The 261,869-nt window shown below is 39.8% G+C and overlaps 14 protein-coding genes and 3 long non-coding RNA genes across 36 annotated transcripts; 10 read left to right on the forward strand and 7 right to left on the reverse strand.

Moving 5' to 3' along the window:
• Positions 1–3,083: 3,083 nt before the first annotated feature.
• Positions 3,084–14,541, reverse strand: LOC127366059 (uncharacterized). 5 transcript variants are annotated; one of them, XR_007885279.1, is made up of 8 exons: positions 14,031–14,445; positions 13,834–13,924; positions 12,403–12,472; positions 11,028–12,300; positions 10,607–10,933; positions 10,413–10,500; positions 3,549–3,636; positions 3,160–3,413 (listed from the first exon to the last, which is right to left on the reverse strand). XR_007885279.1 is itself a non-coding variant. In XM_051404764.1 (5 exons), the coding sequence occupies exons 1-5, from the start codon at positions 6,299–6,301 to the stop codon at positions 3,339–3,341; spliced, it is 645 nt and encodes a 214-aa protein (XP_051260724.1). In that variant the 5' UTR covers positions 6,302–6,317; the 3' UTR covers positions 3,084–3,338. The 5 variants fall into 5 exon arrangements, 4 of the variants coding, with proteins under 4 accessions (XP_051260724.1, XP_051260725.1, XP_051260723.1 ...); XM_051404764.1 differs by lacking the exons at positions 10,413–10,500; positions 10,607–10,933; positions 11,028–12,300; ... (1 more) ...; positions 13,834–13,924; positions 14,031–14,445 and adding exons at positions 5,620–5,710; positions 5,817–6,143; positions 6,238–6,317 and having other exon boundaries at positions 3,084–3,413; XM_051404765.1 differs by lacking the exons at positions 10,607–10,933; positions 11,028–12,300; positions 12,403–12,472; positions 13,834–13,924 and adding an exon at positions 14,452–14,531 and having other exon boundaries at positions 3,092–3,413; positions 14,031–14,357.
• Positions 14,542–24,026: 9,485 nt separating this feature from the next.
• On the forward strand, positions 24,027–44,012 carry fstl1b (follistatin-like 1b). The gene is made up of 11 exons (XM_051403511.1): positions 24,027–24,194; positions 24,326–24,382; positions 36,335–36,436; positions 36,586–36,715; positions 37,658–37,690; positions 38,017–38,147; positions 39,348–39,466; positions 39,858–39,970; positions 40,626–40,736; positions 40,866–40,960; positions 42,547–44,012. The coding sequence occupies exons 1-11, from the start codon at positions 24,192–24,194 to the stop codon at positions 42,586–42,588; spliced, it is 936 nt and encodes a 311-aa protein (XP_051259471.1). The 5' UTR covers positions 24,027–24,191; the 3' UTR covers positions 42,589–44,012.
• Positions 44,013–45,150: 1,138 nt separating this feature from the next.
• lrrc58b (leucine rich repeat containing 58b) lies at positions 45,151–54,283 on the forward strand. The gene is made up of 4 exons (XM_051403496.1): positions 45,151–45,876; positions 50,294–50,422; positions 50,612–50,889; positions 52,506–54,283. Exons 1-4 carry the CDS (start codon positions 45,419–45,421, stop codon positions 52,697–52,699), a joined length of 1,059 nt encoding a protein of 352 aa, XP_051259456.1. The 5' UTR covers positions 45,151–45,418; the 3' UTR covers positions 52,700–54,283.
• A 4,172-nt stretch (positions 54,284–58,455) lies between these two features.
• Positions 58,456–70,873, forward strand: gpr156 (G protein-coupled receptor 156). The gene is made up of 10 exons (XM_051403480.1): positions 58,456–58,712; positions 61,221–61,373; positions 64,196–64,323; positions 64,414–64,549; positions 64,634–64,744; positions 65,526–65,651; positions 66,421–66,516; positions 67,148–67,384; positions 68,103–68,261; positions 69,020–70,873. The coding sequence occupies exons 2-10, from the start codon at positions 61,257–61,259 to the stop codon at positions 70,394–70,396; spliced, it is 2,487 nt and encodes an 828-aa protein (XP_051259440.1). The 5' UTR covers positions 58,456–58,712; positions 61,221–61,256; the 3' UTR covers positions 70,397–70,873.
• LOC127365430 (zinc-binding protein A33-like) lies at positions 61,397–64,063 on the forward strand. The gene is made up of 2 exons (XM_051403482.1): positions 61,397–61,880; positions 62,310–64,063. The coding sequence occupies exon 2, from the start codon at positions 62,312–62,314 to the stop codon at positions 63,935–63,937; it is 1,626 nt and encodes a 541-aa protein (XP_051259442.1). The 5' UTR covers positions 61,397–61,880; positions 62,310–62,311; the 3' UTR covers positions 63,938–64,063.
• A 915-nt stretch (positions 70,874–71,788) lies between the features above and the next one.
• Positions 71,789–74,361, reverse strand: LOC127365451 (uncharacterized). The gene is made up of 2 exons (XR_007885212.1): positions 74,201–74,361; positions 71,789–73,284 (listed from the first exon to the last, which is right to left on the reverse strand). It is a non-coding gene; the product is annotated as an uncharacterized LOC127365451 (long non-coding RNA).
• gsk3ba (glycogen synthase kinase 3 beta, genome duplicate a) lies at positions 73,278–103,632 on the forward strand. 2 transcript variants are annotated; one of them, XM_051403488.1, is made up of 11 exons: positions 73,278–74,161; positions 82,039–82,232; positions 88,881–88,964; positions 95,412–95,522; positions 97,094–97,224; positions 97,697–97,803; positions 98,041–98,138; positions 98,277–98,384; positions 99,606–99,792; positions 100,016–100,114; positions 100,344–103,632. In XM_051403488.1, the coding sequence occupies exons 1-11, from the start codon at positions 74,074–74,076 to the stop codon at positions 100,412–100,414; spliced, it is 1,278 nt and encodes a 425-aa protein (XP_051259448.1). In that variant the 5' UTR covers positions 73,278–74,073; the 3' UTR covers positions 100,415–103,632. The 2 variants fall into 2 exon arrangements, with proteins under 2 accessions (XP_051259448.1, XP_051259449.1); XM_051403489.1 differs by having other exon boundaries at positions 98,277–98,372.
• Positions 103,633–104,700: 1,068 nt separating this feature from the next.
• nr1i2 (nuclear receptor subfamily 1, group I, member 2) lies at positions 104,701–114,113 on the reverse strand. Of its 3 annotated transcripts, none has more exons than XM_051403492.1 (9): positions 113,727–114,113; positions 112,651–112,838; positions 109,288–109,418; positions 108,834–109,003; positions 108,490–108,749; positions 108,244–108,389; positions 105,819–105,935; positions 105,535–105,640; positions 104,701–105,450 (listed from the first exon to the last, which is right to left on the reverse strand). In XM_051403492.1, the coding sequence occupies exons 2-9, from the start codon at positions 112,830–112,832 to the stop codon at positions 105,294–105,296; spliced, it is 1,269 nt and encodes a 422-aa protein (XP_051259452.1). In that variant the 5' UTR covers positions 112,833–112,838; positions 113,727–114,113; the 3' UTR covers positions 104,701–105,293. The 3 variants fall into 3 exon arrangements, with proteins under 3 accessions (XP_051259452.1, XP_051259450.1, XP_051259453.1); XM_051403490.1 differs by having other exon boundaries at positions 113,723–114,111; XM_051403493.1 differs by lacking the exon at positions 113,727–114,113 and having other exon boundaries at positions 109,288–109,465; positions 112,651–112,823.
• A 1,470-nt stretch (positions 114,114–115,583) lies between these two features.
• cfap91 (cilia and flagella associated protein 91) lies at positions 115,584–120,761 on the reverse strand. Its single transcript, XM_051403481.1, has 17 exons — positions 120,579–120,761; positions 120,421–120,497; positions 119,792–119,949; positions 119,560–119,640; positions 119,324–119,380; positions 119,058–119,236; positions 118,673–118,850; positions 117,963–118,120; positions 117,713–117,859; positions 117,461–117,594; positions 117,266–117,376; positions 117,098–117,169; positions 116,821–116,967; positions 116,519–116,740; positions 116,261–116,409; positions 116,078–116,169; positions 115,584–115,858 (listed from the first exon to the last, which is right to left on the reverse strand). Exons 1-17 carry the CDS (start codon positions 120,664–120,666, stop codon positions 115,674–115,676), a joined length of 2,235 nt encoding a protein of 744 aa, XP_051259441.1. The 5' UTR covers positions 120,667–120,761; the 3' UTR covers positions 115,584–115,673.
• Positions 120,762–120,853: 92 nt separating this feature from the next.
• si:ch211-214p13.9 (cell surface glycoprotein CD200 receptor 1) lies at positions 120,854–148,344 on the forward strand. 11 transcript variants are annotated; one of them, XM_051403505.1, is made up of 7 exons: positions 120,854–120,881; positions 125,903–125,959; positions 126,736–127,041; positions 127,433–127,702; positions 127,928–128,024; positions 128,124–128,166; positions 128,246–128,907. In XM_051403505.1, exons 1-7 carry the CDS (start codon positions 120,869–120,871, stop codon positions 128,333–128,335), a joined length of 876 nt encoding a protein of 291 aa, XP_051259465.1. In that variant the 5' UTR covers positions 120,854–120,868; the 3' UTR covers positions 128,336–128,907. The 11 variants fall into 11 exon arrangements, with proteins under 11 accessions (XP_051259465.1, XP_051259468.1, XP_051259467.1 ...); XM_051403501.1 differs by lacking the exon at positions 120,854–120,881 and adding an exon at positions 120,909–124,912 and having other exon boundaries at positions 127,931–128,024; XM_051403499.1 differs by lacking the exon at positions 120,854–120,881 and adding an exon at positions 120,910–124,912.
• On the forward strand, positions 133,179–135,273 carry LOC127365448 (uncharacterized). Its single transcript, XR_007885209.1, has 2 exons — positions 133,179–133,610; positions 133,688–135,273. It is a non-coding gene; the product is annotated as an uncharacterized LOC127365448 (long non-coding RNA).
• LOC127365447 (uncharacterized) lies at positions 148,291–152,138 on the reverse strand. Its single transcript, XR_007885208.1, has 4 exons — positions 151,831–152,138; positions 151,119–151,138; positions 150,976–151,016; positions 148,291–150,645 (listed from the first exon to the last, which is right to left on the reverse strand). It is a non-coding gene; the product is annotated as an uncharacterized LOC127365447 (long non-coding RNA).
• A 1,670-nt stretch (positions 152,139–153,808) lies between these two features.
• si:ch211-214p13.8 (B- and T-lymphocyte attenuator) lies at positions 153,809–157,716 on the forward strand. Its single transcript, XM_051403510.1, has 7 exons — positions 153,809–153,963; positions 155,164–155,499; positions 155,585–155,623; positions 155,877–155,915; positions 155,994–156,122; positions 156,217–156,248; positions 156,394–157,716. The coding sequence occupies exons 1-7, from the start codon at positions 153,876–153,878 to the stop codon at positions 156,682–156,684; spliced, it is 954 nt and encodes a 317-aa protein (XP_051259470.1). The 5' UTR covers positions 153,809–153,875; the 3' UTR covers positions 156,685–157,716.
• A 2,047-nt stretch (positions 157,717–159,763) lies between these two features.
• Positions 159,764–170,759, reverse strand: zgc:113337 (uncharacterized protein LOC503741 homolog). The gene is made up of 7 exons (XM_051403495.1): positions 170,539–170,759; positions 169,838–169,954; positions 169,419–169,739; positions 167,396–167,725; positions 164,054–164,338; positions 162,995–163,096; positions 159,764–161,587 (listed from the first exon to the last, which is right to left on the reverse strand). The coding sequence occupies exons 2-7, from the start codon at positions 169,917–169,919 to the stop codon at positions 161,580–161,582; spliced, it is 1,128 nt and encodes a 375-aa protein (XP_051259455.1). The 5' UTR covers positions 169,920–169,954; positions 170,539–170,759; the 3' UTR covers positions 159,764–161,579.
• Positions 170,760–171,327: 568 nt separating this feature from the next.
• si:ch73-390b10.2 (Golgi pH regulator) lies at positions 171,328–178,316 on the forward strand. 2 transcript variants are annotated; one of them, XM_051403486.1, is made up of 14 exons: positions 171,328–171,588; positions 172,824–172,883; positions 173,031–173,134; positions 173,221–173,327; positions 173,453–173,554; positions 173,687–173,807; positions 173,969–174,049; positions 174,131–174,240; positions 174,322–174,410; positions 176,568–176,660; positions 176,808–176,903; positions 177,255–177,344; positions 177,443–177,508; positions 177,588–178,316. In XM_051403486.1, the coding sequence occupies exons 1-14, from the start codon at positions 171,547–171,549 to the stop codon at positions 177,792–177,794; spliced, it is 1,368 nt and encodes a 455-aa protein (XP_051259446.1). In that variant the 5' UTR covers positions 171,328–171,546; the 3' UTR covers positions 177,795–178,316. The 2 variants fall into 2 exon arrangements, with proteins under 2 accessions (XP_051259446.1, XP_051259447.1); XM_051403487.1 differs by lacking the exon at positions 172,824–172,883.
• Positions 178,317–178,659: 343 nt separating this feature from the next.
• Positions 178,660–187,185, reverse strand: pdzk1 (PDZ domain containing 1). Its single transcript, XM_051403483.1, has 8 exons — positions 187,068–187,185; positions 185,208–185,417; positions 184,082–184,295; positions 181,661–181,993; positions 181,365–181,561; positions 181,061–181,285; positions 180,650–180,973; positions 178,660–178,844 (listed from the first exon to the last, which is right to left on the reverse strand). The coding sequence occupies exons 2-8, from the start codon at positions 185,412–185,414 to the stop codon at positions 178,800–178,802; spliced, it is 1,545 nt and encodes a 514-aa protein (XP_051259443.1). The 5' UTR covers positions 185,415–185,417; positions 187,068–187,185; the 3' UTR covers positions 178,660–178,799.
• Positions 187,186–193,489: 6,304 nt separating this feature from the next.
• LOC127365432 (cholecystokinin receptor) lies at positions 193,490–214,901 on the forward strand. 2 transcript variants are annotated; one of them, XM_051403484.1, is made up of 5 exons: positions 193,490–193,964; positions 205,462–205,713; positions 209,026–209,287; positions 211,275–211,441; positions 213,793–214,901. In XM_051403484.1, the coding sequence occupies exons 1-5, from the start codon at positions 193,802–193,804 to the stop codon at positions 214,332–214,334; spliced, it is 1,386 nt and encodes a 461-aa protein (XP_051259444.1). In that variant the 5' UTR covers positions 193,490–193,801; the 3' UTR covers positions 214,335–214,901. The 2 variants fall into 2 exon arrangements, with proteins under 2 accessions (XP_051259444.1, XP_051259445.1); XM_051403485.1 differs by having other exon boundaries at positions 211,275–211,402.
• Positions 214,902–261,869: the final 46,968 nt, after the last annotated feature.

Here is a 261,869-nt window from a genome sequence, read left to right on the forward strand (position 1 = left end):
CACAAATACCCCTACACATACACACACACATAGAGACACACACACACACACACACACACATATACACACACACTATATCCAGGCATTCATATTAGCCAATATTTGATTTCTTTAGTAGTGGTTATTGTTGTATACCGATGATAATTTTATGATAACAGTTAATTGATGATTCATTGTTAAATAAACTGCATTATATTTTGATTAGTCGGTTTCTGTGGTCATATCTTCATATGTCTGGTTTCCCCTTTGATTTAAATATTTAGATATTAAAGTAGAATTAAAGTAACCTACATATAATTTTGAGACTGTAAATTGCAAATTTGATTGATTAGCCCCTGGTAACAGGGGGGTGCCCCTAGGAAAATTCTGTAATTAATAAACAAAATATTAATTACTTAATTACCCCAATAATTAATTTTAATTATTACATTTTAATAATTATTTTTGATAATTATTAACATTTTTGCTAATACCCAAATCCTGCCCTCTACTGAGCACGACACTGTCTTTGGTGTAACCCTGGACATGTTGTCAAGAAGGCAGAAATCTGCACACCTGATATTGAACTTCTGGCCATAGGGTTAAGGCCATACTATCTGCCCTGTGAGTTTACGGCCACTATTATCGTCACTGTTTACATTCCTCCATCGACAGTAGCGGCGCACGCCTGTGACGTCATCCACTCCACCGTTGCAGACCTGCAGACACGTCATCCCAGGGAAGCTGAAAGCCATCATGGACATCCCCTGTCATCCTCTCCACGCTGAGCTGAGGCAGCTCAGGAGCATCTTCAGCTACAGACTGACCCAGCCCCGAGCCTCAAAGCAGTTTGGAGGCTCATTTGTACCATCTGCCATCAGACTCCACAACGCCACAGCTCCCAGTTCCTCCAGTTCCTCCAGTTCCTCCAACCCCAGCAGCTAAAGACTGGTTTAGAACTCCTACCTACAACGCACAAAACTTTTGCACTATTTATATTTAATTTCCACTTTAGTAGTTTTAGTTTAGTTTTAGTTTTTTAGTCAAGTTTAATATTTTTGGACTCCATGTCCTACTTGAACAACAAATAGTGTATATACTTTAATTTATAGTTTTTATATCTTCTAATATTAATAATATTAGTAATATTTTTACTGTGATATTCTTTGTTTTCTGTTTTTGCGCTGCTTTGCCCTATTGCTGCTGTGTCAAAATTAATTTCTCCTTAGGGGGATAAATAAAGGAATTATCTTATCTTATCTTTGGACCTCTTAAGAGGGGATATCTGATTAATGAACTCTCAGATGTAACTGTAACTATGCTCAAGGCACCTTTCATTTATTTCTTACGTTTTTTTAATTATCACTATTATTTTTTGCTGTTGTTTTCTGTTTGAATTGTGTTGTCCACGGTCGTATTGAGTATGCAGCCTGGGTTAATTTAAGGGATAATTGTCTGTATGGGGACTTAAGTCTGTTATACGCCACTTTGTTTTGTTTGTTAGGTTGTTGTCTTTGTTCTCAGTTTAAAAAAGAGGGCACTGTGAACATTTGAATGTTATGAATATCAGATATTATTTTTTTGGGAACTTTTTATTTAAACATTTTTATAATTTTACATAACACTTCCTGACAAATGTATAAATGTAATAAATGAATGACATTGGCAGTATAAGTTAAAATAAAATTAAACGTATGAAATGACAATAGAATAGTGAAAATATTAATAATAGTAACAATAGCAATAACAACAACAGGCAGAGGAGCAAATATCTGTAGATAGTGGCTAAGCAAGATTTTCCCAAGACGAATTAAGATAGGCATTCCTTCCCAACAGTACTCCATCACATCATCACATCCATCAAACCCCCAGGTACCTTGAAATACAAGTCAGCTGCAGACTTGCTGTCTTTTCTCTATCATGTATACATTTGTCTCTGGACCCATTGACCTATTGCTGGCGGTTTTACATCCCTCCAGTTCACTGTAATCATTTTCTTTGCAACTAATAAAAGAATCCTCAGTATATTGCTAATCTGCATTATATAGGTCTTTGGGTATAGCTCCCAACAAAAACAACACTGGTTCTGGAGTGACATCTACCTCCAAAATAATTTCAATTTTCTTTCCAACATAATCCCCAAATCCTTGTATTGCTGGACAATCCCACCTTCTAATTTTGCCCATGTAGCCTATGTTAAACAGCGCAACCTCCAAAGGGCTGCGTGAAGGTGAATATAGATCATAGGTGTCGATTATTAAATAGTGTCGAAATAAAAATGTAATTTAATATATTCACTCAATAATTTTGTAAAGGGCATGTATCTCCTTGTAGGCTAAATTGTTAAAAAAAAATTTCATACCTTCATACCTTCTGTAACTGAGCTCAGGATCATCGTTGTCTTCAATAAAAACATAGTGGTGCTGCTGTAGAAACACGTTGTCAACATCTTATCGTAGAAATTACACAAATAATGTGACCAGACGCATCACTGCGTTTCTCTTTATGCTGGTTGTGGACCTTACACAGCCTTTAACGCAGCGGTTTAGGACTAACTTGTCCACAGTTTCACTTTCAACAGGCGAGGAGCAGTTCATCCTGAACGGTGAATTTCTTTCGTCAAGGCTGCTCCCATGTGTCCTCGCTCCTCAGTGCAGAAATAAGCGCTATGGGACAGACTGCTAGATGGCGGGCCACAACAACTCCCGGCTCAAGCGAGGAGACGTCAAATAAGAGATATGAGAGAACAGCTAGAATAAGTGAACCTGTCTGAACACCATGGTGGCAGCACATTTGGTCACAGCTAGTCCAGTTAGTCATCAGGTGACAGAATATCATGTAACATCCAATTATAACATATTGTCTTGTAATTGTAGACATAGTACAATAGTAGGCATATTATGAGATACAGAATTACAGGATGAGTTCTCCAGTTTCCCTCTGTAGTAAAACAAGAAGATCTATTTATCGTTTTCCCACTTGTCTCATAAAATTATAGACAAGACAAAGTAAGGCAAAGTTTATTTGTGTTGGACTTTTACACAACAAGACAATTCAAATGCTGTACATCAAGTATAAAAGGTATTAAGACAAGATGTAAAAGAAACTAATAAAAAAGAAGATAAAAATAAACAGTGAAATAAAAGAAATTACAGTGCAAGATGGGATTAAATGGTCCCAAACTGAATCAAATAATCAACTTTTCTCCATGTTTATTTTTAACAAGACCATCAATCTCTGGTCTGGTTTCACAATATTTTCCATCAAAACAGTCCTCTCTTTGTGTCCCACATATCTCTTATTTCTTATTCGGCTTTAATCTGAACATCATGCTCTACAGACCACAGACTGAATCGAACCTATTGAAGAACTGACTCCTCCTGCTTGTGATTTATCCTGTATTCTACACAACTTTGATATTGAGCAGGAACAACCTGTGGGGACAGAAAGTGGACATAAACTCACTATAACTCCAAGAAAGACAAAAACTATGAAGAAAATAAGAGAGATGACCGAAAAAGTATTTGTGAGACATGAGAACATTTCAGTAATGACAACATTATTCTGACCTCTCCTCCCAACTGAAGGTGAGACTGGGCATAAATCAGGGTCCTGCTACTCACTAAGTCCTGGTTTGGGGTCTTGGTCCAGATTTTTCTGCAAAGATAAAATTGTGAGCAACAATACGTCTGCACAGCACTTTCCAGTTGTTTCAGACACATTATTATATGAGAATGAGTTGATGCTGTTTACTGGGAGTCTGTGGCAGATCTATAACATGGAGCAGTGGTTGAAGAAGTACTCAGATGTACTTAATGTAAAGTATTAAAAGTAAATTACACATTCTCTGTATGGTGTGTGTGTGTGTGTGTGTGTGTGTGTGTGTGTGTATTATTTATAATGTTATGGGAATTGTTGTGTTAAAATGCTCATGTGCTTATTGCTGCCATAACACAATTAAGTGCATGGTGCATTCCTGAAAAAGAGAAGCTTCCTCTCAGGGAAACTTTTCTGAACAAAGAAAGGTGAGGAAAAAAAGAGTGACTGTTGTGAAACTGTAATGATAACATGTAAGGATAAAAGCCTGGAAAAGTACCAGACACCTCCCTGTGTAAGTATCCAGTTTGTATACTTTCTCTAATTTCCTGATCTCTTCCTTCTCTGAGTTTGTCGCCCTCTGCCATTCACTCTGCTCTTTCATTGGGAGTCCAAGAAAAAGAGCACATTCATATTTATTATGTAAAAAGAAGCTGTCAAATGAATGTAGTTCAGTAAAAAGTATTTATATTTCTAAATATTTCTTCTGCACCAACAAAATCAATAAAATGGAAAGTGATATTATATATCATGGCAAAAATATATGCCGGTCAGAGATACTGTGCTCATTATGGGATGGAGGATGGCGACTCGGAAATATATTTATTTGCTAAATAACAAACTGAAGTTAAACCTTATTTAAACATTACTGATTCAAACACAATGTCACCCTGTTTGTTCAACACTCGTCTTACCTGCAGCTCTTTAATAATGTTAAAGCACTGAATGGATCTTCTTCTCATTTTAACAACATATTTAGGTTTCTTGTTAAAACATATAAATTCATCTTATGAGAAAAGAAAAATCGTAAATAGATAGGTAGGTTTGTCGAAATAAAAAGAAACTTCATTTTAAACAATATGTTGATTTTCACATAAATATTTAGGATTCAACATGTTGTTATAACAAGTAGCATGTAGTGATAACAGGAAAATATGTCATTGTAACATGAAAATGAGGAAAATTGGACGGAATCAGATGGAGAAAGACTGAGAAACTGAGCAAATATTTTTTGTCATTGTGGCAGGAACAGACCCTTTTCACGGCAGACATTTTTACTTGTTAAAGCACAACAAGCACAAGTGGAATTAAAAACATTAATGATGGCTGCATTCCATTTAGGTGAGCCAGCTCCAGGGCTGTGGTGTTGTTCGTGTTCACACACTAACATGGCTGACTGGGACACTTTCATTAACGTTATTTATACCTGTGCTTTTTCTGCTGTGAAAAGGGTCTCTATGCTGCAGTAAATGGCATACGTAATCTAAAGCTCCCACAATGCAAGTTTGTTACTGGATTAAAGGTCCAGTAGCATTTAGCGTCATTTAAAAATGAAGTTGCAGATCGCAACCATTTAAACACAGCTCAATCTTTCGAGCATATTGAAGAAACCACAAAAGACCAAAGTTGACTATAGTTTGTGTAGCAACATGGCGGACTCTGTAGAAGAGGACCTGCTCCCTGTGTAGATAAAAACGGCTCATATAACAAAAACACATTTCTTATTTTCAGGTGATTATACACTAATGAAAACATACCTATAAGTGTTTTATTCCATTTCTGCCTAAAGTTACACACTGGACCTTTAACAATTTTATACTGCACAAATTAGATTTAGTAACTTTAGGAAATACGGAAATGTCTGACAATGCAACTAGCCAACGCTTCGGTTACAAACAACAAACAATGTGTGAGGGTGGAGAAAGTCATTGTCAGGCACATGAATTAGTTTGAACTGTTTAAAAATAAAGCACATACAAGATGTACCTAATGATGACAGGCTACAACTTTTGCACACAGATCTAAATGAAAACGATCACTCACCTGCAGAGACAGAGAGCTGGAGCGAAGCCACATAGGAGCAATCCAATTACAGATGTGAGTATGTATAGAAAATACCACGATGAACTGAGTTCTGCAGAAAATCAGACATGAATGAATTTAAGCAGCATGAAGTGGGAGCTTTGAAATGCATTAAGTCTGGTATGGAGATGATTGGGCCTGCTCTGTGCTCTACCTACCTTCAGGTTTCTCAGACACTTCAGACACTGTTAAATTCCACACAACAGAGCTTGGACCATCAATACTAGTTACATTACATATATAAAGTCCTTCGTCATCACACTGAGCATTAATAACATGCAGCTTTGTCGATGAGTTTGAGTCTATTCTCAGTCTGTGAGAGGTGAAATTTGAAAAAGTCTTATTGTTAATGATTGAATAAGTAAAAACAAATCTGCCTTTGGTCCATTTGGTTAGAGTTACATTTGCCATGGATGTGTTGCATGTGAACATGATGGAGTCTCCTCTGAACACCAGTATATCCCAGTAGCGGTTTTCAGGAACCCCTAACAGTGAAGGAAACAATCAATCAATATAAAATGAAATCTGTTATTAAATCTACAACAAAGTATGCATCACAAACACAAATCTCCACTGTACCTGCAAAGACTTGGCACATAAGTGATAGTTGAACGGAGAGCAGAACTGCTTTAAAGCTAAACATGATGACCACCAGACAGAGAAAGTCAGACTGGAACATCAGCATCAGTTTTTAAATGTATTTGTGGAGGAGGTGCACAGGAAAGGAAGTGGTTCATTGGGGTCTAACTGCTCAAAACTAAGATGTGTGTACACTGATGTGTCACAGCTTTTGTAGAACATAAAGTTAAGTCATGTGAGAGTCTAATAGACAACAACTTCATTCAAATTTGAATCTTGAGAATTCAAACTTGGTCCGTCTTGAAAATCATCTGTAAAATAATTTCATTAGCAATCAGCTGAAATATATACGTAGACATATTCAACTGCATGAAAACCACTTCTACACAGAGCTGAACACCCACATAGTGTGACCGTACTTCTGACTGTGCTTTCAGAGCACACCAATTGCTTTTTGGTGTTTAAAAAAAGAATAACAACCAGATCTTGATGCTCAGTAAATTATATATGCATTTTCCCCAGAGGAGTCAACAGCTTCTACTCTGGACTAGTTCACTATCACGTCACATTGTTACAATGACTAAATCTGTTTAAATCCTTGCCTTTACAAAATGGCCTCTCTCGTGGGGAAACTATACTACACAACAAAGAAATTTCACCAATCTCATTTGACAATTTTCTGTGTGGCAGCATAATAAGACTATAAATCTGTGTCCCTTGTCCACTGAGGAAAACAGCAGAGAAACAGACACTCACATTTTTCCTCCGCTGGATTAACTGAAACTAACACTACACTTTACTGTAGCCTCTGAATGTAATTTATTTTGATTGTCATTCCCCCCACAGACCCTAGGGGGCACTGACTCCCAATAGAAGCCTGTTGAGTTGACTTTATTGCCATTACAAGAAACATTGTAAGGAACTTGCCTTGGTGAGCTCATAGTGCATAGTACAATAGTAGGCATATTATGAGATAAAGAATTACAGGGTGAGTTCTCCATTTTCCCTCTGTAGTAAAACAAGAAGATGTATTTATCGTTTAACCTTCAACTCAGAAAATTATAGGCAAGACAAAGTAAGGCAACTTTATTTGTATTGGACTTTTACATAACAAGACAATTCAAATGCTGAATATTAAATATAAAAGGTATTAAGACAAGATGTAAAAGAAACATGAGTGAAATAAAAAAAGAAGATAAAAATAAACAGTGAAATAAAAGAAATTACAGTGCAAGATGGGATTAAATGGTCCCAAACTGAATCAAATAATCAACTTTTCTCCATGTTTATTTTTAACAAGGCCATCAATCTCTGGTCTGGTTTCACAATATTTTCCATCAAAACAATCCTCTCGTTGTGTCCCACATATCTCTTATTTCGTATTCGGCTTTAATCTGAACATCATGCTCTACAGACCACAGACTGAATCGAACCTATTGAAGAACTGACTCCTCCTGCTTGTGATTTATCCTGTATTCTACACAACTTTGATATTGAGCAGGAACAACCTGTGGGGACAGAAAGTGGACATAAACTCACTATAACTCCAAGAAAGACAAAAACTATGAAGAAAATAAGAGAGATGACTGAAAAAGTATTTGTGAGACATGAGAACATTTCAGTAATGACAACATTATTCTGACCTCTCCTCCCAACTGAAGGTGAGACTGGGCATAAATCAGGGTCCTGTTACTCACTAAGTCATGGTTTGGGGTCTTGGTCCAGATTTTTCTGCAAAGACAAAATTGTGAGCAACAATACGTCTGCACAGCACTTTCCAGTTGTTTCAGACACATTATTATATGAGAATGAGTTGATGCTGTTTACTGGGAGTCTGTGGCAGATCTATAACATGGAGCAGTGGTTGAAGAAGTACTCAGATGTACTTAATGTAAAGTATTAAAAGTAAATTACACATTCTCTGTATGGTGTGTGTGTGTGTGTGTGTGTGTGTGTGTGTGTGTGTGTGTGTGTGTGTGTGTGTGTGTATGTGTGTGTGTTATTTATAATGTTATGGGAATTGATGTGTTAAAATGCTCATGTGCTTATTGCTGCCATAACACAATTAAGTGCATGGTGCATTCCTGAAAAAGAGAAGCTTCCTCTCAGGGAAACTTTTCTGAAAAAAGAAAGGTGAGGGAAAAAAAGAATGACTGTTGAGAATCTGTAATGATAACATGTAAGGATAAAAGCCTGGAAAAGTACCAGACACCTCCCTGTGTAAGTATCCAGTTTGTATACTTTCTCTAATTTCCTGATCTCTTCCTTCTGTGAGTTTGTCGCCCTCTGTCTTTCACTCTGCTCTTTCATTGGGAGTCCAAGAAAAAGAGCACATTCATATTTATTATGTAAAAAGAAGCTGTAAAATGAATGTAGTTCAGTAAAAAGTATTTATATTTCTAAATATTTCTATTTGAAATGGAGTAGAAGCATAAATAAGCATTAAATGGAAATACTCAAGTAGTTACCAGTACTTAAGTACGGCACTGGAGGACGTTGGGAGGACGTTCCTGAATTAAAATACATATTGGATCATCTGTCTCTTCTTCTGTTGCTCTCTGTGATTCTGTGTCATCTCTCGCTTTCTCTCTGTTCTTCATCCATCACATTGAGATCTTTATCATCTCATTCATTCTTTCTCTCATTTCCTAATCTCTTCCTCCTGTGAGTTTGTCGCCCTCTGCCTTTCACTCTGCTCTCCTGTTTCATCTCCCTCCATCTCTTCCTCCTGCCCAGGCTGCTGATTTATTTTTTATTTTATTTTTCTGCAAAAAATCTGGAGAAAGCTGCACTTTTACCCTTTCGTAGCATTGTCTATAGAAGGGAAATCCAGCTGCACCAACAAAATCAATAAAATGGAAAGTGATATTATATATCATGGCAAAAATATATGCCGGTCAGAGATACTGTGCTCATTATGGGATGGAGGATGGCGACTCGGAAATATATTTATTTGCTAAATTACAAACTGAAGTTAAACCTAATTTAAACATTACTGTTTCAAACACAATGTCACCCTGTTTGTTCAACACTCGTCTTACCTGCAGCTCTTTAATAATGTTAAAGCACTGAATGGATCTTCTTCTCATTTTAACAACATATGTAGGTTTCTTGTTAAAACATATAAATTCATCATATTATGAGAAAAGAAAAATCGTAAATAGATACGTAGGTTTGTCAAAATAAAAAGAAACTTCATTTTAAACAATATGTTGATTTTCACATAAATATTTGGGATTCAACATGTTGTTACAACAAGTAGCATGTAGTGATAACAGGAAAATATGTCATTGTAACATGAAAATGAGGAACATTGGACAGAATCAGATGGAGAAAGACTGAGAAACTGAGCAAATATTTTTTGTCATTGTGGCAGGAACAGACCCTTTTCACGGCAGACATTTTTACTTGTTAAAGCACAACAAGCACAAGTGGAATTAAAAACATTAATGATGGCTGCATTCCATTTAGGTGAGCCAGCTCCAGGGCTGTGGTGTTGTTCGTGTTCACACACTAACATGGCTGACTGGGACACTTTCATTAACGTTATTTATACCTGTGCTTTTTCTGCTGTGAAAAGGGTCTCTATGCTGCAGTAAATGGCATATGTAATCTAAAAATCTCACACAACGCAAGTTTGTTATCAAATTAAAGGTCCAGTAGCATTTAGCGTCATTTAGCAATGAAGTTGCAGATCGCAACCATTTAAACACAGCTCAATCTTTCGAGCATATTGAAGAAACCACAAAAGACCAAAGTTGACTATAGTTTGTGTAGCAACATGGCGGACTCTGTAGAAGAGGACCTGCTCCCTGTGTAGATAAAAACGACTCATATAACAAAAACACATTTCTTATTTTCAGGTGATTATACACTAATGAAAACATACCTATAAGTGTTTTATTCCATTTCTGCCAAAAGTTACACACTGGACCTTTAACAATTTTATACTGCACGAAAAAGATTTAGTTACTCTAGGAAATACGGAAATGTCTGACAATGCAACTAGCCAACGCTTCGGTTACAAACGACAACAAATGTGTGAGTGTGGAGGAAGTCATTGTCAGGCACATGAATTAGTTTGAACTGTTTAAAAATAAAGCACATACAAGATGTACCTAATGATGACAGGCTACAACTTTTGCACACAGATCTAAATGAAAACGATCACTCACCTGCAGAGACAGAGAGCTGGAGTGAAGCCACAGAGCAATCCAATTACAGATGTGAGTATGTATAGAAAATACCACGATGAACTGACTTCTGCAGAAAATCAGACATGAATGAATTTAAGCAGCATGAAGTGGGAGCTTTGAAATGCATTAAGTCTGGTATGGAGATGATTGGGCCTGCTCTGTGCTCTACCTACCTTCAGGTTTCTCAGACACTTCAGACACTGTTAAATTCCACACAACAGAGCTTGGACCATCAATACTAGTTACATTACATATATAAAGTCCTTCGTCATCACACTGAGCATTAATAACATGCAGCTTTGTTGATGAGTTTGAGTCTATTCTCAGTCTGTGAGAGGTGAAATTTGAAAAAGTCTTATTGTTAATGACTGCATAAATAAAAACAGATCTGCCTTTGGTCCATTTGATTAGAGTTATATTTGCCATGGATGTGTTGCATGTGAACATGATGGAGTCTCCTCTGAACACCAGTATATCCCAGTAGTGGTTTTCAGGAACCCCTAACAGTGAAGGAAACAATCAATCAATATAAAATGATATCTATTATTAAATCCACAACAAAGTATGCATCACAAACACAAATCTCCACTATACCTGCAAAGACTTGGCACATAACTGATAGTTGAACGGAGAGCAGAACTGCTTTAAAGCTGAACATGATGACCACCAGACAGAGAAAGTCAGACGGGAACATCAGCATCAGTTAATAAATGTATTTGTGGAGGAGGTGCACAGGAAAGGAAGTGGTTTGTTGGGGTCTAACTGCTCAAAACTAAGATGTGTGTACACTGATGTGTCACAGCTTTTGTAGAACATAAAATTAAGTCATGTGAGAGTCTAATAGACAACAACTTCATTCAAATTTGAATCTTGAGAATTCAAACTTGGTCCGTCTTGAAAATCATCTGTAAAATAATTTCATTAGCAATCAGCTGAAATATATACGTAGACATATTCAACTGCATGAAAACCACTTCTACACAGAGCTGAACACCCACATAGTGTGACCGTACTTCTGACTGTGCTTTCAGAGCACACCAATTGCTTTTTGGTGTTTAAAAAAAGAACAACAACCAGATCTTGATGCTCAGTAAATTATATATGCATTTTCCCCAGAGGAGTCAACAACTTCTACTCTGGACTAGTTCACTGGATTAACTGAAAATAACACTACACTGTAGTCTCTGAATGTAATTTATTTTGATTGTCATTCCCCCCACAGAACCCTAGGGGGCACCGACTCCCAATAGAAGCCTGTTGAGTTGATTTGATCAGAATCTGAATCAAAAATACTTTAATAATCCCAGGGGGAAATTACTTTCATCACAACTCCAAATCTACATACAACATATTTACATACAACATAATAATTATTAAGAACATATCTATACATAAATATATATATAAACATATCTATATACACAAGGTAACGTTATTGCCATTACAAGAAACATTCTTAGGAACTTGCCTTGGTGAGCTAATAGTGCAGACAGGAAAACATTCAACACAGCACACTAAGAACAGTCAGATTCAAAGCCATAAAATAAAAAGATAAGCTAAAAACAATATCCCTTAAAGTGAAAGCACTGGTTTTAATGTGGTACTGTTAGATAAGCCGAAGGCATCAGTGACAAAGATGTCCTCCTTCTGATCGCCTTCCCTTGAAGCACCTGGTTTGAAAATAAAAAATTTAATGCCTGTCAAGTTTGATCTCTCTCTTGAACACTCTGTCCATGTCTGACTTTCATTTGAAAGGCTCGTCAGCTCATTAGACACCATAGATTGAGTTGAGCCTCTCCATGTACTGACTGCTCTTCTTGTTTTTTGCCCTTCTTTCTGTGCCACCCTCTGGCTGAGTGACGGCCGCCTATAGAGATAGAGAGGGAAAATAAAGTTCAATGCTTCTTCTGAGAAAGAAAAGGAAAGCAGAGAAACGTAATAGTGTCAAAGATGACTAAGTTCCTCTGACCTCTTCTCTCGACTCAAGAGGAAACTGGTGCTGGACTGGGTTCTGGTTTGGTGTGCGGGCCCTGAGTTTTCTGCAGATGAAAAGTCGTGACCAATAATGACACCAAGCTTCATAGCACATTCCAGGCATTTATGCATGACACAGTGGATAATAAACCGAAATAAATTCTTCAAAAATAAAATGCAAATTTATCAGCTGTGTATCATAACATACTGTAGTCTTAAATATAATTGCACACAAATACTAATTGGTCAACAATGGCAAAAATAAACAGGTCAGTTCTTATTGTAGCAACACATAATTCACAGTAGTCATAGGGTTGCATTTACTAACATTTGGTTATACTTACAGGTGTTTATGACAGCAATGCCTTTACCGGGCAACATTAACTCAATCCCACTGCATCAACTGTCAGTTCTTAGTAACTCTGTTTGCGTGACTTTTCATTGTCATCCAAACATCTGCATGTACACTGCAGCTATATGCATCAAAGCACATTCAACTACAGTGTAGTATAAGCTCTACAGCAACCAAAGAGTGCCACGTCCACCAATGCCATAAATAAGGTATCTAAGAATGTTTGTATTTTGATTTGATTTCCTTTCTTTCCGTCTTTTTTAATCAAAAGTTGATATTGAATGCTTTTTGAAGTATTATTTGATTACATTTATTTCAGGAAATTTTTCTAACTTTAGAATATATTTTACTATATAAAAAGAAATTTAATGTATACACAAATGAAAACATTCACAAATATTATATTCTATTTCTGCCACTAGATCCTCCTTAATGTCCGCTTTGCCCCTCACCTCACTTTGCACATTTCCTTTTTACTCTGCACCCTCCACTGTACACCAAAAATACCAAAGGTACAGAGAAGGACAGTTAAATACCTGTAGCTGCTTGCACTATTTCTGTGGTACTACAAAAATAGAGCCGTGAAGTGTTGATTCACAAGATACATAACTGTACAATGTCAGATTTCTGTCACCCCAATAAAATGCAGATGAATGAAATTTGGTTTGAAAAAAACATCGCAAATATTCAACAGCAGCTAGTCTTTTTAAAAACAGTATAAGTTGTGAACAGTGCTGAAGAGAAGAGATAACAGAGAAATATCTGACGAGATAGTCTTATGAAAGTGTTGGAAATTCTAGCTGATATGTGTTGCTATTGAATACTCTGCAGTTTTGCAGCCTCACTTGGTCTGATATGACCAGTAGCTTGTAGTGGCTATGTTTGATAAATACTTCCGGTTAGAGAAATTCCCGCGTCATGTCAGTTCAGTGACTTTATAACTCTGTTACATTTACACTACATTTTAACATTTAACATCATCTCATAATTGTTACTTGTTTAACAGTGAAAGAGAAGAGCAACATTAATTTATACATACTTAAATACAGTCTGAAAGCTAAATGCATCACTCACCTGCAGAGACAGAAAGCTGAAGTGAAGCCACATAGGAGCGATCCAATTACAGATGTGAGTATGTATAGAAAATACCACGATGAACTGACTTCTGCAGAAAATCAGACATTGAATGAATTTAAGCAGCATGAAGTGGAAGCTTTGAAATGCATAAAGTCGGTATATAGATGATTAGGCCTGCTCTGTGCTCTACCTACCTTCAGGTTTCTCAGACACTTCAGACACTGTTAAATTCCACACAACAGAGCTTAGACCATCAGTACTAATTACATCACATATATAAAGTCCTTCGTCATCACACTGAGCATTAATAACATGCAGCTTTGTCGATGAGTTTGAGTCTATTCTCAGTCTGTGAGAGGTGGAATTTGAAAAAGTCTTATTGTTAATGACTGAATAAATAAAAACAGATATGCCTTTTGTCCATCTGATTTGAGTTATATTTGCCATGGATGTGTTGCATGTGAACATGATGGAGTCTCCTCTGAACACCAGTTTATCCAAGCAGCGATTTTCAACAACCCCTAACAGTGAAGGAAACAATTAATCAATATAAAATGAAATCTGTTATTAAATCTACAACAAAGTATGCATCACAAACACAAATCTCCACTGTACCTGCAAAGACTTGGCACATAACTGATAGCTGAATGGAGAGCAGAACTGCTTTTAAGCTGAACATGATGGCCACCAGACAGAGAAAGTCAGACTGGAACATCAGCATCAGTTTTTAAATGTATTTGTGGAGGAGGTGCACAGAAAAGGAAGTGGTTAGTTGCTGTCTAACTTCTCAAAACATATGTCAAACCAATAACACCTTTCAAGTTCAGTCACATCAGAATCGTATAATTATTCCTAATGTTGAGATCAATTATTTTGGGATTTCTTTTACTCAGTCATGTAAGAAACTAAAATCTTAAAATCACATAGATGTACAATTGTCACCTGCAAGAAAAACCACATTTGCACACACTTAACCTACTTAGTGTGCATCTAGATGCCCACCGTTAAGTCTGCTTCACAGCAGGTTGAATACTCTATACTGCTTACAGTGATCATAATAGCAGGTATTGACAATGATTATGTTTATCAGTGTGTGATAAAAACAACTAATTATTATTACCCATTATTAGCTCTGCATCGTTGTGAAAACCACAAATCTAAAACATCAATAGGTATTTTACACAGGAGACATTTTGACATGTCACAGTAGGAAAATCACAAGTGAAAATAATAAAAACAATGATGGCTGAATTCCATTCAGCCGCCTCAGTTTCAGGGTTCAGGGTAGTGTGCATGCTGGCTCATTGTCACACTGTTGCTGTGACTTACTGGGGACACTTGTAAAGAAGAGAGTCATTGTTAATATTATTCATAACACCAATTACGACTACATTTCCACCATGTTTCTACAGCAGCGCGGACAAACCAAACACTGGCTGTAGATATAGCGTATGTATATGTATATTGCGCAATCTGTAACTACACCGCTAGATGCCACTAAATCCTACACACTAGTCCTTTAAAACTATAACAAGAATCAAAATCCATTGTCTCTCTCTACAATGATCTACTACTACAGCATTTATCCAATCGCAACGGTTTATCTACAGTTTCGTTTGATACAACTGTACAGAGGGGTGTGATCTTATTGGCCTTTGAGGCGTTTTTGTAAACAACCAAGATGGCTACCACTGATGTGGAACTGTTTCTGTGGAATCAGCTGTCACATCAGGATCAAGCAAACTGGGCGGTATGTAAGTTGGTGGCGTCACAAGGACGTGGTTAAACTATGGTTAAAGGACCAGTATGTAGGATTTAGTGGCATCTATTAGTGAAGTTGCAGATTGCAACTTACTGACACAGCTTGGGTCTGTATTTGACAACCTGGAAATGAGTACAGGGTTGAATAGCATGTAGGAGAAACCAGATGTGCACCATTCACCCTATTATGCTCATCAATTAAATTGACCAACTACACTATTGTACACGTTTCATTGCTGGTTGGTTATAGACCGTTCCATTGTGTCCAGAGTAATTTTGTTCTCAGCTCATTAATAAAAGGAATGGATGAGAGGTTCCATACTAGCAATGCCATGCTAGTCCTCTGCTAGAATAATCAAAAAGTCCTGGATTTGAAACTTGGTCCTGTTGGTGGCACACTGGTCTGATTAGAAACCCACTGATGAGTGGGACACAGACCTCCAGCCAAAGCCAATTGTATTACAACACTTAATTATGTAAGATAAGACAAAGGCATTAATTGAGCTTCCGCTGATTGCCTCTGAATGCTAAGTCTGTACAATATTGAACCGAAGCAACAACATGTCAAAGGGAACAAGGTCTGATATTAAGAGGCTCAGTTGAAATATAAATTAGAACATTTCTCAAGAGTCTCATCCTCTTATTAATTGGCTATTCTTATAAATGTAATGAACAAAGCATTGTCATCTAGACTATGAGCTGCTGTGCTGTTGTGTATAACGTTTTTGCCAGTAGACCAGGTGCTGGAACTCACTATGAGATGGTACCCAAGTGGCATAGGTAGATTAAATAAAGATGAAGGAGAAGATAATGACCAGCATCATGAGACCATTTATTTCAGCCATTCCAGGTTGCATTGCAGGTGTACTCTGCTGCACTTTAGCCTGAAGGCAGTCAAAAAGTTGAACCAAATGTTGAAGAAATAATTTGAATAAAGTTGAAATGTCATAGTCTGCTAACGTATAGATCCAATCAGTTTCACACCCCACCACCCACACACACAAAGGCTCATCTTCTTTATTTATATGGAAATTGAGGGTGCAAACATTAAGCTGTAAAAACAGGAACAGGAAACTCAGACTTTTACAGGTGGTCGAGGTGACGGAACATTGCACTAAGTCTTACAGTAGATCACAAAGCTTTTGCTCTGTTCTCACGCTTTTATCAGGTTTGGCCTTTTATTCAGATTGGATTTGTAATGACAGTGTCTGTCATTACGCTCTGCCAGAACGGGCTATATATATAGCATTAAAAAGGCCAGGCTGTGCATTTTCCAGGCTATTCAAAGCAGAATTGCATGGGTAGAGGGAGGTGGTGGTGGAGGTGGTAAAAGGCTGAGAAGGCTTTAAAGCAGTGATTGGAGAGGGAGTGCTTTAATTGTCCTGTCCACCTGTAGGGGCTGCTGTGATCACCTTCTTCCTTCTTCCTGCAACTCCTCACAACAGCAAAGCAGTAGGCATATGCAAAGAAATGTTTGAGTGTGTGTGTGTGTGTGTGTGTGTGTGTGTGTGTGTGTGTGTGTGTGTGTGTGTGTGTGTGTGTGTGTGTGGCGTGTGTGTGTGTGAGATTGCATTTTGGCAGCTGGAGGCATAATGCTAAAGTATAGAGTTCTGTCAAGCAGGCAATAAAGTCAATGAATGAACCCTTGCCCGCTCCCCCTGTGGTTTCACAAAGGCTGCTGGCAGGTACCCCGCTGCCAGTTGGTACGAGAGCTAACACTTTATCAAAAAGGCAACAAGTTACAGCTTGTCGTATTTCAAGGTTTATTTGTTATTGTTTATTGTTGCCATATTGGGACTGGACATAAAAGCTGGTCAGGGTTCTCCTCTACATAAACTATATCAGAGTTTTTCACCAATATGGGGTGTCAGGACCCGGAGACTTGGATTTATAAACTTTACTGAAGGGTTTAAGGCGTCAGGTGCATAGGCACAATTGTTTACAGTCTTTTAATTCCCATCTAAGTAGGTTGCTGTTTCATTCAAACTTCCCACCTCTTTACCCTAACACTGGTGAGTACCCCATGTGTTTTATGTTCATAACTCCTCCATCTCTGAGAGATTTTCCCCTTTCATCTTGGTAGCATATTGTAACTTAGAGTTACGTTACACCATAATTACTAAGTTCTGCAAAATGATTGCTAACAACATTTTTCCAATATAATGTGTTTCTATTTTCTTCTAAAATGCCTGATCTTCACCCTCTTCTGTTTTCTTCTACCCTTCATTATGTGCCAGTAAGGTGTGTGTGTGTGTGTGTGTGTGTGTGTGTGTGTGTGTGTGTGTGTGTGTGTGTGTGTGTGTACTGAACAAGAGTCTTTCCCTCTCTGTCTCTGTCTTTCTTAATGCACAGCTGATGGCGCAAAAAGTGATGATTGGTTGAAGACTATGGTATTTAAAGGCTAAAGGTTTCACAAAATGGCTGAATAAGTCTGCAACTGCCAGAAGAAAGAAAAAAGTGTGAATGTGTGTGTGTGTGTGTGTGTGTGTGTGTTTGATGTAAAACCTTGAATTATTTTCACCCTTCCTGTATGCCTTGTTAAGCAGTTTGGTTTGTGGTTACATGTTTGTATACCCAAATGTATGTGTGTGTGTGTGTGTGTGTGTGTGTGTGTGTGTGTGTGTGTGTGTGTGTGTGTGTGTGTGTGTGTGTGTGTGTCCACGTGCTGAAGGTTTGTCCCAATGCCAAGTTAATGAATGAGGTCTCCTAAATTGCAGGCAGCAGGCGCCCTTGGCCATATTCACCAGAGACTGTGTGAGAAGAGACCGGACTAACAAGCAAGAAAAGACAACATTGCTTTCTGCCTTCAACATGTGGATCCCTTCCTTAATCTCATTTGTTTCCGTCAACGTAAGACAAACCTCTCCAAACCGCCTGTCTTAACACAACCATTATTTTCAGTGATTAGCTGTTTTGATTGCATTTGCTTCCCCTCATTCCTTCTCTTCAATATTTGCCACTGGGACATATTTGTGAGCATTAGAGATAAACAGGAGACCTTAAGCATATTCATATTATCAGATCTTGCAACACTTTGACATACACAAATGTACTTACTACCGGAAGCCTCAGCCCTCAACCTTAACCACACAATTTCCATTCGTATATGTTGTGACAGAATCAAGAATACATTGCTTTGCAAGCCACACACATACACACCACTCACACACGCACGCACGCAAGCACACACACATACATACACACACACACACACACACACACACACACACACACACACACACACACACACTGCAGGCCTCAAAGAAAGAGATGATAGAAAACTGTGATTAAAGAAAACTCCAGGAGCAAAAAAGAAACTAATTGAATGTGTATGCTACATTTCTGTGTGTGTGTGTGTGTGTGTGTGTGTGTGTGTGTGTGTGTGTGTGTGTGTGTGTGTGTGTGACTGTGGCCAGTCTCTCTGACCCTTTCAGGCATTGATGGATGTTTGTGAATATTTGAGATGCCTCTTGGAAAGCTCCTGGCGGAACACAGACAGACATCACACGAGCTAATACTTCTGTTCTCCATCCTGAATACTGTATGATGTATGTGCATGCACAGTGCATGAATTTAAATCAGCGGCAGCAGAGAACAGTTTCTACACTGATGACGTGGAGAGGGAATGTGTATTGTTTGTTGGACGTTGCAACAAGAAGAGAGATTAAACAGTTTGTCTGATTAAGTATTCATCTTCTCCCAGCTGCCTGCAGAACATGGTGAAAGCGAATCTGCTGTGAATGTGTGTCCCTTTCTGTCGGTGTTTAATATTTCACACATATCTGTATGTTTGTGTATGTATGTGTGCACAGGAAAAAGAATGAGAGGAAAGCTAAACTGAGAGATGAGATGACAGGATGTTTTTGTCATACATATCAGTCAAGCTGCTTTTAGAAACATTCTGTTGACATTTTTTTCTTTTGTTTTTTTATGTCGGCGGCACAGGCATAAATTAAATGGTGTATGAGGGGGTTAGTGTTTGATTTTAATTCATTTCAGTCAATCCGCATTTGAAAAAAGGCTTCTTGTGGTGCTGTTTTCACAACCCTGTCTTCCACAAATTATGTTTGTTTACAACAAATTTCTTCAGACAAATACATTTTGATGGACACGTTCAAAGTACCACATTTTTAAACCAGGGATGGGCATCATGAGTCGCACGTGTGGTCACGTTCAAGTCATTTTGGACTTTTTCAAAATGTAACTAAGTTGACAATCTTACGAGCTTCTGGCAAGGAGCCAGTACAATAATGAAAACATACCTATTAATATGATATTCAATTTCTGCCATAGATCCTCCTGTCATGTTACACACTGGACCTTTAACATTTTGTTTTAGACAAATATGTTTCTTCGTGGACAGGGTTATTATTATTATTATTATTTAACCTAAGTAAATAATATGAGGGCCTGTACAACCTATAATTCATTCTGACACTCTCACACACATACATTCTCCTTTAACATATATATATATATATATATATATATATATATATATATATATATATATATATATATTCACATTCTCTTTTTACATTTGTCTCATTGTACTCTGAAATGAAAGCATGGAACAAATAAACACTTGATGTTAAAAAAGAAATCATGGAATCAATTTATAAATCAAAATATATTCTTAACCACCTTTGGCAGATGTAACAGCTGAACACACTTGTGACTCTTTCTACAATGGAAATCAAATATTATAAATAATATAAATTATATATATAAGTCTGGTGACTGACAAGTTGACTTTCTTTGCAATTTCTCTGTAGTAAAGACCCACATTTTTAAGTGTCATGATGGTCTGTCTCTCTTCAATTGTGAATTGCCTTTTTCCTGCCATTTTTATAGCAACACACTACTTTCTGCAGTACAATACTGTTCAAATAATGCTCACATGGGTATGGTACTACAATGCGTTCCAACACTACTTTTATGTAGAGAGGGTTGTAAGTAATTAGGACAAGTTGGAGTGAGTGAAAATATATAGAAGTGAGAATGAAAATAAGTAAATAAGTAAATGGAAGTAGAATGTATGTGTGTGAGAGGGCCAGAATGGATTATGTCTTGTACGGCTCCTCATACAATAAGTCCTCTCACCAACATGCTAAATTAAGTATGTCATTGTTGCCTTGTGTCACAGTTAAAGTTTTGTTTTGCAACTCCCATAGGAAAGCGCACATAAAAACACCCTTTTCTTCTCCTTTCACACGGTTTCCTGCATACCAGCAAAACAAGGAGGCAAACAAAGGTCAATGAATAAGTGAAATAATATGGAAAAATAAACAAAGTATCCCACAAAAAAAGCATGAGGCCAACTTGAGAGCATAAAACTAAATTCAGCATGTTTTCGCTTGTTATTCAACATCAATGCAGGCAGAATGAGAAACACCAGAACACACACACACACACACACAAACACACACACACACACACACACACACACACACACACACACACACACACACACACACACACACACACACACACCTCAAATACACACACACACTCTCAAATACACACACACACACTCATACAAAAAGCCCTTGGGTGCCAAATAATCACAGCATCTATTTAAACAGGTAGAATTGCTCAGAGGGGATGAAGTTATATATAATTGATGGCTTGCAGTGAGAAAAATTCATTCATCGTCTCCTTTCTATTCAAAATTCAGCGTGCCGCCTTGTTCAGTGCCTCAGACTGTTCTTCTTAATCATTCTTTAATTACTCCTCGCTGGAGCATGCACACCAACGGTGGTTTGTAATCCTGAAATACCTAAATCCTAAGAATCATTGAATATTAATCTTTCAGTACATGGGGGGGGGTCCTTCTACACAGGGCTTCTGTGGCTGTAGAAAGGGACATGAGCTTGAATTGCCTCGTAGCTCAATGATCTAAACGTCGACTTAAAGGTGGAATCACATAGAAATAATGAGCAATACGGAGGCTGTATAGACCTCAAATTACAAACCTGATCATCCTCACCTTTTTGTTGCGTGGGTCATATTGGCCAATTACAAGTAAAAATAAATAAAAATATTGATTGTGTTAAAACTCAAACAAAAACCCATTTTGTATCACTTCATATAACCATCCAACTGGATCAGTTTAGATAGAAGCTATATGACAGTGTCATAGCAGGGACATTTCTTGATTTAAATCCAAGCTATGATTCACTGTTTTGGTTTTTGAGTTTTTGTCAGTGATGCAGATATTTTACAATCATAGAACCACTCAAAGATTTAGCAATAGACAGGGATGTCTGATCAAGCTCTATTTTGGATAGTGCTGCAAGTCATGACAACTCATATTAAAAAGTTTGTTTGGGATCTCAGTATGTATGTAAGAACTTAAAATCATTTTGCTGATGAAATGTATCTTATCCCTCATTTCATTCTCCCCTTGTAAGTGTGGAAAACATTAACGGTCTTATTAAGAGCCAGTTAGTTTGTCCATTCTGGGCTACTATAGAAACATGGCAGTTCACAGCCTCCACAGAAGGAGACCTGCAGCATTTTTTAAATAAAAAAGGCTAATTCTAAGGTAAGAAAAACACAATTATTCTTATTTTAATGTGATTATACACTAATTAAAACATACACAACAGATCCTCCTAAATATTACACACTGGAACTTTAAGACAGCAAGGTGTACTGAAGAATTCACTCCAGTGTTGAAGACATAGCAAAAGCATAAATTAATTTGGTATAGTTAAATGCAAAAACTAACAAAACATATTCTTAGAAAATCACCCAAATTGTGGAACAAAATTATGATTTTAGTGCCTTAAGTGTCATTATGAAAAACAATCAGAGCTTTTTATCTGTCTTCTCTTGATGTTCCACATTGTATTAATAAAAATTCTGTCATTTAAAACAGAGTATGTTTAATAATGATAGAATAAAAGTGCCCTAAATTTTAGCTGGCTGAATAAAATATTTACACATTTACAGTTGGTTTCAGTTTCTTCTTAAACTGAACTTCTCAGTTGACACACGCTCTCTTACTGTAAATGATCAAAAAACTGTTTAATTAAACATGGATTAAAATGGTATTATAATGTTTTCCCAGATGAGACAATATAAGTTACAAAATATGTCAACTGTCTGTTAAATAAAGTAATGCAAAATGAGAAAAAGCATTTAAAAAACTAGTACATCTAATGTGAAGATGAATATTTGCTTTTATGGGCCACATATTTATCACATGATTCAGCCCAGCTTTCATTAACCCTATTTCCAGCAGCAGCAGGTAGCCACTTTCAGTAAATACAATCAGATTAATATTGAACATTACCTTTCTAGTACAGCAGACAAAGTCCGCGACTAGCTGGTGAAACTACAAATCCAGATATTTGTCTCTAGACCTAAAAGGTTAGTGAATATTAGACTTATAATAATATAGACTTACACTGTGCCAGTTTTTTTACCATCGACATATGTAAAGATGGACAACATGACATCTCTCCAAAAGTAAAGCCAAAACATCTTGATTGCCCTCTGGTAGCTCGTCATAAAGCCTGCATGTTAGCATGGGCCAAACAAAAAGATCTAGGTACACATCAAATAAACTTTTCCAAGGATGGTTTTTGGCATTTTAGGTAATTTTCTATCACGGTGATGTACACCGATCATCAGCCATATTATGCCAGGTGGCCATTATAATGTTATGCGGTCCCATTCCAACAAACTGCGATGCACTGTGTGTTTGGACACCTTTCTATCAGAACCAGCATTTACTGTTTCAGCAGTTTGAGCTCCAGTAGCTCGTCTGTTTGGTTTGGAGCTCCTCTGCGAACTAGTAACCAAATATAAAACTGCTTTATATAACTGATAAAACCATTATGAGCAATTGTGAAAGAAACGTGGTTAACACCATGTTCAATGTGCTAAACTGTGGCCAAATGATAAGATGGAGGACTGAAAACCCCTCCTGAGAACAGTTTCACAGAGTAAATCAGATAGTTGAGGACTGTGCCAAATCCTTTCTGAAACAGCAACACCCAGGAATGAAAATCCAACAGTTGGGGCCCACTGGTGTAACTTCATCAGAGACTTTTATAGGCCTGACAACCCAAAAAACCCCGGTCCAGCCAAAAATACATGTCAATTTGATTGCTCCTTTTGTTTCTTCATACAAGTAATGGACTACTAGAGGCACTCCGAATGATCTGAAAACATCTCATACACACACACACACACACACAGTGAAATCTTCATTTCTTGCTAAATGTAGCCTATTTGTACAACCATTTTGTAGTATCACGTAATTTTTTAAGGAGGCACTCACACACACACACACACACACACACACACACACAAATGCACACTCACTTTCCTCGGTTCCTCCCCTTCCTCTACTCCTGTGTAAACGTCCTCGGAGGAGTGCACATGTTTTCATTGGCCCGGTGGACAGAGAGGAGGAGGAGGAGGAGGGACCGACGGACTGGCACGAATTCCTCAGCGCTCCTCAGATTTCTTGAAATCACGGACCTCCTGCTCGCCTCCGTCCCGACAAACATCCAGACCAGCTCCCCTCCTCCGAGCGCATTTTCCGAGCGGAGAAGCTTTCTTTTTTTCTCCCCAACAAAATGGTAACGTAGAGAATTGAAAGTAACCTTAACCGTAACCGATGAACTGGTGTGGAAACGGGTGGAAATATTGAACTTTTATCACCTGTCTGTCTTCTCTAAAACCTTACTTTTTTCTGTTTTTTTTTCTCCAGATGTCGCCAAGTGTGTCTGTGCTCCTTCTGCTGGCCGTGGCTGTCTGTAACGCCGAGGTAAGTTTTTTTTTTTTTATTTCTACTCTGAAACTAAAATATTTGATTCGTAGGGTTTCAGATATGTAACACACACATCTGTACCAAAACGCTCTGTCCTTATGGTGTAGCCTTAACACAGCAGCTTTGTTCACAGACCAGCTAGAAAACATCTGGAAAAGGTCGGAGTCAGTCTATTATCAACAACACGATGATGTGGGGGGAAAACAAGCACAGAGCCTTTTTTTAAAAATAGTATTTATCTTCTTAAGGAGAACCAATTATGGTATTATTGTTGGCACTCTGCGCAATTATGAGCTTCATTGTGGAGACAATCAGCCTCACAATTTAAACTAAATTGCCACTGGGAATGGTTCCTTTCAATAGGGACTAAAAATGATTGCACATATAATTCAGTTCAGTGATAGGCATCTGTATGGTTTCTCTTTCTTTTTTTTCCTTTTGTTTTTTGCTGTTGCCTAAAACAAACACTCACATTTTGCATCCTGCTGGACCACACACAGAAATACACTCCTCCTAGTCGTTTTTGTGGAGTTGTTAAGTTAACAGAGGACCACAGTGACACAAGCGTGACGGACAGCTGTGAAAAGAAAAGGAGGGAGTGATGGTGTTTGCGTGTATCTCACAAAAACCCTGCTCGCCATTGGGTTTGATGGCCCCTCATCATCGGTATTGTAGGATGCTTTGGTGCAAAACGCCCTGCCAATTGGCAGCTGCTGTAATGGCATACAAACACTGTGTTTGGGTGGTCAGTCAGGAGTGCATGTGTGTTTGCCTGTGTACTCAAGGGGTTGTGAGAATTGTCACCTTATGGGTCTCACACTGCAGCGCTAAGTAGTCCAACCTCTGAGTAAACACAAGAGATAATGTGCTGTTAGATTAACTTCTCATATGAAAAAGCGAATAAGCAAACTATTCCTTTAAGATATAGAAACACACACACACACACACACGCACGCAGGCACCAGGTGGTTGTTGATGGCCTTAAACCCTCACCGGACACAGCTGTTGAACACCTGGCTTTGTGTTGACTCCTCTGTTGACCTGCACAACAGTTGGAGGCTGAGGAAATAGCTGCAGCCTAATTAGAGGATAGATTTTTCAAACACTTACAGCTACGCCAAATGTGAAACACAAGATAAACCAATTGTCTGGCGCCCGGTCTATCTTTATAGCTTTACGCAGATGGCCATTAGCGTCTCAACTGCCACAACATTACTCATGGCGCGACATGTAGGCCCCCCTCCCCGCTGACCTTCCACTGCCGTCCCTACCTTTGCCCGCTGGCTGGAAAATGTGCCATTGTGTGCGCCTTTATTGGATTCATGGCCGTGATCTGTGAGGTATGGCATGGTGAAGACAGAGCACACAGAGGAGTCTGTGGAGTTTACCCACAAAGTTAATGTGGAGGCATTAGAAAGGCATCTATTCTCTTAAGGTAATTACCCTGATAATATATGGCCTGTTGACTGGCCGTGGGAAGGGCCTGAACTGGCATTCCAATGTGCTGTCTGAAAGAGGTCAACAAGTTGGAGCGAAGCTATCGCAGGAGAGGATCTGATGTATTTAGGTTATGTTTCGTTGAGGGAATGTGTGTTAGATTTAATGTATACACAGTATAAAAGAGCTGGAAAGACCGATGAAACCCGGGGTTCTCTGTGTGTGAATACATGTATTTGTTTTCTGGCATGAGTGTAGGATATTAAAATCTGGACACTAACTCGTGATTTATTATGAAGGACAATGCCTGTGTGCTTCCTGAGGTGAGAAATTGCAGCGTTTGAAGACAAGCGGCTCAGAGATGTAGTGTGGCAGGGCGGCCAGGGTCAGGACTCTGTGGTGGAAAAGTGTGTGTGTGTGCAGGCTGGATGCGAGATATGCATCTTGTGAATAAAATGTTGGAGCCTTACTCAAACACACCGGGAGCTTGGTATGCAAGGGAGGTCGAGATGCAGGCAGAATGAAAGTCATAAGAGTTTTTGGCGGCCTCAGGGGACACACACACTTGCATATACTAAACAGAGAGAGTGGAGTGTTTGTATTTATGTTTTTATGACATGCAGTGTGTTTGTGTTATCCTGCGTTCTCTGCGGTGATGGGGTGGAATGACACAGTGGTTAATTTAGTTATCTGCACCGGCTCTGGATCTGGAAAAATACGAGAGACGTCAAGAGGAAGTGAGCCCAACAAGGCGACCAGAAAAGCTCTCTTTCCTCTCAGACAGTCCAAGAGTTGAGAGGATAAAGACGGGTTGAAGAAGATAGGAGAAGAAGAAGAAGAAGAAGAAGAAGAAGAAGAAGAAGGTTCCCCTGTTGGTGCCCTGGATCTGCAGCCTCTGATTGAGCCACAGCATCTCAGGCACCCTGCCATGCTGCCATGTTGATGCCTGTTCTCTCTCATCCAAGGTGGGCTAAAAATATCTGCCCAGGTGTAGGGAACATGAGCATGAGGGGACGCTGTGTCCTCTGCCTGTATCAGCCTGCTCTAATTACTGTAGCCCAGCATCCAGTCATGGATCTTGCGCAGGGATTGCTGAGGACGGTGAGATAGAGTGATGTAAAACAGAGAGGAGATGGAGCCACAGTCATGCAATTATAGCAGGGGAGATTGTGGGTGAGGTAAGACTTGGCTGTGTAGTGAGGGGGTAGGAAGAAAGAAAGAAAGAGGGGGATGTGCTGTGTTTCATGTCCCTGCAGTGTGTTCTCTTCACTCTTGGCTTGGCATAAAAGGAGTCCTCATTTAGCTAACCAGCTGTACTGGTGTCTTATCATTACCGGCACTCTGCACTCAGAGGCACTACACACATGAATTAACACGCACACAGTCACACAGGAAAGACAAAGAGCGGCACTAAAGTCTACTCAAAGGGTTTGTGAATACGAGATAATGAATTTGCAACATACTAACTTACTCACGCGTGCTAAAAGTTAAACGTATGTATAGGTGGCGAGACTTAAAGCACTTCACTTGAGAGGAGAGGACCCGGTCATGCCTCCTGAATGCAAGTCATGAAGGACGACAATTTCCCTTCGTTTTCCTCCTTTTAGTTCGCAGTCAAAGGCAATAAATCAACATCATTAGTGTGACGTGTTGAAAAAATTTTTGAATTCCAAGGACACTCCGTTTTACCTCAGTTCAACGTTGCCTCAGCAGTTTTCCGATAAGATAAATTGTCAAAAAAAACATCCTGATACTTCACATTTACTTCCACCAGAGATCATCCTGTATCCAGCGGCCTGTGTAGAGGACACACCTTGAGATCAGGCCCTGTGTCTCAAATGCAGTTTGCTTGGTGAAAAGAGGGTCACTGTGGGATGAGTGATTAACTGGCTGGCATTGTTCTCTCTAGCTGTAATTGTTGAATTCCATTACACCATTACCTAGAAAGCTTTGACAACTGCGACAGCTTAAAAAGTGGACCATTTACACCTTTTCAGTGTTCTGAAGTTGTTTATAAATTATAGTCGAATTATCGGTTGATATTAATAATAATTTATTTGGAATTATTGCAAGATAGGCTTTAACCTTACTAAAAAATAAATAAACATTTAAAGAGTCAGAACTGGTGTTTGTTTGTTGTTGCTGATAATAGTGATGTCAGATAGATTTGGTTAGATCAGAGCTGTGGAATATGAAATCATCCATGTCTGCTAAACGTTCGTACCCTCAGGTGTGTAAAAACTATAGGTTATAAACTTATTTTTAAAACACAAAAATGTGTTTTAATCTTTTTCCCGTACATGTTTTTTGTGTAAATGATTTGACACTGGGATATTGCAGGTCAGCCGGTATGGTGTCAACGAGATCAACAGAGACTCTTGTTGGGGTTAACATGTTAAACACAGGTCCTCTGGGGAGCATAAATCTATCCACAACATTGAAATAACACGCATTCCCCACACAAACTATTTTATTCATTCCGGTTCATGCCTGACCTTCTAGACCAGTATATATAACACAATAATCTAAGCTCAAAGACCTGCTTACTGTTCTAGATCTTCTGAGCTTTTAATTGCATATCATGGTCTGATTCAGATGAGGTTATTCTGTTATGTATTATATCGTTGCTTGTGTATTGAAGTATGATAAAGTGTATGAAAAAAAGATATACAGCCAAACATCCTTCGCTCAAACACAACATAGAAGTAGCAAAAGCTAATGATTTGATTGTATTATCAGCAGTTTCCGGTCAATGGACACTGACTTTAGAGCTGCACCAGAGAGTATTTTCATTATCGATTAATCTGCTGATTGTGTTCTTGATTAATCAATGAATCTTTTTGTCTGCAAATGTCAAAAACTATCCACTGTTTCCCATCTCCCAGAGCCCAGGATTGCATCTTTAAATAGAAGATAAAAGCAACAAACTCTCAACCTTGAGAAACTGGCTAGTTGTTATCGACTAATTTAATTAATTATTTTCAACCCTGTGTTTATTTATCAAAGTTGAACCAGTAACGGGACTACTTCCACTACGGGGAAAAATAAGATATAAAGGTGCCTGGTTTATGTCCCAGATTAAGTTGTGTGGGTGTATTATCACAGGCCCACTGACTCTCTGACATGATAAAGGTTGTGGTTTCAGAACAGATTTTAAATGGCCGCATACAGAAAAACATACATAAATACACCGTGCAGTCTGGAAATGGGCCTTTTTCCTTCTACAAACATGTTCCAGCCGTTAGCCCCAATACTGGCCTCAAAGAGGGAGCAGAGACGAGGGCAGGGAATTTACTCATTCCCCTGGCCTGAGCCTAGCGTGGGCCCTCCCTCCCTTCCTCTCTCCCTGCCTTCCTCCCTCCCTCCCTTCCTGGCAGTGGAAAAATGCCCAGAACAGAGCAAGGGTGGGAGTAAAGGGGGAGAAAGGATTTTAGGAGGGAAATTATTGGATCAAGAATCATAGAAAGACAGACATCTATGTTTAAAGAGAAATCAGTACTTTATACAGAAGGTAGAGGATTGGATGGATGAAAATGGCACAGTTCTATATGGGATTGACATGGGTCAGGTGGTGGGGTAAGGACAGGGGACACTTTTGTCTCGGCAGTGTGTCAACAGGGTGAACAGGGGAGGGGAGGCCAAGGGAGGTGCTGTGTTCATAGCATTTTATGTTCTCTGGTGACGTTTTAACTGCTAGCAGATGTGGCTCTGCCCAGACCGTGACTTATTTCCTGCCTTTCTTTCGCTCTTTCTAACTTTTTCTTTCTCTCTCTCTCTCTCTCTCTCTCTCTCTCTCTCTCTCTCTCTCTCTCTCTCTCTCTCTCTTCCCTCCTGTCTCCTTTCTGTTTATCTTTCTTCCCTTTGGTTCTTCTTCTTAATTTTTTCAGGGTGTAGTTGTTACATTTCATTTCTCTGGTACTGGGCCTGGTGGGTGTAAAATAAGAGGCTGCAGACAGAGTGACATCATCCTGTCCGTTGGTGCATTCCTTTCACACTGAATAAGAAACAGAAGAGTAGGCTGATCAGTGTAAACTAGTCATTACCAAGGGCCCTTTTTGTTTCTGCAGTTTTAATCTCAGACCTGGCCCCTCAGAGAGCGTCTTAGACCGCCCGTAGAGCTCTTACAAAGAGCTCATATCTCAAATTAGTCTTACTTTGGCCTCATTATTCCAAGGACACATCCCAGCCAGTTCCATTATCAACTCATTCTCATATAAATCCATGAAATACTAACGGGCATCTCAGCTCAAAGGAAGTCAGTAGATTATGTCATTTCGGTGATTTAATGTGTGTTTCTCAGTGGAGGCTGTGGTGTATGTGTGAGATCAAGAGGCTGTCAAGTACAGAAAAAATGAGACTGAACTTGATATGTATGAAGATACAACTCAACGTGTTCAGAAGAAAGAAAATAATGGAAGCGCTTTAATTATTGAGGACAAATGTTACAGCGTTCTGTAATGATTCAAAACTGGAGTCGACAATCGTCTGTTATGTTTCTCCCCTGTGAAATAAATTCCTTAAAGGAGGAAACTAGTTCATAGTTAGCGTACACAGAGTAAGAGTGGTTCTCATTCTTCTTTGGCTGTGCTCCACTTCTCTTCTGGTAAGGCCTGGTTAGAGAGAAAGAGACATTAGAGGGAGGTCTTTATGGGCAGAAGCCCACATCTCATGAAAGCTGATGAGCGTTGGACAATCTAGAGCTGGAGAGACAACACGGAGGAGAGCGGGACATGCTGGAGAGGGGGAGAGTGGGGCCACCTCTCTGACCTAAATACTGAGGAGATTTTGGCTCAAGACGAACTCTGTCGGACCCCAGCTGGGGCACAACATAGCTCAGGAATGTCACCCCCCTACCTACTCATTCTGTCTCGTCTACATCCCTCACCTTCACCTCATTTTCCCCTTCCATTATTTCACCTCGATGTAATTAGAAACATGCTTGTGAAACACTGGGTTGCATTTTGAGGTGGTGAGGGTGAAGTTACCTTGCTGTGCGCGCATTTGTCTGTCCATCTGTCAAGTCTGAGACTCTCTGTAGTGAAGTACAAGATGTAGGGAAGGAAGTCACTGTAGGTAAGAAACAAACAATATCAGTGTTCTGCTTTCAGTCACATGCAGTTTCACACACCTAGAATCGATACATGTTAATGGAGACACTGCACACAACTCAGTAGAATAGAAAGCAGAACATTGACACCACAGTGTCTGTACCGTCTCTACACAACCAGCAGCAGTTAGCTTAGCTTAAAGGTCCAGTGTGTAACTTCAGAGGATCTTTAAGCAGAAATGGAACTTTAATATTCATAGGTATGTTTTTATTAGTGTATAATCATCAGAAAATAAGAATCATTATGTTTTTTGTTACCTTATAATGAGCTTTTTTTATCTACATAGTCCGTCATGTTTCTGCAGTCCGAGAATGGACCAACCAAAAACTGGCTCTAGATAGGGCCTTTCACATTTTGCATCCACAGCAGTTTCTTATACATAGTTGGAACAGGAGGGTGAGGCGAGGGGCTTGTAATCTGCAACTACAAACACAAACACACAGTGCATCGCAGTTTGTTGCGTATGGGGCTGCATAACATTATGACCACCAGGGTGCCCAGATGGTCATAATGTTATGGCTGATCGGTGTATATACTTTTGTACATATGTTTGCACAGAGCTGTTTTTCCAGTCTTTATGCTAAACTAAGCTAACATGCTGCTAGCTGTAGCGTGAGAGTGGTATTGATCCTCTCCTCACTCTAAGCAAGAAAGTAAATATAAGTGTATCTCCCAAACTGTTGAACTATTCCTTTCATGCCTTCATATATACATTGTATCTCCATCCCAACCATATAAAAGGTTTAGTATTACAGTTCTGTTTTAAGTTTTGCTGATTATAAATGCCAGCTGAGAACTCTCTAAATGGAGACAGATTGATGCCTTCAGGACACAGTTGGAATCTTTAATGCCGGCATTGACTTGACTGCCTCGTCTGTTCGTGTCAGCATCATTGTTAAAGCTCCCTAATGAGTTCTGAAATATAATTTCTTTGATGAATAACTGTGAGTTTGGGGGAAGGGGGGTTGCCAAACAAAATATGTGAGCAGTTTTTCATTCTTATAATAATTTACCCTTTTTGTTTTTCTTAATTTAGTAGTCATATAATTAAAACACAATTAACTGCTTCCATTCAGATTTTTGTTTTTTATTCAGATTTTGCTGTGACCGATCTGAGGGAAAAGCATGTCAGAGGATAGACTCATTTGACCCCTTTTTCTTGGGTTGCAGACAGGCTGGACATATATTATGCATAATGAAATGTATACTAGTGACCAAAATAAACAGAAACAGAGTTACTTGCAGCCTCCTGGGATGAGTGTGTTTTGATCTTTTAAGTTGTCAAATAGCATAATATTTTATTCATAAAAACACTCACCAGACTTAAAATACTTCAGGGAAAAGAGGAAATTGTGTCATCAACTGATTGTGTTTTTCACATTTAGGTTGCAGTTTACTAGATACATCTAGCTACACCCAGTACAATAATATCCAATACAACGGCCCTGCAACGAATCCTGTCTTTATGAAGCTTATCATGCTTAGTTACTGTTGAAACAGCGTCATATAGAGATGCTGATGTAACAGGAGCTGAACCACTTCTCACCTTTTTGTAATGCAGGACTATTCAACAGCACCAAAGGGCACAGTCCCCACAATGAGCATAATGCTGAATCAACATCTCTCTAACACAGGCTCAAGAAAAGCTCAGTATGACAATGATTTAATGTAGGGATGTGGTATTGGATTGCATTAAATTAAGCTCTGTGTGCCCAATAAACCGATCAAGCGGATTAAACTGATATTGTTGTATAATTAATTAACAGAATGGTTAAATTCAGTATTTAATACCTTTATTTTTAACTTCCATTATGCTGTTGTTTATTACTGCATACCCAGGACAGGGTGTTTGCAGTCTCTAAATCAATGTTTTCTATGCTAATGAGGGGCAGGGTGCATTGTGGGAATAGGATTCACAGTGGCTGTAAAGTGACACCCACAGGAGAGAAGCATTGATTGGCCTGCTAGATCAATGAAGCATCGCCGAGATACACACATACACACAGACACATATGCACAAAACATGCAGCTGAAGGCGGATAGGCTCCATTACTCAAACTGCTCTGTGTGTTTGGACAGATGCAGAAAGACATGCAGATGGATGTCCTAATGTGTTTTTTATGTGTCAGTGGGTGCAGACATTTGATGTTGCTGTTGTACTGCCTGCATCCTCATAAGCAGTGGAAATGAAAGAGATTTTTTAAAATTTTCAAGTGAAGTGAGACCACATTGCCCTTTAACACCATTCTGCCTCAGCATGGAGTCATTCAACACGTGGCAGGGGTGAAAGCCCCACCCTGTTACATCTTCACCATCTCCCTGTATCTTAATAGTCAGACTCTCTGCACAACTTCTTCTTCTTTCTCTTGCTGCTCACTTATGTTCCAACGACTGCCATCTAGCTCTGTAAACCTGGTCTCAGCTCACTGGCATGCCTCTTGCAGCCGTAAAAGGGCATGGCACTGGGAAAGAGAATTACAGCGGAGGAGAATAGAGAGGCACAACGCAGAGATATGAAGATGAAAACTATGCACCGAGGGTTTCGAGAAATATCACTTAAATCTTTTAATCTTCTTTAAATAATTACAAACTCCTGACAAAAGATTGAAATGGAAAATTTGGAAGACAAAGGGCAGGAGTTGAGGAAAAATGAACCGTGAAATGTGTATATATGAAATCAGTTTAATGCTTGAGGCAGTTTTCTGTATGAAGGGCTCTGCTTAGTCTGTTATGATTCACCAGTCACTTATCAGAGCTCCGGCTCTTGTGATTGTTTTTAAATGTGAAAGAAGGAAAATAAGGCAGCGTTTGTCGGCTGCAATGAAAAATTGATGTCATTTAAGTAGGACACACACAGCGTGTGTTTGGTTAGTTTGTGCTGAGTTTGTAAATTTTTTTCTAATGTATGCTCTGATGGTGATTGGATTAATGAGTGTGTTTGCATGCACTCTAGTATGCCTGTTATTTGTTTGTGCATTTAAACCTCATGTCTTGGTTTCTGAAATAACTCTATGTCTGGGTTTAAGGAAACCTGAATGCTAGCTATTACTTTGATAGAAACTGTACTGTGGTTCCCCTATGCACCTTATCTAGGTTTCTGGTCACTGTGTGCGGGAGTTCAATAGTGAGTAAAAAAAAAAAGATATTCTAAAACTGCTTTTACATTCTGGTTATTACACTTATTCGCTTTCTTGCCAAGTGTTAGATGAGAGGATCAGTATGGCTGTAGATTAAATATGGAGCTACCACATGTCTGCCCACTCCTGTTCATGGCTACAATGAAGGCTACACGCAGGCATGATTTATGACCACATAAGGCAACCTCACTTCCCTGGTTTGTTGAAGGTTGGTTGGGTGACATTACAGTGGCTTTGTCCGCTGTCTCAATCATAAAATCTCAACAACAGGCTCTGCTGTAATCTCATTATGGGGCTTGGGTCCATTTGCCTCTTTTGATTGACACTTCTGTGATCTTGCCACAACAGGAGCCTGTACATGCTCTCACCATAGCAACAATCCACTTGAATCAGCTGAAAAAAAGAGTCTGGTGCCTCTGTGTTCATTAGCTAAATGTCATGAATCCTCTGCTGGTTCTACTCGGAATGATATGGACAGACAGGGCTCTGCGTTTATACCAGATTCATCTAAGAAGCTCATCCATTATTCATGTTCTCATTGGAGGTTACTACAGGTTTCAACAGGCTTCCAGCCCATCTGTGTCTAACAAACTGAATTGTCCAACATGCTCAAAGCCACAGGGATTGCTTTGAAGCTTTTCCATGACCTCAACATTAGAGTGCAAGTGTGTGTGTGTGTGTGTGTGTGTGTGTGTGTGTGTGTGTTTAAATCATGCATAGAAATGAACCAAAACCCTACAATCCCTCTCCTCTCACCACTTTGGGGTTAAAGCTGTTACTGCGATGCATGTGACTCAACCCCCCAGCCTCCCTGCATCCTTCTTGTTATATTCTATCATTAGTGAGCTTATTAGAGTTTGGTCACAAGAATCCAGCCTCATTTTAACCTACATACCAGAACTTGAACTCAAAAACACACGCAGCAGTTTGGAAGCCAGCTCACGTGCACTCATACACCGAAGGCCAACTTTCTGTCTCGCTGTTACAGGAAACAGTGGCTTAAGGAGGAGGAGGGAAGTCTAGAGAAACAGGGAGGAGAAAAGATTTCACAGAGCATGGGAATGGGCCTAAAGGAAAACACAGCTCAGCCTCCAGATGTGGAAACACCCTGTGCACACGCACACACACACACATATATACAAAGACACACAGATAGGGAAAGGAGGAGGTAATGAGGGTCATAAAGCAGCTCTTGGAGCTCCGCTTGGCGTCTTGTGATTGGTTGGTTTGTAGCTCCAGTGAACTCTTTTTTTTGCCAAGCCCAGAGGTAATCTTCTCCAACAAACAAACAAAAGATAAAGAAACAAAGAATGTGAATGTGTCAACAAGAGGAAATTAGACTTAAATGTACTAAAAAAGAAAGTGTAACAGGCACAGTAACAATAAACATTTGATTTTAAGGAAGGAGATTTTTTGAGCTGACAGTTTGGTTGTAGTCTCGGTCTTATCCTGCTTGCCTGTATGGTCTTCATTCTCTGTTTCCATATCACTTACACACAGAGATAATACTGTTTACTGCAGTTATTGCCTTGTTTAATCTACACTAAAGACTATTTCCATCCGTTTCTAAGTAGAGTAGGGTCAGCTGATCTGTCACTCTTTTAGCTGAGCGTTGTCATGGCAACTACTGGCAAACATAAGGTGGTGCAGTAAGACCAGGATAAGGCAGGAACTATGAAGTATAATAGTATGAATTTGTTATTTTAACAACAGAAATGTTTGGATTTTAAAATCTGCATCTTGATCTTGATCTGAAAACAATACACAGTGATAGATAATGTTACTGAATTTGAGATTGCAGCCATATTTTTTGGAGAATATCTCAATCAGGCCCAGGAATATTAGGACTCTGTACAAGGATGGAATGTGCAAAATATCAAGTGAGAGAGAAATCAGAATAATCACCACATAGTTGTGGTCATTTGAATTTATCAGGTCGGTGAGGTAGCGCCACCTAGAGGAGGAATGTCATCAAAGTTTGCAAGCTGGCTCAGAGTTGATATGTGCATGTCTTTTAAATAAGGTTGAGATTAAATGTGTTCAAGAAGCAGTTAATGTTAAATAGACCACATTTACAGTTGGATATGGGGTTGTTCAAATGTGTTCAGGGTACTTTGAGGAAAAAAAAAAATAAATTTGAAAAAAGTGTCTACATTTTCCAATTCAAATGGACCTGTTAATAGCCGAACAGCGCCGCCATGTGTGTAAAACCTGTAGAAACCAATAGTATTTCTAAAGTTCCAAAAATGTGTTTTTTTTTCTTTCAGGAGCTGCAGAGCAAGAGCAAAGTATGTGCCAATGTGTTCTGTGGAGCTGGCAGAGAGTGTGCTGTTAATGAAAAGGGGGAGCCCAGCTGCCTGTGTATAGAGGTGAGTGCTGGCTCTGCAGAGACCAAGTGACATTACTGCCACACCGGAAAGGAGAAGGAATGTAAGAATTAAAAAAAAAAGACAAGAGATGAAATATTCCCCTAGTTATCACTTCATTGTCATTCTCTTTTCTCCCCTTGTCTTTCCAGAGCTGTAAGCCCCACAAGAGGTCAGTGTGTGGCAGCAATGGTAAGACCTACAGGAATCACTGTGAGCTCCACAGGGATGCTTGTCTGACTGGCTTGAAGATCCAGGTGGCCCACGATGGACATTGCCAGGGTAAGAGCAGCAGCGAATGACACCACATCACAAGATGTGACACGACAGGGTCCAGTAGTAGCTATTTTGGAGGTTCCACTTGTATCACACAAACTCCAATGGTGATTAAGTGTGATTAAGACTATAATAAGGTAATCAGTAATAATCAAAAATGTGTTCTTATCTGGGGCAATAAAGTGTTTTGATCAGGGGTGCCAAATCCGAACAGGGTAGAAGACTAGAGGGCTTCACTTAAAACCCACAATTCTACACAGATATTTTAAACATGTTTCACACAGTGATGTAAGTTATGCTGAAGACTTCTTCTGTCTGATTTTGTTTTTGCTTGGTTGTTTAAGCATTGGCTCAATATGAACAGTAAGCACTCAAGTTTATTATCTACCATGAGTTTCTACTGACCCTAAATCATAACACAACCATTTTTCATCAGTATTTGACTTAATTTTGAATTGTAATAAGTAGAGAGTCAAAAGGCCAGTTTTGCACCCCTTTAAGTGGGGTGGAATTTGACTCACCTGACAAACTGGTGTCAGCTGGGTTAAGTGATAAATACTGTATGTAGCTAATTGAACTGATTTGTGTTATCTCTGAACTAGCCCATGGAACTGATATGTGAGGTGACTGGGTTGATAGTTGTAACCATATGGAGCCACCCCAGTCCCTGGCCTTGAATTATCTATTAATGCATCTAATATTAGTCTCTTATCTTGAGTGAACTTTCACTTTTCACACTTGGTGATGTCACACCCTTTGTGCCACCGCTGGGCTGAACATTGATCAGAGCTGTAGCAGAAAAGGCAGTCAGGAAAAACCTTTGCAGACCTTTGGCCAAGTACTCAGTGACAGCCAAGTTTATTTCCTTTAATCTGAATCTGAGTCAATGCTGTTTAATTCCTTTTTTTTTTAAATAATCTTTTTCTCTTTTTTTAATCACCTTTTTAGAGAAGAAAACAGAACAGGCAGCTGCTAGCCCAGGTGAGTTCGTGTTTGCATATATATCTATGATTATACTGCATGTTCTAAGGACATACAGTGTTTTAGTGAGATACAAAAAACTCCAAATTGAATTGTTTTTAGTGGCATACACTTAAACTAAGTCTGATATTGAGATTTGGCTTTTTACTGTATGTCTGTGCAATAACTAAATTTTATGTTCTAATGGAAAGGACATAATAAACATGATAATACTGACATATGCACAAAAGGACAGGGGTCAATCGTTAATTAGCTTGCAAGATATATCGATCTGTTATCATTTGGATTATTTATTAAGGCCGTTGAAATGATTCCACCCCCTGCAGTGGTATGCTATGCTGCTGACCGCAATGAACTGAGGAGCCGCGTGATCCAGTGGCTGCAGACTGAGGTCGTCCCAGACGGCTGGTTTGTCAAGGGATCCAACTTCTCTGACATCCTGCTCAAATACTTCAAGGTGGGCTTCTTTTCTCTGTTGGTTGCCCTGCAGGAAAACAGAATGAACCTTGGTCTCAGTTAATGGACACAAATGCCCCACAGCAGTCTTTTTGCAGAATACCCTAGTTTATTTATCTTCGTGAGCCTCCTGCAACCACCCTTATCCTTAAAGCTGCACCAGACTGTGTCTAATTATTCATGTGACAGATCTTTCAAGCGTGTCAGCTGATGGATATAATTCAGTTTAATGAGGATCTCAGTCCTGCAGAGGAGGACCCCTGCCACTCTGAGCTAAAATGAATGGCACTAAAGCAGAAGAGCAGATGGTTCTTTGAACAATTTGTTTAAACTGCAGTATTTATTTTTCTGCTCTTTCCAGTTTTAAAAATATTCTGCACATTTTGAGAGTATGCTTAAGGCTAACTTTATATAGCCTCTCAGTAATGTTTTCAGTTCATCTGTCTTCCATGAAGACACCACAAGGTCATTTAATGGGCCTTGAGTCAAATGAAACCATTACTGCCAACTACAGCTATTTTAGAAGCCTCTGTTTGCACAGCAGACATTCTGACACGTTGTAGCATGAAACTGACGTGTGTAATAATCGGCTGTAGAGCTGTCTACCTTTTCTCAAGTATAATGGAACTGGATGGTACTTGAATTGTGGTGCTCAAAGTGGCAAAAAAAACATTTGAAAAACTCAACAGCAATGACTGTTTCCAGAAATAATAACCAGATTACTCGAGATAATCCACAGCACAGCTCTTTAATGTAGAAACTATTTTATTTTTTACCAAACTACTACTTTCTACCAACTGTATCACCACGCAGAAGGAAGCAGGAATCTGCTCATGCAAACATGCAAATTTACAAAATAGGTCCATGCTGTAAGTGGAACCGGTACTTGAGATACTCATGTCAAATTTATATCACTTACCATCAGAGCTACAGAAGGTTTTGTCGTGGTAATGTAATGTGTGCTCTTGGTATTTTTTGTGGCTGTAACTGCAAATTTACTAGCAGAGTAGACTGACCTGTCTATCAGAAACCCCAGTGATTATTTTCAGTACACACATGCAGTTGACACAAATTGATAGCATAATGTTTGTATCAATCAAAAAGTGTAGTGTGAAATTTCTTATTGTTCCTATTTTACCATACATACGTGTATGTAATGAATGTAACTGTGCATTCCCCGTGTCTGTCCGTGTTTCTGCAGTCGTATGACAATGGTGATGCTCAGCTGGACTCCTCAGAGCTTCTCAAATTCATCCAGCAAAATGAGTCGGTTGTGGAGTTGCAGTCCTATGCAGACCAGGAGAGCAACAAGCTGCTCCGGTCAGTGTGTTTCTGGGTGTGCATGCTTAAATGAATGTGTATTAGTATTATTAGTATTTCCATTCTCTTTTATTTTGTCACTATTTCACAAACTGTAGTATTCCCTTTGCTTCTGTGGTAATGCTTGCACATACAGATCTCTATCTTTGTGCTGCAGTGCTATTTTAAGGCACGCAGTGTAAGTCATTGAACCCAATCTAGCCTGTGCAAACTTTATTGAAGGCCTCCTGCGGGAGCCCATGCTGGCATAAACAGCTGTGCTCTGTGGAATAAGCCATTCTGAACTAATTATCATTTCTTCTTTATGCTTACGTTATCTGTAGCGGTCCGTAGTCACTGTATAGAGCAGCTAGTATTCATCTGTATTTTTATATATCTTTGTGCTTCCCAGGAGCCTGTGTGTTGATGCCCTTATTGAGCTCTCTGATGAGAACGCCGATTGGAAGCTGAGCTTTGATGAGTTCCTCAACTGCCTGAAGCCTGGCTTCAATCCACCTGAGAAGAGTGAGCTTAAAGAAATAGTTTGACATAATGTAACATAAAGTTACACACCAGTAGCTACAGTATATGGATGAATTGAATTAAGTTTAGTCTGACAGTCCTGACACCAAGCAAATTGAGCTTCAGATTGCTAATCTTCTCTGTATAGTTTGAGACAGAGTCAGAGTTTTGTGATAGTCACTTCAGTCTGCTCAGTCATGCGATGTCAATATATCTAGGATAAAGTTCACAGGAAGCAGAGAGAAAACTAACATCAGACTCAAGGACACACACACACACACACACACACACATATTTTGGCTGGCTTTGTGTATTTCTATTTAGAAATTCCACATTTATCACATATATAGAGCCAGGACATTTTAAGAGAAGGGTTTGGGAAATGTTTTTATTTTCTTTTTCTTTTTTTTATCTCTGACACACATGCTTTACGAGTTCTGCTTAGTGTGGGTGTTGTCAAACTTGCTGACTATTCATTTGTAAGTTAAAACTGGCCAAAGGCATGTGACTTTAAGATTAAGATACTGGATGAATTATGTGGCATTTTGAAATGCTGACAAGTCTTGGCCACAGGGATTGATTACAGTCCAATGTAGTTTCTGCAACAGTCTATTATCTGTGGTCTCGGCTGAATAGTTTGTCATGTGCCTTTCTGCAGAATGTGCCTTGGAGGATGAGACGTATGAGGACGGAGCAGAGACCCAAGTAGAGTGTAACCGCTGTGTTTGTGCATGTGGCAACTGGGTCTGCACTGCTATGACCTGCACTGGTAATTTAAAATAACGAAGATGACACTTTATTGCCCCCCATATATTCTTTTGATCATTTAATCAACTCACACATTACACAAAATGCCCTGTGAACATTTTTTTTTTTACTGTTTATCTTATCTGTTCAGATAAAACGGCAGCTGTGGATGAGTCAACAGATGCTGGAGCGGAGATGACTGAGGAGGAGTGGAACCTCCGTGTGGCTGAGCTCAACAAGCACCAGGTCTGTCTTTGAAATCTGAAAACCCCTGTGAACAATACAAAGATGTAATCAATCACATCAGTGTCAACATGAATCAGAAACTGAACTGCGTCCAAGAATTTCTCTACAGGATAAATCACCTTAGTCACAACTTTTAAAGTGTATTTCAAAGCTCGTTCACTACCCACTGCTCATGGGATTCCACTTGGTTATAAGGTCCATGAAATATCACTGACACGAGCAATAACCCAAGCGTCTGCTTTTAGATTCCTTCAGGATATAACCTTGATTAGTTGCAATGTGTTTCTGGACAAAGAGCGTTTGAAATCAAACTGCTCAGCCAGCAGAAAACAATTCACGGAAGAATTGGTAGGTGTAAATTTTTATGTGACTGTGTACCAACCTAACATGGCTCAGTGAGACAGGGTAACAGCAGCTTTATGACTCCTGGCTTGGAAAGATACATCATAAATCAAAAGCTGTGAAATAAAGAAATGTTTTCGAAATTAGATCGATAAAACAAGGACTGGATATGAAATAGAGGGCAGATGGCAGAAAAAAGAGCCAAATGATTACCAACATTTTCCTTTTTATTATAGATAGTAGAGGGGTAGGAATGTCCTCAAGATTTGTGTTGATGACACTGAAACATGAAGTTATATATATTCTTAAGAGTGAATATCAAGTACTGCTTAAATTAATAAAGCCTGCATTATCTAGCAGTCTTAAAGCGGCGCCAATTTCACACATTAAAGTCTGTTTACAGGTCTTGGAAAGTACTACTGTATTTGTGAAATTTGTGTGTATTTGTATAAAATCTTTTGGGGCTCCAAACGGAGCTGTGCAAAGTGATAAAAAAAATGCCTCAAATGATGTCACTTGAGTCAGCATTGGTTGGTGCTGAAGACTACATCTTGAAAATTAAAAAATGAATCTGGGGGTTTGGAGTTTAAAAAAAAAAAGAGCTTACCAGCCCTCTTTAGCCCAGGGCTCAGCTCTGCTTGTGGCTAGCGGCTCAATGCTACTTTAGCAGCTACTAGCATAACTGCGAGCGAACAATATCTCCATTCTGCGGTCCATCGTGAGTCCAACAGGGTTACAAGAGTGCAATGCTCAATCTGTTAAGCACTCCTTTAATTGCATAGCCTTTTATAAGGTAGAACAATGATAGAAACACTTGGCTATACAATTGCCTAACAATGGGCTTGGTTTTACTGTCAGTTCACTTAGAGAATAATGTAATGCTTGTAGTTGTGTGATTGAGGTTGACAAGGTAGAACTAGGGCTCTGGCTTGAGGCCATGGCGGAGTCAGCAAGGTCATGTACTCTGTACTCCAGAAGGGCAGCTTATAATGTCACTGTAAACAAATGCAGCTCTGTGGGTACAAGTTTTGTGTGACCAGCTGTGCGCTAAATTCAGTCATGAAGTCCTTACTTCAAAATAAAATGTTGCTTTTAATGGATAAAGCACCAAAGTTGTAGATATACTTTTAAAAATGTTGCTTATACAAATTTGTACTCACATCTTTATTTATTCCTTATCTGTAATGATACATTCGATTCAATATTTCTGCCAACTATTCTTTCTTTCTTTTTTTTCGTTACAGGAAACAGTTGAGAAGATGAAGAGCAGCACAAAGGAGGCCTAAATAAGGACACAATGAAGGAGAGGATGTACGTCATCACCCTTCGTCCATACTTGATTTACCTTGCGGCCATGTGTTGTTATTAAACTGACTTTTTCGTGTTCCTCTGCTATGTTAATTATTATACATTTTTTACAGTGTTTAAGTGTTTGTGTTGATGTTTGTTAGATTCAGGGGCAATCAAAGAGTATTATAGGATTCCCTCGTGTTCAGTACTGTCATATTTGATTGTATTACTGCGCCCCTACACTAGCCCTGGGGCTATTTTTACTACAATCTTTATATTTTTACAGTTATTATGGGGGAGAAAAAAAACTGTCAAGTCGTCACAGTTTTGGAATATGGAAGTCATTGTTTGAGAAGGTAGTTAGGTTAGGAGCGTAGAGAATCCAGCTGTTGAAATGAGGGAGCTGTTGGAGTACAGAGAAAGCTGACCACTTGACACCGGGTGCAGCGTGTTTCTCCACACCCTTTTTACGGTCGGCATGTTGAGATAGAAGCTGGGATAAGAGGGTAAAGCTACTAGTGATTTTGTTGCCATTTAGAACTGCCACAGTGGGCCACTACTTGACCAATGCACTTCTCTTTATTTCTCTCTAGCTTTCTTTTAGTTTATCACAAGCCTGAAACTTGTTTGTATCTTACTGCTAAAGTAATAATTTTGCTGCAAAAAAGTTTGCTTCTATGTATGTTATAGGTTTGAGTTGGAACTCAATCTTGGCCCCATGATATGCTCAGGCAAGTCTCTCTGGTGCTTTTCAGTTAAACACTTCTCTGTCAGTGTCTTACATTTCAGAGACGAAGGCACAGTGATCCATCTTTCAGTGTGGAGCAGCACAACTGCACCCAGATGAGACCTGATCTGAATATAGCATGGTGAATACTGAAACCAAAGTCTTGATGTTTGAATGATGTACAAAATTCTCCAGGTAAAACATTACTCTGGACCCAGCAACAACACTATACCTGTGCTTTCAAAATCACTCTAACAGAAGGACTAGCCTCACTGTAAGCTAAAGTAGCTTAGACGCATCAATAACTGGGTGCATAAAAATTGTGTGTGTGTGTGTGTGTGTGTTCGTGTGTGTGCTATTAAAAGTGTGATGCTGAGAGTAGTTTTGTTTGTTAAATGTGTTTGTTTGTTAAAATCCTCTATCTAAATTGGGAGGTTTGACAATAAAAATCAGTGCCTTAGACCTGCAACAGTATAGGTCTCTACCTTTGCCTGCTAGTATGCCATATGGCATAGCAAGGATGAGTGTGCTTTGCTAGAGTTTAGCAGTAAACTAGTGCTTTGTGACTCTATCCCTGATACATGTCTGTGTGAAAGTTGCATTACTAGGTTAAAGCTAAATCTTTATATTCCACTACAAGTACAGAGACTGTAAGACATATGTATGTATGCCAATAAAGCCCATACACCACAACACAGCTTTGTCACTTTGTATGTGTGTGTGCTTTTATCTGCCAAATATAAATATCAAATATTGTGAATAAAAGACAGAAATTTTCAGTGGAGAATAATAAATAACTATCTGACTTAGAAAGCAGTCTGAAATAGGAAGTATTGCATAAAGCAACACAAAGTGCAGGGGACCTACTTTACTGTTGGCTGCCAGTGTAGCTTAGAATCCAATATTGAACTTTTGTCATTACACATCAGGCAATACACGGTGAGGTGGAGCACACTGAGTATATTTCTGTTTTCACTTATATTTCCTTCTTTTTCTTGACTGATTTTTACTCTCTTTTGTGTTATTTCTTAATTGTGTTGTCTCTTATGTGTACTATCCTCCCTGATGTATTTTTTTCACTGTTAAGCATTCTGAATATTTATTTGGAAAAGTGCAAAATAAATATTCTTTTACTTACTTATTCTATAAAAGGGGTTATGTCAAGGCCAGTAGTATAATGTATTTTCTGGCTTATAATGTGAGCATGTAATGTCATTTTCATATACTTTATGGTCGTTTTAACAGTCAAAATTAATCTTATCTTATGAGTATGTGTCCTATTTGGTTCCTAAAATCTTACTCTACACATTAACAAGTAACTAACAGTTCCTCAAAACTGTTCACAGCAGTGAAGTAAATCTCACTTCCCTCCTCTAGAATTTACCCTAATTCCCTTTATAAAGTAAGATGAGCAGAATAGCTCTGTGACAGTCTAATGGATAGATCTGAATGCAGTGGGATGGACCCAATTACCCTGTATCTATTTCTCATTCTATGCACATCTAAGTCAGCAGAGTATTGCATAATGTAACAGAAGAGGGGTGTTGCATAATGGCATACCGAAGTGGACATTTGGCAGGATGGATCATCGGCCACTATTCACCTGTTGTTGCAAGACTTAAAAACTTAATCAACGCAATTACACACAGTCAGGTCATGTGCAGCTACAAAAAAAATGTCAATAAACTACAATAAACCTGTTACAAATGCCTTAATGAATACGTTTGCAATGTGACAGATTGGGGGAATAACCAATCAACAGCTGCGTGGGCGGGGTTTGTCTTAAGGGTTAGCCAATCTCTGAACATGGAAGAAAATATTCCCCTCAAAGAACGACTGCATTGTAGGACGGGGCACTGCATTCAGTGTAGTGACATGTCGCTACAGTAGCTCGTCCTCAGTACTAAGTTAGTGACCTAGATTTTCACTAGAGATGTGGTTAAATGTTTCGGGCGGGTGTATAGCAATATTTCTCTTTTTCATGGCAAAAACAGACAAGTCCTGGAGCTAACTCGCGGTTTACGAGGGCGTTCAGAGCCTACAGCAAAACTTCTGCAAGGACTTTGTTCAGAGTTTAAATTCAGGCTAAAATTACCAAAATGGAGATCCACGAAGGGGCAGCGGCGGCGGGCGACAGCGTGCTTGACTTTTCCCGTTTGAGTCTGAACACTTTTAGCACTGACAGTATCAGCAACGAGAGGAAAAGGGACACCAAACAACTCTACCTGAACTACAACCGGTTAGGGTCGCTGCCTTCGTCTGTCAGCCTTTTCTGCAACCTCGAGTTTCTGGACATCAGCCACAACGGACTGTCGGCCATCTGTGAGGGCATTACGCGACTGACCAGGCTGAAAACCCTCATAGCCAAGAACAACCGCCTGGACGAGTTCTCGCTGCCCAAAGAGTTCGGCTCTCTGCAGCTGGAGGTGTTGAACTTTAGCGGGAACAGATTTGAGGAGATCCCTCTTCAGTGTATGAAACTGCTGCGTCTGCAGTCGCTTTCACTCGGCGGAAACAGACTGAAAAGTATACCTGCGGAGATAGAACATTTAACCAGGTGAGTTGGGTCATAGAGGTTTATACCTGTTGCCTCAAACAGTAATGGCTTGCTTAACGTACTTCTTACTTAGCACCATTGTTAGAAGTCCGTTTAAGTAACAAGGCCAGGTATCCAGCAAAGGGGGGGGGGGTCTTTTAATTTAGTTAACGTTAACTGGCTCTCTTTGTAGCTAATGCTAGTTGGCCGTTTAATCGGCTATGAGCCAAAAGCAAGTTAGCTCAAATATATTCTAATAAATGTACGAAGACAGCAACTAAATATTCATTCCGAGTGTGTTATTTTGTAGTATTAGCACATCTCGGAGTATGTTATAAAGTTTATACCAATGATAGTTACCGTTATCCAGGCTGTGGTCGCTTCGTCCGGTGGTTAGTTTCAGTTAACTGGTGCATATAATCCAAGAGCTGTTGCTATGGTTACCTTCTATTTTATAGTCCCTGCTCTCAGATCTCCAGCTGACTGAACTTCTAACAGGAAAGTACCATCCAGTTAGAAAGTGTGATCAAATTAGAGCTGCAATGATTGAGTAAGTCAGCTGACAGAAAATGAATAAGAAGAAAAAGTGATTGCCATCCTTCACAAATCTCAGACAGTTAATAGAAAAAATGATTAATCAAATAATTGAGAAAAATAATCATTACTTGTAGCTTATATTAAATACAATGTAGTAGAAGTGGTATGAAGTCAATGACATATTCTGAGCATACACAGTTTTGTGTTGTCTCTCCAACCATGTCAGCCTGTTGCCAAACAATACTCCCTACTTCTCTGTCTATTTAAAATGTTTGGTTCTTTCCTGGTTTGTATTTCCTAGAGTCAGCTTTTATTGTTGCAGTTACTATCTCTGTGGTGTATGTGTTACATATTAAAAGCTTCGAGTCCCCTTTAATCAGTTATGACATGTAGTACAATAAAACCACTTGAATCACACTTAACCTGCTGTTTCACATGATTCAGAGGAGCTGACACACCTTTCTTTAATCTGACAACAATATTTGTAAATAGGGCAGCGTGATATGGTAAAAACATTATATTGCATCATCGTGAGTCACGGTGATGTGACATTGTTGGGGGTATGTAGGAAACAGGATTTGTAGGCCAGGACATCTCTTCAGTACTGCGGTACTTCATTATAATGCTGTTTTGTTACACATTTGACCTTTATCAAGAACTGCAGCTTCTGTGATTTGGATATCGTACTTGGCCCTATTTGTAAAACAGTTTAGAGTACTCATTACACAGTCACACCCAGGCGAACTGTAGCATTTTTGAAAATGTAATTTAAATGTGGTCCTGTTGTTTTCCCCTTTTTTTTTTTTTTTTTTTTTTATGGATTCAGTGGTATTTACTACATTACTACCACATTTACAGCTGTGACTGTGTCATGTTCATTTCCAGTCACTTTGTCCTGTAAACATCATGATTCATGGTGTGTGTGCAGGATAATTGTGTACTTAAGCTGTTCCAGTAACTATTTTGACCTGGTGTTGGCACTTTCACATAGATGGAGTGCTTTTGTCAACGACTCAACGCTCTCAAAAACCTAAATAGTAGTGGAATATAGAACATTTTCAAACTCATCAACACATTAAAAATGACAAGTAATGGTGTGCATTTAGCAGCGGCAGTCAGTTTAGAATATTTGGAAGATGTATGTTTGCTATACAGTGAGGAAAAACTGACAGAAAAGGAGATTATTTCTATCTTATCATTTAGTTTAACAGTAGCAGGTCACAGTGACCCACTGCCAGGCCAAAGATCAAACATCCAACGCTTGGATGTCTCCAAGCCTCTTTACTTTATCACACATGCAAACAAATGTGAGCCACATTGGCCTTCATTTTTGCTACCTGGAACTGGCACAAACATCTCTACAAAATAATTAACACTAAGTATAAATATAAAAAACAAAACCACCATAGGAGCAACTAACAACAATTACACTATCAAGTGTATATGGATAGAGGTGAGTTTTCTCACTGTTAAAGTTACATTATCCTAACTTAATTCCATATAGTGGAAATGCTGTTAAATATCCTTGTTTGTTTGTCTTGAATTTTTCATAAAAGGATTCATTGGTGCTTGTTTATTTATTTTTTCTATTGTTTTATTTCCTAGTATTTTAATTAAAATACACAAGAAGCCTAAAGCCAAAAAGATGGTATTTGTCTGGTGTATTTGCAAGCACCTTCATTAAGTGGAACACTGCACATTATAATGCTAATCTCAAAGCTCTATTTTTTAAGTGCAGCCTGTGTCACATTGGCGTTTTGACACGTTACAGTCAGAAAATTCCATTTGGCTACTTCATTTTCAGGATCCTGCTATTGTGCACATGGACTCACTGTCACAGTGTCTTGGCTCACTGTCACACTTGAAGACCCGTCATCAATGTTATTGGTAACCCCTGTGGTTTTCCTACTTTTCCATTCTGTCGAGTTGAAACACCTGCTGTGAAAAAAGTGTAATTCTGATTCTTGGATTGTTTTCACTTTAGCATTAAGTTCAGTGTCAAAAAGCACACTTTAAACTAAACTTTAAAAGCAGGGGTCTCCAACGTGGTGCCCAAGGGCAGCTCGTCGCTCGTGAGTAGCCTATGAGGTGTCCACAGAGCACTTGCAAACTAAGTGGACAAATAGGTTCTATTGTGTCAAAACATTTAAATACATGACGTGCTAATACTGATATGTTTTTATTGATTGAAAATGCATATTGAGACTAACCTTAGTTTTACGTTTCATGTTCTAGGGCTGCGTATTGGCAAGAATCTGGTGATACAATATGTCTATCGATACAGAATATACTGTGATTTTTTTCAGTGGGATCTGCATTTGTGTTTATCAGAGTCCCTGTAACATCCAACTACTAGTTTACATTACAACACTATGATCTAGCAGATGGGGGGTTAAACACCAAAATCAACCAAATATTGCGACACTCAAGTGTACTGATATTTTTTTTACATCCCTAACATGTTCTGAGTTAAAACAATGCTTCCCTGTTCTGCCCACACATGCTCTGTTTCCCAAATGGTGGCCTTACTGGCCTAAGCTGAGTTGCACTTTTACATTTTCACGATATATCAATTAACTGTTTTACCTTGATGAGTAATTTGACTCTCAGTTGGACGATTTACCTTTCAGTGTTAATACCACAACCAGAGAAAGAAAATAACAAATTCCAAATCAAATTGGTTCAAATCTCTATATGAATATTACTAAAGGTAAAAAGAAAAACCACTATGTTAGTCTATTAAACCTTCAATATAACATGGATGTTAGTGAAGTATACAGAGTAGCGCTGCTGACAATTTTCTCCCTTTAGGTAACCCTCACTCTCAAAAAGACTGGAGACCTCAGCACCAAAGCATACAGTCTAACCATGGGTGAATACTGTATAACATCTGGTAACAGGATATAATACGTCCCCTTTTTAAAACTTTTCTTACTTTTAAACTTAAATTGTGAGCTTCGTGCAGTATATTGTCCCTGATGCACACTATGACTAACCCTTCTCAATATCTGGTGGCTGATTTGTGTCACTGTCAGTGAGAGCAGTGAGCAGACCCTGAATGTCTCAGTTCCCGTCACAGAGGGGGCTTGCTCAGTGCTCAGCCACCAAGGACAGTATAATGGCTTCCTGTCTCGCAGTCGCTGTGTCATCAGTTCCAGCAGGCAGATGGCCTGACAGCTTACTTTCGCTGACCAGCCATCCATTGCTCTCTCCCTGTCTCTCTGTTTCACTCCCGATTACCCCCCTGTGTACTGCATACGTCCATTAACCTACCAGGGTCCTTTATCTTAATACAACAAACCCATCAATTTACTTGTCTACTAAACTTTACTCAAAGTTGTAGTTTTCTGGTCATCACAGTAATCAAGGTTATCTTTGTTAAACTAATACCAATATAAATTATTCTATGTATTATCTTTGCATTCAGACACTTTTCCTGTGAGTGGATGTGTGTACTATACAATACATGTCTGTATGATGATCTGATTATTTTAGACTTATTGTTTTATCTCTTTGCTTCTGTCTTTTATCTTTTGGGTGATTATAAGCATGGCCTCCCAAACACATTTTGACACAGAAACACAATCACATGCACAAACTCTATTGCAGCCATGTGTCTTTAGCTCCCCCTTGTGGTGTGTATTAGGTTTACTCCCTCAGCTTTGTTGGCTAGAGAAATTCCCTCTTATTGAGTCTTTACCTTTTATGTACAAACATGGCTACCTTGACTTTGACACTGCAGCAAGTTTAAGTACAAACTGCAAGTGGTGATGCTAAACCTCTAAAAACCACACTTAAAATTGGGACCACAGCTATTTGTACTGAACAATATAAGATTCAATACTTGAGTAAAACATAGCAAATTAAAAATGGACTCTTTTCTGCTCTCTTTTTCTTTTAGTCTGGAGCTGTTGTATCTGGGTGGGAACCTCATCTCAGCCATTCCTCCAGAAGTGGCTAACCTGCCTTACCTCAGCTACCTGGTCCTATGTGACAACCGCATCCAAAGTGTCCCTCCACAGCTCACCAGGTAACTGCACATACCTACGCCACCAGTATCTTCACCAGTGTAGCCTTCAGTAAAACCGTACCGTTATAGATGACATAAAAGCAAGATGTCTAAGTGCAATTGCTCTGCATGGATCTGATAACTGCACATTGCTGTAGGTGTGTTTTGTAGGTGACAGCATTTTCAAAGTGCCTCTCTATCTCACTCCAGGCTCCACTCACTGAGATCTTTAAGTCTCCACAACAACTTGCTCACTTACCTACCGAGGGAGATCCTTAGCCTGGTGCACCTGCAAGAGCTCAGTCTCCGTGGCAACCCACTGGTGGTGCGCTTTGTCAAGGAGATGACCTACGACCCCCCATCACTGCTTGAGCTGGCAGGACGTACTGTTAAGAGCCGAAATATTCCCTACTACCCCTGCGACCTGCCCTCAAACCTGCTGCGGTACCTAGACCTGGCCAGCAAGTGCCCCAACCCCAAGTGTGCTGGTAAGCATTAAACTTTTGGACTCACAAAATTACAAGATTACAAAAGAATCCATCTTGCCAGGCTTTCTGTGCGTTCGTGTTCAGTACAGTGGTGTCAGTTATATCAGAACTGAAGAGTATTTCTTCATTGAAAGTAGAGCAAAGACTTTGGTAAGAGTTTGGCTATGTTGGTTCGTTGATCTGACTGGATGAAGTTCGCCCGTGATGGATGGCGATAAACAAATGGTTCCTCCAATCACCTGCAGAGTATTTTAGCTGTTTAGCAGGTTAATGAGCAACCCCAGGTGTCATCAAGCAGACCAGAGCCACACAACCTCAATTCTACCAAAATACAGACTTCAAAGAGTCACAAGAGCGAAGCTGAAGCACATCATTCGCACTAGTAGTAAAGAAGAACAAACACACAGAGGGGGAAAAAAAGACAAAGACAACATGCAAAAAAGGAGAGAGAGAGAAGAGGAGAGGCCAAATCTCCTGGAGAACAAAGATCCAAATCCAAACATCTGCAATGAACATGAGTGTAAACTGCATGCAACTGTGACTCCTTAATCCTGTCCTGTGACCCCTTGTGGGTGTCCCAATTATGGGGTCATTTTTGTAGCAAAACAATTTACAAATGTGAGTGGAGAGTTGTGTAACTGTATCTCAATCTGTGTATGACTTGTAAATATGTAGACAAATCTGTAAATGCACATGGAGACAGGAAAATGTATGTACACGTCTGTAAATGCATACATGCATATTAATGGATGAATTATCTACTCTAAATGCTGGAAATACTGCCAATTATCCGTTATAACTAAGGCGGGACTCTCAGTTGGCTCTTTTAACACGTGACGTTCACTACGCTTCTGCTGTGGCGTGCGGCGATTTGTCTGTGTGCCTCAGTTGCCCCGCCCACTTTTGTCTGACAAAAGCCCTGAGGTTGTAAGTGACTTTCAGTAGTTTGGAAAATGAGCACAGACCAGGGTCATACAGCCTCAGAGACGGATAGAGGCAGTTTGACGACGGGGAATACAGTACCACGGCAATTTACAGCGGCTCTGGGGATGACACTGGGGGTTCAGGCAGGGGGACAGGACAGAGTTGCAGGGAGGAGTCAAACGGAGGTTATCCTTCCACCAGTAAACAAATCGCAGAGAGCCGCAGGAGGACATCATAGGGAAAACCAGAAAATGGATTCATAAAATATGATCCAGTTTCACCAAAAGCAGAGAATGAAGTTTAAAGTTGTGTTTTTGTACAGTAATCAGTGAGGCCCAGCCTGAATTTTAAGTCTCTCCACACACACACAAAATTCACCACACTTATTTGCAGATCTGATTACACACACACACACACACACACGGATTGAGATACAGTTAGACAACTCTCCACACACATTTGTAAATAGTTTTGCTCTAATTATGGCATCATACCCAATCTATAAGACGAGAACCACGGTGATAATATCCTGTGTTTGTGTTTTCCCTTTATGGCCTGGTTGTACAGTCTTGCTTACACCTGAGTTCTTGACAGTGATTTAATGTATGAAAACTGTTGTACTATGTTGATCAATCTGCACAGAATAGTACAAGTCACTGACCTGCAACTTGAATCTGACTTTGTTTTTCCAGGCGTCTACTTTGATTCATGTGTGCGCCACATCAAATTTGTGGACTTCTGTGGAAAGTACCGGCTGCCCCTCATGCACTACCTGTGCTCCCCAGAGTGCACCTCTCCCTGCAGCTCCAACCCGCAGAGCGACGCAGAGTCAGAGGACGAGAGCAGCGTGCCCGCTGACCGCCTACAGAGAGTGCTTCTGGGATAGTACGACACGAAGACAAGCCTTGTCAACCCGTCACTGTGTTCAACAATGAACTTGGCTGTCAGACTTATACAGACTACTACAGATACTAAAAGACATACACTCACACACACACACACACACACACACAGACAAACAGTAATACTGTTTTACAGACAGTGGCTGTATGTAACACACAAAATATGGAGCCACGGCCCTTCCTACTGCGGCCCTGAAAACGTGTTTTTAGTACGGAATCCGTTCCCTCTCTCACAGTCTCACCCCATCAAAGTGCTGGTCTCATGGTCGAGCATAGGAGGGCAGTAAAGCTCAGTGAAGACTTTTTCCTGTTCAGGGCAGCATATTGTATCTTTCATACAACACTTGGTGCTTTTTAGTAGCTATAGCACATCATACTGCATATTCTGGAGGTTTGGGTATGAACAATGTCCCAACTGCAGGTGATACACGAGCCAGCTTTCATTTAAACATCTTACCAGGTGAGAATCAAAGTTGCTATGCAAACTGGGGCAAGGTTTTGGGATTTTCTGATTATTTCTGCAGAAACTATGACATCTAAATTGATTGAGTACAGTGTGTGAGATGGCCTTATTTACACTGCGTGTGGTCCTGCTGGGCAAACTCGTGTGCAATAAAGCTGTCCCACACAATATTGAAAGATCAAGGTTTAATTATTTTTGCCTATTGCACACCTGCCCTGAAAAATGTTGCCATGATAACATAGTTGTTTTAAATTACCCAGAATATGGGTTATGTGAGTCTGTGGAAGAAAGCTTGTCCAGGCTTATTCACAGGAAGTGGATGTGGGGTGGACCAGGGGAAACCATTCACAGTGCTAGCACAGGAACAATACCTATTCAGCGAAACACAGTGGCAACCTTCTTGTTATGTGGAGGGTTGTCGGTTTTCTCTGAGCTAAAGAATATAGATATGTGGAAATGGTGTCCACAGCCAGTGAAATTTTTATTTTTTTTTTATTTTATTTTTTTTTTCAAATTTGAGACAGAAGCTCCTTCATTTCTAACAGGAAATGACTGTTTCTGTTCCTGGTTACATCTCTGCTTCATCCTTCTGCTTGTTTGGAAAGCAAGGAGCCTCCCAGACAGTTTGTGTCTGTTAGTGAGGAGGAAAAACTCCCGCTGGGTTCACATCAGATGCTAGTGTTCAGAAAACAGAAGAACACTCCTCTATGTTACAATAACACCTATACTAGAGCATTAAGGTGCTTTACTAATGGTGACTTCTAACACAGTGACATCAAAGCACGAAGAAATGTGATATATGCACCCAGAAATGTGACAAGATTAACATTATGAATAATAAAGTCCTTTATTGAGTGATACTTGTGGTACTTATCTGCTTACAGTAAACAGAAAGAGAAAAGGTAACCTTTTTATAACAAAATCAACTGTTATAGAAATCTCTTTTTTTTGTTAAACACACTACATATTTAAATAACCTGCAGAATAGATAGCACTTAAAAAGAAAATATATTGAGGTATATTAATTGTATGTACTTGTACCCCATTCAGATAATGTAAGTAGACTGTACAGGATATAATAACTAATAAAGACTGATTGTTAAAATGTGTTTGTATTGGGACCTTTTGTGATTTGTGTGAGTTTGAGTGTTGATTTGGGGAATGTAGAAACATTTTTTAATTTGACTGTTTTTTAGTGTAGTTGCTAAAAGACAAGGTATTTGTTTATAAAATGTGTGTTTTTTGTGTACAAAAGATGCACAACTACTGGAGAGTTTGAAGGGTTTTTGTGTGCATGTTTATATGAACCAGTCTGACCATTTTGTAGTTTGAATGTGTCCAGGTTTCATTTGCATATGAAGGTGAGTTCATTATCGAGGCTGAATACTGAGAGACCTTTTCTGTAACCTCAGTAGGAAGGGATGCCAGGGCGAGTGCATTCTGCTTCGCACAATCTGCTAATCCCTCAACGTCACCTGCCAAGAGCCATCGGCTACTTTGTTTCCTCTCCTCTCGTCTCTTTTCACGCTTTCTGTTCCTATCTCAGCGTCTCATTCAATTTCTTTTCACCTCACTGTTTCCTTTCAGCCTGGCTGGCAAGAATGATGCTTTGAGTTTCACATATTTTGTTTGTTTTGAATGGTCTTTGACCAGGTCACAGCTGGGTTCTGTGTTTTCTCTTTTGCTATCATTTAAAAACGTGTACATAGGACCTGTCTACCAACAGCAGGCACCTAGGAGACTCTCTAGCACATTGTGTAGAGTTATATTACATCTGTCTTATGTGCACATGCGCTCACACACTGCATGCTTTGTGACACAGGAGGATGCTGTCAGAAATGCAACCTGAGATGCGACTCTGATGCAACCATGATGAACTGGAAGCAATGAGTTGTGACTGGCAGATGAGAAGGGTAGATGTTGTGTTCAGTTGAGTTTCGCTCAAGGTCATAGAACATAAAATGAGTCTGGAATTTGGGTCTTGAAAACCAGGATTTCAAGTGGGATTGGCCACAAAGAAGGGAGATGCTGTTTTAGCTGCCTGCAATTCTGCAAGGTAAATGTGCTTCTGTGTGGTCGTATTTCTCATAATCCTCGTTTCATCTATTGTGATATTTAAGGATTACATCCATCTAAATCATTTCTTTTGGTTGCAAAATTTAATGGGGGCCACCAGTCTCTCGACCCTTCACAGTGACTGTGAACAATGCATACAGTATTGCCGGTAATCAGCAGATCAAAGAGCAAAGTGCTTTGACATGCAGGATCTTTGATACTCTAAGCCTCTTATTGCCCTCAGTCAGAGGCAGCCAGCTCATATCAGCACGGTTATAGCCAGTGCCTAACGTCACACATGACAAGTTTCAAATTCATACACAGTTGAGCCTTTACACACGACAGACACACACTGCAGACACCCTCGCAATAATCAGAGTTACACTGCTAATCCTATGAGGAGAAAGTCTGGTTTTGAGGTGGTTACAGGGGAAAGAAAAGAAGTGGTGGGCGAATAATCATCCACTGCAGTGGAGCAGTGTTTGATTGCTATGATGAATAACTTCTTGACCCCACATCATTCCTTTATTATTTATCGCCACAGACTGTACCAGCTGACATTGTGATAACATCGCAATGTCGAAAAATAATAATTTGTGTGTCCACTCCATTAATTCGGATCTGCTCCAAAATTTAACGTGTTCTTCCTTGGCCCGTGCTACACCTTTCCATCGAGTTTCATGCATATCAGCACTGCACATGAGCTTATATCTACACCATCAGCTTTTAAACTAGTTTCAACTCATTCCCAGGGCCACCTATCACCTATCACAGCAGTTATTGCATCATCAGTTGCTTTGCGGCTTTTTCAACACTTCATAATTTTTGAAAATAGAGTGAGAAGACCCTACACTGATCATGATCACTGTTTTTGGTAGAAACATCATGACAAGAGCCTGCAGGGCAGCTTTGATCCAGCACTGCTAATCCTGGTCCATAGCAACGCTCCAGAAAGGGATTTGTCTCTGGGTATGTTTGTGGGCAAACCTGGGCATGTCACAGGGGAGCGTCCAGGCTCGGGCAAGGACAGGAGTGGGTGATGCTTCACACACACAGAACAATGCATATCCACCCACACAGTGTTAAACGCTTCAGAATGGTGGGACTCGCTGGCAATGTGGTCAGGTGTTGAATCACAGCTGCAGATGCTTCCATGCAGGAAACGGTGGTGCTGCCTGTCAGGAGTGGTTCAACAGGAAATAGTGTGTCACATGGCTTAAAAGCTTTGCTTGTTATTTATTTTGGTTGGTGGACTTCCAGCTGATACAATATGGTAGCCCAGAAAGAGATAGCAACTGTTAGGGACACCTGCATTTGGTAATTATAACATCTTAATGTTAGAGTTGATCCCTGGTAACCTCAGTAGAACGACATGTGTCCCGTTTCTTCCAGTTCACCCTCCCTGCCAGCTTCTGTTCTTTGACTCATGCTTTTTCAGTAACAGCTACGTGTCCCCAGATGAAATATTCAGGCTCCTGGTAATCTGAGCACCGGTGCAGTCCACCTGCTGCTGGTGCGGTCTATCTTGAACCTGATCTTGAGGGAAACTTGAGAGTGATTGCCACGCTTTGGGTGTAACAGAGCTGGCAGCAGTGTTTCAACACACAAGTGAAAATGTTGAGTTTACAAGCTACTATCTCATTTTCTTCTAGAGTTTGCTATTTCTGTGCCACAGGGTTTTTAATCTTTGATATGATGGCTGTTTTTTGAACACATAATATGATTGTGGAAGCCACATTTACAGAGACTCCCACCAGTTACAGAAACGGCGTTCATTAACTGAAGAGCCTGTTGTCAGTCTTCTAATGTACACTTAAATGTCCTTTTTTAAGATGGCTGGTGGTGAACTGTTGTCAGGAAGTCATTCTCTCTGGACCTGATGCTGTTTAGCAGTGCTACTGTTTGTTTTCAGCCAGCAGCAGTATGTAGCCTGCCATCATGCAGAAGTCTCCATTCAGTACAGTGTGTCTGGTACAGAGTAGCTGACCTGAGTGAGTGTATATTTGATTGATCTTCCTAATGTTTCCAGCCTGTTCTCATCTTAAGCCTAAAGCCCTTTCTCGTCTTGATATGGTAAAATCCTACATAAAGATACTTTAGTAGCTTTAGTTTTGAATAAACTTTTTATATTCTACTGTACTTTCTAACTCGATGTTAAACAGAATTAAACTGGGTTGTGTTTTAGGCCTTCAAACACATTGATAAATCGTATTTTATAGAACGGGCATACAGTATGTCCTCCAGTTTTAAGAAGAGCACCACCATGCTGGCTTTTAATTACAAAAAAAAAAACGTTATATTGTAAAACTTATGGTTGACTATAATGTGAGCTTCCGGTTTTTGAAAATACGATTTATCACTGTGTTTCAGTGCCTAGAGGAGTTTACGTTTCAGCCCACAGAGAAAAACAAACATTTAAAAAGAAGAACAATTTCCAATCTGATCTGAAGTGCATCCAGGAGAATACAATCTATTTGTGAATGTCAGTGTGTGTGTGTGTGTGTGTGTGTGTGTGTGTGTGTAACTTAATGGGGGGTTTGACGACTGGATGAATGAATATGTGCATATTCTCCTCTTCTGTAATAATCTCTCTTTGTGCCTCTGCTCCTCACTTACAGCTGTCAGTGGTGGTGACACTCCCTCATCAGGAATGACCCTGTGTGTAGGCTCACACTATAAATCTCTGTGACATCTTAATAACACCTTTATGCCTCTTATGGCTGCCGGAACAAATGCAGAAATATTTCTGCTGCCTCACTGCATTCAGACAGAAGATCTTTTTTGTGTGTGTGTCTTTTGATGTGATTTACCAGCCAGAAGTCTCTCTGCCATCCCTGGTGGAGGCTTGCTTTTGAAAAACAAAATGGAGATGTGTGTTTCTCTTTCCATTAAAACAAGTGCTGTTATTCAGTGTATTTATTTGCACTGTGGACGCAGAGTGTGCCGCCCTGTCCCATATGCCACCCAGTCCCCAGGGGCTGCTGCAACATGTTGCACACACTGTCACAACCCTCCTGCACCACATGGGTCACATCACACTCTGAAACCCATTTGGTGGGCAGTTGGAGCTGGAAAGCTTACAAAAGAAAGAAAGAGAGAGAGAGAGAGAGAGAGAGAGAGAGAGAGAGAGAGAGAAGCGCACACTAACACATCTCCTATCCCTGACACACACACACACACACACACACACACACACACACACGCCTCCCTTCCTCAATGCTCAAATGAAAACTCCGGCAGTCTGGTGAACTTTTCCTGAGTGACAGGATCCTCTCGGGCTGTGGACTGACAGTTTGACGGAGAGATTAAGTCGTGGGATTCATTACAAGTCTGCAGCTATGGGACCTTTGTAGCTATGTTATATAAAATATTACCCAGTCATTCATTTTCAACTTTTACTACTACGTTTCTGAGTCTTGCGCGATGGAGCCTGGAGCGGGACGAGGCGACGGGATCCTCCATGCGCTTTGGGGACCGAGGTTGGCTCTCTTACACTTTTCTTTTGTGGTTTCTTTTCTTTCTTCCTTCACTGGTCTAGTTGTTAATTTCTTCCGAAGCAGTTTCATCGAGGAGTTTGCTGTTTTACCGTGAAACTGCACTGATGCAGCCGTGAGTGAGCGCGTTTTTACGCATCTCTCTCACCAAACAGTGTCTTAAATTAACAGTTGATTAATCCGCTGCTGAAATATAATATATACATATGTCATAATTGAATGCTTCATAACGTTATTAAGATTACAATATAACATTTTATAGTATGACGTTCTTTTATAATTATTCTTTATTATTCCTATATCCTCAATAACGTGTATTTTCTCATTTGTAAACAATTAGGTCATATTTTATGTACAATAAAAAGTACTGTGTCATTTCGTCAGGTGTCTTGCTTGAAATGGTCACATGGTTATATACATTGACAAATTGGGGTGACTAATTTTAGACTGTATAACCTGGTTGTAAAATGCACCATGTGCCCAGAAATGACGTGCGCCGGGACCGAGGCGGGATTTCATTGCCAGTAATTGCATTCTAACTCAGCTTAAAGAATAAACTTATAAACGGATTAGTGTCTGACGAGGAATGTTTCAATATTGGCCCCTGAACCGTGCTTCAGCCTACATCTGGCAGCGCCCGTGGTTACCCTACTCTAATCCTAAAAGAGAAACACAGAGATTGACAGTACAATGAATAGGCTTTACTCCATTTTTCTAAATGAGAAGTTTTATGGTAAAGGCCATGTAAAACTCAGTTCTGTCTCTCTTCGCCCAGAGGCCTGTCACACATTGACTGAAATATTCTGGATAGTTGTAAAAAATAGCTTTAATAAATTAGAAAAGGAAAATGAAAATAGGACTCAAAGAGAGGCCCAGGGGCAAGTGGGCAAGTGAAAGCTAAGCTTCATACAGATTAGGCCCGCCCTACATTTAAGTAAGACATCCAAGGCTACAGGTAGCTTAGGTAGGCCTATTACTTGCGGTTTAGCCTTCAGGACTTCAAAAGACACTCCTCATGACTATTCTGAACTGTCAAAACATGTCCATAAAACCTAACTCAGCCTGGGGAAGGGCCCTGCTCTTGTTGCTTACACAGTGACCCCCATGGCTGGATGTTGGCCGACCTTTGTTGACCTCTGCAGGGTGGCGGGTTTTCTCCCAAACTGAAACCCACGAAGGCTAGTTTTTGAAAAACTGGCGGAAATGCCGCTCTCTGTCGGCTTTTCCTGCAGGAAGCAGCAGAACTGTGATCTAAACTTGGAAAGTGACGAAATTAAGGACATGGACAGGAACTCCAGACATTTCCCAGATATGCTGCCCAGTGGGCTTCATTGTTCTGTTGACACCATTAATTTCTGAAAATGGGTCACTGTGGGTTTCAATTAATAGCGTACACCTAGGAAATCTTTCAGATATATCATGTTGGTTGGATTGCCATGTAGTTTAGCTTTTTAACACATACTTCCCACACTGTTCTGTTTTGATTGCTCTTTCTATCCCAAAGTCATATCTTAGTCATTCTACAGACAATGACGAGACGTGTTGTCTAATAACACGCTACTCATGTAAACACTCACCTGTCTGCCAGTTTGTATCGATACAAGGGGTCATACGTTGTCTTACCAACATGTAGCTGAGTCACTGCAGCATTAACAACGATCAGACTCTTGAGTCTGTACTAGTTACAGCTCAGAGTATCAGGTGATACCATGCCACATAATTAAACCTGCAACATGTCAGTGCAACAAAGGTAGCCTCATAAAAATGCCTGTGGCAAGAGCGACAAACAGTAGTGATAAGTTTACGTCTTCAGTCTCAGTTGCCTTCCATTACCAGGCTGACTGCAGGTTATGTGGCCCTCTGTGAGACTGCAAATGGGTTGGTATATTGCAACTTTAACATTTTCTTTTGTTTTGCTCTGTCTTTCGCCTTGTGCACAGATGTGTGATCCTGTGTCGGCTGGTTTAACTCGAAGATAACACAGTGCTAGTGGAAATTGAGGATAAGCAGAAACACACAGGCTTCCTGTCGCACAGGCAGAGTCCTGGCTTTTTTGTTTTTGTGGTGCCAAGTAATAGACACTTTATTTGAGATTTTTTTTTCTAGTTTCATCCTAACCTTAGTGTCTGTTGGGTTTATTTGTGCTTATGATGTAAAGCTTTTTCCTTGGTGTAATATCAGTGTAGTGCAAAATCACATTTATGCTCCCATCTCTCCTCCTCTCAGAGGTTTCTGTCAGAGCACCACACTGTGGTGGCTACAAGCCTTACAACTAGTTAGTGAACTATAGACTTGGAAATAGAAGCAGGAATAAACATAAAATGTGTCTCACTGGTCTCCAGTGATCTCTGTTTTGGAGATCAGTGGGTTCTCTCACTTTTGAGATTTAGGTGCAGTGTTATGGGTTTGCCTTCTGACTGGTTGTAGTTAAATTTTTACAACGAGTAAAATCATATCTAATCAAATCCGTCATGTCATCTGTTTGTTCATCAGGATGTGTGTGTGAAATTGGACAGACTGGGGTCAGTCATGGAGCCTGAGCTGAACTGCAGCTCCCAGTGTGATTCCCCACTCTGCTTCATCCACTCAGGAGTCAACAGGCAGGAGGGCCTCAATATTCTGCAGAGACTATGTGGCCTCAGCACGGTAATCACACACAAACACAGACACAAACACAGACCCAAATGCTCCAAATATGCAAATCCAACAATTGTAGCCTATATACATATAATAATAAATATATAATAGGTTAAAGGATAAAACATATATAGTATAGTCTGTATATTCTACATCTTGACATTTAAATTGAATAAGTAATCTGTTATTTTTTATAACTTGGTCCTATGTCTTAAAGTTTAGTGGATTTCTGTCTTGCATCACAGAAAACACCCATGCAAATAAAATGTTGTTTTTGTTTACCACTTGAGAAAGCAGCTCAATAGTAGAGAACTTTAAAGGTAATGCTGGTGGACTAGTGAAGCTATGTTTAGTTTCGTCTCAGTCACTGGTGCCTTTAAGAGAAGAGGGGCGGGCACAAGAAAGCCTAATGAGACTTTCCAAATAGAAACTAAAGTAGTAGAGCGCTGTGTCAGGGAACACAAACACTCTCCTACAGACTAATTTCCTCTCCATGCTACACCCCATATAAGCGAGGTGAGTTTTCTCTTTCATTTATTTCATGCTTTGTGATGTTAATTTATGCATGCATCAGTCTAAAAGTGCAGAATTATTACTTAAGGGGAAAGGCACAGTGTGTGGCACTGTGATTGCTTTGTTATGGTAATAGTTATGTGACAATGAGTGTATTTTAATATTCTTTTTTATTTTATTTTAATGTCCTAACAATTCCTTTTCATTATTTATTGTCTGTTGAACTCTGTAGGCATGACAACTGTTAAGCTAAAATTAAATATCCTGTGACATGTAATACCATGCATTTGTTACTATTTGTGGACACAGATAGCTCACCAGGCACAACTGTTTCTAAACCTAATGGTACAGTGGAAAGAAAAGAAATACAAGGGCCGAAGCCAATTTATTCTATAAAATCCCACCTGATTTTCTTTCTGAATGTGTTCCCAGATATGGCTACCACTGGCAGTGTGCTGTCTGAGGAGCAGCTTCTGTGCCCCATCTGTCTGGATTTGTTCAACCAACCAGTCTCCACTCCTTGTGGGCACAACTTTTGCAAGGACTGCATACAAGGATACTGGCAGAGTGCTAATCTGTCACAGTGCCCCATGTGCAAGCAGAAATTCTACAGGAGGCCTGAGCTCAAAGTTAATACCTTCATATCTGAGGTGGCGTCTCAGTTCAAGAAGTCATTGGAAAAGAAAGAAGCGAATTTGGGGCATAAAGGGGAAGTTTCATGTGATGTCTGTGTTGGAAAAAGAGTCAAGGCTCTTAAATCCTGTCTGGACTGTTTAGCCTCCTTCTGTGAGACTCACCTGGAGCCCCATCATGTTCTAGGCACCTTCAAGAAACACCACTTGATCAATCCCATGATGAACATGCATGACAGAGTGTGTAAGAACCACGAGAAACTCCTGGACCTGTTTTGTAACACTGACCAGACGTATGTGTGTCAGATGTGCATTAAGAAAGACCACAGTGCTCATCACACTGTACCCATAGAGGATGAGAGCAGAGAGAGGAGAGCTCGTATTAGAAGGATGAATGTAGAGGTGGAAGAAATGATCCGTGGCAGACTGCAGAAAATTAGCGAAATCAATCGAACCGTTGAGCTTAGCAGAGGAAACACAGAAATAGAGATGGAGGAGAGTTTGCAAGTCTTCAACAAACTACTCCACTTTATCCAGAGAGGCAAAGCTGAATTGGTGGAGGTGATCGGGGAAAAGCAGAGGCAAGTTGAAAGCAAGGCCAGCGGACTCATCGTGGAGTTGGAGCGGGAAATTGACGAGCTGAGGCGGAGAAATGCTGAACTGGAAGAGCTCTCACACGCTGAAGATGACCTCTACATTCTCCGGAGCTTTCCAGCTTTCTCCTCACTGCCAGCCACCAAAGACTGGTCTGACACCTGCGTGGAGAGTGCTGTATACGTGGGCACGGTGAGGAGAGCAATTAGGAGAACAGCGTGTCAGTTGGAGGAGACAGTAACGGCTGAGGTGAAGAGGCTATGTGAGACCGAGTTTCAGAGGGCTCGGCAGTGTGCTGTAGATGTGACTCTGGACCCTGATACAGCTCATCCCAAACTGGTGCTGTCTGAAAATAAGAAACAGGTCTATCATGGCGATATTGCACTAAGCCTCCCTGACAACCCAGAGAGATTCTACCCTGGTGTCTGTGTTTTGGGAAAGGAGGGTTTCTCCTCTGGCAGGTTCTACTATGAGGTCCAGGTGAAAGGGAAGACAGAGTGGGATATTGGAGTGGTACTTGAGTCTGCCAACAGAAAAGGAGGGAATTTATTAAACCCGGAAAGAGGCTACTGGGCCCTGGGGATGAGAAAGAACAAGAGCTACTGGGCCCTCAGCAGGACTCCTATCTGTGTGCCTCTGGTGGAAAAGCCCCAGCGAGTCGGGGTGTATGTGGATCTGGAGTGGGGGCAGGTTTCTTTTTACAACGTGGATGCTGCTTCTCATATCTATTCATTCACTGGATACTCATTCAATGAAAGACTTTTCCCGTACTTTAACCCCCGGCGTAATCATTGCGGGGTCAACTCTGCTCCTCTTATCATCTCGCCTGTCTAAAATCTGACAGATTTCCTGTAGCTTGAACTATTTTATCATTTCTTATTTTCCAGTTAAAGTTAGCAAAAGTCTAGCAGGATGTTTGTTGCTCCGTTTGCTTGAATAAAGTTTGTTTAATCATCTGTATCCCGTGTACTTGTTTTTTTTTTGGAGAGTTTCGTACACATAAAATTGAATAATGCACATTTGTATGAGCTACATCTGTACTATTTTAAACTTGATTCTAAGGGGTTTGCATGTGCATGTGTGTGTGTGCAGATGGAGGTGGAGCTCCCTACGTGGTCTCTCTCGCCGGTGTTAAGTGCTGTGGCGTGGACGCTGCTCTCCTGTGGCATCCTGCTGGCTTTCTGCTTCCTCCTCTTCACCCTGCGCTTCAAAAACAACAGGTAGACTACAAAGTTTAACACACACTGAAACATTCAAGGTATATTTACATAAATCAATTGATCAATTGTTTGCATTTGTTGTATTCTCAGGATAGTGAAGATGTCCAGTCCCAACCTGAATGTCCTGACTCTCTTTGGAAGTGTCCTCACCTACAGCAGCGCCTTCCTATTTGCCGTCGACGAACAAACACACTCACAAGCTGGAGTGTCTACAGCTGTGCTACAAGTAAGCTCCACAGTCTCCCTTAGTCCTCCATTGTATTGTTGAATAAATCAGTGTTAGATAATTACGTGCTTCTCTCTCCTACAGGCTCGGATGTGGACTCTGTGTGTCGGTAGTACCCTGGTGTTTGGCCCAATTTTGGGGAAGACATGGAGACTGTACAGAGTGTTCACCCAGCGAGTGCCTGACAAGAGAGTGGTAAGCACGCTCCACCACCATTAACAACAACCTTGTATTGTGTTTATTTTTGTCATCCAGTTACTCCAGGATGCATTAATTACATTCTAAATAGGTTATCAGAGGCTAGTTTTACGTGATTGTATGATGAACTGTCTTATCTTGCAGCTGGTATTTTACACAGAATTGTTTCGAGATGGATAATATTTGAGTAAAAACAGCAGATGATGATGCATGACAGACATTTTCAGGCCAAGGGATGATATCTCTTTTTTTATTGCTGATTTTCAAAGCTTCCTTAGTCGACATGTATTATGCATAGTTCCTAAATGAAAATTTAATTATCCTTTACTTATGTTTTGGTCTTGGTTGTTTGTGCAGTGAGCAAGACATCTAGAAATAATGCAATAAAGAAAATATCAAAGAAAGAAATTTCAGCTGAATTTTCCGTTGAAGATTTATGGACATTTTTGTTATAACCTCACTAACTAGTGCTGTTATATAAAAGAACAAATGTGGGCACATGTATCCTCTAGTTTGAGTATGTACGATGATCTAAATGCAAGAATGATGTCTCTCTGTGAATTTTGAGGATTTACAAATTTAGATGATTGTTAAGTCTTCATTAATGCTGTTTGAGAGCTTTTTAGTTTGTTCTATAACTTCCTTTTATGTATCACTTCAAAACGAGACTTCCTGTATCCCCCAACTGTTGTCTGGCTAATGTAACACAGATACATGATTGCTGTATAATGACAATATTCTGTATGACGTTGATGTGATTGGTGACTTTCTGTCTCAGATCATCCGAGACATCCAGCTGATGGGCATGGTGGCTCTTTTGATCCTGGTGGACATGCTGGTTCTCACTGCCTGGAACCTCTCAGACCCAATCAGGTGTTCACGATCTGTAGGCGCTGTTGTCAAGGTAGAATTAAATTGTGATTTTGTTTTTGTCTGAAAAACAAGTTGTAAAACAAGTTAAGATTTTGTTTGATTACAGAACAATGTCAGCATTATGACATATACCACTTATTAAGCATAGCGTTAGTTCAGGCAGGCCACGAAGTCAGGCTCAGCTCTCAATTCCAGCTATATCAGATGATCACAGCTAGTCGTAAACACACATCAGCTGATGGCTCAGCTGATTCCTCCTAAGCTTCCTATTGGAAAGCATACACAGTCAGCTGATGGCTCAGCTGATTCCCTCAAGCATCCAATTGGCAAATATCATTCATGGCGCCTTATTTAAGCTGCTTTAGCCTGACTATCTTTGCTGCTTCCTCTACAAGCCGTTTGGCAACCCACCTCCACCCCAACTCCTCCTTTTTACGTTGTATCTAATTAATCAATGTCATTTTCTGATTGCCATTGATGCTTGCTCTGTTCTGTACCCTGGGGGGTCTCTGCTGCCGCTCTCCTTATCTTAAGGTTTTCCACGTAGGCACGTGGAAGGGCAAGGAGGTCCCAGAACAGAGCCATACCGCCAAATGTAATATTCTGCTTTGGAATAAAAGTTAATTTGACAAAAGTGGTCCTGACTGAAGTATGATGTTAGGAAGTTGGATTTTTGACTACAAAAGCACATATTCCCTCATTCTCCTACATTAATGTAATTAATTATAGATAAGTTGGTGGCATAGCAAACTTTATTCTGGTTTCACCTTACTGATACTAGAGGATTTTTCCTGATCTAGGTGGTGGAGAGAGACATTTCCTACTCTTTGTCAAGGCTGAACACTTGTGCGTCTGTATACTCGGATCTGTGGGTTATCATCATTGCTGTTCAGAAGGTAAGTAACCTTTCTTCTATTGAAATGTAGAACGACTGCTTTCATTGGTATGGTGATATGATTGATTGATTTACATTTTATTTTATGCAGACGTACTTGTTTCAACGTAGAAATAATACAATTTGACAGTGACCTTGTATTTGAATATGTAACACAAGTTGTTCAGTCATGTTTTTATCATGTGAGGAGCAGCCCTATGCAGATTTTTCTGCTGATTTCAAGAAGGTCATTCATACTTTTATTTAATCTCAGTTAGATCAATGTAATTCATTGTGTTCAGGGTTGAGCCAAAAAACAAACTCACGCCTTTGGCAAGGACAAAATGCAGCTAACAAGAAGACAAGATCTTTTCAGCCCTGTTTTGGCCTGTCTTAACAGCTTAGCAGCAGGTTTTAGAATTGATTTCATGATTTTACTAATTACTTTGTGGTTTAGCGGCTTCCCTTATGAGCCAGAGCGCAGCCTCCGATCCTCAGGCAGGAATCTGCCTCAAGACTAAAGGGGACAGGGCTTTTACAATCATTTATTACTACTGCGTACAATTCTGAAAAAGAGGGCCTTTACTTAATGTCATAGTCTACATGGATTTTTTTGTGCTTTGTCTTTACTTTGTCCTTGCATTTCTCCGTAGGGTTGTCTTCTTCTCTATGGGACTTATCTAGCAGGGCTGACCAGCAATGTCAGCCACCCTCCAGTCAACCAATCTCCCACCATCATAACAGTCGTCACTTTGGTCACCCTCTCCTCGGCTGTGGCCGTTCCTGTGTCCATCTTCCTGCAGGCCTGGCCCAACCTGGTCTACAGCACTGTGGCTGGAGCCATTTTCATCTGCACACTGGCTACAAACTGCATGTTGTTTGTGCCTCAGGTAAGAATAAAACAACTCAAAATACGCAAACAAGATGTATGAAAAAAAGTTTCTAGTTGCAAGCTTTGGAGAAAGTGCAGATTTCTTCTTTAACCTTGGAAAAAACAACATCTCTTTGTTTCTGGTGATGACACTGACACTTTTGTAGTATCTCTCAAGCAGAACAACCACTATGGAGAGTGGGTTTACTTTTAAGACAGAACTGTCATCAAATCATTGGATTCTATGTCTGGAAACCAGCATTAAAAACAGTCAGCCAGACAGGCAGAAACTGTAGCTACAGAGATGTATGACAGACAGACACATGAATGAGAGATGCTTGTATGACTCTCTTTTTGTTTTGACAAAAGTAGTAAATTCTATGAGTGATTGTGGTGCCCACACTTCCATTTTCCATATGCGTATCAGTTTGCCATGTCTATCAGTGGAGTGTGACTCACACAGAAGGTGTTTATGACTCAAAATTACGTAGGCTGTTGCAAACAGGTTTATGACTCTCTAAGTGTCTGGCAGTGGGTTTATGTTACAAAAAAGGAATGCGTCTCGAGTGGAAAGTGGGGAAATATTTGAACAGTGAGCAATACGCTCAAATACACCTGGTCAGAAGATCCTGTGTCAAATGGTCCCGGTAACATTTACTACTAGGGTGTGTAAGGTGTCTTTAGCTGAAACTTGGTGTAATGTATTGTGCATTTATTTTACACTCGCCACCATTCAGCTGACCCAGTGGCGGCAGTTTGAAGAGGATCAGAACAACCCAAGTCAGATGGCCAAGTATTTCAGCAGCCCCAGTAAGAGCCAGCCCTCGGTGTACAGCCAGGATGAGATCTACTACCTGCTGGGGGAGAACAGCTCCATGAAAAAACTCATTAATGAGGTACTGCATTGGTTTTTTCACAAATTCTACCATTCAATAAGAAAATATATGAATTAGAATGTATGTGAACACAGGACTTCTCATAATGTTATGGTGCAGATCTGTGTGTTACCCTTCTCCTTAATGTTATTTTCTGAATAGTTAGCAATAACAGAGCTTGTTTTTTTTTTACTTTTAGCCTTCTGCTAACAGTTTTTTTTTATTGATTAAAACTGAGTAAATAACATAATTGCATATCCACATGCGAGTAGAAAATATGTCACATTTATACTGCTTTAACAAATAATGAATATGCTTTGGGTATATTTTTGGATTTATCAAGACTCTACATTAATTACTTGGTCACTGAATCTCATGTATTAAACACAAAAACAATTTACTGCAGTCTCAAGAGCAGGCATACTGAAACGCACATTAATCTGGAATCCAACTAAACAAAGAAATAATGTTTCAAAATTAGGTGATAAGGACTGTCCAGGTGGAAATACACAATATACAGAACTATAAACACACATATGTATTACAAGAATAGTTTAGCTGAAACAAGACAGATCTAGTTTCCTATTAACATTAACACCAGCTGTTTGACAATATGTTGACAACCTTCTCCTAGAACTTCACTTCCATATTTCTGTTGATTTCAATCATCAAATGGCAATAGATTGCTGTGTCTAAACTATTTTAGTGATTGATTTTTCTAACATTTTCTATGTATGTCTCAAAATATCTAAGCTTCTGTTTTTGATGACAATTTTCAGAAGAACGCTGTCATCGACAGTCTGCAGGAGCAGGTGAGCAACGCCAAGGATAAACTCCTGCGACTCATGTCAGCCAGCCAGCCGGCCCCCGAGGACCAGGACATGGACTCCTCCAACACCAACCTCAACTCCTCCTGTACTCAGACCACAGAGATTCAGTCTGACGGTCCCTCTTCTTCTTCTCTACCTCAGAGAGACACTAAATCCCAATTTTTACCATCAAATCTCTCCCCTCACCTCACTGCTGCTGCTGCTTCATCTTCTGCTGTTACACTGTCCTCTGAGCCAACCTCTGCTCCAAACTCCTCAACCCCTAACGCTGCTTCATCTCCTTTCCCCGATAATATTTATGCAGGTGAAAACCAGAGAGGTGTGTCTAACGCTGGCCCTAGAGACACAGCTGAGTCCATAACAGGGGAGGACCTCAAACAGCCCTTGCCCCCCCAGTCCCATGGCTTGCTCAGGACAGCAGAAGAGACAGTTCACTTTGTTACTTCCATACAATCCCGTAGACGGTTAAATCCTTCTCAAGTTGAAACTTTCAACAATCAGAGAGGCCTAACATCTCATCTGGGACCAAATGCCAGACCGACTGGATTTGTAAGCAGCGAGCAGTTGCAGGAGATCCTCCAGGAGCTGAGTTTGGATGCAGTCATGGAAACCACGCTTCGATCTCCCGGTCAGACGTCCAGAACGCCTTCTCAGCTAAAATTTAGTGAAGTCTCCGCACTTTCCCCTCTCTCCCTGCGGACACCACGCTCCCCTCATCCACCGGTTCTCTTCCGCTACCCCAGCATCTCCCCTTACACGATGAGGAAACGTCGGCCACCCTTTCACTCTTCCAGAAGAGGTTTGGCCTGCTTCTACACAGGTTCAGCGGCCGCCGGTTGTGGGAGAATAAGGGACAAATGTGAACACCAAAATTCAGGCAGGGGCCCAGATGGGGTCATTGTGGATGGTACCCTACTCCAAGGTCACAACACTGACCTTGAGCTGGGGGAGGAGGAGGATGCGGAAGGGAATGAAGTGATAAGAAAATGTCGGAGGTGTGTTTCAAGGTCCCACAGACGTTCAGTGTTGCCCTGTGCAGAACGCGATCACACAGCTCCACCTGACGTGGAAGCTCGTGGTGACAATGAGAAGCGCCACAGACACATAAGGGACTCCTGTGGGTCCTGGGACTCTGATTCTAGCAGCTCAACAGACTACTGTTACTACCACCGTCCGTACTGTGACTCCTGTCTGCAGCAAGGCTCTCTCCTGTCCTCAGACAGCTCCTCAGACTCCTCTGACAGCGAGTACGAAAGCTACACCAGCCTGTACCGCTCCCCACACCCTGTGGTATTCAAAGAAGACATCAAACCCACCTTTGTATGAGCACAGGTTTACCGCACTTTACATGTTCGTCCATTTCCACCACATGTATTCATGTCCTAAGAAATACAGTACAGTTAGCTATGAGGATAAAGCAGGCACAGACTTGACTGCGCATGAAGCTAATGTGCATCTACAATGGGAGATAATTTGACTGTAGCCTTCAATAGGAATGTGTTTTGCATTCTGCCTGAAAAGACCATTAGTATTCTTGAATTTTGCATTGTGGGACGGAGTGGGTCTTTTACTTGTGAGACTATTAGAGTTGTGAAAACTTTTGTAGCTCAGAAACACAATGCAGTTTCTTTTTTGATATTACTTATGACATTATTTGTAGCTATGTTTCTGCTGTCAGAATTGTGCAAATGCTGTATTTATTTTATTATTTATTAGTGGATGTTTTGTTGTACAGAATTACTTTCTGTCTCCTTTATACTGTTTTATATTGTCAAACACATTCCTTAAAATGTTGCTCTTCCATTTTATTGTATGTCTGCATTTTGTTGTATTTGAGTTTACTTTATTGTTAAAATCTCCAACATAGTGTAGACAATGCTCTTTATTTGTTGTCAGATACTTCCAGTTATGAGACACCACATGCAACACAAGCTCACTGCTGTCACTTTTACTACTCTTGATTTTTTTATTAACAGTATTTAATGTGCAAAAGTCATGGTTATCTGGAGTGTATGTCTTGTGCGTGTGAGTATGAGTGTGCCCTGCTGCCCTTTGATTTTTTGTTTTTTCAAAAGAAACTCCACACCACTTCGTGTTCATTCTGCCATCCAATACCATCCAAACGTAGTATTTCCTACATAAACATGGAACTTTCGGATGGGGCAGTTGACCACTTTTGCCCGACATCTTCCCAGAATTAGAATAATTTCCAGCTTCCGTGTCATGTGACTTTAATCATGAATAGAAGAGATAGTTGAGTATATTCAGGAGTATTTCACGACATTCCTGCAACACAGACAAAAGCACTGTACACTTTCCTGTCTTGGCCTCTTTCTCCCTCTCTCCCACTCTCTCTCTCCCACTATCTCCTCTCTGTGTATATTTTTTCTTCTGCTAATGGGAAAATGTGTGTTTGCCGGAGGAGGTGTTGCTATATGAAGGGAAAAAACAGTGTCTCACTTTACTTCTGCTCTGCTGCCTGCTTTTGGATGCTTCTGCTCTCTGTTCTGCATATGGACCATGGAGGGGCAGCCTGGGAGAAATTCCCTTTGATATAGAGCATAACAGAGTATAAATAAACCACACAAAAGACAGAATACCAGCATCACTCTGCAGTAGGAAAGACTCTTCTGCATAGCTAAGACAAGTGACCTGCATTCTGTTCAAGCTGGAAATTACTGACATATTGAGGAATTCTGCATTAAAAATAGTTGTCAGTTAATTAGACATATATTTATTTCTCAAAAAAACACATTATACCATGGCTTTACACTACATCCTTGAACTTTCAACAAACAAACTGAATAACAGACGGCGATTAGTTCTGCAGGCCTCACCTCAAGTGGTTTTAGGTCACTGGAGAAGCATAAAGGATAGCACTTTCTAATAAGTAATCTTTTATAATGGGGTTAAAAGTTGTAACTAATGGCTTTATTAATGGTTAATAAATCATTTACTAATACTTTGTTGTTCAGTTAAACATTTTTGGGTTGCCAGATTGTGAAAAATCCTTTTGACTAATTGTACAGTATAACCACCTTGCAAAAACGGCTGCAGAGGATGTGGACCAAACAACTTTGTTATTAACAACAAAACAACAAAATGGGTTTTTACAACATTGCAACCCAAAATGTGTTAGTACCTACAATGAAGGTTCAGCTTTATTCTCACACAATACAGGAATGGACAGTGAAATAATGCCATGATATGCACACATAACATGTGCAAAAAACTCATCTTAAGTAAAAATTCTAAATAGAACAAGCTAATAAAAAAAACAGTTATAATGGCACAAAAAAGAAGAATGTGCTCTTTATTTTACAAAGGAAATGTATATAGCCTATACAATGTATATACACGTATGTATATATACAATATGTACAGTATAACTGTATTATATCACTAGAAGTTGGTAGTAGTGGGGCTGATGGTAGTGCAAAGGGAGTGATATGATGATGTGCATAAACTTAAAGAGAGAAAAAAGCAAAGCATAAGCATAAATTATTTATTTAGCCTACCATTAATAAAGCAATTAGTCACAACATATAAATCCTTTATAACCTTACTAGAAAGTATAAGGCTACCATATAAAGATAGAGGTGAAATTAACCTGAATGAAGTGTTGCCATGACAAGGCAGCCATGCACACATATGCACACACACTTTATTACAATTACTAAGCATTATGCCAGTAATTAAATGTATGTGCCAGAGGGCTGAGAGCATAAAAAGGTGTGGAAGAAAAACGAGAGGATGGGCTTTTGTGACTAACATAGCAACAGTGCTGCATGACCACCGGTGCTCCGTGACAGCTGGGTCCGTTTGAACTGACAGTCGGATGTAGGACCCCCATTGGCCGACCTACTCATCAATCCTGGAAGCAGACCCGCCCATTGTCCCTGTCGCGGCATGGGGAAAAGCCTTTGAAGTCGCGAGGGCGGTGCCAGGCAAATTGTGCCATGTGGTGCTCAAGAGCGTCGCTCTCATTGGACCAGATGCGCACGGTCAACGCCCATTTCTGAAGGATACCCTCTGTGATTGGTGAACTCGGCCACCCCAGATTCGCCGTTTACGCGTTCACAGTTTTCCTATTCTCCCTCGCGGGTTACGTCGACGGCGTGAACCTCGCTCCCCGACGGCGGAGCCATCCTTGTAACCTTTTACGGAAACTGCGCAGCTAGCGTGCGCAGCGACAAAGACAGCGAGCCCGAAACCTATGGGGAAGGAATAAAAAAAGAAATTCAGTATCGTCGCACTCTGTGCTTAAAGACCATCGTTTTCCGGAGAGGTCGCTGCCCCGGGGGCGTCGGTAGAGACACCGCAATCTGACGGCGACGAGGGCGGATTTTGAGTCACCGCAAAGCCCCTGAATTTGGTTGAAGAAGACTGTGGCAACTGGCAGATTTTCCGTCAGACGGTCTGTAGGCTAGGGTATAGCGAGGGAGCCGCCATGGCAGTCGGATCATTGAGCCTCCACATCGGGATATGAAGAGGAAACTGCATGTGTCCCGAATTGTCAAGAAAAACGCCGCATTTACATTTGATCCGCACCGGATCGGCACTCTTTAACATCTGATCTCACCCTTCTTCATCTGTGTGAAATTGATTCCGCATCCAGAAAGAAATAGCATTTGGTTTTTTAACCGGGGGGCCACAGGGAGAGGCCAGATTCATGACTATTTTAGTCGGAGACGTGTCTTCAAAGCCCCGCTAAAAGAAAAAAAAACCCCTGGAATATAAAGGAGTGAATGATGCTGTGATTTGACTGCTGGTGGGATAAGAAAGGCTCGTTTTTATTAGGCGATACGAACCAGAGTGAAGGATCGTGGGATAAAAGGGGGGGGGATCCACTCTCTGCCTGTCTTTTTCCTGTGTGAATTATAGTAATATTCATTTACTGTCATCCTTTTTTTGGATGAGACGGTTCGGCGAATCGATCCGCCCCGCCGTTTAGCAAGTCACAGTCTCCCTAAGTCGAGAGAGAATCAAAAGGGATCCGGATCATGTCGGGTCGGCCCAGGACCACATCCTTCGCGGAGAGCTGCAAACCAGTGCCGCAGCCCTCGGCTTTCGGCAGCATGAAAGTCAGCAGTAAGTACCCCCCCCCCTTGTAATTCTAGAGTAGCCTACCTTTTCTCTGCATGCACAGGCCCACTGTGGGCTACATATGCTCGCAAAATGTCTCCTCTCTAAACCGGGCTGGAAAATGTCTCAAGCGAGCATGACGTTAGCTTTTGGATAGCTTAGCCCTGTCATATATCTGTGTCACTGGCTGAGATTGGCCGATGAGAGCAGCTCGTACGCTGCTCGCCTCGGTGTGACACACACACACACACACACACACACACACACACACACACACACACACCGCTGCGCTCTGACGCGCCGCCCAGGGACCGGTCAGCCTGACCAGCAGGCCGCGCCGGTCCGGGCCTGGCCAGAGGGAAGGTAGTATTGGCTCCGGCCCAGGGTCAGAAACCAAGTGTTCTCCTTTTACCGCAGATCCGGTGTGATTATTGTCCATTCGGTTGCACACTAGGTCTCACAGCGGCGTTGCTACGTAGCAGCAACCGTGTGCGTAACGGAGTTAAAGCGATAGGGCCGGTCTATTACGCAACTGTCAAAGCGGAAGGTGCGCCCATAGTTGACTCGGGCGAAACTGACGTGATCCTGGAGAAGGCTGGATCACTGATCCTGTAGTCTGTGGGCCGTGTCGAAATCAGGCGTCGCGACTGGAGTGTGTGAGACATCCTGGTCATGAAGTGGCACAGTGGCACCGCGCCGGAGGCTGGTCATAGACTGTCTGCAGGGAGGAAGCACATGCGACTCTAGGCCTGAACTTACCTGCAGAACCAGGGAGCCTGCCGGTGCTGGTCCATAGATCTCTTTTAATTTCTGCTTTGTATGATCCCTGCTAGTATTTCCAGGCCTGTCACACACACCTTTCCATGTTATGATTCTTGTTAAATTCCCAATCTACAAACTGGCATCTTAAGGCATTTTATCTGTGTGTGTGTGTGTGTCAGTCATAGATTGCAGATACTACAAGTTCAAAGTATGATTAAGTTACCTGGGATATCTACATTATTAATGACTAATGACTGTCCTACCTGGAGAGGTCTACTATACCTAGCTACACCCTTTTCTTATTATGTGTGTGTGTGTGTGTGTGTGTGTGTGTGTGTGTGTGTGTGTGTGAGGCTGTAATAAGGCTGTAATAAGGCTGTTAAGGAATGTTGGTGGTGTTTCTGGGCTGTGATGTGACCATGATGTGTGTCAGTGGGGTGAGGCCTGAGGCTGAGGCTCTCCTCTGGGCCTTGGCACTAGAAACCACTCAGTGGACTAGGACACACACATGCGCGCGCACACGCACAGGGATATTCACTCTCATCCCAAATCTAATACTTCTCTTGCCCCAGATATTGGTGTTATGGCATTGGTGTGTTCCTATCAGTGTGTACCACTCATGGTTATGTTGCTGTCAAATGGAAAATGCTGTGCAGTTGTAGATAATTTGGCTAAATGTAAGACTTAGAGGACTCAAGTCTTTGGCCCAATTGTTGTTCAGAAATAAGCTGCTGAATTAGCACCAAATGCGAGGCTGACCTTGCGGATTTAACATTAGAATAGGTTTACACCAGTGTTTTTGCTGTGGTTTCTCAACCTGAATGTAGTTTTCTCCCAGAGACTCATCTGGTAAGTCAATACATCATTATCAGTCATTAAAGGCTGAAGCGGAGTCGCCCAATTTATTGGGTGTTAAATAATTTGATTTCTACGAGCAGGTGGTGTTCGGCCCCGTAGAGGAAAGTACTTGCCTGTGCAGATGTCCCCTGTGATCATCAGTCAATATGTGAATGTAATGATCTCGCCAACTGTATTTTACACAGGCGGCTTTAAAGGACAAGTGTGCTAACTGTCAACTGTGGCTTTGTGTGCCTACTTTTTGGGATCTTCTTCTACCTGTGGTCGCACAATTTATCGAAATCGCAATATGTCAATCACAGACGCTGCAACTTTTTGCTGAAGGTAAAATCTGACACAAAGCAGCATTATAATGAAGTACTGCAGTTCTGAAGAGATGCCCTGGCCTATAAATGTTGTTCTGGGCGAGGCTACCCCTCGACATGATATGAATAATGAAATATAAGCTCTATGGCTATCCTAACATTATGATGTGCTGTACTTCAAACGTTGTCCTTTCCTGGTCTTAAAGCTTAAAGGTCACACTTAAATAAGTAGTTTTTGGACCAAATTTATTCCGAGTGAAACGACAGTGACCTCTTGGCAATCACATCCATAGTACTTATAGACCTTTCAGATACTATACAGTATATCATTCACCCTTTAGTTTAAACGCAAACATGAAAGCACTGATAGTTAAACCCACGTGTATAATGTCTCATCGCTGTTGAAGTACTCATTCCAAAATGTTGTGACCTGATTTTGTCTGAAGGATGCTGTCCAGCACAAATGTAGACCTGCAAGTAGCATTTTCATTATTATTTAATCTGCAGATATATTTTCATCAATTAATAAATAATGGTTGAAGAAAAAAAAGTGGTAACAATGCCTGTCACTGTTATTATTCAAGTCAATGGAAACCAGATATTTATTAAAACAATTATTTGATTAATGAGTTAAGTAATTGCTTTTGTAAAAAAAATAAAATAAATCCTATCGTCTTGACTTAAATCAGATTTGTCATTTATAGGTAATAATTAGCAATGTCAGCTGTGTCAGGATTGTACTTTGGACTGAATTTATATAACACCATGCCACCTTAGACTTGTGTTCTCTTTCTCTCCAGTATGTCATCTACCTCCACCATCCCCACACACACACACACACACTTGCACTTGCTGTGTGTGTGTGTGTGTGTGTGTGTGTGTGTGTGTGTGTGAATAACTTGGCTGATTTTCTCAAGCAGCTGTTGCCAGTGTGTATGGTCCTGGAGAGAATGCTCTTACCCCTCCTACACACACACACACACACACACACACACACACACACACACACACACACACACACACACACACACACACACACACACACACACACACACACACACTTGCACACCCACATGAGCACTCTTTGGTTTTGTTTTTTGGGGTGAGGCAGCTGGCCAAGAACAACGAGCGGCCTGTTTAGCATTTCAAAGCTGCAGCGCTCTCTCTCTCTCTCTCTCTCTCTCTCTCTCTCTCTCTCTCTCTCTCTCTCTCTCCCCCTCTTTCCCCTTTTTCTTTCTGTCCCTCTCTCACATTTTGCAAGTGATGATGGGAACAAAATGAACTAATTAGACTCTCTGATTCCAAAATGAAACATAAAGGGCTTGCAGACAACACAAGGAGCATCAGAATCACTCACAGGGTTTGAAAGAGAGCTGAGATTTAAGGGGAAAGAGACATGAGAAGGCGATAATTCCGTCCATTGGGTGTTTTCAGTGTGACTGCAGGAGTGGGAAGTTGTGGCTCTGCGGCCTGATATCAAAAATCTATGCACCCCCAACAAGTCTGCTCAAAAACCTCACTGATGTCTTGATCTGAGCATTGTTTAGCCAAATGTCTCTGTCAGCGGTGACATTCCTGTGACTAGAAGTTCCAGTTCTATGCTTTTGCTCGTGGCATAGTCCGTCTTGTCATCTAGGAATTTAGCAAATCTCTTCATACAGTCTTCCCAAATGTCACTTTGCCGTGCAGTCCACAGCTACCATGCAGCTGAAACGCATTTTATATTTTGAGAGCTGGTCATACATCGAGCACACTGACTCCGTCTTGATCCATGTAAGTAAGTGCTTTTCCTGGTTTGAAACGACTGAAAGTAAGATCATAGTATTCAGCCTCAGTATTTGAAGTGTGTGTGTGTGTGTGTGTGTGTGTGTGTGTGTGTGTGTGTGTGTGTGTGTGTGTGTGTGTGTGTGTGTGTGTGTGTGTGTGTGTGTGTGTGTGTTATATTACAAGTTAATACACGCTGTATATATGCATGTGATTGCATGTGTTTCCGAGAGGGGATGGGGACTGTTTGGCAGGTGCACATTATGTGACATTCAATCGTAGTGATTCGATGTGAACGGTGTGAAAATGATCCCTCATCTTGCAGAAAATACATGAATAATGTTACAACTACAACCTGTCTCTCATAGATTAAGACTGCACATTTTTCCCCCTATAATACCTCGAAAGTGAGGGGGCTCATGTATTGACTCTCATGCCAGACAAAATAGATAGAACACATATATAGACATCTATTAATGGTCCTCTGGATATAAGTGAAGAGAGTTGAGTTTCAGTATTAAGGGATCCTATCATGTTGGATATCAATCTGAAGGCAATTATTTATTAACATATAGTTTGCTTGAACAGCCAGTCAACTTTACTAATAACGTCACATTTTTTGGGCGTGTGTCTCGAACAGACGGCATAGTATAATCATGCCAGACTGGCAGCGTTTTAGTCTACTTTTAGTAAGAAAAGATTTCACATGATGCTCAAAAATGTTTCAGCTTTCAAAATCATGAAGTAATTTCAAAATCTTTCACTATAAACCTGTGAGAAAACGCAGCATATAAAAGTCAAGTTTGTAACCAATTAGTAGAAACGATTTTCTAGCGAGACAAAAAATGTATTTTGTGCTGAAATTTGATCAACAGTTAGGTTCCTGTGCACAGATTGAAAGCTTAAAACTGTGCACTCAAAGTTCCCAAGCTGTGTGTGATGCTGATGTTACTGATGCACATATGCATTTCAGAAAAACAGGGTCTAAATGATTATTTCTGAACAAAGTTCAAAATCTTGTTTACCCTAATTTAAGCTCATTATACCAACATTGTGTCTTGCACTAATTGCGTTGACAAGCTGGCATTAAATGTTTGGTCTTCTTCATTTCAACTTGGATCATATCGCTTGAGTTGCACCGTTTTTGTGTTTAGACAAACATGGATGAATTTGGTAAGTTTTCCTCATTTTATTTTGTAGAATGTTTTGTCACATTTTGGTATCGGTAACAAAGCGGCTCACTTGAAATGATTCCTAGACCCGCGTGTGTCCTGCGACTGTTCGACACTGGTGATGTTTTGGCCCCATTGTGTGCGCATGTTAGTCATATTCAGTTGTGTCCTGAACTAGTCTGGTGACCTTAATTGACTATTGACGCTTCTGGCTAAAATTTGCAGCAGCTGTCTCTTCTGTGGCACTTTGTAGCTTAGTGATGCAGCATATGTACGTGAAATCATCCTCTGTGTTTTATCATAATAATTATATTGTCGTGGGAGGCTGATTGACAGAGTCGCCGTGGCAGTGCTGCAAGCACATATTCCAAGCTGTTTGTGCTTTTGTGATTTTAGTTTTTGTGGCATACCTTTTTAATAGGGGCCAAGGGACATTTTAACACTTTATTTTAGAAAGGTTTACTTGGGGATAATTTATTTGAATGGAAAGGTGCTTCTAGCTTGAACAAAAGAAAAAGCTTTGAACAATTTTCTACAAGTCTGAAATGGAGGTACATCTGTATGAACATCAGCCAATGATGACAGAGTTTTGTAGGCTATAGGAGGTGAGTGTGCTGACGGCCATGCTTCACACAGACTTCTAACCAGTCACTTGGAAAACATTTCAAGTGCAATCTCATTGCTTGCCTGGTCATTTCTTATTTGCACCAGTGTGAGATCTCACTGTAAGTTGTAAGTGTTTTTGTCTGTGTGTGTGTGTGAGTGTGCACAGACTTTTCTCACAGTTTCAGGAAGTGCAGAGGCGTCACAGAAATGGCCTTTCTGGAATATGTAGGCAGACTCATATTCCTCTCTCACTCACTCTCTCACTCTCTCTCTCACTCTCACTCTCACTCTCACTCACACACTTTTGGAAAGTCTATTTCTGTCGTTAAAGAATCCATTTTCAGCTTCTCTTACTAGACTCAGTCCTGGAGAGTGAAGTGGTTTCTCAGTCCCCTCACCCTCACCCCCTCCCTTTCCCTTTTGATTGTAATCACATCTTCAGTAATTGGACCACTCACTGGTCACACACTGGCAGAAGGAAACACGCACGCACGCGCGCGCCACAACACACACACACACACACACACACACACACACACACACACACACACACACACACACATATATAAAATTATTGTTTTATGTCTGGGTTGGAGCATGGAGGCGTAGTTTTATCTATTTTTGCTCTTTGCTCATATGTGTGTGTGTGTGTGTCTGTATGTCTACGCAGGCACTATTTGTGTCAAAATCAATAACACTGCTGGAAAAAAGAGCCAATGAATATTAAAAATGGATAAGACTAGTATACCTCTTACTATCTCAGTCAAAACGTTGTTAAAAGAATTTAAGCCTGCGGGATTCATTAACCTAAATCATTTTGTTCATTTGAAACCCGCATAGTCGCACGCTAGTAGTTTGCCAGAGTTTAGAGCAGGGGCGGGGAAGTTTCTATTGATCGGGAACAGTCATGGTTATTAAGTAGCATTAATCCACCCATCAGCATTATTTGTACCCACTATGAGCTGCGCCTGACTATCTCAGCAGCTCACCTAAAATTAGACACGTTTAACAAAGATGTTTTGAGACTTGGAGTTGCGTGGGCTCGCGTACAGCCTTTTTCTGCTGCAGTTTGTGTGAAGGAGGAGAATGCTAATAAGTCTAATAAGTAGATTTAGAGAGGAGGGCACGTGTTGTGGAAGGATTTATTCGCAGTGCTTGTGTCGAAGTTTTGGGGTGCATTTGAGAGCCTGCCGGAGATTGGAAGTAAGGAGCAGGAGCACACGTTGACGGCACGCGACACACACTCATGTCCTTTAACTGACAGCTGATGTGAATTTTGGCCCTTGACACTTCTGTGGGGGAGGAGGGGGAGGGGGAGGGAGAGAACCCACTTAAGCAGGAAAAAGGCTCCACGTTGAGATCTCAGGGGAGCGGAGCCAGTCAGGAGCCAGGGGAGGAGGGGCATGTGAAAGCTGATTCTGATCTATAGTGCATTAGCATCAAATACAGAGTCTTATTAGCTTATGACTTTTCACTGATGATAATTCCAGGTATTGCACTGGTCTCGCTGCACACCATGGTTGGTGAATCTGTCCACGGTAATGAGTCTTATGTAGTGGGGATAGTCTCAGAAAAATAGGCCTACTATATGCTAACCCCTGTTCGATGCATTGATTTGGATAAAAGCACCTCTGCTTCCCGATTTAAAAATAATAATCTATAGCATTTAAAGAGGCAATGTAGAATTCAAGTGTCCTTGTGTCCATGGTAGATACGTCGCCTATTGTTTCCTCTGGTTATTTAATGTTCACTCAAAGCAGACCTTAACACTACAAACATATAGTATTTTATGGTGTTTTTCAGCTCAGCCATGAATCACACACAGTCAGTCAACTGGGAGCTTACCAGTACAACCACAGCTGTTGACCAGTAGGAAGTACTGCTGGAACAAACGGGGGTTAAACTGGCTGTAGCTTTAGGAAAAACATGTTGTTCTGATTTTTCTCGGCAGACATTCAAACCTGCAGTCTTTCAATCACAAATAAGCTCTCTGACAAGGAGGTTATTCTGCCCTTAAAAGCTCCGGTCTTACTCTAGGACATGGTGACTCTCTGTCATGACTTACTGGGACACTTGAACAGAATAGAGCCATTGTTAATGTCATTAGTAAAACCTGTTTTTTTTTCTACTATCACAATTCAAAAAGAAAAAGGCAGAAGCGATCATTAGTGCAGAAGCGATGAGCTGAAAATATGACAACAAAATGACGAACATTCACCGGACACGACACTCTGCTTTTGTGTTTGACATTGTAAATTGAATATGGTTGGGTTTTGGATTTGTACTGCTTTTATCTATAACATCTTCTTATATATCAATTTGTTCTCTCTCACATGTCTGTAAACACCACTCCTTATAGCGCTGAATTTGTGCACATTTATTCTTATTTCTCTTATCTGTCTGTCTCTGTCTTTAGGGGATAAAGATGGCAGCAAGGTAACAACAGTCGTGGCCACTCCAGGCCAAGGCCCCGACCGGCCACAGGAGGTTAGCTACACGGACACTAAGGTGATCGGCAACGGCTCGTTCGGCGTCGTCTACCAGGCTAAACTCTGCGACTCTGGAGAGTTGGTGGCCATCAAGAAGGTCCTGCAAGACAAGAGGTTTAAGGTAAAACATGCACACACAATCCATCTTTCAGCTTACTCAAGTGTCTCACTTGTCAACTAAAAGCAAGAAACATAAAGGACAGAGAAAAGCAGCACGTATTAAAGATAATGATGCACACAAACAGGCACTCATACTCCTCTTTTCTCCTTTTTTTTAACAACTTAACTAAAGTAGGATTTGTTGTTGCATTAATGAATGTGAGTAACTGTGAAAGAGACATGAATGGAGTGATCTTTCACAAGAACAGTCAGATCAGTGAAGCTGGGACACGAGAAAACAAAGGCAAAACTTCTCAGCCCTCTCAAATTGACACATCCTTGCTTTAATGTGTGTGTTTTCTTGCAGGAAGTGTGTGTATCTGTGCGTGGGGTAGAGGTGGGAGGGTCTTTTCTCTCACAAACAAACCTGAACCCATTGATACTCAGTCATCTGTCAAGTTTAGTTCAGTTGCCACAGTGGAAACGTCATATTTCCTTCCAAGCAAAGCTCTGCTGGAATCCTCCTCCTGTGCTTTGAATAGATTTGACTGATGGGTTGTTGATGGGGGGGGGCAGTGTCCTGCTGCTTGCTCACAGCTCACAGATAAAAGACCTGAGACTGCCAAACCTGCAGGACAGCTGTTAAGATTCTCATTAAGTTTATAGTCTTCAGAGTCGAAGGGTTATGGGTCCACAGTGTAACAGTTATATTACTGTTGGTGTTGGGTAAGTGGTCTTATGCATACACACTATATCTATTAGGCACACATAACTTAAACTAGTCTAAGACAACAGCTATGAGTAAATCCTACCTTCTTGAAGGTTATATTAAGGAGGGTGGCCTACACTCATTTTTTTATTCCCAGGGTTACATTAATCCCCTCTATACACACTACACTTTACACTTTATGTAACACATGCCCTGGCCTTTACAGTACGAGGCCCAGCATATACAGCCAGAGTGCACAGTTAAGATGATGCAATATAATGTGTGACTATGTTTTTTTTTTTTCCACATGTGAAAAAGGAACACACCTTGACTCTATTCTGAACTGGATTTCAGCTCATTTAAACAACTAATTACACCACGGGAGATTAGAAACTGGCAAGAGACCCCTTTAAAGAAATGTTTGACAGTTTAAGAAGTACGTTTATTGGCTTACTTACAGAAGCCACAGCCAGCAGCTTAGCTTAACACAGGAAAAGACTGGAAAGGGGGAAAACAGCTAGTCTGGCTGTGTACAAACGTAACAAAAACCACCTACCAGCACATCTAAAGCTATGTCATTTGTTTGACCCTAAACAAACTAAAGTGTGAAACGACTTATTGCGTTTCCAGTCTTTATGCCAAGCTAACCTAACTGGCGTCTGGTGGTAGCTTAAAGTGAGAGGTCAGGTTTTTTTTGGAGTGGGGTTGTATGAGGTACTTATCTAGAATCAATATCAGTTTAATTGAACACTATATATTACATTTTCTCCGCTTTACCTTCCTGTCCTTTGGCGCCACGTTGTCTCAGCCTATAACTGCCATATTCCTATCCACAAGCCCAACTGTGGACCGTGTATTACGCTGCAGATCAGCATTTATTCCACAACGTCCAACTATTCTAATGACCTGCTGAGGCGAGGCCTGGGTTAGTATGCTGATGTCAGACCTTTGATATGTTATACAAGCGAATAATCTTGGACCTCTGACCTTCTGATTGTGTGTGTGTAACATATTTGTGAAGAATAAGCCTGGTATTAGGCTATGTGATATGATTTGTACAAATGTGCCTATTTGGCTTGTATTAATTGTAATTAGTATAAAGGATCAGACTATGCGAACTGGCTTAGTAGTTGTTTTACGTCTACTTTGTTTCGCTCAGGAGGGTCAGGGCGTGAGAAGAGAGATGGCAGGTGAAGCCTATGTGTCTCCTCTTGTCCCCTGTTCCTCAACCTCCAGCTCTGTCTCCATTTCCCATGAGAGTCCCCGAAGTTTAGTCAAAGTTTAGTCCGATGTGTTTCCCTGCAGCGTTTTTGCCCTGGGACTGTGCTGAGCCATCCCGTTCAGCTAAATACTCCAGCAGCCCAGTGCCCTCGCTTTAACCTTTGTTGGGGTTCAGTACAGTTTTTCTGCAGGTGCTGTTTTTTTTTTGCCATCTGAAACCAGACTAGATAAATGATGTCACTTAATGGTGTGTGTGCGTGGGGGGTTGACCATCTGTCACAAAACGCACACTATTTTGTGACTCTGGCCCCGATGAAGTCATATCCTGTCCTTCCTGTTAGCCTGTAGTTAGCCTGTGGTTGGCATGACACGGAACCAGGTTGCATGCTGAAACAGTGGTCCGCTGCAGATCACATTTATTGTTTTCTTTTTTTGTTTTTCTTGTTTGTTCCTCTTTATAGCAGACCCTCTAGTTAAGCAGTTTTTCGCGCTGTCTGTCTCCCGTTCTGTCTCACTGCTTCTACTTGCCCCGGCCTGTCCTTCCTTGTGAACAGCTTGTTACGAAAAATGAGGCAAATTAGCGCTAAGACTCCTCACATGACTGCCAAGCACGCGCCATAAAGTGTGTGTACCCCCACACACGCAAACATACCCAAACACCTGCGTTCTATTTTCTTCTCATTCCTTCTCCTCCGTCTCTAAAGCCTTTTCTCTACACTTCTGTTTTTTTTCTGTGTGAGGTGAACCATGCTAGTCCAACATGTGTGAATGCATCTCACACACACACACACACACACACACACACACACACACACACACACACACACACACACACACACACACACTAGTCATACAGGGTAATCATGTGAGAGGCTCTGTGTTATTGGGTGCAGCTGATGACTTTGTGAGACAGTCTTGGTGGGCTTAAAATCTGCTCCTGGTGCATTATGGGATATATCCTCCTCCACTCCCATCAGAGGGATCACATATCAGCCTATTGGAAAATGGATGCTTGCATTAAAACCAACACACACACACACACACACAGAACGAGAGCATGTCTGGTGGTAGTGGCACTTACACAACATTGTTAAAGGAGATTTTTACTCCATTTTTTTCTTATTGTCAACAAATCCACCAGTGAATTTGTCTGACTACAAGTATTGTCTAAGACGAAGATACTGTAGTTTATCTTTAGTCAATCCCGCATACACCCTCCAGCTGCTGTAAAATTTGACACCCAAATTTGTATTAATCTGTAACTGAACAAGTTTGAGCAACTTTTGCTGAAAGCTACAGTGCCCAGTTTAGGGAAATTACTTAAGCTTTTCTAAATATGAAACTATGTAGTTGCGATCCTATTTTTAAAGATTTGCATCATGAGTAGGAACAAACAGGCTCGAGACTGAACATAGACGGACTAAAGGCCTGTTACACCTGCATTTAACATGGAAACACGTTGACGTGTGAATTTCTTTACAATCTTTAGAGCGCCAATGACTAAGCAAATTAGATATGTGTCAGCATTCAGTTTTATTGAATCTTCTATGTATTAGCTGCTTAACACAAAAGACATTGTTTACAGACTGTTATGGGACAGGAGTTAATGGTACAAATGCGTCTTTTTAAAAAATTTAATAAAATTAAACAAAATATTGCACAATCCTGAAAACAAAATGCCAGAGGCGAGTGAAAGGCCAGTACAGAAGAGAAAACAGAACGACACTCACAGTGACCGACTAGTGCTAGCAGGTAGTGTGTTAGCTGTTAGCTCGCCAGCTAACTCTGTGAGTCGTCGCTACATTAACAAGCCTATAGAATCACATATTTTGTGTTTTTCTAGTGAGACCGGGGATTTACACGTGTTTGGAATTTATTGACAATAAAATAAATACAAAAAAACATTCAGTATATATTCTGGCACTTAACGCAGAGCAGTAAAATAGTATGTGTGTCTTTGTGTGGGTGGTACGCAATTGCGTCATCTTTTTGGAAACTGGATGTGGTTTTGTTTGACAGTCTACATCAGCGCCATGAAGGTGTAGCACTTTTAGCAGCCTGCAATTGAGGTAGTCTCTCGCTCTCTCTCGCTCTCTCTCTCGCTCTCTCTCTCGCTCTCTCGCGCTCTCTCTCGCGCTCTCTCGCGCTCTCTCTCTCTCTCTCACTCTCTCACTCACTCACTCACTCACTCACTCACACTCTCTCTTGCTCTCTCTCTCTTGCTCTCTCTTGCTCTCTCTCTCTCTCTCTCTCTCTCTCTCTCTCTCTCTCTCTCTCTCTCGTTTTCTCCATCTGTCTCGCTCTGTCTCTGCTGGCTGGGCTGCTGACACACTGGAGGATGACAGGTCAGCAGGAAGGACTGCAGTATAACTGGAGCTGGGCAGGGCTTTACTGAACAGCCTGTCTGCTCCTCCTCCATATGGTACCATCTTTCTCACACACGCACACGCGCACACACACACACACACACACACACACACACACACACAAACAGACACTCCCACTAGGCTACTGCAAGAAGACGAGGGCGTTGCCTGCAGTGCATGATGGTTCGATGGCTGGTCTGTGATGTCACTTTATGATGTGGGGGTGGCGCGTGTGTGTGTGTGTGTGTGTGTGTGTGTGTGTGTGTGTCGGTAGTAGTTGTGTAAATGTTGAAAATGCAGGGGGAGGACTGTGGGAACCATTTGGGTTTGCCTGTAAGTGAATTAGGCTGATGGGAATTGTCTGTACCATGGTACCGAGCTACAAGATGCTGCTGCTGCTGCTGGGATGATGAGGTCTTGTTTAGTGGACAGACAGCTCACTCTGCTCTGTTAAAAAATGAATGAAAGGGGATTAAATCCTCATAAAGTGGCAGAAAAGTGTGGAAGGACAGCGGCCTATCTCCCTGTGCCAGCCAGCGTGGTCCTGACCCACATAACGGGGGATCTCATTCGTCAGCCAATCAGTTTTCTTTATTTTGCTGCAATAATGATTCATTTCTTTATCGACTAATCTGCTGATTATGTTGTCTGTTTTAATTGTTTTATCTGTAATATGATAGAATAGACAGATAATGGTGAAAATGTTCCCAAATCTCCTTTTTACACCAAGGTCCTGTGTTGTATCCGTGTTAACCGGTGCAGGGTTGACCTGTGTGCTACAGTTTTACACCAATCCTGAGGCCTGTGTTTACACAAAATGCTTGTCAGACGGTGCATCACATCATCGTCTGCTCTGTGGTCAGCCAGTTAATTACACGTGCCACGAGAGCCTCATCGACCCGTTTTCCACCCAGAAACCAACACACTGTACCAGGTTGGGTTGTTGGTGTAAAAGAGGCTAAAAGATAGTTTGTCAGTAAGAGTATTTGTCACTTGTTTGTTTGAGCACTTTTTTAGCCCTTTAGCAGCCTGGTACTCAGTCTGTCTGATTGGGAATTAGTCTGCTGATTAGTCACTTTGTCAGTTGAAATATACAGCTGAAAAATTTACACTGTAAGCTGATTACACTCTGGTTCCCCTTTCATAATTCATACTTTACTTTGCTGTTCACAGAAACGAATAATCCAAACTACAAAATACGAGTGACCTGAAAATGTTTGCCTGCATTAGATTGATTGATTGGAAATTATTTCCATTTAATGCAAATATGAGGTAATAATAGTGATTATTTTATGTAAATCCTACATTATGACTGAAACCTGACAATAAACGTCATATTCAGAATATTAGTATGCATGTCATTACTGTCAGTAGGGAGGCTCTGCACTGCTTTTGTCAGTCAATAGTAAAAAAAAAACTCTTCTTCTACTGTTAAAATTGCTTATTATATAATGACTCCACTACTCATAGCCTGATTTTAACTTTTGTCCCTGTATTCTGCTTTCTTTTTGTTTTCTGAATTCTCCATTCACTTTTTTTTAAAGTGGAGCCACACTCTCCAAAAGTTACACAAGCACTTTAGATCAAGTCAACGCAAAGTGCTATGATAAAGAGGAGGAGGAGGAGGAGGAGGAGGAGGAGGAGGAGGAGGAGGGAGGGAAGGAGAAATGGGAGAAGAGGAGAAAATACAAACTATAATGGAGCTGTTAAAGCTTTATGTAATGCTTGAATTTCCTGCCCACCCTTGAGAATGTCCATACTGTATGCACAACTATTTTCTGCATGGACACGCTGTATATGAATATAGATTGAGTGTTCTACCAAGGTCCATTTTGTTCTAGTGGCCTTGTGAAAGCCTGTGGCTCATTACACTACAGGTCCCAACACAATTTTTATTTTAACACATTTAGTTATTCTGCTGTTGAGATTTGCTTTACAGTGGCTTTTTTTCTGTAATTATTGGGGCCCTTTGATGGGAACGGGCAACATGCCACACAATAAATATAAGTGTGTCGTCATGTTTGAGGCCGTGGGATTTGTCCTTTTGTGAAGGAATGAATGTCCGTTTGCTATTTATTAGCATTCTTTTGCAGCTACCACATCCAGTTCTCTTTCTGATTCCTGACAAACCGACACATTGAGCTTGTGACAGTGACTGACAACAAGATGATTGTTTTGTGAGGTGATTTGAGGCATATGTGTTTCTGTCATAAGACAAAGCGATATTAAGGTGTCTTTAAGCACTATTCTGTACGGCCATAGTGCAGCCATTACCGCTGAATCATGGTAGTGACATGTAACATGGGTAAAAAAAAAACACTTAACATTTCTGTACATCACACTAATGTGTTGTTCTTGTCTTTGTTTTGTTCAGAACCGTGAGCTGCAGATCATGAGGAAGTTGGACCACTGCAACATAGTCCGCCTGCGCTACTTCTTCTACTCCAGTGGAGACAAGGTCAGTTGGCTGAGTGCGCTGCCTCTCATTCGTCATCTGCTTGTCTTAAGGTTTGCGTTAGGGCTGCATAATTAATTGTGTTTTAATACCACGCTGCAGTTTTAGTTTGAACAGTTGGTGAAGAGGTTGCGCATTTCCACCAAAATAAAAAGGTACGACAGAAAAAGTAAGGTTATATTTATAGATATAAGTCTTTATTTAGATACATACATTTAATGTTATTTCAGTGTGTGTATGTATGTATGTGTGTGTGTGTGTGTGTGTGTGTGTGTGTGTGTGTGTGTGTATGTATGTATATATATATATAAACACAGCCTGAGCCATAAGTACAATTAAGGACATGGTTTATATAAAGTTTATAAATCTATTTCTTCATTCAGACCCAGAAATTATTTACTAATCAGATTTTTGAATATCTAATCCACTTCCCTCTGCAGCAGTTTTGTTCAAATAATCTTTTTCAATTGACTGTTCAACCTATTCTATTCCTTCCAGGCTCAGAAAATCATTGAATATGTTCAGTTAATGTATTCAAAGACAAGCCACACAATACATGAATAAATCCTTCATTGTAATATAATAGAGCAATGTATGGATACATTTATAGGCGTCTGTGTCTTTTCAGACACTTATTTTCTCTTTTAGGTGGAAGGCAACTGTGAACCACCTTGTCCTTGAAAATAGAAGCACACTGTACGACATTATGGGGGGTTCAGAATAGGAAATACTATCGTACGCATTTAGTCACTAAGAATATCCTGACTGGGTCTATTCATTTGTTGAGTTTGAGCCTTTAAGTAACTGACTGCACTATGTGGACTTGATCTGACAACAATATCGTATATATAGCGCTTTTATCCAAAGCGCCTTACATTCACCCATTCTCACACACCGATCACTTGCATACCAGGTACTGACCTGACCATTGGTACCAAGTCAGGGCTCAGTGTCTTTCCCAAGGATACTTGGATAAGAATGAATGAAAAATATCAAAGTTGCATTTCATTGGCTCCAAAAATGCAACTTTCTTTCCTCTCCTCTATATATTGTTAAATCTAAACAATGAATCTATCATTTGACATATTACAGTTTCCACTGTTTATATTACTTAAATTTATATAGCCGTAAAGAGGCAGAAAAGGTGTTTCTATCCTTGTTCTGTCTAAGACTGCTTAAAGAGTATTTCTTGTCTTCTTCAAGAGCACCTTAAGGTTCCAAGGGCTTGCTGTGTGTTTAAATGACTGAGCGCTTTGCTTCAGTCAGAGTAGTAAAATAACTTAGTTTGCTCCCATGTTCAAGACTTATAAGATATAGTTTTAGTTTAGTTTATTTCTTTCTCTGTTGCCTTTTGAACTCTCTGCCAGCTGCACCATCTCCTATCAAATATGTTCCACCTGGCCTGTTGGGCCTTTTTAATAAATTCATTAGTACAGTACAGTACATTACATTACAGGGGTAAGGGAGGGGGACAGGGAAGTCCTTCTGTCTGAACGTGGCCCGGCCTTAATGTCTGCCTCATTCGACCATTGGAGGTCCCCTGGAGACTACAAGGCTGGACTATGTCATTCAACTAGCTGACAAACAGGCAGAGCTCCATGTGTCAAATATAGACATGAACTTGGCACACGCGCTGCTGGGACTATACCCATGACACCTCAGTGAGGAATGCTTCCATGTTGCACACTTACTGAGGCCAATAAAAGCTGTGGGGGATTATAGGGGAGAGGTGATGGTGAGGGTGGGCGGGAGGAGGGTCGCTGAGAGATGGGTAGGAGGGGCCTCTATTTGCCAGACCAAAGGCATATGGGTTAATTATAGACTCCCTCCGTGGTGTAAGCCCCACCCAGTTGCTTCACCCCTCGCCTTGTGCCATGTGCACACTGACCTCTGGGAATCACGGCTAATTCTCGGTATACTACTGATACACCTACACCCTGCCAGCTTGACTTTTGCAATCACAGGATTTTGTTATTTTGATAATCCACAACTTTCATTGCTTTCACCTTTACACTTTTTAAATCCCCCTTCCTGTGTTCCCTTTCATGTATCCATTTCTCCATCCCCCACCTCCTCCTCCTCCTCCGCCTCAGCGTCTCACTCCAGGCTAATTATGGAGACTGGCACCATGTTGTTGGTACAGGGATTTACCACCCATAGAGCCTGGAGTGAGAAGAAAGAGGGCTAGAGAAGTAGGCAAAAGGTAATGTCACCTGAATAGGGCGGTTAGTGGATGGAGACATTTCAGACAAGTTGATGGATAGATGACGGGAAAGAAAAGCAGAGGGTGGGACAGAGATGAGATGTGGTCAGGTCATGTGGGTGTAGGAGCTGTTGTGTCCTGATGGTTCATGCTGGGTGCAGCTGTGAGCCAGGCTAGGACTACTGCTGCTGTATCCGTCAGCATGTGCACAGGTAGTCTTATGTAACTCCTGGCATGTGGCGTGCTTGACACACACAGTGTGCTTTTGCTTTTACCCTTTAACCACTTGTATAATGCTGTTCAAACAGAAGGCCACAGGTCCAAACAGCGTAGGCAGGTAGGCAAATAGCGGTTTGACTTTTATCTCTTCAAAATATGCTGTCGCAAAGAGAGTGCATAAGACGTTCAGCTGACACGAAGTTACCCTCCGCTTTGTCTATACACATCGCTTTCAGTAACTTCACTTGATTCTCTGATATACAAACATACATAGCATCAACTCTCTTGCCCACACAATAAGAAGCTTCAGGTTTTCGCCAGTAGTGATGGCATAAAAACATAAATCATTCTCAAGATTTGTTACATTTCTTTCTTTCTTTCTTTCTATATATATATATATATATGTATATGTTAGTAATGTGAATTACAAAATTACAAACCATTGGAGGGATGGCAGCATTAATCTGCTAAGGGGAGGGAAAAAAATTCCCAAGTTCACATTAAATCTAGCACAGTTGTTAAAAGAAGCTTAATTATTTTCCAACTGACTGGAGTGGTAATTTGATTAAATACACCTTTATTTACAAATATCCCGCAACATAAAGCAGACAATAAGCTCTTAAAACTAGTTTTTGATACAGGGCTAGAAGATTAGGTAATAATGCCAAACCCACTAATGTTGGTATTGCACTGTATTATTGCAGCTTTCTATAAAAATCTGCAATCAATTAAATTACTGTACAGTATGTGCAAATAATTGAAAAACAGACTACGTTGGGGCCCCTGTAGGTCTGGGGCCCTGAGGCAGTTGCACACTTGACGCAGTAAACCAACCTGCTTGAGTGGACGGAGGACATGCCTGAGCTGTTTGTCTCTGCTGAGAAGTCTTTGTCTGCCTTTGAGCAGAACTGACACCTCCTTTGTAGTTTCATGATGAACCACTGAGATGTCATATTTAGGATGGATAGTGGACAGCTGCCTCAGGGCCCCAAACAGGGTCAACTTTATATGGACCACTAAAGCAGAATATAAACTGAAGGGCTAATATCTGCGATAAAATCCTCTATTGCTTTTCACATGGTGCATATTTCTAAATAAATGTTCCAGGATGGGCCCACATCTTATTTTTGTCCTGGTGCCCTATTAGCAAGTTAATCTCCCCCTCACCATTACAGTGTAGCTCTATAGTGATCGGTGTTCCAACATACATCCACACATACTGACGTTCATAGACAGACTATGGTTAAATTTCCTCTGGCTAACGAGGTCTGGTGTAGTGAATCTACAGATTTGTCACGAAACAGTGAGAGACAAGTGAGGATTTATGGCAGAGCCAATGCCTGACACATATCTGGCTGTGGCCCCTGCACATATTTATAGATTTATTCTTAGATATGTTGTGCCAAGTTGCATGGTCTTCATTGGTGTGTGTCAAATAAGGATAATTCATTCACCATATGTACGTCTACCTCCTTCTTGGCTTCTGTCTGTGTTCCCAGATTACCCAGATGCATTAATTGACTGTTGTGCACATTTCTCTAATCATGTGGATTTACATATGTATTATGTCAATTAATGTGTCGAGTATACTCAACAAGGGGCGAGAGGCTATGCTTGCTTGTGCAAACTGCCACGTATACTGTCTGTTAGATGCTACACAGACTCCCATCTATCCCTTCTCTCCTGGACAACGTAGCACGGTGATTGAAAGATAGCTGAGCCAGTCATTCAGGTGCAGGCTGTTTTCTCAGCAAATTAAAGGCTTCAGAATTATTTAGAATTATTTAGTCGGGAGTGAGCCAGGAGCCAATCAGACCCCCCGCCCCCGGCTAACCATCTGGGAACAAGCCAAGGAAGTGGCTTTGTAGTGAGGCAGGAAGTGAGTCATCGCTGTTGCTAGGCTAAATATAGCTTTGGTGGCGCTAGCAGGAGGCGGAGTGGGCCCTCTAGTCGTCACACACATGTTATCAATGGGAGTTTTGCTAGTGGAGGAAGAATGGGTGCACACACACACAGACAGTGTGTTAGGGGGGTAACGTGTGTAAACGAGGCGATCTAATGTCTGAGAGCATTTTAGGAAATCAGGAATCGTCACTGATATCTGCACCTACTTGTGTCAGCCTATCTCCCAGTCCTCTGTATGTCACTCAGTCACCATATATGTGTCTAAATTGAGTGGGAGAGAGCGGTCAGTACAAAGCAGGGCATTGAGCTGACAGAAGTGTACCGCGCAGTCTGTCTGGGAGCTCTTCACACAGGCCCAGCTCTCTCATTGTGCTTTGCAGACTAGCAGGGAGCCAGCTCTGTCCATCGCTTAAGCTGCATGTTGGGCAGACTGTTAACACTGCTAACAGATGGGGGAGAGGAGGCAAAAGGATATGGACACTTGGCCCTGGACTGGATGGGAGGGAGAGAATAATTAAATTAATTCAAAAGTTTGAAGCCCTGCGTTATTACCCCAAGGCAGTATGTACCATAGGTGTGTGTTTAATGGTTGGATACTGGTCAACAGCACTGGTCACTGGCACTATTACACAAGGCACTAGGTGTTCATTTCCCAGATGGTGATGCTCAGCTCTCTAGTGCTATCCTCTCAAACATTAAGTGACCACAGAACACAATTTAAGATATTTTTTTTTTCTCTATGCCAGTATGACTCAAAACCAGTGAACTGCTTCAAAAAAAGTACAGTTTATTGATTAAAAATCACTTAAACAGAGCCAATACACATTGATTGAAAGCCACTTCACAATAAAGCACTGCAGGTGTTTTAGGACATTGGTGCAGGTAACATTTGAAAGGATAACGCTGGCGATATTTAGACACTGTAAAGCTGGCCTGTGTGTCTAATTCCTTATACAGCTTATCCATCTTTGTCTTCTACCCCCTTTGTTGTCCATAAATGATGAAAAACACATGAGCCACACTGTTGCACACAGTTATTGCTGTTTTAAAAACTCACTAGCTCGCCAAATGTGTATTAAACCACTGCTAAAAATAGCTCCCAATGAGCTGTTTACAAGTATTAAAATGAAAAACCACAGTGCTCAGCTGTTTTAAGTAATTACTGAGCTTTTTAAGAAAATGAAACCGTATTTGTGAGCCTTTTTAAAGACCATTACTCACAGAGGAGGGAGGTATATTTAAGTATTGAGGGATGGACTAAAACGTTGTTGGTTTTGGTATTGTGATGGGATTTGTGGACAGAAGATAAAATCTATAATAATGGCACACTTGAAGGAAATGTATAAAGGCACTTATTCTGGCGATCAATCGGTGATTAAATCAGCCCAAAACCTTTTATTATGCATAGATCCAGCCTGTTTCTGTCCCATTACCCAACCCTTTTAAGCAGGCAAACATGTGTCAGACAAGACTTCCTCCTGACAAACCACCAGGGACATACAGGCTAGCTGTGAATGTATGAATGAGTATGCGAGTTATGAGTTACGAGCTATGAGTCTGATTTGCAGTCCTGACTTGTAGACCTCAAACAATGGATTCGCAAGAAACACCCAATGACTCAGCGCTGCCAAGTCTGGTCAGAATCAAAGGAAAAAGGAAGTCCTAGAATAATTGGGTGGAGAAGCCTCAGATACAGCATCCTTTTGGGGTCATTGTGCTTCTCTGTAGAACGTGCCCAAGCCCGCCCTCCAACGCAGGCCTCATCCAACCAGGAAATGAGGAAATGATATCATTGTCTATGGCCGTTGTCGGAGTTCAGGCCGCTATGACGCACGGTTGCTCCCGGCCCTCGGGGAATGAGTCGTATACAATGGATCCCCAGTTAAAATGCAAAAAAACCCGTCAGTTACATCAGCACACAAACAGCTTCTTTCAGCAGGGAAAGACATAACGCATACATACTGAGCAGCTGGATGTGTGCATTAATAGGATTTTTAATTTATTGTGTAGGATTTTTATTGGATTTGCATATAAGAGATTTGTATAAAGAAGTTATTTTCCCCATTTGTGTGTGTGTGTGCATGTGTGACCTTGATTTCCTTGTTTTCGGTTCTCTCCAACAGAAAGACGAAGTGTATCTGAATTTGGTTCTGGATTACGTTCCTGAGACTGTCTACAGAGTGGCCAGACACTACAGCCGGGCCAAACAGACTCTGCCCATGGTTTATGTCAAGGTGCGTGTGTTTGTAACTTTATAACAAGACTGGGAACAATATTTAATCAAATATGAGTGCCATCAAAATGTCTGGACAACCATCCAGTTTTTGCTCAACTTCTGTTTCCTTTTTCTAATAATGGATCAAACCAACGTCTCAGTGAATTTTTAAGGTCGAGGATGTATTCGGTTTCTGAAAACATGAGCGCAATGTTGAATGTGAGATTTACTTTGATGGTTTTAGTCTAGATACAAAATAAATAATCATCCCCCTCTTAGTTTAACCAAGATTAGACACAAGATCGTTTCAGTTTATCTTCCCTGACAGTGGACAGGACAGACGTCTGTATATGCCCTGTGTAAGTTTGGACAAAGTATGGAGAGTGTAATCATTTATTCTTACATAAGACCTGAACCCTCAAGCATCCATAAACGTACCACACATGGTATGTTTGTTTTCTAGATTCAAATCTGTCCTAGACCTGCTATCAGCTTTCATTGGGAAAGATTTACTGTTCTGAGTGTGAATTTCAGTTCAACGCCTGCATCTGTCCACTAAATGAGTTATAAGTAACAGAAGATGTAAAATGATATTTGTTCAAAACTTTCTCACTGACACAATTTACCTATGTTCACATAATTAAAATGACATTTCATTTTCTTAATTTCACCACACTGCTAGGGGACATAGGGGTTTCTTTAACTTTGCAAAAATAAACAGATTCTTCTTGCTTTACTGTAAAAGAAAACATTGTCACAGTATTATCATTTGTACAACAAAATATGCAAAATGTAAAGGTAGGACTGGACCTTTTCACAGCGCTGTATACTACCCATCCGGGCTCTTAATATCATTTCTGTGTTCCACACTGTGTGAAACTTATTTGTTTGCATGCCGTGCACACAGATCACTTGTTACTTTTCGAGTATTTCTCTGGCTGTGATACATATGAGAGACAAATGTGAGAATAATTTGCAAAGGCAAAAAACTCTGCACATTGCCTGTCTCTTCAGTCTCTTAATATTTTTCCAATATCATTGAAATAATAGAAAAAAAGAACACCTAGTTAATCAATTCTACTGAGCAGAAGAAGCACTCAGTTACCTTTTTTATTTACACGCACCAATATGAATATTCATTATCACAGGAAATGGAACCCTCGCACATATTGGCTCACCATATTAACACAAGGAAGCAATATTTGTCCTCTCACAAGAAAATTATGACCTTGATTAAGATGCTTAGAAGAATAACTAAACTCTATAACGATGCTTTTATTTTGAATTCTGTGTTTTCTGTGAAATTATATTTACATCTAACATAGAATTAGTGTTTGTATAAATATTTATCCCCATGCACCATCCACCAAAATCACCAGTTTCAGATTGAACCTGAGGGGAGAAACCGGTCTTCTTCAATGCCTCGTAACGAGGTCCAGGAATTTTTTGATACATGTTGTATCGTATGTTATTCTTCTGACCGGCCTGAAATGTATTCTTGAGTGGTTGTTTCCAGAATTGAACCCTTTAATAAAAACTGAGCTGTTTGTGTAAATTGTGTAATTGTAACCTGTGTGTTTCTTTATGTAGTTATACATGTACCAGCTGTTCAGGAGCCTGGCCTACATCCATTCGTTTGGAATCTGTCATCGGGACATCAAGCCCCAGAATCTGCTGCTGGATCCAGAGACCGCCGTTCTCAAGCTCTGCGACTTTGGCAGGTGAGACGGACCCACCGCGTTTTATCAAGTTTTGACAGCAGTGGTTTGGTATTTCCTGGCACTTAGGAATAGTGCTTAGCAAAAGCTAGCACACATAGCTTAGCAAAAAGACCCGAAACTGGGGAAGCCATTAATCTGGCTCTACCTGAAGTTAACAAGTTATGCCTACCAGCACCTATACAGCTGTTGCCTGGCAACCTCATCATGGCACCAAAACTCCAGATAGTCACTGCGTGGATGCTGTAACGTGTCCATCTGAAGAGTTTAAATGTGGCAAAAATGTTCCTTTACAATAACCCCACTTTTTTGAAATTCTGTTAATTGTAAGGAGTATTGTGTATTTTATTCATTACTCACATGTGTGAATCATGTTCTCTAGGTTCATACTTCGCTTCTTTGGGCCATAATGCAGCAGCGTGTGGTGAGGATGGTGATGATAATAATTACGTGCTTTTATTTTGTGTATGTGCAGTGCTAAGCAGCTGGTCCGTGGAGAGCCGAATGTGTCCTACATCTGCTCTCGCTACTATCGAGCCCCTGAGCTCATCTTTGGTGCGACTGACTACACTTCCAGCATAGGTAGGCTGACTGCAGCGGTCACAGTCAACACTTTACCCGTAAACCACTTCATAAGCTTAACCTCAACACCTAAATGATTTTATTACGTTTCTTGTGATTTATTAGATTGTAAAAGAGACCACATATTGCCAAAAAGAATATTAATGAGACCATTAGATTAGGGTCTTCTCTGCCCCTCCTTTGGTGCAAATCGATTTTTTTTTTTTTCCTGTTGGTGACCTGCCGTTTCCTTTTTAGATGTGTGGTCAGCCGGCTGCGTGCTGGCAGAGCTGTTGCTAGGACAACCAATCTTCCCCGGTGACAGTGGAGTGGATCAGTTGGTTGAAATTATCAAGGTAATGGCTGCGGTGACCCACAGGGCATAAAAGTCCTCATTTACGTGACTAAAGGTTTTTATTTTCTGTTTCACAAATGAATAGGAATTCATGTTAAAGACATGTAATGCATCCTGTTATTTTGTCCTGTTTTTTCAGGTTCTCGGCACCCCAACCCGAGAGCAGATCCGCGAGATGAACCCCAACTACACCGAGTTCAAATTTCCCCAGATCAAGGCACACCCTTGGACTAAGGTGAGTCAACAGGTACAAGAGCCCTTTTACTTCTCTAAGATCCACCTCTGCATTATCTTTTGTCTCCATGTTTGTGTTGCTAACATGCCTGCATGCAGCTCCACAGTCATCCAACCTCATCACATCCACCCTATAGAGCCCCATGAGGCCTTAACAGCCCCACACCTGCCCTGAGCTTTTTAGACCCTACGAAGAATAACTGATGCAAAGAAAAGTTCAAACCTTTGACATAAAATTCTTCTCTTAAGGAGTTCAGTAGTTTTTTCAGCTGCATGTGAAGCATTCAAAGCTTGCTATCAAACAATATGAGGAGTGTTTACCCATGCAATATGGCTGCAAATGTGTTTTTTTTGCTCCTTTTTGAATGGCCTTGAGAATGCAAAGGCAGCAGCTGTCACCTTGTTGACAATGAGTAAAGATTTTTTCAGCCCCGCCTGTGATAAACAAACTGTCACACAAAATGCTTCAAAAGCTTTTTTTTTTTTAAATCCCATTGTTTAAGCTAAAAATGTCCATCAAGCTAAAATTATGTGTTAAGTATGTATATATGCTATATGATTTTTTGTTTACATTTCAGAGTGAGTTTAAAAGCAGCTAAGGGTAAATACATTACATTACTTTACATTTTGTTTGGCAGATTCTTTAGACTGGCTGATGAACATGTTTTTTTTAAAGGTTGGTTGAGTACATTGAACCTGTGTCATCTTAGTTACAGCACAGTGTCACACTGACCACGAAGTTCATCCTGCTAAGTCAGTCCTTGCTTTGCTCGGGTCAACCTGACTTTATTGAACGGTCACAGTAGTTCTCCACTTCATGCTCTCATGTGTCTGTCTTCCTGGCCACCCAGAGCTCTTTCGTTGGATAACAGATTCATCCAATCAGCAGGCAGCAGCAGGTCCTTTTGGGCTCTTAGGCGCCCTTCTGTGGTCGCTCCCTGCAACTGCGATCAGTCACTCCTACTGTTCACTGTTGCAGCAATCAAAGACATTCATTGATTAATAGCCCTACATACAACTTACTACATTTGACAGCACAGTAGGTTTCATAAAATATACTGTAGGTAATTTGGAGGACACATGTTCATTTTGTGTGTGTGTGTGTGTGTGTGTGTGTGTGTGTGTGTGTTTGTGTGTGTTGACAATATTAGAATGTCTACTTTTTATGATGACTTTTATGAATAGACTTCGTACGTTCATCGCTGATGTCTGTCTTTGTGTGTACTGTGTTCAGGTGTTCCGACCACGTACGCCTCCAGAGGCCATCGCCCTTTGCTCTCGCCTGCTGGAGTACACGCCCACGGCCCGCCTCACCCCTCTAGAGGCCTGCGCACACTCCTTCTTTGATGAGCTGCGCGACCCCAACGTCAAACTGCCCAATGGGAGAGAGAAGCCCTCGCTGTTCAATTTCACTACCCAGGGTATGCAACAAGAAAAGCATTAAACATGTGTTTGCCGTGTAGTTTTTGCCATCACGTTATCAATAGTGTTAACACATAAGTTGATCTTGAAATTAAAAGAACAATTCTTGAGTCCATTTAGCATTATTACCTCTTAACTTTAGAAAATATTCCGCTGTCTTACATCCATCATGGAGTTGTAGGAAACTTTGTAAAAACATGACCTGGTAACTTTTTCTTTCAGAGTTATCCAGTAATCCATCTTTGGCCTCCATACTCATCCCTGCCCACGCCCGCAGCCAGGCCACCGCCTCTACCCCAACCAACGCCTCTGCCACCACAGGTTAGAGCCTCACTTCTTTCATGAACCTCTGTTTATCTGTTCCAAGCACTGGTGGTGACCTCTGCAAACATGAAAAACAGTGTAAAGCTCTAAAGGTCAATATATTTAACTTCAAGTTGAACTTTTACTGATAGTTGATGTATATTAATGCTGCACCTGCGAGCCGTAGCTTCACCTACCAATCTCCTAACCAACCTTTATGTAAATTGTACATTATCATCATCAATAGATGGCAGCAGCACAGAGCGAGGTCCCAGCACCACCACCGCCTCTGCCTCAGCCTCCAACTCCACCTCCTGAGCCCACAGACCACCCCTGCCCTGCCCCGGTCTCAGCCCCAGCCCACGGCCTCTCCATTGCCCCGGCCAGGGGGTGAGCTCAGCTCTGCTCTGCCCTGCTCTCCTCCCTGACAGCAGCGGAGCGATGCTGACGCAGTCCGGGTTCAACAGCTAGCCAACAGTCCCGTGCTACAACCACAAACCAAGCATCCCTAATCTGCCTCTTTCATCCCTGACTGGCCCCTCATCCAGCTGTTTGAGCTCTACTCCATCCTCTGTCAAAGACATCTCTCCGTGCACTTTCACGGGGGGAAGCAAAGCGCAGGGCCAGAGGTGTTGTCGACTGTACTATTGATAAAAGTACACTGTACATGTATACACAATGCTAGCCTGCTAATGTTTGTAAAAGGACAATCTGTAGAAAAAGTCCTAAGCTGTTCCCCTTGGCCCTCTCCCCTGTCTAGCGTCCCCCTCTGTCCTCCTCCATGTTGTTCCATTTTTCTGCAACCTCATCCTTTGACCTCTGACCCTGGCCGATGTCCCCACCAAACCCCCCCATCCCCCTTTGGTTCCTCCTGTAGTGCATGGCCTGAGTATGGTTAGGATCACATGGGGTGGGGGAGGGGGTCACCCCGCCCCTCTCACTTCTCACCTACACTTCCGCAGACAAGGCATGAGGCTCACGCACGGGTATACACACATACACACTCATACGCACGCACACACACACACACACACACACACACACACACACACACACACACACACACATGGATGCATGATGATCCTGATGTATGTGGAAAGAAGCAGTCCACTTGCGGGGGTAACGTTTGGACAGGTTGTTTGTTTTGTTTTTTTTTGTTTCTTTGCCCGGGGTTGTTTTTAAATGGTTAGCAAGCTGTTTTACCCGACCTTGTTTTTAATTTTTGTTTTGTACTCCTGGGCAGATGTTTTTGGATTGCCATGTGCGATGGATGTGACATGTATCTGGTCCTGTGTGCTTGTATAATATATACATACAATACAAAACAAACATGCATACATACACAGTTTATATTACTTTTCCTTATGTATAAAAAGTATATATAGATATATGTATATTAACTACAATGGTTCAGAAATCATTTATGGTGAGCTCATATCTGGCAGAGCAGTGGCAATATTTGCCGTTGCCTAAAGACAATAGATTTAGATGAGGTGGTGTTTTTGTTTTGTTTTTGTTTTTGTTTTGCTGGAGTGTGGTTAGATTCCAGCACTCACTTCCCTGTTCTCCTGTGTTATCTGTATTAAGGCTGTAGATGGAATTTAGGGCATTGCTCTATTCCCTGTCTTTGTACCGACCCTGTCTGTAACAGTGTGCCTGTGACAGTGCAGTGTCTAGACAAACATCTTCCCTTGTCTAGTTCTTCTTCTTCTTCTCTCTCTCTCTCTCTCTCTCTCTCTCTCTCTCTCTCTCTCTCTCTCTCTCTCTCTCTCTCTCTCTCTCTCTCTCTCTCTCTCTCTCTCTCTCTGTGAAGAATTCAAGATGTTTCCCAACATTTTTCTTCCCTCGAGTCCCTGAGAAGTCCCGGTGGTGGTCTTTCGCTCGTCGCGGACTGTCTCATGTATTGTGACCACTGACTGAAGTGTTAGCCTAGCGTTCTTTCTCCTCCTCCTAGAGCACACATAGAGACACTCGGTACAGTCTGTCGAAGCGTCTTATTTACAGAGAATACTCACTACATTTTAAAATAAAAAGAAAAGAAAAGAAAAAGCAGAATTTGTATATACAGTATAAATGCTCCTCACCAAAATTCTGACTTGTATGACTTGTATGTTGTTTTTTATGTTGTTATGTTGATTATTATTTTTCCATGTTGTGTTCAAGGTATGTATATATGCAGACCCATGTACTGTTTATGAGCAAAAACAAAGATGACAAAGGGTAGGAAAAGAAATGAAAAAGATAAAAAAAAAAAAAACAGAATCAGGGCGAAACTGATATTGTTTATGGATATTGTAGATGATGATGATGATGATGATCAGCTTTATCCAGCCATATGTTCAATCTTACCTGTACAGTACAGTAGATGACAGCTGTATTATTGTAACAAGAACTAGTCATGTATAGTGTAACTATAGTTTGGAGTGCCTTTGCTTTCATACACCTTCGCCTTGTTCCCCCTCACCCCGCCCCCCTTCACTCTCCTGATATTGTGACTCTCCCTTTGGTGCTGTTGAATGTCCTGCTATCCCGCAACACACACACATTCACACTCTTCCGCTTGATTTTCAGTCCCCCTCCACCTGCACCTCTTTCCCTTTTCCATTGCACACTTAATGTAATATACAGACATTGTTAATTGTAAGGATATTTTCCTTAACTGAAGATACAGTAGACAAGTGTTTATTTTAGATGTTTTATCTTGGACACACATGCACGCACAAACATGTATACCACAGTCCTGGCACGGACTCCGGGGGCATGAAGTGGGTAGGGGGGGGGAATGGCAGCAGGGGTTAAAAAAGGCCTCATATACTGTGTATATATATATATACATATATATATACAATACAGTACAGTTTCTGTATTACTCACAGTGTTGGTTCTGTTACCAAAGCCAAACTAAGATGTAGTTGTGATGAGCCATCCTCAGAGGCAGTCATGTATTCTGTCTCCCTTCTTCTTACTCTGGATATTTTGTTCTTTCTCTGTCCTCTTGCTTGTTCTCCTTCCTGTCTGCATATTCGGATATTTGGGGGGGAATTCAGTAGCACCTAAGGGGTCGAGTCATGTAGCCTCTCTCCTGTCTCCTGCTTGCTGTAATTTTGCATTCATGAACGTGTTGCTACCACCAGACAGTTTGACCACCTCACCCTACCCCTAACTCCAGTTCAATAAAAACACCACAAGTTACCAAAAAAGAAGAGTATATATGCTAGTATGTTATACTTGCACATATACTAGTTTAATGTGCTAACTAGGTTTAACTGGGGTTAAAGAAAAAGAAGAATCATAGAAAATACTACAAAAACATCCTGTATAACAGTACTACTACTTGAATGCCTCTGTTTGTGACTGAAATTTATATTTCATTTGTTTTTTTGTTTTGTTTTTTGTTTGTTTGTTTTTTTTTTTGTTCTGTGAAGGTATGCTCAATGTGCACCTCTGTAAATATTCCCTCTGCGTGCTCTGAGGAATAGTTCCCTGGTACTGTAATTTGCATTAAATAAAGAGTAGGATAGCCTGGAAATGATCAATCTGTGTGTCTGTTCCGTCTTCTTTCAGTGTGTGCCGTCACATAGTCAAAAAACGTTGAAAAGCCGAGCAATATGGAGAGCAACATAATTTTGTAAAATTATGATGACTTGATAAAAGATACAAATTCTCTTACTACTTGTACAACATGAAAAAGTTCTTGAAATAATGGCTTCAACGTGAATACAATCAAACGTTCATGTTTGATTGTATTTGAGTGTGATTCTTCCAAATGTTCACATTAAACATGTTTATTTATATATTTGTATTTCTATTTATATTATATATTCATATATATATATATACATAAGATTAAGAGTATATAGTCATACTAGCAGCTCTGTGAAGCTGTACTAATAGGCATAGTGGCACTTTGAGCTTCATGCTAACACCAGAATGCTAACATGCTCATGACAATATTAACATGCTGATGTTTAGCAGGTATGTTTATCATGTAAAGCATGTTAGCATGCTAATATCTGCTAATTAGCATTAAACACACATTGCAGATAAGGCTGATGAGATTGTCATTAGGTTTGCAGGTATTTGGTCATAAACCAAAGTACTGTGAAGATTTGTGCCTGATCATGGCGCTAGAGTTATTACAATGTGTCCTTAGAAGGACGTGGATGTCAACGCAGGATTTTATGGCAACCCATTCAATAGTTGTTGAGACATTTCGCTCAAAAGACAAATGCTGACCTCATTGTGGCCCCAGAAGAAAAAAGACAGAGGATCACTAAAGTCAGTAGAATTCATCCTCTGGGGACCACGAAGGTCTGTACAAAATTGAATGGCAATCCATCCAACAATTGTTCAGATATTTTCGTCTGGACCAGAGTGAAGGACAGACAGACCGCCACAGTCACTGCTGCCACTATCATGGCTAAATTGTGCTATAATTATTACAGTTTACAGTACAAACTGTTTTACACATACCAGTTCAGATTTTTACTGTGGCACCAACTCATTTACATCCTTGTTATCTTTTGTTTTAGTACGACCACAGTGGGGCAGTGTTTGTCCTATTATGCTGTTAATGACCATAGAAGCACCATCAAACACTTCAATCTGAGGAGCACCATTAGTAAGTTTTATTTACAATAAGTGTAGAGCATTTTTGTTTTATATGATTGCATCAACACAACCTGAGGTAACGTATATAAAAAGCAAACATAGTCTTTGCAACTGCAGCTCTCTGAGAAAATACAGACTTCATGGTCTGAAAAAACATTAAACCTCACAACCTTAAGTTGACATTCATTCATAGACATACAATATGTACTTAATAAGCAAAACAAATAACACAAACATGACAAATCCACTAGTACTTTCACAAGTAAACAAAACAAACGTAATGCTGCCTGACAGGTAGTGTGCCGAGAACAGATACTAGTTTACATTTCAGCAGGACTCAGACTATGAGGTTAATTATCTCCATGTGTTCAGGATGTTGTGCGGTCTATGCTTAAGACTATTACATGACAGAAGTGCATTCTTTAGGGTTTTGACAGATAACAGACAGATAACAAAATACTTTGCTTTAAATCCATGATCACATTCAACTGGTTTCCAGTTTGATCTTAATTATTAAATAGCATAGGTGGACCCAGTAGCCTGAGCCGTCCATGTACAGTAGATTAGAGTATTATAGAGTACATTATTATAAGTCATTACAGGGGTTTTTACGAACCATCTCCACTATGAGAGGAGAGATAACGTCAGGCTGGATGTCCTGGATCTGCAGAACTTGTTTGCTGTACTCCTCGGTCATTGTTCTCATCTCGGTGAGACAGGCCATCACTTTGGGGTACAGCAAGCTGGAGGCACAGAGGAAACAAAGGAGGTTATAAACCTGTGAAAGCTTTCAGTGGACTGAAAGTGGCAATTGGTTTTTCACTCACTGTTTTTCCGGGCCTGTTCTCTTGCAGTCAATCCAGGTTTTCAGCGTCATTGCCAAGTTTTCATGAAGCTCGTCAATTACACTGTGCTGCTGCACACCTGGACGATCTGAGAGATTGAATAAAAACAAATATTTACTAATCCAACGCAACCTGAACCTGAGAACTTTAATTTTTAAAGTTGCACTGGATACAAGTTCACACTGTTTGTAGGGTTTAAATACAGTATTCACAGGGCATGATTGATTAGCAAGGACTGGGATGATCTGATGAAGACCTGCTGCTACCTGGAGAAAACAGGGACATGGCTTGCATGAGAACATACTCTTCCTCCTGCAGGCCCAGTTTGCGCAGTGTGTGGTGAAATTTGAGCAGAGGCTCCAGCAGGAGCGGCTGGAAGCCAGCTACAAAACACAAGTGCACAGAAAAGGTAAGACTAGCAAAACAATGACTGATGATCATTCATTTTATTCCACACATTATTCTTTCGTCAAAATTTAGTGTCTACATCATCCACAATGCAACTCGACCACCAAAAATCTGGTCAAGATTCAGGTGTTGTTATGTGTGTTATGCTAGTAGCAGCAAATGTAGGCTCGAACCGCTAGCCATAAGCAGAGAAAAGGAACGGGTTACAGAGCTCACTTATTGCTAACTCAAGTGACATCATTTGAGGTAATTTGTCAGATGCAAAAGGCTTTATATAACTCTTCATATATGCAGTAGTACTCCCCAAGACCTGTAAACACACTTTGATGTGTGAGAATTGGTAAGAGTTTCCCTTTAAGTGGGCACGGGGGTACCCAGCAAGGCTATTATGAATCATCTTCAGGAAATGCAAAATAAGACAAAAAAAGACACAAAAGTGGAATCAGTTTGGGTCAAGTAGTGAATGAGAACAGCCTTTCTGGCATGACTGTGTTGTTGTACTTACAGTACTTAAAATAAATAATAATTCTGTGGAAATGTACATCATGCTAAATTTAACATGACATTTACCTGTAACTTTTTCTTTCCTTGAGCTTTCTTTATGTTTAATAAAGTCTCAACTATCATGTGAATGTAGACTTTTCTTTGAATATTTCTGGATGTTTAATCCTTTTCAAGGTATTTACTGTAAGGCTGGACAATATAGACAAAACTCTTGGATACAGGATTATTATTATTATTAATAATAATAATAATAATAATAATAATATTATTATCATCATTATCACAACATATTAATGTGTGATAATCAATCAATCATCAATATTGACTAATGTTATTTCTACATCCTTGTACGTTATTGTTTTGCATTTCTCTGTCCTTTTTGTATCTCACAAGAAAATAAATGGAAAAAAAAAAAATTCTATATATATTATATATTTACAAAGGTATCCAAAATCACATGCATAGGAAGATGAAATTATGTGAAAGAAAAGGTTGAATTCCTTCACGGTGTCAGCACAGTTCTTTAAAGATGCATCATCTTGGTCATGGACATTTAATTTTATTTTACAAAAAGTCAAAGTCTGTATTTACATGGTGGCAAATTATTTTGAGTCTGTTGTCAAATCATGGGGTTAGGTTTGAAACCCAAATCATAATAATATTCTTCTTCTTACATATATCTTACTTCCTAATCTTACAGTGAATATAATTAGAAAATGCACACAGTGTTAAAGACGGTCTACCGGGTAACCTCAGTGAGCACGAAGCCGGAACTGAGCGAATGAATGTCAACTGCATTTAGTTTGATCTTAAGAAAGAAAGGAGCAGACAAAACCAGTTTGACAACATTCTAGTGAACGTTGCTCCAGGTGTCACGTTACACGTCTGAGAACTGAGATAAGTGATGCACACACCTTTTATTACATGTCATGTAATACATGTCAACATCTATATATGTATGCACAGATATCTGCATTCATATTAGAAACATCGCAACTTTGTACATAAGCTAAAGGTTCAAGGCTAATTGAAACCAAGACGAGTGAGATGATAAAAATCATTCATACGGTCAAAAAAAGGACTCCGACTGTAAATCAGAGGTACTTGACATGTCTGAGACTGCTGATGGTTTGGATTACTTTTAAACGTTGTCAACTATAACCTAGATTCCTCACATACAGTACATACCTCTGTGCTGTTTTAATCAGCATCAGATCATATCTGTGCCTTATATATCCTCTATCACTTTATACAATCACATCGATCCATCTGTATTTCCAATCCATCCTTAACTAAAACCCTCACTGAATGTATTTTAATTAGAATAAGAATTACAACATCCAGTGGAACTTCAGCCTCCATATGATTGCACCTCTTTTCTTAAAGCTGCTGTAATTCATATTTTTACATTAAAAATTGATTAAATTACTGTATGTGAAATTAGTTGCTTGTAGGGATGAACCCACAGAGCATCGATATTGAACTTGCAACAACTCCAAGTGAATGTTGCTCAGTGTGTGCTGGATGTGCTCTTTGGCAACTGTTGTCAAAAACTTGTCTGTCATTCAAATAAACACAATATCCTCCCTCAAAGGTTTGTAGATATTTAAGTGTGAGTGTTATGCAGTGAAAATCTGTATCTGTGCACATTGTAAAGTATTATGTGTGATGTGTATCTACTCGTCTGCATTTTTGGACACTGCAGAGTAGAAAGTTAGCTCCAACCCCTTTAAATATATTAAAGCATTCTGTGGCTTTCGCTCGTGTAAGCAGTCTCACCTCGTAGAGCGTCATCTATGCAGTATGTAAAATGGCCACATTCCCAGGTGCCTCTTTTTGTGTTGAATACCATGTTGAAGCGGATCTGCATAACTTCAAATGTGGCTCCCTTCAACAGAGCAATTTGGTCCCCAATGCTTAAAGACCTATAAATAATCAGTGTGATACACACTTAAAGGCTTGACACGAATCATAAAAAAAACTCTGCTGAGACATATTTGAATATGCATCGAAGCACACGTTTACCGGAAGTCCTGAAGACCTTTGGAGAAACTAATGATGTCCTGGATCATGTAAGTTGTGAGGTCAGCCACATGCGGAAGAGCAGTGAAAACAGCTGTGCTTTCTCTGGCCTGTTCGCCCCCTTGGTTGTCTTGTTTTTCAAAGGAACCACAGAGACTGGAGGAGGACGACGATGAGAGGGAGGAGGAGAGGGAGCAAGTGTACGGGGGTTCGTTTTCAGAATGGTTGTACTCACTAGCAGGAAGGATGTTTCTGTCCATTGGCTGAAAAAAAGAAAATGTCAGTCAGATAAGTTAAGACAATGATGATGACAACACCCTCAAACATGCTTAGAGTCATTCACAGACCCTGAAGCCACTAAAGCGGTAAAATGCTGAGTCAAATGTGCTGCGGTGGACACAGAGTAGCTCCTGAATGGTTTCCTCTTGTTGGGATGAAAGCTGTATTGGTGCAACGAGCATCTTCTTCTTCTTGATGCGGATCCTCCTCTCCAACACCTCCTTCTCAGACATGACCACTACAAGGACAAAAAAAAAAAAAACCTGTATGTATGTTACCATGGAAATACTGATTTAAAAACACCAATGATGAGTTTTACTCATATGTCTTTCAATCACTCCTGCAGTGCTGTTTAACTTCTATTGCTAGATTGTGTTGAAATAGAATAGTCACAAAGAAAATATAGATATAGCATTGAATAGCAATAGCAATTGAATAATGAGCTCCTCACATCACATACTGTACTAGTAATATACAGTATAAATAATAAGGGATCATTTGGTGTATCTGTATGCTACTTACTTTCTTTGCGCATGCCTATGGCCTGGCATTTACGGAAGCGGCAGGCTTGACACGACCGTCGGTTGTTTTTGGTTATAGTGCATTTATTCAGGAACGGACAGCAGAGCTGCGTTGACCTCTTTATGGCACGTCTGAATTTATTTAGAAATCCACTTAGTAACAGCAAACAAACATCAATCTGAAGTTAGAAATCACATGCATGAAAACATATATTACATTGTAGTATTAGTGAGTCGACAACACAGTTCATAGATAGCTACAGTGTATCTGAGTCAATGAGAGTTCTGGTGGCACAACTAATAACTTAATAGTTAATACTTAGTAGTAAGTACGGCCAATAGTAATCCTGTATAAACCAAAGTGAGCAGACTTCTAGATGGGACTACTGAAAATGTTTCCAACCCACAAAATATTTTAGGGAGTTGGAGATCATTTCTCTATTTTAATATCTATAATTAAATAACAATAAAGAGTCAAATAATGCACATATGATAGCGGATATCGGATAGCTCAGTGGGTAGAGCTGGCGACCCATGTACAAAGGCTGAGTCCTTGCTGCAGCGGCCCAGGGTTCGAATCCGAACTGCGGCCCCTTGCTGCGTATCATCCCCTCTCTCTGACCCCCTTTCCTGTCTATCTTCAGCTGTGTCTATAATAAAGGCAATAAAAGCCCAAAAAATATACTAAAAATAATGCACATATAATTGAAACAATACTTTTAAAATGATGTCAGTTACTAAAGGATCATATATTTAAAAAATAATCATATATTTAAAGCTGCAATAATAAATCGCAGAATCAAATAACTACATATGTGTAACACTGACACTGATGTACTTTGTGTCACTGTGGAAAAGCAGTTCTGGTCTTCATGCCAACATAGATTGCAAAACACAAAAGCTAAAGCAATAGATCAAACCAAACTTAAAGCAGCAGCCCATATACAGTTTAACAGCTAAAGAGCCAGATCTTCCAAGAACTTTAAAAAAAAAAAAAAAAAACAAGCTAAAAGGAGGGTGAAATTCTCACATCTTTAAATTTTGTCACAGGAGTGTGCAGCATTTCCTTCCTGCTTTTGCACAGAACTATATATCTTGAGATATTCATTTTCCACTGACGTAGTACTGTGTAAGACACTGCTTTACTAGTGAACTGAATCACTGTTAGTCATGTTGCTCATAATGTAAATATTAATACGCAAACTATTGCTGATGAGATATATAACTGTTTAATATTTCTGGTAATCTGGTATAATTATAATACCAATACTACATACATGTCGTCGGTTTTTCTCCATTGGGATCTAAAACTGGAAAAGCAGTGACGCAGAGGTCTAAAAACTAAGATACATTCACATATATTTCTTTACGTTTCACACAAAGATCAGCTACAAATTGGGATACAAATAAATATTTTAGTGCGCTGTACGGTGTTGATGCACACTCTACAAAGATCACAAGGTTTTGACTCCATAATCAGTATAAACATGCAAAAATGAAGCAGGGGAAGTAGGAAATGCAGCTGGAGTTAAGGCAATGTGTCTCATATAAAGTGTAATATCAATGGTTTTTCTTCCAAAACACAGTACTAGCCATTCCTCAATGAAAGGACAGAATTCTTTTAGCATATTCAGCATATTGAGAAAGTTCATTCATGTCTGACCAGGGAGAATATCACAGTAGGTATAATGTGAATAAAAACATATGACCTGGAAAGCAACATATGGAGTAGAAAACATTCTAAGTTAATTTGCCACTTTGATTGAATTTGTTTACCGCTAATTACTGCAGGAAAATATGTTTTCTTTCTATTTTTGCTGCCTTGAGTGAAGAGTTTTTTTTTTGTTACAGCATTTTCAGACTCCATTATGTGATTATGTTGATGGTATAAAAAGCTTTCAGCATCATTTGGAGCATGCATTTGCAGCTTTGGCGTTTGTTTTACCCAATTCTCAAAACTGGGTCATTTGTTTCTAACAAAAAATCCATCTGAATAACTGAAAACAAACACATCAGAGAAGGAAACTGTCCGCTGAGGCAGATGAAGAGGTGGTCACACAGGAAGAGACAGAGGACAGAGTGCACGCAGAAACATGTCATGTGTGTTTTAAAGGCACATATCAGATGTGAGGTAGGATAGGAGTTATAAATTGTTTGTTCAATGAATTGGTTGTTTTGAGACATTGTCTAGAGCTGCAACTAACAATTATTTCTACAAATTGCTTGTTTCTGTAAGTAAGTACATATATCTGTAATATATGATGTCATTTTCTCACATTTGAGAAGCTGCATGCAGCAAATATATACAGTATATATATATATATAGATAGATATATATATATACTGTATTTCATTTTTGCTCTCTCTCTCTCTCTCTCTCTCTCTCTGCCATGTTTCTAGTGTAGGCCAGAAGGGACAAACCTAACACAGTCTCTATACAGGACCATTTGCGTTTTTTTTACGAGTTTCGCAGCCACTGTAGTTTCTCCCTCACGTTTGAAAACAGTGCGTAAATCAAGTGAGTTGCGATCTGCAACTACGATCAGCTAGATGCCAGTCTTACACGCTGACCTCTAAGCATTGATTGGTGAGCAAAATCCCAATTTGGGGGCAATGCTGTATTCACTAATGATTGAGATACAATCACAGAAAGCAAGGTCAGCAAAGAGTTCACCTTCTCCAAAAACGTTCTCTGTCAGTTAAATTATTCTCGTTCGCTCTAATTGATCTTCTATTGAGATCTTTTACTTGCTGGTTCCACAGTCTGTCAGTGAGGGTCAGAAACAGCCTGAACTGTGTTGCTAATACCTGAACATTTATTGGAGTCAAACACAGACAGATCGTATCCCCTCTGTTGTCCGTAAGTTCCTTATAGGTCAGTTTTTGTATGGCTTCATTAGTTGGTGTATTTTGTTTGTCTATATTAACAAGTATTTATTACTGTAATGTATTTATCACCAATTCCACATATACTTTTTAAACTTTTGATTGTTGTGTGCCTTGTGATTAACAGCATTATTCTTTACTAGAACTACTGTGTGTGTATTTCATTCATCCGAGTGAGAAATGGAATGAGCCTTACAGGACAGTATAAATTCAAAAGCAAATGATGGTTGTTGTACTTGGCAGTACCAGTGGGTGTCTCGCACTCGGCTATATATTTATGAAAAAAGAGAAACATTTTGTCACCTTTCTCCTACATCACACATGTTCACGGTGCTTGTTATAAATAATGTCACACAGGAAGTAGAAACACAGAATGGAGCACCAATGACAGGGGAAGAGGGAGACGCTGCACCATGTGTGTAAGAGAAGAAAACACAAGAAGAAGAAGAAGAAGAAGAAGAAGAAGAAACAACCTCACCTGAAGAAGCCCTTGCAGCCTTCGCATGTCAAGGCATTAAAGTGGTAACCCTTGGCCAGATCTCCACACACACCACAGGCTCTTGATTCCTCATCTTCCTTTCCTTCCTCGTCCTCGTCCTCTTCATTTTGCCGCGTAAGCGCTTCTCGGATGGTCTGCGCCCCAGTGGCCTTGTTACTCATTCTCACCTGAGGGATGATGAGATAAACGTCACTTCATAACGATTAATTTCGAGTGCAGTGTTGTTTTAGTAAGTGGGCAGTGAGGCTTTAGTGTTGACAACCACAAGCACAAACAACACTGTGAGGTGAGGCGAGGCTCACCAGTACCTGCAAAAACCTCAGTGTTTCACCACAACTGGCACTGCAATACAAGGAATAATGCACAGCTTTTGACACGATACCGCACCAACAGGGACACTCATCACTTCCAAAACCACTTAATTATTTGCCTGATGCTGTCACACTATTGTCATTTGCAGTGATAGGCTTTTATCTGATACTCAATAGAAATAGGACAAATGGGTTAATAGAGGTTTTGATTAATCCCTTAGTATAATTGTAGGATTGTTTCAAATCTTCAAGCCAATAAAGCTTGTTTAATGCAACTGAACTGAGACAGAACTTAAGAAAATGTATCTTTTTACTCTCAAAAACAAGTCATTTTATCATTAACCCTCAATACTGCATGGCATGTATGCCATTATTTTGAAACCACAGTCAAAATGTGTATTTCCTGCATTGTATGTGGTGTATTATGTGTCTTTTAACGGTGCCCAATCGCCACCAGTAACCCATTACTTTCATTTACACAGCCGTGTGACAGTGACTGGAGAAAACATCTGTACACACACAATGAGTAGCATGTAAAAGCATTGTTTGTTTGAGCGACCTTCGTCTTGGCAGGCAGCAGAAACTTTGTGACACATAAAACTGACATGATACGTTTAACTCATGTAAGAGACACCCCGTAAACCTTCAAATAATCTGAAAAGACCTTCCCCCACTGCCTCTCCTGTACCCGGTTAAAGGTCAAGCGTTAATCAAACACCGATCGGGATCATTCAACTCACTGACTTGGTGATTCCAGATGTCCAAACAGCTGTCTGTAGTTTCGCCCCTCAGCTGTTAATCTCGGTGGGTTTTGGATTTACTGAACACTCAACAGGTGAGAACGAGTATCGCACTAACTCTTCCTGCTTGACGTGTTGTTTGATGCCGGGCTCGTTGCTACAAGTATTCCTGGCTGCAGCCTGCGCGACGGGGCCCATCGCCAAAGGGGGGGGGCATTCGGGTGCAACGCCCGCCCATGCCAGTGGCGCATCCCGTGCCACCCTGTTACGCACCTCTCAACCGCCGGACATTAAGTGAAAAATAAAAAGTAAAGAATAAAAGAGAGACATATAAGTGCTGCGCCCATTGCAGCGTGTTCAGACTCACTGTGAGTACTGAGGGAAGTTTGCCACTGACCACTGTTGACTGATGCACCACGCAGCTGATCCTGAGCAGCTTGCACACTCAACTGCGGTCAAATGAACCGTCGTTTGTTAATAAATACACAAAAAATTGCCAGCCGCCGTTTTGGATTTTGCTGGGCGTCTATTCAAGCAATTACTGTACTGTAACAAAAAAAGAAAGAAAATGACATAGGAGGACTATGACTTATTCGCTGTTCATGGTCAATGGTCAACTGCAATGAGTTCTCACATTTCACCCAATTAAACATTATATTTATATATCATCATGACTAAATGTCCTCTTGAAAATGTGATACATTACCATATAAAACCCCCTACACAAAAAAGTTCCCCTCCACTGTAAATACGCATTGTAAACACCGTTTCCTTAATAACATAGTAGATTTCCGTTCAGAATGGCGCTGACAGTCACATTGACATACAATTCAAATCATCTGAAGTCATTCTCTTGGACAGCTCTGGAGAAAATTGAAGTCACAACCAAGGTCAAAATGCATTGTAACCTAGAGTTTGTCTTTATAGGCCTATTTGATCTCATAAACCCCTGTCCTTAATGCTTTCCAGTGGAGTCCTGTTTATAGTGACTATCAGCATACAACATTTTAAAAAGGAATTATGGAAAATATTTTCCTGAAGAGGTTTGCTAAAACTTTCAATGAATTCCTGTTCAGAAAGACATCAGCTACGACTATGTTACATTTGAAGTAATTTTACTGATGATTTTGGATAAAATTACAGGGAAAGTCACCCCCAAAGTAAAAATGTGTTGTAATACTTATAATATCCATTTATAGCCTAACTCTCATAAAAGACTGTTTTAGAGAAAATTAAAGGTATCACTTCTAAAGTCAAACAATACCTGTGACACATTGAACATTTCCTCATATTTGAACTCTGTAAAGAACTTTGCTCAAAATACAAATTCTTTTTTAGTGACCTGTTAATTATCATTACATTCTGAAAGGTACAGACCCCCTATAGTCCCTAAAAGGAAATATTTTTTATCTTGTGCACACAAGATAATTTACTATAAATTCATATGCATCTCTAACGGCTTCAGATGCACACAGCTGTCATATAATGGAGAGAACTCAGCTTGTCAAGTTTTGTTTTCAACTCGGGATGTCATACCATGAAATTCTTGTTGCTCTTGCTGAAATCTGAATTGCGCACTAGTTAAAAATATTTCCTTTTGGGGACTTTAGGGGCTCCGTAGAAAGGCGATACTGGGTTTAACATTAAAATATGTAAATTGCAGGAGCACTTTTTAAAATAAGAGAGGTAGTCAAAATGAGTAACCTTAGAATTGAATCCTCCATAGCATCTCAGTCCCCTAGATAGAAATAGAGTTTGTACCTGGGTCCCGTCCAGAAAAGGTGGGAATATACTGCACATTCTGGATAAAACATGTCAGCAGTAATGATCAAAAGGCTTTAATTAATCCATACACCCACAATGATGGGAAACTTCTACTTTAATCTCAGGAGTGGACAACAAATATAGACATCAGACTGCATCTCAGTACACTTTTTATATCGACAATCCTTTACTCAGTTTTAGTGTGGTGCTGCTCCACTAGGCTCATCTCCTCTAGGAGTCGATTAGAGGCTCTTTCAGAAGGACAGGTAGATTGTGAGGCTCCCAGAGTACTACGAGGGGCCCCGGAATGCTCTGCAGTCCCCTGAATTATATTATGAGCTGCCTGCAAGTGTCTATGCTGCCTCTGGTGCACTGGGAGAGAGAAATCATGAGGTTAGACTGGTGTGCAAAGCATCTGCCTTCAACTGTATCATTTAATTATTCTTTTTTTATAGAGGGCATCTCTTACTTTCAAGACATGTTTTTAATTGTTACCTAAAATACTGTCTACTCATACTTTGTAATAATTTTGATATTGTATTCAGTGATAATAATGTGTGAATACAGTGGAAACAGAAAAATCTCCCAAACCTCTTTGTCTGACACTGATCTTCTCGACCTCTGGGATAAGGAAACTGTACACCAACTCTGACACAATCTCCTCCGACTGAAGACTCTCCCGGCTACACACACATGCAAAGGTTTTTGTTTATTATTCTCTGGTTTGAATTTCTGAATATGAAGCATCAGCAGTCATGCTGATGTATCGGTTACCTTTCCTCCATGGCGTAAGCAATGTCATTGACCTCCTTAGCCCTCCTGCGGATCTCCTCTCTGGCCTGCTGGTTGGATGTCTGCTCCAAGGTCCCTAGGATGATGTCCTCCAAATACAAATCCACAGTTTCCTGTTGTACCTGCACCACCTGTGACACCGTGTTAAGGACACACACACGTGCTGAGCATTAAAACATGTGCACCTAACAAACATTATTTTCTTAGAACTATCTCTGTTGCAACCTCATATGTACGCACTTGTCTGAAGATCTCATCTTCTTCTCTGCGTCGGTGCTCCTCCACTTGTCTCCTTCCACTCTCCTCAGCCTCTCGTAAGCGGCGGTCTCTCTCAGCCAGTAGTGTGAAGGCATGGATCCTGCGCTCTTCTTGCAGATGAACCAGCTCCTTGGACAAAGTGTCGAACAGGTGTTCGAGCTCTGCACCTACCACTCTGGCCTGAGACGCCTCCTCTTGAGAGGTCTGCACAGAAAGAGAGAGGGTGTAATGGGATTGTCTGGAGGTTGTAAAATTTTGTATGTGAACGTTTCTGCGTGTTTCACCTTGTGTCTATGTTCGTCTCTCTGTTTTTTCAGGGTCATAACAAGTCCTTTGTCAGCGTTTTGTAGCTCCTGCTCCTCCTTCTGCAGGGCGTGGACAGTCCTGAGTTCCTGGATGAGCTCTAGATGGTTCTCCTTGCCCATAAACATCTGCACAACAACACACATAGAAATGAATTACAATAACAACTTGAAACACATGCAAACATTTCTATTAGCACTTCGGGCATGAAAAGCGACATGCAGGTAAACACACACGTGCATGCAGACATATTCAGACCTCGCATTGGATACTTCTTCCTCTCAGTAGTTTCTGCAAGTGGATGACTGCGAGCTCTATCTCCTCATCCCCCTGTGGAGGTGCATATACATAAATTAACAAATAGCCTCTTACTACGTGTAGGATGAAGAAGGTCAGTGTCAGTTAGAGTCAGAGACGTTAGCTGACCTCTGGTGGCTCCTCCACTCTGGGAGTGACAGGACGAGGAACAGTCTTCTCCTTCTTGACAAGAAAACGCAAGGACTTCTCTCTGGCTTGCTCGCTCTTCTCCTTCATTGACTGTGGAGCCACAATATGTAATCCACATGTATGTGTAACTGTAATAAGTGATATTCTGAATTGGCATATTTCTTTCTGCTTTACCTTGTATTTCTCCATCAGTTCTACCGCTTTGTTTACACGGGGCTTGAGCACATCCTTGATGGTGTTGACTTTGGGTCTTTCCACTTGTGGCTTGAGGACTGTGGCTGAGAGTCCTGCCTCCAGCTTTAGTAAGCCTATGATTGACAAAAAATCCATTTACCTCAACAGTAAAGGGACACTCTTGCCTCTGAGGTGCTATTTTGAAAATGACCTGCTAAATTCTATTTGCCCCAAAAGCATTTAGATTCAGACCTTCATATGTGTCTAAGTATTGGCTTTTGCTGAACATGTCCCTGCGGGCCCCAGGGGCACTCGTAGACTCTAGATAGTCTCTGACAATGCCAGGTCGCTCCAGCTTCCCCTCCATATTTCTCCTCTTAGCTTCCAGTTTTCTCAGTGCTACACACAAAACAACAATGTTAAAAGAAGAGACAGATGAGAAGGAGTGAAACAAAGCCATTCATGATTTATGATGTTAGAGCAGAGGCAGTGGTTGTCTTACACCTCATGTAGTCATTGTGAATCTTGTGTAGCTTGGTGTCCTTGTCTTTTTGGTGTTTTGAATATATCTGGTTCAGTCTCTCGCTTGTAACTTCTTTCTGGGCCCCATCTCTCTTCCTCAAGAGGTCCTTCAGCACAGCAAGACGAGCCTCTTGTAACCTGGCCAACACCCACAGAAACAGAGAACATTGCAGGAGGGGAGGTTTTGCATGGCAAAGACAGCAGGAACATCAAGAAGGAACTTCAACAAGACTGCTTCATAGGCCAAGAAGTGGATATGTCCTACATATTGTCATTGGTTAGATGTGATATTAGCCACAAGTAGTATATGGTTGTGGTATTTTGATTAGAGAAACTGCTGTTACAATGGTTCAAACCCCTGTGTTTACACATTTTGCTTAAACATTGTTTAATTGTTGGTCCACTTGGGGGCAGCTGAAACAAGCTAAGATCACTGATGGTATCGATGAGTGAACCAAAACAGTGACATTGCAGCAAAAAAAACAAAACAGTGAGCAGTGATTTGGTGATCATTTTTACATTTCACTTGTAGTACTTTGATCCACTGTACATTTAAACAATATTGATTATAGCTGCTTTAAAGCCAATATGTATATATTGATGACTTCGGCATTCCCGACACAATATTTTAGGTAAGCAGTGTTTAATAATTAGGTTAAATAATAGCAGTTGAGGTGCAGCACCACTCACTTCTGGATTTCTCCCTCTCTGAAAGCCCACTCTTTGACCTCCATCTCCTCCATCATACGTCTCCTTTTGTCCAGCTGACTGAGGTCATGCAATGGAGGAAGGGTGGCCTCCCATGCTCGTTTAGCACGTGCCCGCTGTATCATTTCCACTTCTGCTAGGCCTGCAGGCAGACCACGACCTGAGGGGAATGGCCATGAGAGAAGGGTTAAGTGTAGTTTGCAGAGGTGAGGAGAGGCATTGGTAAGATTAATTATAAGACACTAAAGGCACAGGTATACTATTCAGCTGAGAGCACCAGTAGGAAGCCTGGAGATGTATGGTTTTAACAAATGAATTACACATTATAGTTTATAACTGGTGAAAATCTAAACAGTTGATCATGTACCCCAAGTCAAAGCTGCCAGTTGCAGGAGCTCAGTGGGAGTTGTCCCATGTTGTACCACATACTCAGGGCTGTACGGGTCTGTCTGTGTTTCACTTTCCCTGTAGTCGGTCTGAACCCCCACGGTGAAGTGGGTCGGCTGTGGGTCAGCATTGTTTCCACCAGAGGATACAAAATCTTCTCTGAGGAGACACAAAGAGAGGATGTACCCTCTACCTGACAGAAATGGCTGTCAGATAAAGAAACATGAGGAATTTGTAGAAACCTACCTCGGCAAAGCAAAAATCACATCCGGGGGAACCTGCTGTGCAAAGGGAATCTGAGGCCTAAAGGAAACAGAATGAAACAGCATATCAGAGACTATATCAATATTTAACATAGAGACTGGGGCAGAATGGCAGTTTTGTAAACTGTCATGAGACAGAGGCAACTGCTGCACAAGGAAGTTAGTATGATTGTATTCCACCATATTCAAAGCTTCAGAGTGTATGCTGGCTACTCAAACCGTTTAAAGTATTTCCAGCGATCAGCACCGGTCACATGGCACTCCTCTCTTTTCAGCCATGACTGAGCATCTGGAATAATCCTGTCAGGAAGATAATCAAGAATCATAGCCACAAACTGATAACTATGCCAAGGGACAGAGTTTATATTTGTAATAGGTAACAGAGATAACCTTGAATTAATACAACTCAGTAACTGCTGCTGCTCATTAAAATGGTGTCTGTCAGTGTTACCCAGCCAGCTGCTGCAGTGACTCTTTGCGATGTTCCGCGTGGCCTCGCCAGTGACGATCAACAGAGGCCGGTACTGGGTCTACAGGGTCCAGTTGAAAAGTATACCGTGGGTGGTGGGACAGGTTACTGAACATAGACCCAAACTCAGGCACTCTCCTCTGATAAAGGCAGAGAGGAAATACTGTCAGCGAGTGCATTTCACATTCATCCTGTTTCTTTGTTCTCATGTGTAAACAGCAACAACATTGACCATGGGTCATAATTTGGTCATAGGGCACTTCAGGGAACAACGTGTGCCTAGTGGGTGAGAGGTAAACAGACAGCGGGTAAATTATGACTTGCAATGTGTGATATATGTATTATTATATATATGAATTTAACTTAATGTTATGCAGTACAAACTTTGTGTAAATGGTTCAAAACTATTCAGAAAATAAAATAGGGGGTAAAGTTTATAGAGGGGTTTGCCTTACAATCTTTGACTTAGTGCTTTTACTTAACGTTGGTTAAACATGGTAAAAGAGCACTAAGGCTAACTGTTTAACCTTATTTGATGATACAACCACTTTGTCTTTACTGTTAGCAACACAACCAATATTTTGCTATAGGCACATACGGACACAACTTACTACTCGGTCCCTGGACGCATAGGCGTTGAGGCTGGACCTGACATGGTCCACCTCCGATGACACCGTGTAAACCGGATCTGTGGCAGAAACACAAACAGTTGAGATGATGTCAACCAAGCAAGTTTCCAAATGCTAACGCTAGCTTTAAGTTTACTTACCATACAAGTAATCATAAACCCGTTGCCGCCGAACAACTTTATTACCATCGTTTTTCTTAGAAATGGTGTGAGTGACTGATACGCTCATTTTAGTTAACTGGTATTAGTATTTAAAATGTTTTTTGTCCGACGACTTTCTCTCACAGACTGCGGTATCAGCGACCTCTGCGGTATTTAACAATGTAACCATGGAGACGGTAAATTGAGTTGAAGTGGGAGGAGTTATTCCGGGTGTTCACTTCCTGATTAAAAACAACAGTTGGAGCACCGAGCACGGACGTCTACCGACGATGTGCAACTGCGGTAAAATATGAGTTTGTTTTTATTTTTAATAAAACCCCAGTCAAAGGCGCAGGCCTATATACTGAACAACGCAAGCGGGGGAAGTCATACCAACTCCCAAATCGATATCGTTAAGATATCCATCCAATCGCTGAGCTTACAGTTCAGTCAACGGAAGGCAGAAGCTAAAATACAATAAATAGAAACTTGACAACACATTTCATCTGCTGCTTTGAAGCATTGTCAGTAACGTTATATATAACCAGTCCAAATCCGGCTTCTGTGTAAATGTAAAAATAACAACGACGAGGTGTTTTCTGCTACAGCTCTGATTTGTGCCACTGACTCATACCCTGACTCCATAGCAACCGTGGCTGAGGCGCATGGGTAGTAAGTTTATTTAAAAAAACAAACAAACAAAGAGGAGATTATTAAAAACCAGTGATCCTAACATATACATATTACAGCGTTATAGTATTTACGAGCCCGTGTTTGAGTGTTCAGGATAGAAGTGGTGAAAATACAACCCCCAGAGCTCCTTCTGCCCATGAATGGCCCCTCCCCCTTTCTCTGCCCGCCTTACTTTATTTTTTAGAGATGTTATACAGGCAGCTGACAAATTAAAGGACAACTCTCAATAAATGACTGGAGGAACATAACGAATGTAGATGCTTCCACACAGGTGCACTGCAGGGTACAACTAAGAAATGAACATGTGGCATGTATAAAACACATGATAGCAGCCCATCCGGGTACTCAAGCCCCCGCTCCCTTCTGATAAATGTAAATGCAAATTCTAAGGTCTTTGGCAATTAAATGCCATAAAATAAGAATCTCGTATTTGCTTTTTAGTTATTAGGAGCCACAATCTCATGGCCACCAAGGTAATATAGAAAAATAAAGACACAGGGGTTGATGTCCTTTTAGTGTGCCTCCATCAAAGTGGACGAACCTGACATATACAAGTACATTATTGAATCATATTTCTGACATTAGTCACTGTTTCTGTCGTTAAGACACTTTATTTTTCTGTTTTGGTTGTCTGTTCAATGTGACGTTACTGTAAGCTAACGTCAGTGTGGCAGTGCGTAACAGCCGTTACGTTTCATTGATCAACCTTTTCCTAAAAGAGATGGGGTTTTATCTCAGTCAGCACACATGTCATTTACTCACTAACATCATTAACTGACCTCTGATGAAGTGTTTGCCCCCTCAGTTTACTCTTTTATCCTCTCTGCAGATGGCCTAAAGCCACTCTTCTTTTACAATCTTTTGCTCTTTGGGGAAGTAAAGAAAGTCATAACCTGGGTTTTTTTATTGTCTGATGTGCAAAATTTGATGCAGAAACTTTTAGACATAGTACCACTTTGACAGTTCTTGTCACCCAAAATTCCGATTTTGTTAGGGGGATATTATAGTGGGGTTGCACTGCATTAACACATCTGAGAGTACAATGATTCTGAGAGCTAGTGCAGCATAATATGATAAAAACATTGTATTGCGATATGATTCATCTTTCCTTAGTGTGGGCGTAATCATTTTTGCATCACAAATGAAACTTAACACGAACAACAACAGTGGCCCCATTGATAGGGCACGAGGGGTCTACGACAATGATGTGAATCATGTGCTGCATATGCAGATATCAACGCAATTGAACACCTATGCAAGATTTTGCACCGATGTGTTAGACAGCGCTTTCCACCATCATCAAAACACCACATCCCTCCAGTTCCAAAGATTGGTAGAATCCATTTCAAGGCACATTGAGGCTGTGCTAGAGATACACCGTACTATAAAACTTTGTTTGTTTTTCCTTTAATTTATCACCCATCTTTATATTATTAGGTTATTAATGTGAGACTATAATCCCAAAGCAATACAAGAAAACAGAGGTGACATTTATTCATCACTTGGGAGATACTCCACATTTTATTTCGGCACCCAATATTAAATAATATATATTATATCAACTACATAGGCTACAAATTCTGAAATGTATGTTTTTTTGGTAAAACCTGGAGGCAGAATAGTTTGTTTCTTTACTTTTTATCTGAAACAAAATCATACTTTTACTGAAGTAACCAATGTGATGCTCCACTGCGTACAAATGCAGATCAAGAGCCATTGCCTACTATTCATTTGAAGAAGACATATTGATTGTTTCACTTCATACAGTTCACTTTTTTCTTTACCCTTCTGAGCATATTTTTGGGTAGCCAAATGGCTGATTTTGACATCAACAGGAAGTTGGTGTTATCAAAGGGAAACACACACACACACACACATACACACACACACACACACACACACACACAAAATGTGTTACAGAGACTATTTTTCTCCTTAAAGACCCTAATCAGCATTTTCTTTTTGTTTCTTTTTCACCTTTTTTTTCTTTCTTTTTTTTAAAACTTATTTTGGATTTGAGGAACACAGCTCAACAACATTACTTCACAGCTGGAATGTTTTGCAATTTGGAAAGGTTAGTTCCTTTGCGCCAAGTGTGCCAGCTCACAGTCAGCTGAACGTTATGCCACTGTAAATAAACACTGTCTAATATTAGACAGAATACTGCAAATATTCCTTCCTCACATTAGTGTCAGTGCTGTTTTTGAAATCCTAAAACACCAGCTGTAGATTTTATTAAGATATGTCAAGCTGTTCCAGTTCTAGTTGTATATTAGTGTTTAACTGGTTTCTGTGGCATAAGGGAAGACTACACTTCTTCACTCAAGAAAAAGGAAAAGCTGAGTTTTTCTTGTTCATCAGCCCTGTTTGTCTCCTATATGGGACAGTTAATATCAAGATGTGTCATTGCAAGATGTATTCATGAACCACAAACTCCGCATACAGCTTGCAGATCACAACCACATACATGAGATAACTACCACATGCAGCGTTGACAGTTAAACTCAAATCTGCAAACCGGGGCTCGAGTCAGTAATAACGCCTGCACATTAACACTTCATACCCAGTGCATGTAAGCAACTGTGCATTGTGCAACCTGGAAACGCCAACATGTGCTTACACCAGCATGAGATCACAATATGTGTGAAATTACACTTACTCAGCGTAAAAGATTTGATTCGGTACAGTAAGTATACACCTAGTAAAAAGTTTATGATCTAAAACCTACCTTAAAAAATGCAGTCTAATGCAACAACCTTGAAATAAATCCTACTTTCATGAAGGTCATGATGTTCGTGTTTTGATTTAACTGTTTTAGAGAGGTGTTGATTCAATTGTATGGTAAGTTTGGAGATTATATGCAGTTTGTGCTGCTGTTATATTTTATGGTGTCATAGTAAGAGGTGTTTCTGATATTTTGTCCACACCATCATTATATGAATGAGGAGTATGAGAAACACCTCTCAATATAATGCAGGACAGTTCAACAGCACCACAAACTACTGCCTTAAATTGTCCTGTCTGGCAGTCAAAGCCATATTGGATTTTACGAAACGTATAATACAGACACTGTGAATGTGTCTAATGTGTCTACTTTGTAATGTTGTCTAGTTTGGGAGTGTTCATACTGTCTTGAAAGAGGGTGATCATGTGACTAGCAAGAAAGGAAACTGGTGTTTTGGCTTATCAGACGTCATCCTGTGTGTTAGAAAAAGGCAGATGTTTGGGTGGAAAGCGGTTTGGAGAGGGGGAAGAGAAAGAAGAAGGGAGGGATTTGTTGGTCACATGTATTTTATATTTCTTTATCATGAGGGTGTCAAAGATTTTCAGTGTGTCTGGATGGGGTAGGAGGACCTGCTTCACTCAAACTGAGCTTATTGGACATAAATAGAGAAAGTGAAATTGCTAAACTAGGGTAAATGGCATGATAGCCCAGGCAAAACCACTCAGCTCAGTCAGATGTCACTGTAGGCAGTGTTCAGGACTTTAATTAAAGACTAGACTTGATGATCTTACTGGTGTGAGAGGCCTTGTGGTAGCTAATTTACAGAGGAACCGGAGATAACTGGAGATGAGGGACGCAATGTGGATTTATGCCGCCTTCATCCTCTTGTGGTCTGAAGCATGGAGCCAGATTACAGGTTTGAACATTTTACACACATTTTATTTACATGTGGTTTTAGTACTGAATTGTTTTGTCTTGGTAAGATACAGATTTTAGATTTTTTTTTTTTTTTTTTTTTAAAGGTGCACAAAACCTCCACAAAGATTAAGGAAGTTGTTGTGTTCATAGAGACTTTATACTATACAGTTGGTATTTTATTGGTCTTTTTTGAATTTATAGCTGTCAACATGCATTAAAATTCAAATATCACGGTGCCATAGTTTGTTACTCTAATCTTATGTAGTAGGATGAGTAAGACATTGTAAATGTAAGTGGTTAGCCGCTCTGAGATTGTCGCGGTGTGACTCACAGTGAAGTTAGTGGAACATGCATGGAGGTGGGGTAATGCAGAAGCTGACAATGGAAGAAAATGTTCCATAATAGATGTATGAAAAAGTTGGCCCATATTTTCTAAATGAACAAACCACACGGTGCCACTAGTTTCTGCAGTGGAAATCATGACATATCACTACGATGCAGCTTTTCTCCACTGTGGGGTCTCTGAAAGGTGGAAGTGACACACAACTGTTTGAGACTTGTGGTTTTGCCACCCCCCTTCATGTACTTACACTACCTGTCAGAAGTAAACAAGTCTCAGACCCCTGTGACACTAAATGTCAGCCAATGAACCATGGATGTTGATGTAATGAGCTTCTTCTACAGCGTGAGACCAAAATGGGGAGATTATAACAATAATAGTTTTATGTTTAAGCTTTAGTGATTTCCTTTCTCTAGATTCTTTTTTTCTGTTTGGAAAAAGTTCAGGAATCGGTCTGTGTTCTTTGATTTAGCCCTGCTGCAGCTGGTCATGTTAGACCAGTTTTAATCACAAGCCTTCACACCTTAACTAACTAAACTAAATAAGGAATAACAGATGAACCACCTTCATTGTTGCTCTGCTGATTGAACACTTCACTAACTTCTGTTTTACTAACTCTGTCCTTACATCCACGCCAATCTCTCTCAGGAACTAATCAAAGCACCTCTGCAAACTCCAACACTACTACCCCTTTCAAATATACCGGTAAATCTTCTCCTTTTTCTCCCTGGTTATTTTGCAAGAAAGAATAAAATGTTTAATAAGACTATTAATATTAGAATATTAGTAGTGAAGGCACAGGAAGCTGAACACGGCAACATACATTTCTATGCCTCCTTTTCTTAGTAATCCTTATTTCAGACATATTTAGTCAAAATGAATTAAGAGATATCTTTTCTACAGAAGAAATGTTTTATTGTTGTTATTTTAAATACATTTTGGAATGTAATTATAAAATATTAAGAGGCTATACCAAATGTGTGTATAATTTGCATAATTACGAAACTTTTGTTTATTCAAAAGATCTTAAAAATACATGTTTGGATTTTGGAAACTTTGCATCTTTGTAAAATTTTATTTTGAAAGATCATAGTTTAAAGGGTTTCAGTTTTTCCGATGGAATTTAATCATTATCATGTTAGACAGTTGATAATCAAATGTTGAATCCAAAATAATTCCTCTTATTACAATCCATATCCATATGGAGATATTTTATTGTCATTAGTAAACATAGACCAGCTATATGATTTAGTTTATAATGTGTTTTATCGTGCCATTTATAGTTTATTTTGTTTTATTTAATTTTTCACTTTTCCATGCAGAACTGAATACTTAATTGTTTTATTCTTTTGGTTTTGCATGTTTTTGTATTTTTAGGACCTAAAGTGTACCTTGTTTCATACCAGAATAAAATCAAAACATCAGCACAATAATTGCACCTTTATTTGCAAACATAATGCAACTTATTTTCTTTTTTTCAGTTGACAGACATACAACTTTCAAGATTGGGAGTGATGCTGATCTCACATGCAGTGATAAGACAGTAAATGAGACAATATATGTTATTTGGAAGATAGACTTGAAATACAAAGACTGTGAGATATCTTTTAGCAATGATGGCCAAAGTTTAGATTCCTGCAATGATGGCAAGTCCCTGCAAAGCACATCCAGTGATGAATCCTACCTGCACATCCCAAACTTCTCAGATGCCGACGTGGGGATCTACAAGTGTGATACAGCTTACAAGGGAGGAGGTGAAACTTACAAGATCGACGTGTCTATCACAGGTATGAATTCTCTCCTCACAAGGATAAATTAATTCAAAAACCATTGAACTTCTTAAGGCGTCAATTCACCAAATCACACTTAATAAAACAGAACATTCTGCTTACCTCTAGTGCCATCTTTTATACTGCATGTTTGTTTTACTTTCTTAGATTTTGAAATACCTGCTACTGATCATGTTTTCTTCCATTACACGAAGGAGGATAATGGGATTCATTTTCAGTTGCTCTGAACTTTTTAGACACAATGTTCCTTTTACTCTGGGTAATGCATCTTACTGTCTGCAATGTTATTATCCAAGTGAAACTGTGAAAAGGCAAGCAAATTAGAACTTTATCTGCATGGTTAGAGGTATTCAGTGAGTCTAATTTCTCCTGTTCTTCCCTGGCTCAGTTCCTCCCACTATATCAGCCTGGTTAGAGCGTAAGGACAACATGGTGGTGGCAGTGTGCAAAGCTGAAAGAGGAAAACCTGCAGCCAGCATCACCTGGAGTCATATGGAAAACTTGACAGCTGGGGAGCCAGTGATTGACTCAAAAGGATTTTTTACAGTCGAAAGTCGTCTGGAGTTCCTTGAGGGAATGAATCCAGAAAACCTGAGCTGTGTTATCAGGCACCCGTACTGGAGAGAGGAACAGATTTTTGTACCAAAACACAGAAAAGGTGAAGAATGGATAGCACAACAGAAAGGGTTTCATCTCTGGGCTTAGTGCAGAAGCTATAATTATTAAATATAAAGCTGTTTTATGTTTTTTGGGTAAACAATGACTAAATGGTATTTTATATTATAGTGATAATTATAATTTAGAATAGATTGAATAAAATAGATTTGATGTGTAGTATTGATGTCCAGCACATTATTAACAAACCTTTAATCTTCACTCACAGCAGGTTATGATCCTTGGCTGGCCCTCCTTATTGTGCCAATCATTGTGCTTCTGACAGGACTTTTATGTTATTTTGCACAAAAGAAACTAATGTTGAGGTAAGAATTTTAATTTGATAAAAAATGAATCACTAAAATGACTACTTGCATTCTTCTTTGTTGAGTCACTGAGCTGGGTTGTGTATCCACCTTTTCCAGGCGATGCCAGCAGTCCAACACCTCACCATCCAAATCACCACCGGTAGGTAAACTCTGCAGTTCTTTGTGTTTTACTGCACACTGTTATGTTTTGTTTCGTGACACCTCTCTGTTTCTTTCAGACAGAGGATGTGGAGGAAGTGGAGCCCTACGCCAGCTATGTTCAACGTGTAAACTCTATCTATAACTCATCTGCAGATTTGTTCACATAAAATCTTGCACATGCATCAGTGAGAAACTGAGGGCTGCGAAAGTGAGAAATGGTGAAATAGTAAAGAGAGAGAGCTGAAAGTCTTCCGAGAAGAGAGGGAAGCCTCTTAGTTTAATTCTGCCCAAAACTCTTCACTGATGGAACAGGGGACGTACCTAATGTCACGCACTGGCTCCTATGCACCCTACATGCAACCCACTGCTCTCTGTGTGTGGGTCTCATGGAGAACATTAATAATAACTACAAATGAACTGCTGAATTGTAAAGAATACCCTCTTCGGAAGGATGCTGCACACCAAGACCTCAGAACTAAATACTTTTTATGTTTCTGTGAAATACATGGGCGGCAATTATATAATGATAATGGTTATTATTATAGCATGTATTTATAGATACATTTTAAAGAGTTGCTCACATTTGAATGGCTTATTGCTGTAGTCAAGCCAGTTAGAGTGCCAAGTAGAGAACAAGTGAAATTCAGGTATGATATTGCCTCAAGATAATATGGACAATATTCTCATATCTTAATGTATAATTATGTAATTGTGTTTATTAAAAATACATTTGAACTCACTGATCTCTTTATAGCTCTACAAAACTAAAAAGAGCACTAAAATAGTGCATATGAACAAGTGATTATATAGAATTTTCCACTGACAATGAGTCAGGAGTATGTGTGTGTGTCAGTGTGTCCTTTGTAGGAGCAGAAAGGTACATCCAAATAAATGGTGAGTTTTGGAATTTGTTTCAGTACTCTCAGACTGAGTGTCCACCTATTTCTGAAGAAACCCACCATGAGGATAGGAAATAGAAACCTAAAAGACTGTTCTGCCATCTACTGGTGGAGATTAGAACAAATTAATCATAATCATGTGTTGTATAGTCATACATAGTAATACTAATAATACGCACTTAGGCTACATCTAGAACTGCTGAAAGGTTTGCAGTTTTTCAAGTCTTTCTCAAATCGATAGTCAGATGCCTACATGGATACTGAAACTAGTTTTGCTGGCTGTAATAATTCCTCCTGTTCATTCAGACCATTAAGAGACACCTTCTTAATGCATTTTCAGTGTAAGTGATTGGTAACAAAGTCTTTCTGTTTGAATTCTGCTCTTAAATCGTAGGCTGCAGCAACTATGAGTTATCTTATCCTTATATTAATTACAGAAATTAATTAGAAACAAAGGTATTTCTGTCCACAAAACATGTCACACTTGAATTTTGTTTTTCAGTTGTCTGTTTCTGGTATTGAACACATCAACATGACTTCTACTCTGAAATGTAGCAAAAACATTACTGAAGATTTGACCTGAAGACAAAAAGGGATGCCATGACTTATTTGAAACGATTGATTAATACAACAGTATAATGAACAAAAGTGTTACATTTTTAACCTTAATCCTACCAGCTGGGGTACCCATAGACCCTAGGTATACTTTCTGTTATGTATCATAGGTGCTTTATTCTGTCACTCCAATTTTTCATGACTTTGTCAGTTTGTCTCTAAGGACTTACAACATGTTGTTTTCTGGTTTAATTTGTGATTTTTAATACAAATATTCTGGGGTCCAGGAGGAACTCAGTCATAAACATCCAATTTCACCTATATGCAATTTTAATTGAATTTATATTTTTGTTGACATGTGCTGCCAAAGAACAATCACGATAAGAACAATGTTAAAGAATGAAATTAACAAAAACAAGGAGAATACAAATAGTCATAGATAGAAAATGAAATATATATACATTTATATATATTTACCCAATTTCCCCCTGGAGATTAATAAAGTCTATCTATCTATCTATCTATCTATCTATCTATCTATCTATCTATCTATCTATCTATCTATCTATCTATCTATCTATCTATCTATCTATCTATCTATATGTATTTGGGTTGTGTGTAGTGATTCTCAGGAGCACTAAGTTGCACAATGAGCACAAACTCTGAAAAGCAGATTAAGGTATTTGTTGTGGACACAATTATATAAACATTACATTCATTGACCGGATGAGTTGGCAATGGCACAAACTGCTACATTTTAAGTAGGGCTGTCAAAATAACGCGTTAATTTCGTTAAAAAATGTGTGAAAAATTTTGACCTGGAGTCGTTCTAGCCAGTCACCACCATTAGACTGTAAAATGAAAGAGGGAGACGAGAACGCACTGCCTGGATCATTGATTGGAACATTTACTTATAAAACGGCCTGATGGAAGTGTTGATCAAAATGAAGTCCTCTTCCATGTCTGCAGCAAGGAATTTGCATATCACTGGAGTTCGTCAACTCTAAAGTACCACATCAATGCAAAGCATCCAGGAGTTAATCCGGAGGTAGGCCTATGACCTAGCATGTCCCGTGATACCAACTCTAGCAGTCAACCTCATCTTCAAACCACACTGGAGCAAACACTGAAACGTAAACTTAGCAAATCTGTATGTGACCGACTGAGCAATTCCCTTGCTAAATGGATCGCAATGTCCTGCAGACCAGTTTCGGTGATAGAAGACAGGGGGTTAGCAGAGGTTTTGCATCACTGTTTGCCTTGCAGACAGTGGGTTTAGTGACACATTGGCAAAGTGTCGTAAGATAGTGGGACATTTTAAACATAGGCCTGCCAATACAGAGGAGCTCCACCAGCAGCAAAATCAACTTGGGCAACTGACAGAAAGTCTGATTCAGGACGTTCCCACTAGATGGAACTTGTCACTAGCCATGATCTCTCGTCTCCTGAAGAACAAGGAGGCACTGAGCAGACAGAAGCACAAGCTGACTATGTTGACTACATCTGAGTGAGACAAACTTCAGAGGCTGGAAACCATCCTTGAACCATGCATGTAAAAGCTTACACATACACACACACACACACACACACACACACACACACACACACACACACACACACACACACACACACACACACACACACACACAAACAAAAGTCTTTTTTTATTTATTGTGAAGAAATTTACTGTACTTTATTTTGCAAATTGTTGAATTAGGCTAGGCTACTACTATGACACTGATATAATAAATGTACTGTGTGCATATCTTATCATCCACTGCAGATATGTGACTGAGATCCTTGGAGGTCAGACTTATGTTTCTTGCTCTGTGGTGTTGCCTGCTCTCTGCCACCTGTACCGCACAATGGAAGTTTTGGAGGAGGACCCAGCCTACATTGGAAAATTCAAGACTGCCTTTAAAAAGGACCTGTCTGAACGGCAAGCAAACCTCAACAATGGATGGCTCAATAAGCTTCAGCACTGGACCCACGCTTCAAGGACTTGAAGTATCTTCAAAAAGGAGACAGAGAAGAGGTGTGGACCAGCCTTCAGGTACTGCTGCAAAATAAACATAGTATGGCTACCCCAGAGCCTGCAGAGGAGCCACAGAAAAAGAGAAGCCTCCTAGTCTTTGCTTCAGACACAGACTCAGGCGATGACATGGTGGAACCAAGCAGGGCTTTGAACCACTACAAAGCAGAGCCCAGCATTAGCATAGAGGAATGCCTGCTGCAGTGGTGGACAACTCATGCAGGAGCCCATCAACAGCTGTCTGTCCTGGATCGCAAATATCTGGCTGCCCCTGCCAGTTCTGTCCCTTGTGAGAGACTTTTTTCACTTGCAGGTAACATAGTCCAAAAAAGAGGGCAGCCTTGAGCTCTGAGAATGTAGAGAAGCTAGTTTGTCTCAGTGACTGGCTGAAGGAGAAGTAGAAGTGAGGCAGATGTGTCTGACTACAACTTGAAAATGAGAAATTGTTGCTTTGTTGATTTTTTTTTTTGGTGTGAAATGAGGTAAAAGGGGCTCATTTTTTATTGAAGGTTTATGTTCATGTTAAACTTTTGGTCTCTGTTGCCTGAGTTTATTTATGGCACATACAGGAGAAACAGTGTTGACATTGAGGGGAGTGTTAATTTATTTTCATTGTGTCCCCTAGGTTATAATTGTGGCCTGAAATGCCTTGTATGTGAAAAAAAACTTCTTCCTGAAGCACTTTTGAATTTATTTCCTCAGCATATTAGGTTATATTGTAGATTGTTATGGCCATTATTTAAACAGTGAAAATAACAATAAAATAGTTTTTGAACTTTAATGTCACTAATGCTGATTATTCATTGATTCATTTGATTTGAAATATTTCAAATACTTTCACAGCAAAAATTATATACCTATGCGATTAATTTAGATTAATTAATCACAGAGTATGTAATTAATTAGATTACATTTTTTAATCGATTGACAGCCCTAATTTTAAGTTATACACGTTATTAGTAAAGACAAGTTAAGGCAGCCTAGTGTGGGGTTACGTTTCAACAACCAAAACTTTGGTTCAAGTTGGAGAAAAGCTTTGGCTCTGTTTCAACAGAATATACATAGAGATTTTTTTTTTATCTGCAATAGAAAATGTTAGTGACAGCAGGTGTACTCACATTAGCCAACCTGAGTACAGCAACATTTTCTGTTTACAGGGTTACAGAACTGTTCTTTTCCTTTCATGGTGGAAAAAGCACATACACCCCTTGACACTGAAAGTCACACTGAATGCACCAAATCTGAAGACATATTTTTCTACAAGCAAAAATGTAAGCCATCCAAATAATAAAACAATATTTTACACATAGTGACATTAAGATCCTCAGTCAATCAGCTAAAAGTATGGTGTACATTAGAAGCTACTGGATTTGCTGCTTTGGAGACATTGCTATTCTTGATTATGTCCCAAACTGTTGTTGCGATATTCTGTGATTTATACTCACAGAATACTATACTAATTTACCTGTATGATTATTAACTAGAATAGAAATATGTTTACTTGTGCTTACATTGATTATGCTTATGTAGCAGCATAGACATAGGGCTGTCATGCGGCAGTTAATTGCACCTGCTGACCATTGGGGCGGCAGTATATAAGTACGGCCCTCCTTCTCGCACGCTCACTAACGCATCATTTCCGGGTCAGGTGTTTGCCTGTGCAGGTAATGCTCCATGCCGCTGCTGCGGCTACTGCTCTGTTTCATCTTTTACTGTGTCCTGTTGCTTAAAGCCTGCGTGTTTTCACTGCAGAGCAGCGACCGAGTGCCCCGTGCTTTGTGCTCCATGCTCCGTTTAGACCTTGGTTCTCTCTGGCGGTGGTAAGTGTCCTCTCTCTCTGTGTTACACCGAATGCTATCCTGTAGCTAACGCTAGTGTGGTCACAGGTAGATGTCCGCTGCCGTGTGGGTCTCTCTCTCCCTCCCTCTCCCTGTGCAGGTTTGACTTTGAAAACAGGTATGCTACCTTAAATCTAACTCTCAAAAGCTTTGATTAATGTAGTTTAGCTATGCTAATGGTATGTTTATTGACAGGGAATGCTCGTCAGCTGGCCGAAATCTACAGGTGGCGATTCACGTGCCTTCACCACCAGCTGATTGGGACCGCTGCTGTTTTGTCTCTGCTTTGTCTCTGCCTTGTCGCTGCTTTGTCGGTGTTTTGTCTATGCTTTGTCTACACTGATTTATTTACATTGCTTTGTCCGCACCGCTTTGCCTCTGCCGTTAAACACACGGTTGCTGTGTTTATACCGCTTTGTCGACTATATGTCTGCTGTTGTGCCCCTACTGCTAGCTGCATAGCTGTGTCTCTGCTGCTGTATGTGACATTGTCCCCTGCTTTGCCTCTGCAGTCACTTATTCCTTGCTGCCGTGTTCTGCGGCTCTGGCTGCTTGGTGGCTTCTGGCTACAGCCGGCTTGCATGGTGAACTGCAGACACCATACTTTTAATCTGTTTATCTCTTTTTATTTTAGCTGAACGATGGTGAGGAGTTAATCCCTTATTTTTGTATTACTTGTTTTGTTTATTGTTTTGATTAACTAGCTTGGTAAGCTTAATTGGTTAACTATTTCCTGCTTTATGTTGTATATTTTTATTATATTTATATTTTGTGTTAAATACTTCCATTGTAACTTTTGTTTTCCCTTCTCAGTGGCTGCAGGCTGGTGGTGGTGTTGGTGACGTGGGTGGTGGTGTCCCTCCTTCTTGTGTGCTGTGCTTCCTTGGATTTGGTGATACCACAGTGTGTGACTGCCACGTGTGTCTGGGTGAACCCTTTTTCTTTAATTTAATTTTGTTGAGTCCCCTTCCCCTTCACCTGCTCTTTCCCCACCAGTAGGCCTCAGCCCCTGATTAGGCTCCCTTTTTCATTTATTGGGATGAATGCTATTTTTTATAATGATATATATATTTATTAAATAAAGTATTTTTGTAAACTGGGAACCACGTGTCTTGCCTGTCGAGTGGAACGAACCTGTGTTTTTGGTCAGTGTAAAATAATTCCTTGGGTGCAATTCCCAAGGTGGCGTTGTCGTGCAACCTAAGATTCCCATTGAGAGAACATTCATTTTTGTTCGCAACCCCCGCCACACTTACATTGATAAAGGGCTGTTAAGGGAATACTAATAACAGAAATAAAGTAATGAATATTAGATGTTTGTATGATGTGTTATAGAATTGTAACTTACTAATGAATATGAATAGCAGGCACAGTATAAGGGAGAAGAGTGTGGGTAGTTGCAGATATAACATGACATTCTTTGGGAGAGATAGCGGTAAACACGGCCTCCGAGGTCAGTGTCATGAGCTCGTAAAAACAATGATAGAACACAGGACGGACTCCTTCCAGTCGTGAAAAACAACTCAGGTTTTGGCTACCCCATCAACACCATCCTTGGAGACAAGATACCAAGAGGACAAGGGGTGGAGATTATACCATCTTGTGCTATGTGTGTTATCTGCAAAAATATAAGAACTGATGTTAGGAACAAGAGGTTGCTCAGACTTTGTGAACTGGCAGACCTTGTGCATGTCAGGTTAACCGTAGTTGAACCCAGAGCTATGTAAACTTTGCACATTCTACTGGTGTTAAGAATAAAGCTGATTATTGAGTAAACTAAATCTTCTCCTATCGCTTCATTAAAAGAACACGCGAGGAATGAGTTTTTGAAATAAAGAGATTCCTCAACAATTTGGTGACCCCGACGTGATGAAGACGGAGAAGTGAGACAACCAAGTTTTTCTTCACGACGGACGAGAGGATTGAGTGACAGCAAAACTTCGCGGATCCGCATAAAATAAAGGTAAGCAGAAGCCTGTTATAACAAAATTCTGCGATTGGGCATTGTCAAAACTCTATTGAAGTCACTTGTGATACTCGTCCTAGGCATAATGTAAACCAGTATTGTGTGCAACATAGGGCACGCTCCCTTAAGGAGGTCGCCAATAGGGAACCTGCTGTGAAAGCGCACAAGCAGGTTAGCCCGAGGGTTGGAGTCCCGTGAGGGGTGAAAGGCCTCCACAAAGCACCAGCGGTTTAAAACCCGAACTGCCGCATTATATGGGTGGTGGGTAAAAAGGGGTCTAGAGGACGCCCCAGGTCGCTGGTTCCTGTAAGTACCAGAAGAGGGAACTCCGAGAGGGATAAAAAGGAAAACTCGGACTAGCCCAAGGGTTTCAATCCCCGTGAACGTTAGAGTCAGCACTAAAACAATTTGTACTAGCGAAAAATTAGCGCCGGCGGTACAAATAGCCTGAGTTCATACGATATATTGCTTGTGCAAACATTTGAGCATGACAGTTGAGCGTTTCTAAATGTGAAACTGTTAAAAAGGCTGAATCATTGGGATTGTGTGGGTGGGTCCAGGAGTTAAGACTTTTTCGTGAGATTCTCATGAATCTCGTCTAACGCCTGTTCTGTGGGGAAAACGGGTGGTTTGATACGGGAGAAGTGTGTCAAAAAGTGTGTACAAAGCCTGGGAGAGGACCCCTCGAGTGAGACCGGACTGAAAAGATTATTTCAGCCTAGAAGCTTGTCTCACTGGGCATTAGTTGTACAATACTGACCTCTGAGTCATTCACACCAACCCTGTATGTGTTTTAAAGTTTTTACAATCAGTGTGTTGTACCATGTTTTACAGGTTGTTTTTAAAAATGGAAAAGGAATTTAATAAAGATTGTGGGGAGAATGGGGAGACTTCAGTAAGCACAGTGGGTGAGCAGTGGGAAGTAGTCATGGGGCAAATGACTAGTGGATTTCCTTAAGATGAACAAGATAAAATGATGAAAGTACATGATGATACATGGACTTGGCTACAGGAGCAGGGACATGTACCTGGTAACATGAAGAGGGTGAAATTGTTGCCATATTTAGCTGCCACAGAGAAGACTGTAGTAGACAAGCTAGAAAAGCATGACACTAGAGTACAACAGGGCTGGCCGGCCAAGATAAAGTGGAAGAAGACTTCAGAGGAGTTAGACAGAAAGAGAGCTTCAGCACACGCAATATCATTAGCCTGCGCAGCAATAGGAGCATGGACAAAGACTGTGACCACGACTGTGACCAAGACTGCTCCACCTATGGAGCCGGGACCATGGCCCTTATACCCATACCTCGACAACCCTCCTTATGCCACGGCCTCTCCGCCGTACACAGACACCCGTCCAGGAGCAATACGGGCTCCGGTAATCACAGTTAATTCAGGCCAATTGGATTTAGAGGGGAACATCTTTGAAGGGACAGTAAAGCAATTTGAAGAGTTACGGGAGATAATAAAGGGGCAGACAAAGGACCTGGATGAAGTTAAAGCATACTGGGAGCAACAGCAGGAGAGGAAGAAATAAGATGCCCAGTGTCAGTTATAGAGGATACATTCCCTACAGAGAAGCTGGAACACCAGAAGGGGGGAGTGAGAGAGAGGAAGATAGGAGAAGTACTGTGGGGACTTACGCAGAGCAGCACAGGGAGCAAAAGCAGCGTGAAGGGGGGAAAAAAAATCAGACAGGGAGCCAAGCGGGACCATTCCAGGCAAAGATAGACAGGAGAATAGCAGAGAGTGGCAAGGGTGGGTGTGAAACCGATGAGGAGATCACATATGGAGAGGGGGAAGAAACAAATGGATGGATAAATTCAGCCAGCTAACAAATGGCTGGGATTTATGTATAACCCTAACCCAAACAACTAGAGAATGAGCGCCGTAAGCTAACTGAAGCTAAGAAAATAACAAAATCAAACACTCAAATGTTACAGCAGCCTACAGCAGAGTCCCAGCAGGTGGTCCATGCTGGATCTGTGGTCGACCAGGTCACTGGGCAAGACACTGCCGAATAGATACACCACCCCAAAATGACTACCCACAACAACCAGGGTATGGTCCACCACAGCAGGGATATGGCCCACCACCACGTGACGTACATCACCAAGCTCCAAATACTGCCGCAGCCCCTAGAGGACAATACCCCTCCCTAGGCGCCCGCAACGACCATGACTTGTATCCAATCCCTGATTGGGAAGAGGGTCCCCATTACCACCAAGAACAATGACGAGGCCCAGGAACCTCTGACATCGGTGAGCCAGGTGCGGTCTCATTCACAGATGCTTTTAGCACAAGACAACACACCGGGCGCTATAGGGCAGTGGGCGGATATTTACTGGGGGTTGGTGCGTGCTGCCAGATACGTCGAAAGGGTGTGGTGTAAATTCATTGTACACAGACTGGAAGCCGTGGTTGCATATGCTGAATCCCTATGCCCCTCCCCCCTGATCCTCTCCATGTCACATTGTTTTATGATCGGGATGAAACTTGGGTGTATCATAAGGCATTTATGGCCGTGGAGGGTGCGGGGGGCTCAGGTGGAGACCAAGTGTTTGTTTGCAGGACCAGAAGGGATAGCGGCTGTAGTAGAACTGAATGATGAGTTGGTTGGATGTTTCTGAAAAACCCAAACTCTGTCAATGGGGTGCTTTTGCAGAAAAAGGGGGGTGGAAGACAAGTTCTGACCTATGCAAGCGTCACACTAGATGCAACAGAGAACAGACACCCACCATGCATGAGATATGCAGCAGGGGTAGCAAAAACTTTGAACAAAACTGCACACATTGTAATGGGACATGCAATGACAGCACCCACAACACATAGTGTGGTAGCGTATGTAAACTCACAGGCATTCACCATGACATCACTACGACAGACGAGACTGGAAAAAACTTTAACCGCACCCCACATAACATTCACACATGAAGGCATAAACATGGCAGACAGCATGGGGAGGGGGAGCCTCATTTGTGTGAAGAAAGAGTACAGAAAGACCTGAGGGTAAGAATAGATTTGCAGAGTCAGCCGATAGGAGATGCAGAGGAGACACTGTTCACAGATGGATGCTGCTTCAGACATCCAACAGAAGGGTTAAAAGCAGCTTGGGCAGTGGTGAGACAGACAGAAAGGGGGTTCGAGACAGTAAAAGCAGAAACAGTAACAGGAAAAGTATCAGCTCAGTTAGCAGAACTACAAGCGATGATAGCAGCACTAGAGGGAGCTGAAGGAAAAAGTGTAAACTTATACACAGACTCTGCATATGTGGTAGGAGCCATACAGGTAGGCCAAAGCCAGTGGATCAGATCAGGTTTTCGCACCACTTCTAAAACTCCCATCAAGCATGAGAAAGACATACAGAGACTTGCAGCAACACTGATGAAGCCCAGACACGTGGCAGTAATCAAGTGTAAAGGACATGACAAGACGGACTCTCTGACAGCTAGAGGAAATGATGCAGCAGACCAAACAGCTAAACAGAAAGCCGGCTATGGTACACAGTACATGATGATACAAGCAGGACAGACAGTATATGACATATTGCCTCCCTGTGACAAAGACATGTTGAGAAAAGAACAGGAAAAAGCCTCCCCATATGATCACAGTGTTTGGGTAAGCAGGGGGAGCAGTCAAGGCCGATGGGTTGTGGAGGGGACCAGAGGGGAGACCAGTTCTCCCTCCAGGACTGACATCAGTGGTGCTCCAGGAAGCTCACGGGCCAACTCATTGTGGCAGTAAACAAATGAAACATCAGTTAACTCATTGGTGGCATCCCTTTTTACCAGCAATGATAGAGAATCATATCAAGGAATGCAGTATGTGTAATGTGTACAATATTAGATCTACAGTAAAACCACACCAGGGAAAATTCCCTCTACCGTCCCGGCCGGGGCAAGAGATCATTATTGACTACACAGACATGAATGACAGGGTCAGAGGGTACAGATACCTCCTGGTAGCCGTGGATGCATACACTGGCTGGCCAGAGGCACTACCTGCAAAAAAGGAAGATGCACAGACAGTAGTCAAATTCCTGATAAACCAATACATTCCCACACATGGGTTTCCTAGATGAATCAGATCTGATAATGGCACACACTTCAAAAACAAACACCTACAGGCAGTGGAGGCTAGCCTAGGGTTAAAACACGCATTTGGCACAGTCTATCATCCCCAATCTCAAGGCAAGGTGGAAAGGATGAATCAAACATTGAAAGGAAAGATTGGTAAAATATGTGCACACGACAAGCTGAGTTGGGTTGATGCTCTCCCACTAGCTTTAATGTCAGTCAGAAATTCGGTGAGCTCTAGGACAGGGTTTACACCATTTGACAGCCCCAATAGCTCCATTTTTGAAGTACAAACCATACTATGATCAACTAACGGCATTGGTTTCAGCCTTCTCAAAACAGGTGAATGAGATCCAAGGGGGAGCAGAGAAATCACCAGCCCCAAAAGACATTGAGTGGGTGCTGCTGAAGGCCATCAAACGAAAGTGGTCTGAGCCAAGGTGGACAGGACCATACCAGGTGACAGAGAGGACCAACCACACGGTCTGGCTCAAGGGAAGGGGGGGACACCTGGTTCCACTGGTTGATGTGCACAGCCGCTGAACCTCCCATGAGGACAGTGGAGGAGATAGGAAAACACTTAAAGGAACAGTGTTGAAAGAAAAAAAAAAATCCCTATATCATTTTTTCTGGTTATGTTTATATTATCATAGCTTTGTCAAAACAAGGAGTGGAGTCATTAGGTGTGTTGAGCGTAAAACGACTTACATGGGGGGAGGTTCCGCCCTGCTACATGGAGAGATAAGGATTCCACTAGAAAGCGCCTTTTAGCATACTTTTTTAATACTAATTTTTTCCATATTTTTAACTTGCAATTTTTAAATTTTTTGGGCTTAAAGCAAGACATACATTAATCTCACTTCTCAACACTCTCAGCACCATTCACTACGGGTATTTTAGTCAGCATTTTAATAAATGTGCCGCCCAGAAGATAGAATGGGGTGGCTTGGAGTATGTTTGTGCTTTGCTTTGTTTGTTGTAGTCTGCCATAGAATAGAAGGACAATCCACTTCAGTACCAGATGTCAGCACTGGCCTCTGGACAGAGTGAACTGCCAAAACCCAAACACTACATCATGGCGGTTGAGATCTCTGAGGACATGGCTGTGGAATAAAAAACAAAATCTTTTTCTTTCAAAAAAACCAAAAAAACTTTAACCCTTAACCAAATTTTTCTTTCAGTGATTATCTTTCATAATATGTGTGATTAATGCAGTAAAATGTTTAGTGTAGGCTCAGTATTGAGGAGCCCAAAAGGGGGAGTTATAACTTTTTAACTTTTTAGATATAATTATTATTTTTTAAATATAACTTTTTTCCACAAAAAGTTTAGGTTTATAATCATGTGTTCAATCAATGAAGGTCTGCCATAAATCGATTTTTGCTTTCAGGTGGTGGTCCCAGTTTCTATGGGACCAAAAGGGGGACTGTTGCGATATTCTGTGATTTATACTCATATATAATTTACCTGTATGATTATTAACTAGAATAGAAATATGTTTACTTGTGCTTACATTGATTATGCTTACATTGATAAAGGGCTGTTAAGGGAATACTAATAACAGAAATAAAGTAATGAATATTAGACGTTTGTATGATGTGTTATAGAATTGTAACTTACTAATGAATATGAATAGCAGGAACAGTATAAGGGAGAAGAGTGTGGGTAGTTGCAGATATAACATGACATTCTTTGGGAAAGATAGCGGTAAACACGGCCTCCGAGGTCAGTGTCATGAGCTCGTAAAAACAATGATAGAACACAGGACGGACTCCTTCCAGTCGTGAAAAACAACTCAGGTTTTGGCTACCCCATCAACACCATCCTTGGAGACAAGATACCAAGAGGACAAGGGGTGGAGATAATACCATCTTGTGCTATGTGTGTTATCTGCAAAAATATAAGAACTGATGTTAGGAACAAGAGGTTGCTCAGACTTTGTGAACTGGCAGACCTTGTGCATGTCAGGTTAACCGTTAACCCATAGCTCTGTAAATTTTGCACATTCTACTGGTGTTAAGAATAAAGCTGATTATTGAGTAAACTAAATCTTCCCCTATCGCTTCATTAAAAGAACACGCGAGGAATGAGTTTTTGAAATACAGAGATTCCTCAACACTGTTGAGACCTTTTGTATGATTGACCAAAATTCCCAAAACAAGTCCAGTTTCTTTTCCTGACTCACTGATTCCAGATAATGTGCTAATGTGATGAAGTTTCAGGAATCCAGGCATATCAGACTAAAGAGCTGCAGTTTATCCTCTTGAGGTTGTGTTTCCTCTGTAAAGAGGTCAAATGTGATGCAAGTTTGTCTTCTTGAGGTAGGAACACCACGGTTGTGTTCAGGTTTGAGGTTACCTCAGAAGTGAAGGGAAACATCATGGGGCTTGGTGTTTCCACAACCAGCTGCTGTTGACTGTGGGTGTTTGCTTTTTTATTTTATCACAGTTTCTTCATTGAAGATGATTGAGAAGATCTGATGAACAGTTTGACTGGAAACTTGGCAGTTCAACAGCAAACAAGTTCTTGGATGTCATTACACAATATTAGACACTCACTCCCGCTTGTGATATTATCTACTGGTCCTGCATCTTCCAACAGCCTGAATTAACGTTTTCTCTAGTTTCTGTTCACCCCATGAGTACATAATCTTCTTCACATTCGTCTTTAGATAAGCTGTCCGGCTGAGGTTGAAGTGCTGCTGGGACATTAACTGTTGCATAGTCACAATCATCATCGGTGGTAGCTCTGAGCAGTTTCCTTTAGTCTCAGATGGGGAAGTAACAGCTTCTGAACCTGAGGTAGAGTTGTTCCTCGCTGGCGCAGTAACTCAAGCAAAGCGCCAACGTTCTCATCCAGGGGTATGGAAGAAGGTCCACAGATGGAGAACCTTTTGCGTTGGTTGTTAGACCTTGACTGTTCCTCCAAAACTACTGAAACCAGTCTTTGCTCTATCAAAAGTGACTTCAACCTCTTTGTTGTCTGCTATAAATGACTCTATAACAACGCAGTCCCTCCTATCGTACCACTTGGCAGTTGCCTGCTGTATGTGTCGTGTCATAAGTGATCTTTTTTACGGACATAATTATTCTTGTGAAAAGAAAAGTAATGCCTGCAAAACAAACAAGGACTGCTGCCCACAAATAACCAACGCAAAAGCTTCTACATCTGTGGACCTTCTTCCGTATCCCCTGGATGAGAACGGTGGCGCTTTGCTTGAGTTACTGCACCAGCCAGGAACAACTCTACCTCAGGTTCAGAAGCTGTTACTTCCCCATCTGAGACTAAAGGAAACTGCCACAGAATCTGGTTGACCACACTAGCTTCAGGAATCTGAGTGAATACATTAGGTAGAGGAACTTTGGTGACTATACTAGCTACAGGAATGTCTGCCCAAACTTTATTTCCGCCATGTCAATTCCAAGAACTATATCCGCCCCATCCACAGGGAATGCTGGGCACACTCCAACTGCCACCTCCCCAGTGACCAACCCGCAGACTAGGTTTATTTTATGCAGTGGTACAGGGATAAGAGTCATACCCATATGTCTGTGTAAATAAGTGTTTCTGTAAGGGGTGTATTGCAGAACTAAATTGCAAAGATAAAACACAGTATGCAATTTTCATGTGTGTACATCAGGCACTGTGTTATTTCACGACACATTGAAATACACAGACATGCAGGATTGTTTTAGAATGTATGTAGGAGCCCAGGAAGTGGTGATCTTTTCACAAATGAAATGAGGGCATGCAGCAGATATAGCTTTAGATTATCTCTAAGGTCTCAAGTGATGAACATGTCAAGCCTAATGGATAAATTGCCGTACACAAATATTCTAATATTTTACTGTTTTACATTTCTCTGCAGAGGTCAGGGTAAGCTGTAACACTGTTTTATCTTGTGATGTTACTTTCAAGAGAGCATAAGGGGACATTTTGAATAGATTGGAGTCATTAACTTATTTATATGAGGTATAAATAAAACAGGGACTATAATCGTCTTCATATTCGTCTTTAGATGAGCTCTTAGACTGTGGTTGAAGTGCTGCTGGGACATTAACTGTTGCATAGTCACAATCATCGTCAGTGATTCTCTGGGAGTGTTGTGGTCAGTCCTTAAAAGGATGTACAGAGAAGATTCACAACTTCCTGTTGGGCTGCTTACGAAGGTGATTCCCCACTACCCTGAAGTGACAAGTTTACTTAATAACCTTTAGAACTATGTGTCTCAGGTTTTGTAATAAGGATGACCTATGTCTACATAAATAAGCGTTTCTGTAAAGGGTATATTGCAGAACTAAATTGCAAAGATAAAACACAGTATGCAATTTTCATGTGTGTACATCAGGCAGTGTGTGATTTCATGACACACTGAAATACACAGATGTGGCGGATTGTTTTCGAATGTATGTAGAAGGCCAGGAAGTGGTAAGAAAAATGAGGGCATGCAGAAGATATAGTTTTAGATTATCTCTAAGGTCTCAAGTGATGAACAAGTTAAGCCTAATGGATAGACTGCCATACACAAAACTTCTGATATTTTTCTGTTTTACATTTGTCTGCAGAGGTCAAGGTAAGCTGTAACACTGTTTTATCTTGTGATGTGACTTTCAAGAGAGCACAAGGGGACATTTTGAATAGATTGGAGTCATTAACTATAACTATGAGGCATACATAAAATATGTACTGAAACATATGGGAAATACAGTCAATCACACTTTTCTACCATTTAATATGCATCCAGTCAAACATATAAATACTGCTGTAGGTAGATAAAAAAAACTAATTTCCAAGTCTTAAATATCTATTTCTTGTATATTTGCGTGGTGTGCAGCAATTCTCAGGAGCACTAACTTGCAACATGTCTGCTAGTCTTGCATCTTCCAACAGCCTGTATTTACCCCATGAGTTCATAATTGTGTGTCATTGGTAACTGTGTTATTTCGTGACACAGATGTGCATGATAGTTTTCAAATGTATGTAGGAGGAAAGTGGTGAGCTTATCACAAGAAAAGATTACCTAAAAGAAACCTTAAGATCTTAGGTGATGTCAAGCCTTATGGATAGACTGCCATACACAAATCTTCTGATATTTTACTGTTTAACATTTGTCTGCAGAGGTCATGGATACTCTAAACCTGTTTCAATTTATTTCAAATTAAATTGAATCATTATCATTTTAGACTAATAGTAACCAAATGTTTAATCCACCATAACTGCTAAGAAAGTTTCCTCTTAGTACAAATCTTAGATAAAATCCTGTATATGGGTATGTTTTACTGTCAATATTACACATAAAGCATCTATATGATTTATTTTATAATGTGTTTGTATGTCATGTGATCCATACCTAAATGTCTTACATGTTATTTATCGTATATATTTTATTTTAATTTGTCTTCACTTGTCCATGCCTCAAACAGAATTGAATCTATGTTTTATTGCATTTGAATGTTTTTGTATATATTAGGACATGCACACTGTGTTATTGTTTCATATCAGAATAAAATCAAAACATTAACACAATAATGTGTATAACAACTGTTTGAGATCGGTGGTTTTGCCACCCCACCTCGTGTTTTACTTCTCAGACCTTGCGTGACACTAAATGTCAGCCAATGAAGCATGGATGTTGATGTCATCAGCTTCTTCTACAGCGTGAGACCAAAATGGGGAGATTATAACATAATAGTTTCATGTTTAAGCTTTGGTTATTTCCTTCCTCTAGATTCGTTTTTTCTGTTTGGAAAAAGTTCAGGAATCAGTCTGTGTTCTTTGATTTAGCCCTGCTGCAGCTGGTCATGTTAGACCAGTTTTAATCACAAGCCTTCACACCTTAACTAACTAAACTAAATAAGGAATAACAGATGAACCACCTTCATTGTTGCTCTGCTGATTGAACACTTCACTAACTTCTGTTTTACTAACTCTGTCCTTACATCCACGCCAATCTCTCTCAGGAACTAATCAAAACACCTCTGCAAACTCCAACACTACTACCCCTTTCAAATATACCGGTAAATCTTCTCCTTTTTCTCCCTGGTTATTTTGCAAGAAAGAATAAAATGTTTAATAAGACTATTAATATTAGAATATTAGTAGTGAAGGCACAGGAAGCCAAACAGGGCAACATACATTTCTATGCTTCCTTTCCTTAGTAATCCTACTTTTGTCATTCAAAACATCTGCAGAACTGAATCTTGAATTGTTTTATTCTTTTTGTTTTGCATGTTTTTGTGTATATTAGGGCATAATATGTATTTTTTTAAATAATAAAATAATAAATAAAATCAAAACATCAGCACAATAATTGCACCTTTATTTTCAAACATAATGCAACTTATTTTCTTTTTTTCAGTTGACAGACATACAACTTTCAAGATGGGGAGTGATGCTGATCTCACATGCAGTGATAAGACAGTAAATGAGACAATATATGTTATCTGGAAGATAGACTTGAAATACAAAGACTGTGAGATATCTTTTAGCAATGATGGCCAAAGTTTAGATTCCTGCAATGATGGCAAGTCCCTGCAAAGCACATCCAGTGATGAATTCTACCTGCACATCCCAAACTTCTCAAATGATGACGTGGGGATCTACAAGTGTGATACAGCTTACAAGGGAGGAGGTGAAACTTACAAGATCGACGTGTCTATCACAGGTATGAATTCTCTCCTCACAAGGATAAATTAATTCAAAAACCATTGAACTTCTTAAGGCGTCAATTCACCAAATCACACTTAATAAAACAGAACATTCTGCTTACCTCTAGTGCCATCTGTTATACTGCATGTTTGTTTTACTTTCTTAGATTTTGAAATACCTGCTACTGATCATGTTTTCTTCCATTACACGAAGGAGGATAATGGGATTAATTTTTCAGTTACTTTAGACACAATGTCCCTTTTACTCTGAATGATGCATCTTACTGTCTGCAATGTTATTATACAAGTGAAACTGTGACAAGGCAAGCAAATTTGAACTTTATCTGCATGGTTAGAGGTATTCAGTGAGTCTTATTTCTCCTGTTCTTCCCTGGCTCAGTTCCTCCCACTATATCAGCCTGGTTAGAGCGTAAGGACAACATGGTGGTGGCAGTGTGCAAAGCTGAAAGAGGAAAACCTGCAGCCAGCATCACCTGGAGTCATATGGAAAACTTGACGGCTGGGGAGCCAGTGATTGACTCAAAAGGATTTTTTACAGTCGAAAGTCGTCTGGAGTTCCTTGAGGGAATGAATCCAGAAAACCTGAGCTGTGTTATCAGGCACCCGTACTGGAGAGAGGAACAGATTTTTGTACCAAAACACAGAAAAGGTGAAGAATGGATAGCACAACAGAAAGGGTTTCATCTCTGGGCTTAGTGCAGAAGCTATAATTATTAAATATAAAGCTGTTTTATGTTTTTTGGGAAAACAATGACTAAATGGTGTTTTATATTATAGGGATAATTATAATTTAGAATAGATTAAATAAAATAGATTTGATGTGTAGCATTGATGTCCAGCACATTATTAACAAACCTTTAATCTTCACTCACAGCAGGTTATGATCCTTGGCTGTGCATCCTTATTGTTGTGCCAATCATTGTGCTTCTGACAGGACTTTTATATTTTGCACAAAAGAAACTAATGTTGAGGTAAAAATTTTTATTTGATGAATGATCACTGTAATGACTACTTGCATTCTTCTTTGTTGAGTCACTGAGCTGGGTTGTGTATCCACCTTTTTCCAGGTGATGCCAGCAGTCCAACACCTCACCATCCAAATCACCACCAGTAGGTAAACTCTGCAGTTCTGTGTGTTTTACTGCACACTGTTAAGTTTTGTTCATAACACCTCTCTGTTTCTTTCAGATGGAGGATGTGGTGGAAATGGAGGAAGTGGAGGAGGTGGAGCCCTACGCCAACCCTAAGGGACTGTTCTGCCATCTACTGGTGGAGATCAGAACATTGTCCAGCATCATGATCATGCAAAGTAAATGTTAGGATGTCTAATAATGATAATAATACACACATACATATAGAACTGCTGAACGTTTTCTTAACACAAGAATCATATGTATATTAAAACTGTTTTTGCTTCCTGTAATAATTCACAATGTTCATACTGGCTATTAAGAGATGCCTTCCTAATTATTCCACTGTAAGTGATTGGGAACAAAATCCAGAGTCCCCTGAAGCCAGAGTCTGCTCTTTCTGTTTTGAATTCTGATATTTAATTGTAGGCGGCTCATCTTACCTTCAAACTGATTATTTAGTTGGACAGAAAAGAGGAAACCTCACGAATGTATTTCTGTCCACAGACCATGACAAACTTGGACTCTCTTAGTATGTCTCAGTGGTGGAGGAAGTCGTCAGATCCTTTACTTAAGCAAAAGTACTTATATCACACTGTAAAATACTTTGTCCTGCATTGAAAAGCTTAAGTTAATGTATGTAAGTATATTCAGGGAAATATTAAAGTATTAAAAGTAAAAGTAACGCAAAAAAATTTCCCCTGTGACTATTTTGCTAGTATGTATTGTATCATCATTAGATAATTATGCAGCATTTTACTGTTTTCTAATTTTGAACCATTTTGTATAAGACTAAAACATCATCATTTGAGCTGTTTGTGCGTAGTTACATTCCACCATTGGTTTTTCAGTGGTCCGTTCTGGTGAACACATTAACACAATTTCTTCTCTTTGAACTTATTTCAAACATTTTCAGTGAAACAGTTGATTGATACAACAGTATCATGAACAAAAGTGGTACTCTGTAAACTTTTAATCAATAAAAAAATCAATAAAACCACAATGAAACCAAGGCGGCTTACAGTAAATTACACTACTCTACCATTTCATATGCATACAGTAAAACATAAATAGTTATTTATAGATACAGGTAGAGACAGAAAGGTGTTTTGCATACACATACAAAACATAAAAACATAAATTCTCAGATCTTAAATATCTATTTGTAGTATATTTTGGGTTGTATGCAGCAATTCTCAGGAGCACTAAGTTGCAAAATAAGCACAAACCTTGAAATGCAGATTAAGGTATTTGTCATGGACACAATTATATAAACATTACATTCTATCTTCGTTGATATAATAATGTGGCAATGGCACAGATTGCAACATTTTAAGTTTGTGCTTAACGTGGGGTAAGTTTCGACAACTGAAACTTCGCTTCAAGGTGGAGCACAGTTTTGGCTCTATTTCAAAAGAACATAGATACAGATCAAACTTTCATCTGCAATACGAAATAGAGTGACAGCAGGTGTACTCACAGTAGTACAGAGTCATTTTCTGTTTACAGGGTTACAGACCTGTTCTTTTCCTTTCATGGTGGAAAAAGCACATACACCCATTGACATTGAAAGTCACACTGAATGCATCAATTCTGAAGACACATTTTTCTTCAAGCAAAAATGTAAGCCATCAAAATAATAAAAATATTTGACACATAGTGACTTTAAGATCCTCAGTCAATCAGGACATGTTGCCACTAACAGTAGTTTGTCAGAAGCTACTGGGTCCAAAAACCATATTACATAGTAATTCAGTACACTATGTACTGCGTCCTAATCATCAAAGTATACTATTTCAACATAAGGGAAACTGGAATTAGGCAGATGTCAATTAAGCTGCAGATTTGAAAAACTATTTAGCCAGTGAAACTTCAGAAAGATAAACATTTCCCCAAACACCACAAGCCCCCAATTTATTAACATTTGTTTAGCTCAGCTGTGTGCATTGCATTATGGGAGAATAGTATCCATCAACAGCACACTCAGAAATCGACTGTATTCAATCTGCATACTGACTAAAGCCTAGTTTATTTTGTCACTTTTCCAGTGTAAACACACATACTTAAAACCCTGCTTAGAACCTTTGGTATGAATTTAGGACACGGTTAAATTTCATTTGACTCCAGATATTGTTCTAACAAACTATTCCTCATATACACACACACAACAACAATTTTGTTGACTAATTTTCCTGAAAACAAAAATGTTGGCAGTCAGAACTGTTTAAAGGTCCAGTGTGTAACACTAAGGATAATCTATTGGCAGAACTGGAACATGATTTTCATATGTATGTTTTCATTAGTGTATAATAGGAATTGTTGTGTTTTTGTTACCTCAGAATGACACGTTTTTATCTTCAGAGGGAGCGGGTCCTCTCCTATGGAGTCTGCCATGTTGAACCACCATGTTCAGCACAGAAAGGGCAAACCAAACACTGGCTCTGCAGGACACAAATCTCCCAAAAATGTTCTCCTTTTTGGGAGATTTCTGGCCACCATAAGTTCTACACGCTTGGTGAATGATAGTAGATGCCACTAAATCCCACCCACTGGACCTTTAAAAGATGTTAGAATTACATCAAAGTTTGGCACTTCACTACTAAATTCTGATATTCAGGTAATGGTGTAAATGGTATGATGTTTTGTATGATTGACCAAAATTAAAACAAGTCCAGTTTCTTTTCCTGTCTCACTGATTCCAGATAATGTGATGAAGTTTCAGGAATCCAGGCATATCAGACTAAAGAGCTGCAGTTTATCCTCCTGAGGTTGTGTTTCCTCTGTAAAGAGGTCAGATGTGATGCGAGTTTGTCTTCTTGGGGAAGGAACACCACGGTTGTGTTCAGGTTTGAGGTTACCTCAAAAGTGAAGGGAAACATCATGGGGCTTGGTGTTTCCACAACCAGCTGCTGTTGACTGTGGGTGTTTGCTTTTTTATTTTATCACAGTTTCTTCATTGAAGATGATTGAGAAGATCTGATGAACAGTTTGACTGGAAACTTGGCAGTTCAACAGCAAACAAGTTCTTGGATGTCATTACACAATATTAGACACTCACTCCCACTTGAGATATTATCTACTGATCCTGCATCTTCCAACAGCCTGAATGAACGTTACCTCTAGTTTCTGTTCACCCCATGAGTACATAATCATCATCACATTCTTCTTTAGATGAGCTGTCAGACTGAGGTTGAAGTGCTGCTGGGATATTAACTGTTGCATAGTCACAATCATCGTCAGGGGTAGGTCTGGTTCTTCTTGATCCTTTGGCAGAGTTGTGGTCAATAGAGGCATACGTTACATCCTCCTTAGGCTGTCATGAAATAATATGCAGTGAGATGGGAACTCCTCGTTCCTGAACATATGTTACACATAATTTATTCTACTTCTTTGTACATTGATACTGCACACAGCACTTTTTTTTTTTATGTGGTTAGTGGTTCTAACTTCCTGCACATGAAATAAATAGCTTCACAGTTTCTTTTACAACAGAGGCCTCACACTAATGTTCTCCCAGTATGCAAATTTAACAAGGCAGCACCTCTGACTGGGCTATCATAAAAGCACAGAAACACACCCATGCCCAATGGAAAGCTGATAACTATAACAAAAATAGACTAAACATTGATGTGGGAAGGTCTACCTTATTATCTGCGCTTCTGTTATCATCTGGAGAAGAACCCCCTGAAAGAGAAAACATAAATATATAAAATGTTGCAAAACTGTGTACAATATTCATACTATATATACTAAATACTATAAATACCATTACAAATTTTGTTTTACCTTTCCTTTTCATCTTTATCCTAAAATAGAGCAAAAGGAAATGATGAGACCATAATAAGGACCTTTAAAGGAGATCTTTACCATTAAACACACAGAGCAATGAAACCATTATTGTGGGATGAATAAAAATATAAAAATAATGTCTTTAATATTATTAAAACATCACAAGATAATATTTATAAGCTTTTTAGAGGTTTCACACCACAGCAGTGTTTCCTTGACAGCTTAACAGATGACAGCGTATGTGGTGCAACAGGAAACACTTTACATATGCCTACAGCCCACATCTGTCTATGTCCAACTGTCTATATCAGTGACTACGGCACAGCATTTCAAACTTTATCTGCTTCTAGGTCAACATCTCACATCAAATATATACTGTATTGCTCAGCAAGGCTGCAAAGTTATTAACCTATTCACCACAGTTGAAGACGATGAAACTGAATCTATTCTTAGCTATTTCCTCACTAAAGCAAATGCAGAAGCTGCTTGCTACAGAGCCAAAATGCAACTTTGTTTCATTTAAACAAGTGTTTTCAGCTCTCTCATATTTTTAAATGCCCTCACTCAAATCACTTGTGTTCTAAGGTAAAAGTTTTCGATATATGCAGCAGTTTCAGAGCTCAGAGAATGTAATCATCACTTGCTGATCTATTGCTTTGTGGCATGTGAGAGTTTCCTTGACTATGTCAATGTAATGATGATTACTTACCCTGAAGTGCAGTTTCCCATGATGAGCCCACAGAATCTGGATGTTCAACAGGTGGCAGGTACCAGTGAGTAAGAACAACCCTGAGCTTGACACTGATCTCACTGATCTCTCTGCTGTTGTATCTGAGTGCACACAGGCCAGGGCAGAGATATAGAGATGAAAGAGAGAGAGACAGAGAGAGAGAGAGAAAGAGAGAGAGAGAGAGAGAGAGAGAGTGTGTGTGTGTGTGTGTGTGTGTGTGTGAGAGAGAGAGAGAGAGAGAGAGAGAGAGAGAGAGAGAGAGAGAGAGAGAGAGAGATCATACAGTGGTCTTTTTGTGTGTTATTTTGATTTCCTGTGTACTATGGTTTCTGACTCCACACACACACACACACACACACACACACACACACACACACACACACACACACACACACACACACACACACACACAAACAAACACGCACATGTTATCTCTTCAATTGTGGCAGAAGTCTTAGGAACACTTGTATTAAAACGTTTCTAAGTAGTCGAAAATATCTGCATCGCTAGAGACCACAGGGTAGATCTAGGTGAGGTGAGCTGACCCTTAACTGTGTGTTTGCTCTTGTTGCTCTATTGTCTCATTTGCATGATTGTGCAAATTTTCTTGATGAGCAACATGAGGAAGTCACTGACCTTTTTTCACATTCAACTGAAAGTCCAGTTTACAAACAGCAGCTTTGTCAAGAGTACAAATATACCTTTATGAGTGCAATGATCATTCAGAGATGTGACAGCAATATGCACAATGCAGTAAAATCAGTCTAAAAATAGCAACTCAGAATGAGCATGATCCACGGAAAGTGTTGATCATTTCAGCTGTTGAATATCAGTTGTTTTAGATGGATAAATGATTGACATTGGATTTTAAAACAGATTGCATATTTGTTAACCCCTTGAAGGCTGTAGTGCTTTTGTAGCTTGAGAAAACGTCTGACTGGACAGTGAGAGATGGTGGGCTGTACAGTAAATGATCACCCTCACCTCAGGACTGTAGTGGACTTCACTTATATTCTGCTCATCCAGGTGGGCAAGGAGCCAAGGAGCAGGTAGAGGTACTTAATGCTAGACATAACCATGTACTCATATGCAGTAGACAGGACCACGTTATACACTGGAGGGCGCTGTTGGAGCAGTCTGGGAGAGTCACATACCACTGAGCAAGTACATGTCCACAGTCTGCTATAAAAGATTACATGTTATCTTACACCATCTACTGGTTAAATTGAAACAAACAAGATATATATAGATATATATATGGTATCAATACACCACATGTCTATTGAGAATACACAAGATGATGCAATACATCCACATGCACCAATCATCTGCATTAGTGATAACATGGAGTACTTTTAGAAATAGTGTTGAAAACGCTCTATCCAAGCCACAGTAACTGCTTGTGATTGCACTCTGGCAGACTTGGTCATTTGTTCAGATGCAGCAGCTGCAGATATTTGCACAGATTGGATAAGGGAAGCAGGCAAGCGTCTTATTATTTTATAAAGATGATGATAACATTCAGGCGGCCTCTGGTACTCACTGCTGACTAATGCAAGCTGTTTACAAGCACGCATATAGTTTATCTTTTTCGCTTATACTTTTCGTGTTATAATTGATTCAATCTCCTTTTAGTCACCAACAGGAAAGATAATGTAACTAAGGCCTCCGTCTGACGTTGAAGCCAGGATGTAACAACTTCCTGTTGGGCTGCTTACAAAGGCGATTCCCCTCTCTCCTAAAGTGACATGGCCACTTAATAACTTTTAGAACTTTGTGTCACAGGTTTTGTATTGAGGAAGACCTACATCAGTAAGTGTTTCTGTAAGGGTGTATTACAGAATTAAGTTGCAAAGATAATACACAGTATGCTATTTTCATGTGTGTGCACATTGTGAACTGTGTGACAAACTGAGGTGTGCAGGATGGTCTTCGAATATAGGACAGGAAGTGGTGAGCTTGTCACAAGTGAAATAAGCCCCTTCAGTAGCGAGTGCTTTAGATTATCTTCATGATCTCAGGTGATGTCGAGCCTAATGGATAGACTGACATACACCTCTCTGCTGGTATTTCACTGTTTTACATTTGTCTGCACCTATGGAGGACATCATGGTAAGCTGTAACACTTTATCTTGTGATATGATTTTCAAGAGAGCATTAGTGACATTTTGAATAGTCACTAACAGGACACAAGAAAACAGTGAGGCTTTTGATTAGATCCTTTAAACTAGCCTACAGTGTAATTATTTTGTATATGTGAGGTGTAAATAAGTATTGGGTACCTATACTCTAAGTACAAGGGAAGAAGACAAGAGGTTAGGCAAAAACAAATTACACTTTTCATTTTGAATCGCTGAGAACCAATTTAGTAATAGTACACTATAATGCTATTACTGGGGCTGGACCAGAATATTCTGCTATTTGAATGTTGGTTTGTTGGGTTGGTATTTGAATATTCTGTTTTGTTTTTGTTTTTTTTAAAACAAACTGTCACAAGCTGTTATTATGTCACAAAATCTGATAAGATCTCAGTCAACCAAACCCTCCTGATGCACAGAACACACCAAATCTTTTGGAATTGTTTTTTATTCAATAACAAACAATAATACTGCAGATTAGAATAAATAAATTATTTTAACCAAACCGAAAGACACATGTTTTAGCGCAGGGTTGTCCATATCAGCTGGAAACAGAGAAATGTCTGAAGGACTAGGGAATAAAAACTTTAATAAGGTTGTGACTTTAGTTCTATTTATGTTTGGAGTTTTGGAATGCAATGTTGGATCCATCTGATCAAAACTGATCTCAGAGAATGACAAAGGTGAGCCTGATAATAATAAAAAACAAAGAAGTAGTACAAATAATTACATGAATACATCTTACTGGGTAATGTCATACTATACTATACATCTGGATACATTACCACAAAGTTACAATGTACATATACTCCAAAATAAGAGCATGAGGGGATATTTTAACAGATTGGAGTCACTAATTGGACAAGAGAAATCAGAAACACTTTAGATGACAGTCCATAAATGATGGTGTATTATCTAATATATATGGAGTAACAACACAAGAGATGGGTACCTATGTAAGTACAATGGAAGGAGACAAAAGGTTATATATAACTACATTTCTTGCATTGATCAAAAATACTGTAGATGTATTTGTCAGAATTTAGTACTTAGACACATTTAATTCCTGAAATGATGAACATTAAAGATGTTTGATATAATGTGAATTATTCAAGATGACACTAAGAAGGGGTTTTCAGTAAATGTTTTATGATAACATGTTTTTTTAATCTAGGTATTTATCCTTCATGTGATGTTGAGCTGAAGGTCCGTAGAAACACGGGATGGAAAGTCGCCCCACAACAAGGGTTGACAGTCAAGTGTCCTGTCAAACACTGTGGAGAATCGTTAAATATCACCTGGTGTAAACTGCTTGACACAGACAAGTGTGAACGGATTCATGAAGCAGAGAATGTAGAAATAAAACAGGATGACAAAGATTTTAAGGATGAAGTGATCTCCTTTTTGACGTTCAAACGGATTTCCATTGATGACGACGGCCTGTACAGATGTAGTATAAAAGGATACAAATATGAGCTGATCAGTCACACCATCAATATCTCAGTTTCAGGTAGGCAGTTTCTTTTATCCTTCAGTGCCAAAATATGGATGTAAGATGTCTTTGTTTATTCTATATTCTTTCCATCACTCTACAGACTTACACAATGGGATAAACAACTCAGAAAATAATGCATGTAAGGACCTTTAATTGTTCAATTATACAAATACATTTTTGACCATCTTTGACCACTCGCTCCAAATTATGGGCTTACTGCAAACATGAGTTGTGAGCAGTTTGCCTAAAAGGTGATTTTCCTTCTGAGATTTTTCGATTTGAAGGATTTTAAGAGGCAGAAAGAGGCCAAAGCAACATTTACAGAAAAGTATATTTTCAATATGGATGTCAGATGTCTGTGTTAATTCTATATCCTTTCCATCACTCTACAGACTTAATCCAGGGGATAAGCAACTCAGAAAACGATGCATGTAAGGACCTATAACTATATAGTTACATTTTAATGTATACAGACTTGGACTACTGATCTAGTCCTTCTGCTTTTGTAGATCAGTCACCAAGTGTTGGCGATCATCTGGGTGAGCCCTGGCAGCCCTACTTTTACATCTTCTTTGGCGTAGCTTTTCTGGTCGCCACATTGACAGCGTTAACCATCTTGAGATTTCATGGCTGGAAACGTAAGAACATGAATTTGCAGTCTGAATTACTGTGACATCTCTTCTAGAGCTTACCACCTAACAATGGAACATTTGTTTTATGTCTTCTTCACAGGAATACTTCTTATCAACCCCAAAAAGGGGCAGGTAATGTGATGCAGTGTAATAACTAAAAGGTCCATTGTGTCATATCTAGGAGGTTCTGTTGGCAGAAATGTAATATAACATTCACAAGTACATTTTCATTAGTCACCTGAATATAAGTAATCGTTCTATTTTCTTTATGTCATAGGAAATGTCCACTCATATGATACCTGACCTACCCAGGGGGAGCGATCCCTCTGGTCTTGTCCTGCAAACCCACTTCTCCTCTCTGAATGAAATCTGCTCATCTACTACAGCAGAAAGACCACCATCACAGCCTCCACCGATGTCCAACGGGAACCAGCCTGCTGTGGCAAACACAGCAAATGAGAGTCAAGTGACAGACCATGCAGTGTACGCTGTCATCAACCACCGGCAGTTTGGGAGACCTGCCAGAGAACAGCAAAATTCGCAATACGCTGCCATCAATTTTTCCTGAACATGTTTGTCATGGACACTTGCAGATGTAAACAGGCATGGAAAAGTATGTGGTGGTGTCATGGAACAGGTAGAGGTTAAAAGCAATCAACCACACTGCTGAGGAGGGGGAATGGAGGACGCATGTGGTCATACAGACGCACGGTACAGTCATCTTGAGCTAGATCAGAAGCAATTTATTCTCTCACCCTCAGGTTTGTTCCAGGCACTGCTGCTTTTTATTTTTAATTTCTTGGTATTTTTTCAGCAGTTTTTCTCCTCCAGTCATTTCATGTACGTGACTTGGAGGGCTTTTCTCACTCATACTTTATTTTGTTTGCCAAAGCTTTGGGTGAATTGTATACAAAAAATCCAGTGGGTATGCAGATTTGTAGAGCAGACTCTATACTTATTCTGCATTTTTCTTCTGATTTGGTAGTTTAAAGACCATCTATATCTTGTAAAAAAAAATATTAGCATTGAAATATAAGCTTATTTGTGACTTTGGAAACATCTTGTTCTTTGAGAGATAGTAGATTTAGTGTACTTAATAAATATTTTTGCATTCCTTACAATTGAAATGATAATATTATAATTTGGCCAGCTCATCCTCCAGTTCTTTGAGAGACAACGTCGCGGGCAAATATATTTAAGAGTCCACTATTTTATCTCACATAGGTTCTCTCCCACATACAGTCCTCAGTGTTTTTCATTTCCCCTGACACAAACACAGTTCCAGGCCTGTCAACCACACTAGTGTGGTTTTGTTTAAGTGTGCAGGAAGTGAAGAGGGGGTCGAGAGATTTAGATCATTTGTGTTTCTCATCTCTTCTCACAACACATTTGGTTTACATACTGAGAGGGTGTTGTTTAGTGGTCTTACCATTCTGGTGGTTACATAACATACAAGAAAGAGGATGTTACCTGGACCTTCAAATGCAGCATAAATCAACACATAACAAAGAGAGGAGGACTTCATTTATAAAAGACTATTATACGTCTGTAGACGCTTTTGGCTCATGACCCCTTAAAATAAATCAATATCAACCTTTGACCACTCTACTGGGCTTACTGCAGACATGAGAAGATTGACTAAAAGTGGATTTTAGTCAACCTGCTCAGGCAGAAAGAGGTGAAAGCAACATTTACAGAAAAGTACAAAAATGTATCCGAAAAGTGTTCCAACCAACCACATAGACAGCTAATCATTGCTATCAAGAAGCTGTACCAAATAAAACCATCAGAAAATGTCAAATACAATATTTAGAAACCCTTGTGCTAAAAGCCCCAATACACTTGCTTGCCTGATCAAAACTGATTAATTAAACACATAATTTATTCATATGACCTAATATATTTAGCCATTATGGGCTCCAGTAACAAAAAATAGAGTTTGTCTGTATGGCTTACCTCTCTGGTAAGTGTTGAAAATGTTTTTATGGCTAAAATTCTGAAATATGAAGCGGTTCTTTGCATGATTTCTCATCATTAGTGGAGAAAGAGTGCTGATATTTGTGGGGATTACTTATGTAACTGATTAGATTACTAATTGGGCCAGTAAACCAGTACCAATACCACTTTTTTTTTTATGGTTATTTTCAGTTTCCCATCTAGCTCCCAAGTCAAATAAATTCTGTAAGTAGAGCTTAGACCGATTTTCCTGAATTGTTTGATTTCATTCATTCAACTGTTTCACTATGTATGTAGATGTTTAACAGATTTGTTATTTGAGTATATAATTCATAAACATACCCTAGCACATGTTTTTTGTGCTCAGAAACAGCTGTTAAATCTCCACTTATAAGCTTTTTAAATGTTAATACTCTATAAACCACCTGTAGGCAGACTATCCAAAAAAAGTGTTAACCTCATTCTTAATCTGAAAGATCAGAAAAGTTCCCATGTAGCCCTTCTCACCTTATGTAACTCCTAAGATCACAAATCACTCATCATCACTGCTCATCTGGGGGGAATAAATGCAGTATATCATATTTACAAATATGCTGATAATTCAGTTTTCTTTAAAAGATAAAGTGGAGCAAATCCTGTAAATAATGATGCTTTAATGCATTTACACACGCTCACAAAAGGTCCTTTCACTGAAAAATGGCATGTGGAAAAATGTCTCCTGAATAATGCGATCTGGCCTTCACATTTCTTAAAGTATGCTCACTGGAATGCATACTCAGGAGAGGAAGGTGGAAATGTAGTCTACATGCTTTATAGGAGTCTTGAACATCATGTGAAATGAGGTGGTGAACTTCTTTTCTGTCACTGAGTGGAAATTTTTCATCTCAGCTAACAGCCCACACATAAGTTCTGCTCATATAGTCTCTCCTCTCGCTCTCTCTCTCTTTCTGTTTCTCAGTGTGTCTCTCTCTCTCTCTCTCTCTCACACACACACACACACACCCCAGTAATTGTGTTTTTTTCTCTGGTGGACAAAGCCCTGGTTTAGACGGCAGAGAGATGGAGAAAGCAGAGGCTTGTGCGAAGGCAGCGTTTGACACAGGCCTGATTAGATCGAGCCTGAGGTCACTCACACATTGTCTGGACTTGAACATCTAACAAAGTGTCCAGGATGGATGAATGCTTGTGTTACTACTCCAAAATCTCCCTTAAAAATTGATTATTGATAGAAGTAGACATGGATCAGTTGGTATTCTATTTTTTAAATGTCCGCTGAGTGGAAATTGACATGTTTATATATATATATATATATATATATATATATATATATATATATATACAGATGAGACAAATATAGGTGTTGAGTTAAATACACAAACACATGTAACAAAGCTAATAAATAGTGTCTGTTATCCCAGAACTTATAAACACACCAGAGAACAGAATTGACATATGCTGAAGGCTCTCTGTGTGTGCACAACATGTGTGTGCACAACATGTGTGTGCTCTGTGAGGTCCACCATAACCAGCCTGGCTTGGGATGAAAAAGGACACAAAAAATGAGCATCTGGAAGCCAGGTTTGGCACACTAGAAAGGAATTTCGTGAATTTCTGAGAGGTATAAAGCTGAGCTGAAAAAGCAGAAGAAGTGGCATTGAAAGATTATAAAGTGATTAAGATTCAGAAACATATTATTTTAAATATTTTTTATTATTCTGTTTGTTGCATTTATTACATCAACTTTTCAGAGTTGGTCATATTTTCTTCCTTACAGTTGTGCTCTGTACAGGGCTGATACTAAGTTACATTTCCATTTAAAAATGTTCTGAAACCACATTTCAGAGTTATTCTAATGTAAACTCTGGGCTCATAATCAATGTAGTATGCATATAGTGAAACTATGCCGACAGAGGACTCTTATTAATGGTGAGGACTGTGACGTGCCCGACTGAAGCACAAAGCTCGAATATAACCTACATGTTATTTGGATGATAACTGACTGATTCTAATCATATGCTTTGATATACAAGATTATTTCAGCTTAAAGCTTCAGTTTTTAAAATGCCCCTGTACACATGCAAACATGATATGTCACAAAAGGCATTTGGGCATATATAGGTGCCACTTTGATCCAGAGTGACTGACAAATGAGCATGCACGATTTTAGTTTTTTTGTCAAGAACACTCAAACAGTGGCTCTTCTGGGCATTTAACCGTTATCCAACCACTAAACTTCCTTGCCGCAGCCCAACCTGCACACTCACATTTTCACACACGTGAACTCGCCTACACGGGCAACAACACACGCATTCCTTTCGGGGGCAACAAAAGGGTTTCAGTGTTGCTTTCTCAGGGAATTGATTCAAGCTATCTGATCGTGAAATCTAACCTCTAACAAATATGCACACACACGCCCACACACACACACACACACACACACACAAAGACACACACTCACCTTCTTTGCGCAAGAAACACTTCGACAGGCAGAAGGACAACACACTCTCACAACACACTCAAACAGTCTGTGAAATGTGTAGAAAAGTTTGCAATAGATATTACACAAACAAGACATAAGTATGCAGCCCCCTTAGGTAAACTACTGACTATTCTTCAGGGTCAGTCCCTGACCCCACCCTCCTTTTAGAAATACACAGAAGTGACAGAGGCCTTTGACTGAGGTACACGAAGAAAAACACTAGGGGTGAGCCCACGGTGGCGATTAGCTGGGTTATTTAAAGGATAAGGCTGGCGATATTCCTTATTTTTTTTATTGTCAAAAAAATCCTATGTAGATAAAGGCTTGAATAGAGTTTTGACATTAAAAAAAGCTAAATGATTTCCAAAAACAGCTGAGCACTGTAGAATATTTTATGGGGGACTACTTTTAGCTGTGGATTAATACACATTTGGTGTGCTTGTGAGTATTTACAGAAGCAGGATGGTGATGTGTTTTTATAGTTGTTGGACATCAGAGGAGCTCAGAGGAATACAATATATCGTGCTTTGGCTACACAGACAATAGTTGTTAGCAGAATCTATCCATTTGCTGTTCAGTCTTTTCATGGGATGTGAAGAAATATAACTTCACCAGACTTATCCTTTAAGGACTAATAAAGAGAGACAAACAGGAGAGTATTTCAAAGACATGCAATATGCTGTAACAGCAAAATCACTGTACTTTAACTCGTCATACAGTGACTCTGCTGTGCGTTGGGGAATGTGTGGCCATCAACTCAATCAATTACAGAGAGAGAAAACATATGATCCACTCAACATTTCCTCATTGACTTCATGTGAGGACAGCCTGGAGATTATATAAGAGTCAGGTGCGGAGGCAGAAGAGCAGAGATGAATGTCGTTGTACAGTTGGCGCTCATACATAGGATTGTATTTGACATTCTATAGAGGTGTGTCAGAACATCTTCCCTTCGTACCAAGATGATGGTGATGATGCAGGGAAACTACTCTGCCTCTTCCTTTCAGCTTCTGGTCTCATCTGAAAGATTAATCAGCTGAAAGGAAATGCATGGAGAGAGAGCAGGAGAAGTAATGACACAAAATAGAAGAATGCATGTTTTTAAAACTTCACTGTTTTCTCATATCTACATTTTCCATCAAAAGGACATCTGACTTGGTGCAGCTATCACAACACAATAAGGCTAGTAATGAGGATGGATTGCCCTCCAAACCTGAAACTCTAGATAACTACTGCTTAAAAAGAAACACATGCAGAGACATCAAAGCTGTACATTCGATGGCAACACTCATGACAAAAATATTATATTTGACCTGTAGGATTATAAAGAAACTGAATACTGTGATAGTTACATTGTCTTGGCTTGTACAATACATTATCTGGAGAGTTATATCGTATATTATATTTAGAGCTTTTTGATAAGATGCAGCAATAGTGTTTCAACATAAAGCATGTCTTCATTCGAGTAAAAAGAGGCAGTGGGACGAGACCTTTACGGTTAATTTGACTCCTTTTTGCTCAGAATGAGAGGTTAACAGTATTGTAACTTGTACCTGTAAAGATGTTTATAGGCACACAAACTAACTTTTCCATTTTAGCGTTAACATAGAGTAGAATCCAACTTCATTAAACATTAGCTAGTAAGCTGTTAAAGATTAGCTTAATCTTGGTCATCTTGATGATTGTCTTTAGGTAATGTAGCATAGCACTGCTTTCACATCTAACACCCTACAAGACAGAATATTTAGCTGTTTTCCTGTATGAGTTTTTTAAGGCTCCAGTTTGAGCTCTGCTTTGGCTGATACTTCCTCATTCTATACAATACATATTACATTGTTAGCACTACGACGGTACACAGCTCTATGATTGTTTTATTTCATGCGCAGACAGAACATTGACTAGATAAATGAAGTGCAGATGGAGTGCAGGTAGCTTAAAAAGGAAGTTGAAATGGATGACTTAGACATCATGCCACTAATTTATTGAGCCCAAAAATGTTCAATATTAAATAAATCAAGACGACATTGTGAAAAAACAATACAACTGAAAAATTAAATTGTGTAAATGAACCAATGAAATACTTCAAGAATTCATTAAAGCTCACCCTCATTATAGTGAAATCTAATCTTATCATTCTTATTCTTGTATTAATATTGTATCTTTTATTTTATTATAAATGTTTTTGTCCCTTTTAAAAAGACTGTTTATATACCCTACTGACATTTTCCCATTGACACATAGCCACCTGTGCTTTTGTACATCTGTATCTAACGGTGTGAAGACATGAGGTGTAAAGGAGTGTGACGCTATGACTGTTTTCCCTTAATTGTTGATATAAGCATTGGCGTTGAGAAACAGTGCAGAGTATACATTAGAAACACCACACACACACACACACACACACACACACACACACACACACACACACAAGACACACGCTCACCTTCTTTGCGCAAGAAACACTTCCACAGGCAGAAGCAGAGGGACATGACCAACAGGGCTGCCACTGTGGTGACTGAGATCAGGATGGTGAGAGCCGTCCCAACTAGAAAGGACACATTTTTAAAAAATCATAAACTACAGTGTGTAAATTCTGCCCATACAAAATCCAGATTAAATGTCATTAGAAGCAAAAATTTATGTTGGTATTTGTGCCTGTGTACTGTACAGCCTGTGCTAGTCTGGACACGGCTTCCTCTTGGTGGACCATCACTGATTAGATTTGAGATTTACTTACCATCTGATTTATTTGATGTGTGCACTCCTGACCCATGAAACTAAGGTCAACTAAAGGTTGACAGCAAACTAGAGCCATCGCACACATGACAAATATAAGCACACTTAGGCTTCCTACTGCTCATCCTAAACTGCATTAAAACTAATAGGAAGTTATTTTTATTTTTTATAAAATATATATTTTAAAAATGTTTGTACAGAGGAAATTCTACATCTCAAAAATAGGAATAATATAAGAACTCTGTGGTCATAGCTTTCCTTTGTATTATGACGGACAAAGTACAAAAAAAAAAGATCCACACAGCTGCCAATACATTTAACAGGGCAACATTTTGATCAAACAGAGATCTTTGTCAGGCACTGTTACAAAGCAGAACAAGCAATATAGATTTAAACATCCTCACAGTCTGACACTCTTGTATAAAGGAGAAAGCATGCCTCTATGGCAACGGACACTATTTCTTGCATATTTAAAAAAAACTCAAAATATATATTATGCAAAAACATATTGAATCTCATTCTTGTCTCAGAATCAGTGAAATATAATTTATTAAACTTTGTGATTTTTTTTGACAATGCTTGACAAAGATCTTTTTTACTTACTGAGAACTATTGTATCAGTACAATGTGCACATGTTGTCTCTGACTTCCTTCCTCTTTATTCAGTATTCTAAAGTAATGATGATATAAAGCACTTTTGGAGTATGCCAGGAAAAACAAAGACACAATTCTTGAAAAAAAAAAGAGTTCACTGACACCAACTCACTTTTGGTGTTCATGGATACAGCAATCGGTGACTCAAGCCCTTTGTGGTGCACCAAGCATTTGACGGACACATCTTTAAGGAGGCCTGATTGGACAGTCAGTGTGCTGATGACCAGTGTGGTCCCGTCTCCCTGTGGGAGCTGTGTCGTAACAGGGGGGCCCATAGTGCGGTTATCCCTCTCCACGTTCCACACTATCTCCGCTGGGGGGCGCGACACTGAGGTGCAGTTGGCTTCGATCACACCTGGAGAGGTAGTCTTGTAGCTCACCTGAGGTTTGGGCAGCACTGGGAGAAATAAACAGACAAAAGCTAACACACTGGCACACATTAACACACAAAACATGCTCACAATGAGATGCACTATGATTAATTATTTCTTCTTTTGTTCTCCTGTGCTGTGTGTGACATTCACAAGCCAGGAAGCTATGGAAATGTTACATGATGATCAGGCACTAAGTGAAATATGGAAAGTACGCTGTGGGAGGACGTGTATATAAAGCACATTATTTTAGTCAAAAAAATCTGATTGCAGTATTTGTATATCTTTGGGCAAATTGCTGAGATGATACCTGGGAAAAACCTTGAAGCCTTTGGATCAGCTAAGGTATGTGAATTCCTGCACACTTAAGATCCATAAGTAAGTCTCTGGCTGTTTTCAATTCTCTGTTCTCGGGGCTGAGCGAGGAATGTGATACACTGGAACCGAGAACATTTTTGTTGGCAAGAACACATTTAGCCACAGATATTTGGCCCTCGTAGTTTCAGTGTCTTCTCGGAGCTCTAGGTGGTGAACTTTACCCACTGTCGGTCTGGATTGTATCAGATTTCGGGCTGGGTCAAACCACAACAGGAAAAAATTCCTTGAACAATCCAAACCATAATTCCCTGTGAACGAGCACAAAAATGGTGTGAAATTCTATTTAAATTCCACAGTTTATCTAAATCTTTCCCCAAAATCTTTGTACTAAATATGTAAGACTCTGTACCACTGTGACGCCATATAAAAGGCATATATTCATTTTATTCCTTAACACAATGTAAGGAACGTCATTTTGCACTGATTGTTAACTTAAAATAGACCTAATGTCTATAAAATACATAAAGAAAGAAATTTAACAAAAAAATATGTACCAAAGAGTTCCCACCAAAGCAATTATTTAATTTGTACTACATTTTCTCAAGTACTAACATAACATTTTACACACAAAACCAATGATGAAAATACAATACACTTTTATAAAAGTACAGAATAAGTTCAATTCAACTGTACAATACTGACGGAGGATATTGTTCTGCACAATTAGCACTTCTTTTAAATGCAGGACTTTTAGTTGTAATGGCACATTTTTGCACGGTTATTGCTGCATATACTTTAACCACCTAGTTGATAACTGTGTCTATCTGCTGTTTGGTGCTGAGCAATTTGTGTACAGTGGATTTTCGAGCTTTCTCACTGAAAACAGCTGCCTGCTGTTGCTGAAAATGATGCTATGAGAGTGGTGAGATAAACCAAAGTAGATAAACAATGAGTTGAAACTCACTATAAAGCACTGTAAACTCCCCAATGGGCGGCTGCAGAGGTGAGGTGATCATTTTCTGTAGGTTCATTACTACGGGTGACCCCTTTCACACTGTCTTTTGATACATTGTTATTATAATATTAGAATTATGATTATAGCCAGCATCTAGTGTGGTAATTTCATCCCATGCTAAACTGAACCCACTGGCAGCTTTATTTATGGCATTAAGACTTAAAACTTCTGCTAAGCAGATGCATTATAGTTACTCATTTTGACTACCTCTTTTATTTGAACAAGTGGCCGAACAATGTACGTTTATAAATACATTAAATCTAAATTTTATGTAATTTATGCCATTTAAATTTAATGATGTTTCCATTACATTTTGAAGAATTTTTATGACCTACTTCAGTGGTATTTTTTTGCTGAGATCATGAGATCATTTGTTTTAGCTATCAGTGTGTGTGGACAGTATGTGTGAGAGTTGGGGTAAAGAAACATCACATCATCAGAGTGGGACGGGGGTGGAAGACAGGCAGCAATAAACAGAAAAAAAACGATTAATGCTAATCGTGCTTCACTACTAGAAACACCTACTGTACTGTACAGTTCGATTTCAAACAAAAGCACATCTGTTTGTTGAGATAACTGTGAGAGAAAGGGAATGGGAGAAAAGTGGGAAAGCAAATGAGCAAAAAGAGAGAGAGACAAAGCACAGAGGGAATCACTGTCTGCGGCAAACACTGACACAGTCATGCATCAGGACCTCACTCCCTGCCTCCATCATTCTTTCGAATGCTCCATTCTTCACATGGACACACTGCTCTGTGTTTGTGTGTTAACAAATCAGTCAACAGCGTAGCCTTGCTGTATCATGAAAACACTCAGCAGCTACAACCAGGAAGAAAAGATCAACATTCCTGTCTAAATCCCAGAGGTACCTGTCTTTCCTACAGACACAAAGTCTAAAGTTGAGTCTCTTGGCACTTACGCAAACATGTCTTTCTACGACTTTCCTACAGGATCCTGTCCACCCAGCTCCTACATCTATTGAAGAACAAATCCGCTCACAACTACAGCCCTGCAAAAATTTTCATCCAAACAACTTATTCTTTCATAAAAAGTGGCACTATTGTTAAACAAAACAGCACTGTAACAACTGCATTGGAAACAAAATGTCCACTTCCCCAAGTTAAACAAGTATTTTGCAATTAACGGATGGATTTCTTTTTTCATTTCTTCTTTAAGGAAGCTGAAGTCTGAGGTTACTGTAGCCTGAGTTAGCCAAAACAAGTGGGTAAGTTGCAGTTGTGTTTGTTTCTCCACAGACAGTGCTTTCTTGCTGATCCGCGGCAGAGGATATGATCTGGTAGTACAAAACATGACAAAACACCAGCAGCAAACCTAGAGGTGACTTCCAGGAGGACTTGACTTTGGCTAACTCAGATGCCAGAACTTAAAGGATCCGTTTGTTGAACTAATTTTATTTTGATATAGAGCCAGGCAGGCGGTTTCCTCCTCGTTCCATTCCTGCTAAACTAAACTATCAAGCTGTTGGCAGTAGCCTTATATTTACCGATGGACATGAGAGTGGTATTCTTCAACTCTCCTGAAGAAAGCGAAAAAGAATTTCCCAAAATGTCTAACTATTATTGTAAAGAAACATTTTTGAACGGAACGAGGAGTGTGAATTTTGTCCCCCATCTTGGATCATTTCAGATGGAGTTCAAATTTCCCCTCAGCCATTTTGTTTCGTTTACTTTTAAAAAACATAATATGAAATAATCAGTGATGATGGCTAGTTGGGGAAAAAGATGTTTACCATAGGTGGCGAGGCAAACCGTGGAGCTCTTCTGTCCTGCAGGGAGTGTGGTGTACAGGCATGTGTAGCAGCCCTCATCCTGGATAGCGACAGGCTGGATGGTGAGCTGACTGTCGGACAGGGAGGCACTTAGCCAGACTCTCCCCTGGTAGGGTGGCTCTATCATGGGGTCACTCCGCTTTGCAAAGGAGGCCACCTGTGAGGAGTCTCCTTGTGCAGAAGTGTGTCTCCATATGATCTGTTGCACCTTCTCAGGCAAACCGTAGGAGCACGAGAGGGAGGCCTTCTTGCCACTCACTGCTGTTTTGTTGCTGTCGACAGTGACTTGCGCTGGGAATGAAAAGAGCATACCATCCAATGAAAGAATGATGGATGTGCAGACAAGATACAAAGAACAAAGAACAGGTTGACACAGGGTGAAAAACAGAACAACGCTAATAATCAGAAATATGAGGCACCCAAACAGAAACCAGTTACTGGAATCTGCAACAGCTGTTTCTGGTTAGAAAAATAAGCCCTCCTTCTCCCACTGCTCCACAGCTCTTTATTAACATGACTGGCTGAGCCTCAACGGGCTCATCAACTTGTGTTCAGAGGTTAGGGGTGGTTCAGGACATCTGTATTCACATATTTTCAGTAAATCCCCACAGCAGATTGATATTCAGGTTGCAGGGAGGAGTAGCTGTCTCTGGAGTCTACTGCAGAACTGGTTGTGTTTCATCTTAATGGGCGGGTGCAAACAGAAGGCATCCAAAATGAGTTATTCCACATGCATTGTTTAAATCGTAATTAGGAACAGCAGAGTGGGAAAAAAACTTTTCACGTAAGCCTCCGAGTTGTAATTCCAAGTCTGTATCTGCAATTTCTGACACAGACGATATCTCCCACTAGGTGAGTGGGAGATATCGTAACTTACACTAAGTAAGGACACCCACGGTGTCTGTACATAGAAACGGCTCATTCATTATTTTATCTATTTAGATTATTTTCAGGTGATAATATGCTAATAAAAACACATTGATGAACCTTATATTCCATTTCTGCCAATAGATCCCCCTAAATGTTACACACCGGACCTTTAAAATGAGCTATACACAGTTCCTTTCTGTCTATTTTTACTGCTAGTACGTAATACAACAAAAGAAGCCAAGTTTATCTGGTGAGGCTACAAGAATAACAGAGGAGCTAGCCATAAAGGAATTATGTGTCAACACTCCCAAGTTGGAATAACAGTTCTTCCCATTTTTCTGACACTCCGTGCAGCATTAAGCCATGAAACACCAACAGAGGAAGAAACTATGAAAATTAATTCAGGCAACTGTCATTTTATGATTCTCATTTGAGCACCTCTATGTAAGGCTGTGTAATTCCTCACTGATATTGGTAGCTACTTTATAATAAACAATTACTAATTATTAGCAAATCTCCTAAGTTTGGGGAATCTCATCTGATTCAGGCACCAAATTCTGGATATCTGAGCTCCCTCATCATGATCATTACTCAACCCGGCCTCAAGCGGAGGCCTCTCCCACTCAGTTCACAACCTTCATGACCATGTCAGAATAGCAGTCATTTCCTGGCTACAAAAACTCATGTTTCATCTAAACTTTTCTAGCCAGGGTTGACAATATGTCAGAGGTCCACATCTTTATTGTTTACTATGAGCCCCTGGAGATCCAATAACCAAAGCTTACACTACTGATACTCATCCTAACTCCTCATGTGTTCTGTGCTTACTACCTCAAAAATCAAATCATAAGGCTGTAGAGTTGATATATACTATATCTTTTTTAATAAACCTTTTTTAGGGCATTTTATGCCATTCTTAGAGTCATGATCATCAGAAGAAACATAACAGGAAATTACACTTTATGAAGCTGAACTGCACCCACCAGAGTGAACCTATGGAGTCTCAGGGTTGGAAATACATTAGGTCTTGTCTGCATTGTAACAAACTGGTGTTTTTCTATTTGCAGAAACCGCATCCTTGTCCAAACCTGCTGTCATCAATGGTCTTACTCACCGGTAACAGTGAGGCAGATCTGTCCCTGCTTTGAACCCGAAGGTATCATGTCAAAGATGCAGGTGTAGCAGCCTTCGTCACGGAAGCCCACCCTACGGATGGTGATAGCCGAGGAGTCCTTTGGGGAGGAGGCGAGCTCCACATGCTGCTGTCCACTCACACTGTCTCTTTGGCCGGGCAGGTAGCTCAGCAGGGTCTGGTTCTGGACATCCAGCCAACGCACCTGCTTCAGAGACTCACCTCGTTCCCTCAAAACACTGCACATCAGAGTAAAAGGCTTCTCCACTGGAGCTTCCAGACGCTCTGGTGCTGTTACCCTTCCTGAAAAATCCAACCAATTTAAAACAACATCATAATTTAGTGTGACGTGAGTTCTTGATTTGAGTTTTTCCATACCTGTATTAGCATGACATACTCACCCTGCAGTCTTCCCACCATCAGTAGGAGTAAACACACCTGCAGACCATTCCTACAGGAGGCCTGGCTCATCATCTTCTTCATTGCTCATTTAACAGGGAGGAGGAACTGAGGTGGTACTGAGATGTAGAAAATGTTCAAGTTATCTTAGTCAACATGAACTCTATCAAGCTCTCCTATAGTTTATACAACTGGTTATCCAACAGTGAAAGAATTTTGATGTGCTAACGTAATTTTCCCCCGAGGCAGTTCAGGACCCGTGGTCACTAGATGCCGTCCAACACATTTAACTATTAAACGATTCAGTGTGGGGCAATGAAATGAAATAAGTTTTTCAGGGACCACATCCACTGAACAAAGAGATTCAGATTTAAAATAGCTGAGCTATTAGTGGGTATCATGTTATCAGAGGGCTTTAAAAATGTCAAAACATTTTTTTCTGCCACATCGCTGAACAAACATATTCTAGGTTGAATTCAAGTCTAATACAACAACTTGCAATGAACTTTATAGATAAATATAAAACTTTTTATAGCCAATTGCACACCAAACATATACAGCAATAATAGGAATGTCCATATTTTCTTGATTAAATGAGACAATCTGCAGTTAATCAAGAAAACTATGGAGAACTGAATTATCTGTCACATATTCTCTTTTCCATGTGTCATAAATTATACACCCATGAGGCTGAGACACTCACCTCTACTTGTCCTAATGCAAAAGGTAAAAGCCAACAATTGAAGATCTTCTACCTCTGCAACATCTTGCCCGTCCTTATGACCCAGCAGTCTTTTGAAACATCACTCCAGAACGAGCAGGAAACTATTTTTACTCATCCGAGTGTTTTCTATTCTGCGCACCACCAGAACAATGAACACCAGCCGGTGGCAGCTCCTAACTTCACTTTTCTGGATGTGGATGAGCTCTGAGTGCAGACAATGCCAGCGCTCAGGGTTGGACTACCAGCGCCCCCTAGTGTCCCTTAGTTTGTATAGCTTTGTGGGACTGGTGGAGATTTCAGTGTCTTCCATGTCCTTCCCACACATTTCCAAATGTTGATATGTAAAATGCATGCTTAAAAAATATTAGATTTTTATTTTTTATTTAAGTAATATCTGAGGAAAATCGGTGTGTTTGAAATTACTGTTAAAGCATTAACATAACAGAAGACACAAAACAAAAACATTTCTCATTCGGTGCATTTAGAAACCGTTTCAGTGTCTGATAGCAAACCGCTGATTTGTCGCCCTCTGCAGGTAAACATGGTAACCACAACCTCTGCAGGTAAACATGGTAACCACAACAACCCCGTCGAAACCCTCACAGTGTTAAATAACCAAGTTACCAAGCTCATTATTTTATATTTATCCAAAATAATTAGTAATATAACAAAATAAAATAAAAACAAAAATCGATGAATCTTGTGATTTACGTTTCGGGTTTTTTTGTTTTTTTAAATTGTGAGACGTCACAGTTTTGCGACGGAAGTGTTTTGTCCGCTCCATGTTGATGACGTACGGTCAACCGTTGCAAGTTGACAGCTGAACAACAAATGCTCCTAAAATGAGCTCTTTAGCAACATAACAAACATTTGTAGCGCTTGAAGCTTGGTTGTTGTTTCATATCAGCATGAACTGAAACTGCCGTCGACCCCTCCTCAGCCGTACGGTCACTCCTCTGCGGACTAACAGGCGGTTTTACACACATCATGTCGTTTCTGGTGGACTCGGTCATCATGTTCACCTCACAGGTAACGATAGTGATAAGTTGGTAAAGTGGACACATTGTTGTTTGTATTTTTCTCAATGAACAAGAATATCCAGCGCATGTTGTGAGCTGACGTTACGTTGGATATTGTGTAGTGAATATGTTGGACTACCGCCCTGTTTGTGTGTGCGTCGTAGAAGTTTTAATGTCGTCTGTCAAAGTGAAAAAGACTCAAGACGATCTTGAAAACAGTCAACATGTTAACGTTGTTCGTTAAACACATTTCTCCAATAGTGAGGTCTCTGTTTCAAAACTCTCCCCACAGTCAGCACAACAACAGTCTAACAGTGGATTAAACTCAATAACTTTTTGCCATGACACAAATGTTTTTATTCAATTTAAAATCCATTTAGTTAATCCATTAGTGACTCTGTATCAACAGTTCAGTTTTGCACATGTTAACATACAATTTTAGATTTTCTTTTTTAACCTAAAAACTAAAAAGTTTTATTATATTATATTTAGCTCTTTACATGATAAACATAAAAAGCCCATCCATACAGTGTAATGTAAGGATGGACAGACTGTGACAATGCATTAAACAGGGTTTACTATCATCTCCATGTTTGTATACCTGTCCTGTACGCGTATGTAACACATATAAATACTGGTGTACTGGAATTCAGTTTCATCCTTTTATATTTTGGAAATACTCAATTAAAAACTAGCAGAAATACTGCATATTGCAGCATTGAATTATGCAATAAATAAATAAATACAAAGACAATGGTGATAAATGTTGTTTGTTGAAAAGCATTCAACTGTAAGTTGGTAAAGAAAACTGTGTTTGAGGAGTTTTGTGAAAGCGATCTCAGCATTGGGAAATGTGTTTAACCAAAAGGCCTTTTTCACGCCAAACATTTAAACCTGTCATTGTAGGAAAAACACAGGTCTTATCAATAACAATATACCAGAACCCTGAAACGAAAACAGCTAAATGGAAAACAGGCGTCATTATGTTGTTCATTACATCTGTGATTTTCCTACTGTGACATGTGAAAATGTCTGCCATGTAAAATGCATATAGTAAAGAAATTCATACACTTGAGATTAGTGAAACACCGAATTAGATCTTTTTTCTAATTTTGTTTCTCAATTTACTCAAACTTGTTACTTTGATGAAACTCAAAAAAGAGTATTTTACTAAATTAAAAATATGACAGTTTAATCGTTCCCTTCTCTCCTTTCTCCAAATAAATCCCATTAAATCCAACACAGGTGCTGTTCTTTGGATTTGGCTGGTTATTCTTTATGCGGCAGCTGTTTAAAGATTATGAGGTACAGTGTTAACGCAAGGAATTTATTCATGAATGACCACTAGGATGGGTGTGTTGAGTGTCATCACTAATAGAGCTATAGCCATACGTCATCCCTATATCTTCTGTGCTAAGTAACAGTCTTGACTTGTTTTGTGTTTGTTGACAGGTGCGACAGTACATTGTCCAGGTGGTTTTCTCTGTCACTTTTGCTTTTTCATGTACCATGTTTGAGCTCATCATCTTTGAGATTCTGGGTGCCTTAAGTAGTAGGTAAGTGCATTTTCTGTGGAATATAACTCTGTTTTGTTGCTGCTAATTGCAGATGAAGAATTGTAACTCTCACATCTTTGTCACAGCTCCAGGTATTTCCACTGGAAGCTGAATCTGTATGTGATACTGCTGGTTCTAATCTTTGTGGTGCCTTTCTACATTGGATACTTTGTTGTCAGTAACATACGCCTGTGTAAGTATAACTGATCAGCTGAATACTGAAGATTAAATACTGTAGCTAAAAATGAATGATGCTGTTTGACAGATGTTATTTCACACATTGTGTCACAGAAATCTGTTTGCTTTGTGTCTATGTAGTGCAGAGACAGAGGCTTCTGTTCGCTTGTATGGTGTGGTTTACCTTTATGTACTTCTTCTGGAAGTTGGGGGACCCATTCCCCATCCTGAGTCCAAAACATGGTGAGTGTGCATCCTTCTCCTCTCTGGGCACCTTTATGCCTAGTTTCTGACTGTGGATGCCTTTTTTCCTCATAATGTGAGAATGTGTGAAACAATTGTTTGGCTGTTTTCAATCTGTTGTCTTTTGTTCAGGCATCCTGTCCATTGAGCAGCTAATCAGTCGTGTTGGTGTGATCGGAGTCACACTCATGGCTTTGTTGTCTGGGTTTGGTGCGGTCAACTGTCCGTACACATACATGTCCTATTTCCTCAGGTGAGCTCAGCTGTGGGTTTTACGCTGACATAACCTTCAGCAGTCAGATCCCACAGCCTGTTACAGTCCACTTATGGATCAGACATTACTATCCTCAATTGTATCCCTGTTCACACATGCTGACATTGCTTAGATGCTTCTTGCTTTGTTATTTTTCACAGAAATGTAACTGACAGTGACATCCTTGCTCTGGAGAGACGGCTGCTCCAGACTATGGACATGATTGTCAGCAAGAAGAAACGGTTAGTTATTTATTTTTATTCTTTTTATAAAATGCATAAAACAAAGGATTTGTGCCACTACAATTTGTTCTATATGTGAAGAATTGCCATGACACGGAGGCAGATGTACCAGCGTGGGGAAGACCAGAACAAACAGACAGGATTCTGGGGCATGATCAAGAGTGTCACCTCCACACAAACAGGCAGCGAAAGTATCCTTTATATTTATATTGAATTAATGTTAAAGTCTCCTCCATTTGTTGTGGATGTCAGCCTTAACTTCTTCCCTCCAGATCTCTCTCTGATCCAGCAGGAGGTCGATGCTCTAGAGGAGCTGAGTCGACAACTGTTTCTTGAGACTGTGGACCTGCAATCTACCAAGGTAACATAATGCATGCACATACAGGCATGTTTTCCATTTAACTATGGAGATACCGAGAGTGAAATAAAAAAAAGAACTTGCAGACTATAATCTTGAATGAAGTTTTGCAGGTGGACATTAAAATAACTATTATTAAATCCCTGAAAATTAAAGGTGGAACAAATAAACAGGACATAAAAGAAATTAATGATTAGCAGGTTTGCAACACTGACCTTCTGACTAGTTAGGTGTAGCCTATTCAAACTACCCATTTACCTTCACCTTCCAAATTCAAACAGAATAAAACCATTCAGATTATTGCTCACCTTTGTCTTTAAGTGGCTGTAGATGCTTTTATGATAATAAGGTATCACTGACAATGTGACAATGTAAAAGGGGTTGATTAACTTACAGAAAATCTGAAATCACCTGAATGAGCAGCTCTTTAGCTAAGTTTCATCTCATTGTTTAGCTGTCTGGCCCACAACTTTGCTGTTTTGGTTCACTTTCACCATACTCATAGTATCGTTTCAGGCTGCAGCAGGCAGCGGTTTTGAGAGAAAAAGTTATAAATACACACTGTACGCTACCTGCTCAGCAAACAGCAAGGGGAGGATAAAAGAGAGATTTTATGAAGCCTCAGTTGAAGTATCATCTGTGGTTTCTTTGACTATCAAGGATTGTCTGTCCCTCCTGATAATCAGTCAGCCCACCTGCCAAAATCAATTCTCACTTGCTTAAAGTTATCACTTTGGATCTTTATCACCCTTTAATCTGAGTACAGGTGTGGATGCTTGATTGTGTTTCCCATTGGTTGTTATGTACGTCAGTGTATCTTCGTAGTTTGTCCCTACCCCACCCTCTCAGTTTATTATCACAGTGGGCGGTGTAGGGAGACAGTCAAACATTGCAGAGCTAGTTACTAAATGTGGGGAAAGTGACATGTGTACACTTAATTCCTCAGTTCCTGAGTTCTCCAGGTCCTTACCCTGACCTCACAGTTGCCTTTAGATACATGTTGTTCTGGCTAAGGTGTTTGCGAATAGATGAGTATTATCACAGCCCTAAAACACAAAGCAATAATAATAATATCTCATTGAAGTAGTTCTTCTGTGGACATTTAATGTCCAATATTTAGTAGTGCTTACAGTGGATTAATCAGAGCTTGTTCGTTGAGAATGGCTGGCTACAGGGACTGATTAGAGCGGCTTAGACTCAACCATACAGTGAAAGAGCTATAAAACCAAAACAATTAGCTTAAAGAGGCTCAGTAAAGCTGCAGACTTAATTCTCTGTCATTCTGGCACTCTGAGGGACCCCTTTCACATTACAGAGAGTAATTTGATTAAATGGTAATATTATATAATGATAATGTTGATTAATGCCAGTTCAACCACACGAAACCTGCCCTAGCTTAGTGATCTGTAACTAATACCTAAACACAGCATTTTCCAACTTAAAGGACCAGTGTGTAAAATTCAGTGGCATATAGGCTGAGGTTGCAGATTTCAACCATTTTGAATACAGCTCAGCCTTCCAATCATGTTGGAGAAATTAACGGTGGCTGTGAAACTCACGAAAAAAAAAAGAAAAGCCCTATAGAGTCAGTGTTTGGTTTGTTCGTTCTGGGCTGCTGTAGAAACACGGTGGTTCAATATGGCAGCCTCCTTCTGTAGATGAAAACAGCTCATTAGATAGATAACGAAAACACTCAAATGTGATGATTATACACTAATGAAATCCTACCTATGAATATTATATCCCTACTACCAACATGTTAAATATTACACTTTGGACCTTTAAACATCTGTTATATGATAAATATGAATCTGTATTTAATGTACAGAATCTTCCCTTATGTCATTTAAACCAGGTTAATTTCCATCACATCACATGAACTATTATATCACAGGACCTAATAAAACAAAATAATAATAAAAAGTTCATAGTCCGTGTATAAATGTTTGACAGCATGCTGACATACACATGAGAAGAAAATCATTTTTATTCAGTTTAGATTTTTCAAATCCCATTGTTTAACTGGGAGGCCTCTCTGACACCTGGACTGAGAACTGAGGGAACAGACACTCATTTGTTTGCACACTCCACTCATTTTCTGTTGCTTATGTACAGTAAATGATTTGCTAATGCTTTATTGCCACCTTTCCTTATCTTTAGGAGCGAATTGAGTACTCTAAGACATTCCAGGGGAAATACTTCAATTTCCTCGGCTACTTCTTTTCCATCTATTGTGTTTGGAAAATCTTCATGGTGAGAACAATCACACTTGTTTTCTGGCATTGTGTCTTTCCCTCACACTCACACACAGATACTGTTACATAATCCAATTAGTTTTAGTTTTTCTGTTGTTAAAATGTTTATTTAATGAACAAAAAAACCCTATTCTGTATTTCATAGGCCACTATAAACATTGTGTTCGATCGAGTTGGAAAGACGGATCCTGTGACGAGGGGTATTGAAATTACAGTGAACTACTTGGGGATCCAGTTTGATGTAAGACACACACACACACACACACACAGACACACACACACAGACACAGACACACACACACACACACACACACACACACACACACACACACATACATGTACACACCTGCAGAAATAGTCACATGTCATACTGCATGGCCTCCCGTAGAGATAACTGCCGGCTCATTATCATCTCTCTGGCTGCTTTCTCAGCAGTGAACCTGGTCATGATTGCTTTTAATCTTTTCCCACGTAGACAATTATTTGATTGAGTTCTCGTAGCTCACACTCACAAAGGCTTGAATTATGTTTAAATCTAAATGAAAGTTGTCATCCTTTTCATATTCTTTTGTTATCTTTCTCCCCGTCTCAGGTAAAGTTTTGGTCCCAACACATTTCTTTCATCTTGGTGGGTATAATAATCGTTACATCCATTCGTGGCTTACTCATCACCCTCACTAAGGTAAAACTATCACATGATAGATCTTGAGGTCAATAACTAACTTTTCTTTTCAATGGTTTGTCTGTTTAACCAAAGATTTAATGCTCTTTCATTTTTAGTTCTTCTATGCAATATCAAGCAGCAAGTCCTCCAATGTCATCGTGCTTGTCCTCGCTCAGATCATGGTGAGTCCGTCGCTTTATAGTTGTCTATAACATAACATACAAACAACAGATAAAGCAAAACTTTCTCTCTCTGTCTCAGGGGATGTATTTTGTTTCATCCGTCTTGCTGATGCGTATGAGCATGCCGCTGGAGTATCGCTCCATTGTGACAGAAGTTCTGGGAGAGCTGCAGTTCAACTTCTACCACCGCTGGTTTGACGTAATCTTCCTGGTCAGCGCCCTTTCCAGCATCCTTTTCCTGTATCTTGCCCACAAGCAGGCACCAGAGAAACACATGGCCCTCTGATTCCCCACATCTCTTCCCACCTGGATGTGACTCCCGACCCCTGGGGTGACTTTGATTCTGGAATATAGGGATATCAAGGAATTTTTTAAAATATAAATTACATAATTATCTGGACTGCCGGGTTCCTGAATCAGGAATGGCTGGTTGTTGGATGCAAGTGATGGGGAACTTTTGGAACACATGAGGAGACAACTTTGAAAGTGGACTCTAATTATTATCAAACCATTTACAGAACAAACATTACTATTAGGAATTTAATTTTACATGCAACCGCAAAAACTTTGTATTCTGTGCTCTTAATTTTGGCCAAATTGTTCTGTACTTTCTTTTGTCTGAACACACTGGAGCTGTACTGTTCACAGCACATCTGCTTCACTTTCACTGAGGTGGACTACGGACTGTATGAAGGAAAGATCACAGTTTCAATCATGATCTCCGTCCTGAAGCGGCTGTTACTTTTGACAAAATATGTATTTTAATTGGGAACAAAAACAAACACCCATAAAGTAAGCTTAATTCAGATATTATTTGTTCATTTATTTGTGTTCATGGAAGTTGAAAATCATTTTCTTTTATTTAGAAATGGGAACAACAAAATTTTATTTTTAGAACATTAAATAAAGGCAGCAGTCTTTGCATAGAGGAAAAAATACATGAAAGTCTACAGTGTTTACTGGCAACATAATAGTGTTAGCTTAGGTTTTGTAGGCTGTACTTATCTTTGTACAGACTCAGTTATGAGTAGATCTACTGTTTGCATCGAAGGACAAAAGTATTCACCAACCTGTTTGGTTCTCAGCCCTTTTATACGTGCAACTATTCTGCTATGATTGAGATGTTGACAGTGAATTTAAAAAGTCTTAGTACTGTCCTTGTTCATTTGTTTTGTCTCCTGTAATATTAACTAGATGTGTAAAGCCCTTAGAGTTGATTGTTTGAAAAAACAATGGATGAACATTAGATTGACGTAGGCCAAATCAGGAAACGGATCCTTTCGGTGGCTTTTTAGAGTCTCTCGTCGAAACTGTCTTCAGAGGAAGATGATGAGGACTAGAAGAGAGGGAAAATAGAGAAATAAAATCACAATTATTTTAGACATCGGACATGTTCAGCTTAATAAGCTGAAAAGATAAACAGGGAATAACATCACACGTGCAACAATTCTAGCCCGTATTAAGGATGCAGCAAGTACATGGCCACTGACAAATAAGTCTTCAGTCATGCTATTGGTCCTGTGAGATCATACTTGAGCACAGCATTGCATGAAGCTAAATGCATACGTATTATAATCACCATCACACAAAACTACATTAAGGTCATGGTGGTGTTAGAAGAAAAGTCGGGATCACTGACATCTCATGGCAATCCATCCAATAATTTTTAGATATTGCAGTCTGGACCAAAGTGGTTGACTGACAAACCAACATTGCCTAGAGCCACACTACTTAGAGTTACTGCTGCCAACTGTAGATGTTGTTAGGTAGTTAGCTCAGTTAGCAATGCAGCTAGTGGCCCCATTAGCTGTATACTATGGGGTGCCGTTTGTAAAGCAGCTCACGCTGAAAATAACAGCAACACGTTTGTCACATTTAGCTTCAAACAATGTTGTTAAAGGCCAGCAAGAGCCCACCCCCGCCCGCCACCACCAGGTACGGTACTGTCGGCCATGGTCGCTCTGCCTATGTTCTCGGCTAACACCGATTCGTTGGACATTTTCGCAGAGCGACCATGGCTGTACCTGGTGGTGGCGGGCGGGGGTAGGCTCTTGCTGGCCTTTATGCAAGCGAACATGACAGATCAGTCAAAGTGAGCCCCCCTTTGGCTATTTGACACTATAAACACACACTGACCTCCTCAAGCTTATATTTTGGTACTTCCGGTTACCGGCATTTTGAATTTGCATATTAGTTAAATATTTAGTTTCACCTGAAACATTTAGATTTAACATTAATATTTATATTTATATTTAACATTTAGATTTAGATTTAACATTTAGATTTCTATTGAGATTTAACATTTAGATTTAGATTTAACATTTAGATTTCTATTGAGATTTAACATTTAGATTTAGATTTAGATTTAAAATTTAGATTTAGATTTAACATTTAGATTTAGATTTAACATTTAGATTTCTATTGAGATTTAACATTTAAATTTAACATTTAGATTTAGATGTAGGTTTAACATTAAGATTTAGCATTTTGATTTAGATTTAGCATTTAGATTTAGATTTAGCATTTAGATTTAGACTTAACATTTAGATTTAGATTTAGATTTAAATATAACATTTAGATTTAGCATTTAGATTTAACATTTAACATTTAGGTGTAACATTTAATATTTGGATTTAACTATTTAAAATATCTCTTAGTTGACAAATATTGTTGTAAATGTGCAAAAAAGTGACCCTCAAAAATTCATACCAGTTTTTTAAACATTGTTTGAAGCTAAATGTGACAAAATGTTGCTGTTATTTTCAGCTTGAGCCGCTTTACAAACGGCACCCCAAAGTATACTGTACTTCTTCTGTCTTTCTATGAGCTGACTCTTTTTGTACTTGGAGCCCGGAGCACCGGGGAAGTGTTTGTGTTTACACGGCTAGCACAGGAACTTTTGACTGCTGGGGGGTGGGGTGTTTCAGAACCAGGCGACGGAACCGGATTCAACAGGGCTGGACCGGGACCGAAAACAGACTCTGAGACCAACGCAGGCCACTTTACTGATAGGGAACACGCTACCGAGGTTATTTACAATGACTCTGACTTGGACTCATGACTTCACTGCTAGATCCCACTGAATCCTTCACACTGGTCCTGTAAATGTTACCTGGGAACATTTAAACAAGTACCACTCACCCTCTCTTTTGCTGGTTCAGGGGGTGTTTCAGGTCTGGCCTCTTTCTCATGTCGCTCCTCTGTGCTGGTCTCTGGAGTATCTGCAGAGTGGACTTGGGCATAAGATGTTTCCCCGAGGAGCAGGCGTGTGATGGTCACTCCTTTAGCTTTGAGCTCGTCATAGACGTTCCTTTTAGCTACCAGCATCTCCAGAGAGCTGCCAGAGCTGCGGATCATTTCCACCACCTCGTCATGGCTGCTCTGCTCCACATTTACTCCGTTCACCTCCACCACAATGTCGTCATCCTCCAGACCAGCCCTGTCAGCCGCTCCACCCTTCACCACCTGAAACAAAGTGTGTCTTACCGTTTGATTTGAAATTCTAATAATTAAATGGCAATTAATTCATTAATTGATTAACTAAATTCTTACATCCTTGATGTACTGTCCACACACCCCCTGGATGCCGTTTAGGTGAAAGCCATAGCCAGCTGAGGTCTTCTCCATCTTACACAGTTTAGGCCTAAGCTCCTGCTTCCTCTCCTGAACAGTTGTGGATGGTCGGACAGGAGTAGGTAAATTTAAGGCCTCTGTGTAACTGGGCGGTGAGTTGGATTCCTGCATCTCCTCATAGAAGAGCATAGGAGACACTTTCCCCTGTTGAGGGATACAACCATGACATTAAATTGATTGTCTGCAGCCTTTACTAGAGTTTGACATTGGCACCCCGACTCACCTGCTTATACATTTGGTCCGTTTCTTTGTCCACCACTAGGAGGCAGCAGTTGTTGCCACTCTGCCTGAACGTGTCCACCACTTGCTCATGGCTACAGCCGTCCACCTCCTTGCCATCCACAGCCACTAGTCTGTCCATTTCCTTTATACCTGCTCTTTCTGCTGGGCTGCCTTTGTCTATATCCTTGGTGAAGTGGCCTGCAATTAATCAGAAAAATGTCAAAATACATCCATCTCTCCGTGGTTTAATCTTCATCAAAATACCACTTATTTATAATATATTCATCGTGGCCTTGCCTGTTTGCCCGGGATACTCCCTGAGGAGGAAGCCATAGCCATCAGATCCTTTGGTCATGTTGATGATGCGTGGCTTGTGTGGGAGATACTTGGCTGTGGCTAACCATGCTCCTATCTTTATACGCTTGTTCCTGTAGAACCTGTCTGTTTCCTCATCCACCAACAGGATCATTAGGCTGCTGCCAGCCAGTTTGATCTTGTCCACTACTTGATCGTGTGTGCAGTCTCCAACATTCTCCCCGTTGATCTCCAGCAGGCGGTCGTTGAGTTTGACCCCTGCCCTGTGAGCCACGCCTCCTGGGGTCACCTCTGTCATGAAGAAACCCTGCTCAGCTAGAGAGGATGTTACAGGAGATAGGAACAAAGCCAAACATAAGCAAACAGATATTTCAGCTGAGATTACGATTACATTGTGAATAACAGTACCACCTAATAATAATGGACCATTAATAAAGCAATTACTAATACTTCATAGATCAGTCACAAGCCTTTCATAAGAACTTTTGTTGGTTGCCAAGTTGTGCAAATTTGGCTGGTTTTCATCCTCCTCCAATATGACACTTATGTTGCATTTCATTTTTCTCCACCTGACCTGTGACCCTCTGGAAAAGAGGGTTTTACACATCAAAACCTGTTTACAGCTGGAGGAGGTGAAAAAAGTTGTAAAAAGCCTTTTGTGGCTCCAGAGAGAATAGTTTGAAATCGGTGCATTGGTCCAGTCTCAAAACTACAAGTTTAAACATTTCAAAAGATCTGGGATGTTGCACCTAACAGTTGCTGCCACAATTATATGAAATGGTATACACTTGCTGTCTCCTAAGTGGGCATGATCCCCCCCCCTCACCTCAAGTGTTGTGTATGTTGCATAGATGGCTGAAAGTCGATTGGGTTGTGCTAGGGACGGTTCAGAAAGTTATTTAAGTTTTAGTTCAACTGTTATCATTGGTGACATTAGACCGACGATTCAGCACTAACAAAGAGAAGAGATATCTGCGTTGCCAGATCTCGCGAGTGTTTTCCTGATGAGGCAGACAGGTCTCAACCAAAGTTATTTGTTTGTGATTCGTATGTTTGACAAATTGCATTTTACTGTCTGAATGTTAGAGATAGATATGTGGCTTGTGAAAAATGGGTCGAACGTTTACTATGACTATTGACTATGGGGCGAAATAATTGGTCATGATCTGTGCTCATGTTCACTTCTCCCATTGGAGTGAAAACACTGACCTCTAGTCTCCTAAAGGGGAAGGGCAGTGGCTAGACCCATGTGACAGATCCAGGAAATGACTCTTCAGTGTGATGTCTCCTTTCTAAACAGTCTCTGAGGCTAACAGCTTGAAGCTGACATTAGCTGCTATTAAAACAACCAAATATCGAAGTGATCTAACTGTCGGTGGTCAAGTTATGGATAATGTAGGCACCAGGTTTTGACGATATCTTTGTTTCTGCTAAAACAATTTTGATAGGCTACTTTAAAACAATAATTGTCCATCATGAGTCCAGGATTGTTAGGAGTATGGTAATATTAATATTAATTTACATCTGCAGATTTTATTGTTGTTGAGTTTCATCAGTTTCTAATAAGCCATGGCTGTTGTTATAAATGCTAATATGTTGCTATATGATATATATATATTAGTAAAGAGGCTTTCACACTGTTGCACTGTAACTCGCCGCCTCCAATGAGGGGAAAACAAAATGTATAACTTAAGTCTAGTGTTCTGAGATGTGGAATGTCACATATAATGTCTTTAAAGGGTTTTTACAACAATCCATCAAGTCCGCAGTTATAAGCGTTAACTGGTGTTAAAGAGTAACTTAACACTGTAAAGCAGTGTTTCAAGGCCTCTCTAATTCAAAGTTTCAAGACTATTATAGGTGTGGTGTGGTTGGGTGAAATGAGAAGTGGGCTCTATTGCACCTGTAACCACACCCACTAGTGATGTCACAAGGCCCTTGAGTACACCTGTGCATCACTTCCACGGGGTTAGAAGTTAAACCGTTGGAGGTCAGCAAAACTTCCTGATGAGTTAAAGACTTGAATGTAATAAGACAAAGAAAGTATAATTCTGGAGGAGGATATTAATTAACCAATGAGAGATTTTACAATCTGGCAAACCCCAAAGTTCTTATTAATGACTTATTAGTTGTTACTAAAAGAAATTGAAAAACATGTTAACTATTAATAAAGCCATTAACACATGCCTTTATTAGAAAGTGTTACAAAATGATTTTCTGTTTTAAGTTTAGTAAATCTAAAGTTACAAATCCCAGCATCAAGTTTTATTTTTTATCAGTTTGACCCCATATAGTTAGATAAATTAAACAGGTCTATTTGTATGTTTAATTTTGGCATTTTAAAATCTTTTAAAAATAATTTGTCATAAATTGTGATTCTCTAATTCTGCCTCCTCAGCTCACCTTTGACTGAGCGAAGAGAAAACCCAAAACCTGAGCTGGACTTAACCATGTAGCAGAGTTTGGGTTTTGGATCCTGTTTGCCCACACCGTTGACAACTGGTGTGCTCTGAGAGCCGGACAGGTTCTCCCCTTGTGCTTTTGCTTGCTTGTAGGAGGCTTCATCCAGGATGTGGAACGTGACTGATGCGCCACTGTTTCTCACAATGTCCACCACCTGTCCCAGGGGAACACATAAATAGCAGAAGGGCTTTGAGAAAGAGGTCTGTCACAGTGCAATGCCATCAGTCTATGGAGCCCCAAAACTGATTATATGTAGTAAAAAGTCAGAGATATGACAGAAGTTTTATAATTTTTATTTAACCTCTAATAAGTTGGTAAAAAAGCAAAAAGCTTTTTTTTTTTCTTTTACCAACAATTAGTTAATAAATAAATTGAAAATTAATTTCTCTTCTATCTATATTTCACTATAGCTCATTTTATTTTTATTATTTTTATGTTTTTGGTCTTGATACACATTAAATCATTTATCTATTCTATATTCTACCCATGCAGTATTTTCACCGTTCTCTCATAACAGAAGCTAAAACATTCCAGCAAACGTACGACTAATGCTAACGCAGTTATCCAGCTAATATTACTTTGTAACATTCTAGTTCAGAGAAACCGTCATTACAGTTGTCTTCATCTTCAACTGCATGTCTCTTGTCTTCATCAAGGACCTTATTGGAATCAAGTCGATCTTTACATTTTGTAGAAGTGCCTCTTTGCATAATGTTAAATATACTCAAATATTGAATAGATAAATGATTAATAGTGCGCCAAGGCCTGAAAATGTATTATTTTAATGTAATTTATTTGTCAACTGATAAGTGGTAAAAAGAAAAAAGAAAAAAAGCTTTTTGCTTTTTTACCAACTGATGGTTAAAGACTGTAAAAGTTTAAAGCACTCCATTTATTATTATATTTATTGACTGATTATTTAACTATTATTTATTGATGTACTCACTTATTTTTGTTGACTTGTCTATACATAACCTTTTACTACTGTACATTAAGTCATTTCCGGAGCTCCATATTAGGAGTTATTATTGATTTCATTAATAATTCAGAGGTAATTCCACATTACCTCTGAGTGGGACATTGCATCAACAAATGTTCCATTGACCCGCAGGATGCGCTCTCCATCTTTCATACCAGCCAGTTCAGCTGGACCTCCCATTTCCAGGCAGCGGATCAGGTGACCCTCCTCACCCTGCTCCACCCTCAAGTAGAAGCCAAATGTATGGCCCGGTTTCTTGGTTAGAGAAATCACCTTCGGCTTGTACCCGGCCATGTCCTAACATGGAGGAGAGGGTTAATACACAAATTATATCATGTAATGTCCTTTATGAAATGCGGTCCTTGGGCATTTTTAATTGAAGTGAACACAATTTTTATTTGAGTTCAAACTATTGACATCTTCATGCTTTGAGGCTGTAATATGCAAGCATAAACGAGAGAGACACACAGTGCTATGTTCAATTTGTGAATGTAACCCTTCAGTAAATAAGTGGCTGCCGTTATTGGATTTATTTATAATCTTCAAAATCTGTCTCTGTCTCTGGCACCCTTTAAACACAATAATTTAATAACAGGTGAGCCTGAACTTAAGGAGCAATAGAAGTGCTGATAGCTTCAGATGGAAAATTAATCTTCCATGTCAGCGCTCTAGTGGCAGTTAATGGTTAATAACAGGCACAGCTGACTGTGGTGACGACTCTCCTTTTAAAGACAGCCTGGACTTTGAATATCACTGTAATCCTCATAACATGCAGGGAAGTCGTAAAGGATGTGTGTATTGCCATGTGGGGTGTGTGTGAGCTGTGTACATAGTGACTGACTCTCATAGTTAAGTAGGATTTTGAATATGTTTGTGTCATACAGCTCTTCCTGTGTTGTATCTGTGTGTGTTTGTTTGAAATTTCACATCTCTGTCAAGTGTCAAGGAAATGACAGACATAAAATAACTTATCCACAGAATAAACTGTCTATAAAAAGAGAAAAAAACTCAGTACTCTAACTTGACTCAGTGATCTAAGTATGGTAAAATAAATAAAGGTATAATACCTGCACTATGACTTGAAACAACAAATGTATTCAAACTTACAGGTCAAATTGACCAAGCAAAAATAACATCCAAACAACTTTGTGGTTTGGCGTTAGCTTCATGTGATGTGTGCATAATGACTGCTAATTCCTTGATTTTTCCCATAACTTTCTCCTCAAGATAATTTAAATGTATACACATATACAGCAAATTCTATATCTACACTAAACTGAAACTAATTGATGGTAACGTTGAGTGTTTTATTCATCAGCCATATTGAGTATCTTTGGAAACTTGGGAATCTCCACTAGAATTTAAAATAAAGTTGTGTTGGTTTAAAAACTTAATAATAAACTCAAGTTAACTATACTGACTTCATAAAAGTTTATTCTATTTTTAAAAAGCAACACAGCTTACCCCATCAAATTCACTGTATCTATAGAAGAATCCATATTGTACTGCATGTTAGTGGTTCCCATCTTTTTTGGCATGTGTGACCCTTTAAAATGTCTACTTGCAACCCTTTATCACTATTTGTGATCAGTTCAACCCCAGAGTGAGCTTTTGTTTATTTTAGGAGGCTAAAAGAAGTAAAATTACCCAGTACTTTGCAGGAAAAAGTACAAAGATTAGAGAAAAATCTGAAAGATTTTTATATATGTTTTTGGTTGCTAGCCTGTCCGTTATGTCACAACCCTTCAGATTTATCTTGCAAACCCTTGTGGGGGATCCTGAACCCTAGGAACCACTGTATGTTGTATTTTTTGTGAGATATTTTTAGCTTTCTGAAATGGTCCTTTTCATACGTTCTTTGCTCTGTATTTTAAATAATTACATGATATGTGATCAAAACTCTCATGTAAAACTATATAAAGTATTGTAAATAGTGTTTAAACTTACCAGCTCGTCTCTACTCAGCGTCCCAGTCTAAAGGAGGAGCTCACCTGTCACTGCTTAGCTGTTATCTATTGTATCTTCAACCTGTCCTCCTCCTACCTCCTTCCCCCTCCCCCTCTTCCTCTCTCGGCAGGGACTTTGACAGGCCAAAGGTGAGCCTAAAGGCTGAGTTATTTAACAGTGTCTCGTGTCAGGAATGTCTCAGGAGGCAAACGTGTGCAATCTCTTCCAAGAAAAAAAGATGAAACTGCGAAGCGGTTGGTGGTCAAAGGTACATGACATGTGGAAATCAGCAATGTCAGGAATTATTTTAGCACTACATCAAGGGAAATGCATCGTGTGCGTTCTCATTTCTATAAATCTTCCTGCTATTCACCTGATTCTTATAGATTTGGTCAACAAAAATTGGTATGCGCAGTTAAATCTACTACATATCTTATCAGTATCACTTTAAAGCTTCTTTAAAACAGGAAAACAATATCATTTTGGGTGATCCCAGAGTACCAACAAACATCCTTTCACAACATGAAAACAACAACATAATGTGTGCTGACAACTTATAAACAGTCAAACTTATGACAACACAACTTTTAGAAATTCCGGAAATATCAAAATAGACCTGAATAAATCTTTCATTGAGTTCCATATCTTGTATGTTGACACTTGTACACTTGTTGCCAGTTTATTATAGTAGGTAATAGCTAAAAATGATGCACTCTAAATCAACAGTCCTGCAATGAATCCTACCTCCACAAAGCTTATAACTCAAGTTTCAGAGTTTAGCTGTTTTATGGTAACTTGACTGTTTGTGGTTCCATTGAATTATATTGTGTTATATTTAATGTTTCAAATCAATTACCTTCATTAGATCTTTATTTTCCCCTGAGGGGCAATTTACAATATTTGCAGTGAGGTTTAAACTAAAACAATTCAAAGGCAACATAACTGCCACAACAACAAATGCAGTAAAGCAGAAGAAAAGCTAATTGTGGGTTTATAAACACAGCTTTGAAAATAAAGAACCATATTCACTGAAGAGGTAAATTCAAATTGTTAAAATTTTATATTGAATTTGGGAGCAGGCCAAAGCTATTGCAATGATGTGCACTGCATAGTAATTACATAGTTGGAGTAAGGTTATTGTTATAATTCAAACGTGGGAACATCACCTCAGTCACATCTGTCAGCATCACACTTGGTCAAAACTTGCTGATATAAAAGCCTCAACAAACATTATAAGAGTTTGTTAAATTATTTGCACCCTGATGTCATCACAGGTTAAATTTTTACTTTACTGCCCTCTTGCATCTCTTAAGGTAAGAACAAGAGTCAACTTGAACAACCCTCTACTAAATGGACTAAATGGACATTTATTTTACATTAAATGGATAGGTTCAAAAGGTTCAGGGTAATCTGAGGTGTAGTTTAGTTTTGAAGGTTTATGGTTGCTGTGGTTGGTAACTATGGGAGAGTCCTTTAGTTATAAAAGGCTTATTATGATACTGCTCTGGTGGGACAAAGGTGACAAAACTCAACCAAAGCCTAGCAAAACAAATCTGCAAACTGTGAAAGTTAATTCATTACTGTGCTGATAGCTAAAGCTGTTGAATGGCTCTGTTTCATTTGAACTCTGAATTCAATTAACATTCTGGTATTATCCTTCCTTTCTCACGGCCTACAGAGAGATTGTGATTCTCAGTGAGGGTAAAGCCTGATAATCGGTTGTAGTGAGACTCGGGTTGCTTTGCCAAAGATGTTGCTGCCATCTACTGTTGTCATGAAAATTATTTCTGGACACTCTCTTACAATGCTTCCTGGGTTAGAGAAATATATGATTATGTTGAAGGGGTGGAATTTATTTTACTTTTCTGCACAAAGCACACTTATTCAACTACTGTATCTAAGTACAGATCTGGGCCACTTTTACAGTGTGTAACTTCAGTATTTCCATAGTCATACTATTAATATCTCAACTTAATAGCTGTATATATCTTAGTGTATTAATTTCACTCTGTTCATTCTGTTAATGATGTTCATACTGTAAATATCCTGCTAGCATATTCATATATATATATATCTATAATGTTATTTGTTTAGATCCCTGTACGTATACACATTACTTTTTTTTTTAGGTTTTTGATGCTTAACTGCATTTTATTGTCTTAGTACTTGTACTTTGTGCAATGACAATAAGGTTTTATCTAATCTAATCAAATCTAATCGAGTACTTTATTTATATATGGTTGGATAAACATTAAAACATTAAGATATGTTAAAAACATATGATGACTTTATGAATATGAGGTCCAATAGTATAAAACATTCAGACTTAGCACCACCTGGGTCAACTACCACATTCAAATTATGTTTACACATTAATGCATCAATAATTTCACACCCGCAGTTTTGTACAGTAAGCACTTTTATTTTTGATACTTTAACTGTAGGTTTTTCTTAATGCAGAATATTTACCCACATGTGAGTATTTTTTCCATAACATTACTACTTTCACACAAGTAAATGTTCCAAATACTCCATCACTTTGTATCTCCAAGTTGCACTTAAAAGCACATTGCATATTAAAAATCATTACATTTCTCATAAAAATATATTCTGTGTATCTGTGAGACCTAACAAACCTTTTCGTCCTCATTAAGCACTTGCAAAACCTTTTAGTTGATGGTTTGAAACCTGCATTAGTGCTCTTTTATTTTTTCCTCCTCTTTGTGGTACACTGCTTTTACAGCGTCTTACCACCTGTGGTATTGTATATCGACAGTATATCCTAACTGTGGGTGGAAAGATGGACAGATAATGACCATCCTCTGTGTTTGGTCGCCCTATGCTGATGCTGTACAGTCATATAGAAGTTGTAATATAACCTGTATACGTGCAATCACTGATGGTTTCGGCCGCTTGATGCCAACAGTGACATATCATTGACTTTTCCTTTATGATGTGGTGAACTTGTTAGTGAACATGTGCTTATTGACACATCCAGGCGACATTATCAGTCAATTGGAGTCGTGTTTAGCCACCACAGTCAAATTTTCACGCTCTTTTAGCTCCGTTTTTTGGTCTTTACCCATTCTCTTTAGCTGCTTAATGCTGTGCTACGTTAAACATTTAGTCTCCAATTGTGTCTGTCTGGTGTTTGGTGCCGAGCAGGCTGTGTACAGTGGGTTTTTAGAGCTTTTTGCTGAAAACAGCTGCCAGCTGCAGCCAAAAACAGTGCTATGAGAGTGGTGAGAGTGAACCAAAATGAGAAATAATGAGCTGAACCTCATTATAAAGCTCAGTAAGAGGAGATGCAGAGTAGATAAGATAGGTAATAATTTTCCCTGGTTCATCATTACTCTCCACCTCTAGTTCAGTGAATATGTATGTACACAGCATGCAGGCGAAAAACATGAGGGTGCAGGACTGTTGGCCTCAAATTGAGAACAACAGGAGGAAATGGCTGAATGTGTGCAGGACTGGGGGCGTCAGTCTCCCTGTTTGTACACACAGACACTCAGATACAGGTGTATGTACCGCCAGGCACTTATGACTGTTGATGGTTTAGTGCCTCCAACCCTGTACACTCACTACCAGCCTGGAGCCATGTTTGAACAATCGATCCCAGAGGTCCAGGAGCCACAGCCAGGGGAGAGATGAAGCGAGTGGAAGGAGACAGAACTTCTCTTCAGCTCGGTTTAGCACCGATGTATTCACCATCCATTACCCGCAGTCATCACCTTGTGTTTGCCAGGGGAAAAAAAGGAGTTTCATGTATTTCCGTGACAATGAACACCTGGATTGTTGAATCCTCCACAGCTCCAGTTGTTTATTTGATCTGAAACCTAATCTCAGTGGTATTTAGAGTAAAGGTAGCAAAGTATACATATACTGTAGCGCCAGAAGAGACAGACATGAACTGTAAAGTGCCACCGCAGAAGTGATTATCTCCAACCTGTCTTCATCTGCAGTGGAGCATCAGTAATCAACACGTCATGCCAGTTTATGATTACTGCACTCAACTGGGAGCACTAGTCTCTCTCTTCATCTTGATTGGCATCCTCACATGGCTTGTTTATCTGGGGTAAGTGGCTCTGCACATGACCTGCCTGAGCCAGCTAATTAGACCAGGAGAAAGATTAGAGGTGGGCCGCTTGAAATAATGGCCCCCCTTTTTTTTTTCTCCAGAAGTCATTTGAGCGTTCAGAGGCCAAGCAGACGGTCCCCGCTCTCCACAGCAATAACACGCCTCAGAAAGCAGCGACATTTTAACCTCCCAAATGTACAGGTGACACAGAAGAGACAGTCTTTCCACTGCCATCGAGGAAAAACAAGAATGTAACCTGTCCAGGCCCAAGGCACATATTACGTCAATGGGTCATCTTTAGCTCAATACAGCTCAATGGTGCAGAACATTATTTTTATATTTTAAACCTTGATGCAATGGTTGAGGATGACAGTACATGTCTAATCATAACAATAGTTAAGACACACCAGCCTGTAATAAATGCCATTAGTTATTTTATTATTAAGAATTCTAAACATTTTAAGGCTAAATTAAATCATAATAAAAGTGTGGAGTCAAAAATAGTCTCGTTATGGATAAATATCAGTCTCGACCTGCAAAAGTACTGTGACCAGAGCTGAAATAATCAAATAAATCTCATTTTTAAGAACTTATTGGTGTTTTCCAGCTTCGTCTCAATATTTAAAGAATGTTTTTTTTTTGCTCGTTCCCAAAACACGGAGCACAGTGACATCTATCACCGTAGTTTGGTTGACATGTTTTTAGAGGACACAAGAGTACAGTGACAGGGCAATTTCTTGCATTTATCATCATAATGAAATTGGACAGATTTTTATTGAGTCACGCAAACCATGGTTAATTGCCTGCCAATGCCGGTCATAACTACATGTCTTGATGGTCGCAGTACTGGATCCCCCATGTAAGAAAATTCTACAAAAAACAATGACAGAAATCAAAAGAATTATTATTGTTGTCCGTAGTCAACTAAAAAGAAAAGACAAAAACTGGGAACAGAGTTAGAAGTTGTGGTGAAGACTCTCCTCTTTTCCTGCAGCTTTCTAAACACCAACAGATCTACTTGGTTAAAGTTAGAGAACAATTGTGCTCATGGTTAAAATAAACTTGGACTGTTGGTAGGAAATATCATATAAACATGTTGCTGAGTTAACAGCTGAGAAAGTGACTTTTTTTTCTTTTTTTAGACAAAAAGGTAATTATATTTTCTGCAGGCCTAGAACATTTTTTATTAATTCAAAGATCTGCAACATGTTGATCCACTCACTGTGCGCTCACACACCACACGAGGGCGACGGTGCGCATGTAAACCCACTCTTTTAGTCATAAGGGGCATAATATCATCCATGCATCCATTAGCTATACATCAGCTTGTACTTCAAGGTCTAGGAGGGCTGGAGGACAATTCCAGCTGAGATTGTGCGTGAGAGGCGGGGTAGACTACATCATCGACAGGTCGCCAGGTTGACACATTGAGACAGACAACTATTCACGCTCACATTCACTCTTACAGGCAATTTAGAGTCGCCAATTAACCTTACCTTCATGTCTATGGACTGTGGGAGGGACGCGCAAACTCCACACAGGCTGCTGGCCGGCTAGCTCGAAGCCAGTCTTCAACAAATGATCTTAATAAATGATCAGGGTTTAAATAAGGTTGCAATGTCCCTGAACCTAATTTAATGTTTGGCAACTCTGTACTTTCTCTAATTATCCCCAATCTCATTCATTTAAATTGCCCTAAAGTTTTACAATTGATCCGAGGCTGTTTTTATTTCTCAAAAATGGAAGAGATAAACGTGTTAGGCCCGTCACTATACATATTTGACAAGATGAACCGAGGAAGGATAACATGAGGTTATCACAAAGAATTAAACTTGTTTTTCGTTAACATAGTGTTGTTCTGCACTTGCACTGCTCATTAAACTCCTTAATTACTTTTAACCCTCACAGTGCCATCTGATCTTCTTTTATACCATAGGAAATGAATGATCACTCCTTGGAAATGAGTTAATGACATTGTTTAAACCTATCATTTCTAATATCCGCACAGGGCATCTTGGTGTTGTTGTATACAAGAAAAAAATATCAATTATGAATGATGGAGAGGTTTTTTCTTAATCGAAAAAAAGTGCTTCGTGGACACCTGTAATTGGTATTTTAAATCTATAGTTGGCGTGTGGTGTGTTCAAATATTTTCAAATCAATAATTTAAGAATGAATGTGCCCAACAGCAGAAACAGACCAATGACCGTTTTTCTTGTTGTCCATCCATTACTCTCTCTCTCTCTTCACACACACACACACACACACACACCACCCACCCACCCTATATGACATTAGTCTTCCACTTCTGCGCTCACTCGCTCTCTCCATGCTGTTCACTTGACAAAGCGCAGCAGTGTGCCGCGCTCCTCTCTTGGTGCGCACTGATCACTGAGTAAAGCGTGTGATGCCAAGTGAGACACATCCACAGTCAAGGCGGACAGATAATCAAAAAGAAACTAACTACAGATTTTTTTTTTTGTTTTGTTTTGTTTTTGAAAACCGAGGCAAGTCTCAAGTGTGAAGGACTATGGGTGCAGAGTCCAGGCATTTTCCAACATTTGAGGCTAAGACAGAAATTTACAGAAGGTCTGAATCGAACTTTTTACAACATTAGAGATAATACTAGGTAAAAGAACACAAAAAACAAAACATGGAGCTTTGCGCGCGAAATGAGACATCTACGAGCCCAGAGTGCGTCGGAGCGCAGACGGAAGCGCTGCAGAACGGAGCCGGTAACGGCAGCTTGGACACAACAAACATCACCTACGGAAACGTTTCCACACTCCTCATACCTCAGCGTGCCAGGCAGAAAGGTGAGAGGACGAACAGATAATTCAACATTTTTCACCCGGAGGTCAATTAAAAGGTGCAGCTGTGACCTCATTTTATATTGAATGTATTTCTCTTTTTATTGTGAAGCACTAAGTGCTATCTATGTTGATGATGATAACTACTGGTAATCACAAGGAGGGAAAACTCAACTGTAGCCTACTGCAAGAAAACTAACTCTATCTTTCCTTTAAAGCTTCCTCAGTTTGCGTCAGGTTGTTCCTGAAGGTTTATTGAGATACTAGGTTGAACAACAAAAGATCTCTGAATTGAAAGAAGGGTAAACTGACTTTTTGCTGCTCACTCCCCTCAAATAACTACAGAGAGAAGAAGAATTTGCACAACTTTTGGATCATAATTAAAAATGAATCTTTTAAAAGCAATAGTTCTCTTCACATTTTAGTCATCAATCAAAATCATAGGCCTACAGTGAATAGCTTTACAGTACATGGGGACCATAAACTTACTAAAACAGCCCCTTTACATACATTTGGCACATGAAAGAGCAGAACAGGACTTAGTGCTGGGATATGATACCCTAATGTGCCATACTCTCCATTTCAAAATATAGCTTGTGTTATTATGTTCTATGTTGCTTTATTGTAAGGGAAATCTATGCAAATGCGGTGAAATAGGGATCAGAGAGCAGAGGGAGAGAGCGTGTCATAGCCAGGAATCAAATCCTGTCCACACAGGGGATTTGTTCATAAAAAAGGTCAGATGTCTTCATATCTGGACTGCGTCACATGGTCATGCTGCTGCTTTCTGCTTTTTTAAATATTTAATATCTGTTTCTATTTCCAAAGCATTTCCATCCACTTTATCCAAAGCGAGGTTATGAAGATGTGTCTGCGTGTCCTAGATTGTAAAACCCTCTGAGGCAAATTTGTGATTTTGGGCTATATCAATAAAACTGACTCGACTTGAGCTTGTGAACAAGAGAGAACATTAAAGTGCGTCATCACTCTGGCAATATCCTCTCAGTCTCATTCTCCACCTGCTTTTATCAATCAACACTTCCTATATTCATCCCTCAATGGTTGTTTGACAGTGTTTCCATGTGTTGATGAGGTGTGTGTGTGTGTGTGTGTGTGTGTGTGTGTGTGTGTGTGTGTGTGTGTGTGGCGTGTGCGTGTAAAAGACACTGTAGAGAGTGAACGCCTTCATTATGATGCTGAGTGTTGCAGATCAACATCATAAGTGAGAGATATTAGCTGTTGATATACACTGTATTTCCCCTTTCAGTCATTCCCATGATTGCCTCTACACCTGCCAGTTATGAGCAGTGGAAAGTAACTAAGTACATTTACTCAAGTACTGCATTAGTACCTTTTCATGACACTTCTACTGCACTACATCTCAGAGAGAAATATTGCACTTTTTTGAAAATAAAATTTGAGCTTAAGCAATTTTTTTTTAACCAATTAGTTCCAAAACTGTCTTCTCAAATGGGATCAAGTGCTTTTCTTAAATTAACGGTAAACTCAATAACTTTGAGATTTGGACTATTGATCAGACAAAACTAGACATTTGGTGTTTGTTTGAGCTCTGTTTAATCATTACGTAAGAGCAATTAAGATATGCTACTCACAGGGGTCACTTTTTTAATTGAGTATTTCTTTTACTTTAAGTACATCTTCCTGATGATACTTTTAATAATTAATAATAATTCATAATTTTGGGTACTCAGCCATGTTATGACCCACTATGTTGAGCTGAAGCAGAACATTGCAAATTACAAACGCACTGAAGACACATCTGACAAATTACAGATCAAGACAACTGTGTCTTGTGTTTGATAAGCAGTGGTAGATAAGTTGGGAGCTTAATACATTTTTTGCTGCACCATTAAGTTATTTCACCCTCACACTGTGTCACTCACAGATCATCTTTTCAGTTTGTCTTTTTGCTGCCATATTTCTCTTTATTTAGTATTCCTACTGTATCTTTTGTAACCTGAGCACACACCCATCTTCTAGAGAGAAAAGATATAATGTCTGACCCTGTAGAGCCGCTGTCACTATCATTACTCACTCTGTCACTCCAAAATGTGATTACTTCTTCACCACGTTTGCTCATTCCTCTTACTTTCTCTCTCTGTCCATCACTCTGACTGACTGACTGAGTTGTCTCAATGACCAATTCCCTCTGTCGCATGCATTTCTGCAGACCAGAGATGTCAAAGCATGTACCGTGGACCACATTTAGCGCATAGGTTTTCATTCTTATCAAAGGGATCTCGTGAATTCGTTCTTCCTCTCTGGGTGACATTTATTTGTAATCAGTGAAATCAGCTGGGACTCATGCAACAAAATACGTTGTGTTTAACTGCCCTTTCTAGAGGCTCTCTGTGATCTGACAACTTAATTTGTCTGCACCATCCAAAATTGTTACAACCCAATGTTGAAAACTAAATTGGTTTTATCACTGTGGTTGAGGTTTGGTTAGATTCAGGCACAACAAAGACTTGGTTCAGCTTAGGCAGAGATTGTGGTTTCATTAAGGGGATGGAACGTGCTCATGCTTAAAAATAAACCATCTTTATAGCAAACATTTAGGGCTCCAGGGAAACATCATGGTGCAAATTACTACTTCGTTAAGGTTAAGGGAACTTTGTTGTCATGGTTACAATAATAACCACGTTGATAAGGGTAGGGAACTGTCGTGGCCATGCTGTTGGTAGGAAACAGACAATGAACAGCCGTCTCCCACCCTTAACTCTGACGTATTGTTGACCCTTCCTTCCAACCCGACCTCCCAGACATTGTCGCTCAATAATAACATCGTCTGACTTATTCCTTTGCTCCCAACAGAATAAAGCTATACTTATCATGGTAGCTAGAGGTTGTTACCATTTTAATGTAAACATTGGGTCCACTTTTACGAACACATTCATTCTTATGTGGCTTATATGACTGATTAAGGAGTACTAATTACCAATTTTCTCTTATTTTGAATGTTCTCTTTCTGTACCACCTGTATGAGTCATGTGCAATTAGCCTTCTGTTATCCAAACAGGTTTTCTACTAAAGGATTGTATATTGCATTACTTTAAAGCAATTTTGAGTTTTATGTTTAAATTCATAATTACGTTGACACCATCATCATCATCATCCTGCTTGACTGTACAGTTTAAATTATAATATAGTTCTAAAATGTATCATATAGCCTAATGATATCATAATTAATTTAAATTGGCTATTGATGGGGTTAGGGTTCTCGTCAAATTAAGGTGTGTGCTTGTTGCTGTCTAGGGAAACTTCCTCTGTTGCAATGCCTGACATGCAACTTCACAACAGCACAACCCACAGGTGACACAACATTAACAGCACTTTTTTCCCCACTCCATGGCTTTTGGCAGGTCCTTTAATTCCACAGCTGACGTTGTTAAAAATAATAGACTTTCCGTTGTTGATCTGCGAGCTCATAAAGTTTGTTTTACTCTCCCATACCAATTTCATGAATGAACGTCGGCTCTGAGACTACTATGTATTAAAAGCACTACCGTAGAGGCAGAGTTTGAGAGATACTTACCAGACAGCCTCCCTGTCTGGTAAACGTCAAATACATTCTTCTGTCTGGAGCACTTTTTCCATTTTTATGGAAATGCAGCACTAAATTGCTAGAGTACCCTTTTAATGGTGCACAATGCACCCCTTGGGTTATTGATATATCTGTGAGACATTTCAGTGTGTGAATACATCACTGCCTTATAAGAAATGCTTCATGGCACATGGTTTGACACCTATGCCGTAGATTTGATGTTAGTTATAGTGTCTTTAGAGGAAGCCTCTCATACCTTGTTTACTACACAAGACAGGTGAATTACATATTTATGTGAGTCAATAAAGAGTTCTGTTGTTAGTTATCTAGGAACAACAACAATGGCAGGAGGTCATTGCTTTAGAGATGATGATGACGGCGACAAAAGAGGGGTTATCAGTCACTGTCAAGAAAAAACCCACAATTTTCAATCCCTGAACACAAAGCAGTTTATTCCTCACAAAAGGCATTTAAACAAAAAAAAATTAAACCCTCCTCTGTCCTCTTGTCTCCCACCACTTCTTTCAGTGCTACACATCTCTTGTTTGTGCAAATTTCCATCACTCACACACTCTCATCTCTCTGCCTGTTGAGAGCTGAGGTGTTTAATACATGCCTGCACTGTGTGCCAAGCAACCAACATGTTGTTTTGTAGCCCAATCGGCGCGACCAGGATCTCTGCAGCTTGTGCGCTGTAGTCAACAGAAAGTGGTTTTCGTTCAGTGCCTACATCAACTGTTCTGGGTTGCAGTTGGCTTAGTGACAAGGCTTAGATGACATTTACTATGCTGGATTAGCCACTAGCTGTGACATTTACCAATACCTCAGTTTTACAGGAGTAGAGCCGTCTTTTCCCTGATAGGTGCAGCGACACGAGGGCCAGCTGGGATTGAAAGTGACACACGCTGCATATATATTAGACATAGAGCGGGAGAGTAATTCATAGTCAATATAATGTCTGAAGGAAATAGATGAAACCTTAAATATTCATGGATGGCGTATGAACCTCATAATTAATTCATTCACTATTTGACTGCATCTAATTATAGCCTCTGCCACTACAGTTAACATTTTATTATTTTAATGTTATTGTTAGGAATCTGTTCACCAGCCGTTCACATCCAACATTCAAACTGATCAAATAAATAGCTAGAGATGCATTCAAATTGATGTTGCACAAGACATAGAAAAGGTTTTAATGGAGTTCACAACTGAACTAAACTGTAAAATGTTTAACATGCATGTGCACACAGGTCTCCAGAATAGCAGACATCCTCTATGCATATGAAATAACCAAAAAGAGATACATCACTGAGATAGTGTGTAAAGGTAATGCACTTTATTAAGATATAAATGGCAGATAAATCAAATAAAGATAAATTGAATCCGTATTCTCTGACCTGTCTCAGATTATTTCAGATGATTGCAAGTAAAAAACCTCCGGAAGCTGCAAAGTAATTTCCCCCCGCAAACTGCTTACCTGCTCACAGCGCCTCTAGTCTGTAAACAGAGAGCTGACTGTGTACCAGAGCCAATGATCAGACATGGCTGATGGGTGCTGCACACACTCTCATGAGACCAGCTCCCCAAACCTCCAGTGCTACAGGCTTCCCTTCCCTTCTGTTATTTGACTGAGCTGCAGCCTTTGGCATCACTGTATGAATTTGTTTTAATTGGTGAATGTGGTTGGAAGGCTAGAAAGGCACTATATAAGTACACTCCATTAACCATTTAAACTGAAATAGCATTTCAATTAATTGATGGACCGTAAACTAAACATTGTCAAACGGACAGTTTTGTTTTCTGTAAAACTTAATTTCCCCATAAAGAAAGGAGTATTTTACTGTAACAGAACAACACCACTGTGCTTTGTATAAGCCTACTCGGCCTGGTTTAATTGCGGTGTGGTTCAGAGGTGCCGGCAGAAACAGCAGCAATGTGGGCAAAGTCATAGGCCAAATGAGACTGTAATGGTGGGGCAAAATAAAAAGGAGCTGTGTAGGTTGGCCCTGCAGGGCAGCAGGCCAGCCACTGATATCATGGAAACTGATATGAGATACACAGTACACACTACACAGTTTGACAATGTAATCTGCTAATTCGTTGTTCAACACAAAGATCCATCAGCCTCCAGACAAAGAAATGAAGTATTTTGCATCTTGAATGCTGTATTTTGAACCAATTCTGTCAGCATAGAGTATATGTCCAATATACAGTATTTAAAGGGCAGGAGATGCATGATGACTTCATTTGGATTGTATGTAAAGAGGAGATTTTTTACAAAAAAAAAAAGGAATATGTAAGGACACAGGTGTAAAATACATCTTACATAAGATGTATTTTTGATTCAGTTTGAAGCAAGCAGTATGCCGACTGGAAACACTATCAGCAAATCATTAACATGTCTGCAGCCACGCCAGCAGCTCTGTGAGACTGTACTTAGGCACATCATGCTAGCGTCAGCATACTAACATGCTTGTGACAATTCTAACATGCTGATGTTTAGCTGGTAAATGTTCACCATGTTCACCATCTTTGTTTAGCGTGTTAGCATGCTAGCATTTGCTAATTGGCACTAAACACAAAATACAGTCGAGGCTGATGGGAATGTCAGTAATTTATTCATATACCAGAGTATTTAAATATTTAGCTGATAGTGGAACTAGATAAAAAGTCAGATTATCAGCAAATTGTTACACTTCATCCTGAATGTGGGGGCATGAATGTGTGTACAGCAATCTAATTCATATCATATAGTAACATATGTCTTGATACCCAACAAATATTAACAAGTCTTTCTAGAAAATCTCCAGATAAGGGGATTTGTCTGGTAGTCAAAGCTGAATGGTGTAGGCTGAATATTCATTACACACCCACATCAGGAGCACCACATCCAGCACAGCTGTGTAGACCAGGAGATTCCATCAGAGCCAGAGTGAAACCACCACTCTAACACCACTGTCAGACAAATGTGTTTGTTTGCTACTGTGAAAGTACAGTCCATATACTGTATTCAATAGCTAATTTATTGCATATTTAATATGATTAAATATCATTATGTAATATAATTTAGATTTTTCAATAATGATGAATATGCTTGACGGTATTTAGTGCCATAGTTTGGTTTATGATTTTAAACCGCATTAGCTAATACTTTTTGCCACAGCAAAAACAGCTGTGAACACAATTCATACTTGTTAGCTAAACAGTATTTACACATCCAGCAGACACAGATCAACATTAACATTCATTTGGAAGTGTAGTATTTAGAAGTATAAATCTTGTTTAATCTGGTAAATGCCCAACTATGTTCACTAGTCACTACATGTATCTATCTGCTGTTTGGTGTAGTGGGTTTATTAGGCTTTTTAGAAGTAAACTGCTGTCTGATGCATCTAGAAAAGATACAAATGAGGAATGAGACTGAATTAAAATGAAAAAGACATGAGCTGTAAAATCAAAACAAAGGGCTGAAAGATGCTTAAATGCAATGCAAATGCTCACAACCCAAATTAGATTGTCTGTTCAAGAAACATTCACAAGAACCTATTGATGATAAATCATGCTTTGCAACAGTATAAAAGCTGGTAGAGAAACTATGTATCATACCAACTGTGCAGCTTTTCAGAGAAGAAAACATATTAAATATATGCTGAGAATAATAATTACAGGATTCAAACAGTCTTGTTCAACACAGTAGTTTCATACATCAGCTTGAAATCAGTCCAGTGAGGCTGCAGAACCGAAAACATTGTAAGAATGCTCTACTTTAAATGGCAGAAATCTTAACTTGTGTGGCACATTGGCCAATGAGTACAGGTAGAGTCTAGGTGAGAAAAGTGATTAAACGACTGCCTCCGCTCTACACATGAGCAGGATATGCTAGCCTGAAGGAACTGTGTAAATGTACTGAGGGAGTTATCAGTGCTTCCTGCACAGCCAGAGAGGACGCGGGAAAGCTAATTGGCTTCGATTAGGAAGAAGCCAGTGTAACATATTTCATTAGGCGAGAGAGAGAGGCAGTAATAAAGGAGAGAGCGTTGGTTCCTCTCTCTTACCAATCAACTGCTGCACATTTTCATTATGCTCATGCACAAAATTAAACACTTTTAGTTGCAGCCATTTGCAAGCCTGTTCTGGTGAAGAAACCCTGATTTTCTGTCAGCAGAGCAGTACCCACCATATTAGATGTTACTGCTTTTTATTTGCATAGGAGTGAGTGTGAGACAGATGGTGAAGCCTTGTGTCATTAGATGGGAAGACTAAGTGTATGTGTGTGTGTGTGTGTGTGTGTGTGTGTGTGTGTGTGTGTGTGTGTGTGTGTGTGTGTGTGTGTTTCTTAAGGAGAGAGATGAGAGCAAGACAGAGGAAGACAGACTCATTTACTGACTTTTTCAGAGCAAGCAGAGCCTAAATTCAGAGCCTGCAATTTATACATAAACATTGTGGATGGGTGGATACAAGATAATTCAATAGATTAAGTGACATGCCATCATCCTACTTTCATATGTGAAGCACAAATCTGCACATATGGATTTGCCAAATCCCATCTTTGATGTTTTAATTTAACTTCATACCAGCGGTAATGTTCAGATTTTTACCGCTCGACCTGAACTTAATGCTGCTTTTTGATAAACAGAGTGGTGCACAATTCCTTTACATCCCAGGTGGATTACTGTAAATCAATATGAGTCATCAGGATAGCTTTGAACAGATGTGACACAGGCCAAAGGAATTATGGATATTATGTTTTGTGTTTTTAATCCCATTTGTGATGCTGAGAGTCAGTGAGATGTGATCGCTTATAGAATAACCTCAAAGGACCAGTGTGTAGGATTAAATGACATCTACTGGAGAAGTTTCAGATTGCAACTAACTAAACACTGCTCGTGTATGTGTGATAACCTGGAAATGAAAATGGGCTGTGCAGTGTGTACGAGAAACTACGGTGGCTGAAAAACTTGTGAAAAACACAAAAGGCCCTATCTACAACCAGTGCTTGGTTTGTCCATTCTGGGCTACTGTAGAAACATGGAAGTTCAACATGGCGGACTCACTTTTGACTGATTATACACTGATTATACACTAATTAAAACATAGTTATGAATCTTCTATTTCATCTTCCTTAATGTTACACATTGAACATTTACGAGCATTGACCAGCTAGAAAACATGAATCAATGACGGGGTAATTATAACTGATTCTAAACAAATAAAAACATTCAGAGGTCAAAACTTACTGTTGCACAAACTGAAATGCTGCTTTTTCAGGGATTTTAGGGATTTTTTACATGATAAAAATTTGACTAAAAATCATAGGTGTGTGCCTGGCTTTGCTGCTATGTTGCTGTTTTTTTTTTTTTTTAAAGCTTTCTATTTTTAATGGACAATGGGATGAAAGGAAATAGACAGAGAAATAAAGCAAACAGGGCAAAAATCCAGAAGACTTGTGAGATGGAAAAAGCTAAAGACACCTGAAGATTATAATACACTACGAAAATAACCTAATTTACCAGTGTGTTCAAGGAACTGTTGGTGGTGTATTTTCAGGGGATTAAGGCTTCAGTATGTTTGGTTGCACATGCTTCTACTGTGTCAATGGACTCTGGGCTTATTTGTGTGATGTGATTTGTGTCCTGTGGATGTGGTGCACATGGGTGCTTCTAATCCTCCGGATACAGACACAGTAGGTAACCCGTTAAAAAGTGTTGTGTCTAAGCAGTGGGTAGGGTGAAGATAACAGAGAAAGCAGATGCCATGGACTTTAAAGGGCATGATCCAGTGAAGCTGCTGATGGCTGAGGGCACAGACACGCTTTGGGCTGCAGGGTACAGTATTTTGTACTTTGTGTGAAGGGCTCAACGTTGAGGGTGGAAAATATAGGCTGAATACCCAAATTTGGTACACAGCAGAGAAACTGCTACAAGTGGCTCTGAAGGACTGAAAACATGGCTCTAATTAATAGTAATTGGTTGTGGTGGGCTGCCTATGTACCAGCTAAAAGCAGTGATGTAGGAAGCACTCATATTTTTTGCTTAAAGCAGCAACAAAGAACTTTTATTTTTTGTGGATTCTGGCGGCCCCCGTGGACACGGTAGTGTTTCTATCTCCTCTTTTCATTGATTTCAACGGGAATCCCACCCGGTTGCAGACATTAAGAATAGCTTTAAGCAATACAACTTCAAGAATACAATCAGAAATAGCCAATCTTCTTGCTGATGGTCTCCTGTGCTTAGGTAGGTCATATTTCATCCTTGAATTTCCCTCGGGATAAATAAAGTATCTATCTATCTATCTATCTATCTATCTATCTATCTATCTATCTATCTATCTATCTATCTATCTATCTATCTATATAGAGACCTCAAAATTAAGTTAAGACCATAACCAGTTAAAATACTCTTTTACATGTAAAATTCAATATTTAATTTAAAGTATTAGTAGTATCAAATGGGGGTCTTGCCCAGGGTGTCATTCAAGATAGAACCGCCATTGGGCAGGATAGTCCCTTTCAGAGAGTTATATATTGTTATATAATATATATGCTCTACATGAAAACTGTCCTGAGATAAGTTCTGTTATGATTATGTGCAATACAAATAAAATTGAATTGGATTGAACTACATATGCATACAAATGTATAATTAAAGTGAGATGGTGTTATATATGATATGAACTTTTGATTCTATGTATATATATATAATATTGCGTTAACACATAGTGACTTTAGTGGCTTTGCAACTTGCAACATTGCTTGTACTCAAGTGCCTTTATTCATTATTATTATATTTTTTGTGTATTAGTGTACATGTAATGTAAATATTTGTACAGCCTGGGTTTTACTTTTTACTTTAAATCTTATTTCAGTCGCTGTGTCCTATACAGATGTTCTCCAAGTGAAGTTGGTTATTTAGTATGCTAAAACCTCTGGAGACAGTATACTGTAGTACTTGAGAGTCCAGGTACTTTTCTGGGTCACCTAGTGATCATCAACTGTCAGACTAAAGGCCACAGACTGTGTGTTACCTATAGGACCCACCAGGTGGACATACCACCTTCAACATGAGAAAATGTCAACTGACAATAAAATTAGGAATGTCAGTTTCAAACCTCAGTCTTCCTTTTCGGCATTGTGTGGGTTTATTTACCTGCCCACTCATAATAAACAGTAAAACAGCTGATGCAACTGACATTTTATTACTGTAACACCAGAGATTATGGTAGTCAAAGTCTAGCATTGCATTATTTTCAAGAAGGGTACTGAGCTACTGTACAACAGTGTCACAAACTGGCTCAGGGAATGTGACAAGGTGGAGTTTTGTTTTTAGAGACTGTTCATCAACAGGTGCCGGTACAGCCTGTGTACTATGGTGGCAATTTGTTTAATAAAGCATACAAAGTATGATCTTGTCTTTCTGTAAGGTTTTATTTAAGTCATCCATGAATGGTCTCAATGCAACCGTCACACACTCTCTTATGTGAAAGTCCGAAAGCCCCGATTGGAAGAAGCACTATGGTTTTATCCCTGTTGGAGCACACAGTTACACATTCCTGAGTTCTGGGACAGTAAACAGACAGATAGTGTGGTGAGATGATCAGGTCCTTGGCTTCTTTGTGAAGTCTCAACATCCCGCTGTTTACTTGGACATAGAGTGTAGTTAGAAACAGGGCTAAAGGTTATATGCATGTAATAGCCTCTTTAACAGTTGCGTATGGTTTTACAATGACCAGGTCAAAGGGTTGTATAGGTTCTTAAAAATTGCCATTACAGTACTAAACACACAAACACAGAGGAAAATGAGCAGCTATGAGAAATAGTTATACACAGCACTATCAGCTTGAGCCTGTTGGAATCAATGAAGAGAGTGTGAACATATTGATCATCATGTAAAACACAGCTGATGAGTTGGTTCCGTGTTGGTTCTTTTTCTTTGCTAGATGGGGACCACACACTGCGGATCCTGCTCTACTCACTCATCTTCTTCCTGAGTGTAATTGGCAACCTGCTGATCATTGTGGTGCTGACCGTCAATAAACGCATGCGCACCGTGACCAACACCTTCCTGCTGTCGCTCGCTGTCAGTGACCTGATGATGGCCGTCTTCTGCATGCCCTTCACCCTCATCCCCAGCATCCTCAAGGACTTCATCTTTGGTGCTGCCATGTGCAAGATAGTGTCCTACCTCATGGGTGAGAGACAGGGCAAAGCAGGGGTTGATTAGTGATGAGAAGGCAAGATAAAAAATTGCCATGCCATTATAATAATGTACCAATGTCCACAATCCCTTCCTTGTTCCCCTATTCACTATTACTGTAACATACATTCTATAGTTTACTATTGAGCAGTAAATTGATATTTCAGATACATACTTACTTCAGACACTACTTTCTTTTTGCTTGATTGCTGGAATTTGAGTTTTTGCAGGAAATAGAAAGAGCATGCGAAGGGGAAGCACAAGTTAACAAATATAGTGAGGGATTTGGACACAGCTCTGGACACACTTTCCATACTGCCAAATTCACATGATTAGTCAAATACCTTGTTCGGAGCATCTATTGCCCAGAAGATATACAGAATAATTTGTCATAAGAACTTGTTCTCATATAGGGTTTCTTTTACTTTCTTTCATATTAATGCTCATCCATTTATTAAATGTTAAGAATCGAAGTGAACAAAGTCAAATTAAAAAAAGGTTTTTTTTAACATCACTAAGAGCTCAGTTTAAAACAATTCTCGTAAAAACAATTGCTTCCTCAAACACTTTATTAGCTTTTATTAGTGTCTGGATGCAGGATAATTCTCATCTTCCCATTTAATGATACTCGTACTCATTCATTTATTGAAGTCTTTTAGTACAGTTACTATTTTACAGTGATTTCAGTATATGAATCAAACTATGTTCAAGGTAATCCAGTGATTTACAGAGAATTTAGACCAGTGAAATCCATCTGTGTTTTTGGTGTTATTGGGTTAAATCAATATCTGATGTTGATGCCGATTACATTGTTGGTCAACTAAGCAGCCTGAAGACAATCTGTATCTGATAAATAACTGTTTCATTATAATCTTTATATGATAGGATTTAAGGATTTAGTGCTATGTGGTAAAGACTGATATTAAAACTGTTTTATGAGCATGGCTATACAGCCATCTGTACAATGTAAGGGATAATCTTTTTCCTGTAACCTTTGCCTTACAGCATAAATGTTTTCTGTGGCCAACTCCATTCATATCTGATCTAACTCAGCTCAGCCATACTTCAATGCTTTGGGATGATTAGGGTTAGAAGTAAGTCTGCCGATGGGAATTTCAGTCAAAATATGGAAAAACAGGTTTGGAATATTTTTATGGAAAATGGAAGTTCAGGATTAATGTCAATATACAGAAATACCTGCTTAAATGCTGTTACAGCCCAGCTCGAATAAGGGGATAGGGAAGCAACATAACCAGATTTTAATGGTAAGTTATTTATTTTACGGAAATTAGAGATCTTATACAAAAGGAAACAGGTAAGGCAAAACTACAAAGGAATGGGTCTTGTTCAAATCAAAGAAATTGAAATAAAAGGCACTAGCTACGAGTACTTACCAAAATAAATGACAGCACCCCTACCCTAGTGTATCTAGACATATAATATATGATAATCACTTTGTTTTGACTAAGCAGAGTTAACTGCAAGGGGTGGGCGTTGACCACACCCATAACAAATACACTGATACCAGAAAAAAAATTGGATCGGAATATCTTTCTCTAAAAATGGTGCCTTGATCAATTGTATTACATTTGCAATGGTAGGTCCTTGGCAAATCCTTCAGATTCCATCTCTCTTGTTTAACAGTATCACATCAACAGACCACAGACTCATCTATCCCATTTGTGGGCGGTTGTGGATTCCCAATGGGATGTGTTTGTGCCTCTAATATTTACTTTATATGACACTCCCGGAACATGCTCTTCTAATTGAGGGAGCTTTCAATTAATCCCAGCAGCGATGCCACTTAACACTTATGATACCTGGTAGCAAAACCTATGATGCATCCATTAGCCAGTTATAGTGAGACCGCTGATGCCGATGAGCTGATACAAATGTGACTTCAGTGCTTTGCCTGAACTAACGCTATGCTTTATTACTTTACATATGTAATTTGGCCTGTTTAATCCATACAAAGAGGGTAAAGTAATGTAAGTAATGTGCTTGATTTCCTGGAGAGTGAGGCTAGCATTTCCCCCATTTCCAGTGTTTATGCTAAGCTAATCTGCTGCTGTCCATAGATTCATATTTACAGACATCAGAGTTACTGATCATCATCTAACTATTGGCAGTGAAGCAAATAAGCATCTGATCCAAAACTATTTATTTTAATAAAAGTTTAGTCATATAACTTAAAAATACTTCCTTGCATGTAAAAGTCCTGCATCCAAAATTAAATCCAATACAATGCCATGATACAGTGCAAACAACGACACAGCAAGTAATGTAACTGATATGTGTTACGGTTCTGCAAATTGTCGCCACAGTTGCTGATGTCTAGTCTAGTGTGTAACATTTAGGAGGATCTATTGGCAGAAATTCAATATAATATATGGTGTAGCTGTCAATATTTATGTATTTAGTGGAGTATGTAGTATGAAGTAGCATTCAATGGAAAGTAAAGTACAAAAACTTCACAATTGTTCTTACTATATTTGAGTAAGTGAATGACCTTAGTTATTGACTTTTGCAGCACACAAAGAAAATAAAGAGACAGAGTTATTGTAGAATAAATAAAAGATTAAAGATAAACAAAGTTAGTGACAGAGAGAATAACAACAAAATGATTGTGATGTGAAACAGATAAATAAAATTAACAGGAACAGAGCAGAACAGGAAAATCGTGCTTAGGTTGGAAGAAAAAACATCTAAGAAAATGAAAAGGTGGATTAAATCTAAGCACATGGCCTCTGAATGGAGAGCCTTCATTACGATGCGCTGAGGAAAAGTGGATGAACCCAGGGGAGAGACTGTTGGCTGATTGTTCTGTGCTTCTGTGGGATCTGCTGGAAAAGCTGCCCTCCTAGGTACAGACAACACAGTGCATCCCTGGGTCCTGACTCACACAGGCACACACACAGTTTGTATTCTGGCTGAGGACATGAATAGGAGAGGTAAAGAGTAATTTCCCGTCTTGGTCTGTCAGAAGGGAGACGGCTGATCACATCAGTGGCCTAGCCCACATGATTTCTTCTAGGACACAGATAACCATCCCCACCTTCCGCCTCACACTATATTCATTTGCAAGCGCATCTCTACAGAGGACCGCATTTTGTTCTCTGTTATTATTGCAGATATTACGTAGCTACACATCAACAAACATGTTTTTGTTGCTTTGTATTACTCCAAACTCTATTCTGAGCGCAAAGCGGTAATAACTTTTCATTCATCATAAGACAAGATATTTGTGTACAGACAGTAGCATGCCTGTTTACTTACTTTTCAAATAATCTGTTTTGTTTTCCGGCAGGCATATCAGTGAGCATCTCAACTTTTAGCCTAGTTGCCATAGCGATTGAGCGCTACAGCGCTATCTGTAACCCCCTGAAGTCACGGGTATGGCAGACCAGGTCCCATGCCTATCGGGTGATTGCTGCTACATGGGTGCTGGCCTTCATCATCATGATCCCCTATCCAATCATCAGTCACTTGGAGTCTTTTCAGCGTCCTGACAACACCACTGCTCACCAGTGTCGCCACAAGTGGCCCCTCGCAACGGCAGAGCAGGCCTGGTGAGTGTTTGGGTTTTAAATGGTTTTTAAATGGATTTGCCTTTATTTCAGACAATAGAGTATCCTGCATGCTATGTTGCATATTAAAATGTATGGGAGTATACAGAAGAAAAGAAAACAGTCTCAGGTAGCATCATTTGTTATTGATCCACTGGAAGTACATAGAGAGCTGCATGATAGAAACACTTACTCCCAGATGAAGGTATGTGGTCAGTTATTGTACACATTGATAGTTATTTTCAGGGAAACTGTAGATTTAACTGAGAACTTAAAAAATATATTTTTTTGTATCAGCAACCAAATTCAAGGTAATTTTAACGTTGAATTACTCACATTACATGAAATGTCAGTCAGAAATGGAATTCTGTTTATATTTATGAATGGTTGTGAACCTTAGCAACAAAATCCTGAACAGTCATCACATTACTCACAGTAATGTGCATGCCACCGTGGTCCTATAAAACCATTCACTGCTCAGTACATCTCATTGACAGATTATAAAGCACAAAATCAATAAAAGAACAAACAGAGATTAGTGAGCGCACACATACATGCACAGTTCCTTCAGTGTCTATACTCCACAATGTCCTCTCCTTAGGCTTTAATTGGATCCATTTCTTGTTATTACGTGTGTTTCCTGTTATAACGGCAAACCGATTTATCTTGTTGTAATGAGAAATGGGTTTTCTTCTAGCAGTGACAGGTAATCCAAACAGATTCACATAAAAGTTGGGCAATTGGTGGTTTTGTTCATGGGGAAAATAATAAAAAACAGTGTTGTAAATTTTCGTTGTAACCCAGCACACTGCAGCACACAAAATTCCACTCATCATAAAACCTGCAGTCAGATCATCCATCTTTTTCCCAGTCTCCCACTGCTTGCCGTCTGGACAATGTGCTGTTTTGCATCAAATAAACTTTAGACGAACTGTGTCTGAGGTGTGTGTGTGTACTTTCAACAAGGCATGCTACATTGAAACATCTCATTTACTTCCATGTTTGGATGTAGAGCCTGTTTTTAGCAGCTCTCACTTTATGTTGCATGTTTTTGTGGAAACATTAGGGGAGATAAAGAGACCAGACGGTGTTATGGTTTTTGAGTCTTGTTAGGTTTTTTATTTTGTAGTTTTTGTAGTAACAGACGGAGGTTTGGACTTAGGATGGAACAGGCTTTGGGCTAATTTCAGTCAACTCTGTGTATATCTGTGTGAATTCGCGCACAGTTGAAAATTAAAAATGTTTTTGTATTTGTGCTTGATTTTTCTTTTGTGTTTGATTATATGTCCTTATCTTATCTGAGGCTTGCTTATGGGTGAATACATTTGTGCATGGCTACTAGACCCACTTTGTATCTCTATATTTGACCATAAGATTCACAGAGCAAAGCATTGTTCTTTTTAATCACCTGCGATCTTTGAAAAACTCCAAAGGGTAATTTCTCAACATTTACAGCTGATATTTCCAGAGCCCCTAAAGACTTACCATTTGAATGAAAGAATGCTATATATATGGTTATTTTTATGTTTAATAAAACACCATGGTGGAGAGAGAGCGACAATAAAGATATAACACTAAAAATATAAAAATGTTCATTTGTATGATAATATGAAACAGTCACATTAGTATAGATTAAACTGGTGTACACTGTTGTAATTTTGATTCACATTGCACAAACTGAGCAAGGACATAATGCCAACATTTTTGTTTGGATTGGGAAGGAACTGCAACTTGGGAACAGAGTTGAATATTTATCACACAGTGGATGGGATCTTATTTAATCTAGATAGTTTGAAGAGTCATTGAGGATTCTGGAAAATACAGTGCATTTTGCTGGACGACATTCTGGGTTTTTCAAAGATCAGGTTCAGGTCATGGTAATATATTAATATATGAGAGGCACAAACTGGGACTGCATGAGTGCCTGGATGCACCATTATCTACATGCATGGACATCAGGATCTTAACCTCTCTCATGTGTCTCTTTTAGGTACATTCTGCTACTGCTTGTGCTGTTTGCAATCCCAGGGTTGGTGATGATTGTGGCCTATGGACTTATCTCCAGGGAACTTTATAGAGGCATTCACTTTGAGATGGGCCAGAAAAAAGACTCTACTGGTGAGGCCATGATCACTACATGTGACAAAGATACTAATAGTAAGCTTTAATTAAAGTCCCAGGGGGCAATTTGGCTCACAGGCAGCAGTGAATAATAAAGTACACAAAAGTACAGCGATAAGTAAATAGAAACATACACTGTCACCAAAACCACCTAGACAGAGCAGAAAGAATAGGATAGTACCCCTCACTCACATCTACAGCTAGTTTCAGGCCAAATTACATTTTGTTTAAAAAGCCAATAGCTAATGAAATATAGCTCATATATGTATCTGTTAGTGCCACGTCGGGTAGAACTGTCCTGATTGAAGAAAATTAATTTTATAAATTAATAGTGACTTTAAATGCATGCATTTACAATTCTTCCCAGTAGGTATTTGTTTTTCAAATTGAGATGACCCAACCTGCACATCAGATTCAAGATGGTTAAACTTTTTCTAGTAAATTTGTTGGTCAACATATGATCCCATGTGTATTTAACCTAATAACCCAACCTCAGAGGAGAGAAGGGATGGGGATGGATGAAAGAATTTAGGAAAATAATACTTCAACTATTAAACATACTGTATGAGGGTGTTACTACAGTACAGTAATTGAATCAATTATTATTGTTTATTACACTAATAAAAAAAAACCAAAAACAATGTGTTTAATACAGTTGTATCAATTAATAAATACATTAAATTAATAAAGTTATGCACCTGAAAATATACATTAAATGAAATGAAGCCTTTAAAAAAGGTTAGGAATCAAGGAAAGGAGGATCTATTGGCAGAAGTAGAATATAATATGCATAGGTATGTTTTCATTAGTGTATAATCACCTGAAAATAAGAATCGTTATGTTGTTGTTACCTTGAATGTTTTTTTTTTATCTACTGACGCCTCGGGTCACCTTCCATGTCCATGTTGAACTGCCATCTTTCTACAGTAGCCCAGAAGGGACAAACCAAACCCTGGCTCTAGATATGGCTGCTTATATTCTGCAACTACACTGCTAGATGCCACTAAATCATACACACTGAACCTTTAAATAAACTTGTCAATCCTGTTTCTGTCTTTGGCGATAATGCAGTTACCTCAACATGCACCAGATCGCTGGCCACAAAACTCTGATTCAAAAGCTTTCTATTGACCTCAGAGTAATAATTTTTAAACACAGCATTGACAATTTCTGACCCGTTCAGCACAGTAGTATCTTTATATTATAATTTGGACATATTGTAAATATATAAATGTTTCTTATCAAGCAGTATTGCATATTTGACTTTAATTATGTTTTGATTGCAATCGCACTATTGAGCACCAGGCTGGAAATGTTAGCATTTCCATTTCTTTTACATGATTTATGCGAATAATGAGCAATTTGTTTTTAATGACAACGATTTCTTTAGCACTACAATCATTGTAATGTGTGCAGGTTAAGTGAAACATAACCTTTTGTGGGCATGAGAGTGAGTCTGGGATGATAGCAGCATGGACTGTGTTTGCTGGTGCTCCATTAGAGGATGGAATTGGCTGGCAGCTGCGGGCCTGGACATCACCATCTGTTTGGTCTCAGAGAGAAAAAGGTTGTAAAAAAAAAGAGCTTGAGAGACAAAGAGCATGAGGTGAAAAAATAAACAAACAGAAAATCAAGGGGGAAAAGGATAATGAACTTCTAAAATAGCCTCTTGGAAAATGTGTTTGATTTAATAAACCAGGAGTGGCTTAGCAATTTGGCTATACTCTCTCTACAGTTCCTGTTTGTATTTGCTTGACATACGGCTCTTATTACTATACTCAGTGTACTTTGTCCTTTGTAGAAGCAAAGCTAGACGATTAGATTTTTATCAATAAATTGCAATATCCCCTGATGGATGATTACTGTGGCTCAGCAAGAATTGCTAGTCACTCTTCTTTCCATTAAGGTGAGCTGCTGCTCTTTAAGAGCTATGATTCACTCAAAACAAACCTCACAAATTGGTGCATGTGTTATCACAGAGCTGTGGGTTTTTTGGCTTATTTGTTAACTTAAGAGTTCTAGAAATTAACTGGATGTGGCACAGCACACAGTTTCCCTGGTCAAATATTTTTTAGTGGCAGAAATATTAGTCAAATATATGAAAAATACTCAGGAAGGGACTAAAAAAATGGAGCCAAAAAGTCAGGCAGGCACAGAAGCAGTACTGATGCTTGAAATAAGACTTAGTATTGATAGTATGGTATGGAGTATGGGGTGTATATCTGGCCCTAAACAATGTCTACAAAGTAAAGCAAAAGCATAAAGTGTTGCAAAATTGACACATTACTCACATATTAGGGGATTAAGTTTTAAATACAATACTAAAGTATGAACTTTTGTTATATTTAATTTATAGAAAAACTTGTTTACTCTGCTCTTTCATACAGATGTGAAGAATGGACTGACCTCCACTGTGTCTGCTGGCAGTGACGATGGAGATGGTTGCTATGTTAATGTCGTCCAGCGGCCGCACTCGGTGGAGATGTCCACCATGGCTGCATCAAGCAGGGCAGTCAAGGCAGAAAGACCACGCAGCAACACGTCTGAGGCCAAGCTGGAGGCCAAGAAGCGAGTGATCCGCATGCTGGTGGTCATTGTTGTCCTGTTCTTTCTCTGCTGGATGCCACTGTACTGTGCCAACACCTGGCGGGCTTTCGATGACCTCTCTGCAAAACATGCCCTCTCAGGTGCACCCATCGCTTTTATCCATTTGTTGTGCTACACGTCCGCCTGCGTCAACCCAATTATTTACTGCTTCATGAACACCCGTTTCCGAAAAGCTCTGCTTGCCACGTTCTCGTGCTGTGCTGCACCTTGCCACCGCCATCGTCGCCGTGGGCTACGGGACAACGAGGAGGACGTTATGGCAACGGGAGCGTCCATGTCCAAGTTCAGCTACACTACAGTCAGCACCATGGGAACCTGCTGAGGCAGATGGATGCAGGCACAATCCAGAAGAAACTGTTTCTACGGCAACATAGCACCCCACATCCTTTGCCTGTAGGCCAAATCTGTGCTCATAGGGACAGTAATGTGGAGTGGAAAAACAGGTTATATAGTGTAGCATTATATAAGCTTCACCCATGACTGTGAGTAAACTTACATTACATTACATTATTTAATTGTAAATACCTCCATAGCTATACTAAAAAAACACCAAAAGAAGCATACAGTTATCTCTTGTCACAGTGGACCAAGGCATGCTCAGAGCGGGGCATATGTGAAAACTTAGAAGTCATTATGTAGCTTAAAAAAAGATAGAAACTTGCTATGTAATTCTAAAATTATGTTTTATATTTTGCTGTCAGTTGTTTTTCCTTGTGAATGATGGTGATGCAATTGCCTTGTGGACTAAGTGCCTAGTTCTAAATACTATGTTATATTTGTCTACTGTTGATTTGCCTCATTCATCACAGGCACCATAATAACAGACAAACTTTAACCTGATGGGTTTGGAAGTGGAGTTTAAAGACTAAAAAAAAAAAAAAAAAACAAACAAACTTAAAAGACAGGAATTTACTCCAATGGATAAAAGTGGGTTGTCGTAGCCACAAAACACTTTTGGTGAAACAGCTGATGGCAGTGGTATGCCTTTGTTGTGGTTGAAACTTGACTAGCCACCCTGTTTTTAAGTTTCTAGAGCTGGATTTTTCTGTGTATGCTGCAATGTTTGTTTGTATTGTGTCCGTGCAGGTGAACATAGTAGCAAATGTGAAAAGGGTGACTTGTCACTTTGAATTTGTTTCTCATGTTAGGGCCTCTAGATTGAGGGCAGTACAGAATCGGCTGAGTACTCAGCACTTTGTGGAGAGCATATGGATATGGATCTGGGACTGTTTAACATACATTATTATATTCGTGATACCATAATAAGCTCCCATGAGTACAACATAAAGTACTGTGCATTGCTAATGATATGAGGACAAAAATTATAATATATTTTTGACAGTATATTCTGATATATTGTATCAGTTGAGAGGATTTAAAATATGAAAAGGTCACCATACATACCAGACTCTTTAAATAGGTTCATTTTACTGATATTACGGCACACAGCACTTGAAATTACACATTAAGTGACCATATTTTGGAATACTAATGTAGTGCCATGTGATAAAAGTTCATGTTACAGTATCAGTAGGTTGTAGCTTAGATTTGCACAGTACACAGCTCACCACAGCTCCATTTACCACCTTTTGCTGAGTCATATTTGTGAGCTAATCGAACCACTCTGCTGATAAGTCGTCAAGTTTACCACTTTAAAACTAGTGGCCTTAAGGGTAAAAGCTTATTTATGACACTGTACTACACTCAAGACCATCTGAATTGTGTCCAAGTAAAGAGCGGAACAAGAGCAAGTTTAGTGTTTGTCAAGAATACAGCAATTAACTGATGACATAAGCCAAATCATTTATGTGGTTCATGAATATTTGTCTTAGATAAGTAATTCTAAATCTGTTACATTTCAGTGACTGAAACTACTGTGATTTCTAGTCTTTATGTATATAAGGCTTTGTGACAAAAACAAAATATGGTTCTAATATATCCAGCAAAACATTGTTCTCATAATGACATCAAATTAGTTTAAAACAAAGAGTCACATGTATATGTTGATGCTGTTGTACAGTAGCTTATACACACAGTAAATGCTAATAATATCTTATATCTGTTACCATATGAATACTGTATGACAGTAGGGAAGAGTGATTTTATGAACAAAAAGTTCACTAAAGCCTTACACTATATTTTACAGGAGGTAACAAGAGGATCAAATATCTACAGTATAGAGACAATAAGTTTAGTGATTGTTAAGTGACTTGCAGTCTCTGTTGAGCTCACGTGCAGGCTACAAAATGGCAGCCAACTTTTCAACCTTTTGTCAGGCCCTGTCTAGCGTGCCCGACACTGGCTCCCCTGCCCACCTTGCATTAATTGTGTTATGTGCTCAACCCTGCCAGGCTAAACGTCTGAGCATATTTCACTGAGTGCACCAAAGCACAATGCTGTCAGTCTCACAACTAATAGTTGTATGGCCTGCCTTTGTGAGCATTTTTTTTGGAAGATTCTAGATCGGCCTACGGCTTTTGTGGTTTATTGTGTGCACTTTTCCCTTTGTGTTTAAAATATAAATCATAGTGACGAGCTACTGCAGGAGAATAAACTACAGTAAGACAGAGAATTGTATCAGCTAAAACCTCAGTGTGTTACAGGAAACAATAAAATCTTACGCTTCAAATCAATTAGTCCTAATTTCTCTTTACTGAGATAACTGTACCTTCATGTATGTCTAGCTAAGAATGGATAAACCAAAATACTGGCTCTTCTAGTTCCTCCGACGCTCTTCTCAGCCCGTTCTCATTCCCAGATCGTCAAATACAAATGCAAGCGGTGTTAATTGCAATCTGCAACTTTGCTGCTAGATGCCACTAAATCCTTCACACCGGTCCTTTAAATATGCACATACAGTGAAACCAAAGTTAGATAACAGTACATAGTGTGTTCTCAAATCAAATCTCACAGTCCTGTTGTTAAACCTTGAAAATGCAGACATTTCTTGCTGTGAATGAAGTTCTCCTGCAGTAAACAGCAGACGGAGGTATGTGTCTGCTAGTAGCATTTCCCACATAGAGAAATACAGCAACATAGTCATCTTTTTTTTTGGAGAGCTGTGAGAGACTGATTTCCCTGCGGTGTCACAGAGGCTGTTTGACGTTATGACTTGCTCCCCAGACCGTCCCACCTCATTCAGCCACCACAAACACACACATACAGAGAGTACTCCAGCTTAAACAAGTTATTATGCACTTGCTCACAACCAATTACAGACAGATGCCAATAATAAGTTATTTTCCTCTTCAGAAAATTGAGAGACAAATATTGGCCATGAAAAAAAGCTCAGTATAAAATATCTATGATGACAAATATGCAAGATTTATGCAAGAATTAGGATCCCTAATCAGCATGTTCCACTTACGAACAGATAAATGTCAATGAGAATAGAAGCACTAAAGGTTACTATAAATGCTTGTTTAAAAATGTCACATTGGTGATCATAGTCCCAAGCTCGTTATTATATGTAACAGCACGGCAGGGAGTCAGCTAATGGTAGCTGCACAAACTAACTAGCTGACTGCTTCTAATATTACTGTTATCTTCTTTTAGCAACAAGTCCATCCGGAAACTCCATTAATCACCTCTGTCATCAAACTGGCCTATGTCTGTCTCAGAGGTTGTGTTCACTAACTAATGAATCTTAGCTCTGTATTCCTAAAAGTTGAAGAACGATTGACAGGTAAATGTCAGGATATGATTGGTTGAATATGGTTGATTCATGCACAGGATGACAAAATGATTGTTTTTTTGATATAAAAATTGAAGTTGAGTTGAATTGTTGCTACATTGTTAAATAGGGGTACAGTATGACTGAGGATTCAATCTCATTTCAAGTAAAAGCACTAATACCCCACTGAAAATACTACAAATTCTGCATTCCACATGTTACTAAGGTCAAAAGTATTATAGCAAAAATGACATTAATTAAAAATTATAAATATAAATGTATTTGTATTTGGCATTGCAGCCAAAATGTAGGGCACCAAGATGTTTTTCTAAATCTTCAAATCAGAAATATTGATTACAGAAGTCACCTTTTGAAAAATCACATACATAAAATTAATAAATCAACAGACAGCAGACAAAGTTAGTGAGTAGCTGGTGAACATCGTGAAGAATCTAGCTGCTAAAGACCAAGATATTTCCCTCAGAAGTTGGTAGAGACCGAAACAGAGCTAAAAGGACAGTGAATATTGGACTTATATCCATTGGGTGACTAAAACATAACTCCAAATAAATGCTAACGCTGATCTGTTTCTGCTGGATGTGTAAAACAGGCAAGGGTTTGCTAACATTTTAGCCATAATTTACTATAAGGTAGGTCAATGTTGTGTTTCACGTTTGTATCACTGCCTTTAAAGAGGTAAAAAGAATCTGTTAGTGCAGCTTTAAGGTTGCACTGGCCAGCTAGTGATTGGATATCAATTGTCTTTCTCGAGAATGACTGACCTTTAATGCAAAGTTTAAACATTGTCCATACATACTGAACATTCTGATACATCTTGCAGAAGGTTGAGATAAATGTGACACTTTGTGTTCTGATGGGAGTACAAATGTGCTAATGTGAATGTCTGTTGTTATAATTAATACTACAGTGTGTAAATATACAACAAATTGTAGGTGGGGTGAATGCGTCTCTACCACAAATTGTGTATAGTGTTGACTGATTGCTGTCAGGGTCTCTTCTCACCTTCACACAAGTGATCAATCATGTTCAGTCAATGAGGTGGCCTTTGTAAAGTGACAAGCCTTCAGTCATTCTTGTGATTATTATGCCCCTGCTGCTGGTTAAACTATCTTCTCTCCACAAAGACTACACAAGCTGTTACTGGTTGTGTTGATTGATTTCAATCAACCCCCCTTTATTACCGTGCTTGACAATGGCATCTCTTACCTTTAGCACTATGTGTGCCCATATCTCAGCTCTTGGGAGCTTTATTGGATCCTCTGCCACTCTCACAGCTGCTCTTAATGCAGAGCACCCTCATGAGCAGAGGCTGCTCATCCAAAGGCATAACCATAACCATTTATTACAATAAATGGTCCTATATTCTTTGACACAAGTGTCACTGACACATAGTGCGGCTGCACTCAGGGGAAGTGCTGCTAGTCAATGATAAGGACACCGTCAACAGGTGTTGCAGAGGGAATCTCTGGGGCACAGGGGTTGGCAGATCAGGCAGGGTCATAATTGTTTGATGTGAGCAAAGCTGGTATTTGAGGAGCAAATTTGCCTGGCGGGGCTGCACAGGTGCATTCATGACAAATCAGCAGTGAGAAGAAGATAAGAAAAAGTTGAATGGCAAATAAAACTCCTCACCAGAATGACCTGGCAATGCACAGATTCCCTACTGAATTGCAACTTATGTATGAAATTGAAGTGGGTGATACTGCAATGGTATTACTGGTATTCTCCTTAGTACCATTAAGGAGAAGGCATTTGATAGTTAAGCTACTTTTAACGTAGAGGATCTATTATTGTTTCTACTATAAAATACACTGTCCAGGCCTTCTAGTGCAACAAATTCCAAAATTGTTAAAAATCAGTAAACAAAAATAAATCAGCTTTAAGATGAGATGTGATTAAGGTTTGGTTTTGTTTAGGCACTAAAATGATTTTGTAAGGTTTAAGGAAACAATTGCTTTAATTTCATGAAAGTTATTGGACCTTTATCGTCATGGTTACTACGACAAACACTTGGTTAAGGAAACACAGTCACAAGGTCATGCTTAAAAAATAAACAATGTCAACTGTCAGTTCGAAACCGGACACAAACAGCAGACCTTTTCCTGACTGATACATCCACCACAACTTCCGTAGGCAGATTTTGTCACTCAACTGACTTCTTACATTGTTTCCATTAAAATAACTACAGCTGCTACATAGCTTTGTCACTTGAACCTAAACATATGTTGCTTTGGGGCACTTGCTGAAATTACTGATGCTGTCATTCTTCTTTACAAAGAATTTGCTGTTGGGCCGCTACTGAACCACAACTTATCGCTTGCTCTGTCATCTGCCTGAATTCTAGTAGCCGAGTGCTTGAATTATTACTCGATTCATTTTACTAAAACAAATTTTTATTAGAGATAGACACAATGCCATTATGACACAGGGCCTCTCTAAAATATGGCCACAACAACTGTACTTTTGTGGTGCAAATTCATTAACAGATTTGCAATTAATCAAATTACCAAGGCAAAACAGTGAATTTGGGGCTTTTGGGGCCCCTGGAGGTCTGGAGCACAGGGATAGTTGCCAGTTTTGTCTGGTTGTTAATCCAGACTTTCTCTTTTAATCACTTGTACACATTTACTTATTAAATGTGAATCTAATTCCTGGCACAACAAAGGCTTCATTGTCCCTTGAAAGAACCAGAAAAAGCATCTTTGTTGTTGATTCGTCAAGATGAGCAGGGTTGACAACTCTGGTGCACATGCAAGTGGCAGCGTGAGTTATTTTTTAATATAGTCTTAAGGGTTGTATTATAATGACGATGGATTAATCATTTCAGCCATCATATCAATATGATCCATGCGGAGTGAGTGTAGAAATAATATTGTGGAACATAATGATGTAATGATGAGGATTAAAGACAGTGTCGTCTGAGAGTTATTGTTAGCATCTGGGTATTGTTTCATTAGTGCTGATGTTTGCTGTCTCTGGTGTGGATTTTGGATTAGTGCAGCCATCTTGCTGTGAATGTCAGCAACAATATGTGGAGATACAAGCCTTCTGTAACAACATGCAAATATAAATTGCATCCGCTCCACATCTGTGCCCACATGCTCATCTGCATCTTTATTAACATTCACATAGTATTCTGAATTGTACTGAAACCAGGTGTTAACAATAAACTAAATATTCTCTTGTATGTATATTTGCATAGTGATGTTCTGTGATGGAAAAGAGCTGATCTTGTGTTTCAGTGATATATACTGTAGTAGTGTGCCATGTTTCTAAGCAGCTTGTTCAGGCCGTAGGCTCATATTGGAAGAACAGGGATGAAGGGTTAGAGAAGCATACGAGGGGACATTTAGATCTACTCGAATGGTCACAGTTGCCAGGCCACCATTGCCTTAAGTGTGTTTTGAGAGTACAGTATCTGTATGTCTATGTGTGCGTGTGTGTGTGTGTGTGTGTGTGTGTGTGTGTGTGTGTCTGTCCCTCATGTATTTTCTGTGTTTATACATGAGTCACTGTTGTCTGAGGCTAAACGAGTGCTGGAGATAAAGGCATTTGGCAGGGTTTTCCCCCCAGAACATGGGTAATGGCAACAACTCTTGAGCCTGACATGTTCTGGGTTGGCTTGACATCAACTGTCTATGTCAAATGGTAACAGGACAGAGCTTACTGTGGCTATTTTTCTTTCTGAAATGGTGACAACTTTAAGAAAACAATCTGTGAAAAACTGTTGATGTGGTTTTCCTGGCTGCTGTCCACACCGATATCTTGACAAGTATGTTTGTGCTGCTATGACGCTATAAGGCCTTAGGTGTTTACTTATGGTTTGGAATGTGTAGTTTTCCGCTCTGGTTTATGCTCTAGACGGAGGAGGTTCAACAGATCTACCTCCCTTATGACAGCACAGATTCATTGCTATTATGATTGTCATTAGAGCCACTATTCTGACTTGGCAGGCAAAACAGATGTGCTATCTCTCAGCACATGATCATCTGGATAGCATTTGCGTATTCCTAGTATGGAAAGTGTGTGTGCAAGTGTGTGTATGCATGTATGTATGTGTGTCAGAGAAAGAGCCAGTATCATAAAGTAGAGGCAGATTTTGGCCATTTGTTGTATGTGATCTTTGAGATTTTATTCTGGCTGCTATGGCTTACTGAATTGGTGATCCTCATGTCTGACTGATGCACATTTGGTGTTTTCCTATCTGTCTCTGTGTCTCTGTCTCTCTCTCTCTCTTTCACACACACACACACACACACACACACACACACACACACACACACACACACACACACACACACATACACACACACACACACACAGTAAAACATGTGTATGTACAACTGGGTGACTATCCAGCTGGTAATACTTTGCTTTTTTGTGTAATGTTATTTAAATCCAATAAAGTCTCTATGTCTAATTACCCCAAATCTCCACAGGTATTCTTTGACATTCTGCTACAATCATAAGTGGGTCTTTTTCTGTGCTTTGAATAATTTTAATGTATTAACTGGGAACAGAAACGACAAATTCATACAGCCTCATCTGAGTCCGCTCCTGTGAGCACTTTGAGCAAAGTACCAGGCAGAAACACTGAAACACGAGAAGGTAAAGTGCACAGGCGTTGCCCCTGACTCATTCTCTTGCTTACTTGGTAGTTCTGCTTGGAGTGGTCTTAATGGAATCAAAAGGAAACTTAATGTTGGTTTATACCTACTCTTTACATAACATCTGTAATGCCTGTCATAACACCAACACTATATAAAATATAAGTAAATCAAATCACACCTTAATGGACAGTAAAACATACAGAAAAAGAGCTTTCCACCACACAGCAATAAAGGACTTCATGCATGAGAGCTGAGCAGAGATTTGCAACATATAGCTTGACTGTCAAAACGCAATTGCCTTCCAGTTGGCAGATCTCAGATCTCTTCTCTTGACAGCATTTTAACTGTAATAGATACCAGTGTGTGCAGGAAGAGGTAATCACTGCAAATTGTGTATAATTTAGATGACGAGTTTCTGTGTAATGGATGACTATTGACGAAAAGAGTACTCGCTATTAATACAGTGACACTGACAAGGATTAGCACTGCCTGCTAATTCATGGAGGGATGAGCATTTAGCCCAGAAAAATCAATGTGGAGTTAAAGGGATTTCATCATTTCTACCTGTGAATAATGACACAAATACGTTCAGCCATTACAACATTACATTTTCCTTGTGTGTGGCAAAAAAAATGTATGGCAGGTTGCTGGTTCCCTAAAAGCAGCTACTTTCCTCATCTCAAAGGAAATAATAATAATAATAATAATAATAATAATAATAATAATAATACATTTTATAAAAAACTATTGATCTCTCCTTGGATCATTAAATACCTGACATTATCAAATGTATGGAATCTCTTTTTGCACCTTAAAGACAGAAATGATCAGGGAGCAATTAACGATGGCCAATGCCTCCTGCTGCACATCCTCCAATCACCACCTCAGTGGAATCCAAGTATGGAAGGTCAGGGAGACTGCCTCTCCTCTTCAGCACTGTAGGTGGGGGTTGGAGATGTTTGTCTCTGTCAGTGCACAAGCTGCTGCCTTCTGCTGCAACCTCTGACCACCATCAGCACCAGGTTTTGTCCCAATATATGGTACTATCCAAGGTGGTGATATTTTTGTATTTGTCAAAGATTTAGAAAGCATGCAGAGGATTACAGACTGATTCTTTGACAGATTTTATTTTTGTATGATATGATATGATATGATATGATATGATATGATATGATATGATATGATATAATATACAGATCTGGATACAGATCCATAAACTTGTATACCATTGGATCTTTCCAGATATAGCTCCTTTTTGTCCAGTATAATCATTCCAGGCACACACAGTCAGGTTATCCCTTACCAGGGATGTACTGGAATTGAAATTCAGCCTAGGATGAGAGCCCCCCAAAAATGAAATATAATAAGAATAGAGCAAATAAAAAGTGTATATGTGTGTGTGTGTGTGTGTGTGTGTGTGTGTGTGTGTGTGTGTGTGTGTGTGTGTGTGTGTGTGTGTGTGTAATAATAGTTAACAAAAACAAGCAGCTTATCATCAAAATCAAAACATATAATATTTCTATACTCCAAGGTTTATATCTTTTCAAAACCCTAACACATTGGTCTCTGTGTTCTTTCACTGACTTCATCATTGTCTAAAGTCACTGGCTAACAGTGGCAGCCTTCACTGGAATAAATCCACAATACCATCCAAGGTGGTGATACGTTTGTGTGTGTCAAAGATATGGACAGTATGCAGAATACTGCAGACTGGATCTTTGACAGATTTATATGACATGTCATGAGACTGATATGTGTGAGACTTTGAGGGCCAGGCTGGCGGCAACAGCCGAAGATTATACAGGAATCACATCAGCAAGCTCTATGACCACAGCCCAGCTGGGCCTGGATTGGAATGGATTGGCCATTCTTGAGTCTTCCCAAACTTCCTGATGACCAGCCTGCCCTTGTCCCACAGACAAACATGTTTATGCACACATACACATCAACACCTTTTCTTCCAAATCAACATTTTTATGACCTGTAACAATGGAGCAACTGCTCCCAGTTACATCCATCAGCCAAAAACTTTACCTTCAGAAATATCACTTTCAGTTCATTGTGCCTGCAGATTGTTTCGGAAAGAGATGTATTTCTCACAGTTTTTACGTCACCAGACATTGGACATCTTATGGCTGACCAACAATACACCCAAATGAAATGTCAAAACAAAATAATGATCTTGCTGTTCCTGGCACAGACACGTTTTAACACCAGTGTGACTCATGTTTCATGCGTAAATAATCTCCCTTGAGTGTCGGATTTTACTAGGGCTGGAAAAAACATGAAATGTGGATCACTGGCTTCTAAGACCGGAATGGAGCCTCATACAATATGAGCAGATCAATGCAATGTTGATGCTTTGCACATAAAATATTATATCCTCACAAACAAAGAAGCAAACACATCCAGTAAGTTTTCTCACACGCAAAATATCATGATGCTGCATTGTTTTCATTTGGCCAATGAAATTCAAGGAATCCTTATGGATAACCCCTGCCACCTTGTTTCAGTCTGGGATCTTAATGTTACAGCATACAGTGACATTTTATACAATAGTGTGCTTCCAATTTTGTGGCAGCAGTTTGAGGCATTTGTCAGTTTGAGAGTTTTTGAACATGCACAGGCCGACTGCCCTTGACAGACTCTCATTCCTTCAAATGAGACCACTGTGTTCACATTTGTGGTGCTGCCACAGGGGGAAATAATAGTCCAGTTAAGTAGTCCTGGCTCAGTTTTTGCCACCACAATCTTGCAATCTTGGGCAAAACTGGCACAAAGCGTTGGTCAGTGTAATATATGCCAGGTCAAATACCTTGCAGCGTGCAGCTTGTAGCATTGTACACAGGAGTAGAAACGTTGTGTCCTTGTGTCTTATAAGCTTTAACATCCTGGGTTTGCATTTTATTCTGTATCCTGTGGCATCAAGCCCACGCCACCACTTTGTCAAGGGGCTACTGTCGGTCCAAACAAGGCCTTGGTTTAGTTATTTTTTCAGTGTAGAAGAGCTGAAATGTCCATTATTCTGTGTGAAAGGGGCTGATGAGTAATCGTGTACATCTGTGACCCTGTGTGTCCCATAGGGCATGTCATGGAACGGAAATAATGCCTCCCGGAAGCCTTCCTTGTACCCTGGACATATTGCATACTGTTAATTGAAGGGGAACCCAGTCTATGGAAAGAAGAAAACCTGCACAGTGATGGGATGAACTAAACACCTAACTTAATGAGGGGTTGCAGAATCATCTTGAGAAAACAGGGTGTGAACTCCATACAAGCAGGATGTGGTAGGCTGTAAAAGCCCTTTTAGCAGAAAGGAACAAAAAACATACATATAACACACGATACACATGATCGACTTCTAATGAACACATACATGGGGATCTTGCAGGGTGTGTTCTGTACTTTTAATCAATAGTGCTTATCGTACTCTAAAGGTAGTGTTTTTAGCACTCTTATTGGTACTTTTTGTTATTTTTTAAGAGTCTTGATCTGTGTGTGTTAATACAGGGCTCTTTTTGTTCTGAATGCCTGCTTAGGGTGAGGAAACTATAAGTCAGCATAGATATTTAATAATTAATCTGAGAGAACACTACAAAATGAAGTTAGGGGTTTGTGTTCTTGGAAAAATGTCAAGACTCCTGTGTACCAAAGGCAATAATACAAGTAAGCAGTAGACAAAGAGACCCACTAGTTCTTGCTGTGAAGTGACATTTTAGCTCAGAAACCACTTGAGATTCTTTGAGAATGTTTTGACAAATTGTTGAGACTCTGTGCCCCAGGGCATTTCTGAGACAGACATCTACCTGGCTTACCCTCAGTTGACAAAATATTGTTCATCACAATTATATTGTAAACACTAAAAGCTTCTTATGAGAATGCAAGGAAATGATATATATAAAAATATAATATGATATTATGGTGTATTAAAGGTTAACAGTGACAATAAACACAAAATATGTACCTTTTAAAAAGCAACGCCATTGGATCCATGCCACTGGTGAATCCCTTTTTGTTATGTCTGTGTATTTGCTTTTGTGTTCTGTCTACCGAAAATCACGTTTTGGTTTGAACTAGTCATGTTACTATTGGCCAGCTAGAGTTTAAACAAATAGTTGACCAGTACATTATATCAATTCAATCCTTTCAATCCCTATATGAGATACAAACAGGCCAACAGCCACAGGGTGTGACAAACGGACAAAAATGCAGGCAGGTTGCCATGCTGACGGACACAGAGTAGCACCCTGACAGGCAGGCAAGGAGAAAGACACATACAAAGCAACATATTGACTCACATCACTTTGACACAATAGCCTGCAGTTTGTAGAGGTAAGTACAAGACCCCCCAGAGAACAAATAAGAGAAAGAGAAACATAAAGCATTTTGGTTTGTCTTTATTTCAGTAGACTTGTTTTTGAATGGAACAATTCAATAGTCAATTTCAGTAACTTAGCAACTAACTCCGTGATAAAGAGAAGGAAATGACATCTTTTGTTTGTGTCACTGTGGTGGGATGCAAGCTTCTTACCAGACATAGAAAATTATTTGGCAGCTTGGACCAATAACAGCATATGTGTATTACGTCTGTCTTTCATTTAAAATAGAAAGTATATATTGTATGAGATACCTTACTGGTAATTTAATGTAAAAATCCACTTCCATACACACTGTGTGATATCAGTTTTCTTTGAATGTGTTTTGCAAAACTTGACATTTTCCTCAACTGCCTCTCACTACCACCAAGATACTGGATGCAAAATTATAGTAAATGAAAAGAACTTCACAAAAACAAGAGCGCCATGTCATGTGTGAAGCCACGTTGTCAGTAGAGTTCAGTACATTTTATGCTCGCTTTGACCTCCTCAACAAAGAGTCAGCTGTTAAGTCTACTCGCATCCAGAGGATTGACCATTGTCAGTATCCACAGTGGATGTGAGACAAATCCTGCTGAGTGAATATGAGTAAAGTTGCTGGACCTGATAACATCCCTGGTTGTTTACTAAAAGTATGTGCCAATTAGCCAGTTGATTTTATTTCTGATATGTTTATCATGTAACTGTCACAGGAGTGTTCCCAGCTGCTTCAAGACAGCTATCATCATTCCTGTACCTACTGTTTAGTGATGTCTGTGTAGTTCAGTGTTTAGTCTAAATGATTACTACCTTGTGGCACTTACCCCCATTCTGATGAAGTGCTTTGAGAAACTCTGTGGCACATAAAGAGTAACACCCTCACCAGTTTGCATTCAGAACCAATAGATCCAAAAAAGATGCAATCTCAATTGCCCCTACACTCAGTCTTCAAACACCTTGAGAAAAACAACACCTACTTCAGAATGCTGTATGTTGATTTCAGCACAGCATTCAACACAATCTCCCCCGTGAAACTGACAGCCCACAGTGGCAAACTGGGCACTCTGGCCTGAGTAGCACACTCTGCAACTGGATATTGGACTTCCTCCCAAACAAACCCCTGACAGTTCTGATTGATGGTTACACCTCCTCCACTCTAGTGCTCAACAGCAGAGCCCCTCAAGGTGTGTTCAGCCCCTTCCTGTTTACGCTATACACCTATGACCGCATCCCCCAACAGGGAGACAACTCTGTTGTGGAGTTTGTAGATGACAACACTATCAATGGCAAAACCATTATGAGACTTCATATCGGGAGGACATTAATAATCATGTGTGGTGGTGCACAGAAAATGTCCTACTGCTTACTGTCAGCAAAACCAAGGAGCAAGAAAGACACACCCATGTGTAGGGTCACTTTTTATTCCAAATGATAAAATTTGTTTGAACGTGTAATGTATTCAGAATTTACAAATCTCTAAGCGCAACACACTGTTTGACAATGTTTACCTTGCAATCCAGCAGAGGTCACTCCACATTTACCTTGACTGATGGCATGCCATATTGACCTGTCAGTAAACTAAACTAGTAATGTTATGTTGTTCTCTACGAAAATGGAGGACAGTAGCGAACAAAGCATTGAGCAAAGCCGTCCTGAGTGGACAATCACGACAATAAAGCATCCAGGAAGCATAGTGCTTCTCTAGATTTTGTAAAAAGCAGCTGTCTAGCTCTACAACAACAACAAAAGTGAGTCTGCAGACTCACTTGGCAACTAGCTTGCCACCCAAGTGAGGCAGCTGAGCAGAGGCACTATAGAAGAGTGGGGTGCGTCAAGTGTACAACCTCTTCTGACTGCTACTATTCAAAACACTTGGCTTCAGCAGACCCCTTGCCAGAAGCTCGTAAAAATGCCATTACCAATAAGATAGCAAGATTTATATGCAAGGATATGCATGGCGCTGGTGTCATAAAACTAATTTCTTGTTATCCTTTTTGTAATCTTTGTTACATTTATTGAATAATTTAAATACTAAAGGTATAAATGTTTACAGTCTAAGACAATATGACTTTGATTCAAGTGCATTCTTGTCTCCAATGAGTATTTTTCAGATCATTTTTATTTAATCTATACTTAAATATGTGTCTAACTGGGACTAACATACTTAGACAGGTTGGGAAGAATAAGCAAAAAGTGAGAAGGATGTAAAACCAAAAATAAAGGGACAGCAAATCAGTAAAAATGAAAAAAGGTGGATATAAGAGTGATTGGTCTGTGACTCCAATGACATCGCCTATTACCAAATTGCCACATTAAAAGACAGGATGGAAAAATGGGCCGAGCACTCTGGAGAGCCATGGAAATAGAGAAAAAAGTGAGTTTTAATGCAGAGCACAGCAATTCTACAGACCTGATGGAGCTCCGTTTGGATATTATTACCACATAGCTAAAAGCCTACCTCAGAGAAGACTGTGCTCTCTTATTTTCCAAACCTACTACTTTAAAATCCATTAGTGAGCCTGTGCATTTCCTGCCTAGAATATATATATATATATATATATATATATATATATATATATATATATATATATATATATATTCTAATGACTATGGTTTATTTTCAAAAATTGGTTTGTTTGAGGAATTTGACAACTTCTTCTAAAATGAATCCTAGAGCAAATGCAAAATGTCAATACAAAATAAATACAGTACAACTAAGATAATGTACAGTACAGTATCTTTTACCTTTTGAAAAAAAGATCCTCAGTAGATCGCCCGCTAGCTTGGAAACGTGGTAGGACTTGGAAACGTGTAACGTTTTTATTATTTTATTCTAGTTGATTAAATAGTCACTCAGATATGGAGTTCACACCCCAGAGGTTCAGTGGTTTATAAGGGTAACAATAGGGGCGCCTGAAAAACCAGAGTACATCGTATAAGCTTTACAGAACTTTGAAGCAGCACCACGTAGGAATTGGTATTTGTTGCAATTTGGCGCCTCCAGTTTCAGAGTGCAATAACATTGTCATACAACACAAGTCAAGTCAAGCCAGCTAATATTACTTACTAGTCCAATTGCAAGAAGACCAGCTTGGCGTCTGTCTTGCAGCCATTTATTTCTCGAAGCTCTCGTCGGCCAAAATACAGAACCAGATTTATTACTCTGGTTCTGTCCCGTCATCATTCCCCTCAAATAAAAGGTCTCTGGACAGATCCAGCAGCACATTCAATGTTGTTGTTTTTTAAAATACAAATTGTGTGATCATGTTTAAGCAGTTATTACATTTGATGAATAAAATCCAGCAGCACTTTCAACTATATTATTTTCTCTTCTTATTGAGGATGAAAGCAAAGCAAACCAAACAAAAAATAATTTACTTACCTGAGCTTGATCAATAAATCTAACTAAGATTAATTGAATAGGATGATTGAGTAACTTAAAGTCTGTAGGATTTAGTGGCATCTATCAGTGAAGTTGCAGATTACAACTCCTGCCTCACTCTGTTTTAAGCGGGTAGGAGAAACTACAGTGGCATGCAGAAAACCCAATCCAAGGTAACAAAAACACCAAAAAAAATTTTTTTAGGTGATTATACAGTAATATATTATATTCCATTTCTTCCACTATATCCTCCTAAATGTTACACACTAGACCTTTAACAGAAATCTGCGCGATCCACGATTACAGTTGCTACAGTTACAGACCTCTGCAAAGGAACAAAGCACAAACATTTCCAGCTTTCAGGTTGGCAGAAGGTAAGTATTAATTAATTATTAATTATTATTTGTGATTAATTTTAATGTTTGAATGCCAGATAAAATTGCTATGTTGCCAAAAAGGAAACAGTGTGACTGTTCTCTGAGACAAATGACATGTGCTAACACTGTCTTATTTTAGCAGTGCCAGCTGTCTAATAGGTGAGGGGGATGTAAGGAGATTCAGAGATAGGGCTTACGCAGAGATGCCAATGAGACAGACAGGTGACCTTTAACTTGTTTCATCATGCTAACAGAATATTTCCACAGGGAGAAAGTTGAAATGCATTAGAGTCAGTTATGTGATGGAAAGGCTGATTATTGCTCCATAGGTTTTGTAGTCACTACATCACTAGGATGGTGGTTCACTGGAGCTCAACCCTAAATAAAGCATTATTATGATTTTCACACATTCAGATCACTATAAAATAAATGATCAATTAACAAATAATGTTGTCTGTTGAAAATTTGTATCTTTGCATTTATTTGAATTAATTCGTTAATAATAACTATGCTGCATTTACTGCCATCTACTGTCTATATTTGGCAGTCATGAGAGAGAAATGTATCTCACATTAACCACTAACCATTTAAGCGGGATGTTGGTGTCAATTTAGCCTTTTCCCTGTTCCAGCCTTGTTTGTGGATGTTTTACTATATGTGTCAATTATGGCATGAGTAGCTTGCATACGTTGCAATACAATACATGACCCATTTCTGTCATTTCTGTGTGGTCACAGGAGGATAGCCAAGAACAGCCACTGGCCGTAGGCTCACCACAAAGCACTTGTACTCTCTGCTGGAGAACCAGAGGGAGATCGGTGAGGTCTGTGCTCAGGCCCAGTGTTCTCGGCTATCCTCTTGTGACCATGCACCGCTGGGCGTGGATAACCCAATGTCTACACACACGGCAGGACAGCCGAGAACAGGCACTGGGTGTGAATACGGATCTCACGGATCTCACTCTCTCCCTCTGGTTGTTCAGCGGAGCTCTGCATGTGCCCGCTGTGCAGATCTCACTGGAGGCTGGATAAGGATTTGGGTTAGGCTCAGGGTTGGACAAGGAGAGCGTGCTTAGTTCAGAAAAACTGAGCCAATTTTTTTTTCCATGAAAAAGGATTTCGTAATTATGACATAATAAGTTGTTAATTCAGAAAAACAGAGGCACATTTTTTTTTAAGTCAATGCAATACGCTTCCGTAGGTTTCTTGTCCATTTACATTTCATTATAGACTTGTTGCTGCATTGTAGACTGCTATAGGTCCTATGGGAATTTTGTGAAAACATGTGCTTCATACTTCCAAGAGTGACCTTTTTTACATTTCAGATAAAATGGATCAGTACAGCTCACACTGGAACTGTGTGAGCTGAGCAAACAATCTTGTATTGCATATATACATATTTTGTTTCTGGTAAGTAAAGCTTTTGTTACTCTCCAGCTGCATCAAATACTATAGAAACAATTAAAATAAAATAAAATATATTAGTGTAAAGAAGGTGGTTTAACTTCACTTGATAGTATAGAAGTACAGTATACTCATGTTCAGCTCATGAATGACTGGGCATATAGTTTGTTTCAGTGTATCCATACAGCCCAAACATTTAGATACAAAAAAACCTTAAAAACATGTTTGTTGTGGAGGAAATAGCGTGAAAGGCAAACATTTCCTACTATGTGCATATCAAGTTTGCTTTGAACGTGGCAAACAGCTCGAACATCTTTAGACTGATTTCATTACCTATGTCTGTGTTAGACTACTTAAGAGGAGGTCAAGTTCCTTATTAAATAAGTCAAACTTTAAGGTTAAAAGATGAAAGATGATAAATGAAACTTTGACTCTTCATCTAGATTATTTGATTATAGAAAATACCAACCAGTTATATTGACATTGAATTAGTTAAGTGTCCAAAGAGAAACACACACACACACACACACACACACACACACACACACACACACACACACACAAATGGCTTTGTGTATTTGTGTGCTTCCAGGCAGACAGGCACACACACACACTGAACTTCTCATCCTAGTAGGGAATTCATCTCATCAAAATAATTATAACACAATTACCGATGTCACCTGCACAATATACCCTAATGATGACTGACGTAGTCTCAGGGAGGGAAGAAAAGGAAGAGGGACGAATAAGCAAGTGCAGCATGTCTGCATGTTCAGGATCTTTTCCGTCAGCCTGTAGGATGCTGGTAAATGGCAACAACACAGCTGAATTCTAACATGTTAATCAAAGAGTGAGTTACTCTCAACCAAAGGGAAATCAGCAGTTCATTTAACACTAAGCAAAACATGCAAAGACGTCATAAACCCAGGTAATGCACAAACACAGAGAACATTTGCTAACACACACATATTTGTCTATTAAGTGGTGTCAGAAAGTTGTTCCTCTGAAACTCTCACTTAAAAAACAAATATGAGTTTTTTCAAATAATAATAAAATAAAAAAACAAATGGCTCATAACCCTTTATGAACTAGCAATGACATGATAAGTTAACTTAATCTGTACTTACAGCAAAGACCAGCCATGAATGTCACTGGCATGAGGACTGAGCCAAGGTATCTTGTTTTAATTAAACATCATTATGTGCTTTCTGCCTCAGGCATGAAAAATCTCATAAACCTTCAATTAACCTTGCAGCTCTTCATCTCCTCTGCCCCTTTCCTCTTGTGCTTGTAGGTGTGCATGACCGGAGGCTGGTTTTACAGTCACACTGCAGGTTGACAACGCAGGTAATCAAATCTATCAGCACTAATTGCTGGCTTCCTCTCAGTGCCTCTCACTAGAGCCAGAATCAGTGCTGGAATAAAACAGCGCACTCATGAAAAAGCAGCAAGAATGATGTCACCAGTTAAGGACAAGATGATGGTTTCTTTGTTTTTCAACTTCCTGCCTCCCCTTTGTACCTTTGGAGTCAGCATTTTACATTTCTGATCTCATTTGACCTCACTTCCTGCTTGTTGGATTTGATTTCATTGCAGCAACTTAAATAAGGCTACTTGCTTAAAGGACTAGAGTGTAAGATAAAGTGGCATCTGGCGGCAACTATTTGAATACAGCTCAGCCTTCAAAATGTGTAGGAGAAACTATGGTGGTGATTTTCAACATGAACACACAATGTTCTACCAAAGTCAGAACAGCTTGAGTTTTACACTAGACGTTTCTCACTGGTTAGTAGGAAGGATTCTACAAATTGAACCGTGACCATGCATGTTAAGTATCCTTAAATGAGTCGGAAAACATATACATTAGCTCATTGCAGTAAAGGTATAGAGTGGTCAAAAGTGACTCCAACCAATTGAAATTCCTATATCTGAATTTTAGAAATAAAATCTTTTTCTGATCTCCTGTTAAAAAGCAAATCTTCATGTTTTAGTTTTCAGGAGGTTGTAGGGATGGCAATGTAGGTCGGTTCATATCACAAGAACTATTTTGTGCAGCCTTTCATCCAGAATCAGTCGTAAAAAGACTTTGCTAATCCCTTGACTTTTCCTCTAACATTTATTATTTTGTGTAAAATATCCGGAACTGCTTTCATGCATTGCCTGGACATTTTGTTTGGATACTCAAAATCTCCTGAAGATTCATTCTGTTGACTTTTTAATTTCAAGGACAGTTGGGTTTTCTCCTTTTTCACTGATTACCTTTTTAAGTAGACAAGCTACCAAGTTTGTAGACTGCTCCATCTGTCATATCAGCTTGCATACAGTAAGGGTCTCTTGAGTCTATTCTATTTTGGGCATCCATCCTTGTTACCTTGACACAATCACAGTCAATAGGCTAGATTTCATTATGGATGTTGACGGTTCCAAACACAGCCACTCATCTTGAACCAACACACATCAGGCTAAAACTGATCCAATTTACTGTAGTGCATGCACATGCAATTTAATCTGGACGTCAGTGTGGAGGATGTCAGAGATGCAAAGCAAAAGTAATACCTCTGGAGGTTGCTTTCTCCTACTCTGCAGTGCTAACCTGTGCCCTATAAGATGTGGTTGATGGCTAGTTTCTGCCGTTCTATAAATTCTGTTCTGCCGGAATAATGTATTTGTAGTCCTAATTGTTTAGCTAAAGAGAAAAGTAGAGGCATCTGTGGGTTATGTTAGCCAGGCTTGCCATAAGGCAACTACTTAAGGCTGGCCACAGAAGCAATCAATCTCTGTAAGGCCCCATATTAAAATACCCAACTTTTACAACAGAAATAAACACGTTTACAGCCTGGTAAAAAAAGCGGTTTTGGTCTCTATAGTTAAATTCTCCATTCATGTCAACTTAACATTGGGAAAATTTTTATATAAGTCACCTGTTTAAATGATATCAAGACTTAAAGTGAATTAAGGGTCGCTTTGTTTGACCAGTGGGTACCGTCACAGGTCAGACACCTGTGACAAAAAAGTGCAGTCAAATTGGACAGTTTCCAGCAGCCTTCAGACAATATACAGAAAGTCCCATAATTATTTATATCTATCTGTAGGGAACCTGTAGTTTGAACCAAGTTTGGATAAATACATTTTATTGTTATTATCAACCACACAAGATATGATTGTTAAAATATTAAGATTGCACAACATGAGACTAATAGCCTACAATGTAGAGTTAAAAAGAAAATACAAGCCAAAAAATCAAGAAAAAGCATTAAGCTAAATGGTAGATGGGTGTTTCTACTGTTACGAGTTTTCGAGGACATGAATATTGTTTGTGTCCCATGTGATCCAGACACCTGCCATGGAGACTTACACAGCATCTGCCTTCTGTCTACTTCCCAACACATAACAACAGCCTGGCCTTGGGACCTCTCATCGGCTTCTCTGATGGAAAACACTGATAGTAACACTGCAGACTTTGATAAGGACTGAATAAGTGATACAGTTTCCACTTATGGATGGAAAAGGGAGTGACATAGACAAATGCACAGCCTTGATGGGTAGGCGTCCACCCACAGCAGCTTAACTGACTGGAATCCCCGTTGACGCACTGATCTGACAGGGCTTAACTGGTGGCTCAATACAGCAAGAAAATAAACATGTCGAGGTGTGCCCTTTTGCCTTCATAATTGCACTAAATACACTTGTGTCTATGCCCATAAATGTAAAGTGGATGTTCACAAACTAACAGAAATAGAATGAATGACTCAGAGACTCAGCAGAGAACGAACAAAGTGCATCTATTCATAACGAACAAAAGAATGAGTAACAGAGAATGAGAGAGCGAGAGAGGGTTAATTATCCTATTAAGCTAAAACAAAATTTGATTCTCAGGATCTGAACAGACTGAATGAGTGACACCAGGTCGATTTGACCAGAGTACTTGGATTTCTGATGTGCTTTGTTTAGATCCATCTGCCTAGCAAATACAAGTAGTTATGGTTAAAATGTACAGCACAGAAGAGTAATTCAGATTCTATTTGTGCTCTGCTTTTTAAAGCTATTTCTAGTGTTAAATAAAAGGCAATTAAATTTAAATTCCATTAGGCTAAAGCAGTAGGTAGTAAATAGATAAATGAATAATAAATCTATTATTTAGATTAAATTGTTTTTCAGTATACATTTTTTAAAGTATTCTTTAAATATACTAGCACCATTTTAGCATATAATGCAGATGAAAGATCTGATATAGTGAACTAAATGTTTGCTGCTAATGAATACAGTGAGAGTCAAACTGTGATGCCAGGACTGATATTTAGAAGGTCCGGGATGGGGAGCACTGCACTTTGAGGACAGTAGGGGTCAAAGCAAACACACTCGATGCTATTTTTACCCACCAAGCTGCTTAGAAGTATTTCATAACATCAGTTCATATTTTTACACCAATGAGCAAACATCTGTTTTAACTCAGTCATCCTCCATTCAGATTCAATTGGTTCTGCGGATGAACTACATTCTAGGTTGAAAGGTCATATGTCTGTCTGCCAAAATGTTTCTCTTCCCCTTTGTCTGTATCTAATTAAAACTGCCTGTGTTTGTGAAGAAAACCTTAACAAAGTGACCTTAAATTATAAAGCTGGAATGCAGCTATTATGTTATTAGTTGACAGGTCAGAAATATGCAGTCCTTGGATTTAAAAGTTGCTTCTTACCCCATTCAAGAAGAACAACAGCATCAAAAACATATCTTGAAGTTTTTTGTTTTTTTTTAAATGACCACTATCATTCCCTAATCTTAAGCACATGGTTATTATTGAACCAATGACAATGACGCTCTCCCAACCTTAACAAAGTAACTTTCATAACCGAAACCCCAATGTTTCTCTAACCTTTCACAAAGTACACGACTCACAAAAAGTTAGGGATATTCGGCTTTCGGATGAAATTTCAGAATGTATATAAAATGCACTATAACCTTTCCAGGTGATCTTAATTTGACCTTCTTCTTAAATGCCCTACTTTCATGATATAATATCACTGTAGCATCAACTTTTTACATTTTCCATAAATTTCACCCGAAAGTGGAATATCCCTAACTTTTTGTGAGTAGTGTACTTGTTTGAACCCAAACCGTGATCTTTCCCTAAACCTAACCAAGTCATTTGGGCGCCTGAATCTACCTAAACCTTAACCCAAGCAAGAACAGAGGAAAATTACTAAAATCAATGTTAAAATAGTTCTGCTAAAATATTGGAAACACTGACGGGTGTAACTTGAGGACATCCGATCCCAGTTCAAACCTCTGTTGTGTTTCATTCCATTTCTTTATGAATCTTAACACCCAGTGGGGTATAATAACCAGACTAAAAGCCAATAGGTGGCTAAATAAAAGACGGCTCAGAAGCTTTGTAGCATTCTGAGCCTGCACTGAGAGGTCTTCTGCCATGTTGTGCTGATGAAAACATCAAATTAATCCCTGCTCTGCCTTTCTGTCTTTCAGCCTGAGAGCCTCCAAAATCCTCTTTCACAATCACATCAGTCCATCCAGCACAGCAGACTGCAGGTTAAGCAAGTAAAGTATTCAATGTGAACCACAAATATTTGCTTTGTGAGGAGGGTTTGTCAGCGCTTTACTAGGTTTAGTGATTCAATAGATTTATTTGGAGTAATGCTGCCATTGTTAATTGAGCACTAATCCCTGTCCTCACTGTTTATAATGGCCTTGAAATTTGGATATTTTAATTCACAATGCTGATCCAATATAAAAAGAATTTTATTGGGTGTACATGTATCTTGTCTTGGTTTTAACACTGAGTTGAATATGTATAATGCATACAGATTTTTAACACATCTTTCCTGAAATTGCTTCCTTTATTTCTCCCATACAGAGAGGGAAATTACTCTTTTGGTCATGACCATATAGACAAATATAAAGACACTTGCATGTGTGCCACCTCCAAAGAGGGTAAACTTTTCTCATTCTCATTTCCTGATCATCACTTGCTGCTATTCTCTCCCGATGGCTGTCACAGTAGCGCCACAGTCAGCTGTCACATAGACTGACGCAGTAACTGGCTCTGCTATTTTACGTCATTAATATACACCAACATGCTGCAAATAGCTCAGTCTGAGTCAGAACGAACGGCTGTAGATGCTCCACACTCGGCCAAAATAAAATATATATTCTGACAACAGCTTTACGAAGTTTGAATAGGTGTATTGAAGTGTGTGTGATTAGAATCTGCTTTGAGCGTCTCATGCTTAATACATGCCTGACAACCCTGTAGAGGTTTGAAACATGTAATGAGCTTTTTATTTTGAAATTAATTTTACAAAGTACGTCCAAAACAAGCCCAAATCTGGACTCCCTGATAAAAATAGCTCTTAGATTTATAAAGGATATTGGCAGACAAACCTTCAGGACACCCTCCCTGGTGGAATATCACTCTTCTGATTGCCAGTGCAATCGTCATTGGGTAATTCTAGCAACGTAACAATATCAAAGCGGAAAAAAACACTAAGCAACGCATACCTGCCAAAGTGATGTATGGAAAGAAAAACTAAAAACCTAATCAAGCTGATTAAACTACACTTAAGGGTAACTTTGTTTTTGCTCCTGAATCCAGGACATCCTCTGCTTTCTCTGTATTAGATTTTGCATTTAGAAAGCAGAAATGCTTCACTACCATTCCACTTGACTTCAGGGACACAAGTGAAGCAGAATAACTATGTTTATGGTATCTTTCTCTCTTTCTGTTGTAATTTTATTTGTATTGCATTATTCTGCCAGCAGCGGTTAATTTCAGTGAAACATTCTGTTGCTCGTAGCAACCAGTTTAACTAACGTTGTTATGTCCTCCATTTTGTCAGATCTGTGTTCAGCCATCTTTTATCTGCACTCCGAAAATCCTTGTTGGACAATTATCTGTACATACTCAATGTATTGTAGCCATTTTGGAACTGTTGTTTGTGATGTTGTTTCCTAGATATGCAACATGTAGAGGATAATGCCCCAACAAGATGTCCATTGCGCGCATCAGATGGTTCTGGCCTTCACGTCGTCCATTGGTTCCTGATAATGGACACCTCCAACGGCATAAGCCGCTTATACCATTGTCACTTGCCAAAGAAAAAAAAAGAAAACATTTATTTATATATATTATGTAAGTGTTTTTCAATACAAACGTTTTTTAACAGCCATAACTCAGTTTCCCTGGTAACACCTGCCGTCCTTTCTAATACCATCCCATAAGGTTCTAATGCAATGGAAACGTTGTTTACTACTCCTGTAAATAGATAATACTTGGCAAGGGGACAAGGGGAGATGTTTCTAGTTCTTCCCGCTCATAGAGCACTTCGGCTCAGCTACGAGACGGAGAGCTAACGTTATGCTAGCAAGATTCAAAGTCAATAACACTGTGTACAGCTGACAAACAGCAATATAATTTGGCATGTGTACTGACGGCTGCAGACTGAAGTAGTATATATACTGAAGTATATATAAATATCATATATATATATATATCATTATAAGTATCATTAAGTTTAGAGGGGCAGTGTAGGCTCGTGTGTTACAGCCGCCGTCCTGTGGCGTTCAGAGGATGAGGCACTGAAGGACTACACTCAGTGCTGTGAGATATATTTATTAGATATTCAGATTTAGCTCTCATTAAATGTCCTTCAGCGCATTAATTTAGAACGTTAAACAGACATTTTTATTGGAATTACTTTGTAGGTGTCCTACATCAGGTAATGGACATCCAGTAGCCAATCAGAATTGAGTATTCACCCAGACCATGGTATAAAAACTAATATTGTACTTTAGATACATAATGTTGTTCTTTCACTGTTGATAATTTGTTTGTTCTTAGCATGATGAACTATGAAACTAATTCAACAGTTGGTCTATACTTTTCTGAATCCATTATTTTTCTACTTTATGATCATTATGATTCAATCTGTTGATCTACAGATGTGGTTGGCATGAATCACACCAGCAATCCTCCACACTCCTTGTTAATTGTTCTTGCATGCAGGCAAAATTGTGATGATGCATCACAAAGTATGCTTCCTAAAGTGCACTGAAGCCTATTGATTGACTGAACAGTTGTGAGTATATGGAAAAAGAAATGGATAACGGATGGATGAAATTGAAAACTAGAAGAGTGCACTCAGTAGAGTGCAGATTTCTGCTAGGTGTGTCTGGGGGCATGTGGGCAGGGAACAGAGAGTGCAGGGCGGGCTGTGTGTCCAGTGTGTATCATGAGAGTAGTGGAATGAAAGGGAGACAATATGCAGGTTAGCTAGCCGTATCCAGAGTAGACTATATGGAAACAAATCTTGAACACAATGTCCATATAAAGCAGAGATAAGTGGATTGCTTAATTGTATGTGCTTGCTTGGTTTGAAAAAGACAGTAGGTAGTTGTTTTTTAGTTGTTTTTTAGCCTTGCCGATCAATATATATTTGAATTCACAACACAACCTGGTAAGCACAATGTCCTGTCATGTGCAGCTATCCTCATGAACAGTATAATAATTTGAAACATCTAGTGTACTGTAGATGTATAGAAGGAAATGTCTTTGCTCCACACGTTGTTTCATATTCAGTGTTATGCACCCTCTTTCACACCTCAATTTAAGGTGAAGGTTCAGCCTTTCCTAATGAATTAATCAGGATGAGTAGAGCCACCCATGTGATTAGGTTAATATCCTGTTATCAACTGTGTGAAGTCTGAAAAGTGCATACATTTTGCATGTCCATGTGTATGTGTGAGGGTTTTTAAGGGGGAGGGGTTGCTGAAAAGAAGTAAGGACAGATGAAAGATACATCCTCATTATAAATGTTCATGACAGACCAACCATTAGATTCATGACTGATTGTTTCATTTCCTATTATGATGATTACTTACACTCTTGGTGTGGTATGTTATTTACAGTATGTGATTCATTGTTAGAACCAGTTCCCACAGGCCACAGATGCTGATTACTTCTGAGGCAGTCATCCCTTAGGTGTGTTCCTGAGCAGACACAGTGTATAGCACAGAGCTGTGGCTTTGTCTAATGAACACCAGGCATGCAGTCAAGCTCTCCGCTATTAGTGAGTCACATATACGGACTAGTAAGTGTACGCAGATCAAATTTTTAGATTTTTCAGGTCATCCTCTGCGTTTGTCCGTGAAGTCCTGAGAGGAAAACATGTCACTATCTACGTTTCTTAATGTAAAATATTCTGTCTCAGTAAGACAGAATATAGAGTGAGTGACAATGTTGTTTTGCAGGAAGAAATTGCAATTAGAAACTAGTTGGGGACAGCTGTTGTGGCATTAAGAGTGGAGGCTTATTTATTAGATGAAGCACAAACCACTGAAGACCCACTATGTAACAAGTTCATTAATCTAGATTTATATTTTCCTTTACCGTTTATTACAGCAGGAGTTAACAGCAGAGGTGTGAAGTAACTAAGTGCAAATACTTTGTAACTGTACTTAAGTGATTTTTGCAGCTATTTAGACTTAATTTCAGAAAAATACAGTAGATACTGAATGTATTTTGTAACTTACTTACTTTTACCCCCATTACAAACATATATTATATTATTATTTATACTTTTATAGTTTGAGTACATTTCAGAGCCTGTACATGAAATAGTCTTTTTTTTTTACACAAATATCTGTAGGCTACTTCTACTAACCATTACTAATCAATTGTTCAAGTTCAACTTATTAGCTCTTGACATGCGTATTGTAACATTTATTACAGCAATTGTCAAATCAAACAATCCATGCAGTGGAGGTTCAGTCAGTGTTACAAATCTTTACAATCTTTGCAATCAGGTAATGCTACAGGCAATGACTCTGTCCTATTCAATTATCCCAGTAAATCAGTGTGACATTGAGCCAACATACACAATACCTGAACCCTGAAACTGAAGCAGCTAAATGGAATTTATCAATGTTCATTTTATTATTTACATCTATTATTTTCCTACTTTGACATGTCAAACTATCTTCCGGGAAAAGGGCTAATATACGTTTGGAAACCCATGCATGTGTCAGTGCTGGGCCTTTAAGAACCAGCTTGCAGATTGTCAAGATCACACCTTCAACATTTTCATATCTTGATTTAACAAGAACAAAACAAATATGCATTCATAACAATGTTATTCAAGTCTCACAGTGAATGCTCCGGGTCTATGTATTGCCAACGCAGTCAGCCCATCGTGGCTGATGTCTATGACAGATGGCATTAGAAACAGATGCTATCAGTCAGGGTTGAGCTCCATTTGGGTCTAATCACTGATGCTCTGTGTGACCTGTGTATGCGTGTGCATGCGTTAATGTGTGCATACGTGTGTGTGGTGTGTGTGAGAGAAACAGTTGAGTAAGTGTGGGTGTGTCATTGAATTTAATCCCTCTACTCAAGACAACTAAAAACTTCTTGTTACATCGGCATGGCAGTGTGTGTCTGTTTGCCTGCTTATATACATGCATGTGTGTGTACGGGATTAGTCTGTTCTGAAACTCAACATCCCGCAGCAGAGAGACAGACAGACGGCAGTATTTTACCCCATTACCCACTAACTTCTAAATCTTCTGTCCACCCCATCTGTGTGGCCTGTAACCTCTAGTGACTGTGATGCAGCATGCACACCAGCTTAGCTATAACAGTAATCACAAAATTAACTGCCGCTGGACATCAATGTTAAAACGTCTTGTTTACTGACAAGCACCGAGTAAGGAAAAGTGAAGAGATGCTTCAAAGAGCACAACATAATTCGATTCTTTGGTCTTGCTCTGTGATTGTTTGTGTTCATTTGTGACCCAAAAGTGACAGAAAGTAAGAGAATTAGGGGTTGTCTACAACATCTCACTAATTGGACAGAGCTTTTTATCCAAGCTTTAAAAATTTTAACTTTCAGGAGGCACACAATCTTATTTGGGAGAAGAGTTGTCACCAATGACATGAAAACCTTTGTAAGGGCAGCATGAACACTTAGCTCTGCATTGCTAAAATGTAAGTATGACAGAAAGGGTGGTCATTTGTAATTTGTATAGTGCTGTTTCTGTACTGTTGGTCTAAACTGTGTTCAACTGAAATGCATCTCAGATGCATTAAAAAAAAATTCACAGCTGCATTCATACAGTATACTACCTAATCTCCCTTCAGTGTTGCTGTGCATGGAAACACAATGTGAGCTCAGAAACCTTCTTCAGCTCACCCCCACACTACATCTGTGATATACAATCCTTCCAGCCTGACCTAGGTCTGCTGCATTGTCTCTTCCTTTCAGTCTTGTCTCCAAACGGAGCTGATGGGAGCATATGACCTGAAAGCGCTGCTCGTTTACTTGTGTACACTAATCCCTGGTCCAGAATAAGGGAGATTTCAGATCTGAAACAGAAAATGCAAATATATACTGTATATGTTCTCAGCCTGAGTGGTTGTGTGACCCCATCTTCAACGTGAGTCTCTAAGAAGCCCTTATAGCACATCAGAGCTTCAGGCCAGCTCTTTGAAGTGCTACCATGGTGAGAGGATGGGAATGAGGTACCCAGATTGCGCAAAGTATCTGTGTGCTCATGCCTGCATGCAGGTGTGTGTATGGTGGGTGATGACGTTTGGATCCCACCGTTACCTCATCTGGGCACACATGAGTCCAGTAACTCTGTCAATGGTGTGGAGAAGTATGTCTTCATCACATTTTGTCTGCGTGAGAAAACAGGAAAGCTAATTTCCGATGTAAATACTGTATGTCGCTACAAGCGAGATTTTTTTCTTTCTGTGGAAACTCGCACGATCCTCATTTTGATAGTTGCTGGGAAACGTCTGATGAGAGCAGGCACCTTTTTTAGGTATATATATATTTCCAATTTGTGACTACTTGCTGTTCTTCAGTGCAACCTTGCACTTCTTACACTACATCTATGATGTATGATTTATCATCATGAATAGAGTCCTCAAACAACATGTTATTAATAATGCCACAGTCACTCTCTTTGGCTCTATGTCATCCTTTGATAATTTCATCAAATCAAATGAACTATCCAGTTATGAAACAGATTTCCAGCACATACACCAGCTGATGCCTAATAATAAATGGGACACAACGGTAAGCTCTTTATGATGGGATGTTCCTGCTGTGTTACCAGTTGTGGCAGATGTGAAGAAGGAGAATTTATATGCTTGTTCCTCTAATAAAAGACTTCCAGATAGGATGGACTCAGTAGGATACCTTAATGTGTATGCTAACTGTGTAACTGCTCCCTAACCTACAATAGCACCCTTTAAAAAATATGCACAAACACAAAAGATCAAATGCAAGGTACTTTTGAAACAACCTGCTAAGCTTTGTGTGCACATCTTAGATCTCTGTACCTAATGTAACAGGCAAGATAGAAAATAAACATATTTCATAAAGTGTTTCATTACATTCGCTATTAGTCACAGCGACAGTAGCCATGGGAAACAAGAACTATGAATGGAAAATTGATTGATCCATTTATCTAATTGCTTGTAAACATCAGCATACCTTGTTAGAATACCGTTCAAGCCAGACTTGTGTGTGTGTGTGTGTGTGTGTGTGTGTGTGTGTCTGTCTGTCTGTCTGTCTGTCTGTCTGTCTGTCACAGTGTGTTCTACCAGACTACTCTACTCCAGTGTGTAACATTTAGGAGGATCAATTGGCAGAAATGGAAGATAATATACAGAAGTATGTTTTCATTTGTGTATAATCACCTGACAATAACAACCATTGTTACCTTACAGTGAGCCGTTTTCATCTGCAGTCGAAGCGGGCCCTCTTCCACAGAGTCCGCCAAGTTGTACGGCCATGTTTCTACAGCAGCCCAGAATGGACAAATCAATCACTGGCTCTAGATAGGGCTGTTTTTTGAAAGTTTTGCACTCACCATAGTTTTCCTACATGTTTGGAAAGCTGAGCTGTTATTCAGTTGGTTACAACCTGCAACTTCACCGCTAGATGCCACTAAATCCTATACTGATTTTTTAAATACAGTAAAGGCTTCCTTTCTCTCTAAAGGCTCATGAGTTTCAAATTTGATCACTTCAAGTTTAGACTTTAAGGATCTACGAGAACTGGCCACTTGTTGCATTCATACTCGGCTGTACACTGACATGCAGTCCTTCATAGGTCTTTCTTTCTTCGAACTTAACAAACATATCAGTAATGCTATATAATTAGCTACCTTTATAAATACCTTTATAAGCTATAACTAAATCAGAATTAACAGTTGTTTACTTACCAACAAACATGATCTGCTCTCAGGGGAGCATTACTTCTTCTTCTTTTCATGTTGGACTGAGGTCAGACTGGATGCTTACAATGGCTCATTATTGCCTCTTGACGTACAAAGTGGTATTCTTCTTTTCGTTTTTGAATGTTTTAAACTGACTTGTAGAATTAAAGATTTGCTAATAATCCTAATAATCTAATCTAATAATAATGTCTGGTTGGTGGGGTGACGCAGGTATTTGAAGCACTGAGGGTTCATTCACACCATGATGTTATATGATGTTGGTTGATGTCACGTGTGAGTTCTAAAGGTCAGATGACACTGAGGTGAGAGTCGCTTAGTGGGCATTCAGACTGAAAATAGCACTTTAAGAAGTGTTGGTGGCATTTCTTCAGGCTCTGGTGAAATGAAGAAATATTTATCCATGAAGTCAAGTTTAAGTACAGCATACAGAAATGTGGAGGCCTACCAGAAGCCCAAACATTGCACAACTGTTTATATGAGACAGGATTTTACAACTCCGGAAAGTGATTACAATGACAGTCATTTACCCCTGCGGAGGTGAAAAGCAGAGTCCAGCAATGTAAGCTTGTATATGACCATGTGAGTTGCGACAAAGTTACATTTTTGCCAGAGCCCTTTCAGCATTCTGTGTCAAAACGGTGGTCCCATTAAAATTAACAGGGATCTGGCTTTTGGGTGGGTTGCATGGTTGTATTATTAGAAGAGTGAATTTAGTGAAAGTTGCTCAACAAAACCCATTTTCCTTATGCAACCCAACATACATGCACTTTAGAGTCTCTTTATGTGAATCTTTTATTTCTATCCTGTTTGGTTGCGTTCAAATAAAACATTTGTTTGATTCTGTTTGTTGAGGTTGGTTTAAACACTGTCAGATTCTGAAATGCACCTTATAACTGCTCTGTGAAGAAGCCCGAAAAGGAGGCTCTTGGTCCAAGCAAAATATCGGTGACAAGAGAAGAGGCTTAAAAGGCTTCAGGCTGGTAGTCCTGCCATCAATTCAGTGAGTTGGAGCAACACACACAAGCACACACATTTATGAAAACACACATCAGCACCATCCATGCAAGCATCCTCTTTGAAGTCAAAGTAAGCTTGTGACAAATACAGCCCTGTTGAAAACAGCATTAGATGGCACTAGGGGAATAGCTAAATAGGATGCCTGCTCCATCCAAGTTGACAGTTCTAATGAGCAGTGTATATTGATAAATCTGGTGTCATTCCTGTGACTATCATCAACATTGGGGATACTGCGTGTTCCTCCCATCCAAGCAGTTATCATATAAATCAGGAGAGACTTAATTGAAAAAGGAACAGGATTTTTGACAAGCTCAGTGGAAAGACGCATGGGGTGGAGGAGGGTTGCATCTATCTGACACTGAAATGTCAGATGACAACAGCAATGAAAGGAACAGTTTTAATGTTTGACAACAAAAAGATGGTTTGCTCCCAGAGGTGGTGGTAAAACTGAAAGAGTAAATGCCCCCAGTCAGCTGATTGAGTTGGGAAACAGATAGAGGGAGAGAAAGGGAGGGAGAGACAGAATGTAAATCCATGTCCTAAACGATGCAACATTTACAGTTTTATTGCATGTTTAAATCTTAACCATATACATCATATTTATTGTTCTCTCCATCTTTTTGTTGTGTGTTTTCACGTGGTTGAAGTGAGCGAGTTAAAAGCTCTAAATGGGTTTTTGTAATTATTTCTTCTCCAAAGGATGTATTCTGAGTGGGGGGATGAATACAGCTGGTACATGTGAGGTGTGAGGTATCACATGCAGAAGACGCAACTGATGAGAGATGCATGCTGGAGAGAGTGCTTCTGCCTGGCAACCATATATAACCAACTCTGATTTGAATGCTTTGGACTGTTTGAAGTATTTTCATTTTAAGCTCAGCTCTCATTCTCTGTGGACTCCAACCCAACCGCAAGGCTGCCTTGTAATTTCTACATTTGAAGGCTCACAGCAGTTCTACTGAGAATTAAAGGTGTCAGGGTTGCATTGCACAATACTGAGTAATGTTGCTGGTGCATTATAAAGCAAGAGGAATGTAAGGGATGGAAATATCCCCTGCATTATATTACCTCTTGACAATCTAGGATCCTAGACTGTATACTGCATTCCCCATCTTACATTAATATGTAATACAGATTACAGAAACAATGAACTGCTGCACTTAATGGCAAAATATTTTCAAGGTAGCTCCATGGACTTTACATTTAGCTGCAAGTAGTGATTTACCTCTCCTTCCTGAGAAAAATCCATGAAGACCTACTGATCAAATACTCCACATCAGTAACTTATGGGAGGCCGAGTAGGGTAAAAACATTTAAATACGTGCACATGCACATTCAAATGTGCACATATGCACTGAGAACCACCACCTTCACACTCAGCAGGTTATAAACTAATGTCGATGTATGTGTGAGGGTATCTGAGTGTGTGTATGTAAAATGAATCTGGCCAAGAAGTTGCTGTCGTGCAACAGGAAGCCAGTTAAATCTAGACTTTAAAAAAAACAACTTTATTGAGTATCACTGATGGTTGACATCAGTGATGGTTGACAGTGGTGTATCTCGCTCTTTATTATACATAATAAAGAGCGAGATACACCCCTGTCAACCAGGAGGTTCAGAAACAACAAATAACAAATGGTTAAATATAATAAAAATAAGAAAATAAACATAGAAATAAATAAAACAACAGACTAGTTAAATAAAGACATTAAAAATACAGTTTTTACAGCCTACTTCTTTTTGTTGGTGAATTTACATTTATGAATATGAAACTTTGCTACAATAATAAGATTGATGATGTACGTGTGTTTCTCATTCTTTCTGTTGTAACTTAAAACGCAAACAAAACATCTTAATACAATAAAGTAATATCAGCCATAAATGGAACATTAATGAACCCGTACCACAGTTTTTTAGTGTTGTGCCAAAAGAAATTAGATACGGTTTCAGGATGTGCTGAGCAAAATTAACATGAAACATTGATATCATCATCTTAAATCTTTTAGCAGTGTGACTTCCTGTTACACTGAAACAACTTCTGGGAAACTATTTTACACGCACACACTCTCCTGACAGACGGTTTTCAGTCAGTTTATTGCACAAGGAAGGTCTTGATTTAACTGCCATCCTGATACATTGCATCAACTCCCACAATTAAATTATTTTATGCACATATACACTCAGATAGCACACACAAGTAGCCTGAAGGTAGTGGGGTATAAACATTTACAGTGTGTACGTACGCATTTTTAATTTTCAGTGTGTGTGTGTGTGTGTGTGTGTGTGTGTGTGTGTGCGCGCGCACATTGTCATTGTGTATGTGCACGTTTTTTAATGTTTTCACCCTAACTGGCCTCACGTTGTGTCCGAGGAATGATAAGAAACAATTAGTGTATAATTGACCTTCTCTGGCTGACTGATACTTGTCACAATGCCATTCACGCTGTCGCAAGCGACGTTTACAATGCAGTGCCCAACTCTGCTCATCTAATCAGCTATGCTTAAGCATCTGTTTAATTATGCCTCTTCCATTAAGCCCTTAACAGTGACCAAAATTAATGCTTGTGGATCAGAGGCAGTGCTGCTCAATCAATAGAGTTACTTTTTTTCTGACCACTGATGTGTCTGATGTTTGAATTTCCAATGTGGCAGATGATCTTCTTAATTCTCTGTAGTCCTAATGTTGCTTCCCTGGACTTCCTCTTGTTATAAAACCTGAACATACACAGTACACACACTCCACTGCAAAAACAAGTGACGTGCCAGAGACTTGGCTTAAAAACTGTTACGAGAGACAGTTACATAAGGACTTCAGAGGCTTTAACTTTGTGAAACATTAAACCAGGCTGACATTTCTCAAACTCTTCTCACAGAAGCCTACACGAGAAACGTGTAAGTAGCTACACCTCCTCTGAAATAGAGTGATTTGAAGCTTGAGTAAAATGTTTAATCATTTCTGTTATTCATCACACTTGCAAAGCTTCCAGCAGAACTTCAGTGTTGTTCTCTGAAGGATTATTATACAACCAATCAAACCAATCTTGCAGAATTCAGTGGTTCTGCTCACCACACAGCCCACTTTTTGCCTTTTTGGGAGGCTTTGGGATCGTGTGGAATTCAATTCAATTCAGCAAAAACAAGGATGTATGCTTTCTATTCTCATAACTTTTATAATAATTGTTTTTGTTTCCAAGGGCCATGCTGACTGTAAATTATGTCTTCTTGCCTCTTAATAACTGAGACCAATCAAAATTTCTATGCGATATTATATTTGCTTTAACACCTGTATAGTACTGACCTCTGTTGGTGAGTATATGGCAGCACAGAGTTGACCTGTAACAATATAAAATACTGATAAAACAATTTTTAAAAGTTGGAGTTACTATTGGATTGTTGTTGAAATCATCATCCATGACCTATACTCTTTACATTCTGTCAGTAGTGCTGCATGTCCGCTATGAGAATTGATTTTCCTTATAAAAAAAACACATGGCCTTTTACAGTAATAGCACATACTCACAAATACACTCACACACACTCACACTGTGGTCTGAATGGCAGGTGGAATATTGGATGCTGACTATTGGCGGGCTAGTTGAGGATTAGTCAGCTGAGCACATCATCCCCCAACAAGCTGAAATAGAAATGAGGGCTTTAATCCGAAGTGGGAGGACCACTGGCACAGAGCGGAAGGCCACTGAGAATATGCAATTTGTTATTGTTCCTCAGTTTTGTAATCCACCATTACAATAGCACTGAGTTTTGAGCTGGTCTGTATGCAATATAGTCTCTGAGTGAAAAAGAAAAGCTCAGGCAGCCCATCTTCCTGACCCACAATAATTTAATCCTTGCAGGGTGGCACAGTTGATGGGCCACAAACAACATGAATGGAAATAGCTCTATCAGTGGATTGCTTTTTCAGAGCTTCATACATTATTTTGCAAACTCAGGACTCACTCCATAATCATGAATCTTGATAACCAGCTGAATAAATGTATTTACAGTGACATTAAATATTTAAAGGTGAGTGCGTATGCATTTGACCTGACTGCCTCAGCAGGTCTTGGTCAGCAGTTTTATAATATATGATCGGAAGATATATCCAGTCCTCTCAGCTTAGAGTGAATGTTTATATTTAAAGAGTGTGGTATATACTTAATAAAGTACTTAACAGACCAATAACACCCAGCAGATATTCTATACATTAATCCCTCTGCTGATGTGAGCATACATTAAATTCAGCACTGAGTTCAGCACCAAATTGAGTCAGTAAACGCCCATATAGGATTCATTTATGATTCTTGTGGTTAGGCTGTCTACTTTATGGTCTATTTTTGTACTCTTGGATTTATGACATCAAACTCTCCTTCTAATATACTGATACAGCCATCTCACGGCTTTACGTGGAACTGCATGCTGCTTACAGCCTTTCACTAACAGTGATGGATGCAACCACTGGTGGAAAGGAACTAAGTACATTTACTCAAAATATTACATTTTTGACTCCATTACATTTATTGTGTTAACATTACTAGTTACTTTTCAGATTCATATTAATAATACAAAATATAACAGTGGTGTATTGTCATATTGAGAAGATATTGATCCCATGGGCGAAATTAGCTCATATACACTTTACTTTGCAACACATGCATATGTTTTCACTCTCACATACATGAATAACATATCTTACATTTAAAATCAATCTGCTCACATAAATATATTGTTTCTTTCATCTATATACTTGCCACTCACATGGATGTATTTTGTCTCATATTTTCTATGCCACACATGTCGACTGGGACAACACAACAAGTAAACAATAAGTGCATTACGGGCTTTCATCCTTCAATCTCATTCATTCTGCCTTTCACTTAGCTGCCTCGTTCTGAGTTTTGAGCGTCACTGGAATTATGTGACTGGAGACAACTAATGTTTGCTGGAGTTGGAAGACGAGGGCATCTCACAGTTACTCTTTATAAAAGATATGATTGCTGAAATGATGCATAACTATGAACAGGGTGAACTCCCTACAGAGGGTGGGACAGATGTTATAGTGTCTGATGCTAATGTTTCGCCACCTTCACCGTCTACTGTTGTTCACATTAACACTAATACTACAGGTACACACACTGAAGCTACAACAACAGATCTAGTTTCTCAAGCTAGTTCCCCTGAATCACAACAGAACAAGTTTATCTCTAGTCATATGCGCTGCCACAAACACGGTAATGCCTCACCCACTCCACATATGACTGACACTCAGCCTACTGACAATGACTTTAACCAGTCCCACAGCCCGCATGTCATGCTGTCACCTCGCTCAAACGATGACCAGCACTCCATCAACACCACTGAAAGCATGATCGCTCTTAAAGACCTTCCCCTCCTACAGAGGAAAGAATTCAAAATCCATGGTGGGCAAATCGGTGATAATGTATCTGATATAAGTTACAGCAATATCAGTAAACAAATCGACCTAGGACTGAAAGAAAAGCACACTGAGGGTGAGATCGCCAGAGCAGTGTTTCGTATCATAAAGCCCAGCAACTTCAAGTATATGCTCTCCAGCAAAGATGAGATGACAATAGCCGAGTTAAAGGGCTTCCTCCAATCACAATCACGCCAAACAGCATGAGCATGAAACACCGCAGCATTTTCTCTATAGAACGATGGGGCTCAAACAAAAGGTGATATTTACATCCAGTGAGACAGATTCAGATATTAAGTATGAGGCAAGAACAGCACAAAATGTTTTCCTTCGCACAGTCTATCAGGGCTTGAATGAGAAACATGATGACATTCGGCGTGAGTTGAAGCCCCTCCTCTCAGACCCTACAGTTACTGACGAGATGCTTCTAAGACAAGTCACCAAAACAACAAATGAGGAGAGTGAGAGAAAAAGGTGCTTGGGGCGCGGCACCCGCCCAAGAGCAGCTCACGTACAGAGTAGTGAGATTAACACCAGTGAGGTGAGCAAAGAAAAGTGTAACGTTGACACCAATGCTAAAGACAAGCTACTTCATCAGCTGAGTGCTCAAGTGCAGGCCCTGACTCAGGTCGTAAGCTCCCTACAGTCAAATGCTCCAGCAGCAGTGAAGCAAACAACATCTGATCCTAGGCCCCAGTGTACCAGCCAGTGTCCCAATAAACAGAACAGACAGCTAAGAAAAGAGAGACCACATGGCTGCCCTAACTGCATTGCCAGCAGTCGGACTGACTGCAATCACTGCTTTGCTTGCGGTGAAGAGGGGCACCGTGCTGTGGGATGCTTAAAAAGACCTAAGCCATCGGGAAACGCACCCCAGTCATGGCAGGGGGACAAGCTGTGACCGACAGTAGTGTTAAGTCCCACCCAAATAACAGCAAATCAGTCGTCAGCCCTACTAATCCACCAGCTGATAACAAATCAACATCACAGCGGGTCGCTAAACTAATTGGAGAGAAATGCTTATTGAAATGTAATCTGAATGGCTATACTGTGACTACTCTTCAAGACTCTGGTGCCTAGGTCAGTATTTTAGACCAGTCATGGAAACAAAAATATTTACCTCAACAGGAAGTGCGTCCTCTCAGTGAGCTCTTGGGAGACAGAGAACTCGATCTCAGAATGAATGAGATTGAAAGATGAAAGCCCGTAATGTACTTATTGTTTACTTGTTGTGTTGTCCCAGTCGACATGTGTGGCATAGAAAATATGAGACAAAATACATCCATGTGAGTGTCAAGTATATAGATGAAAGAAACAATATATTTATGTGAGCAGATTGATTTTAAATGTAAGATATGTTATTCATGTATGTGAGAGTGAAAACGTATGCATGTGTTGCAAAGTAAAGTGTCTACACGGATAACAATCCGTGCTGTTGGCCACCGATGGGTCGGTGAGCTTGCTGACTTCAGGTTTGAGGTGAAATATCGACCAGGAAAAGAAAACATTGACGCTGACACCCTGTCTAGGTTGCCCTTAGACATTGACAGCTATTTGGACTCATGCACACAGGAGTTGCCCAGAGATGTCATTCTAGCAATATGGGAAGGCAGCAGAGTTGCTAAGCAATGAGACGTTGCCTATGTAGCTGTCCTGGACTTGTCGCAGCATAGATTAACTATATAGTCACCAGAGCTGCTCCCAACCATGAGCCGTGATGAGCTCATGAAATCTCAGCGAGGTGATCCTGTCATCAGTCCAGTCGTCACACTGAAATAGACTAACAATGAATGACCAGTGACATGAGAAGGGAAGTTAGTGGTCTGACCAGGAAACTCCTGCATGAGTGGGAAAAACTCCACCTCAAAGATGTTCTGCTATACAGGGAAACTAGTCAAAGGAGTCAACTTGTCCTGCCCAGCCAGTACCGAGCTACGGTCCTGAAACACCTCCATGATGACATGGGTCATATGGGGACCGAGAGGGTCCTGGGTCTAGCTAGAGATCGATTTTATTGGCCATACATGAAACAGGATGTTGAGGCGTACGTGACAAGAAAATGCCCCTGCATCAAGCAGAAAAAACCTGTTTCACACATCAGAGCGCCCATGAGGAGCATTACCACCAGCTCACCCCTAGAGCTTGTGTCAATTGACTACCTTCACCTGGAGTCTAGTAAAGGAGGCTTTGAGTACATTTTGGTTGTTGTAGACCATTTTACCAGATTTGCACAAGCCTATGCAACCCGAAATAAGTCTGGAAAAACGGCTGCAGAGAAACTCTTTGATGATTTTATCCCACGGTTCGGCTACCCATGGAAATTACATCATGACCAAGGGAGAGAATTTGAGAACGAACTGTTCAAAACCCTGCAGCAGCTAAGTGGTGTGGGTCACTCAAGGACCATCCCCTACCATCCTCAGGGGAACCCTGCAGAGAGATTTAACCGTACCTTGCTGCAAATGCTCAGGACCCTGAAGGAAAAAGAAAAGGAAAGGTGGAGAGAAAATCTGTCGAAAGTCATCCATGCTTATAACTGTACCAGGCATGAGGCGACTGGGTTTTTGTCCTTCTATTTGATGTACGGCCGTCACCCACGTCTGCCTGTGGACATGATATTTGGCTTGGGTACTGATGAAGAAGCCACTTCTCCAAGAGGCTATGCAGAGAAGTGGGCCTCTAGAATGCAGGAAGCTTACAGACTCGCCTCTGAGAATAGTAAACAGTCAAGTTCTCGGGGAAAGAGATACTATGACCGCCACATGAAGGGTGTTGTCCTTGAACCAGGTGACCGTGTCCTGGTGCGTAACCTGAGTGAGAGAGGTGGTCCGGGTAAGCTAAGAGCGTACTGGGAGGACATGGTCCATGTTGTGAAGGAGAGGGTTGCTGATGGGCCGGTCTACAAAATGGCGCCAGAAACCGGTGGAAACAGAGTACGCACACTACACCGCAACCTACTTCACTTAGCCAATGACCTGCCAGTAGATTTACCTCAGCTATTACAGAGATCACCAGCTGAACGAAAGAGAGACTCACCAAAACACTTACCTACTCCATCAACAGAACCACTCCAACAGAGAGCAAGGGTCAGACAGCCGAATACAAAGAGACAGAGTGAATGGAACTCAAGCAGTGACTCTTCTGATGATGATGGGCCCCAATACTGGCTGAGAATACCTGTAAGAGGAGGACTTGAGAACACACAAGTACAGCCTTTAGGTGAGCCTCAGAGACACTCTAATCAACATCCTAATCACGTAACAATCACTGAGAGATCTGACAAAACTCGACCACTTGTACCTGAAAGAGGAACCAGACGAAGTGTACCTATTGGTGAAAGAGGGGAGAGCTTGCCTGATGTGGAGAGCAGAGAAACGGGACAGAAGACACACGAAGAGGAGCACTTACCTGTTGATCCAATTTCGGCAGAACCTGAGCAGGAAGCCAATAGGCTGGTAACTCCTCAGACAGCCAGTGAGCAACCCATTGATGATCAGGCTAGTCTGCCACAAACCCGAAGGTCCACTCGTGAGAGAAAGCCCACTCAGATGCTCACATACGGAACATTAGGCCAACCCTCATACCAACCCCAAACCATTTGCAACACAGTGGGGGCCTATGGATTGCCAGCAATACCAACCTGGGAAATGCAAACATACCCTATGACCTACCACACACCTTTTAAAACTCTGCCATACGCCACACCATACCAAGTTTTACCATACACATCAGCTACACAATTCCTTGCATCACTGTTCGTGTATTGTATCGTGTATTAGACGCACGCACACACGCACGCACGCACGCACACACGCACGCACGCACATACGCAATAGACATTACCTTGAACTAACCTGTGAGTATTGAAACTGTACCAGAAATGTTGGATATTGTTGGAAAGGTTTGAGGTTTAAGAGTATGTAAGTGTCCGGAGCCATTTTTAGTTTTTCAGGGAGCGTGTGACGCTCACGAAATGTAAGGTCACATTTTGTGTAATTTTGTTTGCTTTATGTTGAAAATATTATTTCTGTGAAAGAAATGTGTTAATATGTGCCAAAATGGTCAATTATTGCCTCTTGGTACGAGCAAAAGCCTTCTTTATATGATACACTTAGAGCTAGTCAGTGTTACCAGCAGGAGGCAGTGTGGCGCTTTGCTTCTCTTTTTGAACTCTCTTGTTTACTTCCTCATTCTGCTGAGCGAAGCTACACGGAACAGAAGCAACGGTCGCCTGTGTCATTCTTTCTCCTGTTTTACAGGAACCTTATCTGTTTACAGGTACTCTGTCTCAGACCTGTTACATCAGCATCCACGAGAACTGTGTGGATTTCAACGTTGGACTGTGAAGAACACACAGAGACATGGATGTATGAAGGTATTAAGGGAATAAATCCCTAGGGGGTCTGGGGGTCTTCCCCGAGAAAATTTTCAATTAAGTAGATGCCATTTCCTGTATTCTACTGCATTTTAACACCATATTAGCACCAGATAATCCAAACTGGTTCTGTGAGATATAGTTCTGGCTCAATATAGATCAACAAAGGGCCCAACATAAAAGTCATTGCAACAGTAATGTGTCGTAGTATTTCTTGGTCCTAATAGTCTTCTGGAGTTTAATGTGTTTTCTTCACCCAAGAGGGCTCTGTGATAAAATCACACAGGGTACAATACACATTTAAACTATTTATTTGACAACTCAAAAGAAACAAACTATGATGAAGCATGAAAATAAGTGCTGCTCCATTGCTGCAGGTGGCAGGGATGAATCAAGTCTCAAGTCTTTAAACACAAGTGTAGGTCAAGTCTCAAGTGTTTGACCTCAAGTTTTATGTCAAGTCTCTGTGTGAGTGACTGAAGTGCGATGAGTCTCAAGTCTTTGTGGGTTAGGCTAACCCATATGTGGCAAGTGGAACTACAGTAAAATTCTTCATTTGGCCATCTGTTTGTATGTCAATGACCTTGTTCTGGTCAATTGGGATGTCTCTTTCAATGGAGTGTAGCATTAGGTCAGAGAGCCTTTTTTCCCCACACCGGTTTCTCAGCACAGTTTTAATGAGTTTCAGTTTTGAGAAGGACCGCTCTACTGAAGCCGTTGTCACTGGTATAGTCGCATACGTTTTGAACAATTCAAGAGAGTCTTATAGAGAATCAGATAATGTGCATTCTTGAATCCTGTGTTTTCAACAGCAACAAAAGAAATTTAATTAAAATAAAACAATATCAAAGCTTAAGCCATAGCTATTCAAAAGGTCTGAGACTAGGGTGGCCATTCGTCCGGCTTTAGGCCGGACAGCCCAGCTTTTAAATGCCCTGTCCGGCTGCAGGCGCAGCCTTAAGACTGACACTCATTTGTCCTCCTTTTGAGAAAATAACAAAAAAGGTCACCTTTTGAAACATTACCTTGTTAGTTTAATACTTATTGGCTAAAAATTTGTGTCAAAATAGCTGTGTCAAAATAAGTAATTTCATTGGCTACATTTTCAAATGAGCCATGTGTTAATTCGCCACAACACACGCTCACCGCAGTTGCTACCACCAGGCTGTCAATCAAGCTCTCAGCGACAGAGAGCATAATGTGAGCTAACGTCGGTTGTTGGACTGAAATTCTGAAAATGCTCATACTCATATGTATAGGCAAAGCCTAGGCAAAGCCTATACATCTGAAACAGAAGGTGCTGTATTTTTTCTGATAAAAACATTAAGAACAGTTTCTGTATGATGTTTATTAGACCCATGTAATCTGAATTTGAAGGGCACGTTGTCATGAGCTGTAGCCTATCTTGTATATTTATTATTAGCTGTGGTATGTGTGTGCACCTTTATGTAATCTGGTGGAAAAACATCTTAAAATTTAAAACCGGATCATACCAAACAAATATCTGCTTGCGTGTCCCTGTGTATGCAAAGTGTCCTCCTTTTTGATGTGAAGGAAATGGCCACCCTATCTGAGACACATTTACTGCTCCGTGGAATAAATTGCGGCTCATTCGTGTCTCTAAAATTAGCTAGCCTAAATGTATCTAGCCTGCACAAAATTCAGGAAATCTGCTTTGCACAGATGACTGCATTATCTATTTTTATTGCAAAGTGTATCATAATATACACTAAAGCTACATTCACAATTTATAATGCTCACCCAGCGCTGTTCTACTTAGCTGATCATCACACGGGCAGAGCCCGTCTACGGAGAGCCTGGCCACTCCGTATTAAGTCCCATTGTACCGAATTTTGGTTGCAGTTCCACCAGAGTTCCACTGGGGGCGATCGCCCATGAGTGCAAAATGAAGGGGAGTCTATTGAGCTAGAAGGCTAAATTTGTCTCTTTCACCTGATTGTCGTTGAGAAATCTCAGATTTCATTGTAGTCTTTCCAAGTTCAACATTGTTTATAGGTCGAAAGTTAGAGTACTTATGTCCTTTCGATTTCTTACAGGTTGAGTTGTTGTTGCCCATAACACGCTAGCATTCTGATAAGTACAGTACCCTGTCCTAAATATGCATATGACAATAAACCTGAACTGAACTGAACTGAAGTAATGAACGCTGATTGGTCAGTGAAGGACTGATTACGACCAGAGATCCCGCTTGATGGCATCGTGGCATCCGAAGCGGGACCAGAATGTTAAGGCAGACTTTTTCGCCCAAGTTCCTTTTTTTTTTTAACGCAGCAATGTTTTTTGGTTGATGGCATCATTATATATGTACTGTGAAATTTACATGGGAAATAAATTGAATTTGAGTACTTGTTGTGTTATTCTTGTGTTTAGGAATACAGGATACATATGGTACAGTAGTGCCACCTTAAAAAAAAACAAAAAACACCAATGTCCCGCTCAATAGTGCTAAATATCAATATCAATAAAAATTTAAAAAGAAGAAAATGCCTCGCAGGTGTGCAATGATAAATTGTTCTAATAGTGGGCAAGGGTTGTCCTATTTCTCATTTCCCAAGGACAAAAAAAGGTTACGTATGTGCTCCTGTGTTAATTGTCAAAGCAGAGCCCGTCTATGGATATTATTAGACATTCTCTGGCAGAAGCACAAAGTGATTCAAGGCTTGCCGTAAAGCAGTATCTCTGGCCGTACGATGTGTATGACGTCATTGACATTTTAAAAGACTTTTTAAAGCAAATAAGTGACTCTAAAAATCTAACACCCAGCAATGTGTAATTTCTTTGCATCCCCTTTCGAATGCAACATTCAAATTATTAAATATTATATCCTGAGAAAAGTGGATTTTGAGGGGTATAGCTCCGTAGACCTCCATTCATTCTGCATTCATCCTGTGAGCGCCCTCATATGGAACCAGAGGGGAACTGCAACAGTTCAGAAACCAGAAGTTTACCGAGAGTGGAAGTTCTCTCCTTATTAGACATTCTCTGACACGGGTCTCTCTCTCCCTCTCAACTAGCTGCTAGCATTAGCTGCTAGCCTACTCAATAGCATTAGCCTACTAACATAGGGTGACCAGACGTCCCAGTTTTTCGGGGACAGTCCCCGATTTGGCCGACCTGTCCCCGGTTAAAGCTGTCCCCGAAAATGTCCCCGATTTGAATGGCTGAGAAAAAAAGTTGCGTATGGATGCACACTCCAGTTATTATGGTTAAACCAGTTTAACTAACGTGCTGACGTTACGTGCGCGGTAAATGGCTTGTGTCGACCGGCTGGTCTCTTTTTGTTTGCATTTTTTCTTATAAAACACACGCGCGCTGCTCCCGCTGTGCTGCGGCACATCCACACCACAACAGCAGAGCGCTCCTCTGCTTGTCTGTGCAGCTGCAGGTGAGTGATGGGGGGAGCCAGCTGGAGAGCGCCTCCTTTTTTATTTTATTTTAGGGGCACCGTCCTTACAGGGGGAAGCACGCGTTGCAGGTTGCACTCAGAGTTTGTTCTGACTTTCTATCACAAGGAGTGCACAGCATAAGTGTAAATCCTCTCATGTAATGCTTTGCTGTGAAATATGGCTGAAGTCACGAGTGGAAGTGTGCACATGTTGACAAGCTCCCATGAGTTGATTGACATAGCTAAAAAAAAAAAAAAAAAACTATAAATAATAATAATAAGAAGAAGAATCAGAGTCAAATCAGAATCCAAGTTCTTCATATTGGTTAACAGTTTGGAAGGGTTAAGGGTAACTTCTTATTGGCTACTCATTTGCTTTGTCAAATACATTAACATGTAATTGCCCCTGTTATTCATTTCATAACGATAACGATTAACGATTTTGACCACCGCGCTAAAAAATGTCCCTGATTTTCATTTCGGAAATCTGGTCACCTTATACTAACAAGACTTTCTGTCCTTAACTTGCTAGCTGAAGTTCAAAAGGCATTTTCAAGAAAGCATTTTTAAAAATGATCCCAGATGCTTACCCCGGCGGGGAGTCAACTTAAACCTGGCAGAAACCCTGATATGCAATGCTAACCCAACTTTTAACTTTTCTTGCTAGCTTTGAAAAGCTATTCCCACAAGACGTAGTGAGGTAGCTCCTCCTTAAACATGCAATAGGCATCTCTACCTAATAATAGAACTTAGAAGAGGACAGTTTAGTGTTTTTTCCACCCAAGAGGGCAATTTAGTGTATTTTGCCAACCAGGAGGGCACATCAGCACGCATTTTGCCTCCCAACAGGACACTCTAGCAAGCATTTTGGCTCCCAAGAGGACACTTTAGCACGCATTTTGGCTACCAAGAGGGCACTTGAGGGCAGTTTAGCCCCCCCCCCCGTGCACGCCACTGTGCCCAACCCATCATGTACTGTATCCAACCCTCTCTTTATCCGTCACCTCCCACAGGCACAGTTCCCAGCAATCCATCATGGCGCACCCTCCTCTTTGCATCAGCTATCTTCACATCCACAATACAAACCCAACATCAGAGACTGGGCCATGGCCAATCTCCAACATGCTCTAAAAAAGCCAGGTTGTTTCAAATTCATTTCAGCAACAACAAACACCGAGCCTTCCATATTTCTGGCATCCTCGCCAGAGGCAACCATCTCCAGGATCATCCCACAGGGCATCACAGTGTCTCCACCCCCTCTAGTGTCACAGCCAGTACCATCAGTTCCCCATAGGGGGCGAGGTTGTATTTCACCCGTGCCTGCCTCCTATATGTCTGACCTTCCTCAGTTCATTTTCTTCATTCTTTCCATTCCTGTGTTCAGAGGCTTCACAGAAGCCCCATGCACACACATAATTTCCCAGCATCCATTCCTCTACCCCTTCTTCAGCTATACACAGCAATATGGTCTCCACTCCTCCCGATGTTTCTCTAATAACCAACATCCCTTCATTCCCTTATCCCTTTATCCCTCAATCCTCACCCCTATCCTTTAATCCAATACCTCCCAGCACTCCATTCTTCAATCGCTAAGCAAAGACATACTCCCTACATACCCCCATAGAGTTTTAGGTATTACCCTGGCCTCCATTATCAGACGTCTCTGCCAGAGAATCACTCTACCTCCGTCAGTCTATCTTCTGGCAGACGGATGCACCAAACGCCAGTTTCTATCCCTTCTCAGCCAGCTCAGTAATACTATACATATAATTCCTCAATGTAAACCCTTTCGGTCCGACCTGCTAACCAAAGCAGCAGCTGACCCCTCTTTCCATGTCAGAGTTGTCCTGAAGGACGCACCCAAAAGGGAAAGCTTCTGCAACACTCACTGTCTTCCTGGAAAATAATTTCCTTCTTTTTGAATGATTTCGTCACTCAACCTAATGACATCTGGCGTAGCTTCTTCCATAGACGCTGACAGCCATTATGGAGAGAGATGGTCCACTTTCACTTGGCCTCATGAATTTCCTCATTTGTGAGTGATTTCCTATTGGAGGAAGAACTTCCTGTGTCAGTGAAAGTAATGGATACCAGAAAAGATGAGACAAAATACATGCGAGTGTCAAGTTTATATGTGTGAAAGTGACACTTAATATGTGAGTAGGTTGATTTTAAATTTAACTTCTACATGAGAGAATATATATGTGTGAGTAAATATACAGGGTGAAAGCAAAATCTTTGTGAGAGGGGCAGAGTGAATTATGGCTTGTAAAGCCCGTCACAGTTACATTGCACCGTGTCAGCTTATGCTTGGACACTACATTACTAACTCTAGCCTCTAACACAGGCTTTACATTAGAGGCAGGGCTTGTGGTGTTGGAAAGGCTGTTGACTGATATACAAGTGCCCTCTTGTGGCAGAGTGTGCAGCTGTGCTGTTGAGCACATTGAGCTGTGTAGTCAGTAATAAATAGCAGTAGCAAGAGGCACAACAGCAGAACAGAGTGCAAAGTGGACCTTTATTACAGCCAAGAATCATGTATGTCTT

This window comes from Dicentrarchus labrax, unplaced genomic scaffold, assembly GCF_905237075.1.
Source record: "Dicentrarchus labrax unplaced genomic scaffold, dlabrax2021, whole genome shotgun sequence".
NCBI classification, from domain to species: Eukaryota; Metazoa; Chordata; class Actinopteri; family Moronidae; genus Dicentrarchus; species Dicentrarchus labrax.

Excerpts from the sequence above, each read along its gene's own strand:
- si:ch211-214p13.8 (XM_051403510.1), top strand. The coding sequence starts at position 153,876 with ATGTCGAGCCTAATGGATAGACTGACATACACCTCTCTGCTGGTATTT. Across the intron at positions 153,964-155,163 it reads CACCTATGGAGGACATCATG|GTATTTATCCTTCATGTGAT; the intron begins GTAAGCTGTAAC and ends TTTTTAATCTAG. Across the intron at positions 155,916-155,993 it reads CAACTCAGAAAACGATGCAT|ATCAGTCACCAAGTGTTGGC; the intron begins GTAAGGACCTAT and ends CTGCTTTTGTAG.
- LOC127365430 (XM_051403482.1), top strand. The coding sequence starts at position 62,312 with ATGGCTACCACTGGCAGTGTGCTGTCTGAGGAGCAGCTTCTGTGCCCC.
- cfap91 (XM_051403481.1), bottom strand. The coding sequence starts at position 120,666 with ATGAGCGTATCAGTCACTCACACCATTTCTAAGAAAAACGATGGTAAT. Across the intron at positions 119,641-119,791 it reads TCACTGCAGCAGCTGGCTGG|GATTATTCCAGATGCTCAGT; the intron begins GTAACACTGACA and ends TCTTCCTGACAG. Across the intron at positions 117,595-117,712 it reads ATACTTAGACACATATGAAG|GCTTACTAAAGCTGGAGGCA; the intron begins GTCTGAATCTAA and ends TGTCAATCATAG.
- pdzk1 (XM_051403483.1), bottom strand. The coding sequence starts at position 185,414 with ATGGCCGGGTACAAGCCGAAGGTGATTTCTCTAACCAAGAAACCGGGC. Across the intron at positions 184,296-185,207 it reads ATGCAATGTCCCACTCAGAG|GTGGTGGACATTGTGAGAAA; the intron begins GTAATGTGGAAT and ends CCCCTGGGACAG. Across the intron at positions 181,286-181,364 it reads CGGACCAAATGTATAAGCAG|GGGAAAGTGTCTCCTATGCT; the intron begins GTGAGTCGGGGT and ends ATCCCTCAACAG.
- nr1i2 (XM_051403492.1), bottom strand. The coding sequence starts at position 112,832 with ATGAGTAACAAGGCCACTGGGGCGCAGACCATCCGAGAAGCGCTTACG. Across the intron at positions 105,641-105,818 it reads CATGTCCCTGTTTTCTCCAG|ATCGTCCAGGTGTGCAGCAG; the intron begins GTAGCAGCAGGT and ends TCAATCTCTCAG. Across the intron at positions 105,451-105,534 it reads AGAACAGGCCCGGAAAAACA|CTTGCTGTACCCCAAAGTGA; the intron begins GTGAGTGAAAAA and ends CTGTGCCTCCAG.
- si:ch73-390b10.2 (XM_051403486.1), top strand. The coding sequence starts at position 171,547 with ATGTCGTTTCTGGTGGACTCGGTCATCATGTTCACCTCACAG. Across the intron at positions 173,808-173,968 it reads TACATGTCCTATTTCCTCAG|AAATGTAACTGACAGTGACA; the intron begins GTGAGCTCAGCT and ends TATTTTTCACAG. Across the intron at positions 176,661-176,807 it reads GTGTTTGGAAAATCTTCATG|GCCACTATAAACATTGTGTT; the intron begins GTGAGAACAATC and ends TGTATTTCATAG.
- gsk3ba (XM_051403488.1), top strand. The coding sequence starts at position 74,074 with ATGTCGGGTCGGCCCAGGACCACATCCTTCGCGGAGAGCTGCAAACCA. Across the intron at positions 88,965-95,411 it reads TCTACTCCAGTGGAGACAAG|AAAGACGAAGTGTATCTGAA; the intron begins GTCAGTTGGCTG and ends TCTCTCCAACAG. Across the intron at positions 98,139-98,276 it reads AGTTGGTTGAAATTATCAAG|GTTCTCGGCACCCCAACCCG; the intron begins GTAATGGCTGCG and ends CTGTTTTTTCAG.
- lrrc58b (XM_051403496.1), top strand. The coding sequence starts at position 45,419 with ATGGAGATCCACGAAGGGGCAGCGGCGGCGGGCGACAGCGTGCTTGAC. Across the intron at positions 45,877-50,293 it reads GAGATAGAACATTTAACCAG|TCTGGAGCTGTTGTATCTGG; the intron begins GTGAGTTGGGTC and ends TTTTTCTTTTAG. Across the intron at positions 50,890-52,505 it reads CCCCAACCCCAAGTGTGCTG|GCGTCTACTTTGATTCATGT; the intron begins GTAAGCATTAAA and ends TTGTTTTTCCAG.
- si:ch211-214p13.9 (XM_051403499.1), top strand. The coding sequence starts at position 124,843 with ATGAGGGACGCAATGTGGATTTATGCCGCCTTCATCCTCTTGTGGTCT. Across the intron at positions 127,042-127,432 it reads GATCGACGTGTCTATCACAG|TTCCTCCCACTATATCAGCC; the intron begins GTATGAATTCTC and ends TCCCTGGCTCAG. Across the intron at positions 128,025-128,123 it reads CAAAAGAAACTAATGTTGAG|GCGATGCCAGCAGTCCAACA; the intron begins GTAAGAATTTTA and ends CACCTTTTCCAG.
- gpr156 (XM_051403480.1), top strand. The coding sequence starts at position 61,257 with ATGGAGCCTGAGCTGAACTGCAGCTCCCAGTGTGATTCCCCACTCTGC. Across the intron at positions 65,652-66,420 it reads CTGTAGGCGCTGTTGTCAAG|GTGGTGGAGAGAGACATTTC; the intron begins GTAGAATTAAAT and ends TTCCTGATCTAG. Across the intron at positions 68,262-69,019 it reads TGAAAAAACTCATTAATGAG|AAGAACGCTGTCATCGACAG; the intron begins GTACTGCATTGG and ends GACAATTTTCAG.
- LOC127365432 (XM_051403484.1), top strand. The coding sequence starts at position 193,802 with ATGGAGCTTTGCGCGCGAAATGAGACATCTACGAGCCCAGAGTGCGTC. Across the intron at positions 205,714-209,025 it reads GATAGTGTCCTACCTCATGG|GCATATCAGTGAGCATCTCA; the intron begins GTGAGAGACAGG and ends GTTTTCCGGCAG. Across the intron at positions 209,288-211,274 it reads GCAACGGCAGAGCAGGCCTG|GTACATTCTGCTACTGCTTG; the intron begins GTGAGTGTTTGG and ends TGTCTCTTTTAG.
- zgc:113337 (XM_051403495.1), bottom strand. The coding sequence starts at position 169,919 with ATGAAGAAGATGATGAGCCAGGCCTCCTGTAGGAATGGTCTGCAGGTG. Across the intron at positions 167,726-169,418 it reads GATCTGCCTCACTGTTACCG|CGCAAGTCACTGTCGACAGC; the intron begins GTGAGTAAGACC and ends TTTCATTCCCAG. Across the intron at positions 164,339-167,395 it reads GGTTTGCCTCGCCACCTATG|TGCTGCCCAAACCTCAGGTG; the intron begins GTAAACATCTTT and ends TATTTCTCCCAG.
- fstl1b (XM_051403511.1), top strand. Across the intron at positions 36,716-37,657 it reads CCACGATGGACATTGCCAGG|AGAAGAAAACAGAACAGGCA; the intron begins GTAAGAGCAGCA and ends TCACCTTTTTAG. Across the intron at positions 37,691-38,016 it reads ACAGGCAGCTGCTAGCCCAG|TGGTATGCTATGCTGCTGAC; the intron begins GTGAGTTCGTGT and ends CACCCCCTGCAG.
- LOC127366059 (XM_051404763.1), bottom strand. The coding sequence starts at position 14,515 with ATGTTCAGCTTAAAAGCAGTTCTGCTCTCCATTCAGCTATCAGTTATG. Across the intron at positions 14,358-14,451 it reads TATGTGCCAAGTCTTTGCAG|GGGTTGTTGAAAATCGCTGC; the intron begins GTACAGTGGAGA and ends CTTCACTGTTAG. Across the intron at positions 12,473-13,833 it reads TCAGCTTTCTGTCTCTGCAG|AAAACTCAGGGCCCGCACAC; the intron begins GTGAGTGATGCA and ends TTTCATCTGCAG.